Source organism: Typopeltis vanoorti, chromosome 9 (genome assembly GCF_054136105.1).
Source record: "Typopeltis vanoorti isolate ZY-2024b chromosome 9, IOZ_Tvanoo_1.0, whole genome shotgun sequence".
NCBI lineage: Eukaryota > Metazoa > Arthropoda > Arachnida > Uropygi > Thelyphonidae > Typopeltis > Typopeltis vanoorti.
The window spans coordinates 138674108-138932382 of NC_143557.1; the positions used below are offsets into that span (position 1 = coordinate 138674108).

General features: G+C 35.2%; 2 protein-coding genes across 3 annotated transcripts; one reads left to right on the forward strand and one right to left on the reverse strand.

The window, feature by feature from the left end:
• The first annotated feature begins 8857 nt into the window (after positions 1-8857).
• Positions 8858-69019, forward strand: LOC150103616 (kelch-like protein 26). Its single transcript, XM_090398341.1, has 3 exons — positions 8858-9288; positions 40464-40550; positions 66896-69019. The coding sequence occupies exon 3, from the start codon at positions 66935-66937 to the stop codon at positions 68762-68764; it is 1830 nt and encodes a 609-aa protein (XP_090254467.1). The 5' UTR covers positions 8858-9288; positions 40464-40550; positions 66896-66934; the 3' UTR covers positions 68765-69019.
• On the reverse strand, positions 37039-201617 carry LOC150103617 (zinc finger BED domain-containing protein 5-like). 2 transcript variants are annotated; one of them, XM_090398342.1, is made up of 2 exons: positions 201504-201613; positions 37039-38895 (listed from the first exon to the last, which is right to left on the reverse strand). In XM_090398342.1, the coding sequence occupies exons 1-2, from the start codon at positions 201531-201533 to the stop codon at positions 38707-38709; spliced, it is 219 nt and encodes a 72-aa protein (XP_090254468.1). In that variant the 5' UTR covers positions 201534-201613; the 3' UTR covers positions 37039-38706. The 2 variants fall into 2 exon arrangements, 1 of the variants encoding a protein (XP_090254468.1); XR_016548857.1 differs by lacking the exon at positions 37039-38895 and adding an exon at positions 60249-60576 and having other exon boundaries at positions 201504-201617.
• Positions 201618-258275: the final 56658 nt, after the last annotated feature.

A 258275-nucleotide genomic window follows, 5' to 3' on the forward strand; every position in this document is an offset into this window, starting at 1 on the left:
ACGAGAGAATAACAAGAAAAAGAAACTTCGTGTATTCCATCTCTATGGAAAGGCCCAACACGTGTCCTTTTGGGAATGGTGTTATTTAACGCAATGCAAAACCAAAACAACCAAAAGCAAGAGTATCATTTCGCTATTGCTTCCAAAAGCAGCCTCTGCATTCCAAAGCAAATAATATTTTTGAATGTTTGACTAACATAAATATGAATAATTATCTTTATTAAATAAACGATTGCTAGTCTTGTGCAGAGCTGATCAATGTCTAAGTATGTGGTTCCATGGTGTAATAGTTAGCATTCTGGATTTGAATCCACCGCTGTGAGTTCAAATCTTGGTAGAAACTAATTTTTTTTCTTCGTTTCTCTCATCTCTTCGCTCCTTACTTTTCTGGAGCTCTATTCATCATTTTCTCTTAACACCCTTAATATCTACTGAAACAGTTTGTAGAAATTTCAGAAGCATTTATTCCAATACTTGGTATTTCATGCTACCACCATTCATTGTGTGTGTGTGTGTTATTTCTTTGTAGAAGAGTTAAGCGAAATATTTCTCTTCATTGCTTCCTCGGTCTAAATTTACTTCGTTGCAATACAGTATAATCAATAAATAATAAGAAATAATAATAAACCTATTGAATAAACAACACAAAGAAAGCATAAACACTACTACTACTACTACCGCTGAAAAAAAAATACTCATATGCAGTCATCGATTATTCGTTTAAGGATCTCAATACATTTTAAGTGATGCTATTTCTCATTAATTAAAAGCCCTGGCATCGGTACAGATTACAATTAATAGTGAAATCTCCAAAGATTTAGGTCTTCACTGAACATTTGGAAGAACAGCAGGCTGATCTAGGCTGAAAAGACCTGAGTTTGGATCCCAACTAGGACTTTAAAAATATTATTATTATTATTAATATTTGACACCTCTAGGCAGTCCAAAGACTCATGGAGGGAAAGTGCACCAACAGCATCGAACACTTGGTCCCTTCCAACTACTAACCGCGCTCAAACTTACTTAACTGAGCCATTAGTAGCAGAGGCTCTACCAATCGACCAACCTTTGCCGGCATATAAATAATCCTTTTCGATAAAAAAAAATTCTCTCTGGTCTCGAGATTTCTCATAGCCTGGAAACAGACAGTCCTTCCAGAAGATTACACGCATTAAACAGACGTAATTTATTGGCTTATCACCTTAGTTGCTCTTTAACTAATTCCAAATAACAGCAAAGACTATCGCTGCATAACAAATAAATCACACTAAAAAACAGTGGCTAACAAATATGTATATTATTTCCGAGCCTCATTTGTACAGCAGAAATTATAAAATGCAATAAATTGAAATAAACATACAGGTGGACTCTTTCATTGGCCATCCTAACCACCTAAAAGTTGTTAGGCCGTTTCGATAAGCTACATCGACTTCATAATGCTTCGAAAATATTCGACAATCATTTAACCTGAAATACCGGTATAATCAACTCGAGATGATTTATTGGTGGTGGGTCTCAGTAAGAAACATCTCATTCCACTAGATCGCAAAGATACTCAGCGGACTTGATCGAACAGAAGATCACTCCATTAGGTAAAGTTCTTGTATTTATTTCCACAAGGACGTGTGGGACATCATCATCATCATCATCAAATTCCTGCCATGTACCCCCAAGGGGTGTACAGGATATGACAGTACTACATGAAAAAATTACATCATTACTAACTTCCTATCTACAATTTTCCTCCAATTTCCGTGTGGGACATTAACCTGTTATAAGTGTATATGAGAAAGCTGGTAAATATATCAGCTTTCGTTGTCTGTGGTCGGCACTGATGTCCAATATGGTTGCACTGTTCGGACATTGCTATCAACGAGCATGACTCTCCTCATCTTCACCTTGCAGACTGTTGTGACCACGTACGACTGATCTGCAGCTTCACGTTGTTACTTTCATGCCCTTCAGTCCAATGAGCACGAAATAACTGGAACTAGGATTCATGACTCCAGTGCCTTCCTATAGTTCCCTGCAGTCTAATACTGACCATATATTTGTTTGGACAGGCATAGTACACTCTTCTAAAATGCCATATTCAAGACAATCTGATACCGTTTATATCAGGGTCTTCGGTCGGTTGGAGATTGTAACATATCAATTGGACTTTTATGCCCCAGTCGATTCTTTGTCTAGATGAATTTGTTTAATACGAGAGAGAGTATGGTTTTATTCTCCAAACACACCTACTGTTTTCCAAAAGATAATTGCTTTCACTCTCTCTCTCTCTCTCTCTCTCTCTCTCTCTCTCTCTAGCTGGCGATATCCACATACTGTTTAGTCGCATATTACCCAGAGATTCTATCTAACACGAGGATATCATTCATTTAAGTTTATCTAGTGTATATCCCAAACTCAACTTGCTAATATAATAGATGGCCAGTAGCAGAAACTCTTGGCCTATAGTTTTTCTTAAGTCATGCCATATCATGTTAGCAATAGAAGACAATATTTTTTTTTATTTGTAGTTTTCAGTGATATATAATTAGTGATAGCTTTTAAATAAAAAAAATCAGCTAACGCCTTTTTATTCCCGCATATAGGGAGTAGGCGAGGCCGTTTAGCCCTATCTAATTTTTGGAGACTGAGTGGGCAGTTCAATCTCATCTGGTACCCAATCAGAGATAGCTGGCCCAAGGCTATCACTAATTAAGCTGCATGCAGTGAAGAGAAACGACTCAACAAGTGCCATCATCTCGTGATCCCTAACCCTAACAGTGGTATTTAATGTCTGAAATAATGTGGATTCTACGGTCGATTTTCTTGAGTTTACGAGACGAGAAACCTGTGTTTCCGGGAGAATAAACCTGCTTGCCCGTACCAGAGATAGACTAACTCGGGAATCAATCGAAAAAAATAGGGACGGACTAGCAAGCGCATGCTCGGCATCGCATAGATACGAGAGTAACATTTCATCATTTTATAAAAAAAAAAAAAAAAAAAAAAACTATATGAGGTAGGGATGTAAAGTTCTTATAAACACCTAGACAAAAATGATATTAAAGCATATATGATATAACTACAAGAAAGCACATATCTTAAAACCGTTTAATCCTCATTTAGTAAAAAATCCCCAATCAAATTAGTAAAATTTGTTCTTTTTCTTTTAGGATATATAAAAGCACATGTCAGATGTTTTGAAGAAATTCAAAGACACAGAAGTGTGGGCCGTCATGAAGTTTTTCGTGCTGCAAGAAAGGTCTGCGAATGAGATTCACCTAAGTTTGCGTGAGACTGGGTCCCAGAGTATCCAAAATTGCCAATGGGTGGCCAAGTTTAAAACTGGGCATCCTGAGACAACACATGCGTCTAGGTCAGGAAGACCTTCCACAGCGATCACACCTGAAAATATCGATGCAGTGCATCCCATGATTCTTGATGATAGACGAATATCACCCAAAAACATTGCAAAGACTGTGGGGATATCCATGGGTTGAGTTGGAATCATTATCCACCAACATCTAAACATGCAGAAACATTCAGTGAAGTTGGTTCCCAAATGTTTGAATTCCGACCAAAAAAGAGATGCTTCATCTCTAGGAATTTGGGGTCATTTCAAACACACTTTATTCGCTCATATTGTCATTGTTGATGAAACATGTCTTCATCACTATGACCCAGAGACCAAACAACTATCAATGAAGTGGAGACACAAGGGTTCTCCACGGCCAAAGAAGTTCCGAACCCAAAAGTCAGCAATAAAGGTTCTTGCCATTGTCTTTCGGGATATAGATGGTGTACTCCTTATCAAGTACCAAAAAAAAAAAGGTGAAACTGTTACAGCAACAGCTTATTCAACAGCTCTGAATGAGCTGAAGTAGGTAATGAAGGAAAAACGCCGGGGAAAACTGTGCAAGGGCGTGTTGCTTTTGTAGAACAACGCACTTGCTCACACTGCTCATGAAACCCAACAGACAATATACAACTTATGCTTGCAATGACTGCCTCACCCACTCTATTCGCAAGACCTGGCCCCATCTGACTATTTCCATTCCCAAATGTAAAGAAACACTTGAAAGAAATAAAATTTGCTAAAGACGATGAAATCGTATCGGCTGCTGAGGGCTGCTTTGTGCAAAAGGGAAAGACTTTTTTTTTCTCAGAGGACCCGCAAATGATGCAACAGCGTTTTCATAAGAATATAACACTACACGGGTAGGAAATGTTTTGTATTTCGTTAAACACAATTTTCTTTTCTTTTCTTTTTTTTTTAAATTTCGTAGTGATAAATGCAAAAGCCAACCAAAAAGGGAGACAGCTGAAATTTCTTTTTCTTGGATGGCAAAAAAAAAAAAACTACAATTCGTCCTGTGCTTGGTTGAGAAGTGTGATTTTCAATCCAGTTTAGGGGAGAACAACTTTCGCACTTTTCCACTGAAGTTGGTTGCATGCAGAGACAATGCCATTTTTCTTTCTTCTACAAAGCAGGCAAACTAGCCAGACAACGTGCATGCATTAACAGCTAGCTACAGAAATCAATATAATTCGGAATAGGTAATAACACAGATGAGAAGGTGGATGTTCGATAGACATGACTGGAGTGAGCGTGTGGTGAGTAATATACTTGCCTAGGGGCAAAGCTTACAGGGGCATCGGTTAGCAAAAATATAAAAATGTATGTTAGCAGTATTGAGTTAACAATAACAGTGTGAAGCAGCAAGAAAAAACACGGAACCGATAAATGAGTTTCGTGAGATTCACTTTTTTACAGTTATTAATTATATATAGTTATTAATTAGTCTTATTAGTTATTAATTACAGTTATTAATATTACACTGCCCTTCGTTCTTTTCTCTCTCTCTCTCTCTTTCTCTCTCTCTCTCTCTCTCTCTCTCTCTCTCTCTCTCTCTCTCTCTCGTCCTATACTATTGTTATATGCTTCTTTATGTCCTATTCTTCTGGTTAAAAATAAGTTGTCCTTAATATTATTAGTAAGTGTGTTACGCGAACTCTCTTACGTTTTGGTGTTGTTTACTATAATTGAATTGTGATAAAAATAACCAGTTATTTTGTTTAGGTCATGTTGTGCTTTGGAGAGTGCAGTGTTAATGTCTGTGTGGACTGTTACTGTGTTGTGTCAACTATGTATTGATATATTTGACTTTGCAAGGCCACGTTTTGAACGACAGTTATGAATATGTCGAACAGTGTGGGTAATAATATTACTCCTTGAAAGGCTCCATGCTGTATTTGCATTCCCCAGCTGTGATATGTGCCTATTTTTCTTACTTGCGTTCTGTCTGTGAGATAATTCCTAAACCAGGTTGCAATGTCCCTCTTATTCCGACTGAGTGTAGTTGGGACAGCAGTATTTTATGGTCAAGTGTATCAAAGGTTTTGGTAAGATCAAGGAGTGTGAGAATAGTAAATTGGTTTTTATCAAGAGCTTTATTTACTTCGTTTGTAATGTCCTCTAATAACATCGTTGTGCTTTTCATTTTCTGGAAATTGTACTGCTTTTGTGGGATGTTATTGTATTTCTGTAAGTAGCTCTGGATTCTTGTGTGTATTACTTTTTGAAGAAGTTTAGAGATGACAGGGAAGTTAGCTATTGGTCTGTAGTTATGAACGTCATTTCTTTTTCCATGTTTGTAGACAGGTTAACCATAGCGGGTTTTAGTTGTATGGGAATAGCGCCAGTACCGAATTTCGTGTTCACAAGTTATAGAAGTACAGGATTTAGTTGCTTAAAATGTGTTAGGAGATCTGTGAGTCTGATGTTGTCAATTCCTGTACTCGTCTTTTGCTTTAATTGTGAGAGAGCATCTTTCACTTCCAATTTGGATACAGGAGGAAAGTACACTGTTTGCTGTTGAATTTGAGTTGATATTTTTGTGTTGGGCCTAACGGGAAAAGTATGTTTTTTGAGTTGTATGATGTTGGTAGTGAAGGCGTAGTTAATGATTCTGCGAATTCCTTCTGGTTCTTCTCCTGTCAGAAGTTTCTGGTGATAAAATCTTGTGGGATGTTTTTCATTTTTCAGGTTAATAGTTAATTAAGTGTACACCATTTTTCTTTCATATTGGAACTGTACTCCACGAATTTTTGAAAGCAATAGTCTTTTTTGAATTCCTAATTTTAGTTGTTAGTTACTTTCTTCTGTTTTTGTACAATGTTTGTAGGTGAATGATATTGGTGACTTTTTTTACTCTCTTCCATAGAGTGTCTTTTACTGGAATGCTGTTACAGATGTCTCATTTATCCATGAATAATTTAGTGCATAATTCTTCAGTGTTTTGTTGTTTTCTGTATATTTCTGTAAACAGAAATAAAGGCTCTGGTATAAAATTATTGTATCATTTATAGTAACTAGCTTTTGTGTCTTTTATAAGATTATCAGCGATGCTTTTAACTATGAGAGTAAAAAAGACTAGATAAATAGTGGGGCTTTATAGCATGTGGGTAATGTAAGGTTGGTCTAGGCCAGAATTGGACTCATTGTCAGGCAACGATCAATTTCATTATGCACTTTCCTGTTTCTTTATATTCTTTTATTGTGAACAATTGAAATTGAAAGGAAGTGGATATATGGATATATAGAGTAGTCCAGAATTACATGTACGAACTTTGAGGGAAGGTAGAGAACATCAAAATCAACCACATTCACATAGGTAAGATGACCTGAAATGCAAAGGGAAGGAACTAACAAGGACACAAAAATACAGAAATAACACGAGGCAGTAGGTAGTGCAAAAAACTTTATTTGGCGTAAGTGAACAATTCAATAGTAGTTGGATACATAATATGGTAAACGAGGTGCATGTCTGCCATATTAGCGTTCGTAAAACGACGCATGTTCTTCGTACGACATCGAAAGCTTGAATGAGGAAGCCACCATTTGCTCACCTGGAGTGCTGGCGAACAGGGCCACCTATCACTTTCGGTGGCATTTCCGGTCATTCTTTCCTATATGAATATGGTTGATTTTGATACTCTCTACCTCCCCTCAAAGTTTGTACGTGGAATTTTGAACTACCCTGTATATATAAGTTATATGGAAAATCGTCACAGAAAATAGACTTTTACTGAACACAGTTCGTATTTCAGTCATCAAAATGGAATTTAGTCTGCGACTAGAGGAAATTCTTCTAAGCCTTTTTTCGACCGGTTCCAGAGTTATTCGATCGCTGGCATGGGCAAGCGGGCTTTTTCGAAAAAACCCATGGCTAATCCAGTAAGTTGTTTGTAGTAGGTTTTTTGCCATGTAAAATAATTCGAAGTTAAACGATGCTTGAACAACTTGATGATGTGTGGTGGGAACAAGTTTTCTAAGATGTCGATGACTTCTGAAACTGGAATATTTGTGAATAGAGATGTGGCGTTCAGGCTAGCCATAATATTATCTTCATAGATACGGGTGTTTTTTTTAATTTCTCCAAGAAATGTTGTGAGTTCTTGATATAAAAATCCGTGTTGTGAATGTGTTGTAACATTTTGACTAGATATTTTGGTAGTTTGTAAGTAGGGGAATGGATATCATCTACTATTGGACGTAGTGGTGTACCTTCTTTATGGATTTTGGGATCTCCATATAGTCTTGGAGTTAACGGATGCATACATTTTAGTTTTTTGATTAAATCCACAGGCCAGTTGGTCATATCACGTAATAGTACATTGGTATCAAGATGGTTTTTATGAGTAGGATCTGTGTTAAGAACATCATAGACAGATGTGTCCGATAATAGATTATTGATCTTTTCTTCATATTTCTTCACATTCGCCATGGATAGCCCCCCCCCCTCTCTCTCTCTCTCTCTCCTTCTTGTGCCGACCTATTCTTAGAAAATTTGGAAACTCAAATTTTATCCCAAATTATCCCTAAACCAATCACATGATTTAGATATGTTGACGACATCTTCATAATTTGGAATCACTAAAAAAGTATAACTAATGGATTATCTAAACAAAATTAATTGCTTCCACAACACTATCAAGTTCACATTGGAACTAGAAAAAGATAATAAACTTCCATTCCTAGACGTCCTTATTGTACTTGCGACTATTGTACAAGTTATAACTATGCGATAAAGTTATCACGCATAGTGATAACTTTATATAATTTTTAGAATTGTCGGTTAGTTTCCTAGCTTTTGTTACTTTCCATTGTTTACCAGTGTATCCCTGAAAATGCTGACAGATATTAGTCAGTGAAACTAGTCGGATATTAAACAATTATTTACTTGACTAACATATCGGATTAAGTCTTTAATTTATTAATACTAGTGGTCAAGAAAAAAGGTCACACCACTAGAATATTTTTCAAAAATTTTTTCCTAATTAAATTTCATTTTTTTTATTTATGTTGTGCCTTGTCTTCTATTTCTATACCACTTATGAATTAGCAGTCACATAAGGTGGGAATACCCTATAACTCTTTGGAATCACGGCCGCTGCAAACGCATCTTTTTTTATTTTTCTTTGGGGGAAAGGGCCTGTGGTTAAATTCAGCCGGAATTGAATATGATCTACAAAAAACATTACTTGGACCAGTCCATATTTTACGAAGCAACCTGACAGATATTCTTAGATTCTTGGGCAGAATTTGAATTGCTCAGTATCAAAAGTCAAATTGTTGTTTAACTATCTTGTTTTGTCTGTGTATCCATTATGCGAATAAAGTAGTAGTAGTAGTAATAAATACTGTCAATTAGCTATGTATGTGTCTATACTTTTTTAAATATATGAATAGAATTATGCGACACCATTGGTAATTTGATAAGAAAATGGTTATGAAGAAGGATCAGCACTGTTGCGAGAGTACGAACATGGCAGTTGGAGTCTGGAATAATTACTCGATGAACTTTCGAGTTTACATTTTCTGCGATTATCGTTGTATCTTTTGAACTTCACATGTTTGTAATATCTGTGTCCAGCATACTTTAATGACAAGCGAAATGTTATTATGTATATCAAGTAAGACGATGCCTTTGCTAATGCTGCATAAATTGTATTAAGATATTTAAATTTGTGATGACAATCAAAGGACGCTGGAAATTCTATTTTGGTGTTGTGCGGATGAAGATGTGAAATTAAGTTAACGGCATTTTAGTGAGAACTAATGATGCTTTCATAAGAAGTAAATAAAGCATTTTTAAATCAGCACAAATTCAAAAAAATTGCACGTGTACTTTTGATGAAAACTATGTTATGCGCCATTCACTTTGTAAAAGTGCTTTGCGTTAGTGAAAGTGACAGAATAATTAATCTTAAAAAAAAATGTTTCCTCGACTGAAGGTAAGAATTGCCTCCTGATTTTCAAATTTGATTAAATTCATCGTTACGATAAGAAACTAGAATGTTTTTTAAAAAAAAATAAGATGCTGCTCAAGTCACGTAATTTAAATTTCTACAGCTTTAACTGAGTTAAATTAAAAAAATAATGAAAAAACCCGAAGTTTTACATCCAAATTTATTTTTCACAATTTTAATATCTATAATGTACACGAATTGTTGTGTATTCATACATTGCATTCCCAAAAGTTACAGAATGACATGTAATGATTATCATTTTTTCAAATCAGTATTGCTAATATTTAATATTCATTGCGTTTTGGGTTTTCTTAAAAAAACATGAAAAACTCTGATTAATTGACATTTAAAAGTGGCATCTGGATCAATCTGAAAGGTAGCGAATAATGAATTTTTATTTACATAATATTGGGTATAACGTAATTTCAATTTTAATTCTGTTAATTTTCACATAATATTGTAATTAGCCTTCCTTCAATTCTAAAAGCATGATTTTTATTCTTGTTAGGAAGTATTGCAATTCTAAGCAATAACATGAATATTAATAATTTAATAAACCTTCATATTATTGATTTAGTTGCCTATATCAGTAATTTATTATTTTGACACTATTGAGTCCAGAGCTACACCACCACTATGTAATCCACCAGTAAACTACATATCTGTTATCTATGTACTATGCAGTCTACTGCCCACCAATTATATTACTGGATGTTACTGCTAATTCTACATTTTTACTGACCAGTTTGCCCATATACAGGATGAAAAAACTATGGTATCTTCATTATGTGAGTTTGATGGGCAAAAGGATTTCTACAAGATGGATGGCTTACATTTGAATGGATTTGGTGTGCAAAGACTGGAAAAAGTGTTGCTGAGTGAAGTGCAAGTGGATGTGCAAAATCAGGGAAACTAGAACTATTAAGGTGGGGAGGAAGTGGATATGCAGACATCAGTGAGGCAGTTGAGTGTAAGAATGTTTAAAATGCAGAGATCCATTTGTCCCACCCCTATCTTGATGCATTATACTAACTATCCCATTCTGATTTCTTGTCCTTCGTACAGGCTCGGGCACATTATAAACATTCTTAACAAGAAGGAAGAATTTTTGCCCTTGGTTGGCTCATCTTGGCCACAGGTTATTGGCATTAGTGAAACATGGCTGATAGAAGATGATATAGTTTGTGGGATAGAATGTGTAGGGTATAGTGTGCTCAGGAGGGACAGAGAGAATAAAATGGGGGGGGGAGTGTTATTGATGATAGCTGATGAACTGCAACCAAGGAGAATAGAAATTGTATTGCAGGATAGTGAAAGGAGCTCATTTGAGGCTATTTGGTATGAGATTGAGACTAACAGAACAAAATGTACAGTTGGGTGCTGCTATAGACTAGGTGATGGAATAGATGGTAGAGATAGTATGCAGGCAAATTGATGAAATGAGTGGAAAGAGAGTAATTATTATGGGTGATTTCAACTATAGTAACATTGATTGGAAGGAGGAGAGGACATGTGAAGAAGGAACTGGAATTTATTCAGTTACTGAGGGATAACTATCTGAGACAGCATGTAATAGAAAATACTAGGGGTTCTAGGGTGCTTGACCTAGTAATAGCATCTGAGAATTTGACTGTAATGAAGATGACCATGTTGCCACCTATTGGTAAGAGTGATCATAGGGTCTTGATTTGGCAGGTGGCTAAATGTGTGAAATTTTCGGTTAAGGCAGGGTACATGTGGAATTACCATGCTGGCTGGCAAGTATGACAAGCTTAGGAGATTGCTTGGTTCGGTGCCATGGCATGTAAAACTGCAAGGGCTGGATGTTGAGGGCATGGGAAGTGGTCAAGGAGCATTTGCAGGAGGTTATGGCAGACTGTATACCTAGAGTCCGAATAGTAAATCAAGTAGGGGTTAAATGGATGAATAACACCATTAAACTTGAGTTGCAAAAAAAAGAAACAACTGTGGAAGGAATTTAAGGAGAAAGGTGACCTTCAGGCACATGAACGGTATAAAGCGAAGGCCAGAAGGGTAACGAGTGTGGTGAGAAAGACAAAAACGGATTATGAAAGGAAATTAGCCATGTAAGCTAAAGAGAATCCCAAACAGTTCTTTCAATATGCTGCTAGTAAAAGAAAAACTGTACATGGCACAATAATTTTAAGGAACAGCGATGGTAGGGAGATCACTGAATCAGGCGATATAGTGGAATTACTGAGTGAGCACTTTGCAAGAGTATGTCATCCAGGTGGTGAGGTTGAAGGAACCATTAGTTTATATGGAAATTGTGGTGAATGAAGTGGGGGTGAATAGTCTATTACAGAACCTTAAAGTGAATACATCTGTGGGATTGAATGGTATATCAGCACGGGTCTTACGTGAAGCGGCTAAAGAATTGTCAGTGCCCTTGACCTTATTGTTTAATCTGAGTCTCAGGTCTGGTTTAGTTCCGAAGGGGGTGGAAAGAGGGGAAAATAGTTCCACTGCATAAAGGAGGATCCAAGACTACCGTTCAAATTACCAACCGATCAGCATATCAGGAGTCGTTCTCAAGGTCTTGGAGAAAGTAGTCAAGGGTAAAATACAGGAATAGATTGATGAAAATGAGATACTGTATGGGGGATGGCATGGTTTGTGAAGGGTAGATCATGCCTCAGTAACTGGATAAGGGTAATTGGTTTACAGTGATACTGCTGGATCTGGCTAAGGCCTTTGACAGGATACCACATGGAAGTCTAATCCGTAAACTACAACATATGGGAATGGATATAGGGTTGGTGAGATGGATACAAGGGTAGTTGATGGAGAGATAGCAGAGAGTAGTTTACTCAGGAGTAGAGTCCAAAAGACTGCCTGTGACTAGTGGTGTGCTGCAGGGTTCTCTTCTTGCACCACTGCTGTTTAATTTGTTCATTAACAATATAGGAAAGGATCTGAGAGGAACGGTTCATTTGTTCGCTGATGATGCTAAGTTGGGTGGGGCAATAGTGAATGCAGAAGATGTCAAAGTTGTGCAGGATGATTTGGATAGATTGGAGGTATGGGCTAAGGAGAATGGATGTTAATTTAATGTGGCAAAATGTAAGGTTATGCATTTTGGGGTGAAAAGATTAGTAGCAGTATATCACATTGGTGGAACTGTACTCCAGGAGATTGATGAAGCCAGGGACTTGGGAATGTTGGTGGATAAGGAGTTGAAGTTTAGGGAGCACATCGCAAAAGCAGCTAAATCAGCTCATCAAATCACTTGGATGCTGAAGAATACTTTGACGAGCAGTGATAAGCAAGTTATTATTCCTCTGTATCGAGCCTTGATAAGACCCCATTTTGATTACTTTGCCCAGATCTGGTCACCTAGGTTTCTTCTTGATGGGGAGGAGGTTGAGAGGATCTAGAGACGAGTGACCAAGATGATAGCAGGTCTACGGAATGAACCTTATGAAACGGGTTGAAGATTTGTGGGTTGCAGAAATTGGTTGATAATCAGAAAAGGGGAGATATGATTGAGACATTCAAATTGCTGAAGGGTTTCTATAGGATTAATTCAGAGGATATTTTTGAGAACAGGACTGGTGGTGGGAGGACTAGGGGACATCCATGGAAGCTGGGCAAGAGTGTGGTTAGTAAGGATGTTAGAGCTGGTTTTTTACTTTTAGAGTGGTGAATGAGTGGAATAAGCTGCCAGAGTCTGTTGTGGGTGCTATGACAGTGAATGAGTTCAAGGCAAGGTATGATAGATACTGTGTGAATGTCGAATAGTTGTGATGGACATGATGTTTATGGCCTCCCTCGATGAGTCTAAGGACTCCCTGGAGTTGCCCGTAATGATTATTCCACAGGTTAACTCGCTTTTAATTGAAAATATATCATTAAGTGCCTCCATAGTGGGAAGAATGAGAGGTTGGAATGCAGTTCGAAGAATGAGAGGACATTACATCATTTGACTGGAAAATATCTTAATTCTCTTCATGATAAGTTGGATCTGTATATGGGCTTTTTTTCAGTTGAAGATGAATTAATTGCATTTCATGCAGATATAGCAAAGTTCCCCCTTATAAACATAGGTTTTTTTTTTTTTCATCCTGCAGACAGGCAAATTAGCAAGAAAACACACAATTTAGAGACTATATATTATTAGTAGGCAGCAGATGGCAGGTTGTGCAGAGCAGAGTGCCCCCATGATGAGTCCCTTGGAGTCTGTGAAGGTTTATTATCAGATTTCCTGAGGTTCCAAGACTCATCATTGAGGTTATTATTAGTAGTATAATTTATAATATGTTTATTACTATTGAATAATTTCTGAAATTAGAAATAAAATTTGAAATAAGGAACTATTTTATATTTCAAGACTCATCATTGAGGTTATTATCATGTATAATAGAAATAATGAACTATTTTATATATTTACACACACACACACACACACACTCTCTCTCTCTCTCTCTTTAATGTTTTTTTTATGTTGCTCCCACAAAAGGTTATTTGCAAACATATAGTAAATTTGGATGTAGTGTGGATTAAGGATTTTTTTTATTTATTTTTTACATTATATATTGTCCAGAAATCCTGAGAGAGTGGGCTCATACTGGACAATGAAATCCATATCCTACCTAACGCAATCACAAACATTCATACCCATGGGAGGCTTTGAACCTGTAGCCTGTTGGTTGGAGAGCAGGTATGGTAACCACTTCACCAACCAGCCTGGCATAAATACTTTAAGTATTCAAAAAAAAATTGAGTTTTGATGTGACCTGCTTATTAACTACATTTTATGTATGCAATTATTACATGATTCATTTCTTCTCCTCCCTCTCTCTTTTTTTTTTTTTCTCATCCTACTCATGACATAAACCGATAGTGCTTAATGCTCATGTGTTGATACTGTGGGCAGCATGGATGTTAGATGATCCAGGACTTCAAGCCACTTGACAATCTCCTCTGATAAGTGAGCTGGTTTTTTCACACCATTGAAGATCATGTATCATGTACACACATTCACAAACAACTATGTCACAGTGGATTTCTTAATATCAACCCATTGCATGAGAAGTTACGAAACTTATAAAACACAGTAGTGCCGTGTTGCTAGGGAGAGAGGAGGAATCTCTCTATCTTTAGCAAAAGCCTCCCTTAATTCTTTTCTCCAATGAATACAATCTGCATCTCTCTTTTATTGAAGAGCAGCTGCTGGATTGTGGGAAGCCTTTTGCCAAAGAACAGAAATGGATGAAATAAAGAGGAGAATAAAATTGGAGCTTAATTGTGACCAGCAGTTGCTTATGTTCTTCCATTATTAAAGGAATGATGGTGAAGCAGCACCCAGAGAAATAAATACATAAATGTAGAAGAAATACAAATGAAATACATAATAATCTAGAATATATAGGAGAAAGTAATTGGAGGAATCTGTGTGAGAGAGAATGGTCATTAAGCAGATTGTCTTCTAGATACAATTTGTTTTAGAGATAATCAGACATGAGTATGGTCACCAGAATTAGGAGGAATGAGAAAGGCAGTGAAATGATTAAGGATGTCTTGACCCAGAGCAGATTATATAGAGGATTCAATGGTTAGTATTATTTGCACTGAATGCAAGATCTGGAAAAAGCATATATTCTTGGCTTGTTATGGAAAGCATAAGAAAGTTCATCTCAACTTTCCTTACTGTAGTTAGGAAAGTTGAGATGAACTGTAGTTGTAGAAGGAGCCAATTGAATTTTGGTAAGGAATAATCGATTGGGTGGTGAACATCATTGATATGTATTAACGATTGAACTGGCCTTGATATGTTTACACAGAGTAATTACATGGTGGAATGCATTGCCTGATGGAGTGGTGAGAGCGAGAACGGTCAATGAGTTTAAGGAGTGATATGATAGACTTTGTGTTTCTTAGGGGGGACCTCCCCTCGATGAGTCTTGACAGACTTTACGTTCTTAGGAAGGACCTCCCACGATGAGTCTTTTGACTCCATGGAGACCTGAATAATAATAATAATAAAATAACATTGATATTATTATTATTATTATTATTATTAAACAAGACCTCATGGAGTCAAAGACTCATTGATATCAAAGATAACATTGATATGAAGCATAGATTTTATCCATATGGCATCGAAGTGATTAAAGCCCTTGATTCTGGTGAAATGGTGACATTTTTTAGTATTTTGAATTTTGTTGTTTTTCAGACTTTTTTTGTGCATTTTTGTTGTTTTTAATTTTTTTATAATCATTAAATTTCTAATATGTAACATCAAGAGATGTACAAGAAAATGTGATACCATTACATAATTAAGTTCACAGACTTCCTATTTACAATTTTCTTCCAAATTAGTATGTTATCTCTCAGAACTCCAGTATTATCAGATCTTATATTTTAGTCTTTACTGGACTGCAGTAGAAGACTAAAACTGCATCAATTTTAGCTACATCAATCCATTTCTTCTGGACATCTTACTGGCATCAGACACTTGATTTGCTAAATAGGAGAGGATCCCACTCTGACTATCATCATGTATCATCTCCATCCAGGAAGTTGACTATCACGATGTGACTCATGGTTGACTACAGGCATAAGGATAATATGGTGAGGACCCTATCTCTTCCATATTGTTGTAGGTATTCATGGCTGTATATATATATGTGTGTGTGTGTTCATGGGGCCTATTTGCCTGTTGTGAGGGACAAAAAACCTGAGTTTCCAGGTTAAAAAACCCCTCTACTTCCGTATGAGACCAGCTCACTCACCTTTAATAAAAAGAGACCAGATGAAGGTCCTTCACATCATGGATGGAAACTGAACCCAGGTCGTCTTTCCGGCCAGAGGCTTCATCTGTACTGACTGAGCTACGGTGGTTCCTCATTATGACTATACCATCTTATATTAGCTCTGCTCTCGTATTCTTCAGTGATGGTTGTGTTAAGTTCCTTCCTATTATCTTCATTTTTAATATGTTGCTGCTATTGGTGCTATGTGTTCACCTCTCAAATTTTTCTCAAAACTTGCATACCTCATCATCGTCATCAAATTCCTGACATGTACCTTCAAGGGGTGTACAGGATATGATAGTACTACATGAAAAATTTACATCATTACTAACTTCCTATCTACAATTTTACTCCAAATCAGTCTGTTACTTGTCAAGACTCCAACATTATCAGATCTTATATTTCTATCGTCTAAGGCACTTTGTACCATATAAATTCACCTATATCTTGGTCTTCTCTGGGTCGTTTTCCTTCCAACCTGGCAGAGAACACTTGTTTTGCTAATATTTCTTCGCCCATTCTGTTTAAGTGACCATACCACCTGAGATTAGCTCTACTAACACATTCCTGGATGCTGACAATGTCAAGTTCTTTCCCAATATCCTCGTTTTTAATATATTGCCATTGATGCCATCTGTTCACGCCTATAATCTTTCTCAGGACTCTCATATCTGCGGTCTCTTCCCACAATACCAGCTTTGTTGATTTTTTTTGTCTATTTCCATATTTAATTTACCATCTTCACTAAAAATCGTGCCTAAGTAGCTGAAATGTTTTACTTGTTCCATAGGTTCCCTGTTCACAACACAGTTGACATTTTCGATGATTCTGCCTATTTTCATTGTCTTTTTATTGCTGACCATACCATATCTATTACAACAGTTATTTAATTTAGTCAAGGAATCTTGCAAACTTGTAGCAGATTTACTTAAAGTATAACATCGTCCGCATAAAGCGAAGAGCTGACATTAACATCTCCAATTCTGATGTCATGTTTAATACCACTTTCCTTCATAATGTGATCCATATAGATAATGAATAACAGGGGGGATAATGTACATCCTTGTCTCACACCAGATTTAACATTAAACCATCTTCCTGTACTTCCTTCAATTCTAACTGCTGACTTGCAATTCAAATAAAGACTAAGTATTGCTTGATGTAATGCCCCATTGACACCATATAGCTGTAGCGTATTGAATAGCTTCTCTCTTGGCACCTTGTCATATGCCTTTTCGAGATCGACAAAACTTAAATATAGATCTTTGTTATATTCCCATGCTTTCTCAACTATTTGCCATAAAGTGAAGATCTGATCCTGACAGCCTCTATTTGGGCTGAATCCAGCTTGTTCTTCACCAAGCTTTTCTTCCACAATCCTTCTCAACCGTTTCTCAAGTATACTTGCATATATATCTTACTAGGAACACTCAGTAGGGAAATGCCTCTGTAATTCTCACATTAAGTTTTATTTCCCTTTTTTATATATGGGTACTATTAGAGCTCTCCTTAAATCATCAGAAATTCGTTCCTCTGTCTAGGCCTTCTGAACTATGCAGTGCTGCCACTGTAAGACTTTTATACCACCATGCTTCAGCATTTCTGGTTGAATATCATCTGCTCCTGCTGCCTTTCCACATTTCAAGCCTTTGATGGTTTTTTCTACTTCAAGTATGGATATGTATTCCTGACTGTATGCCTGTTGAGTGTTACCACTGTGCTATCACTGCTTGTTTCATTTAGCAATTTTTCAAAGTAATTACTCCATACTTCAAGGATATCTTTTTTTCCCGTTTTCATGTCACCTTTATCATCTCTAACTCCTTTTACAGCACTCTTTCCTCCATTTCTAAGCTTCTTCAACAACCTTCCAACTCCCATGACTTTTGTTTAGCTAGTTTTACACAGTGTTTAGCTTTCTTAGATTTGTCTCTGTATTCTCTAAGAGCACAAGCTGACTTATTTGCCAAGAACTTTTGATATGCTTTCTTCTTTAACTTCCTGTGTCCACCATGGAGTTCTGATTTTTCTATCCTTGAAGACAACCTCACCACATACCTCTCTGGCTGAATTAAACAAGGCTTGCTACTGAATCCCCAAGGTTTGGTTCCTGTTCTCAAACCCTTTCATTTTTTCTGCAATAATCTTTGTGTATTTTAGTCTACAGTTCACATCTGAGAGCTGCTCAACTTTTATTCTCTTTAAAACTTTCTTACATGTTATTATTTTCAACATGAAATTCAATTTTATCCTGCTCAAGACTAAATAGTGATCATTTCCAATTTCAAATCCTCTGTACACGCTGGTGTCCTGCACCAGGAGAAAACATCACTATCAACAATAACATGGTCAATGAGACTTTTCTTATTCCTTGCCCCTTCTCTCCACGTGAATTTGTGCACATTTTTATGTTGGTGCATGGTGTTAGTAATAACCAGTCCATATCCTGAGCAGAAATCCAACAACATCATGCTAATAATAATGGCAAAGGTATTTGCCATTATTATTAGCTTTGCTCTTTTCTCCAAATTTTCTAAAGTAATGCCTGAAATTGTATGTCTGACAATCATTTCCTACTCTGCTATTTAGATCCCCAACAAGGACGAACTTTTCCTTTTTCATTGTGTCAGTTGCTTTCTCTAAAGCATCAAAAAATTCCTCCACTTCTACCTTAGTAGGAATTTTTTGATGCTTTAGAGAAAGCAACTGACACAATGAAAAAGTTAAAGTTTGTCCTTGTTGGGGATATAAATAGCAGCGTATGGTCCCACAGAAGGTTCTACTAACCTTCTGTGCAACCATAGGCACAAATAAGTCTCATTGTCCAATTCCCCATTCTGATGTTTGCCCACATCACTCTACTTGAGACTGCCTTCCATTCTAGAAGATTAGTCTCGTATTTTTCTGTTGAATACTATGGCTACACCTTCTTTTCCTTGATTGTCATTGCCTGAATATAACATTTTGTATTTATTGCTCAGAAAGATTTCACCATTTTTTTTTTTTTTTTTGTTTCAGTCACCCATATTATGTCAATCTGGTACTTATCTAATTCATTGGCTGGCTCCATTTCTTTGCCATTCAGGCTTCTTATGTTGATAGTACCGATCTTGAACTCTGGTGATGTTGAATTGGGGTAAGTTTTAGGATTTGTTTCAGTAGCTGACTTTGCGCTGTTCTCCCTGGCGAAAAGGGTTAAACAAGGACAGGGTCCTTGTTTAACCAGGCGACGCCCCAGCCGGCATGAAATTTTGTCATGTTGTACCATTTTGTATATTAGTTTAAGCCAATAATAATATAATTTGGTCGACTAAATCCCAAATTGCCAGCCCATCCTCGTTTGTTCAGTATCCTGGTAGAGATACCCAACAGGGTGCACCACGAGAAGGTGAGGATTGGACATTAGGTCAGAAGCCCTGATCGGTTCTCCGCATTCCTTTAAAGGCTATGTGGAGGTCTCCTCTCAGTTATACAGCTTTGACCGTTAAGCACCTCAACTTGCATATCTTAGATGACTGTTTACTTTCTGAACCAACTGTCATATATAACATTTGTTTGAATACTGTCTTGTGAACTGCTAGTGTTTTGACTAATTTTTCTCTTCTTCCATATGAATTTATTATTATTATTATTATTACGTAACACCTACAGGGAGTCCAAAGGCTCTTCGAGGAAGGGCACCTACTCTACGACTCTCCGTTTCTACCACTCCACCAATAGCAAATGACTTCATCATCGCTACACCAAAGCCATCTAATGCTGACCACCACTAGTATTTTCACAGACAATCACAAACATCCATGCCCATGGTGGGATTCGAACCCACAGTCTCTTGGCTGGAGAGCTGGTATGCTAACCCTCAGCCAAGCAGGCCAGCTTCCACATTTATCCACAGCACCTTCATAAGATTTAATTGAATCTTATGAAGAATTGAAGATGAGGAATTGTGGTTAAGTACAAAATATCAACTTAGCGTATGTTAATTTTGCTTAAAAGGTAGCTTATTAAAAGGTAGATTCCCTGCATGACCAAGCTTTGCTGATTCTGTTGTCTAAATTCTCCATTGAGAATGCAGTTAATTTTGTGGTTAAACAACAATGCAGTTAATTTTGTGGTTAAACAACAATGCAGTTAATATTTTCTTCATTACTAGAGTTGTTTGAAAAGTTTGGTAAGAATAACAAGTTAAACACACATGTTTTTTTGAAAAAAATCACCTTTATTTCTCAACATGGTCTCCATCGAGGTCTGCACATTTGGTCCAGTTAGTTTCCAATTTTTTCATCCCATTTAAAAAGTAGGATTTGTCAAATTGTACAAAATAGTCATTGACAACCTTGATGACATCCTTGTTCAATGAAAATTTTTTCCCATCAAGCAAAATTTTTAAATTTGGGAACAAGAAGTCACATGAGGCCAAATCCAGAGAATACGGTGGATTTGGAACCGATTTGAACCTCAGTTCGTGCAATTTAAGAACACTTTTTTGTGCACCAGACTGGGCTGTTTTTTCTTCAGTTCTTCTTTTAAATGGTCCAATAATGATGCATAATAGACTCCTGTTATTGTCTTACCCTTTTCCAGATAGTCTATCATGATAATTCCTTGGGAATCCCAAAAAACAGTGGCCATCACTTTCCCAGCTGACAAAAACGGTCTTCACTTTTTCACTGCTCTTTCACCAGGCATTGTCCACTGTTTTGACTGGTGCTTGGACTCAGGTGTGTGTAGTGGTGGATCCAAGTTTTGTCTACCATCACGAATCTACACAAAAAATCCTGCGAATTGCGATTAAACATTGCCAAAGACTGCCTTGAAATGTCGTTTCACGTGTTTTTGATCAACAGTCAACAATCGCGGCACCCATCGTGCACACAGATTTTTCATGTGCAATTTTTCGTGTAGGATATTATACACCTATTCAGTTGATTGAGATGCCTGCAATCTCACGCACTTTCACTTGGCAGTCTTACATAATGATACCATGGATTTTGTCAATCATTTCCTATGTAGTGACCTCAGTCGGGCATCCAGAGTGCGCTTCATCCTCAATGGACTTACGACCACGTTTAAACTCATTTATCCAAAAATTAATAGTCTTTAATGCTGGTACAGAGTTCCCACGAACTGCATCTAACTCGGCTTTGATCTGCACAGCCGTCCACTTCTTCAAATAAAAGTGTTTTATCATTGCACAAAACTCATTTTGCTTCTTTTTTTTATGAAAATTGCGAACACAGTCATTTTAAATGTTTTCCAAACGACAACTATCATTGCACATGGCTAAAATTTTTCCAGTGGTGATGAAAAAGATGATATGTGCCGACACTGGTATCAATGAACGAATTGTTTTCAATAGAGAGTGGGAAACTTCAACTATCTAGACCAGAGCTCCATCCAACACGTCTACATCAAGGAGAGTCATGTTTACTCCTGCCGATTACCCACGATCTTGATTGATATTCTTTCACTTAAGCATTCAGGCCACTGGGCAAAAATCACATGGCGGCAACACCTCTCAAAGACTATTCACAATAGCCTTTATTTTAATTAGACAGTTGGATTCCCCTGGTCCATGCCAGTTCTGAGTCAGCGGCTAGTTGCCGCCCAAATCAATCACGATAGCTGGACCATCAGGACTGCCGCCCAGCTGAGGCATTCTACAAGGAGGCCCCGACACTGGTCCGGGCTCAACCATTCCATCACTGGACAGTTTCGCCTTGTGCAGTGTCATACCCGCTTTGGACCCCAGCCTGACTGGCCCAGTCCTGAGAGCCAATCCTTGTCCCGAGGTTACGGATCAGTCTTGCCGACTTCCCTTACATTATTCTATCGACTAGAGGCTGTTCACCTTGGAGACCCACTGTAGATATGGGTACGGCACTAAAAATCACACTCTCTCCCTCGGATTTTCAAGGGTCGACAGGAGCACTCCGGACACTGCAGGAAGCACAATGCTTTACGGGGATAGCATCCCTATCTCCAGACGAACCAATTCGGTTGCGTTACCACACTTGTCCCCAGAGGGGCTGATCTCTGTGTCCGAGTTCGGGAATATTAACCTGATTCCCTTTCGGTCTACCGGCGAGACCAGCTCGTTTGCAACGTCCCACTTCGGAACGGATTTCTCCTATCCCTTAGGACTGACTCACCCATGTTCAACTGCTGTTCACATGGAACCCCTCTCCACCTTGGAAATTACCGCTTTTCGAACAACCCTCGTATTACCCATTTTCATGGTTGTCTTTTTATTGCTGATTTTTATGTCAAATTTGTTACTCATTTATTCAATTTAGATAATAAATCACGAGGACTTATACTGGATTTATTTAGTATTATAACTTTAGCATATAGTAAAGAGCTGAAATCACCATATTCAATTTTGATATCAGGTTTAATACCAATTTATTATTATTATTATTATTTGGTAACCTCCATGGAGTCGACAGACACATCGTAGGAGGCCTACTAAATGAGCAACATGTCTATCATAATGAGTTTTGAAGTTATTTACACTCAGGCAATGCATTATACTCACTAACAACTCTGCACATAAAAATTCTACTCTTAACTTCTTTCTTCACCACATCTTCCTATAGAACTTCCAGGGATAGCCCTCATTCTTTCCATCTTAACATCCATTCTTTTTATAATTTCTTCTGTATTTATCTGATAGAATCCCTTAACTAACTTGAAGGTCTCTATCATATCTCCTCTTTTCCTCCCATCCACCAACCTCTGTTATTCACATTCTCTCAAATGCTCTTCATAACCAACACTCCAGAGTCCTGTTATCACTTTGGTTATTTGCCTTTGGACCCTCTCTAGTATTTCCACATCACAATGAAAACTAGGCAACAAAATCTGAGTACTATAGTCCTTATGTTATCTGACCATTGCCATATATAGATGGACCATCACCTCCTTATCTCTACATGTCAATATACTTTTTATCATAGAAGCAATATAATGTGCAGTCTTTGCAACACATGCGATGTGCCCTGGGAACTTCAGTTAACTGTCCATCATCACTTCAAGATCCCAAATCTGATCCATTTCCTGAAGTACAGCTCCATCAATACAGTATGTACCCTAATATGATCCATTTAGACAATAAGTGGAGATAGTATGCAGCCTTGTTTTATATTGGATTTTATATCAAAGCATCGTTCTATACTTCCTTCAGTTCTGACTGCTGGTGTGCAACTTAAATATAGACTGACTATAATGTTCCATTTACTATAACTTACTGTTTTGTATCACTTTTTTTCATTGTACCTTGTCATATGCCTTTTCTTTGTGATGTTCCTATGATTTCCTGACTGTTTGCTTTAAAGTGCAAATGAGATCTTGACTGCTTCTATATGGCCTATATCCAGCTTCATCTTTCCATGTTTTTCTTAACCTCTTCTCAAGCATGTTTGCATAAATCTTATGTGGAACACTAAATAGAGAAATTTCTGTTATTCTCACATTCAGTTTTATTTCCCTTTTTATAGATGAGAACTATAAGAGCTCTACTTTAATCATATGCAATTCAACACTTCCCAACTATGCCAGCCATTGTAAAACTTTTATATACCTCCATATTCAGATATTTCTGGCCAGTTTAGGTTCATTAAAAGATAGGTTTGTTTAGCACTCCTGTAAAATAGATGAATTTTATCTGTTTTTTTTTTTTTTTTTGTTGTTGTTGTTTGTTTGTTTGTTTGTTTTTCTTAGAATAATTAGTGTTTATATGCTTTTAATTTCCATGTTCTTATTGTATTATTATATTTGTTGAGATATTGTAGTAATGCAAAATATTGCAAAACAAGACCACAACAAGAAGACTGTGGTGAAAATCTGTGTAAGAACTAAGATTTGCAAATCTGTTAATGATATGAATGTTCTTAATCATGGTGATGATTATGTGCTATTGCTGTTTGGAATAGCACATAAACATCCTTGCAACTTGCAAGGATGTTTGTGTGCATGAGGCATTAGATACAAATAAAGATCTTAATTGTCCAACTGGGAGGTAACTTATGTCTGTAGACAAATGCTAGCATCTATTATTGTCCTTGTGAATATACTGTGGCTTCAGATTATAGGCATTAGTGAGACCTAGCTCTCAGAAGCAGATCTACTAATTGGTATTGGGTGTAGAGGATACAGTATTTTTAGGAAAGATAGAGAAGATAAGAAAAGAGGGGTGAGTGTGATGCTGATGATATCTAATAATTGAACCCAGTTAAGGTAAAAAACTATGATTGCAATATTAGTAACAAATGCCAGTATAGCAATGAGTTTGAAGCTCTCTAGCATCAGAACTTCAAACTCACTGCTACTAATGATGCATTGCCAAATCAACCTGATGGGTGCTAAATGAATAATCATCGTGGGGATGTGGCATCAGTTAAACAGATGACTGTTCTGTCCCTGGTTGGTAACATTGATCATGCTGTACTGAACTGGAAAGTGGTTAAAGATATTGATGTTCCATTCAGAAAAGATTACGTGCTGAACTACAAAGCAAGAAATTATGATCAACTGAGGAGAATACTACTACTGCATTGGATCCATAGTAGTAATTGCTAGATGGGAAAGATATCTGTATTATCAGCAATGTATAGGAAAACATTAAAAAAAATACTTAATTTGTGCAATGTTGGAAAGTAACCCTAGAATTTTATGTATAAATTCTAGGGTTAATTTCCAACATTGCATCAATTAAGTACTTTCTTTAATGTTTCATTTGTGTTAAGTGAGAGATCCTGAAGAGAAAGATGATGTTTAAGGAATACTATACATAAGGATAATGTCAGTCACAAAAATTATAAACTGCAGGCCAGAAGAGTTACAAGTATTGTATGAAAAGCTAGGTCTGATTATGAAAAAAGATTTTAACTTGCAGGCTAAAGACAATACAAAAGAATTCATCATGCTTCAAGTAAAAAAGAATGAATGAATTGGAAAGAATAACTACAAAATCCAGGAAATTATGATCATGCAGAAGTGATTCACTAATGACCCCCATTTTGCTACTTCAACACTGAATGAAGAAACTCAGGTTTATGAGGAAGAGGTACTAGAGCTGTTGCATAATTTGATTGTGGAGTCTGAAAGAATATCAAAATGGATGCCAAAAGGGGATGTTCATCTGAACTGGCTATACCTTTGATTTCACATGACTGGAAAGTATGTATCGTAATTTCATTGCACAGGGGTGTTGCAGACTGATGTGTATGTAACTGTAGATTTATCAGTATCTCTGGGGTGATGGTGAAGATTTTGGAAAAGTTACTAAGAGTTCAAATATACAAATGGATACACAGAGAATCTTTACTTCGTGATGAACAGTATGATATGACTTTACTGAGGAGGGTCATGTTTGAATAATATGTTCACTTTTGTAATAATATGATGGTTCGGTTAGACAAGAGGAATGGATATACCATGGTACTTTTGACCTTTAAGGGTTTTGATAGGATAATACATCATAGAAAGCTGTTGCATAAGTTATATGATATGAGATTGGATTATAAACTAGGTAAGAGGATGGCTGACCAACATATTATCAAAAAGTTGTGTATGGGAGCATTAGTCTGCAAGATTAAAAAGACCACTGGTGTATATTATTATTATCCAGGCCTCCATGGAGTCAAAAGACTCATTGTGGGAGGTCATTTTTAGGAAACACAAAGTTTATCATACCACTCCTTGAACCCATTGACCATTCCTGCTCTCCAACCACTCTCTCAGACAATGCATTCCAAGGTTCAACCACCCTCTATGCAAAGAAACCACTCCTCACCCTCCTGCACACAGCCTCCTTTCTTAACTTCCAGGGATGGCCTCTTGTCATCGCTCCTTCCCACTGTTCCACCAAGTGAAAGAACTCTCCAATGTCTACCCTGTAACTGCATCTCAACAGTTTAAAAGTCTTGATCATATCACCTCTCCTTCTATCCACCAAACTCTGCAGTCCACATTCCCTCAGTCGATCCTCATAACTCATATTGTACAGTCCTGAAACCATCTTTGTTATCTGCCCCTGTACCCTTTTCAGAGTCAATTTATCCCCTTCAAATCCTGGGGACCAAATCTGAGAACGATAGTCTAAGTGTGGTCTGATCAGATTCTTATACAACGGAATGATAACTCTTTTATCTCTGCAGGTCAGCGTCCTTCTCAGTATTGCAGCAATACTCTGAGTTGCCCTCACCACCTTTGCAATATGCTCCCTGAATTTCAGTTTTCTATCAATCATCAACCCCAGATATCTTGTCTCCCCTACCTCCTCCTGACATTTAAACCCATGTGCTGCAACTTAAATATCAGTTTATCATGTGGCACCCTGTCAAACTCTTTGCAAAATCCAAAAAACTGGCAGTATATGCCTTTCCCTCATCAACTGCTCTTGTCACTTTATTATAAAAGGCAATCATATTACTAAAGCAAGAGTGCCCCTTAACAAATCCATGTTGATTCTCACAGATAACATTACCCTCATCTGCCGAACGCTGTATTTCCTCCAAGACCTTAACAACTACTGATAACATACAAACAGGGGCCTATAATTAGACACTCCCAGTCTGCTACCACCCTTATGCAGCGGCACTATCTTACCTTCCTTCCATTACCTTGGTACCTTTCCCACAGCCAGACTTTTATTGAAAAGCCAGGTCAATGGAGCTGTCAGTTCTTTAGCACATTCTCTCAAAACCCATGGTGAAATACCATCCGGTCCAGCAGCTTTACTGGTATCCAGAGTACTCAGTATTTGGAACACACTCTCCTCTAAACCCTGAACCTGCCCTATCCCTCTAGTATTAAAACTTCCTCCAGGATGAAATACTCCAATAAAGTGCCCATTGAACAGCTCCACTATGTCCTCTGCATCAGTCACTCTATTCCCATTTGTATCCTGCAATGATACAAATGGGAATAGAGTGAATTTGAATGGGAATACAAATTCTTCCACAATCGTTTCTCCACCTACTGGCCACATAGCTAAAAAATTCCCCAGGATTTTCTTTGGATCTTAGTGCCAATCTCTTCTCATATTCCAGTTTTGCCTTCCTCACCATTCTGGTCACTCTCCTGACCTGTGCCTTATATTCTTCTTGTATCTATCCTCCACCCCTCTCCTTATATATTTTCCATAATCTCTTTTTCAACTGCAGTTCCTGTTTGATATCGTTTGTCATCCACTTCTTCACCAGTAGAATATGGCTTACTATTGCTGCTAACAAATATTCTTTCATAATTTCCCAAGCACTAATGATATCCTGGCCTTCCAATTCTGCCCTCCATGGAACTGCCCCTAGTACCTAAGACTATTATAATCACCCGCCATATAATTCCACATACGTTCCCTTTTCTTTGATACACCTGCATGTCTGTTCATCTTCCAAGGTCAAAACCACATGTTTACTCTCTTGAACTGGTGGGAGAGATGTCATTTCACTTATTATCAGCTCTTCTGATGCTATGACCAAATCCAAAACTCTTGAACCTCTTATTCCCTCTATTATATATCTATGATCAATCCTTGGTCCATGGTTATATATGATTCGATCTTTATGTTAATGTATTGGGAAGGATTTAACAGGAGACCCATAGGTATTTGCTGATGATGCAAATATAGGCAGGGTAATTAGGATTGCAACTGACATGAAGCACTTACAGAATGATTTGAATGGAATAGAATTGTGGGTGCATGAAAAACAGCTGTCATTTCAGTCTTAGTAAATATAAAGTTATGTATTTCGGTATGATTGGTTATCCATTGATATATTATATTGGTGTGATTATGCTAAAAGAAACTGTTCAACCTCCTTTCTACTAAAATGATTACCTGACATATAGAAGTGTTTGGGCAAAATGGAGAAATGAGCAAAGCTAAAAATAATTACCAATTTCTGTTCAGGACATGGGCTAGTCATTACTGACATCATGTTCACATAAGGATGTGCACAATTCAAATGGCAAAAAATCAGAAAAATCTCATAGACTATGTTATCATCGATAGTGATATCTGCATTCCTGTACAGAAGGTTGGGAATATGCAGATAATGTGAAATCAGAAGTGACACCATTTAGTTTTGAGCAAAATAAAATATTTTGAATATTACATTGAAAAGAAAAGTGTGTAAGGAAGTTTTGAAACATCAAAGTTGAACAGCTTTCAGAAGCTAACTGTAGACTCAAATACTCCCTCAGGCTATTTCTCCTTCTCAGTCTACCACAAACCTACATACCACCACCCAAATCAAAAACTAGGAGTTTGCTGGATGAACAAGTTCTGAACCAAGAATTCGAAATCATTAACCATACATTTGTAAAAAAATGGCTATAATAAAAAAACAGTTCACAAGATCCTCTATAAAAATACCACTAAAAGCAAAAAAGATTATAAGAATGCCATAGCCATACCCTATGTTAGAGGCATTTCAGAAAAAATAGACAGAACACTACATAAATACAACATCAAGACTACCTTCAAACCCCCCGACAAAATTAAGAAATTTACGAAGTTCTTGCAAAGATCCTCTTCCACACCTACCCCACCCAGGAGTTTACAAAATCCAATGTACATGTAACCTACCCTACATAGGGGAAAACAGGACACACTTTCCTAATCAGAAAAGACGAATACAAATGACACATTGAATACCTTCATTATGGAAAAACAGTCCTATTAGACCACGGACTCTGAACATGCCATACAATTGACTGGAAAGGCACCAAGTCCCTACACCGCACCAAAACCTGGTTTGAGAGAAAATTCAAAGAAGCCTGTGAAATGCAAGGGGGGTGATTATGAAAAGCTCATGAGACAGCTTAAGAGTGTACCATGGAATGAGGAGTTGGCTGGAAAGGAGATCAATGCAGCTTGGGGGATTTTCAAAAACTGTTTAGTAGATCCAATGTCTAAATGTATTCCAAGGGTGAGAAGGTTAAATAAGGTGGGTGTGAGATGGATGAATAAAGAGATCAAGCATGCGATACAGAGAAAAAGGGCATTATGGAGGCAGCATAAGAGAAGTGTAAATAACCAATTCCATGAGCTCTACAAAGACCAAACAAGAAAAGTGACTTGGTTGGTGAGGGTAGCTAAAGAGAGGTATGAACAGCAGTTGGCTAATGAAGCCAAAAAGAATCCTAAAGAATTCTTTCAATATGTAGCAAGCAAAAGAATGAATAATTATGGAAGGATGACATTGATTGGAGAAAATGGTATAAAGACAGCTGATGCAGAATGTGTGGTGGAGATACTTAATGAGCAGTTCATAAAGATCTTTCACTCTTGTGAATGTGACTTCATGGAGGGATTGAGAGCAGTTGATGACAAGGAGGAGAGACTGACTGTAGGTGAGCAAGAGGTGTATGGGGAGTTGAGTAAACTAGATGTTAATAAGGCTGTGGGACTTGATAATATATCACCACGTATTCTGAAAGAATGTGCCAGGGAGTTGACATCTGCCTTGACATATTTTTTTAATATGAGTCTTGCACTCGGTCAAGTTCCTAAGGAGTGGAAGGAGGGAAAGATTGTGCCACTTCATAAAGGAGGTGATCGAACTCAAGCATCAAACTATAGGCCTATCTGTGTGTCAGGTGTTGTGGTTAAGTTGTTGGAGAAGCTTGTAAGAACTAGGATCCAGAGTTGGGTTGATAACAATGGTATTATCTTTGATGGACAGCATGGATTTGCTAAAGGGAGGTCATGTTTTAGTAATCTACGTACTTATTACAATAAAGTGACTGCTTCCTTGGACAGAGGAAAAGGATACACAGTAATATACTTAGATTTTGCAAAGGCTTTTGATAGTGTACCTCATGATAGGTTGACAGTCAAACTAGAGCAGATGGGGTTGGATATTAGATTGGTGCATTGGATTGGAGACTGGCTATCTGATATGTATCAACAAGTTGTGTAAGGGGGAGCGATATCCAGGAAAAAGAAAGTCACTAGTGGAGTGCCTCAGGGGTCTGTTTTAGGTCCATTGCTGTTTAACTTGTATATTAATGATATAGGTGAAGATTTGGATGGAGATATTCAGTTACTTGTAGATGATGCAAAGTTGGGACTAACCATGAAGTGTAGTGAAGATGTTATGGCCTTACAGAAAGACTTAAATAGATTGAGTGATTGGGCATGGAAATGGGGATGTGAGTTCAATGTTGCAAAATGTAAGGTTTTAAAATTTGGAAAACAAAGATGGGATGCAGAATTTATGCTTGGTGAGAATATATTGTTGGAGGTAGAGGAAATAAGAGATCTGGGGATGATAGTGGATAAGGATCTAAAATTTAGGGGACACATCGCCAAAATCGCCAAAATTGTGAAGACAACACAAAGGCTTCTGGGAATGATGCAGAGGACACTGACGTGTAGAAGTAGGGAGATTCTTGTTTCGTTGTATAAGGCTTTGATTAGGCCACACATGGACTATTGTGCCTAGATTTGGTCACCGGATTTTCAGAAGGATGAAGATATGTTGGAAAGGGTCCAAAGGAGACTGACTAAGGTAGTTTCTGACTTCTGGAATGTCGAGTATGAGGAAAGATTGAGAAGATGTAATTTGCAGAGTCTGGTGGACAGGAGGAAGAGGAGAGATATGATAGAGACCTACAAGTTGGTAAGGGTTTGTTATAAGATCAGTGCTGGAGAAGTTTTACAGAGAATAGTGGGAGATCAGGGGAGAACCAGAGGTCATCCCTGGAAACTGTATAAAGAGGGTGTGAGTAGGGGAGTGAGAGGCAGTTTTTTTTCGTGCAGAGTTGTGAATGATTGGAATGCCTTGCCTGAGAATGATGTCTGCAAAGAGTTTGAATGTGTTTAAAACACGGTATGATGAGCTGTGTGTGTGATAAAAGGATCTCCCAGATGAGTCTTTGACTCCATGAGGTCTTGGGGTGGTAATAATAATAATAATAATGCTAAAACACAATCTAAACCTGAACAAAAATGACAGACTAATCATTCCAAGAATGTGGAGGACCCATCTGCAACCCTTATAGCAGAAACAAGCCCAGAAGAAAATCTCAATATGTGAGACTAGAAATGTTTAATGTGGTTCCGTTTTAATTTATTTTTATATTTATTTATTTTTTTTAATACTCTTAATTTAGTTTTTTAAAGGTCAGGCTAGATAAAAAAACTAATAAGCAGATTGATTCATTTTGCCTTTGTAAAGTGCAGTGGCACATGTAACTTGTATCTTATACATATGTATTTTCCTGATGATGACCTCAATACAGAGGTCAAAATGTCGAATATTACTTTCCTAATATTAAATAAAGTAATTATTTTAGCACGTGTGTTGTGTCTCCATAAATTCTTAACTGTGAATGCTGACCACCATGTAACCTTAAAAGAAAGCATGTAGACTCAAATACATAAATATTATTCAAGAAAAAAAAAAATGAAAGTTTGGAAACCAGCAACAAACCTTGAAGTCAGTGGTAGATCCTGAAGAAAACGTGATTAATTTTTCCTAAGAGGCATGCAGTGAAAGCATCGAAAAATTAGAATCCTTTCCTTTAGCATTACATAGTGATCAGCATTCATTTCAGACAAATTATGGAGACTACACCTGTGTTAGAAATAATTATTTTAATTTCCCGATGTTTTGGACTTCATATTAAGGTCATCAACTGGAGTATACACACACACAGAGACTAGTTATTACATTTCAAAAAAGCTATATTACATTTACTGTATTTATCAAAGAGACAGTGATTTGATCAACGGTTATTCTGTTGGCTGACAGAATAACTTTTGTTTAAAAATAAATAAATAAATAAAATAACTACATCAAAGCTATATTCTGTTTATAACTTCATCAGAGAACAATTTCATACAGATAGTTTTATTACAGCAAAAGTGGTGGTCTTATTTAACATGAGAGTTGTTATATTAGAGTTAGAGAAACTGGATTACTCACTTCTATTTTTAATTAACTCTTGGACGAAAATGTTATGTAAGTAGAATATGTGCCTTCCATATTCTTGGGATTTTTAGACCATCATTATTGTTAAGATTAGGGCGGCTGATAAGAATTTCACAGGCATCCTTAAATTTACATTCATACCACGTTTTGGTGTGATGTAAACAATAGATGCCTTTCCAGTCAATTCTATGTAGGGCATGATTAGAAAGTTCAGATTTTCCATAGTGATTAAATTTAATGTGCAATATATGTTCCTTTTCTTTATATAGGAATTATTCATCCTGTTTCTCCTGTTAAAAAAATAAATATTATAGGTGCAATGAATACGATATACCCCAGGTTGGGCCAGCAGAGGAAGTGGGTCCTTGGATGAGTTGAATAAGTTCTTTAGTTTTGCAGGAGGTTTAAAGGTGGCATTAAGGTTGTATTTCTGTAGTATTCTGTTTATTTTATCTGATTTCCCTTTAATGTATCAATTGGTTACAGTTTTATTGTAATCTAGTTTATTTTTGTTTTTAAGTGAGATCTTCTGAAGAATTTTGTTGATAGTATTTTGGCAGTAGCCATTTTTCAGGAAGGTATTGCTTATAGCATTTTAATTCATCTTTAAATGCTTGTTCATTGGAGCAAATCTTCAAGTCCCTGTTTTTTTTTTTTTTTTTGTGTGTGTGTGTGTGTGTGTGCACGCATGTTAATAACACCTAGTTTTTTTGTTGGATAGTGGTAGGAATTTGTGTATATATTGGCCAGTATGTGTAGACTTCTGGTAAGCAGTAAAGGAAATACGTCTGCCAGAAGGAAGACATGTGACAAGTGTTCTAGAAAAGGAAACGTGTTCTAACTTTCAGTCTCAGTTGTGAATTGTATGTGTTCGTATTGTTTGTTTGTTTAGGTGACTGATGAAAGTTAGCAATTTGGGAAGGCAGGAATAATGGTGAGCTCATGGCTGTGCCTTATTTTTGTATGTAGAAAGTGTTTTGCCACACAAAATAAGAGATTTACCACAGTTCTTAAATTTAAAAACTGGCCTTTCTGATCATGCCCTGAATACTCTACATAGAATAGACTAGAAAGGCACGTATTGTTTCATCACACCAAATCATGGAATGAACATAAATTTAAGGATGCCTGTGAAATTCTTATCAACCACATTAATCTTACAATAATGATGGTCTAAAAATCCCAAGAATATGGAAGGCAGATATTCTACCCACATAACCTTTCTGTCTAAGATTTAATTATAAATAAGACTGTACATAATTGAGGATCTTAACTCTAATCTGAAGGCAGTCTGAAAACTTCTCTGCCTTGACAATAGATGGCAACACTATTGGCAAGATTTTTTTTTCTAAGTTGGTACATCTGTCATAAGCATCCATGCAAGTCATTCTGTCAAGTTGTTTGTTTTATACAGCTGTCTGAAGCAAAGGTGTTGTCTATATCCCTTGAAATGGATAAAATTGAGTATTGTGCAGTTATAAAATTCTTTGTAAAATTTCATAACTGCGTTATAAACTGTTTTAACACCAAAAGAAATTCATTCGAAGTTCATAAAAGTATATAGGCACTCTTCTCCTTCGCTTTCAACAATTAAGAAATGGGCTGCCGAGTTTAAGCATGGCCTTGAAGATGATCCACGTGAAGGACGTCCAAAAAAGTGTAACAACACCAGTAATCAAGTGCACGATATAGTATTGGATGACTAGCGAGTCAGAGTGCGTAAAATTGCTGAGACACTCGGCATTTCAAAAGAACGTGTAGGATATATTTTGCATGAAGAATTGCAAATGGAAAAGCTTTGTGCAAGATGGGTGCCGTGCTTGTTCACAGCAGATCAGAAATGCACTTACATGAAATCTCTGAACAGTGCTTTGAGCATTTCGACAAGAATAAAACTGATTTTGCATCAATTTATTATTATGGATGAGACTTGGATTCACCATTACCCACCAGAAACCAAACAGCAGTAAAAACAGTGGACAGAAGCCAGTTGTTCAGCGCCAAAGAAGACAATTCGGTTCCATCAGCAGGAAAGGTAATGGCATCGGTGTTCTGGGATACTAAAGGCATTTTGTTTATTAATTATCTTGAACAGGGTAAAACAATAACCGGGGAATATTATTCCCTGGTTATTGGGGATACAAGTATACTGTTAAACTACCGACCAGTTGCCATCATCTCAATCCTTTCCAAAATGGAGAAAGTCATCAGTAGTCAATTTCTCTATTTCCTAGAGGTCCACCAGCTAATCAGTAACTACTGGTATGGATTCTACCATTTAGGGGTCTATGAGAGACCTCTTTGCCTCTTGACAATTTCACTGCTTTTGATTGTGTCTACATCAAGGCCTACTGGCAAATTGCTATCCTTTGGTCTACCTACCACACACACTGTAATTGATGTGACAGATTTCTCTTTAGTCATTCGCTGCATATCATAATGGATGGCTCCCTCTTTTTGATCTTCACCACCAGTGCAGGAGTACTTCAGGCTCTATTTTATGCCCTGCCCTCTTTCTACTATAAATGACCTGCTGTCAATTACCACTAATCCTATTCCTAGCTTTGCTGATGATAATGCTCTCATTCATCCTATCCATTTGACAAACCATACAGTTCTCAGACATCCCAAACTTTAATATTATCTTCAACCAGTTCCTTAAACACTGATCCTTCAGTGGGAGAACAATCTGGTCACCTTTAGTGCTACCAAAATGCAATCTTACCTTTTTCTTGCAAATGGGATCTCAGCTTGCCTACTATTATCCTTAATGGTACACAAATCACTACACATATCAGATTGTTCTCTCTTCTTTGACCAACATTTATCTTCAATCTCTTCTGACATAAACACATCAATTGCTTTCTCAGCATCCAGGAAACTATTTTTCACCCACCCAGCTGTACAAATCCACCCTTTCTTATAATACTGCTCATGTGTTTGGGGTGGCACCCCTATAAACTCAAAAAGTTCTGAATGCTTTTCAGAGGTTCATGTTAGAGGCTTAATGGAATGAAACAGCACTGAGAAAGGATTAAAAATATGTGAGACTTGTAGCACACACACACAAAGGCAACACAAAAATAAGTGAAAATATGTGGATGAAAGACTAGTCCTAACTAGGTGGAGTGCCTTCTGGGTACCTGTTGGCAGCATAGGATTTTAACCAGGATCTCGAAGTATTAGTGTTTCATATTTTGGAAAGTTTAATGCAACCATATTTATTTAAATTAGGCTGATTTATAAGAGCTGCTGCAGATTCCAAAAATAGTCTTTCTCTTCTAAATTTACTTCAATGGAGCATGGTGGTCTTTTTTTTCCAATTGATTTCATGAGTCATATCTGAAGCATGATCCACCAGGCCTGATTGACCATAGCCATGACTGCAGATGTATTTTTTATATTCCTCCAATGCTAATCCTCCAGTCTCTCCATAGTAGGCCAATTTGCAGGAACAGGGCACTTTATATATACTCCGGGCGCAGAGAGAGAGAGACAGGTGGAGTGCTGATCATTATAGAACGTGTAACGGTAGCAAACTTTTGGCAGGATTTGAAAGCCATACAGAGATTGTAGTTCTTTAAGACTGGCTGTTTTTCTGAAGTGCCTTAGACATAGGAGATGATGATAGCATTACTAAAATCTATATACTCTGACACAGAGAGAGAGAGGGTGAGTGCTGATCATTGTAGAATGTGTAACAGTAGCAAGCTTTTGGTGGGGCTTGAAAGCCATACAGAGTAAGAGAATAATTATTGGAACAAAGGTTATAGGCTCTATTTGTTAATGTTTTAATGATACCATATTTTTTTGGGGGGGGGGGGTTGTGAAGCTATCTGCCTGTGTGGGTAGGCTTCGTGTATTACTGAAAAGGACAGGTTATCATTGAATAGGTGTGTCCAAGGTGTCTAGAAAGGCTAAACTATTATTACTTTCTTTTTTCCATGGTAAACTAGATTCAAGGGTGAAGACTATTTAAGGTGAGAGAGAAAAGAGTAAAGTGTCTGGGTCATGAGGCCAAATGGAGAACACATCCACATATCTTAGCCAAATAGATTTGAGAGAGGCTGAATTAAGAGCATGTTTTTCTCTCACTACAAAATATAAATTTTGTGCTTATCAAAGAAATATCCAGAATGGATAGCAAAGGAAAGCAAATCAGTAATGGAAAAACACAAAAAATACATCTACAACCATGGCTATGAACAGTTGGGCCTGTCAGATCATGCTCCATCTCATTAAATTTAGAAGAGAAAGACTATTTTTGGAATCTGCAGCTGCTCTCAGAAATCAGCCTAATTTAAGTAAATATGATTGCATTGAACTTTCCAAAATATGGGAAACACTAATAATTTGAGATCCTAGTTTACATCTATGACTGCCAACAGATGCCCACAGAGGTTGCTCGACTTGTAATACACATATAAAGGTAACACAAAACTATGTGGATGAAGACTAGAGTTCTAATACAAGTCTCATGTTGTACTTCTTGATGATGTGTCAGTAACTGAGATGAAATATTGGAAGAATTAAATAATATATTTAATCCTTTCTCATATACATGTTGAGATTTCACAGTATTTCACTTTGACTCCCTCCCTCCTTTATTATAATGAATTTTTATGTCTATGAACATATTTAACAACTTAGCAACCATGACTGAAGATTTTTTGAGGAGATCATTTCAGCTCATAGATGATCGCTCCCTTACAAACTTATGTCATCCTCTACTTCACAGATGCATCATTTCAGCCCTGTGTGTTCTACTGGTACTTACATAGTCACTGCTCCACTGAAATGGCAATCATCATTCTTCCATGTTCTGTTGAACCTGTTAACACAGGGGGTTCCCAACCTTTTTGGTCCCCGTACCTCCTTGGCTTTTAGTAAATTATCCAGTACCGTGTATTCGTTATAATAAGAAATAAATTCTTAAGTTTACCATACAGATTCAAAGAATATAAGAAATAAACAGTAATTAAGTTTTCATAAAAGCTTTATTCGGTAAATAAATCAATTACATTATCATAAAATTGTAAAATCTTTATTAAACTGCAGTAAAATCGACTAGTGAGACCCTTGATTTTGTTTCTTATCCACCAACAGTTTTATTCTTGGTACAGTTTTTGAAATAGATACCTGCATATCATGTTCAGGCTCCAGTTTGTTTCTTGTTTTGGACTTGATTGAAAACAGAACTGAGCATCCTGATTCACATAGATAAGTTGTTATAAATGGAATTATAGTCATGTAAGCACGTTTGGTGATAACGGGAAATGCTTCTCCAAGTGTACACTAAAAATTTTGTAACTTCATTTATTGGAATTCAATTCGGAGTTTCTTGTTATTGCGGAGATAACGGAGACAAGAATTGTCACTGATTTTTTCTAAATCAATATGAAAAGGGTTCTAGACTCAATTATCTAGACTTCATTCATTTGGTCAGGAGGAATTATTCTTGCAAGTGCCTCTTTCAAAGTTTTTAAATGCAATATAATGCTATCACGAACTTCCTGTTTTGGTTCATATGCCAGATCTGAAGTGATTTCATCAAGAGATTTGAAATTGGTAAAGTTACCTAACTCGACTCTTCTTCCCCAGAGAGTCAATTTTTCTTTAAACGATTATATTTTTTCTTCAGCCTCTGCGAAAATGACATCTGTACCTTGCAGTGAAATGTTCACAGAATTAAGAATTCCAAATACTTCAGAAAGTTAAGCCAGAGAAATCTCAAAGTTTGGATCTTTGAAATATGAAGCAAAAGCAGATTCTTTTTCGAATAAAAAAATTTCAATTAAATTTCTAAGTTCAAAAACCCTCCCTAAAACATTTCCTCTGGATAACCATCGTACTTCTGTATGAAGCAACAGTACGATATGATCTTCTCCAACCTCTTCACACAAAGATTTAAACACACGGTGATTCAATACTTTTGCTTTGATAAAATTCACAACTTGAACAACAACATCCAAAACGGCTTTCAAATTATGTGGAAGTGTTTTAGATGCTAAAGCATTGCATCCTTCACCGGTATGGTGAAAGATGCAATGGCTTGTAAAAATATTTGGGTTGATTTCTTTAACTAAAGCGGTGAAACGTGATTTTTTTCCCAACATAGCGGGAGAACCATCAGTACAAATAGATTCTACTAATTCCCATGAAAGGCCATTTGAATAAAAAAAAAATCATTCACCAAATTTATAATGTCCACTGTCTTTGTTGTTTCTTTCAAGGGTTTACAGAAAAGAAATTCCTCTTTTATTTCATTCTGATGTATATATCTAGTAAAAACAAGAAGCTGTGCACAGTTAGAGACATCAGTTGATTCATGCAACTGTAAACTAATTCTTGCTGGACTTTTCTTCTTGATTTCATCCACTACCTGTACACGTATGTTTTCTGACATTTCTCGAATCCGATCACAAATTGTATTATTTGATAATAGTATTTGTGCAATTTTCTCTTTTGCTTCTTTACCACACATCAACTCAACCATGTCCGTAGCACACGGCTTCACTAATGTCTCAGCAATTGTATGTGGTTTCTTTTCTTTGGCGACCCTCAATGCGACGCGATAACTGGCCTCCAGTGCTGGCTTCTTCAGAGTAATAAATCCATGGTCATGAAGTGCGATATTCTTACCAAATCATGCTCGTTTTATTCTACATGAGGACTTTGACTCGTTAGAATGTTCGGGATGAACATTCTGAAGATACTCTTAATTTTGATGGCTTTATACTGCCATTGCCGAATATCTTGGAGCAAATCAAGCACTGCAGCTTTTGCCCTTCTTTGTCAAGCACAAAAGTAAAACCATATCGCACATATGAATCTTGGTAACAACGTTTTTTTGGCGTGGTCATTCCTTGAGTCTGCAAAAATAATATTTTTTTGTATATAAATCTTGATCTAACCTTTCATTTTAAAAATAAGCTAAAAATAAATAATATTTTAATGTATTTAAATCTTGATCTATCCTTTCATTTTTTAGAATGGGCTAAAAATAAACTATAAGCTAATACGATTAGATTAAAATTTAATCAGCAAAAGTGAAGTCGGCAAAAGTAATTTAGCTAACCTATGTTTATCACTAAAATGGGTGTACTGTGAGCATGTCGAAATGAAGCAGTTGGAGTGTGTACCATACAGTACGTCACTTGCATGTGCAGGAGGTGCAGATACCGTGGAGGTGAGCATCGAGGGAGCACCGATCTGGCAATTTCACTAGCTATCTTGAATCTTAACCGGACATTTTGAGTTATCGGACCTACAGTGAGAAAAAAATCTATGTAACCTCACTGTGTTCATGTCCGAAAAGAGACCTGAAATGTTGCTAGCGTGGCTGACAGACAGTATCAACATGAAATAGCCCGGAAATGTTGATAACAACTATTTTTGGAATATATTAATAGCATAATATACTTATTTACCACCGTACCCCCTGGACAAGCTTCCCGTACCCCAGGTTGGGAACCCCCTGTGTTAACACAAGAGCAGCAGCTTTCCCTTTCCAGTGACATTTCAAATACATCAAACCTGTTTTTCTCTCTTTTATTCCATTTCATTTGGTCCTCTAGAACAGATCTTCTCATGAAGTATTCACAAACAGCTCCAACCTGAAACTCTTGCAGAAAAATGTCAGTAACATTTCATTCTCTCATTTCTTTTTCACCCCTGCACCCCACACATGGCACAGATGGACTTATAGGCTTTTCTACTTCTCATGTATGGGCCAGTATTAAAAAGAAAAAAAAAAGATGGTTGTGAGATGCTATGAATCAGCTAGGCAAACAAACTTTTTTTGGTTTTATATAGTTGCAAAATTGCTTGAGGAAAGACTGTGTTGCATATGTATGTAAAGTGTTTGTTGTGTTTACTCTTAGTTCCTTAACTTTGATTATGTATGGGAATCTTTTTCACAGATAAAAACACTGCATACACACCATTTCATGAAGATGGCCAAGATACACTTTGGTGTATCATGGCCATCTATATGGTAATTGACAGCATGTTACCTTGCAAACAATATTTCATTTTAAGACTCCCTCCCTCTTTCTCTCTCTTTTAATATAATGAATTTTTATGTCCATGAATGTAAATAACTTAGCAATCATGATTGAAGAACATAATCCAGCTTTGGATTATGATGAACAACAACATCATCAAATTCTTGATATGTATCCTCAAGGGATACTGATAGCAATACATTATGTATGGTAAATGCTATATAGCAAATTTATGAAAATAATGAAGTCAACATCAGCAGGTCAAGAAGTGTAACATCTCCCAACCAGTTTGGTTTTATTTGCTGCTGTTGTAGTAAAATATAACAGCTGCAGATAAAACCAAGTACTATTAAATTTTACTTATTATAATTTTTAGTATAATGATAACATGATGATTTAATATTTAGCTTCTGTATTTTTTTCTTTGTTTTCAGATTTTTAGCTTAACAATGACAGAGCTGAATGGCTTAAGCTTTCTGTTTAAAAGGAAGAAATATTCAGTTAACCATAGAAAAACTTGAGTAAGCATTTTGCAGTTTTGTGATTATTGATAAAAATTGTATCTTGAATCTACCTCTTTTTGTCTTATTATTTAAATCTGTTAAAAAATTAATATGAAAGATAATCACCATTAAATAAATTTGTACTCTATAAAGGCCAGTTTTTTCATTTACCAGAATAGGCCACATATGTGATTTTTGTTTTAATTTGTCAAATGGATAGATTTAAAATGTGAAATCTTAAACACTTCCTTCTGAAGTCCTGGCCCCACAGACATGGCACACCATGGGGGGGGGGGAGATGATAATCTTATCATTCCCACAAATATGGCTATCCACAAATTTTAAGCTTCTCACGTGGGAATATGAATCAACAACTCTATAAACTGTCCCAGTGTAATTGTTACCAATAGAAATCTTGTAACATTTAGAAATATTCCATAAACATACATAACAGCCTCAACTATAAATCCTACCACCTCCCTCTTTGTCAAATAAAAAAAAAAGTTTATAATGACCAGTTATATTGCTCATAAATATGCCACCTTTCCTTATGGGGAAAGAAAAAAAGTTTCTGCAGATAGACTGCTCTTTCTGTTTAATCCAAGGCACTGTTGAAAATAAACTGAGTGGGGTATACTCTGAGATGTTAATATTACCTATTCTTGGGAGTTGGTGGTATTGTGAATAAGTAAACATTCAGGTCTGTGTGCTTCTGCTCCTCTTTGTATACTAGTTGGTATAAAAGCTATTAGAGTATCCAAGAATGGTAATATATTGTTCAACTCCAAAGTAAATTTATGGAGGGGATCTTGATTATGTTAATCCCATGCTAGAAGTTCTTTAGCTTATAGTTCATTAATATCACGGATGGGCAGAAAGTTGAGAAGAATGAAAAATCTTGTTAACTTTGGATTTGAAGGTTTGTACATTATACATTACAGTCATACCCCGACTTACACGAATCCGGAGTTACGTGGTTTCTTATATGTACGTATTCTCGTCCCACTTCACCACTAGTCGTATCTTTCAGGCACCTGCCGCATTTGCCATTGTCTCTCATGCTGTGAACAAGCACTGACGTGTTTCACGCGGTCTCCATTCATACATGATTTTTATAGTCTACAAACCTTGCGATTGTTTCATGTTATGTTCTTGATAAAAATTTTATCACATAAAAAAATAATGTCATCCAAAAGAAGCAAGTCCGATTCTACAGCTAGCAAGAAAAGAAAAACATTGACTTTGGAAACAAAACTCAACACTATTAAGGATATTGAAGGCAGAATGAAAATTTGTGAGCTAGCAAAGAAGTTCGATCTACAGGAATCCACAGTAAGAATCATAAAAGAAAGGTTTACAGATTTTGGAGGACATAATTCTAACGAGGAACGAATTGTAGCCACAAGGCAAGGAATAAAAAAATCATTAGATTGCTATGAAGAAATTTTGCGTGACAAGAAAAAGACATTTCCGTCAGATAAATCTATTAGATTTTATGAAACCATCGACATCGAAATAACTTTCTTTTTTTTATGTACGAAAAACAACAATTATGATTATATTTCTTAAAAAATATAGGTGTTTTTGTAAACCTTTGGTCCCAATTGTATGTTTGTATATATAAATTACATGCAAAATTATACCCCGAGTTACGCAAATTCGACTTACTGGCTTTTTGTTGGTCCCACCTACCACGTAACTTCGGGGTTTTACTGTATATTCTTTTGGATATACATAAAAGGAGGCTGTTTCAAAGAATAGCAGTCGAGTAAATGATTGAAGAGTGAAAAGGTTTGTTCTCTGAGTTAAGAGTTGAACTATTGTGGGGTGTGAGTAGCTCTTCACATGGGTAAAGGAAGTTCATAAAACAATAATATACAGGAATTACTCTCATTAGAATACTTTTATTCATGAGACATGCCATATTTTGTTATTAACTTTATAGCATTGTCAGGGTAACTAGAAAACATTTCAGTGCTGAGTACACAAGTGTGTGATATGCCTAACACATTGTTTTGTATAGCATGTAGGTGATCATGGATGTAAGAAAAACCACATATTTCAAGAATCGATCAGTGACTTCTAAATGTCATGTAGAATGAGATTCTGCCTCTGTTCAGACTGCCATGGGGTTGTACATCCTTGGTGAGTTATTTGAAAAGATAGACAAATGGTTGACTTTAAGATAAAGCATTGAAGCCAAGCAAATGAAACCTGGATGCAGTGTTGTTATCGTGTTGACCTTCCCGAATTTGTTATTTTCTTCTAGTTTGACCTATGTAAGCTTTACCACAGGAGCAATAGATTTTATGGACATCAGGATATTTCTATAAAGGTCTAGTTTCTTTTGTGGAGATCTTAAACGACTTTGAAGTGTTCAAACTGGTTTAAAGGAGACTGATGCCTACATCTTGTATTGTTTCCTTTCAGGACACAGACTTCTGCTCTCTAGTATAGCTTTATTATTATTTTATTTATGTATTTTTTTTTATTTTTATTTAAGCATTGTACAACTAATAGGCTTATATTCAGAAATTGAAGATATTTCTGATTGGACAACAAAGAGGACTTAAATCTCACTAGAAATAAACAATTTTCCCCTCCCTAGGTATCCGTTATTGATGTAAGGATGTAAATTCATTAAAGCAATAATGACAATAGAACTATGTCTTCCTAAAAATCAAAACAGACTCAAATTTATAATAAATAGCTATTCATATAATTGAGACTGCTGTGGATTTTATTTTATTTAGCATATGACATATTACACATTACAACGCATAAAATTTATGACAAACACAAAAAAATTACAAATTAACATCTAGATTACAAATAAAATCAATTGATTCTTTTGTTGCAAACAGGAATTCACTAAAATTTCCTTTAAAGACTCTTAAAGGGCAGTCTTGTATAAGGTTGCATACTGATTGCTTCTCAACTCCACAATCATAGCTTGGGAGAACTGCATTGTCCCATTTGTGGAAAGTGTCTACACATTTATCATATCCCATTGTTATTCCTTTGAGAGATGACCAGATTCTATGCGGTAATTCAAAACCAGGGGGTTTTCTCCGTGATGATACTTGGCATAGCGTAGCTCTCTGTTGGTGATTCTTCAAACCACCATGCTGACCTGGCATCATTCATGCAGAAGTTGTTTTCCAGATGCACCTCTGCAGTTCTTAGTGGAGGTTTTCTAGAACAGTCTATTGATATTAAGGTCTTCAAGGTCAGAGTGAATAGGGAGCTGTTGATTGACATGATTTTGTATTTTTGAAGAAGTGCATTGGATCTGTGTAGGTTTGGAGATGCGATATGGCTCAGAAATGGAAGCCAATAAATAGGAGTTGATTTAATCATACCTGAGATCAGGTACATGGTGAATCAGCTATGCATCTACAAGTTTCACATGGGCATTATTCATCCAAACTGGAGTGCAGTATTTGGCAATTTAGTAGACAAGGCCAAGGGCTGAGCACCTCAATATGTTAGCTGTAGCACCCCAAGAGGTGCCGCAGAGTTTTTGTATTATATTATTTCTTGTTTTCAGTTTTTCAGTAACATTGTTTGAACAAGTGAGTTTTGAATGAGAGTGTCCTGTCATGGATGATTCCAAGGTATTTAGGATACTGCTTATATAGAAGAAGGTTATCCTCAAAATAGACTTCTAAAGGTCTATTTGCCAATTTGTTGTTAAGGTGAAAACATGAGGTTTCTGTTTTGGTTACACAATGCTTAGTCTCCATTTGCGAAAATATTTTCCAAGGGAGTTCACCTTAGTAGTTAGGATTTCTTCTCTCATTTTGAAAGATGTCTAGCTGCTATAGCCCAGTCATCAGTATATCCGAACTTTTTGGAGCATGTATTGGCATTTTGGCCACATATAAGGAAAATACAGCAAAGCTAGCACCAAGTCTTGTGGCAGGCCATTGTTTAGTTTCCTTTGCTTGCTGGTAGAATTTCCCATAATAACATGGAGTGTTCTGTTATTAAGCATTTTCTTTAGGCAAGTAGTGATCTGGCAGGAAATTTCATAAAGAAATTTACAGATTAGTCCTTCCTCCAGGCTGTGTCATATGCAGCAGTGAGGTCAGTGAACACTACGGATGTTTTTTGCTGCTGTTGGAAGCCTGCCTCTATGTATAAAGTAAGAGAGAGAACTTGATCCAAGTAGCTCCATTTAGGTCAGAAACCAGCTTGTTCATGGGGAATCCATTTGAGTAGTGTTGGGCTAATTTTATTATGTAGGAGGTGCTCTAGTAGTTTATAACTGGTGCTTAGCAAGGCAATGGGTTGATAATTTTGTGGAAAGTCATTTGCTTTCCCAGGCTTAAGAGTGCCAGTTATTTTAGTTTGTTTGAATGATTGAGGGATGTTTCCAGTCTGTAAGATGTCAGTGAAAAATCGTGTCCATCATCATATAGCATACTTTCTGCAGTGCACTAAGAATTCTGGATGGATGCCATCAAAAGCCTGGGGCTTTTCTCACCTCTACATCCTTCAAAACAGATGAGAATGTCCTCCACAGAAAAGGAGTGGTTGTATTCATATATCAGCTAACTCATATATTTAAGAGTTCTGAGTTTGCGCTTGACCTAGATAGTATGGTTTCAGTCTTTTAGTGCTCTCGATAGATTTACTATATGTGTGTGGCTACTGCATCTGGAGTTACAGGTATATTAAAATGTGCAGTGGAGGATTCCCTCCTATCTTCTGTAAGAGGGACCATACTTCCCGACTTGAGTGCCTGAAATCCAGGTTTTTGACTGTCTGTGTCCAATTTTTCCTCCGTGCAGTATCAAGACTATGTATTAATTTGTCTGCAATTTCTTGGTTTCCATTCTCTAAGAATTCCTGGTATAAGTTATCACTTGTCTCAATCTAGGGATATACTCTTTACAGCATCCCCTGGGGATGGTCTTTTTTTTAGCTGCGGTTATCACTGCACCCACAAATCTGTCATAATTGTCACTAGAAGGGGCAATCCATTCTACACATTTATCAAGTTTTTCAGAGAATGTAGGCTAGTTGGCCTTCTTAAATTTCCACCATGGCTGAGGGATTGAAAATACTAAGGATTTGAGCAACAATCTCTACAATAACTGCATGGTGGGACCTATCTATAGGCTGATAGGAGCTGTTTAAATCTGTCAAAGGTGACACAGCATAAGTCAGGGTTGTAAACCTGTCTCCAGGCTGCTGACCTAAATGTACTGCAGTCCTTAGCATTAAAAATAAGGTGCATTTCGTGTGACACAGCCCAATTAACTACAACTTGTCCCCTCTCAACTGCGTGAAGTTCTTGTATAGCACAACTAAATTAGTTTGAATTTATAGGGAGACATAATGTTGTTGTAGAAGTAACCTAGAGCTTCCTATATAAATGAAGCTAGCTTTGCTGTGTTTGTATGGAAATAAGCTTTCCCTTCTTTGAAGCTAATGGATTTCACTTTGTCAGTTAATACTTAATTTTCTTCTACTCCCATGCAGAGATTTTATTTTTAAGAAAGTAGGATAAAGCCACATTAAACTTACCAGTATTTGTTTGTAAACATAAAAGCAGCTGTTGGTCAGCATCAGTTCACTGTGCAAATCCAAACATACTGAACCAACTTCCCATCATATTTCATTCCATCTTTCTTTGTACTTTGAAGCAGTTTTCTCTGTGGACTACGATTATTACTTATTGTACAGGCATCTCCAAGGAGTCTGAAGACTCATCACTGGAGAACCAAAATATCCACATAATCTATCATACCTCTCCTTGAACCCATTCACTGACAAAATACTAACATTTGACTCTGGCAACCCATTCCATTCATTCACAACTCTCCAAGGGAAGATCTAGTCCTCATGTCCCTCCTAACCACACTTTTACTCAAACTTCCAAGGAAGATCTCTTGTTTTGTCCATTCCAGCAAGTTCTGAAACATTTCCCCTGCATCAATCCTATAAAACTTTTAAGTAGCCTAAATGTTTCTATCTTATCCTCTCTTTTTCATCTTTCAACCAACTTCTGCAGTCCACACTGTCATTCTATCCTCATAGGGAATGTTCCATAGACCACTCACCATCTTGGTTTCTTGCTTCTCAATCCTCTCTGCCACTTCCTCATCCCCAAGAAACCTAAGAGACCAGATCTCAGCACAGTAAACCAGATATGGGTGTATCAAGGCCTTATAAAGAGGAATAACAACTTCCTTATCGCTACTTGTTAGTGTGTTCTTCAATAACCAAGTAATCTTATGAGCTACCTTAGCATGTCTTCTAAACTTCATCTCTTTGGCTAACACCACCTCTAAATCTCTAGCTTCATCTATATGGAACAAGTACATTTCCATCAATGTGGTACACAGCTTATAAACTATTTATCCCAACATTCATAACTTTACATTTCTCCACGTTAAACTGAAACTCATTATATTTTGCCCATACTCACTGCCTATTTAAACCATCCTGCAAGCTCTCTCCACATTGCCTTAATCCACTATTACTCTCCTAATTTTGCATTCATCAGTAAATAACTGAATATTTCCTTTCAGGTTATTTCCTATATCATTAAAATACAAATTAAACAATAATGCTCCTAGCACTGAACTTTGTGGCACCAGCTTTCACCTGGATTTTGCTCCTCCATATACTATTTTTTGATATCATTCTAGCAGATTCCTTTCTATCCACATAACTAGTGTCATATCCATCCCCTTTGTTCTGATTTGCTTAACAGATATCCATATGGTATTTGGTCAGATGCCTTTGCAAAATCTAGCAGAATCATCATGTAGCCATTTCCCACATCCAACTCAGCTGTTACTCCATTATAAAAGTTTGTAAATTATTTAGGCATAACCGATCCTTCATAAAGCCATGTTGCCTCCCATAGAGTATCATATTCATATCCACCTTCCTGAATTCTTTTTGACCACTTTTACCATCTACTCCTGAGATACTGATTGGTGTATAATTTCCTACTACAGTCTTAGAACCTCTCTTATGCAAGGGAATTATTCCCTCTTTCCACTCCATTGGAACTCTACCAGAGCTGAGACTTAAAGAGCCTAGTCAGAATCATTGCCATTTTCCTTGCACATTCCTGCAGAATGTGAGCCTAATATCCCATCTAATCCCACAGCTGTATCACATTGAGATTTTGCAATGTCCCAACAACCTCCAGTTCATCCACCTCTGTTCCCGCATAGTCTCTGTTACATACACTGCTTGGAAAGAGGGCAATAGAATCACATTGTGAAGAACGAACAGCTGTGGTGCTCAGTTAATAAGATGTAGGACCATTTCACTGCAGTGACTGCAGCAGTCCTTTGTGGTATACTTTTCACAAGTGTATGGCAATCAATAGGAATTTTGGATCATTCTTGTTGTGGGGTAGATGTCCCTTCACCTCACTTCAGTTAGGTGTGGTCAAGATGTTCAATAAGGTTGAGATCAGGACTCTGTGAAGGCCAGTCAAGTGTGGTGATGTTCATGTCCACAAACCACATAGTTACAGCAGCAGCCATATGATGATGCACGGTCTTGCTGAAAGTGGTGACAATGATCAGTTCCATAGGAATGCCACAAAGTAAGAGGCATTACATTGTCCTGAATGTTCATGATACCACAAACAGAGATTTGAGACCAAACCAGGAAAAACAGGATCATACCATCACGCCACTACCTGCGAATTTCATCGTTTTGGGGTTATGCACTCTGGTAAGAGACTTTCACTAGGCATCTACTCAGTAGAAGGTGTTGCATGATTCGTTGCTCCATAATACAGTTTTCCAAGCTTCCAGATCCCACTACACGTTCTTTTGCACCACTGAAAATGATGCTTTATTTTGGTTTGAATAATGTGGGGCTTGCATATTGTAGTCCTGCCATGGAAACCCATGTTGTGAGATCAGTTCTGAATGTTTTTGTGTATATTTGTGCTCCAGTTGATGCCTGGAATTCCACATTCAACATGTCAGCTGATGAATGGCGGTTTTCTCAGATTATCCTTCTTAGCATCCTATGATCACATTCGATGAGTGTGGTGAGTCGTCCACTGCAGGTAGCACTTGCAGTTGACTCTCTGCATTTTCATCTCAATATGGTATCATTGATATCACATGGTTGACTTGGAATAGCCCAATTTGCCAAACCTATAGATATGCATCATGACATCCTGTCACAGTGCCTCTTTCAAACTCCATCATTTCCCTTCTCACAGCCATTTCACTCAGACACAGTTGCACTGACTTGGAAGTGTCATATTCCCTGAATTTATGCTTGCTACAAATACGTGACTCATTACCTGGCATGATGCACCTTGCCCATGGGGGGTGTCTGTTGACTTCTTTCCAAGTAATATATGTCACAGCATCAACCTGACTTGTAACATCGACCTTGCAAAGTGGTCATTCGGTAACTCAACTGTTTTATCTGCCTCTGTAACCTCATGACCATCAGTACTCTTTAATGGTATTCTTTCATAGTCATTCTTCTGCTTGCTTGCCACATAGTGAAAGAACTCTGGGATTTCCCTTGGGCCTGCTCTGCTAGTTTCTTCTCGTAATCAGATTTTGCCTTCTTTACCACACCCACTTCTTGTCTGATCCTTGTAACATTTGCTGGTCACCTTTCTCTTTATATACATTCCAAGACATCTTTTTTTTGCTCCTCTTGCTTAATGATATTACTCACCATCTAATTCTTACCTGATTTACCCTTCTGACCTTGTGTATACAGTGTGATATTGTTTTCTCCAACTACCCCTTAATATCCTCCATGCACTGGGAACATCCTTCCCTTGGAGATCTTTATGCCATGGTATTGCTTCAAGCTGCTTCCTAAATGTGTCATAATCACCTGCCTTGTAGTTCTACATATACCCCTTCTTGACAGAATATTCCTAATTTTTTTACAATCTCCTGTTGTTCACAACAGATTTTTTTCTTCTTGACCACATGTTCACACACACACACACACACACACAGCACTGGTACACTATAGGTTTTGCAGCCTCTCCTGTGTAAGGTTGATATATTAAAAAAAAAAAAAGTCTTTTGAAAATAATTCCAGGATGCCTGGTGAAAGTGGCTCCAACAGTTAGTTAGTAATCAAAGCTAGATAATTGTGAGGAGTCCTCAGCCTGGAAAAAACTGTAGAGGACTTTGTCCCAATATGTGTGTTCAGTGATGTGCCTGTTATTAGTACCCACCTGGATATGAACAAATTAGAATGGACTGACAATTAGAGACATAGCCAACAAAATTATCTTTATATGCTTAAACCACAAACATGATGTTGCAAATGATGAAATAATGGACATGAAAAATTATCTACTAGAAACAAATTCATCCTCGGCAGAATGGAAGATAGGCAGCATCACCATAAGGAGTAGCAACAGAAACGAAGTGGAAGAACTAGAAGAAGAATTATGTCAACATAATCAGTATTACTGAGAAAAGAGGATCAAAACAGGTGATGTTAATTTTATTTATATATATATATCAGGGGCATATATTCCAGGTGTGCAGTGCACACTCATGGAATAGTAATATCACTGATATTATATTTTTTCTTTTATTCCTGTTAAAGACTACCCTAACTGTTTCCTGGCTTTGTGTAATTCCTAAAATTAAACACAATCTACTAATGCTTTGTGAAGAGGACGCTTTTCAATGCATAAACATTGCATCATATTCACATTAATAGCCTGGGGTGTGCAGTCACAAATACAGACATCTTTGAACAGATGTATAGATGGTGCAGTGGGTCAAATTCTTAGTATTCCAGTGGTTTTTAAAGTCAAGTCAAGTCAGGGTGTGTGCTGAGACAATAGCACCCAGAAATCAGTGTGTCTATGATTGGTTATTGTGTCAACCAATACAATTAAACATTGTCATTTGTTATGAGTTGCTGTTTTGATTTCTAAGTTTCATGTGTTTTGCGTGCATGAAGTGTGAACTGGTGTGTTTAGAACATCAACATAGTAGACAAGTTTTTAATATATAATTTTCTATAAATAATTTATAACTTTTTTGCCCATTTTTACAATACGAAACAGTGTTGACGATCTACCGAATGTCCCATTTCCTGCCAGCGCTTTTGAGGATTGTATGGTTATAGTTCAAGGAGGTAAGCCTCATCCTGGACAAATTTTCAGGATTATATTTTTACTTCAAGACGACAAGAATCTGTATTTAAGTTTTGTAGATATGGAAAGGTCATATTATAAATAGAAAAGCTGTTGAAAATGTTAGCTGGTGTAAATAGGTTTTTATACAGTGCAATGTATATTATTCTTAGTGTTATTAGACCTCCAGAGCAAGGACTTACAGAGGGAGATCATACATTACCTGTATCAGTTGTCATACCTTCTCTTAAATTCATTCATGCTAGATACACTGACTACTTCAACAGGCAACTCACTCACAGTTTTGTGAGAGAAAAATCTAGCTCTTACTCCTTTCTTAACTATACACAAACTTAACTTCCACTGATGTCTCCTTGTCCTTTCCCCATCTTTCATATAATGAAAAATTTTATAAACTAATATTGTATAATGTCTTCTCAAAAGTTTATAGAGTCAGTAGGAGTTGCTATAGGATTAACGGTGAAGAGGTTTTTCATCCTCTTTCTTCTGTCTACTAATGTCTGCAGTCCACATACTATCAATCATTGTAATCTACATTCCATAATTCCGGTATCATCTTTGTGACTCTTCTTTGCAACCTTTCCACAGCTTCTTTATCCCTTTGGAACCTAGGAGACCAAATCTGTGCACAGTAGTCCATGTGTGGTCATTTCAACATTGCAATTATCCTCTAAGTTGTATTTGCAATCTTTATTTGACCTTTGAACTTCAGCTTTCTATCCACCATAACTCCAAGATCTCTAGCTTCATCAGTTACTCTAAGCATAATCCCACCAATATTGAAGATTTGGATGGGATATTCAGTTGTTTGCAGATGATACAAAGTTGAGACGAACTATGAGCAGACTAGAGTGTTGCAAAATGTAAGGTTCTAAAATTTGGGAAACAAAGATGTAATGTAGAATTTATGCTTAATGGAAATATATTGTTGGAGGTGGAGGAAATAAGAGCTCTTAGGGTGATGGTGGATAACGATCTAAAATTTAGATGACACATATTGCTAAAATTGTGAGGACAACACAATTAATTCTGGAATGATGCAGAAAACACTGACTTGTAGAAGTAGGAAGATTCTGGTCCATTCCATTGTATAAGGCCTTGATTAGTCCACATATGGACTACTGTGCACAGATTTCATCACCTGGTTTTCAAAAGGATGAGATATTGGAAAGGATCCAGAGTTTCTGGTCTCTGGAATGTTGAATATGAAGAAAGACTGAGAAGATTTAATTTACAGTCTACTGAATAGAAATGTACAAGTTGGTAAGGGGTTGCTATAGGATTAGTGTTGAAGAGTTTTCATAAAATAGTGGGAGATCGGGCAAGAGATCCCTGGAAGCCATATAAGGAGGGTGTGAGAAGCAGGTTTTTTGCATGGAGAGTTGTGAATGATTCGAATGCCTTGCCTGAGAGTATGGTGTCTGCAGAGAATTTGAATATGTTTAAGGCAGGGTATGATGAACTGAACGTATGCCAAAGGGGCCTCCTAGGTGAGTCTTTGACTCTATGGAGTTTTAGGATAATAATAATATGGTGTTGGATATCACAGCATGCTGAGGTGCATAACTTTAAACTTACTAACATTGAATTGACATCCATTATCATTTGTTCTCCCTTCTCATCATCATCATCAAATTCCTGCCATGTACCCTAAAGGGGTGTACAAGATATGATAGTACTACATGAAAAATGAAAAATTTACATCATAAATAACTTCCTATCTACAATTTTCCTCCAAATCAATCTGTTACTTTTCAAGACTCCAACATTATCAGATCTTATATTTCTATCCTCTGAGGCACTTTGTACTGTATCAATCCACTTATATCTTGGTCTTCCTCTGGGTCGTTTTCATGCCAACCTGGTAGAGAACACTTGTTTTGCTAATCTTTCCTCTCCCATTCTGTTTAAGTGACCATATCACCTGAGATTAGCTCTGCTAATGCATTCCTGGATGCTGATAATGTCAAGTTCTTTCCTAATATCCTCGTTTTTAATATGATATTGCCATTGATGTCATCTGTTCACGCCTCTACTCTTTCTCAGGCCTCCCATATCTGTGGTCTCTAGTCTTTGGTCAAGTGTTTTATTTCTGACCCGGCTCTCAGATCTGTAAGTTAAAACTGGTTTGAACAATGTCTTGTATAATTTAGTGTTCCGACTAATTTCTCTCTTATTCCATATGAATTTATTCAGTTGACTTCCTACATACCAGCTTTCTTGATTCTGTTGTCTATTTCCATATTTAATTTACCATCTTCACTAAAAATTGTACCTAAGTAGCTGAAATGTTTTACTTGTTCCACAGGTTCTCTGTTCACAATGCAGTTGACATTTTCAACGATTCTGCCTGTTTTCGTTGTCTTTTTATTGCTGACCTTCATACCATATCTATTACAACAGTTATTCAATTTAGTCAAGGAATCTTGCAGACTTGTAGCGGATTTATTTAGAAGTATAACATCGTCCACATAAAACAAAGAGCATACATTAACATCTCCAATTTTTATATCAGGTTTAATACCACTTTCCTTCATAATGTGATCCATATAGATAATGAATAACAGAGGGGATAATGTACATCCTTGTCTCACACCAGATTTAACATTAAACCATCTTCCTGTACTTCCTTCAATTCTAACTGCTGACTTACAACTCAAATAAAGACTAAGTGTTGCTTGATATAATGCCCCATTGACACCATATAACTGTAGCGTCTTGAATAGCTTCTCTCTTGGCACCTTGTCATATGCCTTTTCCAGATCTACAAAACTTAAATACAGATCTTTGTTATATTCGTATGATTTCTCGTAAAGTGAAGATCTGATCCTGACAGCCTCTATTTGGCCTGCATCCAGCTTGTTCTTTACCAAGCTTTTCTTCCGCAATTCTTCTCAACCATTTCTCAAGTATACTTGCATAAATCTTACTAGGAACACTCAGTAGGGAAATACCTCTGTAATTCTCACATTCAGTTTTATTTCCCTTTTTTTATATATGGGTACTATGAGAGCTCTACTCCAATCATTGGGAGTTCATCCCTCTGTCCAGGCCTTCTGAACTATGCAGTGCAGCCACTGTAAGACTTTTATACCACCATGCTTAAGCATTTCTGGTCGAATGTCATCTACTCCTGCTGCTTTTCCACGTTTCAAGCATGTGATGGCTTTTTCTACTTCAAGTATGGATATGTATTCCTGATTGTATGCCTGTTGAGTGTTTTTTACCACTGTGCTATCACTGCTTGTTTCATTTAGCAATTTTTCAAAGTAATTACTCCATACTTCAAGGATATCTTTTTTCCCCATTTTCATATCAACTTTATCATCTCTAACTCCTTTTAAAGCACTGTTTAATCCATTTCTAAGCTTCTTCAACAACCTCCAGAATATTTTGCCACCTTCTTGATATTTATTTTCTATGTTCTTCCCAAAGACATCCCATGACTTTCGTTTAGCAAGTTTCACATAGTGTTGAGCCTTTTTACATTTGCCTCTGTATTCCCTAAGAGCACAAGCTGGCTTATTTGCCAGGAACTTTTGATATGCTTTCTTCTTTAACTTCCTGTATCCACCATGGAGTTCTGATTTTTCTATCCTTGCAGACAGCCTCACCACATGCCTCTCTGGCTGAATCAATCAAGGCTTGCTACTGAATCTCCAAGGTTTGGTTCCTGTTCTCAAACTCTTTCATTTTTTCTGCAATAATTTTTGTGTATTTTAGTCTACAGTTCACATCTGAGTGCTGCTCAACTTTTATTCTCTTTAAAACTTTCTTACATGTTATTATTTTCAATATGAAATTCAATTTTATCCTGCTCAAGACTAAATAGATCACTTCCAATTTCAAATTCTCTGTACACTCTGGTGTCCTGCACCAAGAGAAAAACATCACTATCAACAATAACATAGTCAGTGAGACTTTTCTTATTCCTTGCCTCTTCTCTCCATGTGAATTTGTGCACATTTTTATGTTGGTGCATGGCGTTAGTAATAACCAGTCCATGTCCTGAGCAGAAATCCAACAGGTATTTGCCATTATTATTAGCTTTGCACTTTTCTCTAAATTTTCCAAAGTAATGCCTGAAATTGTATGTCTGACAATCATTTCCTACTCTGCTATTTAGATCCCCAACAAGGACCAACTTTTCCTTTTTCATTGTGTCAGTTGCTTTCTCTAAAGCCTCAAAAAATTCCTCCACTTCTACCTTAATAGAACCTTCTGTCGGACCATAGGTACAAATAAGTCTCATTGCCCAGTTTCCCCACTCTACTTGAGACTGCTTGCCATTCAAGAAGATTAGCCTTGTATTTAGTGTTGAATACAATGGCTACTCCTTCTTTTCCTTGATTGTCATTACCTGAATATAACATTTTATATTTATTGCTCAGAAAGATCTCACCAGTTTTTGTCTTCTTTTTTTTTTTTTTTTTTTCAGTTGCCCCTATTATGCCGACTGGTACTTATTCCTCAGCTAGCTCCATTTCTTTGCCATTCAGGCTTGTTATGTTTATAGTACCGATCTTTAACTGTGGTGATGTTGAGTTTGGAGTGTGTTTACAGATTTTTTCCAGTAGCTGACTTTTCGCTGTTCGTCCTGGTTCCCTGGTGAAAACAACGGGGGGGGGCCTTGTTTAACCGGGCGATGCCCCAGCCGGTATGAAATTTTGTAATGTTGTACAATCAGTTTGTATTTTGGTTTAAGCCAATAAGAATACAATTTGGTCGGCTAAATCCAAAATTGCCAGCCCATCCTCATTTGTTCAGTATCCAATTAGATACCCAATAGGGTGCACCACAAGAAGGTGAGGATTGGACAAAATCGGTCAGAAGCCCTGGTCGGTTCTCCACATTCTTTAAAGGCTATGTGGAGGTCCCCTCTCAGTTATACAGCTTTGACCCTTAAGCACCCCGCCCTCCCTTCTAACCTATTCAAATCACTCTGTAAATGCTGTATGTCAGAGCATCTCTGATTGCCTTGCATCATCATCATCAGCAAACAACTGAAGATCTACTATCAACTCCTTTCCAATATCATTAATGTATAGATTAAATAAGAATGGTCCAAGGCCTTATCCCTGTGGCACACCAGTAGTCACCTTAAATCTGAACATATTCACATCTCCCATATTACCACTTTCTAATACTGTCTGTCAGCCACCCACTTATCCAAGCCTATATTACAATCCCATATTTTATAGTTTTATCAAATGCCTTATCAAAGTCTAACAGCATCGTGGTGTATCTATTACCTCTATCCAATTCAGCTGGAACATTGTTATAAAATATGAGCAAATTGCTTAGACATGACCTTCCTTTAGTAACCCATACTGTTGATTGCAAAGAATATCTTGTTTGTCCACCAATTTATGCATGTAAGTTCTTACCAACTTCTAACATCTTTAACATTTACTCCAGAGATACTGATAGGTTGATAGGTCATAGATAGCGATAGACACGTCAATCTTTGCACCACTCTTGTGCAATGGAATTATACATTATTTCCATTCCTATGAGATCTTTCGTGAACTAAGACTCAAATTATACAAACCTGTCATGAGTGAGAGGGTAAGAATCTGGCAATTGGGACAGATGCTTATCTATGTTATGCAACATCTCTAAAACCTCCTTCTCAATGTATATTTATTTAAGCTCAAATTTATTTAAGTTCAAAGTCAGCATATAGAATTGAAGGAATTACAGGATGATGGTTTGATGTAAAATCAGTTGTAAGACAAGAATTACACTAATCCATTGTTATTCATTAGGAAAGTGGCATTAACTGTGATAACACAGACTTCAGGAAGCTTTACTTAAATTGTAACAAATTTCACATCAAATTAGCAGTAAAAAGACAAATTATGAAAACAGGCAGGAATGTGAAAAACATTTAAAAAAATTGTGTGACTCCCACTCACAAAAGGTAGTTACTGCTGCTTCATTCTCAGTAGAGTACCTATAGATTAAAAATTTTCAGCTCTCTAGGAACAATTTTAGGGTGGATGGAAATAGATAACAAAATATGCAGAGCTGGTATCGTGGTAGCCACTTGAATTAATTCATATAGAATAAAAGAGAAATTAGCTAATACTAAACTAGCAGTATAAAATACAGTGTTCAGCTCATTTGAGCTTATGGTCTGAATCAGGTTAGAAATAAAACAGTTAATTGAAGACTGGAGACCACACATATGATTGATAACTTTGTATAAAATTAGGGGAGAGTTCCTTCCTAATGTCTTCATTTATAATATGATTCTACTATAAATGAAGACATTAGGAAAGAACTTGACACTGATTGTTAATATTCAAGAATGTGTGAGCAGAGCTAATCCCAAGTGGTATGTTCACTTAAACAGAATTGGAGAGGAAAGGTTAGAAATACTCTGTAAGACAGAAATATAAGATTGATAATAAAGACAAGTGTTAGAATAATTTGGAGGAAAATTGTTAATAGCTGTTGAGAGAATACTCTTCAAGAAAAGACAGCAAAAGCTTGTATATGTCAATTTCAGGATGCAAGATATTTTTCTCAAGGCTATTTAAATTTCCTTATCAAAAATGAAAAAGGAATGTCTATAGCATTGAGAAAAGAATTGATTATAGTAATATTTTTTTTTTAAAAATTAAGAAAAGTTAGAAAATAAGCTTGAATATGCAGATTATATATATATATATATATATATTTGTGTTTGTTTTGATTAGAAAATTTGTAAACCTATAATGCTGTGATGGTGTAAGGAATTTTTTTATATAATCCATAAATGCTGTAGAATAGCCTTTCTGGATTATATAAAACAAAATATGAATTGCAATAATCTTTTAAATGTAGTTAAAAGCCTCATCATGAAGGTTGTTTTCTTAATCATAAATTAGTAAATAATAATATTTGGTTAACCGATCAAGTGTTGATCAATTTTATTAATTAACTTAACCAACTAGTTTCGCCACACTTTTCTGTTGGCTTCTTCAGGGCACTTACATATAGGTTTAAACACTCTCACAATTATGCGTAACTGCAAAACTGACAAGAATAAAAACTGACTAGAATAATTACAAATAAAATAGTATCGAACGTGAGTGAAACACGTATCGCGTGTACAAGATCAGCTAGCTGTTGCTGAGGAACCTTCTGTATTTTGTATTAAAGTTCATTTCTTCCGTTTTTAAGGCTCTGATTAGGGTTTTCCATATCTCTGGCAGTATTAGGCCTTGATTTCTGTTGAGGTTCACAGTAGAACGGGCGACTGTGGCTGCTTCTTTGAACATTCTTGAATGGTAATCTTCCTCTAAGTAAGGGGAACAGCTTTAGTCCCACTCGATGACATGGTTAGTTGTGGAGAAATGAGACGATAGGCCAGAAATGTCCTGTCTGTTGTTTTTGACATAGCCAATGTGCTCCTTTTGCCTGATTTCGAGGCTTCTCGAAGTCTGTCCGATGTAATTAGAGCCACATGAGCATGGAATATTATAGACTCCAGCATATTTGTAGAAAGGATGGTTGTCTTTTGGAGATCTTAGTAGTTTACGAATAGTATCTATAGGCTGAAATGCTACTCTTATTTTGTGTTGTTTGAGGAGATTGGCGAGCTTGTTGGAGATGCCACTTACATACGGAATTGCAATCGTTTTTATATATTGAATCTCTTCTTGTTCTCTTTGTGGTGGTTCAGAGAAAAGGATTTTATTGACTAGTCTTCTTGGATAGCCATTCAAGTACAGATTGTTGGAAATAAATTTTAACTCATCTTGAAGGGTCTTGTTGTCCGTTGAGATGCAAATATCTCTTTTCTTTAACATGTGTATAATGCTGAGTTTATGTGATATGTGGTGAGAGGAGTTAAAATGTAGGTAGCGACCTGTATTGGTCGGTTTTCTGTACACCGATAGATTTAAACTGCCATCAGTTTGTTTTTTGATTAAGATGTCTAAAAACGGAAGTTGTTTTTCTCTTTCAAGTTCCAGAGTGAATTTAATAGAATGATGGAAAGCGTTGATCTTTTTGAGAAAATCATATATGTCATCTTTGTTATTGTTCCATATGATGAAGATATCGTCCACATATCTAAACCAAATTTTAGGTCTAGGAAAAATTTGTGATAGGATTTTGTTTTCTAAGTCTTCCATAAAGAGGTCAGCACATGAAGGTGAGAGTGGGCTTCCCATTGCCAAGCCTGTTAACTGTTGATAGATTTTATTTTTCCAAGAAAAGTAATTGGAGTTTAGGCAGTGAGCAAACAATACGGGTATATCTTGTGGGAACAAGGTACTTAAGATGTCAATGACCTCTACTACAGGAACGTTTGTAAAGAGAGAGATGACATCTAAGCTGGCTAGAAGATCATTATCCGATATCTTGATGTTTTTTAGCTTTTCTACGAAATGTCCAGAGTTTTTGATGTAACTCTCTGAGTTGTGGATGTATTGCTGTAGGAGTTTCGAGAGATGTTTTGACAATAAGTAGGTGGGCGAGTTGATTGCATCAACGATTGGGCGTAAAGGAATACCCTCTTTGTGCACTTTTGGAACTCCATAGAGTCTCGGAGTTAAAGGATGCATCGATTTTAGTTTTTTAATCAAGTCTGTTGGCCAGTTAGATAAATTGCGTAGTAATTCGTTGGTATCATTGTGATTTTTTAATGTTGGATCTTTTGTTAAAAGACGGTAAACAGACAAGTCAGAAAGTAGATGGTTAACTTTGTCTTCATAGTCCTTTCAGTTCAGTATCACATTACTGTTTCCTTTATCTGCTTTAAGTACTATGATGTCTTTGTTGTTTTTTAAATCACGAATAGTTCTTTTATCCAGTGATGAGAAGTTTTGTTTTGTGGAATAGGGCGCGGAAAGTATTATGCTACTTTTTAATCTTAGATCATTTGCTGTGTGAGGCGGTAATAATGAGATTCCTTTTTCTAGACTACAGAAGAAATCTATCTTGGGAATCTGTTGTGGAGCTATTGCATAGTTGAAACCCTTTTTGAGAATGTCGATTTCAGGTTTCTTTAAGATGTGGTTTGAAAAATTAAGAATAACTTGGTTGTCTGGTAGAGAAGGTTTAGACTCATTGTGGGTGGTATAGAGGTGGTTAAATTTTTTAATCTGGGTCTGTCTGCTTTTGTTAAAAGCTTTGGTGAAACTGGTGTTGATCATTTTATCTAACACTTGCCAAAACTTACCAACTAGTTTCGCCACACGAAGTGTGGCGAAACTAGTTGGTTAAGTTAATTAATAAAATTGATCAACACTTGATCGGTTAACCAAAAAGTAGTTAAAAGCCTATTTCCCTGACGATGTCCACGTAACGTTGGATGAAATGTATTATAGTTCTGAATAAAATTCTATATCATTTTTGTTACATGTAAGCTGTTAAAATTATTTAAATGTCTTAGTGCACATGTATGTTCCATTAAAACTATTTCTTACAAACCTCTATTGGAGGAGCATTAGAAATACATTTGAAGAAAAAGCTAATCTGCATAATAGACTTGTGTTTCTTAGCAGTTGTCATGCTGCAAATGTTATTCCTAATTTTGTTAAAATTAAAGAAACCATCCAATTGCATTTTGTGCAGAAAATTTATCAAAAAGCAAGTCAGGTATTATTATAAATCAAATAAGTGAAGCAGCCTGTGTAGCTCAGTGGATGTGGCGTTTGCACATCACAGCGCTTGACTGCACGAAGGAAGACTTCTTGGTTTCGAATCTAGTTGGCGATTAGAAGAAATTTTTCTAAGCCTTTTTTCGACCGGTTCTCGAGAGTGTTGATCGCTGGCATGGGTAAGCGGGTTTTTTCTCCCGGAAACTCAAGAAAATCGACGTTGGTGTAGTTGCAGTCAGTTGGTGGATTGAGTTGTTGAGACAGAGTTGTGGAGTGGGTGCCCTCCCTCAATGAATCTTTGGACTCCCTAGAGGTGTCAAATAATAATAATAATAATAAATAATGCTCAACTTCTGGAACTTGAAAGTACTTTAAAAGACATTTCAATCAAAACTATTTTGAATTAAATTCTTGTATTTCACTATCCTCAGCCAGATGAGCACATTTCATCCAAGAACATAGGTTTATTCATAAGTTTCAAATATTAGAAGGAAGAAACTAACACAATATTCAACCAATAACTGAGTTTAACCATAACAGTTGGGTTAAATTTAACTAATGGACAGCTAGCAAATGAACTAAATGCTTTGTTTAAAGGTCCCAATTTTACTTTTGTCTCCTTGACGTATATCTTATTTACAAATCGTGGTAAATGTGGAAAAAGGTATCAGAGAATTATGCACAGATGAAGCAAATAAATTATATTTTGAGATTGCCAATGTTTAAATATACACTTCTCAGAAGTATAAGCTCTTTGCTCCCTGTGCCAGAACACCAATATCGTCATGACGAATTGACAAAGGTAATACCACAGTTGTCATGAATACCACCAAGTATAATCATAAAATTATTAAGAGATAGGTCAACCTACTCTGTTATCAGCAGAGATCCAACAAAAAGTCAAATCAATAAATTAAATTATTAGACAATTGTAAAATCGTGGGATACCAGTATGAATTCATCATGCCTGTTAGCCTCGTCTCTGTGGTCTTCCTAAAATACATAAGGATGGTGACTTACTATGCCCAACAGTGGACTGAATTGGCTCTCCCACCTACTACCTTGGTAAAACATCTCTCATCTTCAGAATCTCACTGGCTACACCAGCTCTTATATCAAAAACAGTCTTGAGTTTAAAGAGAAAATAAAATATCTGTATATGTCTAATTTGAAAATCAAGAAAGTGAAAAAATGGGACTTCACCTTACCATAAAGAAAAACAAAAATCATGACAACAGCAGTTAGCAGAAAAGTGAAGTTTAAAATCAATGAGGAAGAAATTGAATCAGTTCAGGATTTCATCTTCATTGGTTCAAAAATTTGCAATGGCAGATCCACCCCTGAAATCAAGCATAGGATCACTCTGGGCCGTCGCTCTAAGTACCAGAAGTAAACTAGTCAGAGCTATAGACTTGGTTGTGAAAGCTGGACAATAAAAAGACCTGATAGAAGAAACCTGGATGCTTTTGGAATGTGGTACTGGCGGAAACTGTTACAAATACCATGGATAGCCATGATAACAAATAGAGAAGTGCTGGAGCTCATAAAACCAACATCACTGTAAGCCAAAATCACTAGACTACGACTAACTTACCTGCCACCCCACTAAAGAAGTCTGTGATGTTTGGAATGGTCGGTGAAATCAGAAGACGGGGACTGACAAAGAACACGCTAGCTCAACACCATTCAAGTAGATACCAACATGAACATCAAACAACGAAAGAAGCAGTTCTTGACAGGACAGATTAAATTGATTTAACCATTTCAATTTAACCATTAAATCAATGGTTAAATCAATCACTCACTATGTCTAATAAGATTATAGTTTCTTTTGATGTAGTCTATATTCACCAACAAACCACTACAGCTGACTTTTCAGTTTTTACAATCTGACTTCCCAGAAGACATTGTTAACCTATTTAAATTCATTATCAGTGTAGACTATTTTACATAGCATAAGAAGTTGTTCAAACAAATACACGGAAAAGTAATGGGCAGCCCTATCCCACCAGCCTTAGCTGATTATTTTATGGAGCATCTAGAAAAAAAACTCTTTGACACTATATTTCCTCAGCCTTGTATATTGGTTACATTTTGTTGATGATATATTTGCAGTCTAGTCCCACTCTGAGTCAAAATTATTTCAGTTCCTAGAGTAATAAACTCCTTGTACTCTCGTATCAAGTTCACTATGGATACCTTAAAAATTCATAATCCTACAGGTCATGTTGAATTTTTAGTTTATTGGAAGCCAACCTTTTTTGACTGATACATTCACTCATCCTGCACACCATCATTCATTGTAGAAAATGGGTATTATCAAGGGTCTTGTACAGAGCTCATAAGATCTGCTCTTACAATTCCCTTTTGTTAGATGAACTGAATAAAATTAAAAGCAATCTGATATGTAATGGATACAATAAAATTACCATTCAAAAAATTATTGATAATTATCATTCTTCTACCAAACTACAATCTGATGTGAAAAGAATTCCAATACCCTATCTTGAAGGAACCTCAAAATAAAAAGCAAGGATTCTTCGTTAATTCATTCTATGTGATTTCTTCAAGCCAGCTCGGAAACTGTCTACCTTCCTACTTTTTTCTTTTCAAGTACCCTGCTATTTTGGACAGACTGACCATTCTGTAGAATTGAAGAACATCAAGACTGTATTACATTTTTGGAATCCAACAAGTGTGGCCTTGCTTCTCACACTAATTGACACTATGTACAGAGTTCCTTGGAACCAGATCTGGTCTAGGTGACCAGATCTGGGCACAGTAGTCAAGATGGGGGTCTTATCAAGGCTCGATACAGAGGAACAATAACTTGCTAATCTCTGCTCGTCAAGGTATTCTTCAGCATCCAAGTGATTTGATGAGCTGATTTAGCCACTTTTGCAATGTGCCCCTTAAACTTCAACTCCCTATCCACCAAACACTCCCAAGTCCGTGGCCTCATCAATCTCCTGGAGATTGATGAGGTTCCACCAATATGATATACTGCTGCTAATCTTTTCACCCCAAAATGCATAACCTTACATTTTGGCACATTAAATTGACATCCATTCTCCTTAGCCCATACCTCCAATCTATCCAAATCGTCCTGCAAAATTTTGACATCTTTTGCATTCACTATTGCCCTACCCAACTTTGCATCATCAGCGAACAAATGAACCATTTCTCTCAGTTCCTTCCCTATATCGTTAATGAACAAATTAAACAGCAGTGGTCCAAGAACAGAACCCTGCGGCACACCACTAGTCACAGGCAGTCTTTTGGACTCTACTCCTGAGTAAACTACTCTCTGCTATCTCTCCATCCACCACCCTCCTATGCATCTCACCAACCCTATATCTATTCCCATATGTTGTAGTTTACGGATTAGAATTCCATGTGGTATCCTGTCAAAGGCCTTAGCCAGGTCCAGAAGTATCACTGTAAACTCTTTACCCTTATCCAATTCAGCCGTCACTGTGTTATAAAACCTGAGCAAGTTACTGAGGCATGATCTACCCTTCACAAAACCATGTTGTCCCCCATACAGTATCTCATTTTCATCAATCCATTCCTGTATTTTTCCCTTGACTACTTTCTCCAAGACCTTGACAATGACTCCTGATATGCTGATCAGTCGATAATTTGCAACAGTAGTCTTGGATCCTCCTTTATGCAGTGGAACTATTTTCCCTTCTTTTCACCCTTTCGGGACTAAACCAGACCCGAGACTCAGATTAAACAATATGGTCAAGGGCACTGACAATTCTTTAGCCGCTTCACGTAAGACCCGTGCTGGTATACCATCCAATCCCACAGATGTATTCACATTAAGGTTCTGTAATAGACTATTCACCTCCACTTCATTCACCACAATTCCCATATAAACTAATGGTTCCTTCATTCCTTCAATGTCACCACCTGGATGATATATACTCTTGCAAAGTGCTCACTCAGTAATTCCACTATGTCAACTGATTCAGTGACCTCCCTACCATCAGTATTCCTTAAAATCATTGTACAGCTTTTCTTTTACTTGCAGCATATTGAAAGAACTGTTTGGGATTCTCTTTAGCTTGCATGGCTAATTTCCTTTCATAATCCACTTTTGCTTTTCTTATCACACTCATTACCCTTCTGGCCTGCCCTTTATACCGGTCATGTGCCTGCAGATCACCTTTCTCCTTAAATTCCTTCCACAGTTATTTCTTTTTTTGTAACTCAAGTTTAATGGTGTTATTCATCCATTTAACTCCTACGTGATTTACTATTCGGACTCTAGGTATACAGTCAGCCATAACCTCCTGCAAATGCTCCTTGACCTCTTCGCCTATTAAGGGGACCTATTAATTGTTCATAAGTTTTTTGGTTTTTTTTTTAAATTTAAACATGACTAATGTATGCATGATTTTATGACTCATTATTGCAATTCATGTTTTGAATGTAGTTAATGTAGTGTTGGATAAAATTTATTGGAGTTTTTGAATAAAATTCTATATAATTTTTGTTACATGTGTAAACCATGAAGTTATTTAAATAAACAATAATCTGGTATGTTGCAGCTGACTTTCATGAATATATTCACCTTTCTTCTCTCTCTTGTTCTCACCCTCACCCTTAAGCTCATAGTAGCAAGGAGACCATCATCACATTCAAAACTGGCATTGAAATGGTAAGATGTGGAAATATTGTATCATCTCCAAATTGTGTTTTTCTGAGTGTCTCTGCTCTCTAGCCCACAGGCTGTTGATTCAAATCTCACTGTGTGAAACCTTTTGATGGTAGATGATTTTGATAGGAGACCTTTGTTTTCATTTTTTCTTTTTTCACACACTCACACACAAATGCAATTATACTTTGGTTCCTTACAAAGCTGTTAGCCATAAGTTTTATCTAACTGTGCTTCCACCAGATTTGTCCACTCCTGTTTACATAAGCAATTTACCTAAGTCATAGCAGTCTGTTATTCAACTTCCACTTCCACTAGAATGTTTATCTCATATATTTTCAAATGAGAAACTATGACAATTTTCTTCTCTAATGCATACTAAAGCTACTGTCTTTTAGAGATATCTCAAATATGTGCATTATCCAGGCATGTCCCGCCAATACCCCCCCCCCCCCCACACACACACTCACACCACCTGCTTGCTACTTGTGGTGAACTGTTTCTGTGCAGGTGTTTTTACACAGGAGGATGGAGTTGTGATTTTCCATTTTCTCTTAGAATTGGCAAAATATATGGTTCTTACCAGATCACTATTCTTCACTATTTTGTATGTTTAATCTCTGGGACTTATGACAGAATTCTAATGTTTTTCCATTTCTTCAGTTCAGAACTTGTACAGGCTCATCCATATATCTTTGTGTAACACAGATGCATTGCCTGCATATTTTGAGTAGCTGTAGAAATGAACTAAACTGAACAATAGTACTATGTATTGACTGTTGCATCTGTCAGCACTGCATGTCAGATAAGAATACTCTCTTACTCATTGGCAATGATTAGCATTACTTCATGTTTATTTATTTTCTTTAATGTGAATCCTACCATGAAAGGTTGCCTATTCTCTATATAGTACCAAGGGTAGACTGAGATATGGTTTACTTACTCTCTTAAGACCAAAGATGGTACTTTTTTCAAGGCCTACATGCCTCTAATAAGCAGGATGGTGATCCCACACTGAGCAACAAAAATCATTTACCAGTAACATCCATTTTACAACAACATAAATAAAGCTACTGTGTGTGGGGGAAGGGGTATTGGAGTAAGTACCTGGTGTCTTATTGAAATCTTTTCATTTCTATACCCTCAGTAACACCTCTCATTGCTTTGATGTTTTGGTTCTAACTTGTGATTGAGCCTATGCCTTGGTCCACAAGCATTGTTATAGTTTGTGGACCAAGGCGTCATAAAACAGAGTGATCATTCTCTGTTTCACTGAAATGCTGTATCTGTCACATCAAGTATTGTGTAATATCATGGACATAAATCATATTACTGCTACCATCTTCATGCTATGTGAACAATTTTAGACTATCTGCATCAGTGATTTACAGGTCCTAGTTACCTCATGTAGTATCCTATCCTAGAGCATATTATTTAAAAAAATCTCACACACACATCTCAACAAATTATGCAAATTCCACTTACTAAGTAAAAAAACACACCCAAGTATCCCATTTTTTAATATATAAAAAAAGTCAGTAAGAGTTCCATAAGCTGATCACTGGTGTGGTATTTGTTTTTTAAAGTTAAAAAGATTTTGTTTAGAAAGTTGTTTTTATTAAATAAAAAAATATTTATTTTTTTATTTGATACTTGACAAATGCATTCACAGATTAATGCATTTGTCGAGCCCTGTACACACACACACACACATTTTATTATTGTTATTATTTATTTATTTTGTTTGAAAAATGGATGAGTATGAAACTATTTTGGGATTGATTAATATGTTAGGAATATTTGTTGATTTAATAAGCTCCACTTATAGTGAAAGGTCTATCAGAAATAAGTTAATGAAATATATACTAAATTTTAGTAGTTATTCTGTTTTTAAAAGGAGGGAATAAAGCTATCATGACATAGTGAATCATACCTAATATTTTATTTTTCATTTTTTCAGCCTCTCAAAGTAAACTTGGTTTCAGTTTGTTCAGTGATCATGAGAGAGATTAGGAGGAGTTTGACCTCAGGTAATTCAGGATCCCCTACTGTCCACTTTGAATCACCCTCACACATGGGAACATTACTAAGTGGGCTGAATACTCTTAGAAGTAAAGGGCTTCTGTTAGATGTTACACTCATTGCTGGTGGCCAGGCATTCCAGGCTCACCGTGTTGTCTTGGCCTCTTGTAGTGATTATTTTCGTGCCATGTTTACTGATGCCATGAAGGAGAGTACACAGAGTGAGATATGCTTGAATGGTGTCACTGCAGAAGGGATGCGTTATTTACTTGAATATGCTTACACATCTAGGCTTTCATTGAGTCTAGCAAACATTCAAGATGTGCTTTCTGCTGCCAATCATGTTCAATTGTTGGCTGTTGTTGAAGCATGTTCATCATACTTACAAGAACAACTTGATTTGGACAATTGTGTTGATGTGGCAACAATTGCAGAAATGTATTCTCTTCAGCAGTTACGTAAAGAAGTTTATAGGTTCATTTGTGGAAACTTGCAACATTTTTCAAGAACATCAGAATTTCAGCGTTTATCTCTTTTGCAACTTGAGCATGTATTAGAATGTGACTTTCCTGTAGATTGTCCCGAAAGTGAAGTTTTAGGAATTGTTTTAAAGTGGGTAGAACATTCACCACATGAAAGGTTAAAATATGCTCACCAGCTCTTACGCAACATACATTTTTCTGAAATACCCTCACCAGAACTCACTGTATTCTCAGAGTCACCAGTTGTAAAGTGCCTTCGTGCTGCCAGCCCACTATGGGGCAGAATCTGGCATTTACCACCAACTCATCCTGCTTGGCCAGAACACTATGGTGTATCCTTGGTAAACTCTAGAGGAATGGAACTAGCTCTTCTGAAAGTTGGAGGTTTTGGTATTGCAGGAGTTACAAATGAAATTGCTTATTATCTTCCAAGTGTTGGTAAATGGAGGTATCTTACATCTATTCCTCATGTAGAGCAGTGTAACTTTGGTACAGCAGTTTTGAATAATGAACTTTACATTGTTGGAGGTTGTTTTAATCAAAGTTTACAAGAAAATGTTCATCCTTTTGGCTTCATGTATAATCCTCTGACAAACTCGTGGTCAACTATGGCACCTATGCAAAAAGAACGGTGTCGATTTTCACTAGGTGTGGTTGGTCGTTATCTCTTTGCTGTAGGTGGTGCTGGAGAATCTGGTGATGCAGATGTGCTCGATGATACTGCACCTTGTGAAAAATATGACCCTGTTGCAGATCTGTGGATGCCTATAGCACCATTACCAGGGTCACGGGCACAACATGCAGGTGCTACTTGGAGAAATTATCTGTATATATCTGGTGGGCTAGATCAAGACCTTGTGCTAAATTCATTTTGGAGGTACAATACAGAAACAGATCACTGGGAGCCTAGAGCTCCAATGTTAGCGCCACGTGCTGACCATTGTACAGTGTGTTATAAGGACAAGTTGTATGTTTGTGGAGGTTGGTATGAGGATGAAGCCACAGGTTCCAGAGTATTAGTCGATTCTATTGACTGCTACAACATTAGCCGAGATAGTTGGACAGTTGTAACTAGGGTGCCTACACCTCGCTATCATGCTGGTATTGTTGTTATTGGAAAATGGTTGTACATTGTAGGAGGGTTTCATAGTGCTACTACCTTTGATCGTGCTAGTGGAGTAGTTGAATGTTATAATCTAGAAAGTGGCGTATGGACAGTAGGAGAACATTATCCTCAAGATATCTGGGAACATGCTTGCTGTACATTATTTGTTCCTCGATGTAGGGATGATCTTGAAGTCATCCCAGATAAAAATCTTATTTAAAGTTTCTAATAAATATGAGAGTTTTGAGTCCATGTAAAGAACCTGATTGAAGGTATTGTACTGTTCAATGCTGTTGGTAGTTTTTGACAAAAGTGGTTTACAAACTAGCAATTTAAAATGGCATTGTAATTAAGAAAAACAACCTGGTGCTTAAGTTACAGCGGTGAAATTGTAAAAATAAGCAGAAAGTTATATCATTTGATTTTATTTTGTTTTAAATTATTCTATATTTTTAATGAATGAGGTCCTTTTAAAGGTCTGATTTTTGGTCAATTTATATATATATATTACATATATTAATTTATTACATATATATATATATATATATGTATGTAATAAATTTTTTAACTTGGGGATGCTGTATATTAGGGTTAAGTAATTTTATAAGCTTGGTTATTTAACTCCTAATCCCAAGTATGCAAACAATTAAGTTTGCACCTGAAACATAGTTCAAGTCTAAGGATGGTACAACACCAGGGCAACTCATTGTAAAGGTGGGTAAAGCTCTGATCACTATTCTTAGTATTTTCCCATAATGTAAAGCACATCTCACTAAAAGATGTATACTGCAATACATTATGGTGGGGTCACTACCCAGACCGGTTTCAACCTTTTTTGAGGTCTCCTCAGTGAGATGTGCTTTACATTATGGGAAAATACTAAGAATAGTGATCAGAGCTTTGCCCACCTTTACAATGAGTTGCCCTGGTGTTGTACCATCCTTAGACTTGAACTATGTTTCAAGCGCAAACTTAATTGTTTGTATACTTGGGATTAAGAGTTAAATAACCAAGCTTATAAAATTACTTGGTAACCCTAATATATATATATATATATATATATATTCGTTATTCCTTTTATAAGATTAACCACCCAAATATCTGGGATGAGATGTGCTGATGTTCTTAATTTGTGAAATACAGTATGGATTAAAATTCAAATATTTCACTTCTCTCCATTGCTAAGGAGAGTACAGTTTGAACTAATTCTCAGAATGACAGTGAAGTGGTTTTATTTTGAGCTCCACAAAACCTTGATGTTTGTGGAGTTCTGGCAACAAGTAAATTTGGAAAGCAATATAATGTTTAGATATTGTTTTAACACTCGAATTGTTGATTTCACTTCATTATTGTTTCAACTATGGGAATGCTTGAGTGGTTAACTTAAAGCAGGTAAAAATTATTTTAGTTTTTTACTAAAAAAAAAAAAAAAAAAAGAGCCATTTAACAGCTTTGTTTTCTTGACCAATATAAAAATAAACCTTCCCTTTTAATTAGTATATTTTGAAGTATAAAATCTCATTAAAAACAAACAATTACCATTAGATCATCTTACGTTAATATATATATATAAAGATTTTATTTCTGCATGTTAATATCAGTTATGGTTTCATTTCAACTGTGTAGTTAATTTTTTTATAATCCAAAATTTTTCCTACATACAATCTCAATTTGTAAGGCATCTCACATGCAATCATTCTAAAGCATTTTTTTTTTAAGTAAAAGGGAAAAAAAAAAACACCAGTAGAAAATAAACTAAACTTTGCATTGGCATTAGCTGAGTATGTCTCACTGTGGTTACTGTCTTTGGGTCTCATAATCATACATATCAGGTACAATGTGCATCCAGTATTTCTGTTTTATCTGTTCAGACTCTAATATAATTTTTACATTTGGACTGTTCAAGTTAGATGATTTTTGGTCATAAACAAAATGTCTGATGTAACCCCACATAAACAAACAGGGAACATATCAGTATGGGTGATTCTAGTTGGATATATAATAAACATGTTTCCAAAAATTTAGAAGAACAATTGCACCAAATCACTTTCCAGTTAATATGGCACTTTCACAACGCAGTTGCAAGGACTGTACAATAATTGGCCACTTAACCCGAGTTCATGTCATAATAAATATAATACACCTCAGAGCCTTATGTGCTTTTGCTGTAATTCCAGCAAAACCAAAAACCATTAATGTGTCAGAAATGCAGTAGATAATATGTTTATACAAATACTCTGTCTTATAGTCCATATAAATTGCCCATTAGGACTGCATGCCTTGTATTTGTGGAAAAACAATTGCATCTTATCTAAAGTACATATATCTTGGCAGCAGATGTGCAACAGAATGATTCTGTTCTTAATATTAGGTGGTGATTTTAAAAAAAAAAAGTCGTCTAAGTAATTTAGGTATAGGCTTTTTATGTAGATTTTCCTGTTCTTGCTCTGCAGATGAAGTTGATCTTTCCATCTTAATCTTGGATGTCCACAGTCTCTTCTTCCTGTAGGTGTATATTCTAGTGCTAGTTTAAGAATCCTCTTGTTATTCATCCTTTCTATGTAGTGCAACCAATATACAGTACATAATAATAATATTATTATTTTTTTTTTTTTTAGATAAAAAAAAAAGTCATTTTATGAAATTATAAACCTTTGACCATCTTATCAAAAGTGATACCCAGATTATTTTCTAGATAGCATTGAGATAACTTTTGAATTCTTGAAAATAGAATAGCAGTGGAACAAATAATAGTATGTTTCACAAATAATGTTATAAACAAGGCTGGTATGATGGTAGCTAGTTTGATACATTTTCTGTATTCATATAAAATACATTGGATACAAGATGGCCAAACATAAAGAGTACAAGATGGTCACTAGTAATAAAAAAAAACGACAAATTGACATCTGTTAATTCAATGCCATAGTTAATTACAGTAATACTGCTTATATTTTTATCTTATCACAACCACATCTTCACAGCACACAAATACAAGGTCACTTTGCAAGCAGGCACTATATATGGTAAACTGTGAAAACATGAATAGAAATAATGTTATGACCACACCACTAGTTAACCTTTTTTACCAATCCAGAATCCATTATAAATGAGCATACCAGATAGCAGCATGTTTAAAATATGGAGCTGAGATTTGGGTCAGAAATACAGCAGTTTGAACTGTCACAGACTGGGGACTATAAATCATAAGTTCTGAGGAAAAGAGAGAGTAGATTAGCATTGATGGTTGAGCCATAATGAAGATATTAGAAAGGTACTTCATGTGTTATTAATACAGTAAGCAAGGGAGCTGATATAAGGTAGTGCTGTCACTTAGAATTTCTCCTTTTACATTCTTAGAACAGAATGTGAAATAAGAAATTTGTAAACATGTTTTAAAAAAAAAAACACAGAAAGCCCTAGATGAACTATTTTCTAAAATGGAAAAGTAAGAGCTGTTCAAGTGAAACCTGACAAGATTCACCTTACTCTTTCAAGTTTGGATTACAAACAGTTAAAATGTTTATTTTCAGAGACTGGAGACTGGTCTTGATACAAAAAAGTTGTTATAAAATAATAATAATAATAATTCTTGTTACTGAAGTTCTACATGTATTATTTCATAATTGAAAATTTTATACATTTGATTTATCTGTCAGAACTCATTCTATGTTTTAATGCATCCACTGCTCATATTTTGCATACTACTTTGCACGTTTGGTGCACAAATGTTATTTTACCAACACTGCTGCTACTACTACTGTTTTGATATCTGCAATACTACTGATGGATTTGTTGCCAGTATATGCAAGATTAGGCTTATTTTCCACTTGTTCGTTTTTTTTTTTTTTTATCCCCTTCAGATCTTAAATTTGGAGTATAAATCCTATGTTTAGCCAGTAAATTATTCAATTACATGAAACATAACTTTTAAAATACAGCAAAGAAAAATGATATGTTTAACTTTGGAAAACTAGATTTTAATATAATTTCTCAAAATGTGAAGCTCACTTTAGTTTTTAAGCAGTAAACTTTTTTTCAGAATATATTTTACTTGAATTTGGAAACAAAAAAAAAAATTGTTAACACTCTTCTGAATATTACCATAAAAAACAATAGTAAATTACTATAATTAATACATCAGCTATCTCCCTTACTCTCCCTATCTTGTATGATGTTGGAAACAGTATAGTATAAGAAAGTTTTGGTAATCATTTAAAATATATGAAATTCAAACTTTAAATAGTTTGTTATATTAGTTCAATAGTAGAGTTAAGTAAAAGCTAATTTAATTGGAAACCATTTCTAATAATTTTATGCTCATTTAAATTCTTGTTACTGATGAACTTAAAATAGATTTTTATATGCATTTTTTTGGAATTAGAATATGAATTGCTTTATTATTACTTGCACTAATTTCTAACTTTGCATCACTTGATCAATGTAAATTTATTATTGGCTATAGAATCCAATGTGTGTGATGCTTTCATAGCACAATCACAAGGCTAGGGTACATTTTGGTTGGAAAAATTCTGAGTTCAAATCCTATGAAGATAATGACAACCTTTTCTAGGTGTTTTCAAGCAAAGCTGAAGTTAGTCTCAGATATAGTTGGCATGGGTTTTTCTCCTGGATACATTTTATTCTATAAAACAGACAAACCATTTCAAGATGCATGCTATTGAGGGTCTACACAAGTCTTTGATAAGTACTCAGGTTGTCTGCACTAATTCAATCACGCACAACAGTTTTGTAATTATGTGAGTGATACATCAGTTTTATTTGATGAGCTTTCAGGAAAAAGAGTTAGATGCTTACCTGGTCTTTCATGCAAACATTTTTAAGACAGCTCATTAATGATGGAATAGTTATTCAGTTTCCTTAAGCCAGGAAGCTGCAAATTTGTGGTGCCAAAAATATTGCATGGTTGGTCTGATCTGATTGTCATTTTCTGAATTGGTCTAGTGCTTTGTTACAGTTTCATGGCATCTATTACCTGGTCTTCCATGATAATTTTTTTGTTTGTCTAGTAATGTAGCAACGTTCTGGATTCATCATCTTTGGCATCTTTCCCTTTAATCTGTAGTCCATAGCCCATCATAAAATGTATGATAGGTTAGGTACTTTTAACTTGTTTATAATGTTCAGATTTTCATTGTCCTGAAATGTTACTTACTACCCTTTTTTGCAAAATCATTGCTAACAGTTCATAAACTTTTACCACCATTAAATTAAATTATTATTTGCAAGAGTTCATGTGTGTTGTAAATTTTGTTGGGTTTGAATATCTGATATCATTTTGTCTGTCCAGTGAGCTCCTAAAGCTTAGAATTTTCATATCCAGTTTGTGACTTGACATAATAAATTATGCTCTAGGCAGATGAACACAATAACCTACTCAGTGATGTGAATATAAATGCTGTAATATAATATACTGTAAATAGATTTCCTCTGAAAAGCTACTATCTTTCCCTCCTCCCATAAACAATTTCTGTATTAAAATTTTCCTTGTAAATTGGAGATGGCACACTGTTGTGATACATCTTTACATGTTTCTGGAATAACTTTATCATCAGCATAATAATAGTGGAATTAACCTGTAGCATCCATTTGAATACATTTTTGTACTGTGCAGTTTCATTTTCCAATTATCTCCACATTCACATATACAGATGTACCACTGATTTTCTGGTTCCTTGGTTCCAGAGCCTTGTTAGATTATCCGTTTTGTCGAATCTATGGAGGTCACATAATAATAATTCATCAGTACACCATGAACCCCTAATTATACCTCTCCCATATCTCTCAAAAAGTATGCATTGCTAGAAACTTAAATGTTAAATGTGAATTAAGTTATTAAATGAGATACATTAGTATAAATGACACAGTGGAAGTGAATACAGACTTGTACCTACTCTTGACATTACCATCATAAAATGTTCCTTGTTGATAAGCCCTCTCTTGTCAAGTTATCCAGGAAGTTGATTATTATGGATCTCTACCTGAGATCCATAATAACATTTAAGTATAATGCAGTAGAAAGATAAGATGATGAGGTTCTAATCTCTTTTATCTAGCAGTTAGTATCCTATGTCTGTAGATATGTGTTCTCACATGGCCAGTTTGCCTTTTTGAGGGATGAAAAACTCAAGTTTCTGGGAGAAAAATCCTCCACTTCTATATGAGAACCAGCTAACTCACCCTTCACTGAAAAGCCCTGATAAGGATTCCTTGATTCATAAATGAGATTCAAACCCAGTTCTTTCCAACCAAAGGACTCCATCAAAACCAACTGAACTATAGAAGGCGCGTTGGAAGCCCTACTTAGGGTGAAATGTAAGCAAAATAAGCTAAGAGTCACCCAAAATCAAGAGATCACCAAGTGCAGATGTAAATAATTAAACGAGCATGTGCACACGTAATGCACAATCTGTGACAGCCCATTGAATCTGGTTATTGCGGGAATTTCAGGTGCACTCCTGTAATTTTGTCTGGACTAAAGGTGGTGCCTGACCATCTATTGCCAGAAAATTGATGATGCACTTGTATTAAAAAACATTAATAGACATAAACCTTGGTAAATTCCTTGGTTCTTCATGCACAAACTTTTATCATTTTCTGAAACTAGGGTAAACTGTCGATAAATAGATGAACATAATTTCTTGTCAAGTATTATGTAAATACTTGACATAAATTAATAAAAACTGCATCTCAGTAAGTTGTCTTTGTAGAGTTATAGATTACTGTGCTTAAATGGTTTCAAAAATTCCTTTCGGCAGGTAACTAATAACTTGTCATCAACTTTCAAAAATATTTTATAAGAGTTAGCAAAGCTTCAATGTGATCATCCAAATGAAGCCATATAGCTCTTTTTTTTTCTTCTTTTTTTTTTGGTAGTTATAATATACATTGCTGAATTATGGAAGTACATCATGAGATATATGTGATAATTCAATCGGAAATTTAAATTAATATGCAGAGTTTATGAGACCCACAAGTTTCGGTAATGTAAAAACATAGTAATATAAAAACACCAAGCCAATTAGAAGGAAATATTAGGGATGTTAAAAGAGATAAGACTAATCATATAGAAATGTTTAAATGTCATTGCGTGGTAGCTATTTTGATTGGTATCATTATAAAAAAAAGATGGTACACATTGCATTTGTTTATAGAACATTTTTTCTCAGAAATGTTTTGACTGATGTATGGAAAAGGAGCCAGTTTTTTGTTATGTGTAAAGCCAACTTAATATCAATATTCAAAGAGAAAGAAAGTGTGCTTTCTTTCTGGCTACTGAATGCTCTATACCAGTATAGTCATCTTTAAAATATATCTGTACAGTGGCAGGCAAACAGCTGGTACACTGAATTGTCCACATCAATTATTTTAATAAAGTTGTGGTAGGTTTCTGATCTTTTCTGGTTAGTATTTATGGTGCGAATTATATGTAAACACTGCATATCTAAATAGTCAAGTAGTTTGACAGCCTTTATTAAAGCATCTACCAACACTTCCAAATTTCATCACCTTTGACTTTGTTTCAAGACATGACTATATAGTATGATAAAACAAAACATTTTGTTTATTTTACCTCCATTTTTTTTATTATTGATTTTGTTATTTAGAAGTTTGTCATTTCTATATGACTGCTGAGCTTTACATTAGACACTGTTTGCAGCTACACAGAACCCAGATTTTTGAAAGGGAAAGTTCCTTTTTTTTTTTCCCTACCCATGAAAGGTCAAACCTATTGAAGGGAAAGTTCCTTTTTTTTTTTTCCCTACCCATGAAAGGTCAAACCTATTGCATGTGTCTTGGGTGTACTAAAGAATCAGACAATCTGCTTTCCTTCTCTAGAGACCAAACATTCATTTTTCAAGCCACTTCACTTCAAGTGTCCAATAAGTGTTCTCACACCAGGTCACAGAAATCATCTCCTCCCTAAAGATCTTCACAAATATTCATGCTATAGTGGGTTTCAAATGCATAGTGTTGGCTAGAGTTACAATATCCATTTGGTCAGTCAGTCCAGCAGTTGGATAGATATATACTCTGTTGAACGATTATATGGATCTCTAAGTGCTTCTTGAACTCTTGTACACCATTGGTTCTTCTGTGGCTGTGATTACAGATGTCACTCATAAAGTTCCCATTCAATATTAGTAAATGTACACAGGAATTTTTTTTGCATTCCTTTAGAGCACTGTTTCCTGTAGTGAACTTGTAGGATGAAACTGGTTATCTTACCCTCAACCAATATAACTCTTTCCATAAAGCTGTATAAGATTGAGGTCATGGCTGTGCTGCTCAGCCTGAGCTTTGTACTTCCATTTCTCATTTGCCAACTAAAATAATATAATTACTTCAGAACTGAAACCAACAGTCCATCATTGTTGTAAAAACAAGAATTCAAACAAACAAAAAAAGAATGTACAGCAATCCCTCGATTAGTGCGCCTAATGCGTTCTTTAAAACAGGCGAATTAACTGAAAATGCACTAATTGAGTATAATAACCTATGGAAAAAAGTATAATTCGTTCCTCAAATTTCCTTTTTTACCCTTGATTTTTTTTATAAAAGAATTAGGATATGTCTCAGAGCCTAGTTAAAGGAAAACTATGAAGCTGAAAGACAATAAAACATATTCAAAATATAAATCTATTATTCTGGCAGTTATACAACTGCCTCTTCTACAAATTTTCCTGCTTCTCTCTTCACAAAGGCCAATCTCTAAGCATTGCTATTTAAAAGTTTTGGTTGCATGAAAAATATTTTAAATTTGTTTCTGTGAAATCTCTTTGGGCTTGTCAGTGATTAAATTTTCTTCATATTCTTCAGGATCTTTCTGCTGTGCATCTAAATTTAGCAGGTTGGAATCACTCAGTTTCTCAGAATGAGATTTAAATAACTTAGATTCATTTGAAAAGCCTCTAAAATCATTTGCACAATGTGGAAGAATGTGCTTCCAAATGGATTGCATATTGTTAGCAGGAATTTCATTTGACTTTGCGACTTTATAACCAGGCTGAGATTTCTCTGATTTAGCCAGAAAAGTCTTGGAAGGTATTGGCTTCCAAAAAAAGGCCAGTTTCATCGACATTTAATATTTGTTGGTCACAATAGTCCCCCTTCTTATACAATTTTCTTCAAATCTCTGGATAATTTGCGGCCAACTCCTTATCGACACTTGCAGCTTCGCCTGTGATTAGAACATTATGTAGGCTATTTCTCAAACCACCCAGCACTAACGTGAAATTCTTCTTTCCCATCATTGATAGCTTTTTCTTTCAAGGTTGCAAAGAGACTTAATGCTTTTGATTCAATAAAGTCACTTCTTAGCAGGATCCGTTTTTGGTTACAATCTTCAATCCGTGTACAAAGAAGTCTCTCTAATTCAATCATTATAATACTTTGTATTCAGCAGCTTTGCTTAAAATTGCTCTTATAGTTGATTCACCCATTTTTGTGTTCTTGTCTTATCTTTGCTGTGGACTTGCCTTGTTCACTTTCTTTATTATTTCAAGTTTTTCTTCCAATGAGATTACTTTTCGAATCATTTTCACACTTTCACTTTTTTGCTCACTAATTTTTTTACTCATGATGAAAGGTTGAGAAAATACTTTAAAATAAAAAAAATGTAAGGAAAATAATTGCAAAGGAGATACGAGATATGATCAGGAAAATGCTATGTAATTAGCAGAGGACATAAATTTGGCAGTAAAAATTTGGAACATAGCGTACATGGAAGTAGTGTGGTATGCCATTAAAAATAAGTTTGTAAAATGTTTTAAATCAGTAACTAAATTATTTCATTCTGGTGAGTGATTTTTTAAAATAGTTAGCCATAAAAAATTTATAGATAGAAAATTTTGAAAATCTGTAACATTTATTTTTAAGATGTATATAGACGCACTAATCGAATTTGGGTATTGAAAAAAAATGACCCACTAATCAGGGGTGCATTAATCGAGAAATTACTGTACACCAATTGGGTAACCATTCTAGGCTAGTATTGCATGCCAAGAATATCACATATTATACAAATTAAACAGAAATAACTGTTTCAGGGATATAACTAAGTAGGAAAAAAAGAAAACTAATTAAAATGTTTGCTTAGGATAAGACAAACTTTCAACATAGATAAACAGTCATAATGATTTAAATTAAGTTAAGCCAACGTAACACAGCCTCAGAGTTGTTTTGAACAAATATTCATATTTAAGATGACTTCTGTGAAGGAGGTGCATGCCCTTAAATGAATCTAGTTTATCCTTTGTTGAGTGAATCCAAATATGTGAGACTCCCTGTATTAGATACAGAAGAGAGAGACAGAAGGCACAACATTGAACTCAGTATTTCCTGTCGTTCAGATAATGCCAAGATTATTATTGGATATGGTTTTGGTTTTTCTTGAATGCCAGGTTTCCTCTTCCTAACATTTCTGCAGCTAAATTGTACTCTCTCTCCTGTCACTTAAATAGAACACCCATCTAATGATTTTAAAATCGGATAAAAGGAAAACTTTGTAGTGTGGACAAAGCAAATTATAACAGAAAAATCGCTCTCCTTCTTCAGGGTGAATCCCTAGAAGATAGATTTAGTCCCTAAACTTTATTAAATTAAGTCATCAGCCAGGATGAGATTATTTTTTTAAAAAAACTACTTATTTTTGGAGGACTCTTTTTATGGTTTACCACTCTTTTTTTCCTAGACCACAAATGAAAAGATGCAAGATTTTATAACACATCAGTGCTAAGTTTGGGTAAGAGGATAAGAAGAAAAAATAAATTTGTTGACATATTTTTTGAATTTCTAAAGGTTGTGGTCTGGGGAAGACAGAATGAAGGAGGGTATTCAAAAAAACAAGATAGAATGAAAGAGGAGGAGGAGAATTTGGCTCATTGTATGGAGGTGGATAGTAAATGAATGTTGATCAGAAGCTGCTCTTGTTCATGCCATTTTGGAAGAAAGTGAAGGAATGCTAATAGCCATTTCAGCAGAGCAGCGACAATGAAAGTACCTTTAGAAGAGATAAGACAAACTGAACATAATGTCTGAAAGACTAAAGTGATTCTGGGAGAGAAGGTGCTGATGTTTTCCTGTTTTTTCCTGGTTTACAAACATTCCCTGATTCAGGGGAATTTGCTGTCAGCTTATTTTATTTAGAAGAATAAGATCTGTAAATAAATTAAACATACAGCTATGATGAGCCCTTGTCCAACTATGACTGGAGCATCTTGAAGACATCGTTTTGCTTACACCGACAGGAACATACAACAGGATTTTGCATGTTATCACATTAGCAGAATAGCTTAAATGTTACTTATCAGAGTCTCCATACATTTATTCTGCTTCAGCTTTACAACAATAAATGTATGCATTATGCAATAAATGTATATAACTCTCAGAAAATCCAGTTGATCATTGACTCATATGGTCTTGACTCTCTGGGATACTATTGCAAAAAGAGTCTTTCTGTTTAGTTTCTGGCATTTCTGAGCCTGTTGCATAAATTTTGAGGAAGTTTCAACCTATGCCCAAGTTTTTATCTGTTAAAACTTTCCAGTATCCTGCTCACTGCTAAGGATAAATTCTCTCTTTCTCTCTACCTGGAGTTTATTAGATCCTGTGTTAATGTCATCTTTTCATTTTTCATATTTTGGACAAAGTGGACACTGTAGATAAGAATTAGTGAATCAGTGCTACAGCCCACACAGGGAATCTTATGTGTGGATTTGCCCAACAAATGGTTCATCACTGAACACAAAGTACTTTAGAATGACATAGAATCCATATAAATGTTTGTTCAGATCAAGCTCTAGAGCCTTGTTACGTCATCCTAATTTTAATCTGAACGATGGCTTATTTGTGCCAAAAGTGTGGTAGGTTATAGGTTGTTATCCTAAGCAACTATTTTTTGTTATATCTCTAGAACAGTTATTTTGATGTAATTTGGTTTACATTCAAATTGTGCAGCACTTGTCTGGAATGGTTGACTGTTGAACATTTTGCCTTGTTTGAATGCTTGTTTTACACTGAATATACTATTAGATTCAGATCAAAATATTTTTGTGAATTTAATTATCAAATTAAATTCACAAATTCTGCTGTTGTTATGTGCTTTCATTTAAATTTGCCATGTCACCTAAGTTTGAGTTTATTGTATGAGTCATTTTTGTAGAAATTGCAATACAGAGTTGTCTTGCTACTATAACATTCAGTGTTCATTTTCCCAGGCACTACATTAAGGGTCTCACTCCAAACAGGGAGAAACATCCCACACCATAACTCTATATACTTCACAGATGAGACAGTATGTTCTGGTAAATAGCATTTTCTGGCAACTGCCACAAACCCAAACCTGTTTATCAGATTGATAGGTGTATATGTGTGTGCGGTGTTGTCATTTAATTCCATACAGTATGTTGAATCCAAACATTGTTTGTGATAATGTTTGATTAAGCCCATGAAGCTTAGTACATTAATTTTCTGGCAGCTGCCACAACCCGAACCTGTTTATCAGATTGCTAGGTGTATGTGTGTGTGTGCGGTGTTGGCATTTAATTCCATACAGTATGTTGAATCCAAACATTGTTTGTGATAATGTTTGTTTAAGGTCATGAAGCTTAGTACGTTAATTTTCTGGCAAAATCTTTAATATATCTGATATCTAAACATCTTGATGAGAGAATCCACTGATGCACAATCCTTGTCAGCACTCTTCCATCTCTGTCAGTTTGTGGTCTACTTGGACATCTCTTGAGTTTTTTTTTTTTTTTTTTTTTAACAGACATCATCATCCACAGTTGGTCTTGAATGTTCTAATAGTACAGCAAAGACTAAATGAATGGGATCTTCCATATCTCAGTTCAGTATCTTCGATGCCCTTTGATTGGAAAGACATGAAGAATCTTATAAGGGTTTTTTCATCTGTCAGTGAAGTAATAGGTTCATACAGAGGTTTCAGGGTTTATCCTGTGAAACATATTATCCAGAAGAACACATGGCAATATGCATGCATAATACACTAACTAGCCTCGTAGTCTTAGCCGCTTTGTTTATAATTCCAAACAACCTCATCAAGTTGGTAATTTATCTATGATAACACTTCCCTGAAGTCAGCTAAAAACTACACACCCCATCAGTATTGTACACAACTGCAGTTAGTTAGCATAAATCCTTGACTAGACTTTACTGCACAACATTGTTACTGGTTTGTAGTGTGTGTGAGAGAAAAATGGAGATATCAATAATTTTTGCCATGTAGCTTATTAGTATTCTTTAATATTGTTGCCAACTAATTTAATTCAACTTTTAGCTTTAACTTTGTTGTGTCAATTTTGAGTTATTTCTGGAAATGAGTATTGGAATAGCACTCTGTTTCAAAGAAATTGAAATCCTACACATAGCAGTATGTTTCACTTTTGGCCCTTTCCATCCTTTAAGTTATATTTTCCACCTATTTTACCATTGTTTAACACACTGATTTGGTCCACACTTGATTCCAGTTCATCCCACAAGTGTTCTGCTGGAATGATACTAGAATTCAGCAGCTGCATCCTTTGCTCAAAATGTGGCACTCTAACATTTTAAAAAAAATTGCATAGTTCATTGATGTGTTAAAAGAGACATGGATCTGTTCCATAAAACTGCAACACTGTAGGAAGAATTACATGAACCGGAGGGTTACATATGGTGTTCATCCCTCCGGGCTATAATCAGTGTTTGAGACCAAGAGCAGCAGTTTCTTACATCATACCTCAACTAAACTTCATTCATTCACCCACCATCTGCCATACTCATGCCTACCCATCCATTTGGAAAAGGATGTAGCATGATTTGTTACTCCAGATCAGATGCTTCCAGTGCTCTCTAGACTAGTGATGCTTTTACACAAGTATTGTTTACACTGTTGATTGCATAGTTGATCTTTGGTTTACATGAAGCCGACCTTGTGTGCAGATTTTATGTAGTGCCCTACTAACTTTAACTGCAAGTTTTTTTGAAATGGTGGATCATGTCCACATCAGATATCTGAGCCAACTTTCCGATCTACCACATTCTCACTTTACCTTCCAAATGGAAAAGAGTGTGGTATGTCTTGTTGATCCATACCATGAACCTCCTCTGCCCTACATGTTGGTCATGATGTTTTTATATCATTATAGTCTGCACTGTTTGGGTTATATGCATGTGTCCTTTTGTAGAAGCCATCATCATCAACTAACATTACAATTCTGTAGACTCATCTAATGGTTGATTGTGTACACATCAGACTGCCAGGTATTCTATACTGTCCTTAAGTGCACCTTTTTTTTGTCTCTTGTTAAATTCCTGTCTTTTTGCTGAAGCGTGCATTTCTGTCATCTGATAATGCTGCTTTTTTTTTTACCCCTCTAATCTTCTTCTTCTTCTTCCTAATATGGAATTTAGGCCGGGTGGCCTGTTCTGGTCTCATGCCATCTCTTTCTTGGTCTTCCGATTCTTCTTTTTCCATTGTTAAGCTATATTCGGTCACTCAATTCGATAATTTAAACTGAAATATATTTTGATTTTTAATTCACCAGTGATTTGTAAACATACAACGGCAACAAGTTTGCCAACTGAGCTGTTTGGCTTCTTCAGGTCTTCTAACAGTAAGAGTAAACTCAAACTGTCTAGTACAGAGAAATTGGAGTAACACTATCGTATAAATTAAAAACAGACACGTAACATTACATGCATGGAGCATGTTGTATTAGTCACTGTTGTGTGAGCACGCTCTGTAGTTTTGAGCGAAATGAAATTCTGGCAAACTGAGCGATCTTATTAAGGTTTTCCATATGTCAGCTATTATCATTCCCTGGTTTCTGTTAATATTTTCTCCAGAACGGAGGACTACTACAGCTTCCTTGAAGTTTCTACAATGGAAATCTTCTAGATAAGGCATGGAGCTCCTATCCCAATCAATGGTGTGGTTTGTAATTGCAAAAATGAGCTAGTCCTGAATTGTCTGGTCTGTTGTTATTAACATCTACATGTTCATTTCTTAGGATTTTGAGACTTCTCGACGTCTGCCCTATATAGTTTAGACCGCAAGAGCATGGGGTGTTGTACACTCCAGCGTGTTTGAAGAAAGCATTAATGTCTTTTGGTGATCTTAAAATGTGGCAGACAGTCTTGACAGGTTTGAATGCAACTGTGATGTTTAAAGGTCTCAGAAGTTTTGTGATCTTTTTCGACACTGTACCTGCATAAGGAATAACTATGGATGATTTGCATCGAGTGATGATAGATTGTTGTGGGGGAGTTGTTATGAAGAATTCTGTTGATTAAATTCCTTGGATAGCCATTGTTTATTAATGTCTCTGATATATGAGTAAGTTCATTATAGAGTTCTTTTTCTGATACTGATAACTTCTACTGGGACGTTGGTAAATAAAGATCGAGATGCTTTTTAATTTTTCAATAAAGTGCTTTGAATTCTTAATGTAAGTATCCCATTTTCTGATATGTCCTTTTAGGAGGCTGAGAGGTGTTTGGACAATAAATATGTAGGAGAATTTCTTTCGTTGACGATCGGGCGTAGCAGAACTCCACTTTTGTGTACCTTTGGGGTGCCATACAGTCGTGGCTTCAGTGGGCGTAGTGACTTCAGATTCCGTTGTAAGTCTGTGGTCGAACTAGTCATGTTCCGTAATAGGTTATTAGTTTCCTTGTGGTTTCTCCATGTTGGGTCCGACTCTAATATGTGATACATTGATGAATCTGATAGTAACTCTGCAATCTTGGCTTAAATATGTAGTCTCTCATGTTTAAAATGACCTTGCCATTACTTACCTTTGTCTGCTTTTAAGATTGTTATTTGTTTGGCCTTTTTTAAGTTTGAGAGAACTCTTTTTTCTCGAGGTGTTATATTTAGGCTCAATGGTCTAGAATTGAAAGGATAATAGCACTTTTTAATCTAAGATTTTTTGCCGTTGTTTCAGGAAAGGTTGAGAGTGCTTTCTCTATGTTACTGATGATGCCAATCTTAGGAATATGATCCAGGGCGATGGGCAAATTAAATCTTAAGTATGTCAGTTTCTGGTTGTGCCAATATATGGTCCGAAAGGTTAAAAATTACTTTTTCATCAGGAAGGCTTGGTCTGGAGTTGTAAGTTTTCATATAGTGTTGAATTTTTTTACTAACTAGAAAAACCTTGTTGAAACTTGTAAATCATCTTATCTAGAAGCGTACATAAGTTGCTCTCTATGTTATTAGACTAAGGACTAGCCCATCATTTCACGATTACAAACCACACCATTGATTGGGATAGGAGCTCCATGCCTTATCTAGAAGAAGATTTCCGTTATAGAAACTTCAAGGAAGCCGTAGTAGTCCTCCGTTCTGGAGAAAATTTTAACAGAAACCAGGGAATGATAATAGCTGACATATGGGAAAACCTTAATAAGATCGCTCAGTTTGCCAGAATTTCATTTCGCTCAAAACTACAGAGCATACTCACACAATAGTGACTAATAAAACATGCTCCATGCGTGTAATGTTACATGTCTGTTTTCAGATTTTAATTTATACAATAGCGTTACTCCAATTTCTCTGTACTAGCCACTTTGGGTGTACTCTTACCTTTAGAAGTCCTGAAGAAGCCAAGCAGTTCAGTTGGCGTTTTATGTTTATAAATCACTGGTCAATTAATAATCAATGTATATGTCAGTTTAAAGTATCTTCTTTTTCCACTTATTTTGTATCTGTATAATATTTTTGGTGGTCTGCTGTTGTCCATTCGATTTAAATGCTCTATACATTTTTGTTTATACTGTCTTATGTAGTAATTAATTGGTTTTATATTCAGGGATTGTAAAATTTCTTCATTTGTTTTATGGTCCCACTTAGTATATTCAGCTGTTTTTCTGAGAGACTTCATTTCTGTTTGAATTTGTTTTTCATCTTTCCTTTTTATGGTCCATGTTTTCTTCCGTATAGTAGAGTTCGTTTTGACAAGACATTATATAGTCTGATTCTAGCGTGTTTTTGTACTAGGGATGGCTTAAATATATTATTTATTATGCCATTTACTTGGATAAAGTTTGATATTTTTTTGTCTGTCTTTTCTTCTTCATATGATAAATCACATCCCAAGTATCTGAAAGTATTTACTTGTTCTGATGTTTTATTATCTATCACTATTTTACTTCTTATTGGGTTTTCTCCTTTGAATGCCATTATTTTGTTTTTTTATTTAGATAGTAATATATTGTTTTGAGATATCATTTAATGATTTTAATTGATCTTTGTAAATCATCTTCTGATGTAGCTAATACTATTTGATCATCTGCAAATAGTAGTGTATCTTCATTTGTGGGGTTATTTGTATACAAATGGGTTATATTGTTTCCATATTGTTATAATTTTATTTATGTATATATTGAAAAGCAGAGGTGAGAGGGTACATTCTTGTCATACTCCTCTTGATATATCTTTCCATTCTGAGGTGTGTTCTAATTCTATTTTATTTCCTGTATATATTTCTTGAATGGATTGTAAAAGTTGGTGTGATATATTTAAATTGGTTAATATTTAAAAAAAAAATTTTGTCTACTAATTTTGTCAAAGGCTTACATGTGTTTCTTTTTGAGATTCTCTTCTCCTCTCTATTAATGAGTCTGTGCAGGATTGGCCTTGTCGGAAACCGTTTTGTTCTTCCAGTAGTTTGTCCTCTACAATACTGCTTAGCTTCTCTTTTAATATTCCTGCATATATTTTATATCCAGTATTCAGCAGACTAATTCCCCTATAGTTATTGCGATCTCCTTTATTTCATTTTTTTCTTTAATAATGCAGTATTTTATCTGTGTCACAAATGGATATTATACTGATTATTGCATCTCAGATAACAGCACTTCTTTCAAAGTTTGCACCTTTTATTCATTAACATTATAAGCTGTATACTTGACTTGATAATTATCTGTTTGCCTTATATAACAGTAGACAGGCTACATGTGATGGCAGAAATATACATATCAATACATATATGTATATAGTGTTTTTCATGATTTTTTTTCAGTGGAATGTAATGAATTTGTGACAGTTATTGTATACAAGAATTTGGAAACAGGGGAAGCAGAATAAAGAAAGTCATCATGAAAATGGCTCACATGAGTAAAGCAGGAATGCTCAAACAATAGTTTTGTCACTGTAGTTGAGCATAAAGCTGCCCAGTTGTGCACTTAGAATTCTCTCTCTCTCTCTCTCGCACTTAAATGCAGTGGATTGGAAACCCATGGAAAGGTTATTACATTTTATGTTAGTGATGACTATTTTTTGGGAATATTGATAACTTTCAATATTTGGATTAACCTAGCAGAGAGAACCACAAGGTGTCTTCACCCCCCTCCCCAAAGCAAGCATAATATTTAGCAAAGTTGGTTAACAGTTTATTTTTCATTTATTTAATACTTTATTGTTGTTTATCACATGCCTTTCTGGACTAGCAAGAACATAACATCATCATCATCATCAAATTCCTGATATGTATCCTTTGGGGGGAGGGGTACAGGATAATTATGATGGTACAACATGACAAGAACATAACATTAAAACATAAATTTATCATATTTATAGTGCAATACATACATACTTCAGGATAATGGGAAAAAAAATGTTGCAGTAGCAGCTTATATCACTGACCACTGGAGAAATAAAAAAATGTTTCATCTGCAAATGAATTTAAAATGTGGTATCACTTCCTAGAAAAGAATTATAACAGAAGGAAGCTTATTTCTTTTAAGTTATGAATTAATGCTCTATCACTATACAGAACCGCAAGTTACTAAAAGTTAAAGCTGTTCATTGTTAGTGATAACAAGTAACCTTGTTCTCTTAATGGGGGAGCTTATATACACCAGTAGGGAGTTGCCAAAATCTTAATGAGTGGTTCTCTATAAATCTGATTTAAGGATGTGCCTCAGTATATATTTTCTGTATCTCTTTCTCAAGTCCATTTAATAGTATCATTTTTCTATTCGAAAGAAATTTATAAAGATCTGTTAGACTTCTGTGAAAAGTCTAACAGATCTTTACTAATGATGAATACTAATTTTTTACATAATGTAAATGTTCATTTTCCAAAATCTCAACACAAAACTTTACCACTATCTGTTGTAGAAATTGATCTTTAATTGAAAAACTTTCTTTTCATTTTAAGTGTATTTTATATACTGTGTTGTCCACACTTTTTTTTTTTTTAACAAGTTCTAAAATTATTTCAACAACTTAATGCTCCATGAGCCAGTGCAAACCAGCTGAGCTATTCACTGGATTCAACTCTGAAAGGCATTTGATCGAATTCATCCTATCCTTTGTTATAACAAAGTAACGTACATTAATTACAAACCAATGGCACACATAATTCTTTTATCACTTAATAATTACTTTTATAATTTTCTATTTATATTGGCATACTTTCAAAGTTAATAAATTAATATTTAAAGAAGTACCATAATGGCTTTTATTCGCAGAGGGAGTAAGCACAGCTTCTTTAACATTTTGGAAATTGGCAGACAACCAGTCTTTACCCTTAATCAGCAAGGATAGCTGAGGCCAGAGTTATGAATGATTTTAGAGGAGAGAGAGTAGAGCAGAAAGTTGTTGCCATTTTGTGATCCTAAACTCTAATAGGGTTTTGTCTGAAATAAGGGGTTTCACAGTTAGTTTCTTGAGTTGTAGGATTAAAAATGAGTTTCTTGGAGGAAAAACTCTTCTTGTGCCAAAGATCAAATTTACACATCCATGAAGGTGTGTAAATCTGTAGTATCTGTAGTACCATGGGTGGGCTAAGGGAACTAGCTTTAAAAAAAAAAAAAAATGCTTAGAAAAAAGTTCTTTCAGTGACTAGAAGAAAAACCTACAATGTCTCTTCTGGCACATTTAGCACTATGGAAGCAAGCATCGTTTCTAGAGGGGCAATACAGGCACCTATTAATAAATTGCTATCAAATTAATAACAATTACAAATATTAAATATTCAGTAATATCTTAATGAATATTTATATTATAACTAATGCTTCACATCACACTCTTAAAAAATTTTATCTGCCCACTCTTGTCAGTCAGAAAAGGAGATAAGCTACATATTAAGGAATGGATGGAAAAACAAAATGTGTGTATGCGTACATGTATTTTTTTAATTATTTTTTTAATGTAGGAATTTGTTTAAGAGTCCATTTGTTCTGCTAGATAAGTCACTTATTAGATTCCTTGCTTTCTTCCTTTATCCTAATGTGAAAGATGTGATTGAAAAATTTCATGTTGAAAAGAAACCAGTTTTACAATCCATATTCTTCAGTTTGGGTGATTGTTGAAGAATGTGATGTATATCAAAGTATTTAAAAAAAGAAATGTGCATGAGACAGAAATCTGCTTTTTGCATTTATTTCCCTTCTCTTTATCATAACAGATAATCAGAAGTCATTCATACTACCAACAGTTGAACTGTAATCTGTTCCATTTCTTCTTGATATCTCTTTCATTTTATAGGAATTTGAAGAATAACTAAATATGTTGTTCCAGCAAAACAATTTCTTTAAGTTGAGTAGAGAGGGAAGTCTTGGAAGCAGTTCATCTGCCATTGATATGTAAACCGATAAGTGAAGACTGGAAACACAAGTGACATAAAACATAATTTTCATGAAATGCACAAAAAATCATTACATTTTTTTTGTGCATTTTTTACAGACTAGGCCATCTGATACCTAAGTGCCAAATTCTGCATGATCCTGCACAGTCAAAAATTTGAACTGGGTCACATGCAGTTTAAAAGCTCAAATTTTCACTTTTGGTCATAAGTGTTTGTTATATACTGGAAAGAGGTGTATGGAATTTTTAAAAAGAGCAGCAAAGCCCTTTGAAGGAGAGTAATGAAGACAAAATGATTTTTAAAAATTCACATCTCAAAAATTGCAATGTTTAATTTATTCCATATTACATATTGGGATTGCATTAGTTATGATTAAAACAGTGGAATGGGTGTTGAATTAATCTTATAAATTATGAATGAAGAAATATCACAGTATAAGTATCACATTCTTTTATATGCTCATTGATTATATGGATTCTGGAATGAATACCTACCTCATTCTTATATCTTTTCTATTTTTAGGAGGTAAAATTTAATTTAATTTTTAGATAAGAAATTTGAAGTTGTCTTTTGGAATTTCTTTGGTTTTTCTGAGTGCCAAATTTGACTTATCGTTTTTGGGATTAGGGTTTTTTATGCGGCTCTCACCCCCATGAAGGTGTGTAAATCTGTAGTACTGTGGGTAGGCTAAGGTAAGGGTATGTATTTGAATAAATGAACACCCTAAATGTTAAAGAAATAACTGAAATAATACATATAAATTAGGAAAACTTCTGATAAATTTTCAATGTAGAAGATGATTGTAATTTGCCAATATGCATTAGTAAATCAGATTGATATCTAGCAAGCTGGAACTAGCCAGTTCCAGCTTGCTAGATATTCCATAATAGGTGGCAGAGTCCTGTATATGTAACTGTCATTTTAGAGTTCATCACATAAACATGTTCGTGCTGGGCACAACACAGATTGTCTCGTTTGGAACGCACCCATGGGGTGGGATGCGACAACTCTTCTCATATTTTTGGTTTGCTCTCAGGCATGCAGTGAATCATTATGTGGGTGCTCTAGTTAGAAAGACTTTTTGCTTTCCACTTATATAATTCACTGATAATTAAGAGAAATTCTGTAATTGTATTTTTCACTTTCTACATTGTAGGTATACATGTGAAGACAGTTCATGATATTAGTTTGACATGAAATTCTACTGAAAAAACTTGAAATCGAATATATAAAAATGTGCTCATATCAAAGTGTTAAAGGATGCTACAAAGTCAAGCATGTTCCCTCCAGGTGTGAGACACACGTGAAATCATAGCCCGGTGTGAACATGTTGAACCTCTTATTTCATTTTATGGCCCAGATTCTGTTGTATATCAGAAGTCTTGTAGTGATTATGGATTCATACATCACCAGTTGTTCCTGTTATTTAGGTTCAGGCTAAGGTTTACATTTAATACTTTGACATTTGTACTACCACACTCCTTTCTTCTCATTCAGTTCATTTTCAACAGTTTGTTGTACAAATTATACTGAATGAGAAGAAAAGGATGTAGGTGTGTGAATTTGTTTTCTCTTCCTTCCTCTGTCTTTCCATCTGTGTTCCTTGTTCTTGCTTTCTGGGGTCATAATGAAGGGAACTTTTTTCTAGTTTGCCAGTTTGTTCCAAATTCACCTGACATTTATTGTTTCTTTTTATGTTGTTTTCATTTGTCCACATGTAGCATTAATGTGCTGTAGGTTCTACAGCCTCTCATGTTCAGAATTAATATTTAAAAAATTAAAAGAAAATTTTAAAAAGCTTTCAAAATTCTCAAATAAAATTCCTTCCCCTCCCTAAAATTCGTAGCTTAAGTTAACAGGCCCCAGCTGTGAATGGCAATTAAAAAATTGGAGCAATCAGTAAAGAAATGAAGTTAGATAAATGAAAATTACATAAGAATTAAGTGATTTCTTACTTTAGTATGTATATTAATCCTCTTAAGAACTATGTATGCTAATGCTGTTCATTGTTATATTAGAGAAATGCTTTAACAAACCAAAAAGAAAAGTATTTAATAGTGTTCATCTGTTTGTATCGTTAACAAATTTTAATGGAAATTGATGATCTGTTGCCACTTTTGTCTTGAATTACCTCACTTTATCACTAAGTATGTATGCCTTAATTGAAAAAGGCATCTTTAATCTGTTTTTAATTGCAGTTACTCATCCAAAATACTTTGTAAGGAATTTCAGCACCTCAGGTAAAAGAGTATGTTCAGTTAATTTAACAAAGATGTGATAATGGAATAAATGCATGTGATCTTGTTAATGGTCGAAGGTTGATAGTAATGGTGCTGAAATAATAATTGTGAATTTATCAAACATTGGAAGGGTTAGGGTAATTTAATGCATATTTGCTCTATTTCAATTTGTGTGATAGTGTTAGAAGAAAACTGTGCCTTTATCTGATCTACTGAAACAAATCAAGAAAGTGGTCACAGATTCGACATTAAAGACAAATTTTAGTTTTTAGAGCTTGTTTGATTTATATATATATTTTTTTCCTTTAGAAAAACTAAAATTGTTGATTATTCTTATTGGTTTATATTCAGTATTAGTTTCATAATTATGTACGCTTTATGTAAAAATGTGTATGTATCTGTACATATATATAAATATATATATATACATATATATAAATTCAAAACTATTTTATGCATATATATATATATTTTTAGTTTACTAACCAGACCTTAGACTCTCAGAGTCACATTAGAAATTACACGTTATAAATACTAGAAACGAATTGTTATATATTAAAGAAAAAGAAAAAAAAAATCGTTACCTGAATGTGAAGTAATTGTAAAAAAGAAAGAAAAAAATTCAGATCTCATACCTACACATTACTTTTGCTAATTTCTCATTTACTTGATGGAGTTGAAATTGTTTTATGCATCAGAATTGAAAATAATAATGATATGAACAATTTTTCTTTAAAAAAAAGTTATTTTGTACATCTGCCATGGAAATGTATTGTGTATAACTGTTGAGGAGCTTTATGCATTTCATTTTTGCCACATAATGGTCTCACGGTTATTTTACTCACAATGAATTACCTTGATATTATGCTAAAAATTGCTCTTCTCCTGAGTCTTTATATTACTTTGTGTTTTATTTTGTCGTACTGACTTGGTAATGATTCTAATTATCAAAGTCAGCCAGAAAATTCTGCAGCAAATAGATAAATTTTTATTTTTCTTTAGCTTGTGTAAAAAGCAACTGGTTTCCAATTAGTATTGTCTTTATTTTGTGATTGGAAGTTCATTCTTCATATCAAATTAAATAATTATCTGCTTATGAAGTCATCTTAATCCTCCTCCTTTTCAACACTAAGGTACATTGAATATTACCAAAAAAACAGGTTTTGCTTTTGCTGGTTCATTATGAATTAATTTACAATGCCAGTGACAGCAGCAAGACCTGTTTTTGATAATATTCAGTGTGCCTCATAGTTGGAAACAATGAAGGTTATGAAAGATTATGCATTCACAATCTTGAATGCTTGAAGGGAGCCAAGCACCTGAAAGATCTGATTTCTCTGCTGTTAGCAAAACAGATTTTTGTTGTATTTGTGAAAGTTCTCTTGCTTTATCTTAAATGTGTTCTTGTCTCTCTCTTTCACACACATGCACAAGTATGGAAAGTTAAAAATGCTGGTTGTACTTTTTAAATAAGAATAGAATGGCATTTGACAGTTTGACAGGAATTTATGTAAGTCCCGCTTTTTCTTTTGTTTATATGCGAGGCTTTATATAATGATGATAATACAAACAAGTGATGAATTATTGTTTTACAGCAAAAAAGTATTTATAGTGTGAGACCATTATACCACTAGTAGGGGTTAAAATTTTAGCTAAAAGGTAATTCAGTATCTTTTAAGTTAATTTTCTCATCATATAAGTATCTTATTGTAGGCATAGGTTTCTGTGGTTTAGAGTTCAAAAGAAAGATTTCGGTATTGTGACCACATGTTTATTAAGATAAATAAAGATAAACAAACCTGAGAAGTTTCGTATGTCGTTTGACTTACATCTTCAGGGGTTACAGGCAGTGACTTAACAAAGGGCTCACGTGAGCCCTTTGTTAAATTTTTCTCAAATTTGCGAGCCCCTTGTTCTTTTTATTTAATAATCTTGTAGAACTAGAAAATACCACCGTGGAATGTATACATGCTGCTATAATTGCTACTTTAAATTCATATGGATTTTCTGATAACTATATAAGAAATCGTCTCATTGCATTTTGTTCTGATGGAGCTAGTGTAATGTTAGGAAATAAATCAGGTGTTGTAATCAAACTTCTAGAAAAATTTCCCAACGTTGTGATTGGCATTGCGCTCATTGTTTACACTTAGCATTAGACGATTCGATTACATTAAAGAAATAAATCATTTTGAAATATTTATGGATAAATTATATGCTTTTTATCATCAATCCCCAAAAAATCAACGAGAATTAAATACGATTGCAAAAGACCTTGGTATCGAAATTTTAAAGATCGGCCGTGTGTTTGGACCACGACGGGTAGCTTGCAGTTTACGAAAGTTTACTTTATGCAAGCATTTTGCATCGAATGATAAATATAACGGCTTTTTAAACCACCTTCTCAATTTGGAATTTTTAAAAGATCTAGCATTAATGATTGATATCCTACAGGAATTATATCTGTCAGAAGCTCTACAAAGTCGCAATATAAGTATTATAAGGGCTAAGTTAGGCCTTTTTTTTTTTTTTTTTTTTTTTTTTTGCTCGACGATGCGAGCCCTTTGTTAAAATTTTCATAGCTCACCACTGGTTACAGGTAACTAAAAATAACATCTAATGGACTATTTTGAGTAATTTCTCCTTTCTTGTGTTTAAACTTTTAGTTACCTGTAACTCTTGAAGTTGTAAGTCAAACGACATACAAAACTTGTCGGGTTTGTTTATCTTTATTTATCTTAATAAACATGTGGTCACAATACCGAAATCTTTCTTTTGAATATAAGTATCTTATTTGATTCTTTTATAAAAATTTTCATAAAGATGTACAAAATACTAAACAGGTTGATAAATCAAATGTGATGCATTTAGTTAATATCAAAAACTGTTGTATTCACTGTTCTTGATTATTCATTTTGGGCACAGAATTCCAGGTGCAATCCTATTTTTTGTATTCTTTTTAGCCAGTCTTCATTCATACACTTTTTTTATAAATACAATCAAAACTTTTCTCTGTAAACATGAAATAAAAATTAACATTCTTTTCTTATGGATATATTTAAATGATTTGATATTTTAAACTTACCTTTCATTTATGCACTTTGTATAGGATGCTGTCTGTAAATTTCATAACTTAACATAGATCCGACTAAATTTTGTTCTTTGTTCATTATGATGCCATCTTCAATGTTTTGTTTCAGTAAAAATTCAAGCTGTTTGTTTGAAAATGTACTACATTTAAAAAAATGTATAAATTATTTCAGAATTCATATATGCAACAGGAGTGTCGAATATACACCATAACAGCTACACCTTCCTTGAGACTTATCAAAATTGTTTTTGAGATTTTCCAGTTCATGAATAAGAACTAACAAAAATTTCTTCACTGTTAACAATGTACATCAAATTGTAAGTTGAAATAAATAGTTCAGTATTTAAATGATTCATCAGAAGTTGCAAATTAGGAATTAAAAAACTGAACTTAATATTGAATTCTGCTTAATTATTTTCTTGGGTTTTAATAGAAATTACAATAACAAAGCTTCTTCTCTTTGAATCTTTCAGTTCAAATATTTAATTTCTTTTTTATTTTAATTAATATCCTCATTTTGATCAACGATATTAATTAAATATGCATATGTTATTGGTTTAGATTTATGACTAGGAAATGTTTGACACTCCTGAAAATCAAATATCTTTATCTTTCCAGTATAAACTAATACAGCACAGTTCAGCAATATTTTCATTGGTTTTAGTATTCTACATTATGAACAAAAGTATTCAAATTTAAAATTATATGAATATCCTGTTATATACAAAATGAGATGCTTGAGACAAATCAAATTTTAGAGTATGTTAATTGCATCTATGGCCTGATTGCCTTTATATTAGAAGTATCCAGACATTTTTGAAAATCATTGAATGGATTAGTGATTTCTTTTGTTCTCACGTGTTCGATTATTAATTAGGATAGAAACTAGTTGATTTATAATATCATTTGGAATGGTTGTGATTGGGAGGGGGTTGACTTGACTGTCCTACTATACGTATACCTACATGCTAAATGTTTAGTTTTATATTGAAAATGTGGAAAAAATAAGCACCCACCTGGAAGACCAAGGAATAGTTGGCTCGGATCCTTAAAAGAAAGAGGCAAATTTCCCCAACTGCATTATTATATTCGAGAAGACGAGAAATAGAACTATTTGGAGACAGGTTGTATAAAGGGGGACCCGACCCATCACCAGACAGATAAGTTGAAGATGAAGAAAAAATAAATTGTCCTTTAGGTGAATTGCACTATGAAAGGTTGTAAACCTATAGTATATTAGTATTGGTTGGGTTGGCTAAGGCTAATAGCAGCTAATCCAGAAATCCTGCTCTAGTGACAAAACATGGAACGTTTCTAAACCATTTCAGGCCTCCAGTAAGCATGGTGGTCGTTGCGCAAGATCAAGTAGCTGAATACCACCTATAGTCGTACCCAACTTATATGGGTTAGTTCAAAGCAATGTATCACGGATGGGAGTCATTTCAAGTGAAATTGTCAGAGGGATTAAAACGGCATAATTTTTTATTTTGATGAAAGCAAGTTATTTTGTCACTATATTCTTTAAATGGGAGACTTTTTCTTGCCAGCCATTTTTATTGTTTTCATAATTTTGGAAGATACTCAAGACAACAAATAAGAAATCAGAAATTCCAGATTTCTTATTTGCATTTTTAGGCTTTTTTTTAAGATGGCAGTCACCTGCTATTCCAAGTGCTCTTTTTCCCTATTTTGTACTCTGCTCTGTTAGGTTCAGGATTGAATTCACAGGTCAGATTTTTTTTATATATATGTTTAAGTTATACATATAGCAGAATATGTCTACCCAAATTAGTTTGAGGGAAATGTTTCTTATATGAAAAAATTCTCTTATTTCATGCCATTTTCTAAAAATTGTTCTTGATACATTGGATTTATTAAATGCACTGAAAGTTATGATTTAAAAAAAAATTGGGTTTTCTTAATTTTCAAAAGGCAGTCTAGGCTGAAGAGATGAACATAACACTGTGGAACCAGTTTTGCTTTATAGCTGCCTATCAAGGACATCTTGCATAAGAAATTCCAAATTATCTGGTCTCCCATGTAACTTTTTTGGGGTTTCAGCATCAACTGTTTTGATTATTATTATTATTTTTTTTTTTTTTCATTCAAAAACTGTTCCAGTCAAGATGATTTTGGGCAGACCTGCTCCTCTACGTGTATATTAATTGGAATAATGAAACACACAAAATTCAGATTTGTGGAAACCCCAGTCCTGCAGGATAGAGTAAAAATGGGAAAAAAAGTGCACACCTTGAGCAAAAAATGACAGTAAAAATTAGAAAGTGGATAATCTGGAAATAATGCGATTAATTTGAAAATGCTCTGAGACTAAAAATTTTGGGGATCTGCTGAATAAGAATAGCCACCATAATAAGATGCCAGGAAAATCTTTTAAAAAATTTATATATATATATATATATATATATATAACTAAATAAATTTACTTTCATGAAAATACAAACCTATGCAGCCTGAATTAAATTTTTAATATGATAATTTCACATGGAATGACCAATGGATCTGTGGGCAGAATGGCTTGCTGATTATAGTTTTTTAAGATTGGAGATCTCTGGCTTCTCTGATAGAAGATTTATGTAGTCTTATTTTTTAATGAAAAAGCTCTATATCCAGTTACATCAAAATTTGTTTATGCAAAATGCGAGATATATAGACAGACTGATGTTCAGTGATAATATACTTAGAAGTTCACTTTATAACGTTAACACACATACACAACTGTGCTTAATAGTTTATACTGGAAATAAAATTATTGTATATTTAATGTATTGCACACTTAGTTATGGCTTGTTTTGGCTTCTTAAAAGAAGATACATTACATCTAAGTGAAATAAATCTTACAATTGTATATCATATGTAATTGTATGTAAATTAGAAAATGAATTTTATATTTAGATGTATGTCTGTATATCTTTGCAATTTTAAACCCCTCCTACCTTTTTTTTTTTTTTTTAGAGAGAAAGCTTTGCTTTTAATTATGAACCAACTTTTGTACTACTATAAGCAATAACTAGTCATTATTAAAAATTGTATTATTGCACTATTTGAGATTTCTTTATATGCTTTGTTTAGTTGCAAAGGTGTGAAAGCGGTTGGTAATGGGATAGAGGGCCCTCTTTTATGGCCTAGTATGTGCCATTTGCTCATATTGCCGTCCCTTCAGAGCACTAACATTATTAGCCACTGTGTGGCTCCTGCATTCGTGTAATTTTGTCTGGTGCACAGTGGAACCAAGTTCCTGTTTAACTGAAATAAAGTGCATTGCTGACAATAGTTGTTTTTGTGATCATTAAATGTATTCTCTATCATTTTACATGCAAATCCTTAAGTTAAAAGCTTTGAAAGTTTTTTTTCACTTGGTTATACTATAAGTTAAAGATGCCAAGAAATTATATTCTTGGTTTCATCCTTTATCCAAGTGTAAAGCAAACTATGACTTCTTCATTACTTCAACCTTGGTATCACTTCTGGGTCTGACTTCCACTGATGAGACCTCAATAAAGGTTGAAACTGGTTGAATTTGAGTAGTGGCCCTTCCCATAATGTTTAGCATTATATATGTCCATAAGGACATGTGCTTTGCATTATGGGATACTTAGGCAATTGATGTGAAGTCATTAGCCTCTATATGCAAGTAGTCCGTGACGTGACATATATTGCCAAGGAGATAGTTTCTTGGTAACTTTAATTTATAGTATAACCAAGTGAAAAAAACTTCCAACATCTATCTGTAATCCAGAGCATTTTAGTAATAAGGTGTGACACATTTTGACTACTTACTTCTGCATTACTTCATATACTAAGGCAATTAATGTAAAGTCATTAGCCACCATATACAAGTATCCCACTCGTGAAGTGACTTCATTTGCAAACTTTGTTTGCTTACACTTGGATAAAGGATGAAACTAAGAATATAATTTTTTGACATCTTTAATTTAATTAATGCAAATACTTAAGGTTGACACTTACATGATCCTTTTGGGGAAAATTAAATATTTTTTGGCAACTGCTTCAATTTTGTAAAAATTGTGAAAAATTGATGTTTGATTTACATGCAAAAAATTTTCCTTTATTATTATTAAGATTATTTTCAATTTTGATTTTGAGGACCTTGGGTGGTTCCACTTGTCAACATTGTTCTGTACTTTCAATGATAAATGGATATATATGAATTAATATTAGAGCTTAACCATGTAAGTTCATTTTTATATCAAGTTTCACATCATCCCTCCCTCCCCATATCACAAAATCCCACATAAAGATGATGACCTACTTCAGTTCTTTCCTGCTTGATTTGTCATCTACCCATAAATCTGGGAACCATCTTAAAAGTAATTAGCGAACTAAAGATACTATAATTTGGCATTTTTTTTACTTTAACTTCAATGTCTTTTCCACTCGAATTTATAAAATAAATTGTGAAAAGGTTTTTCAGTCAAGTGATGTAGTACAGTATGATGAGAATATATATTATATATAAAATGAATCAGTATACTTGACAAGAAATGTTTTAATCCATATTTTACCCTAGTTTGAGCTGATAAAAATTTAGAACTGTTTCAGCAAGCAGATAATGGAAAAATCAGGAAGATCTTATCATACAGGATACAGTTCTAAAGTTAGGTCATCTCGTTGACGAACTTCTGCTGCTGTTAAATAATATCCAGTCCTTAAATCGTCTATAACAATCAACAATATCATAACAGCAAGCAGACTGAAAAAAGCAGTCACTAAAGACCTCAACAGCTGACTTTGTCACAGATCATTTTGGTATTCAGTGGCAATTTCACCTGCATACTCCTGTTGTTACATAATCTAAGGTAAAATATGAATGGAAGCAAAATTAGTTGTTAGGTATAATATTATTTATTAAAATATACTATATTACACTGAATACACTGGTTCTCGTCCGATCACCGAAGTTAAGCAGTGTTGGACCTGGTCAGTACTTGGGAGGAGTACTGCTGGCTTTTGCTGTCCTGGTTGGCAGAGCAGATAGCATATCCGCTCTCCAGCCTAAAGGCTGAAGGTTCAAATCCCACGGTGAGCATGGATGTTCGTGATTGCCTGTGGAAATATCACATTCCTGATTGAGACACTTTGATAATCTCATCTTGACCTCTTTTTGACCGGTTCTGGAATTAGTTAATTTCTGGCACGGGCAAGATGGTTTTTTCCCCCAGAAACTCAAAAAAATTGACCATAGAACCTACACTATTTTCATACAGTAAACTTAGGGACTATGACATAGTGACACTTGTAAGCCACCTCTCTTCAGCATGCATATAATTAGTGATAGCCTTGGGCCAGCTATCTCTAATTTGCTGCCAGTGGAGATTACTGCCCCATCACTCCCCAAAAGTTAGATACGGCTAAAACAGCCTCGCCTACTCCCTAATGGAAATAAAAGGAGTTAACTGATTTCTTCTCTGATCTCATACTGCTTTTCACCTAATTGCAGAAAAATTCGTCATACAAATTTGGAATTATGATTTTTTCTTTGTTCTTTAAATTATTGAAACCAATGTAAATAAATATCCTCCCCCCCCCCTTTGTTTTGTAATCACACAAATTTGTTTATCCTATAATATGCAAGAATTGTGGGTTGATAAAATATTTTATTCTAGAAAATATCTGGGTACAGTTCGTTCTAAGACACAGCGAGAATGAAAAAATTGTTTGGTAAAGAGGGGAGTGAGAGAATTCTTAATTCTAATGAATACTGACCACAGAAATATCTAGACTCCTAGAGAATGCAAGCAGACTTGCTAATGTGGTTAACTAACTGGGTTGTATATTTCCAAATGAAAGACAGTTTCAATCCCATTGTAACATGGATGTTTGCAATTATTGAGGTTCTGTTGCTATGCATGTTAGTAAGAGACTTTTAATATCTCATTTACAACCTCGTTCTGCTTAGTGAGAAGCGAACATGGTGAACACAAAGCTTCGCGATGATTAATTAAGCATTTTGGATCTCGTTAGTGCAAACAAGCTATTCGGAGCTGTTAGTGCATTGGCTCAGATTGGATATCAAGGAAAACATAAAGATCTTATCTGCGATTTTTGTGGCAGCGTACACGTAATGCAAAACTCAATCATAAACCTGTGTGCCTCTATTCGGTTCTTAAACCTTGGAAAGCTCACTGACGGTCTTGGACAGTGGTTCCCAGCCTTTGTGAGACCGCAGCCTGGTAAATTCTTTTTTTATAAGATGAGGACCCGGTCCCAACAAATTTACTCGTAAATACCTTTCCAAATTTTTTTTTTGAAGTTCTTACATCAAACCAACATAAGTATTAATAATTAATTATGCCATAATTAATAATTATAATTATTAATAATAATGTATACTGTGTGGCATGTTGACAAATATAAAATTACAATTAAATTAGTTAGCAATCAATGGACTAATGAAATCTTGTAGCATATTGTAATTTTCTCAGGCCAACATCATTAAATTAATTTGTGCTGATTTTCATTGACATATCCCATTCTGATCAAAAGTTTTATTATTCAGTGTAAAATTGATTATTGTATTATTAAATTGATTTTAATGATGTTGCTTTGATAAAAAACGGTAGTGAGAAAAATATTTATGCATCGTAACTCACCATAGAAGTCAGCAGAGCAGGGGAAGCAGCAGAAGGATGTCCACTTGTCGGCAAAACACTTATCACATACACACACCAAATATTTATATATGAGTGTATGTAATTTAATAAATAAAAATGTATGAATCTCAATTCTAAATACTAGTTCCAACACTAATTAATATTTTGAATTTAAAAACGCAGCCCTTTAACACAGCAATTATAAGTTATTCAAACTTAGTTTCTTTTATTACAACTGAGTTTTTGAAGGTTTTAGTTAGGCTGGTGAGACTTTTGTTGCTTTTCTGTCCGTTAGCTTATTAATTGTGGGATGAATTGAAGAGATAGCCAAACGGAAACAGTCAGAAGTTGCAAACGGTTCCACTGTTTCGTTAGAAGCACAATCATAGCAAAAAATGCAGTTTCACAAAGATATGTGGTGGAAAAACAAAGAAGAAATCTCACTGCTTTCATGTAAATTTGGATATTCATTTTTCATTATCCAAAATTTCGAATTACTCAGAATTAAAAGTACTTTCCAATCCTTTGTTCGATGATAATTCAATAAGTTGAAGGGGTTTCTTCATGGGAAAGGGCTGTCTGTTTGTGTTCAAAAAAGGGGTTCCCAATCCACATATTTGCCTCCGGGGATCTTCATGTTCGTGAAAATACTTTTGTTGTTGTTGTCAAGCGACAACAACATCTTCAAGCGGGCTCCAATAATATCTGAATCAGAATTCTATGAAATCATCTGCTTCCATAACATAATCTGAGTACTGAAACATTTCAATGTTTCTTTCTGCAATCATATTAAGCGTGAGTTTGTTTTTGAGTGATTCGATCTTGTTTCAAGCATTAAATATTGTTGTCTGGATTTTAAAGTTTAAATTCAACTCATTTATATAAGAAAATATGTCGCTGAGATATACCAGCCTGGCTATCCATTTCTTATCCCGAAATTAATGGGACAGGTCACTTTTCTTATCAATTAGAAACAGTTCAACTTCCTTTCGGAGTTCATATAAGCTCTTGAGAACTTTACCACGGGACAGCCAACGAACTTCCGAATGGAAAAGACGATTCGCACAATGCTTTTAACAGTCTTGTATTTAAAGTAATGCTTTTTATATAATTAATAATTTTAACAAACTGAGACAGGACTTCATTAAGCTAAGAAGTCATTCTTTTGGAGGCCAGGTTTTGCCTATGAAGGTAGCAATGCGTTGACAGTAAGTTATTGCCCGCCATAGCCTTGATTTTAGTGATTAAACCCGAATTCTACATGGAAGACTGGCAGCGCCTTCAGTACAAACTCCAACGCAGTTTTTACATTCGAGACCTCGCTCTTCAATGAAACCATTTAAAACTGTGAAAATTTTACTGCTGGTGGTGTGCGTAGGTAATTCAGAAACACTTAAAATGTCTTCCTTCATGTCACTTTCATCATGGTTGGTATATCGTACATACGTAAGTCAAATGCTGTTGTTCTGAATATCTGTAGATTCGTCCAGTTGTAATGCAAACAATTTCGATTTTGTAAATTTTCCAATGAATTGCGTTTCTGTATCTTCTGCCATATCAGATACCCCCCTTTCAACTGGATCATTCGACAATGGGATGTCTTTCATTTTACTTGCGGCAGATTGGCCTAATACTTTATTACAAGCAGCAATCAAAGAAGGCTTAATGAGTTTTCTGCCCGATGGAATGCTATTTTTTTACATTTAGCTATCTGTAATGATATTAAACAGGATTCCGTCAGAAGTGAAATGTCAGTGGTTGAAGCTTGGGAAATAATTTTCTTTTCTATTTTAAGTGTATCTCTTTTACGCATAAAGAATTCAATAGGTTTGTTGGCTAGATGGGAATGTTTTGCGTTGAGATATCGGGTAAATCGCAATTGCTTCATATCCCAGAACAGTAGCACAAATGACACATTGAAGTCGTGGCAATTTGTCAGTGTGACGGCATTGTATAAAACAAATTTTAAATAGGTGTCCAAGTACTTACGAGTGAATGCAGACTTTTTCTTCTGTGTGCTGGTAGTTTTCCCCTCCTTTTTTACATCCTGGAGATCGCTTTGTAGGCTGGAGGTGGATGAATCACTATCTGTTGCGTCACAAACTCCTTCAATACAAGATTTCTTAACACCAAAATTAAACAAAGTGCCTCGTCTCTTATTCATATTAGAATTTAAATCTGTATTCCTATTACTTTTAAATATTCACAGCACTCGGGTTTCGAAACAAGCACTTACACTTCAATGCGAACTTGCGAAGAAACAGTATTCAGTATTACTAGATTTGAGAACCGGATACAGACTACCTTGATCTTCAATTTCAGTGGAAAAATTTTATTTATTCTTCCTTGTTGATTGGTCACTAACATTTGCAACACAGGTGTTACAGTTTTGAGAGCAGAGGATATGCCATCCATTATTGTAATCGGCTTGCAGGCAATTTTTATGACCTGTCATAAAAATTGCCTGCAAGCCGATTCTGGTATTCCCTTTCCCGAATGTTGAAAGATTTCGGTCTGAAAGTTGCAGATCATTCATGAATACTTCCATGTTTAAAAATACGCGGCTTGGTTACAGACATTTGCTACACAGATGTTATTTAGGTGATCTGGGTCTGAGCTTTTCGACACATTCACGAATATTATTCTCCTCAGAATATTTCCACTATAAAATATTCATGAAAAATGCTTAGAAAACTCAAATGATAAATTCCAGGAGAACCTCTCCCAGCCCGGGCGATTGAGAAACACTGGTCCAGGAGGTTGCCTGACCATTTTCCACAAGATTTTCTCCCAACAATTTGCGTCAACAGAAAAAACGATTGTTAAAAGTAATTCAGGACCCATGCTTAGACAACAACTTATTCGCCAAAGGAAACATCAGCCACCTTTGTAACCTCATTATGTCAGTTCATAACTACTGAAGCAGGAAATTAAAAATATGCGGTTAGCCTCAACGTCTAACAACTTCTGTCACCATATGTCACCAGTTCGGGCCCAAACACATGGGGGATATGGAAAGAACTCGCGTCTGGTGAAAATGACTGGGATACGTCTATGAACAGAACTAATAATGGCGAAGGCACTTAAACCCCCCTCCCCATCCTAAATCAAGTGTGTGCCAGTTCGTACGGAAACTAGATCGTTAATTATTATTATTATCAACAGACCTCCATTGAGTCGAGAGACTCATCGTGGAAGGTCTCATGCTCACATACACAGCTGATCGTACCTCGACTTAAATGCATTCATTGTCCCTGCACTCATCACACTCTCAGACAATGCATTCCAATCATCCACCACTCTCCATGCAAAAAATATATTCCTCACCTCCTTGCTCACACTCTCCTTATACAGCTTCCAGTGATGGTGTCTTGTTCTCTCCCTGTCTCCAGATATTCTATGAAAAATCTCATCCAGGTTAATCTGGTAGTTATCCCTTACCAACTTATGTGTCGATCATGTCTCTCATCTTCCATCTTTCTACTAGGCTGTAATTTGCATTCTCTCAATCTGTCCTCATACTACAGATTCTAGAAACCAACTTAGTCAACGTCTTGGAACCATCTCCAATAAATCAGCATCCATTTGAAAACCAGGTGACGAAATCTATGCACTGTAATCCATATGGGCCTAATCAAAACCTTTTACAATGGAATCATAACATCCTTACTTCTACATGTCATTGTTCTCTGCATCATTACTATAATCCGCTGTGCTGTCCTCACAGTTTTAGCAAAATGTCCACGAAATTTCAAATCCCTATCCACCATAACCCCCAAATCTTACATCTCCTCCACCTCCTCTAAAATATCTCCACCAATCCTAAACTCTGCATCCCATCTTTGCTTCCCAAATTTTAATACCTACACTTTGCAACATTAAACTGATATCAATATACACTTGCTCATGCAGAAAATCTATTTAGGTTCTCTTGCAAAGGTACAACATCTGCATATCTCATAATTCTCCCCGACTTTGCATCACATACAGAAAACTATATATTACAATTTAACTCCTTTTCAATGTCATTTACATACAAATCAAACAACAGTGGCCCCAAAACAGACCCCTGGGGCGCTCCACTAGTGACTTTCCTTTTCTGGGATGTCACTCCCCATACACAACCTGCTTATGCCTATCAGACAGCCAATCTATAATCCAACGCACTAATCTTCTATCCAATCCCATCCTGTTCCAATACTATATCCTCCTCAGAGTTTATCATTCTCCCATTATCACTGACCAACATCATCCTCCTATAATCATTCTTCTCTCTACTGGCTACATATCGAAAATTCTATAGGATTTCTTTTAGCATCATTTGCTAACTACTGCTCATACCGCACTTTTGTGACCCTTGTCAAATGAGTCACCTTCATTGCTTCCTCTTCCATTCATCTTGTGCTGACTCCACAATGCCCTTTTCTTCCAGATTGCACTCTTCACCTCTTCAGTCATCCATTTTACACCTACGTTATTTAATTTTCGGACTTTTAGAATAAGCTCAGTCACTGCCTTTGCCAGATACTTCCTGAGTAGAGACCAAGTGGCACAGATTTCCTTCCCATGGAATTCCTCATTCCATGATATTGGTGCAAGCTGCTTCCTGATTTGGCCATAATCACTTGCCTTATAGTTCCACATAACTCTTTTTCACAAAAGTCCTGGTATGGCAGGTCATCACCCAAGTGATAACTTCATGGTCACTTTCACCAGCTGGAGGAAGATGTGACTTCATCTACAACAATATCTAATGAGATAATTAAACCCTCGATCCATGTGTGGCCTCTTCGGTTTTTTCTTATGCTGTCTCTTCATCCCAATCTATATTACCATAATTGAAATTGTCTATAATGATCATTCTTTTCTTATTAGCCTGACCAATTTGCCTAAACATTTCCTTCTCACTACACCGCACTAAACATTTCATCTTATCCACCTCCACTTGACACCATACTGCGAAAGACTATGTATCCCTTCATCTCTATTTCCGTCAGAATATTATCCTCGTTCAAACCATGCCTCTTATACCATTTTATTTTGGAGGGGGGGGGGGGAATGAACTCTATCAACGCTACAATTTCGAATACTTCTAACATTTGTAAACATACACACTAGCTCATTTCCTTTCAAAATCTTCGCTGACCTCAACTCCTCAGTAACATACCTGGGCAACACATTGACTACCTTACCTACCACACTGTTATCTTTCACTCTCCTTAACAGCCTGACATCCCTCCTTGCATTCTTCTTGTTACGAGTCAAATCATTTGCACCAACTACCAACTCTTTTGCTCCAGTAGTTCTCTTATCTACTGCCTTAATCATCCTGCTCGATTATGTAAACAGCTGGAAGAAAAACGTGAAAGCGGCGATGAGGCGAGGACCATTCACTAAAAAAAAGGGCAGAGAAGGGTGGCAAAAATCAAGCGCTACTAATAACTACCCAGGAAACCAAAACGCACGCACTGCATAAGGAAGGTGTTCGGATCACGAGGTTAACGCCAATTCCTTTCATAAATATTGTGCAGTCTCAGTTCAAAACTCGGCAGTGTTAATTTTCAGAAATTTAAACGTATTAATTATTTAAATTAAGGGGATATTAAATCCCACATTATTTCAATCGATTATCACGTTATCGCAATTTAAATAATTTTTACATCGCCGAATTGAAGCCTCTTGGCACTTTATTTTAAATAATTTATTGGAAACGTATTAACTTTCTCAAGAATAATCAATCATTTGGTGATTACTCTTGAGGAAGAACCACCAAATTCTCAACCAACAAGAATTGCTTTCTTCCAATCTCACCAGGCTCGTGCATAGGCACTAAGGAACTGCAGCACCCCTAATTTTTCTCGATATATAAATATATTAATTTATTCATATTTGCTTGTAATATTTAATTTTATCATCAACAATCCTATACAATTCTCTTATTTTGTATAAAAAATAATAAAAATCCATCTTACAGCACTTAGGAGGGCGAAGGACGCCAGTATCACATATTGCTACGCGCGCAAGCGTATGCATGTCATAATGAGATGCGAGCTATTAGCGTAATGCGGCACTGTCCCTCGCGCAGTTCCATTGTTGTTTACATGCAGTTTGCGCCAGTAGTAGAGTGTTCGTAGTGCGTGTTTACTCCGTCTCTTTAAATATTTGGAGATTACAATTAAAGACATAACATTTGTTATAGTTTTTATTTTAGAACATTATTGGGGTTATGATAATGGATTTTATTTTTAAGTAATTTTGAATTATACCAAACTGTATAATTTTATCTATAATAAACAATATTTTTTCATGTTTATTTTATTTTTTTTTTAAATTTTTACCATAATTTTGATTTTTTATCCACGAGCCGCCACTTAATCTCACACAACATCCAGAAAAGTTAATATTTATCTTCTTGAGATTACTTGAACATCAGATCTATTTCTCTTTCTCTCTCTCTCTCCTCCCTTAAAAATATGAAAATTATTCCTTCGTAGGCATCCAAAAATTAGGCTTTCTGTTTTGCCGAAGTCGTTATTTTATTTCCGAACTATTAATAATCCTACACTCGCGAATTTCGGGTGGTACTCGCTAAATGTACCATCCTAAAATACTTGACTCGGTACAGAAAGAGAGTAATTAGATTGACTCCATGTTCACACACAGAACAAATTTCTCCTCCTATCACTTATGCTTCTTCCCTCTGGAACGGTCATCCATCTTATGTGTTTTTTAAGGAGTAAATACAATTCACAATTGAGTTTTCAAATCAAATGTGAACAAGCTCCTTATTGCCCATCTTAATTCCCGGTACCAACGTACCACTTTACTCATCCACTTGTACATGAGATAATTGAAATAATTTAAAAAATTTTTTCTAGCTGCGTTTGGTTGGATGTGCATTGTCAAGGGTATCTTCAATGGTACCTTTCCCATTTATCTCACTAGGCAATCAGCAATGAATACTTTGAATACTTCATCTCCATCCTTAGATCGCTTATCAGAGGTTTGGCTGAAATCCAAACAAATGGTTGCATAGCCCATCACGCGTTCACCCGAGACGGAGGTGGACCAAGATAATATCACGCCCCGGGCAAATTCCGTGTGTGATGCCCCTAATTCTTTTTAAGTACTTTCTAATTGTATACTTTTTTTTCAAATTATTAATAATTTCATAACTTCATTATTTGTACTGGCGTTTGCACTCCACGGCGCTTGACCCCATGAAGGAAGAATTACTTTCGAATCTAGTAGGCGACTAGAGGAAATTTTCCTAAGCCTTTTTTCGACCGGTTCCCGAGTTAGTCGATCTCTGGCACGGGCAAGCGGGTTTTTTCTCCCGGAAACTCGGATTTTTCGTCCCGTAAACTCAAGAAATTCGACCGCAGAACCTACCTACACTATTTTCAGACATTAAGTATATTGTGTGAGGGTTAAGGACCACGAGATGGCGGCACTTGTTGAGTCGCCTCTTCACTGCCTGCTGTTTAATTAGTAATAGCCTCGGGCCAGCTATTCTCTGATTGGGTACCAGTGGAGATTGAACTGCCCACTCAGTCTCCAAAGGTTAGATAGCGCTAAACGGCCTCACCTACTCCATATACGGAAAAAAAAAGGCGTTAACTAATTGATTTTTTGGTAAAAATGATCACAAACAAAATATATTGATTTTACACTGTAATTTTAATTTAATCAATTATAATTTAGATATATTTTTTCTTGATTTTAAATCTGCGAAAGCTTTCATTCTTTCACTAATGTCTATTTTCAGAGCAACAGCATTTCCAATAGATAACAAGGCTAAAGAATTTAATCTCTCATTCCCCATTGTCGATCGTAAATATGTTTTGATAAGTTTTAATTTGCTAAAACTTCTTTCAGCTGTTGATACCGTTATAGGAATTGTCAGCAAAATTCTCAATGCGACTCACGTATTTGGAACTATATTCTGCAAATTGCTTGCTTTTAAAAATTTAAAAAACTAGGGCCTTAGAGGGTGGGAGACGACAAAGGGGCATCTGTGGATAATGATAAACGTAGTCGTACGTTACATTATTCACAAAATGTTTACTTTTAAAAATGAAGGAAAATTATTTGAGGACCGATTTGATATTAGCGCACGACTGCTCTTTTCAAAGTTAAATAGGAAAAGTCTTATTTTTCATTGTAAGATCATGAATACATGAATTCACGCTGCAATCCCGATTCTAATACAATTTTCGAGAAGCTTATGAGTGGTGCCATCTATCGAACGCTATTGTAATATACTCATTGTCATCCGATTTTTAATGATACTTTTCGAAGTATTGAATAAAATATTCTACAAATTTATGATAGCGTATATAATAGATTCTAAATATCAAAATTAGCATTAAATTTATATAAAAGTATTCTGACGTTTGCTGAAGAAAGTAATTAATTACCCTTTATTAGTATTTTGTTCAATATATACATGAACTAGTCAAATATTATAGCAGTTGTAGCGAGCAACATAAGAATCTTATTATAAGAATCATTACAAACAAAATTCGATAGAATTATTAAATAGAACACATTCTACTTAATTTGAACAATGTTACGACTGTTCACACCTGTGTAGGCTGCAGAGGAAGGTACTAGCAGGTTGTCCTTACTCGTAAAACAGATATAAATTGTAAAGGTATGCGTACGCTTTTGTAGCCCAGTCGTGAAGATGTGACATATGACTTTTGGTTAGAAAGAACTGCGTTCAAATCCCGTGTAGAACAAAGAATTTTTTAGGAACTTTTCAAATGAAAGTGAATTATCTGTTTTTGTTGTTGTTGTATGGTGGCCGGTTGCCCTCTCCAGGAAACTCGGTTTTTCCTCCAGCAAAATAAGCAAACCAGCCAAAGAACACACGCAATTAATAAATTCATGGCCCAGAGTTGTTTAATCCGTAAGTCAAAACACATTTGCTTCTCTGAAATACATATTGAAAGACAATATTTCATCATTGTCAAAAGTGAAATTTCGTGGGCAAAGTTGTGACGATGGAAGTAATATGAAGGATGAAAACGCAAAAATTCCAATAAACTGAGTTAATATTATTAGACACACCCAACTTCCTACTCACACACACATGCTGTGTGTGTGTGTGTGTGTGTGTGTGTGTGTGTGTGTGTGTGTGTGTGTGTGTGTGTGTGTGTGTGTGTGTGTGTGTGTGTGTGTGGCAATTTAACGCAATAACCAGCCGACTGTTTCATTTTGTGGAAAGTATGATAGTGCGGCAGGCTGGTCATATGGATGCAAATATCGCAGGGGAAAAAAGCTGCTATTCTGTTTATGACTGTTACTGTTAGCAGCATAATGTGGCATTTCAAAAGACGTTCTTTGGTCCACGAACATCAAAATTATGTTGCAATACTTCGTTGCCTGTTCAGTTACAAGATCTCAATTAAACGTCATTTGTGATGACTTGTTCCAATATGAGATAACTGAGGAATGCAATGTAGTCTGCAATCGCCGACAACTTCATTCGAAGTTTCTACGTCCTGTTCCGAAGGCTTAACTCAGTATTGGTCCCTTTATGTTCAATAAGCTGTTAAGAAATTTCTTTCCCAATATATCTGTTTTCTTACTGTGATACCACTGATTTCACCAACATGAGAAGTATTGAAATGGTGCCTTTAGTGTGTGTGTTAAAATCTTTCTCGTAAGTACTACCTAATGTTCACCTTCTTTGTAGTTGATGCAGTCTTTAACATTGTATTCAGAAACGGAAGAGTGTACTAAGCTCCGTTTAGCAAGCGGTGCTTAGTACACTCACTGTAGCCCTGGTGCATCCGCCCCTCACTATTAGAGAAGTTCATTGCTTACGAACCGGCTGGCATCCGGTACACGCGGTGATTGCCCGCTCCCTTCTAAACTAAGAGATTTTCCTGCAATGTCCTCGATTGGATATTTTGCCTTGAGGATTCTGTAAATCGACGCAGCCAGAGATTTTATTTGAGATCAATGCGATATTAATTGGTCGAAATAATTAGAACAAAATCACGCTCGCTATTAATGAAGCGGCTTGCTGTCTCTCTCTGTGTAATAAAAAAGGTTTGCTTTTTAGTTGATTTCAGCAGCGGGTGGTGGCCACTCATCCACGTCTCCATGGCAACGATGTAGTATGCGTATGTACGGTAATCAGGGAGCACTGATGCTATAATGCAAAAGTATTATCATGATTTTTTTAAGGCGAATGACATTAAAGAAGAACGGGCAAAGCGCTTAAACGTTTGACGCGGTATATGCGAGACAAAAAACAAAAAAAAAACGTGTTGGTGTGTGGCCAGTTGGCATATTTTGCAGGGCGAAACATCCTCACACCGCAGTGAAACTTATTAACTCCACAAATGGAGTAGCAGGGATTTCTAGGTCCCTCCAACTTTCTTTTCACGCGATGTCCTTTGAAACCCGAGAATTTTTTCTTGCATCCCTTAATCTTTGCTAAATCTGCCAAGTTCCCGTATCCCTGAACTCCAGGTTTCGCTCCATGGCATCTGATGCTCACATATGCACTAATTGGCCAAAATAATTAGGGACATCTCTATGGTAAATGAACTCCGTCAGTAATGCGATTAACACGTCACAGGCAAAGGCTACACACAGGCAGTCTATTTGAGTTCAAGTGCGTTATGTGGCTTCCAATGGGGAGATGGTAGTGAGAGTTACGTGGGACGGTTTCCCTGCTAAAGGTAATGGAGAAGAAAACATCAACTTTCGTTCGTCGAACATGAGGCTGGAAGCAGTTGATTGATGCAAGAAGCTCATAAACTCCAACAGGAATACCACAATTGGTCAACCGACAACGTGGTGCCACCATGGACTGAGAGGGAAGGCTTCCGAACACAGAGTGTCAGACTCCCAAAGTTAACGCGAATACTGTTCTGATGGATCTCACAGCACACGATCATTTAAACTTCGTCCAACATAAACAAGCAGCTGTGGCTAAGATGAATGAAGGAACAGGGATAGACGCCAAAAGACGAGAGAAAGATCGCATTGAATTCTGTTAATTCTGTTAATATCTTCTTGGCACGTTTAGGCCAGTTGATACAAGCACAACAAGGGCTGAATGATACAGCTTGCATGCATATTATTGCCAACCAAGGATATCCATACACGTTGACCATTTTTTCCTCTTTGTAATGGAAGCTTTTCCAACAGGATAATGTACCATATCACAAGACACACAAGTCGTTCAGGAATGGCTTCAGGACAGACGAAAGTGATTTTCCAATGGCCTGACCCACCCACGTTGTTAAAGTTGGGATGTGATGAAAGGAAACGCTCTTAATGGACACCTACCGCAAGCAAATCAGACGAAACTGTAGAAATTCATATCTCTCAGTCGCAATATTAGGGGAGTGTTTCAGGAACCTTGTGAAGTAGTTTTGTATGGAGGACGCTCAATGGTGGTCCAACATGCTGTTAGATGAATATCTTTAAGAGACTAATCCTTCAGCGTGTAATCTGTATAATAATAATAATAATTTATATAAGCCTTTAAGCAGAAAGTATTTAATATAAGATTATCACAGCCTGCATATACCTGAAGTAACATCCATGACGCTAAATCACCTTGCTATTAAAAAAGCAGTACAACATGGCTCATAGTTTTGTACGATAATTCCACCTAACGAAATTCGCAGGCAGTGCACATCTTGCCACTTCATCTATCACCTAAAAAAGTTCCATGTAATAACATGGAACTTTTTTAAGCGAGTTAACGCCTCCAGTAATAATGGGGAAAAGAGTGGGGGTTGTCAGACAATCACAAACAACATACTCTAAAGAGGAGACGTGACAGAGGTATTTAAGTCATTAAAGGGGTTTTATAAGATTGACACCGAATACTTTTTCAGTGCATGGCAAGAATAAGAGAGAACAAGGAGTCACCAGTGGAAATTGTGTAAGAGAGTGGTTGGCAAGGATGTTAGGACAAGAATCTTTGCTTTGAGGATGTTGAATGAGTGGAAAGGGTTGCCAGAAGTGGTTGTAAGTACGGTATTTGTCAATGAATGAGTTCAAGGACAGGTATGACAGATGCTGTGTGAATAATAGCTCATGTATGAATAATAGATCTCCCGCAATGGGTTTGTTGACTTCATGAAGATACCCGTTATAATAATAATAATAATAATAATAACATTTCAAAGTTTAGGAATCTTTCAGTTTTTTATTCTTGCTTCCAAATAAAGAACTTTAAGTAATTACTAGAATTTATCTAAATAATAAAAAACGAGATAAACTGTATTATTATTATTATTATTATTATTATTATTATTATTATTATTATTATTATTATTATTATTATTATTATTATTATTATTATTATTATTATTATTATTATTATTACACTCTCTACATCCCCACACCCTCCAACAACTCATACGGGTCTTCTGTGAGATCACATCAGATACCCACGCTACTCAACAACCTACCAAGAAATTTAAAACACATAGACAACTACAGAACATTAAAAGACGAACTCTGGAAAATATACCGACACAGTTAAGAAACCATTAACACTAATATACACATCACAAATCACCAGCATCCAATGTCTACATTTCATCCATAAACAGTAACAACAACATAAATAGCGAAGGCTAATCCCACTCTCTTCATAAAAGCTAACCCAAGTTTCGAAGTAGGTGGGATTAACTCGCCTCACTCATCCACACGTAATCCTTATAAGCAAAGACTGCAAATTATGTAACAAAACAGTCAGTACGGTGTATAATAATAATGAAGATGCAGATATGTAAAAAAAGTATATGAATTTGTATCAAAAGAAAAAAAGATTGAAAAGAAATAATGTGCTTTAAGCTCTGAACAGTATAATGTACAGAGCATCAAGTGTAATATGCATTAATTGTAAATATGTAAATAACCTGTACGATGAAAATGGAAAATTCTTATTTTATACATAATGTGTAAACATGCAAAAAAGGTCAGTAATAATCATATGTATGTAATTTATCTGAGACATTATCATATTATTATTATTATTATTATTATTATTATTATTAATATTATTATTATTATCATCATCATCATCAAACAAAGAAAGTCCGAATTGGATCAAAAACAGCACAAAATCCTTGGATAACACAAAACTTAATCCTAGAAATACACAGAAAGGACGCTTTATGGAAAGAATTAAAGCCATATCCAAATAACACAACTTTAAAAACTGAATATAAGATAACAAGGAATCGCCTTACAACACAAATCAGAAATGCAAAAAGAAGCTACTACAGAGACAAACTAACCTCCGCACAAAACAACATGAAACAAACCTGGCATCTGATTGAGATGCTAGATTCTGTTCCCAACACCACTGCCTCCGAAACCATAAAACACAGCTTCATGAAAGACGCAAAACCTATCCAACAACTAGCAAATGACTTTAACCAATATTTTGCAGACTCCATCCAAGAACTTCACAGAAATATTCCCCCAATCACAAAACGAGACCCTCCACTTGGACCGCGATCAAAACAGACATTATGGTTCCCAACCATAAAAGAAGCAGAACTTCTCTCAGCAATACATCAAATCAAACCAAACAAAGGCCCAGGAATAGATGGTATCAGACCTAAAGATATAAAGCAACATGCAACTAGTATAAGTCCTATCCTACTAAAACTAATAAATAAAATATTTAAAACAGGACAGATACCAAGTATGCTAAAGACCGCCATAATTACACCCATATACAAACAAGGAAAAAGAAATTTAATCAGCAATTACAGACCCATAGCAACATTACCAATTATCAATCAAATTATGGAGCGGATCATACTGAAGAAACTCACAGCATACACTGAGATCTTTAATATTATCCCCAAAACACAATATGGTTTTCAGAAAAATAAGGGAACAACATCTCTCTTGGAATATTTTACAGACGTAATTAATACCGCCTTAGACAAAAACAAAATAGCCATGGTAGTCTTTATAGATCTAACCAAAGCATTCGATACACTCACACATCAAACCTTGTTAGAAAATCTGAGGCATGTTGGAATAGATGGGCCTCTTCACAGGTGGTTTACAAACTACCTCCAACATAGAAAGCTATCACACGCATCGGATCAAACCGAAGCAGAGAGCTACCAGTAACATGTGGAGTGCCACAGGGAGCTGTACTCTCCCCAACTCTATTCAACATTTACACGCACGATATTAATCCGTTACCAGTCAAAGGTAAGATATTCCAATACGCAGACGATACAGCAATAATATCCATCCATAATAACGCAAGCATAGCCCAAACAAATATGCAACATGATATAAATCTGATCATAGACTGGCTCACGAAAAACTCCATACACATAAACTCAGAAAAGACAAAATTAATGATATTCAGAAATCCACTGACTCGACCAGTTGATAACAAATATATAACCATCCAACATCCACTTTCCAACATAAAAAACACACAGAACAGCAAAACCACTACAATCACTCAGGTTGAAACAATACGATACCTTGGAATTTACCTCGATGCAGATATGAACTGGAATAGCCATATAAAACATCTACACAACAAACTCCGAACAATAAGTGGCAAACTCTACAGATTAAAAGACATAGTTCCCATACGCCTAAAAACACTAATTTACAAAGCACTATGCCAAAATATACTAAGATACGCGATAACAACGTATGCTTTCTGTGCACCCTACAAATTAAATAGACTAATGTCGCTACAGTACAAAATGACAAAACTGATCTTTTGGGAACAAAGAGAAAATCATGACCTTATAAACATTACAATGGCAGAACACAAAATACTGACAGCAAAACATTTATGCCACTATGCAGCCTTGCTAAAACATTATTTCGATGCCAACTACAGGACAGTTAGAAATACATACCGTATAACAAGACCTCAGACTACTAATTATATCACATATAAATACAATAATCACTACGGAAAGGCCACGCGAAACTTCTACATCCCAGACATGATAAACAAATTACCTTTTGAATACAGAAACCTTACAAACTACAATAGCCTGAAAAGAGCTCTAAGGACATACTAGGAACAAGAAACACGCACCCAAAATACCATACAAACTTAATGAAACACAATAAATTCGCTCAGGCTTCCAGTTCAGCGACGCATCAGTACATTCCAATTTATTGTGTGTGTGGGGGAGTGCGCGTGCACGTGTGTGTGTGTGTGTGTGTGTGTGTGTGTGTGTGTGTGTGTGTGTGTGTGTGTGTGTGTGTGTGTGTGTGTGTGTGTGTGTGTGTGTGTGTGTGTGTGTGTGTGTGTGTGTGTGTGTGTGTGTGTGTGTGTGTGTGTGTGTGTGTGTGTGTGTGTGTGTGTGTGTGTGTGTGTGTGTGTGTGCGCGCGCGCGCAAATTTCTGAATCATAGATTCCTCAGCATCCTAACACAGCAAAAAAAAAAAAAAATACATAATAACCAACTGGTGTCATCCTCAGATAAGCTTACATTTAAGCTTCGAGGATGAAAGGAAAAAAAAAATAGTTCTCATCCAAGATGTATCAATGTAACGAAATGCATGTAATGTACGTATCACAAGAAAACCAATGTATGTATTATATGTAAACCAATGTACGTAATGTAAATATCACATGTAAACAAATGTAAGTAATGTATCATATGTAAACAAATGAATGTAATGTATATAATAATTGTAACAAATGTATGTAATGTATATAATAACTGTAACAAATGTATGCAATGTAAAAAAAAAAAATATTTTAAAAGTAAATCATGAGTTTACACCGTATGTTTGTGAAAATAAGGACACATAATATTCAGATTGCATATGTGTAAATACTGTTGTATAATCACACCTTTTCAAACTTGAAAAAAAAAAATAGTAAACCACAACATGTAATATTATACAACTTATGTAACTCTGAACAATATAATTGTAAATTACTATTATGACTGTTATATAAAAAAAAAACTGTTGTCATCATTACTATTTAAATCTCATTATATGTAGCACAAAGTGCTGAACCTTGTTAAATAATATACTGAATAGATGATCATTGTACATATGTAAATATTTGAAAGAACAATAAAAAAATAAAATAAATAAAAAAAAATTATTATTATTATTATTATTATTATTATTATGATCTATTATTCAAAAATTCCGTGAAATCTTCAATGTTAATATTAGAAGAACAGGTGTTGTAAATATAGATGCAAAAAAGTATTATTATCAACATTTTAATTGAAATGCAATGTAGAAAAGGAATCACATATGCAGCACTTAGTGCTGAATTTTGTAAAAATTACAAGTTGGAATGTCACTAAAGATGATTATTGTGATTGTGTAAATATTTCAGAAATCAATTAAAAAATTATTAATTATTTATTAAATTATGAAAAAATTAAATATTTTACTAAATGAATTAAATTTTACTAAATGAATTAAAATTGTTAACTGCTGAAGCAGGAAAATGACATGGTCGCATTGATCGAATCGCCAAAAATTTTGAGTTAATTAACCAAATATACTTGCTAAAGTTGCCAACTACTTGACTGGCAAGTAGAAATTTCTCACGTGATAAGCGAAATATTTTCACAGCGTGCTTCCCCACTTAGTGCGAGATTTCTGATGCATTGCTATTCATGATGATACGCTATCTACCTCTACCCATCGTGTATATATTAAAGGGTAGTAGGTAATTTGTGCCTTCTCTGACACGGCAATTTAACTGGAAGTCACTTCCATGTCTTTTTTTTTTTAAGTTAGAAATGGAATGCAGCCCGAATATTGGCTTATATGAAAAAATGCGATAAACATACTTCTATGAATATGTGTACAACTGCTTATCCATTCACGTTGGAATTCCAATAACTCACCAGCATTTCTGATAATAACACATCCGCTCATTTCTTTTAGTTTATATTTCATAATTTCTCACTTTTGATTCTAAAAGCGACTGCACGTCTGGAATTAACAGAATACTGTACGATCAGAAATGTTGGCTACGAGTGGGCAATTATTTTGGCTGATGCCTCTTAATTTATAGGTTTCAATCAATTCATGATTTATACATGGAAAGAATAGAAAAATTGAGTAGCGCCATACTAAATAAATAGATCAAATTTAAAAAAAAAACAAACAAAAAAACGACATTTCTCAATCAGAAACTTTCCTAAATTCCTAAGCAAAATAATTGGCAACATCGAATTATTTTTCTGTAATATGAAGTGAAATAAAAGCTTTGTTAGTAAATGCCATATTATTTGCATGCCGCATCCTATTATTATATTATCAAGCAGACGAAAGATGACATGCAAAATTGCACGATATTTAGGTTTACCATTACACTGTGGAAACTTTATAACGTGTTCAAAACCAAACGAAATAAGGTTGGCACTTGGAACAGCATAGAAGAGCTATATTTTTTTATTTATTTTTTACTATTTTATTTATTATTTTTTTTATTATTAAGCTGGGAATTCTGTTAATAATGGGGTCAGAAACTGATACAAAATGAATTTTATTATTATATGTAGAGGTTTACATGGTTGAAATTTTGTCCGAGTGAAATAAATCACGGAATTTCATGCCATTCATAAGTGAATGATTATCAGCAAATTGTAGAGCAATGTTGGACTAGTAGTTTCAAATTTGAATCTGACGTTCAAAGAACTTCTGTTATCATTGTTTTAATATTTATTATTCTATGAAAAGTTATTAGTTTCGTTTATTATAAACTTAGAAAGAATAAACTAATTCTTAGAATATAATTTAAAGATTTTAACATAAATAAAAATCTACAACTTTTGTTGCCACGGGGAAGTTTGTATGCAGTAATTTTACGTTGTAACCACTGCGACAGAATAGGAAATATTTGTATGTGCTGCTATCTAGCGGAGATATGAGGAAGCTGAGCGGGACAATGGGAAGCATAGTGATGACAACGAAAGCTAGGCAACTGTTTCTCCCCCCCCCCCATTAATGAACGTTCTTTGCCACATACGTAACCAAATAACTTATGTGGGAACTTTATGTTGGGAATCACTTCCCCTCCCCCTCCTAAGTTCTCTGAATCGGCCATCGCATTACGGTAGTTCCACACTAGAAATGTCTGAACTTTCTGATCCCCTCAACACACACAGACACACGTGACTTCCAAGTAACTGATTAACGTGTGTGTGCAATAGAACATGTAAGAAATAAATTACCTCCTGGTAGGTTTACTATTGGGAGGAAAACGCAAAACATCGTGATGAATGTTTTTTTCGACCACTACATAAGATGATAAAAATATTGGGTTTAATAGGTCGGAGATTTTGATACAAACTCTCTTCTTCTATTCTTTCTGTCTGCTGTGTTTTTATGAAGTTCTATTATGGAGTTTAAGTGGGCGCTTTCTTTAATGTTGTCGATCTTCCTCTGCTGGGCTGTCCTTCAATTCTACCATTTAATAATATGGTTGGAAGTCTTTCTGGGTTCATTCTTGAAACATGTCCCAACCAGTCTAGTCGGTTCTTTTTTAGTGCTGTAATTATTCTTTTTTTCTTCTCTGACTTTTTCATTTGTTTTTCGTTCTGTCCATTTTTTTTAGTGATTTTTCTTAGGCATTTCATTTCAAAAGCATTGAGTTTATCCGTTTTTTTTTTCTTAAAATCCAGCATTCGGAGCCATACAGTACTGTGGGAATTATCACTGTTTTATATATCTTTAATTTGAGTTCTTTGCTTAATCTTTTATTGTTCCATATTTTTTTTTTTTTTTTTTTTTTGTAGTCTGCCCATTGTAATCCATCGTTTATTGATTCTGTGTTTTATGGTTTCGAAATAGTCTAGATCTTCAGTGATCCTAGGTAATTGAGCTGCTTTACTTGTTCTATATTATTGTTTCCTTTTTCCATTTGGATTGCTTCCCTTTTTCTATTACCATTAGTTTTATTTTACTAAAATTGCTTTTCATATCACATTTGTTACTTGTTTGATGCAGCTTGGTGAGGATATTTTCTAATTTTTCTTGGCTCTATAGTGATAACTATGTCATCAGCGTACTATAAATGTGTTATATATCTTCCATTTACAGTTATGCCTTCACATATCTGCAGTCCTTCGTCTACTACTTCTTTTAGGTACAGGTTGAATAAATATGCTGACAATGGACAGCCTTGCATAACTCCTTTGTTAATTGCTGTTTGATCTGTTTCTATGTTTTTTTTTTTTTTTTTGTAATTCACTATTGCTTGTGTTTCCGCATAGTAATTCTTGATACAATTTAATAGGTATTTGTCGAACCCTCTGATTTCTAGAATTTTAATGAGTTTGCGTCTGTTTATTGAGTCAAAAGCTTGTTTGAAGTCAATAAAACAGCAGTAAAGTTTTTTTTATTTTTGTCTCTCATAGGATCTGTTTAATGTGAAAATTGTATGTCTATTGTGCTTCTACTATTTCTAAATTCCATTTGCTCTTCTTCCATCTGTTCTTCATAGGAATGTTTAATTGTTTTAAAGAATCCTGATGCATATTTTATAGCAATGGCTTAGAATGGTGATAGGTCTATAGTTAGTGCAGGATCCGACATCTCCTTTTTTTTTGTGGATTGGTATGATCTGGCCTGTTCTCCATTCTGCTAGTAAATCTCCTATCTTTAATATTTTGTTGAACAGTTCCCTTAGGTAATTTATTATGCTTTCTCCCCCTTTTTCTAGAAGTTCTTTTTGAATGTTGTCTATGCTGGTGCTTTATTATTTTGTTGTTTGATTGCTCTATGTATTTCTTCATTTAGTATGTCTTTTGTGTTAGAAGTTTCTTCTGGGCTGAAGGCGTCTTGATCTATGTTTTCTTCAGCTGCAAATGTTTCTTTAAAGTGATTTAGTCCATATTTCTTTTATTGTTTCACGGCTACTAATTGTTCCATCTTTTTACAATATTGAAACTGGAATACTGAAATAAGGTTTGTCTTCTAAATATGTGATTTTTGCTAATCTGCATTTTGTGTCTATTTCTTTTTTCAAATTTTTGTACAATATTCTATTTTCTTCATTATCTTCTTTTGAGAGGTTAGTTTTGGATATTCTTTTTTATCCAATAAGCCCAAAATCTCTAGTGTAAGTCAATCTTTATTTACTCTTGTCTGGTAGCCCAGGTGTTTTGTTGCTGTTTCTTTAATAATTTCTTTACCCCTTTTCCAAGATTCCAAGACTGTATCTAATGCAAGATTATTTAATTTTTCTTTCAATGTTCTGTGATAGCTAGATCTTGTCAAGCTATCATTGAGTTTTGAGATGTCTATCTTCTTTTGTTTTTGGTGGTTTATTCTCTTTCTTTTGAGTTTAGCTGATGGTAGTTCATGGTCTGTATCCATGTCAATCTTTTTTAATGTTTTAACATTTGGAAGGAATGTTTCCATTTCTTATTAACGATTATATAGTCTATACAGTTTCTGATTTCATTGTTTGGTGATGTCCAAGATTTGTATTTCACCTGTGGTAGAATAAGGTATTCGTGATTAACAGTTGATTTATTTTGCAAAAACTAATCAAGTCCTCTCCTCTCCCATTCATCTCTCCATGACCAAATTTTCCCATTACAGTACTGACCGATCGTTGCATTAAAATCTCCCGTAATAATCAGGATATCTCTTGTATTTGTTTTCTCTGATTTCTTCTTGAAGTTATTGCGTTGTTCAAGAAATTGACTATATTCCTCCTCTTCATGTGATTGGTCCGGGGCATAAACTTCTATTATATATATATATATATATATATATATATATATATAATATATATATATATATATATATATATATATATATATATATATATATATATATATATATATATATATATATATATATATATATATTTCTTTTTCTTTTGCTTTGAACCTTACTGATATGATTCTAGAGGAAATTGGTCTTACATCAACTATTGAGTTTAGGAGCCATTTTTTTAATGATTAGTGCTACACCCTCTCTGTGATGGTTATCTTTCCTTCCTGAGTAAAATGTACTTCCATTTTTTATGTCGATTTTTCCCTCACCTATCAAGTGGGTCTCTGCAACTCCCACTATTTCCCATTTAAATAGTTCAACAAACTATTAACCTACTAGTTTCGCCACGTTAACTGGCTTCTTCTGGGCCAGGTAAATCTACACATAACAGCTTAAAAACAAAAACGAGTTACGAATCAATGCATAACTGAAAGATGAAAAATATCAAATTAATAGGAACCGTTACACAAACGCGTGGAGCATGTATGTTAGCAGTTGGTCAGTCATTGTTAAGCAGGTTCTTCCTATAATTGTTTGCGAAGTTGAACTCTGATGTGTTGAATTTTATGAATGATTTCCAGATATCGCAAAGGATCATCTCTTGGTTTCTGTTTTGGCTGCCTCTTATGAGAGGATAATTACTGCGACTTCTTTTATGTTGAGGAAGCTGTAGTCCTCTCTATGTATGGCATAGTACTTTTATCCCATTCAATGTTGTGATTAGTGTTGGAAAAATGGAAAGCTAAAGCAGAAGTGTCCTCTCTGTTGTTGTTTACATCTCCGATGTGCTCCTTTTGTCTTATTTCTAGACTTCCAGAAGTTTGTCCGATGTAATTCAGACGGCAAGAACAAGGAATGTTGCAAACTCCAGTGTGTTTATTGAAAGCATTCTTGTCTTTAGGTAAACGCAACATATTGCATGCTGTCTTTATTGGTTTGAAGGCAACTCGAATGTTGTGAGGCCTTAGCAGGGTGGCAATGTTTTTTGAGAGTGTGCCAGCAAAAGGAATGGAAATAGAAGTCCTCTGATGAGTTTCTTGAATTTGCTGTTGAGAGAGGTTGAAGAAAAGTATTCTTTTTGTTATTTTTTTCGTATATTCATTGTTAATGTTTGGAGAATAAAATCTAATTCCTCTAAATCTGATGATAGAGGTTCGCCTGTTTTTAACATATGAATAATGCTTAAGATTTGTGAAATATGGTGTGATGAGGCGAAATGCAGTTAACGGCCTGTGTGGGTTGGCTTGCGGTATACGTTAAGACCAATGCTGTCGTCCGTTTGTTTTGTAATTAATATGTCTAAAAAAAAAGGAAATTTCCCTTCATTTTCAAGTTCCAAGGTGAACTTGATTTTTTGGTGAAACGAGTTTATGAAAGTAGGAAATCATATAGTTCTGCCTCACTATGTTTCCATATTAAAAATATGTCGTCAACATATTTCCACCACACTGACGGTTTTGGATCCATATGTAATAAGATATCATTTCCGAACTTTTCCATAAATACGTCCGCACATGGAGGAGATAGAAGACTTCCCATTGCAAGACCTGAAAGTTGTTTGTAGATCTTTCCATTCCACTTGAAGAAATTCGAATTGAGGCGAAGTCGGGCGATGTCTTGAGGAAACAGATTGTCTATAAGAGTCATATCTTCATTCACTGGGACACTCGTAAATAAAGACATAACATCTAAACTAGCTAGAATATCTGTTCTTGATATAGAGATATTTCTTAGCTTTTCAATAAAGTGTTGTGTTTTTTTGATATATGTGTCTGTATTTCTAATGTGTGCTTTTAGAAGACGTGCGAGATAATAAATAAGTTGGGGAGTTTATCCCATCTACAATCGGACGAAGAGGTATATCGGTTTTGTGTACTTTCTGCGATCCATATAAACGTGGAGTTAACTGATGCATGGACTTCAGTATCTTCTTAAGGTCTGTTGGCCATGTGTCCATGTTATGCAGAAGGTTGTTGGTTTGTATATGGTTCATCCAAGTAGGGTCCGAGTCTAATTGACTCATTTAAGATTTGTCGGAAAGTAAAACGAGATTTTTGATACATAATCTCTCATGTTGAAAATGACGGTAGAATTGCCTTTGTCAGCTCTGAGAGGAATTCTCTCTTTGTTCTTCTTTAAATTAGTGAGTGCTCTTTTTTTCTTAGCGGGTGATGTTCTTTTTTGGAGGTCGAGAAGATGAAAGAAGGATCGCAGTCTTGAACTATCATTCGCAACAGAATCAGGTAAAAAATGGAGAGCCTTCTCGCAGTTGCACATAATGTCTATTTTAGGCGTAACTCTGGAGCGACTGCAAAATTGAAATATTTTTATTTAGGATGCTAACTTCTGCAGATGTTAAGTTATGATCTGAAAGGTTGAAAAATAACGTTATTGTCAGGAAGGTTTGGTCTTGAATTGAAACTCTTTTCATATAGGGCATTAAATTTTTTGATATGTCTGTTCTTGCTATTTAAGAATGTTCTGTTAAATGTATCATCAATCATATTGCCCAAACGGGACCATAGGTGAGCATCTATGCTGCTAGAAATAACGTAGTGTAAATTAAGATGTAATGAATCAACCTGGCTTAGAGCAAACCTTGTGTATTGTATCCTCTCTCTAAAGACCTTTCCCAATAGATTTGTTTGGCTCTTGTAGAATGGAAACGTTCTCTGGCAAGTAAAAACTTTGGAATTATATTGTTGTTTCTGCATTTTTTTTAGAAACGTAAGTTGAATTGCGTATTAGAATAATGCAATATGTTAAACAAAGCGCTCTTAAGATCTTCATATTAAGATGTATACCTTTCGCCCGTATGGAGCTCTCAGCTGGCCACTTCATTAGATATCGTCAATCTATACATAGCAATAACCTCTTCTATGTAACAGGGACATTGGCTTATTGAAAGAAGCATGTCCTCGACCAGAATTCCAAAAAATGCGACGTTTCTGAATAGATAAAATCAAATGCGTTTACACAATACTTTTGTCTTTTGTAATGCGTTTCGCAAAATGCACCAAGCACCAATTAGGTTCCATTTTTCGATCTGTCCGTAAGCAAGTGATTCCAGGATTGTGGCTGGATAGATTTTATCCAACCTCGATATTTGGAATCATTATAAAACTGTGGAATTATTCCAATTTATACCACTGAAATTGGTACTATTGAAATTGGAATTATTCCAATTTCAATAGTACCACTTTCATTAAAAAAAAAAAAAAAGGAACAAAACATTTCGACATTATAGTATGTTTTGTTTTATATATATTTAGCATGTAATATGTTTATTAAAATTCATCGAATCGTTTCAAGGGATCATTTATAGTAACAAAGGCAAAACAAATATTTCGTGTGAAAGATGTAACTCAAAACGTGTTGAAAATTTTCATAAACCTGATTATAAATGTTGACACATTCATTGGATTTTAACAAACGTACTGCCATTGATTATATATATAATCAATGGCAGTACGCTCCAAAATCAAAATTTTGGAGTAAGCTTATTTAATAATAATATATATATATATATATATATATATATATATATATATATAATAAATAAATCAACTAACGCCTTTTATTCCCTAATAGGGAATAGGCGAGGCCTTTATACCCTATCTAGCTTTTGGAGACTGAGTGGGCAGTTCAATCTCCACCGGTAGCCAATCAGAGATAGCTGGCCCATGTCTATCACTAATTATAGCAGCCGCCGATGAAGAGGATGGCAAACAAGTGCTGCCATCTCTTGGTACCTAACCCTAACAAGATATGTCACTGTCTGAAATAATGTGGGTACTACGGTCGATTTTCTTCAGTTTACGGGACGAAAAACCCGCTTGCCTGTGCCAGAGATCGACTAACTCGGGAACCGGTCAAAGATAGGCTTAGAAAAAGTTCCTCCAGTCAGCGACTAGACTAGAACCTAAGGTCTAACTTCAAGTGGCCAAGCGCAGAGGACGCAAGCGCCACTTCCACTGAGCTACACAGGCACGCACACACACACACACACACACACACACACATATATATATGAATATGAATTTATGAAGGAATAAAGTTTAGTGTTTAGTTAGTGTTCATAGCATTTTATAATTTTTTCAGATAAAAATCCCCCAAGTTTAAGTTCAAAGAACACATATTTCTTGGTAAGATATCCTAGCAAAATGACACATCCAAATATCACAAAGCATTGTTTTCATGAGAATACACGGTGATAAAAATTAAAAAAAAAAAAAAAAATTCTCACGAAATGTCATTTATGGAAACCACAGGAAATGAGGGGGGAAAAAACATTTAAAAGTATAGAATGGCGTAAGTTTAATAATAAAAATAAAACTTAAAGGCAAAACGTTTATTCAATGATAACAACTGACAAGTGTAGCAACAAAACTGTGAATCAAAAAACACACCACAATATTTATGTAAAACTGAAAGAGAAGTATTGTTTTATTCAAAAGCGCATAAACAACATTTATGGAACATCGAAATATGCGCATTTTATTTAAGCCCAATTGCTTACACGAAAGTTACTGTCGGATTTCAAGGAAATTGATGGCTTTCGCTTACTAAGTGACGTCATTTATATTCTACTAAAATCAGCCAAAAGTGGGCCTAAAGCATCGATTAGTATTACAGAGAATTTTAATAACCAATAAACGAATAGTTGGTGAGATGGTAAACGCAGACGAACTAAGTGTATTCTATATACAGGAATACCTTGTATAGCGCGGTTTTGAACAACGCGGGTTTTGAACAACGCGGGTTTTGGTCTAACACGGTTTTTATTATTACACTGATCATTATTACACTAACATTGTCAACACTGACCGGCGACTCCCGGGCGCCGCAAGTGACAGTCGAGAGCCACGTTTATGCAGTAGTTATTCGATTGGTTCTCACGTAAACACGTTCTTTCCCCGCGGCATTTTATTATTTACGTTAATATTAGTATTTAATATTTTTTATTAATTATGAGTGACAAGAGACAGAACAAAGAAGACACTGTTGGAGTAACAAAAAAACGCAAGTGGTTGACATTAGAGAAGAAACTTGAAATTATAAAATGTCACGAGAATGGCGCTTCGTTTGCTAAAATAGCACGTGACAATTCAATGAATGAGTCATCTGTACGAACAATTATTCAGAGCAAAGAAAAGATTAAACATGAAATGAGCACCGCTTCTTATATGTCAAAAGTGATCACGAGAAATCGATCTTCTACGATGGAAAATATGGAACGCCTTCTAATGATCTGGATTGAAGATTCTAATCAGAAAAAAGATTCCTTTGAGTCAAATGATAATCCATGCAAAAGCAACAAGTCTATATGACAAAATAAAGGAAACTGAAAGCGAAAATGAAGGAGGGTACAACCAGTGAAACGTTTATAGCAAGTCGCGGGTGGTTCTACAATTTCAAAAAGCGTATGGGACTCCATAACGTGGGAATCCAAGGTGAAAGCGCAAGTGCTGACACTAAAACTGCAGAATTATTTCCCAATGAATTGAAGAAGCTTATTGAGAAGGAAGGCTACACAGATGATCAAATTTTTAACGTTGACGAGACTGGCTTGTTCTGGGAAAGAATGCCATCGCGCACATTTCTAGCAGAGATGGAAAAAACACAAGCTGGGTATAAAGTGTCAAAAGACCGATTGACACTTTCACTAGGAGGTAATGCATCAGGTGATTTAACATTGAAGCCACTGTTAGTGTACAGTGCGAAAAACCCAAGAGCTCTTAAGGGCTTTACAAAGAACAATTTACCCGTTCATTGGCGTTCGAATAAAAAACGTGGGTGACTCGTTCAATTTTCGAAGACTGGTTTAAAACTTGTTTTTGCCCTGAAGTTAAAAACTATTGTAAAAAGAATGATATTCCTTTCAAAATTTCGCTTTTATTCGATAATGAGCCACGCCATCCAACTCTATTGACTGACTTAGATGAAAATGTCAAGATTCGTTTTTTCCCTCCAAACACAACATCAATTCTGCAGCCGATGGATCAAGGCGTTATCTCCACTTTCAAGGCTTACTATTTAAGACGAACTTTGATCAAGCTATTAAAGCTACAGCAGAAGAAGATTCTTGGACTTTGAGTGAATTTTGGAAGAAATTTAACATAAAAGATGCCATTCAAAATATTTATGAATCTTGGCAAGATGTGACTCAAAGCAACATGAGAGCCGTATGGCATAATATCTTGCCGCATTGTTCCAAGGACTTTGTTGCCTTTGCAACACAGAAAGAGGAAATCTCGACAGAAATTGTGCAGATGGGCAAAGATCTTGGTTTTACACGTTTAGACTGTAACAATGTAAACGAATGTATTGATTCTCATTCAAATGATCTGGATGATGAAACCCTTTTGAAGTTGGAACAACAATGAGCCTATGAAGGAGAAGAAGACCCACTGATGTCATGGTTGAAGAATTTTCCTTTGCTGACCTTTCAACTTTTGTGAGAAAAATCGACGAAGCTTCCGACTTTCTCACAAATGCCGACCCGAATTTGGAAAGAAGCATCAAAGTGAGACAAAGTCTCAATAATGCTATCAAATGCTACAGAGATCTAGTACTTGAAGAGATAAAGAAGACAAGGATGGTTCAACGAACACTAAAAGACTACTTTAGTAAAAAGTAAATTACTATACGTTAATATTGAAGCAACATTTGTTTTGTTTTCTACAACTTTTATATCAGTCTAAAAGGATTTTATTTGTTATTTAGTTAATAAAAATAATACTTTTTTTTCATTTTTAAACATTTTTATTATCCTAAATTTTTGTAATAAACAAATTAAATTGAAAACCTTTATAAATCGACCTCGAACAACGCGGTTTTGCATAGCACGGACTCTTCTTGGAACCAATCAACCGCGCTATACAAGGTATTCCTGTAATTGCTAGACTAAGAAAAAATAATTAAAAATGGTTCTGAAAGCGCTTAAGGTTTATTTCGTGTGTCATTCAAGCTTGACTGAGAAATTAAAGAGAAAAAAAAAAAAAGCTAAAATCAGGAGCAAGAACTGATATAGATTTATTTTCTAAGATTTCAACAGAAAAATGAATCACGTTCAAATTTTCTAAAAAGCTTTCTTAATCCAGCGTTAGTACTTTTACGAAGGTACTGCAGTGGCGCGAGTCGATTACACGGAGTTCTTTTAGTTTGTGTGTGTACGCGTGTGTGTATATGGTGACTGGAAGCCCTAGAGCGGAAAAGACAGAGCAATCAAGTGTTTAGGTCAACGTTGTACAACCCCGTAGAGCAAGGCGTGAGCTCGTGAAAGCTTTCTTTTATTGATGATGAGAGATCGCCGAAGGAAAAAAGAACACACGCGCAGCAAAAAAAATAACTAATCAACGTCCAATCAGGATCTCCTCCTATAAGTTGTAGCAAGTAGCAAGGCCTGAACTATTGGAACATTAAAAAGTTTAAGAAACACACTTCTTCGCGTTCGTTTTAATCAACTTAAGTTTGGCAATAAATAATCGGAAGGAACTTAACAAAATTACCCTCAAAATCGACAGGTACCGTCAATATATCCTGGATATTTCTTATTTTTACATTTTGATGTTGCTGAAAAATATATTCATTATAGCTGAATTATATTGGAAAAAAATTAAACAGCGCCTCCTTGTGTTAGTAATTGTTATTGTATCTAGTAGCACAGTTACATGGTCATCAAGGGCAAGTTGATATCAATGGAAGCGGAATGTGAAAATTAATAAATAAATAAAACTGTATGCTAATACCGGAAATTCAGTTTTTTAATATATTCGTCAGCCTTTTCCCGAGTTAGTCGATCTCTGGCGTGAGCAAGTAGGGTTTTGTCCCTCTTCCAGACAGGATTTGGAACTAGGAGATGATGGCAGTTGTCTACATACACCCACCCCACCATGAAAGCCTTGACTAACATCACTCACCACAAGTAATCCTCATAATCAAAGACTGCAAATTATGTAACAAAACAGTCAGTACGGTGTATAATAATAATGAAGATACAGATATATTAAAAAAGTATATGAATTTGTATCAAAAGAAAAAAAGATTGAAAAGAAATAATGTGCCTTAAACTCTGTACAGTATAATGTACAGAGCATCAAGTGTAATATGCATTAATTGTAAATATGTAAATACTCTGTACGATGAAAATGGAAAAATTGTTATTTTATACGTAACGTGTAAACATGCAAAAAAGGTTTGTAATAATCATATGTATGTAATTTATCTGAGACATTATCATATTATTATTATTATTATTATTATTATTATTATTATTATATACACTCAAGTATATATAATTACAAGTGAATCCGACTTGCACAGCCTACCAATATAAACCACTTACTTTTCACACCCTTAAGAATAAGATTAGAACTCATTTAAAAACTATATAATGGAGATCTCAAACATAGGCGAACATATCCAGTCAGACAACATAAACTTCAAGGTCTTTGACTCTTTGAAGAAATGGTCAGACAACATTTCCACCAACACCAACTTCACTATCATACACACAAACATAAGAAGTATAAAAAAAACACTGGCTTACATTGATAACACAGCTCAATTATACCATTATAAACATAGATGCGCTAATACTGACCGAAGTTGCAATAAACGACACAGAAATTTACGCATACAACATAAATAATTATCAAACCTACAACTTATGTAGACCAAGCAAAAGAGGAGGGTGGCATTGTGGCATTTATCAAAGAAAATACAATGTGACAGAAAAACAACTGACTTCGAACATGCGGAAACACTAATTTTGGAACTCACAAATAGCAACAATAGTATAAAATACACAATAAACACAATATACAGACCCACAGATAATAATCCACTCAGTTTACTTCACGAGTTAGAAACATGGCTAAGCGGCATCGAACCGCGTACAACACATAGGCTCATCCTAATAGGAGACATTAACATAAATACTCTTGACCGCGCTTCTTCAACCACTAACACCTATCTTGATATACTAAGTCAGTACAACATAAACCCTACCATTAACTCCCCAACACGAGAAGAAATACTCAATAACTCACTAACACAATCATGCATTGATCATATCAACATACGGGCTCCCATCCATACATATATATCATCAGTAATTAACGTAAAAATTGCCGATCACTACTTTGTCTCAACTTCGTTTTATTACGTTTCCTACCCCCCCCCCCCCCCTCCCACTACCGCAAAAGTCGACAAAACTCGATCATACTAAAGACCATTGTCGATAACCAAGTAAAAAATACAGACTGGAAGTTCCTACTTAAAATAAACGATCCTGTAACATTATACGAGAATTTTCAACTAAAGTTCACAGAAATATACAAAAAAGCAACAAAACCTACACGGGCGAGGCGATAAACAGACAACAATTGATGGATAAATGACGACATACTAAATACTATTACTGTAAAAGAAAATCTATGGAAAAAACTTAAAAAGTCACCCAGTAACACACATTTACAAACCTTATACAAAAACACAAGAAATAAACTAACAACAAAAATTCGTAGGGTAAAAAGACGCTACTACTTCCAAAAATTCATGGAATATAACGACAACATTAAGCAAACATGGGCTACACTCAACGAATTAGTAACCCGAAAAAAGAAAACTTCAGCACAAGATTTTATTGCAAAAAGCTTCGGTCAGGACACAAACCAAGAGGATCTAGCAGACTCATTCAACCATGCTTTCACAAACAACATCACACAACTCAAAAAAGACAAACTACCAACGATCAACAAAATACTACCGACACAAAGTCAACAACAAACGATGTATTTTCCACCCATAACAAAACAGGAACCGAAAGAAGCACTCCTAAAACTAAAACCAAAGACCACTCCAGGAATAGACAAAATAAGACTCACAGACCTTATAACACACTTTGAACAAATAAATCCAATACTTTTGAAACTCGTGAACATAATATTCGACACAGGCATTATTCCACAACAACTAAAAACTGCAGTAATTACGCCAATATACAAACACGGCAAAAGAAACGATGCTCAGAACTACAGACCAATTGCTACAATACCAGTCATCTCAAAAATTCTAGAAAAAATAACACACACCAGACTACAGAACTATTTACAGAAGTACAGCATCATATCACAAAACCAATACAGCTTTCAGAAAACAAAAAGCACCATTACTTTATTAGAAGACATCGCCGACACAATAAACAAAGCTCTCGACAAAAACAAGTACGCCGTCCTTATACTGCTGGACCTAACCAAAGCATTTGACACACTTGAACATGAGATACTACTCACCAAACTATACTCAATAGGTATAAGAGGAACACTGCATACATGGTTTAAGAACTACCTCTCAAGCAGAACACAAGTAACAAAAATAGGTACATGTCACAGTCGGAGTATACAAGTAAAACACGGTGTACCTCAAGGTGCCATATTATCACCCACTCTATTCAACATATACATTAACGATGTTCATAACATATCCATAAGAAGTCAAATATTTCAATACGCAGTTGACACTGCACTACTAGCAATCCACACAGACATTAACACAGCTCTCTGCAAAGCACAACAAGACCTAAACGAAATCACAACATACTTCCTCCAAAACGCAATTCTAATCAACGGCACCAAAACACAGATGCTAATAATAATCAACCCAAGAATCATACGCCTCGCATCACTATCAATACATTGTCACACATACCGCTGCATTAACAACAAAAATACCTGTCAATGTTCCGAAATCAAACCTGTAGCACACGCAAAATACCTCGGTCTCTACATAGATTCCCACCTTAAATGGACAAAATATATAGAATACCGACACACCAAACTCCGTATCATCGCAGCAAAACTCTTCCAAGTTAAAGACATTATTCCACCCAACATAAAAAAAAAAACTCCTATATCATCACGGTATCTGCGAATCCCTACTCAGATACGGAATAACAGTCTATGCAAATACACCAAACAGCCACTTAACAAATTTAGAAACATTACACAGGAAAATCGTGTCAACAGTGATCTGGACACCTTACACGCAACAACCAATATCCGACCAGCACAAGGCGATACACAGAATTCTGAGCATTAAAAACCTGAAACACTACATGACATTAACAAGGAATTACTTCAATATCACCTATCGAAAGAACAGAGACATATATCATATAACACGACATATAACAACTCTCTACATCCCCACACCCTTCAACAACTCATACGGTTCTTTTGTGAGATCACATCAGATACCCACGCAACTCAACAACCTACCAAGAAAGTTAAAACACGTAGATAACTACAGAACATTAAAAAATGAACTCTGGAAAACATACCAACAAAGTTAAGAAACCATTAACACTAATATACACATCACAAATCACTAGCATCCAAAGCCTACATCCCATACATAAACAGTAGCAACAACACAAATAGTGAAGGCTAAATCCCACTCTCTTCATAAAAGCTAACCCAAGCTTCGAAGTAGGTGGGATTAACTTGCCTCACTCATCTACAAGTAATCCTTATAAGCAAATACTGAAATTTGTATGTACAATCACTCTTTCTCAAACTTAAAAAAATAAATAAATAAAAATAAAAATAAAATAAAAAATTATACAAAAAATTCTGTATAATCTTCATGGTTAATATTAGAAGAACATGTGTTGTAAATACATAATATAAAGGCAAAAAAGTATTATTAAAATTTTTAATTGAAATCTCATGTAGGAATTGCAGCACTGCGCTGAACTCTGTAAAATTATAAGTTGTAACGTCACACAAGATGTTTATTGTATGTGTAAATATTTTAGCAATCAATAAAATAAAATAAAATAAAATAAAAATTAAATTTCGATCGTGTCCAAGTTTAGCCGAAATTGAAACTTGTTTTATTATTATTATTATTATTATTATTATTATTATTATTATTATTATTATTATTAATGTAAAGTGATGTACCGAATTGTACACATGGTTAGTACAAAATTGTAAAGTTTCATTGTTCATTGTTGCTGTGGATTTATTTTATTATGTTGCATTAAAAGTAATTGTTAATGTGATTTGTGAATAAAAATGAATTGTAAAATTAAATTGAAAATGACAAAATGCAAAAATAGATGTTTATTTGTTTTAAATGTAAAACTGTAACTGTAAATTGCTTTTGTTATGTTTACTATTACTTTTAACATTAATTATAGTATTACATTGTCCTAATCAATAATTTTAATAACATGTAACAAAATGTACCCTACACTCATGTAATTTCTTTGAAAAATAATAAACTGTGTTTAAAAAACAATAAAAAAAAAATAAATAAAAAAATTATTATTATCCATTATTCAAAAATTCTGTGTAATCTTCATTGTTAATATTAGAACAGGTGTTGTAAATATAAATGCAAAAAAGTATTATTATCAACATTTTAATTGAAATGCAATGTAGAAAATGAATCACATATGCGTAACTTAGTGCTGAATTTTGTAAAAATTACAAGTTGGAATGTCACTAAAGATGATTATTGTGATTGTGTACATTTCAGAAACCAATTATTATTATTATTATTATTATTATTATTATTATTATTATTATTATTATTATTATTATTATTGTAAATCATCAAATCAAACCAAACAAAGGCCCAGGAATAGATGGTATCAGACCTAAAGATATAAAGCAACATGCAACTAGTTTAAGTCCTATCCTACTAAAACTAATAAATAAAATATTTAAAACAGGACAGATACCAAGTATGCTAAAGACCGCCATAATTACACCCATATACAAACAAGGAAAAAGAAATTTAATCAGCAATTACAGACCCATAGCAACATTACCAATTATCAATCAAATTATGGAGCGGATCATACTGAAGAAACTCACAGCATACACTGAGATCTCTAATATTATCCCCAAAACACAATATGGTTTTCAGAAAAATAAGGGAACAACATCTCTCTTGGAAGACTTTACAGACGTAATTAATACCGCCTTAGACAAAAACAAAACAGCCATGGTAGTCTTTATAGATCTAACCAAAGCATTCGATACACTTACACATCAAACCTTGTTAGAAAAGCTGAGGCATGTTGGAATAGACGGGCCTCTTCACAGGTGGTTTACAAACTACCTCCAAAATAGAAAGCATATCACACGTATCGGATCAAACCGAAGCAGAGAGCTACCAGTAACCTGTGGAGTGGCACAGGGAGCTGTACTCTCCCCAACTCTATTCAACATTTACACGCACGATATTAATCAGTTACCACTCAAAGGTAAGATATTCCAGTACGCAGACGATACAGCAATAATATCCATCCATAATAACGCAAGCATAGCCCAAACAAATATGCAACATGATATAAATCTGATCATAGACTGGCTCACGAAAAACTCCATACACCTAAACTCAGAAAAGACAAAATTAATGATATTCAGAAATCCACTGACTCGACCAGTTGGTAACAAATATATAACCATCCAACATCCATTTTCCAACATAAAAAACACACAGAACAGCAAAACCACTACAATCACTCAGGTTGAAACGATACGATACCTTGGAATTTACCTCGATGCAGATATGAACTGGAATAGCCATATAAAACATCTACACAACAAACTCCGAACAATAAGTGGCAAACTCTACAGATTAAAAGACATAGTTCCCATACGCCTAAAAACACTAATTTACAAAGCACTATGCCAAAATATACTAAGATACGCGATAACAACGTATGCTTTCTGTGCACCCTACAAATTAAATAGATTAATGTCGCTACAGTACAAAATGACAAAACTGATCTTTTGGGAACAAAGAGAAAATCACGACCTTATAAACATTGCAATGGCAGAACACAAAATACTGACAGCAAAACATTTATGTCACTATGCAGCCTTGCTAAAACATTATTTCGATGCCAACTACAGGACAGTTAGAAATACATACCGTATAACAAGACCTCAGACTACTAATTATATCACATATAAATACAATAATCACTACGGAAGGGCCACGCGAAACTTCTACATCCCAGACATGATAAACAAATTACCTTTTGAATACAGAAACCTTACAAACTACAATAGCCTGAAAAGAGCTCTAAGAACATACTACGAACAAGAAACACGCACCCAAAATACCATACAAACTTAATGAAACACAATATATTCGCTCAGGCTTCCAGTTCAGCGACGCATCAGTACATTCCAATTTATTGTGTGTGTGTGTGGAGGGGGTGCACGTGTGTGTGTGTGTGTGCGTGCGTGCGTGAGCGTGTGAGTGCGCGCGCGCGCGCGAATTTCTCAATCATAGATTCCGTAGCATCCTAACACAGCAAAAAAAACAAAAAAAACAATACATAATAACCAACTGGTGTCATCCTCAGATAAGCTTACATTTAAGCTTCGAGGATGAAAGGAAAAAAAAAAATTAGTTCTCATCCAAGATGTATCATATGTAACCAAATGCATGTAATGTACGTATCATAAGAAAACCAATGTATGTATTATATGTAAACCAATGTACGTAATGTAAATATCACATGTAAACAAATGTAAGTAATGTATCATATGTAAACAAATGAATGTAATGTATATAATAACTGTAACAAATGTATGCAATGTAAAAAAAAAATTATTTTAAAAGTAAATAATTTATTATTTTAAATAATAAATAATTGTGAAAATAAGGACACATAATATTCAGATTGCATATGTGTAAATACTGTTGTATAATCACACCTTTTCAAACTTGAAAAAAAAAAGTAAACCACAACATGCAATATTATACAACTTATGTAACTCTGAACAATATAATTGTAAATTATTATTATGATTGTTATATATAAAAAAAAACTGTTATCAGCATTACTATTTAAATCTCATTATATGTAGCACAAAGTGCTGAACCTTGTAAAATAATATACTGAATAGATGATCATTGTACATATGTAATTATGTACATTGCACATATTTGAAAGAAAAAAAAAAGTATTTATTTTATTTTATTTTACTTTATTTTTTAATAAATTAGAAAATTTAATGACCTTTTTTTAGTTATCTTACATTTACCTCGGTGGCGCCTTTTGGAATTGTCAGTTATCGTTCTATTAGCTTTGTACTGAAGATGTTTTTGATACTCAGAGAAAATTATACTGATAAATAATATTTTACGTGAGTTAATTCCGGTATTATAATTTATTTAAATTGGCATACAGTACTCCTGTTAACGACATAGTGTATATGTCATTCACTGAAATCAGTGTCTGCGCCTGGGTTCGAATACCGTCGCCTACATGAGGAGCTTAAGGATCTGCCATAGCCAAGTTAGCCGCTCTTGGGCATGGACAGCAAGGTTTTTCTCCCAGTTTACCTGGGGTTTTTCATCCCGCAAACAGGAAAACCAGCCTCGTGGACACACACGGATCAACAACCATAAATACGTAACCCCCCATGAGGGGGTTCAACTCGCCCCAATAGGGACGGGGGAGAAAAGGGAGGAAACTCCATATGAATAAATAAATAAATAAACTGAAATCAGTCTCGTTGCTTGATGATTATTTCTCTGACGATGGTACCTATGAAAGAAATGACCACGATATTCTTCAATGCATTTTAAAGTTAAAATAAACAATACGAACGAAATAATGATGTTCCTGTTTAGAAAATCTCTGGGGTGGGGGGCGGAAATCGGCGTTCTTACTCTAGGAGCATCATGGCTGATCCCAATAGGATCAGTCACATATCGGATCAACCAGGAACATTCAAAGCAAGATTTCTGCGTAGAATGGATTTTTCTCTCCGACTTGGTGCAGTCAGAAGTGCGTGGGTTGTAGCATGTGTCAAATGGAGTGTTTGTTGCTGTGTTTCTTATTCGCTGGTGCCATCTGCATTGTTCCGCACTTTGATAGGCTTATTTAGACTTTCTGAAATCGTCTTGTGGATAAATTCTGTTGTTAGTCCATACTGGCAGCACGTTCTGCCTCTGAGAATATTTTATTGTCCATAATTTCCTATTAGTCTTCCTTAACGAGACAAAATAAGGAGACTAACCTCTACGGTTGCCTTTCTTCTTGCCTGCTATCGCTTCCTCGTTGAAATTAATCCAATCGACGTCACCAGTTACTGCTTCCTTCCTTGGCGTGCTGCCAACGGCAATTCGCTAAAATACGAATAGCCCGAAGTCTATTTGAGAACGGTCTCGAACTTTGTTGGAAACATTTGCAATAAAAGATATCCTTTCTGGCTCTCTTTGCATAGATTCCTTTCTTCAACAAAGTTGGTTGGTCATTCGACGAAGAATAAAACTGATAGCTATGATAGTTTAATTCAAAGAAACACTGTCGAGTAAACGTTTGCCATTTCTTTGTATTTTATATTCTCAATTGTTTTGATCATTTCTCAGACGGGAGCTCTTCGCTTGCTAAATAAACAGTACACTTTAGGTCAATACAAAGAATTAAATCTAAACTGTGATCAGCAGAGCACATTATGACAAAAAAAAGAATATCATTCCCATTTAATTATGTTTCTCAATTGAAGGAAATACAAGGCGCGTTCAAAAAAAGGCCGAACTTTTGCTATAAAAACTTTCTCATTTTACAACACTTTAAACACTGTCCCCTTCAAAGTAGTCCCCTCTACTAGCGATACACCGCAGATCTCTTATCGCATTTTCCTCAATCTCTTCTATGGTTTGGAAACGAGTTTGGGAAACACGGATGTCTAATGTTCAGCCATAACTGCCGATGAGCATGGTCGTGGTGCAACATTCAAGTCTGGTTTTCCCTCAATTTAGGCCTCTTCCTGAGCACAGCATCCCTCAAACGCGCTTAAACTTCCTGGTACAACTCTTTGTTTACCATCTGACCACGTGGTACAAATCCATAATGGACAATGCCTTTCCAATCAAAAAACACAACCAACATCACCTTGATCTTTGACCGACTTATCCCTGGCCTTTTTGGTCGAGGAGACCCTTTCCCCACCCACTACGACGATTGCATCTTGGTTTCAACATCTTAGCCATAAACCCACGTCTCATCTCCTGTTATGATGTTCTTAATGAAAGCTCTTTCATTGTCACTAATCCGATGAATAGCTTGTGCACGTGCTCACGTCAGCGGATGCAACTCGACGACTAATGCTCATAGCAGAACGCAGTAAATGGCAGTTTGTTGTCAACACATGCCGCTAGGTGCGCTCAGTAGCCGCAGAGCGCTCTCTGTGTTGGTTGGCGCGCTATTTAAAAAAAAAAATCGGTCTTTTTTTGAACACGCCTCGTATAACTAGACCCACTAAGTGATAATTATCCCTGTGAAACCCCAGCATTCTGCTTATTAGGCCTAAAATGAAGACTGCCATGTTTGATCGCCATAATGGGTTTTCGACTCCCCCCCCCTCCTCTGTGAAGTGTGATTGATACATTTCAAGAGCATCACAAATACGGAGAGAAATTTTCTCCGTTTTGAGGATACAGTAAAACGGTTTCAGAAGCCGGACACCAGATAATACTCGAACCCAAACTTATTGGTATCAAGTCAGGAGGCTTCCCAATCAGTTGGCATTAATCTCGCTGCTCGTACGTCGTATCTAGAGGCAGAGTCCATTAGTAGTAGAGTCCACATTCGAGGCCACATTCTGGGAAGGAGAACTAATCACTCTCATGAGTGTCACGTTAAAAAGAGTCTCTCCCCTCTCACTGCATGCTCCTTCTCTATTATTTCATCTAACTCCGAATCAAAAATGAAAAGTACGACCAACAAGGACAATGACACTAAGATGCAACTGAAATAAATCTCCCCTCACACACTAATCTTACAAAAACATCAAACTAGTCGCATTGTATAAAACATATCATAATCTATAAAAAATCACTTCCGCATCCACTTTATCAAACATCAGTGGCATAAACTATAATGGTGCAAATGATGTACATCATCACTATCAGACATCCACACCAACCTTCTACTCTTGACAGAAATACAAATTGCAGCTACAACAACCACAGTCCAATTTCAACGTCTAAATTGTACACTTCTTGATTTCTTTCGTCACGGGGTTTGGTGAGATCGGTTGCCTGTCAGGGAATGCCTAATTTTGAATCCTATGCTTTTGAATTCCTCTAGTGTGGAGAAATATGTGCTATCGCGATTAATATCCAAATCCTCGTGTCTGGCAACGAGGCCTGCTCAATAAATTGCCATCATTCGATTACCCGCCATCCTCTGTAAATGAATAGCTAGCTTTATCTCTGGATGTTTGCGGAGTGTCTTGGTGGACGGCTTTCTCTTTTCGAGCATCTCCACCAATGCAAGAGCGCCTCAGGGTTCTGTTTTAGCGCGTACTGTTTCTCCTATACTAAATAATCTCCTCTCAGTCACCACTAATTCTATCCACACCTTGGTTGACAACAGCACGTTCCATTCGTCATAATCATTCGACAAATCATAAGGTGTTTAGATCTCTCAAGCTTCAGATAATGCCTTAAACAATGATCTGCACGTATCCTTCGATGGAGTGATATCTTTCATGCTTTCCTCTGGACAGCACTGAAAATTTTTAGGGAGGTTTTTGTTTCACCACCTTAAACACGTGAGCAGTATTCCAAGGATCTCTTCTCAAAGAAATTTCAACCTCTGTCTCACGGAAGCTATTTCGGCTCTGTGTTCACTGCTCGGATGAACTGACATCCATAATTTCGTCACTTTTTGCTGGGCCTGTTAAAACAAAAGTAGTAGCAGCAGCAGTTACCCTGACAATCCTTTTTGAGTACAACTAGAAACACACCGATCCTCCTACTCCTTTTCCTCTTTCACTTCATTTACTTCTCTCTTTCCTCTGGAAGAGCCTTCCCTTTGAAGTGTTTCCCAACACTAATTATAGACGCCAACTCTTCACAAAAAGTCAATAAATTTCTTCTTTTCCAACCCTCACTTGTACGTCACACATGGCAATGATGTGCTACAGGGTCTTCTATCTTTCGTCTATGAGGCAGATATTAAAATACTTTATTACCATAATGTACATGTAGTTTCAGCAATATGCAATACACTGTTTTTGTCTAAGTACAAATTTCCAACGCATCCTTTTTCAGCATCCAAGTGGATACTTAATAACGAGACATACCAAGGAAGAATTGGAATTGGACATTGGGTCAGAAGCCTAGTCGGTATTTTGCATTACTTATAGACTATATGGAGGCATCTTACCGATTATCTACTTTAATACTTAAGTGATCATTTAGTCAGATTACATCACTGCTGTGACAACTTTGATATGAGCATCAAAACAGAAATTATAAAAATTGGCAACATTCAAAACAAAATTTCGTTCTTAGTAGCAAAACGATATACTCAACACATTTTTTTCTATTTAGAGACAATTACTAACGAAGATAGTGACGTGACTAAATATGTTTTGGATAAAAGAATAACTAAGGCTGGTGTGGTGGGAAACCAGTTAAATAAATTTATGTGGTACAAGAGAAATGAACAGTATGCTAGATGTATAGTTCAAGCCAGTTTTAACACACGGATCGGGGGATGGGCTAAATATAAAATAGCTCAGCACAGATTTGAGATAGTGTATCTATGAATTTTGAGGAAAATTATAGAAGTGAACAACTGACACCGATGGAAAGGCCATAATAAAAAATCAAAAAAGAATTTGACAGTATTAATATTTAGAAATCTGTTAGCAGAACTGATCTAATAGGGTCGATCACATGAGCAAAATGGCGAAGAAAGATCAGCAAAACAAGTTTTTGAAGGAAAAAAAGATCCAGAGGAAGACTAAGATATTTCGCTAAGCTTGTGCAGTTATAGGAGTATTTTAGAAGATCAAAATGTAAGTGCTGATCAAATTAACAAATAATAGACAAATTGGCTGAAAGCTATTCATCTGAAACTAATCATGAAATATTCATTAACTTAGACTGTCCTATTATTTGATCCTTGGAAAGCATTCATCAGGAAAGTGATGATAATGAAAATGTATATAAAAGAATCAACCAGAAGTTGTGGAAATATATCTCAAGAGACATTTCCAACTGTAGTTTCTCAAAATAGTCCTTCATTCAACATATTTACTTTATTTTTAGTATTGCAACACCTACCTACACTGAATTAGAAACTTTAATTTTCCGTATAAGCACGCGACTTCCAATCGATCCTCTTCAATTTCCCTGCTCATATTTCGGTGTGACATGGGTTGGGAACGGCCTTCATTAAATGCTTCGGTCAATTGCTGCACACAAGAAGTTCTGTTTATCTGTACAAAAGCCTTCTCAGACGACGCCGATCTCGTTCTTGACATGCTGTCTTAGTACCACATCTTAGACATGCAATGCGGTTTATTTTTCCACTGATTAAACACCCGGGATATCTCACCTTTTGAGAAACCAGTCAGCTCTGCTGTTTTGAAAATCGTGGCTCCGGCCAGAAGGGCATCCACAATAAGCCCATTATCGAACTCTGAAAGATCCTTTGTTTTCCCATTGTGATCAACACTATTGACGACGGCTGACCAGAGCATGTACTGAGTAAATATTTTGCATATACGCTGCGTAAGTGACGTTTACTTGCCTTTGCATAAAGGTTTCTAATTCGGTGATCGGTATGTGTAGAATGAGTTCTGATTGCACAAAGTAGTGGTACCGTCTTAAAATTCTAGTCAACCGTGTATTCAATGTTTTTTACAAAACCATGTGGCCCTCAGCTCTATGGGTATTGAGGAAACACTTATGGGAGTGTTTATGTCTGCTGACATATTCAAACATGCACCTTTCTCAAGAAGTGCTGTCAGTATTTTAGGCCTAAATGGTCATCATTTGAGGCATTACTTGTGGACTTCCATGCTGCGCAGTAGCAAGTAACATTTTCGCAAATGACTCTCATTCTCCCTGAAACACTTAACTCTGCTCATCCTTCGACATTCAAGATCGAAATGCCTTCCTTTATCACTGCAATGATCACTCCTATGCCTTTTATTACGTATATATGCAAAATCATGACAGCAGCCGAAACACAAAATGGTATTCGCAGTGTTAATATACTAAACAAAATGTGTTGACAAAGAAGCTGTTGGGATTACCCAGCAGTCTCGAAAGTTTTAACTATGCTTCCCACAGTGATAGTACCACTGATTCAGTTCAGTCAGAACTGAATTTCAGCGTCTTTGAATTGCCTGTTGCCATTCTCCCGTCTACCTGCGAATCTGTAATTAGGTTGCCAGCTATATCTATCTGGACGTTCACTACATATCATGATGATGGCTTCCTTTCTTCGCTTCGCTACCAATGAAGGAGCGCCTCAGAGCTTTATTCTATCACTCACCCTCTTTCTCCTATAGACAAATGATCTAATCTCAATCACTATTAATCCTATCCATAGCGCTGACGACGATGATGATGGGAGTACACTTCATTCATCCTATTAATTCGACAAACAATGCAGTATTCAGACATCCCAAGCTTCAAGATCATCTGTCCCAATGATCTCCATACCATTGAAAGCTGGTATGGAGATTATAGTGGTACGATAACTTGGTCACCTTGAATACAACCAATATGGTGTCTTGTCTTTTTTCTCCCAAAAGGGGAGCTCAGCTTATCTTCCTATACTTTATCTCTCTCTCTCTCTCTCTCTCTCTCTCTCTCTCTCTCTCTCTCTCTGTGTCTGTCTGTCTCTTTGAACTGATATTTACCTTCAACCTCTCCTTGCATATACACGCATATCGCACCAATAGCATCCCCATCCTCTTAAGACATTAGAAATTCTTTTGCGCTCCACAAACGCTTTTGAATACTTAGAATACGCCTGATATATTTAGAATGGTGCACCTAAAACCTCCCTGAAATTAAAACGATGTGCAGAGAGAGAGAGAGAGATAGAGAGATTCGGCTGATTGCTCCTTTACCAACTTCAACCTCTATCTCACACATGCAGCTCCGTTCCTGTTCTACGGTACTTCTACGGTCACTGCTCTAGCGAACTGGAAGCGATCTTTCCTTCACTTTCTGTTGGATCTGTTTAAACAAGGACAGAAGCAGCTATCCAACATTCGTACAAGTGCGAACACACCAAAACTGCTTTCCCTCTTTCTCTTATTCCGTCAATCTTCGTCCTCTAGAACAGTGCTTCCCAAACTTCTGGATGTCAGGGCCCCCTTTGCAAAAATTAAAATATTTCACGGCCCCCCCCTCGAAAAAAAATCGTAATAGAGAGATATATTATTATAATATTTATTGTATTTATATTCAATACAAAATATACACAGCGAATATTGCAAAAATCAAATGCATATATTACATTTTTTGCCTCTTACCGTTTGGTTCTGAGGACGATGCAGGCTGTTCTGGTAAAATATGAAATACTGTCTCTTTTTTTTTTTTTTGAGTCTGTTTCTGCTTCTTCTGAATGTTCATGGGATTTTTTAAAATTTTTTATCAGCCACTTATCCATCTCAGGGTTAAATTTTTTAACGTAGAATAGATCAAATAATATCACCACTTACCAATACTGGCACACCACAGACTGATAACATGAAATTAGTGAATATTACCTGAATAAGGGAATCCCAGAACCAGGAATATTTTTATTTTTTGTGATTTTTCTCCCTTTAGGGTAATTAAGCCTAACGCGAAACAGACAGCAAAGGCAGGTTATTAAAACGTGCATATGACTAGTGCGGTATTAACAAAAGATCGCGCAACCGAAAGATAAAAGCATAGCTGACAATTGAGTTGAAATGCTAACTTTCTTCAACCGAATTCCATATGTGAAACTGCCATAACATTCATTATATATATTACTTAGTTTTAACACTTTTACGAATTTTAACACGTTTACAATTTTAACACGTTCGGTTGAATTTTATTGCTGCCTTGGGAAATCGAACTCACACACATCTAATTAATAACAATAGTTTTTAGTTAGATACTGTTGCATGGGCAACCATATGTTGCCCATGCAACATATGGTTTTGTTTCAGTCTATATATACAGCATAGTTTCTGTATGAGGGGACATGTGATTCATTAATTAGTGTGTTTTTATCCCAGTTCTCTCTAATTGCACTATTTGTTGAGAAATATATTACACAGACTCCTCATACCTTATTCACTGGCATAATAAAAGTACTTGTTTTTATTGCACTCTGCAGAGTATAGTGGCTGTTAGGGAGGGCGTGTTGTTTACCACTGCAAGCGAGTTACTATCTCCCCACATGAACTTGTTTAAGCTTTTTTCATGTGTGAAGTATATGGGAAACTTTTATTGGTAACAGAAAACTAGCTCGGATGACAGTGATAATATAAAACGAGTTTTGATATGTATATAAAGTCAATATCAACAGTCCCTGATTACGAACGCGTGATGAAAGGGACAGGAAGATTTGGAGCTTCCCTGGAGAGCATTCGAAGTAAATACAATTAACCACTGCTTTGAAATGAAACATATGAATAAGCAATATTTACTAATATTCATTAAGCGCCGAAATACGCAGAAAGCAAAGTTTGTGAACAAACCGATGTGTGAATTTTTCCATTAAAATATAAAAAATAACAAAAAAGAAATAATAAATAATAAACGTTAATTACGTTTCTTTTAAAATAAAAAAACTACTTAGTCTTAAAACATTTTAAATTTGTTTTCATTATTTCACGGGCCCCCCCTCATCAAAACCTACGGCCCCCAAGGAGGCCGCGGCCTACAGTTTGGGAAGCGCTGCTCTAGAACAGCTTTTTTCGTGAAGTGTTTCCAATAACTATCACCTTCGAGAAAAATGTGAATGCATTTCTTTCCCAAACCTCACCTGCCTCCGCTGCACGCGACACTGATGTGGTATACATTTTTGTACCTCTCGCTGTAGGATCGATATAAAAATTACAACACGTGCTTCTCAGTAACCAGAGCATCCAACTTTCTCGATACTATAACGAGATGAATACCGGAATTTGGTTTATTTAGATATACGGCCGAATCAACTCAGGCTATGAGGCCAGTGTATTATGGAGTGAAAATATGAGTGTTCTAATGGTTGGTTTGCTTCTTCTGAGGTACCAAAAACCCAAATGTTTCGGGGAGAAAAAACCCTCTACCTCCTTATGAGATCGACTATCTCACCTTCACTTGACATTTGGAGGGGTTTGAAACAGTTTATACTAGATTAATGCACAAGGGCGGCTCGTGCATAAGACTGTAGCACCCCCAATTTTTCTCGATATATAAATATATTTATTAATTTATGTATATTTGCTTGTAATATTTAATTTTATCATCAACAATCCTATAGAATTCTCTTATTTTGTACAAAAAATAATAGAAATCCACTCTATGTTTTTATTATTTTTTTTAAAATTTCACCATTTTTACGGAGCAGGAATAGCAAAGGTACAACACACCATCGCACTTTTCAATAATGGTAACTACGACTTAATTAAACAGTAAATGACGCAGCATTTTAATCCATCAGCACCAGGTGGCGGTAGAGTTAGCGAGGAAACCTCATACTTCTTTTAAGCTGAATGAACTATAAATGCATGAACCTTTGTAATCTTAAAGCGCATAATTAATTTAAATAAACATACTGCTATTAGTATGGGGCTGGGAACTTGGGGAAATAATTTGCGAAAAATAATATTTTATTTTTAGAACCAAATGGAATCTTTTACAGTGTTTACAAGGAAACTGTTGACAATAGTGTCAGACAAACACATCAGGTCTTTGAAGTGACGTCTAGGAAAACTGATAGCACTTACTGCTGTAGTAATTATGTTTACCAGAATCAAGGTGAGGAATATTTTTAATAAAACATCTCAGTTGCAAATAGATTTTTTAATCTTTTGTGCATTTGTTATCACCGACAGACTGAAGAAACTTATGAAAACATGTTGTCATTTCTACACTATTTTAGCAAAAGCAACAAACGTTCAACTGATATTTTGTATTTAACCACAATTCCAATCTTAAATCTCATGAAGGTGCTGTGAATATATGTGAAAGCCGGCTTAGTTGGCCGAGTGGTTAGCGTATCCGCTCTCCAGCCAAAAGGCTGCGGGCTTGAATCCAGCCATGATCATGGATGTTTGTAATTGTCTTTTACCTCATACATTCGGTCATAAAACTATACATACTCTCCCAAGATGGAGTGGGTACCATGGGAGAAGAAGATCCAATCTTCTCGCAATGGGACTTTTAGCGACCCCACACCAAGCGGGAAATAACGCTAGGAAGAAGAAGACTGATGTGTGTTGGAAAACGTCAGCAAGAATATTCAACTGCTTCTCCTTCTTGGTCATCTGAATTACCAAGTGACAATAGCTCATAATTCCAAACATACGTGTTTCTTTATTTATTTATTGGCTTTGTCACAAATTGGTTCCTTGGATCAGAGACCTCGTACATATACTGTTTTTAATTCAATCTATGCCCGTTAATCTCAATGACGAATCCACTGCTAAATTATCATTTTCTTAACAAAATAAAAAATCAGATAATTAGATATATGAAGAGCCAAAGGCTTCAATTCGGCGACATATGACTTGTTTAAGTTAAGGGATATTACATCCCATATCGTTTCTTAGCCGAATAAGAAACTCAAAGAGTTTCATGCCGAATATAGAAACTATATAAAGTTCGGCGATTCCAAGCGTAAGCAAATACCTGGATACTGCAGCAACTGACCCTAAAGGTAGTGCAAGCTGAGGCAACTCATGTCAAAGGTGGAGCAAGATCCGATCACTATTCTTGATATTTACCCATAATGTGAACTTGACTCCTAGGAGCTGTATTACTATTCTACATTATGAGAGAAGGTCACTACCCAGACCGGTTTCAACCTTTATTGAGGTCTCATCAGTGAGTAGGTAGACCTAGTTAATATGAAGTAGTTTGTAGCGAACTGAACTTACAACCCTTCTATGAGTATTGCCGAGAGGTGTCCTAATAAATTATTGGGAATTAAATTAAATTAAATTATTAGATTATTAGGTGCTAATTAAATTATTAGGACACCTCTCGGCAATACTCATAGAAGGGTTGTAAGTTCAGTTCGCTACAAACTTCATATTAACTAGGTCTACCTACTCACTGATGAGACCTCAATAAAGGTTGAAACCAGTCTGGGTAGTGCCCTTCTCTCATAATGTAGAACAGTAATACAGCTCCTAGGAGTCAAGTTCACATTATGGGTAAATATCAAGAATAGTGATCGGATCTTGCTCCACCTTTGACACGAGTTGCCTCAGCTTGCACTACCTTAAGGGTCAGTTGCTGCAGTATCCAGCTATTTGCTTACGCTTGGAATCGCCGAACTTTCTGTAGTTTCTACTACATTCGGCATGAAACTCTTTGAGTTTCTTATTCGCTAAGAAACGATATGGGATGTAATATCCCTTAACTTAAACAAATCAGATAATTTTCTTAACAAATCGTGTAAAAATCTACCAGGATTGGGATTTGTAAGTATCTTATAAGTACTTTTTTATCCGTTCATAAGCTAGAATTAGCAAGTTTCTCTTTATGATGTCTGTTACTCCAAACTTGTTCTAGCAGCGCAAAGTTGAACAAAATGTGGGATTCATTGCTTAAGCAATAACCCTCACTATGTTTGTTTTAGAGACACATTCAGGAATGTATCTCTAAAACAAACAACTTCCTGGTTTATTTATGCCCGTAATGAGCTTCAGGGGAAAAAATGTAAAACTATATAATCAATTCATTAAATTATTTTATTTATTTATTTTGTTTTGTTTTGTTTTTAGATTTTATTTATTTTGGAGTTTGCACACTTTACTAATTATGTAGCAGTTTTATTGTTCTTCAGGCATGCTAAATAGGTTCTTGAATGGGAATTGATGCTCAAAAATATAGTTAGAATTATACAATTGTTTGTATTTTAGGTTGACAAAGAAGGAAATAAACTAAATTGCGAGTAGCAGAACCAACACCTGATGAATAAATAGAATCTCTGACTTGCTTGGCATAATTAGGTGGCAAATATAGAAATATGTTAAATTACCGAATTAAAAATGAAATGTTCTTAAAGAGAATTCTAGATAATAAACAACGAAGATCGCCATCGTAAATCGAAAACAATTACAAAACATTTTAATTCAAAACAAAAACCTTTAAAGTAACTACTTTTGGAAAGACAATTTCCACGGATTGGGGAAGACACGGGGTCCCCGTTATGATACGGAAGTGATAGTGTTTTCCAATAAAATAGAGTCTAGTGTATCATAAGTTTGCTGATTCCAAACAACAACAACTCCAGAGGAAGACGACACTTTTATTCCGGGATTATTATTATTAATTTTTTTTTTTTTCATTTGGAAGGCAACCGGTATTTATCTACACTATCGTCAACTTAAAGTACATCCCAACTGCTTACTAGATAAGAGGTGGATATTTCCTAATTGTAATTAGTATTTATTTGCATATAGCAGTGTATATTATACGATCAGTTTTACCATGTTATCGGATGAAGAGCTCAGTTTTCTTTCAGGAGAAAAAGTCCCCACTTACTTGTGCTAACAAACTTACTCATAATAAAACCTACCGAAAAGAACAAGCTGTAGAAGTTTCTCCATTCAGTGACTAGAATCGAACATATAACCCCCCCCCCCCTCTCTCTCTCTCTTTTACATGTACGGGATCACGTGACCACTTAAGCCTTCATACATTTGGAAATCCTTTATAATATACTTATCATTATAATAACTTATGCGATACTAAAGCATTCTAATAGTAAAGAAATTATTATGAGATATGAGAACTTAACAAGAATTTTGTAGTCATATTTTTGACCCCTTTTAAATTCCTCCCCATGTGTTCATATTCCTTTCCCATTGTCTTCATTCATTCGGAGTTGTTTTCGAATTCTAAATTCTGATAATTAGTCCCACCCATATTTTTCAGTATTTATCTACAAAGTGGGTTTTCTTGAGTTCAAACAGTGACGAAGCCTTTCTTTGGGGCTTCAGCGTTCACTAACTGGTTTCTCTTTTCACCAGTTTCATTGCCAAGTTCGAAGAAATGCCGAGAAATGCTTAACGCAATCGTTCTCTTGTCCAATAGAATACCAAATAATCATGATCTATTCTTAAGTTATTGTTCTTCCAAGTATGCAGATGAAAGTAAGCTTCCCTCTTAGAAATTTGGATTACAGTCTCATCAAGTTTTCGTTTTCTGCGGAACGCAACTTCCTCCCAGCCACTTCTAGCCTTGTCTTATTATTATTAGTAGTAGTATTATTACTATTAGGTGACACTTCCATGGAGTCCAAGGACGAATCGCGGGAGGGCGCTCTACTCTACTTCTCTAAATACATCTCAGCCCCTCCACCACTATTTAATTCTCATACTACCACACCACTATCAGCAACGTCATCTACCGCCCATCCTCGCCTAGAACAGCATTTTTTTATCTGTAAATTGCGCATGCTCTGAAGGCCAATTTGTCTTTGCGCGGGATGAAAAATCCGAGTTTCAGGAAGAAAAAACCCTGTTACCTCCGTAGGAGATCGGCTAACTCACCTTCAATTGAAAAAGCCTTCACCTCGTAACGACGAGAATCGAACCCAGGTCTTTTCCAATCGAAGGGCGCAATGTTCCGCTGTTCTTCCAAATGCGCTACGGAGGCAACCACTACATTTCAACCGCATTATTTCACTACAACAGCGCCAAGGAGGATGACCTCACCAATTTCTACTCTTCTTTCTGATGGACAAATGCTTTTCTCGTTCACCTGATGCAAACATCTGCTGTGACCGAATTGCTAAAAGAATTCTTCCTGAAATAAAGACCTTAACCCACCCCTTTCCTCAAACTCTCCAGCAGCTATCATCTCTAAGTTCTTTAAGAAGTGGACAAAGAAGTCGAAGTAAAACACTCACCCTATCTCAAGCAGTCTGATATTAACGTTCGCATTAGCTAAAAAATAATAAACTATATGAAAAAAATCCAAATACGACATTCAAAGGACCAAATGCAGTGCAAATGTCTTCTAATTTCTCATCAAGACAAACGGATACGATTTCTATTCTTTCATACGTCTACGTCTCTCATATACACCTGGATGACATACCCCAGTATAGCATCGCTTAAGGACACGATGATGCCTAGCATCACTTGTTAAGTAATTAGCCACTAGTTAATTAGCTGTGACCACCACGTTTTGATTTCAAAACGTGATTTTGATTCTACTAGTCCAAATCTGCAGCAGATTACCCAACCTACATTATTCCACCTCTAGCCATCCGCAGCGAGAAGGTTTGGAGAAATTAACGTATCCGCTCTTGACATGCTCAAGGTATTCGATTGTGCTTGTAGACTACCGCCTTATGATTGAAATTTCATCCTTTGCAACTGAGTAATGAGTTTCTTCTCCAATGTGAGGATATTCTAGGACCATGTACTTTTGTCCACGCTCTTTCTTCTGTACGTTGATCACAAATCCTATCTGTAATTATGTACATGCTAGTACACTCCATTCCTCTTCACTGGACAAACCTTGAATGCTCAAATGATGTCCATAAGCTGTAACTTAAACCTAATATGGCCTTATGCCAGCCTTATACGGAAAAGGCAAAGATTTGCTAAAGGAAATTGGGAGTTTTTATTCCATAAAATAGATAAAAATAGACACAATTGACAAGCATAAGGCTCTGACTTCGAAGTCTTGGTTGCTTTGTAATCTAAATGTTTTATAACCTATTCATGTGTGAGATTAATTCAATTACCACAATTTTTCGACTGTGGCTGAATCAATGTGAAATCTTCCCGAATAAACAAATATATCATATTCAGACTATTAAGATAAGATTACATCTCTTACCATTACTAAAATTTAGGTTTATAAAAGAAACCTTACCTGATAATGCCGCATCTAATATATAAATGGAAAACGAAAAAATGGAAAATATGTTAGATCTTTAGAAGACTACAATACACTTTACTCCGAAAGTGGGATTCATGCATAAAACCCGAACACTGACCCAAGCAATTGTTAACTCAAGACATATGTATACACACATGTAACGAATTTCAGATCCCAATTCGAACTCGAAAAACTAAACTTGTCAATGGTCAAGCACTTCTTATGTGTATAGGTGCATTTTATTAATACAATAATTTAGAATTTGTTAGAATCTATTTAGATAACCCGCACGATTTCTAAAACAATAACCACTGGGATCGCAGCTAAGTAGATCTTTTACTGAAAATATGAGCCAACAGGATTCACTTCGGCGAAGTAAAATTATTCAAAAGTAAGTGGATATTGAATACCACATTATTTCTTAGCCGAATAAGAAACTCAAAGATAGACTTTATTTTAAATTAAACTTTCTATCTTTGAGTTTCTTATTCGGCTAAGAAATAATGTGGTATTCAATATCAACTTAATTTTTAAATAGATCTTTAATAATCAATTCTATATACAATTCGAAATATTTATGTCGTATTCGATATAAATAAAACTCGTGGTTTATTGAGGTGGAAACTTAGCAATCTATAAGATCCGTCAAGTATGCACTTTCCGTCGTCATTTTTCGCTAAGATTGATTGCGCTGGCCTACACTTTCTTCCACTGTTCCACATTCGGGATTTCTGTCATTTAAAACTACCCAAGTAGCGTTCTTATGAGCCAGTCAAGGATGCAAAATGGAGTTAATATATGTCTTTCGAGGGAGAAGTTATAACAACCACTTCCGCACTAACCAATATGTACATATGTCACGAAATTATATATTTTTTAAAAATACTTCTTTGTGAGCTAATTCTGTCTAAATTATCACTGTGACCTTTTCTTTTTCTGAGTATTTCGTATACAAGCAGACAGCGGGACAAACTTGGCTGACTTCCACGGAAAATAATGAGGCGAATAGTTTTTACAGTAAATTCATTTCCTGGACAAATACATACAGTATTTGATGATTACCGACGTTTAGAATTAAAAACAAATACAATAATTTATTTTATGATATTATAATTGCGCTGAAATGTTCCTATGCTACTAGACAGAGTATCTAAGTTGCCTGGAAAAATTCAATTTTGAACATTTTGTTTGTACGAAAAAAAATGGAATCTTGTAGCCTTATTGTTTCTTGTAGCGGATCAATATTATATTGGATAGTTTCTGCTGTTTTCCTCAAATATAAATCGAAAGATATTAATTCAAATATCTCTATATCTTAAAATCCGAACATGTTTTACTAGGGATTTTAAAACTGGAAAGATATGCTGTAATTGTAAGAATGCATCTTTACACGTTCCATAATATTACAATATTATTATAAGAATGAGTTCTCAGAAGAGCCGAAACTATTAAGGCGTTATGAGTTGTAAGGTCTATTAATTAATAATAATTCTAAACAATAACTGAATGTGGGGAAACCAGTTATTTCAGACATAATTGAGTTGCTGAGCTTCTAAACCTCACTGACCGAAAAAAAATATACACGCCTTTGCATATTTTACATACTAATTTATGTGCTTTCAAATATTTGCTATAATTCTTGATAAATATAACTTTTTTAAAAGAATTCGCATTTTGCTAACGAAGAGAATCCTTGCTATGCAGTGCGATATTGACCTTTTCGTATGCCTGCATACCTTCGTGAGGATCCCAGATTCATCCCGAAATAAAAGCAATTGTTCGTCATGTGTGTGTGTGTGTGTAAATCTGCGAAAACATAAATCTCGCAAGAGAGATGCAATTGCTGAGGAGCAATGGATGTGGGCGTTTCTGGGATGAACTCCCTTCATCAGAATGCGATGTTCTACTTCCAGGAATTTCTCTTTTGTTTCGAACTGGGATTACCAGGAAGGGAGATGTCCACTTCGAGATTGCAACACAGAGAAATCAAATGATTTAAACATAAATTAAACAAAAGCCAACACGCACGAGATTCGTGCTTCTCATTCAGTTTTAAAGAAACTTTCTAAGAAGTCTCCTTTCCTTTGAATTTTTTCATTGGAAGTAGGATCCGTGGTTGAACATTACTTGGACTGATGGACTGCACAATTTTTATTTGGCTCTTTAATTCGTAACTAAATAAAAAATAATTACAAACTGAACTAAAAAAAGTCGCACATGAGCAATAATCGGATTAAATAGATGCTCGCCTTCCTCAATTGAAATATAAGTAAACCCAAATGCATCTTAGAGTGGCACGTTCAATTTAATAACACAGTATTTGCAGATTATGAGCCTGTCGAGTGTTATATCCAATATACACTACTCGCATGACGACCACTTTTAGCGAATCTTTCTTTAAAAATTTCCTTCGAAAAGTTCAAAGATGGGATTCTTAATTCGCGTCCCCCTGGTGGCAAGGTGGGAGGCGCCGAGAATGCATCAGTTGATCGTGAGGAGTGAACAGCTTTACAAGAAAGGTAGCTGGTGACCTTGAGCTTCGTTCGCTGCAGTTCTCGATGGCGAGCTTGGCCGAGACAGTCACATGACACCGCGCGTTCGATTCAGAAGCCCGCAGTAGTTGCGACGCCTGGAAAAAGGTTTTAGGGTACGAGCGATCGAGATGCGCCAGTGGGGAGGTTGCAGGAGTAGGAGGAGGAAGGCAGTGCGTTTGATGACAGTACGGAAACTGCCGCTCTTTGTAGAAGGCGCAAAAGCGCGACAGTGGCACGCAGGGGTGGAATAACAGTCGGTTGCCTCTGTTGATCCGAATGTTTATCCCATCTGTAACAATTACCGTGGATGCCCATCCGTGACAGTTGCCATGGACACCTAGCAACACATGCCATCTGCATTCAAATAAGAAACTTTACGATCATGTGGGTAAACACGACACCTCCTCTTGTGCCGCTGTCATGTGTCATCGACGCTGCTCAAAAGTGCAAAGAAAGATATGATTAGGCAAAAATCAACACACATTATCATGGTCTGCACACAGCAGGGTAAGAGAGAATGGCTTGCTTTAACAGTCACAAACAGACTTGTCGATATACAAAGTTCTACAAGATCTTACGCTTGACGGTGCGGTACTGTTTTTAGAATTGGAGCAGAACCAGAATCATTAAAGTACTGACAATGTAATCTTGACGTAACTTTGTGGGGTTGTTCAGACGTCCTTTTTCATTAATTTGTTTTCTTTTTAGTTTCAGTAATTCCTGTATAACTTCCCATCACAGCGATTCTCCATTGATTTCTTTCTTCACTGCTTCTACTGAATCATTTATTACTGAAAAATTACCAGAGTACAAAATGTAAGAGGTTTATGAATTTTTCTCTGGAGTTTTCCCGTTTTCTTAGCAAGTTTGCGTTTGGAATAAACTAAAAGTTGATGGTGATCCTCTGGTATCAATTAAATACGACTTTGCTTCGACAAAGTTGAATGTAGTTATGGAAGCCTTGGAATGTGAAAGGATTTGAAGAGATCAACTGCTTTCTGATCTTTTAAAAAATATTTTTGATATCTCGTACAAATCTTTCTTCTTTGTTTTAAAGACATTTAACACTTTTCTTTCACAAGTGACTTTTTGTTACAACGCTATTTCTGATTTCTTAAGTGTTTGCAAAACCAAAGCAGAATGCAAATTCCATAAAGATCTGGGATCTGTGTAGGAAAAAACAAAACTGTCAGAGAGTCACAATTGCTTTTCTGTAGCCCAAAAAACTGCGACTGTATTTTAGGTTCAATATACATACTTTTAAATACATAAAATAAGGATTTAGTATCTATATTTATAAATATTGTACGACATGGAAGTAAACACACACAAAAAAAACTCTATATTTCCACGAAAAAACTTGACAGTTGCCGAAAGTAAGGCTCACCTTACTTTCGGCCGTCTTTATATTGCAGACATGCCGTCTGCAATATAATGAAAGCATATGAGCTTTATAATACTTAAAAAGAGATTAAAAGATATGTTGATGTAAGTTAAATGTCACATTTTTAATACCGAGTAAATAAAAAAATACCTTGCCAAAAGTAACGAATGTGCATGGAATTGCGGCCTAAGCAGCTATGGTTAAGAAGTCGTGTATTCTTCCAGTGGGTTTGGCTGTTTGCTTCGTGAAAAGCTCTAGTTTCTGGGTCTAGGAGGGAAAATCCTGCAACCCCCGCATGAGAAGGACTGGCAAAGCAGAAAAAGTGGCAGATAGTCCCATTACACAAAGGTACTAATGCCAAAATGTCATCATCGAATGACAGGTCAGTTAGTATTTTTGTAGGGATCGTTAAAAATCTTGTAAATGTTATAGTGCCAGATGTTCTTTTTGTTTTTCAACCTGATTGCTTAACAGAGGTCTTTCCTAATTTTTTGTTCCCATTCCATTCTGTTTCAGCTTTTCTCACCTATTGATTGTATTCAAGCAATCTTAACAAGTTCATAATGCTATCTCTTCCTTGGTCCTCTTTGAATGCTGCCATCCACCAGATCTTCATTCTGTTAATAATTTACGCCATATTGTGTTTTATATCTTGCAATTCCATCTCCATTTTGAATGCATAATATAACTGATAATGCAACTGATGCATAATGTAATGTCCTGTACACCTTAGAATAGATGTACAGAAAGGGTGAAAAAGTATCAGATAGTAGGTAAATAATTATATGAAGCTTTGTAGGGTGTAAATAGCAAAATTCTACACAACATAAAATTTTATTTACTAGGGACTGAAGAGTAACTCCTATTTTGACTCCTAGTTTTCCGCATACCCCACTGCTAAGTTCAAGTTGTCAATGTCGCCAGCTTTGTGATAATCCAATGTTAATTTTTGAATTGTGTGCATTTCTTCTCAAATTGGACTTTATCTTCTGAGGTTATGTGCCGTAAGTATCAAGTTCTTAAATATGAATAATAACAATACGTCATCTTAAATAATATTATTTTTTTTTTCGGTTAAACACCGACTTTTTTTTTACTTTTACATGTTATACAGCTGCATATTCCCTTTCTCTCCCATCGCAAATACGGAACAATTTTACGCAAATACTTCTCCAGACAATATCACCAACTTTGACTGCAACTGCCTTCGCTTCTTTTAACAAACACTCCGTAAATCAAACCAAGCGGTACGATTTCATTCTCGACACAGTAGCCGATATCTGCATTCGTTTTATCATTTCTTCTACCTATTCATATTCAGACACTGCTGATTTACATTTTAATACAGAACTCACATCACGCCATGAGGAACTGGAGGGGAAAGAAGTCAATGGTGCATGGGATTCAATCAAAAAATGCTTGAAAAACGTGATGCCTTGAAGGAGAAATCGGGTGGGAGTTAAATGAATGAGTGGCATCATTAAGCAGGGATTGCCTATAAAAATGGCGATGCAGAGGAAACATAAAGAGAAAGGTGATGAAAAAGCACCTGTGTATCAGAGGCTGGAAGAGTGACAAATAGGATCAGAAAGGAAACATCAGATAATGAGAGGAAATGGCTGAGAAAGCTACAGGAACGCTTAGGGAGTTCTTTCGTTATGTGGTAAAGAAAAACGGAAAATGATTATAGAAAAGTAACTTTGGCGAAAGCATATCACAGCAAAATGGCTTCAGTAGAAGAAGAGTTCAATTATTGAACAGCGAATCACTTTCACCTGTATATCATCCAGGTGAAAGTGATACACTGAGAAAAGAGAGAACGAATGAGAACATGGAGGTAGGTGAGCCAGGAGTTTGATATGTTACAAAATATCGCGGTAAATACAGCAGTGGGGATGGGATATCAGATTTTTTTGACTCTAATGGAGCTATAGAGTGGAAAGAGAGCAAACTAGGACGATTACATCAAGGTAACACCCAAATAAAATCATCAAATTTCAGATAACTTCCTATTTCTGTATTTAATAATTATTCAATACAGAATAATTATTTTTTTAAGGAAATGATAATCAAATTACATTTTAGAATTGTAATTAAGATTACCACTTTCCATTTAATTACTGAGGAAGAATATCAGCAGCGCATGGGAAGCTTTGAAAAGATGCTTAAATGAAGTGCTATCTGAATGTGGCCCCAGAGTTTGAAGAACAAACAGAATGGGAGTGAAATGGATGTGCCATCCTATTAAGCAAGAGATCCATATGAAGTTGATCGTGAGTGGAGTTATGAAATATATAAAGCACATAACAGAAAAGTTAGAGTATTGTATGAAAAGCTCAGTCGGATTGTGAAAACAAATTGGCTGTGCATGCTAAAGGCAACCTAAATGAATGTAATCCTTAGGCTACAAGTAAAACAAAGAGTCAATGTCGGAAAAATAAGTTTACTGAATGCAGACAGTACAAATTTCAGAAGCATTTGTAGCAAAAGATGCGACTGTTCAAATAATGCTGTTCAAATAGCATCGGTAAAATCTATCCTAGTATATGCAACACAAGTGCTACTAATACACTGGATGAAGAGATGGAGGGGATCAGAATGAAGTTGAAGCGCTGTTGCATAACCTGGATAATAATTCGGCAATAGAGACAGATGAGATATTAGCACACATGCTACAGGAATGTTCATCCGAACTGGCTAAGCTCTTAACATGTTTGTATAACTTCAGTCTCAGCTCAGCTCAGGTATTTGATAGAATGGACTTTGCTATGGTATTTGATAGAATACCGCATGAAAGGCTGTCGCATAAAGTAGAAAATATGGGATTGGAATATAAACTATTAATCTGGGTAAGCGGGTAGCTGACAGATATCGAAAAGTGGTATATGGAGAGTATGAATCTACCTGATTGAAGGTGACCCAGAGACCAGTCCTTGGACTACTGTTATTCAATGATATTGAATATTATTAAGATATTGGGAAGTACCCGACAAAGGATGTTCAAATGTTCGTTGATGCAAAGATAGGCAAGGGAATCAGGGATGCTACTGATGCACAGCACCTTTGTGAGGAATGATTTCGGTGCTCTGGAACTGTGGGCAAATGATAATGGCCCACGATTCAACATTAGTAAGTGTAAGGTTATAGTGAGATTTCGATTGGCATGTTATATTGGGCAATTATGCTAACAGAATCTGATGAGGTTGGGATATTGAGTTAGATAGGAATTTGAGGTTCAAGCTGTTAATTAGTACATAAATTAAGTGCATAAATAAATACTGGAAATTCTGCTATTTAATTTATATATATTAGTGATATTGTAAATGATATATCTCATTGAAAGGAAACGTTCTACTGTTTGTTAATGAAGAAAAGTGAAGCAGAGTGATAAATGATTCTGAATTCATAGGTACTAGTGAAGAGGAGCCAGTTCAATGTTTTCGAGTATCAGTTTTGCATTTTGGACCGAAATCGGTGCATGATATTGGTGGCAATATCATGCACCGATTAAGCAAGGAATTTGAGGAGGGTGAAGAGACACGGCACGTAGGTGGGATAGTCGACAGAGTGGATAGATAGTAGACAGATATCAGTGGCGTGTGGGGGGAGGCAAATTGTTAGTGGAAGCTTGTAAGCGGGAATTTATTGATGGTTAACGGAGAGCTAGAAAAAGCGTACGAGAAACTGTTCCAGAGGAACAGAAGTAGTTGGATTGAAAGATGAGGATGAGAAGTTACTTCAGTAGGTTTGAAGCTATACTCTAAATGGGTGTTAACAGCAGTTGCACATGTTCTTAAAAGGCTTAAAGAAAGCAGAAAATAATGGAAGCAAAATTAGCAGACTAGCTCATGGAAAATATATATATAAAAGGTGTAGAGAAAAACAAAACGTTGATGGGGAAGCCAACAAAGTGAGTCTGTTTGAGAAATAAATCACCTAGTAACCCTCCCGGATAGCGTGTCAAAAAGCATCGAAAGGTGTTTGATGCACCACTCCAAATGGACAATTTTGTGATTCGCATAGAGTACAGTTGAAGTGGTGTATTGAGAGGGGAGACGAGACCAGTTTTTTTTTTTTTTAATTTTTTTTTTTTAGCCTTGCATGCAGGTGATATGTTTGTGAATCAGGGAGTGAAATGGGAGACTTCTTGCAAGAAAAAAAAATCACGCTTGCGCTTGATAGCATTGAAGCTCAATAAGTATTTGCCATGGAGAATGACAAGATCAATGTAGAAGATTTATGAAATAGATCTTAAGGCTAGGAATTTTGAGGACATCGACGAATAAGCAATAAGGATAAAGAAGTTATTGATAACCTTAATGTTTGATCAAACTATGGATCTAGTGGTTTGTATATCAAGACGATATGGAAAACGTGCAAGCAGGTAAACCTAATAGTGCCAGGAAAAATTTATTCAGAAAAACAGTATGGAACAGTATTAGAATGGATTAAGAGAATGTCGATTGAGGAATTTGAAAAATAGCTAAAAAACAAGGGTACCGCGGAGATCTAAAAGATAGTGAAAAAACATTTATGGAGGAGATACAAGGAAAATTTTTTCCGTACACAGTAGGAGGAGGGAAAGAATGAGAGGTCATCCTTGAACATTAAGTAAAGCAGTCCCTACATGCTCAGTAGTAAATGCACAATGTCGAGCACGTGATGTCTAGAAAAGTAATGACGACTTGAGAAAGCATCGAGGAAAGTCGATAACATATCATGCACAGGATCTTCTGTTTGCAATTCCCTCCCATGGCCTGAAACTCGAGGTATGGCAACAAAGTTTGTGGTGTTACTGTATTTGTGAATTACACATCTCTAAAATGCTGACCAAGTAACCAACGAAGTGATCATTTCTATTATTATTGCATCTTAATCAAACATGGTGTAAATTGGAGATTTTCATAAAGTGAACAAAACATTGTACAGCAGAAGTATTGATTAATATATTTCATTTAAAAGTATATACACACATCTAAAATTACTTCCATATTACTAAAATAGACTATTCAAGAAGCTACAACTACTTGTTGTTTTCATACCTTTTCCCCCTTGATCATAATCTACAAACATATTCATGTATAATCTTTTAGTAAGGACTATGACATATCGACAGATTCTGGAAGAAAAAAAATACGCACTCGATCAAACTAAACTGCATTTGCTAAAGAATTCATAGGAAAAAAAGGAGCCGATGGGTTTCTGTTGGCAATGAGCCGATAACATCGCCAGAGATCGTCCATAAATATACATCCACTTCTTTTGTGGATTTAACAGAATCAGAAACCTCGAGGCCCATCAGTGTGTAGTGTTTGTAGTGTGTGTCATTGTAAAACATAAAGCACTCTGTCTGTTCCAGCCCACCTCCCCATCAATCACCCTCTGTGACTAGCGCTTTCCATTAACCATGGTTTTCTCTCTCTCTCTCTCTCTCTCTCTTCTCTTTCTGGACATATTTTCTACATAATCTTTTCTTTCTATCGCAAGTCCTACGGGCACATGAAAAAGGTTTATTCTGACTTGGAACATGTTTTTTTCTTTGGCTAAGTGGATTATTTGGATAACAAAAAAACTTTTTATTTGCATAATAATTTTCAAAAACTCAATGTACTTTCTGAAGTGTCTTAAGAAATTCGCGGGGATCAAGGAAACGCGTCTGAACACGAATTGATGTGCATTCAGAATACACTCACTCATATCCACATCGTTGGGAGATCGATTCAATATTAGGTGATTTTGTATTTACACTCTTACAATAAGAACTTGAATATAAAATTATTACTCATAAAATTAAACATGAATATTTATAAATAAAGAAAAAATAGTTTAGACATAATGTAAAAGAAATATTTGGTTCGTCGCGTCTCTGATGAGATCCGCACCCAAGTCTTGCTGACCAAAGGACTTTTTCTATACTGTCTGAGTTACCAAGGCTCTACACATGAACATTGAACAAGAAAGTAAAAAGAAAAGTTGGTAAATGAAAAGAGAAATATTAATACTAATTTACAATATAGTCTCTCAGTCGGTTTCGACTAGGTCATTTAATTCGCAAGACCAGGGTAGGTAAGGTTCGAAACCCGTCTAAGACACCAAGAGCCTATCCCACTTTTCACCTGAAGCTAAGTTAGTCAATCTCATGTGGTGTGGGATGGAAGATTTATTCCTCCCGGAAACTAGGGTTCTTTATTCAGTAAAACAGGAAAACTGGCTAAAAGACCACACGCAATATACAGACACAGGAGACTAATGAATAAGAATTAACTGCCCTAGTCCGTCGTCTCTGGTTTCGTACGCCTCCGTATTAAAGTGTGGGAAGGATGTAAAGTTTTTTTTTTTAAATTTAAGACGAAAAGAATATCTTCAGGGAATAATAAGTTAGCTATATTTTGAAATGTTTACAGGTAAAATGACTAATTTCAAGAATAAGAAAAAAAAATCTTTAAGCACATTTCAAGGATTTGAAGTTAAACAAAATGGATCGTTTACGGATAAAGATGGAGAAAGAGATACAAAATACTAAAATATATTTTAAACATATTTAAAATATACAGAAACATAATTTTTATCCTAAGGAATTGTTGGCAACATTAGTTAAGGAAATAAAGAAACAAGGAGAATTTCAAAGAAAGGAAACCTTTATTTAAAAAAAAAGAGAAATGTTACCGTCATTGTGCCATGTGACAAGATGGCCAGAAATGATGACACATTAAAGCATCCCTGTTTCAGCGATCCACGACTGGCTCTTAGAGGCACGGAAGCGACTATAAATCGAAGTCACTTTCATGCCAAGATGAATTAAGGCTGACCAAGCAGTCTTAACTATGTAGGTCACCGTCTAGGAATTAACTTGTCAGGTGAAGCCTGAATAATGTCCGTACGCCTTCATATTTTCCTCGTTATCTACATCTTCCTATTGTAAAAACCGATCTCATTTCAAGAAATCGCATTGGGACACCAAAACGAAGAGTGGCGATTGCTTATTGAAGTTTGACACGCAGGGTCTTTTCGGTAATTTCTCATCCGAAGGGACGTCTGCTTTGCCAATATCGGAATTATAGGTTTGTTTACAAATGGAATGTGTGTGTGTGTGTGTGTGTGTGTGTGTGTGTGTGTGTGTGTGTGTGTGTGTGTGTGTGTGTGTGTGTGTGTGTGTGTGTGTGTGTGTGTGTGTGTGTGTGTGTGTGTGTGTGTTGTGTTGTGTTGTTGTTGTGGGATTGGGATAGTTCTTCTTCTTTGCTCTTCCCTGGCAAGTGGCCAAGTGCTTTATCTGCCCTGTTGTCCATCCGCCCGCTTGCCTGTCTTTCTTCGCATGATGCTGAGCAGCTAAAAGATTCGGCGCATGTTCGCTTTCCTTGCACTGGAGGGTGCTGCGGCTTTCGCTATTGGATGGCAGTTGTTCTCTTTACGTGTTTCTTAGAAATGGTCTTTGCGAGATGATGCGAAGTGGACCGCACGCTACACGCCATTGCCTACATTTAATAAATTCGAGAGAACGTTAAGGAAAGTTTGTTGTAGAGTAGTGCATTCCACTTCCCATTTCTTGACTCTTTCTTCATTTAATTTCTCCATCACGAGTGCATAACTTGGAAACTTATAGTGCGCACTGTTCTCGCTAGGAGGTGCTGATATCTAATAACTTATGTGTTGACCTAACAGTGGTAAGGCGGATTTGTAATGACACTCCTATGTCTGTTTTTTTTTTTTTAGGTTTTAATGCCGCTCCAGGAAACTTCCAAAAGCTAGTTGCCACTCCTTGTTTAACCTTAGTTAAACAAGGAGTGGCAACTAATGAACCTAATGAACGTTTCTGTCAACTAATTATTAATAGTAAAAATACCGAGTTCTATTATTCCCAATTGATTCTTATCTGAAGGTGTCGTAGTTGTTGAAAATAACGAAAAGATGGACAAATGTAGAGATTCGATTTTCATTGAGATCGTTGTTGTAATGATCGGTATTCCCGTGTGTGTGTGTGTGTTTCATTCTCAGAGCGCATAAATCCTCTTCCTTACCACGAGATGGGGCAGAGAGGTAGCTTGACGCAACTCGGCAGGCCTTTCTGCAGAACCGTTACTGCTACGCTATTTACACAAACAACTATGGCACTCGGCCAGCTGCAACCATCGCAATGCATCGATGTGTTTTGGCACAAGTTGTAAAGCATGCAGCATGATAACAGTACCGTTTGGTAGAACACACGCTCATGAGGCAAATCATATCTTTGGGAGGAAGAAATATGATACAAACTCTCGTATTTTGTGTATAGCTATAGGCTAAATAATAAGGGAAGAACCCGTGCCGATCGAATGATGTACTTTTCCGTTTTGCTGTCTGATGAGAGATTTCAACATTTATTTGCATTAAATTATGACAACTAAAATACTATCTGTAATTACACTTATGAGGTAAACACATTAACCCTCCTTTCACATAGTAAGTCCCTTCATCAAGATTACTCGTTGACCCGTACGAATATTGATTTCTCCGTCAGTCGGCGAGGTACAAAGCAGGTGGAAAGGGTTGGTTGAGAGACTGCACCCACCACGAATTATAACGGAGGTCCGTTTCTCTGTTAATCTACTAATCTACATGTTGATGTTCACACATGAAGAGCTCTTAAGTGCAGAAACACTCTCCAGTTTCATGAACGCATGCTCACCTTCTGTCATAGCAACTGACTTCGTGTTTAATGAGACTTCCCTCTCTAGACTTCCCTAATATGTAATTATAAGCAGTGATGGTGAGGAATTTACTATTCTTAAATCCGTTACCAGAGCGAAACAAAGTTATCTCACTGCTAGCTGAGTGGTTTTATTTAACAAATGTGCTTAAATGTTTAAAATTAGAATTCTGTCTGAACGCTTCTTGAAAGAGTTCCCTGTAGGTAGAAGATCTCACGCATTGCGCCAATATCGACGCCAGCTCTTAAAAAAACCCCATCGTTTAATTAAGAGTTTAAATCAGATCACGCTGGCTTGCATGTGATCAGCCATTCATCGGACAATATGACGAGACAGAAGCTTCACCAATTAAAGAACCCTTCCTGCCCCCCCCCCCCTTACTCAGGCTTCCTTCCGACATTTACGAGTCGCTCTTTGTCTAGAGTCAATAAATATTCTTATGAAAAACTTCCCATTTTTTAATAACACACTTTGAAAGGAGTCTTGTTTAAATGAGGACAAAGGAGATGAGTAAAGATGGCATCGGATCTGACAAACGTTTGTTACTTCGATCGATTTTCTGTCGTAATTCAAGATAGCATTAAGTAGATGAAGTGGTGTTTCAAATCAGCCACCCTCAGGTGTTGATACTACAATAATCCTTGAAGGAGTCAACAAAGGATAGAGATGTGAGAATTTGAATAAAAACACCAATCTAGTTTTATTGTATTCTTAATAATACGTAAAATATTCATGACGCCAACTAAATCTTAACAAATTTTATAAATGATAGCGGTTGACACCTTACTGAAATAATGTAACTTGTCAGATACGAAATACTGAAATGTATCATCCATATTATTGTGTATGCATTGTGTAAGCGCCTTTAAATACTTCAGAAATGATGCTGGCCTGTTAATGTTAGCAATTATTGCGTTAACATATTTTATGCACCAGCTTGGACTTTGCGCTTGTGTATACATATTACTGCTAAATAGAGAGATTATTTAAAATAACGCATATCAGTCATTGATGAATACTATAAATGAAACATCAGTATGTTTTAACATACATCACGATCACAGCCATTACAATGGTAAGTACAGCATATAGACAATGAGCAGATCTAAGTAGATTGCCCTGTTCTGGAGCGAATTAGGCATTTTAAGGAATGGTGCACCACTCCTAATGTGATAACATTTCCTAAGGGTATGGGAATTTGGAATTAGAAGTTGAACAGGTGAGATGTAGTGTCTTGAACGAATAGGACAGCAGGTTTATATATTATGGTTATGTGATATATTTAGTCAAGACAGCAAGAATTATAGATAAACGTTTCTAGAGTAGAAGAGAAACTCAGAAGAAATAAAGCTGATATTATTAGAGAAATAATTTCATTTAACATTTAAATAATGATTAAAATATTAGAAATAATTAAAAATGTTTAGAGTAAATTAGAATTTATGTTTCATATTTTATAACCTTTTTATTTATTTATGTTTAAATTTAAAAAATAAAACGACTAATAAAAAGACTAACATAATATAAATACAAAATAAAATTAAAAAAACATTAAAATTTTCAAGACTAGAAGCACAAATGCAACGAACATAACCTCGTCATATGGGCAATGAAACCAAGTCGGTTTATGTTTCCACCACCTTTACATTGGACAATGACTTCCCGCCAAAACTTTTATGTTGCATTATTTTACTATGGTAATATGTTTTTTAAACTAAACTTTAATCCCACTTGCAGTAGAAGTTATCTACGTTACACAACATACGACATCCAAAAAAAAAAAACACTAAGTATTTCTTTTGCGGAGATTCTCCATTAAAAATACAACAGATGCTATCGAATAAAAATTTTATATTGCAGAGATGAAGGCAATAGAGCAAGCCTGTCTATGAGGAATGTCGATAAATTTACATCTACCTGCAAACATGGGAAAGATCAGGTTTCTAAACAAAAATAAAGGAATTCGGAAACAGAGGGTTTGTAATCGTTCCCTATTAAGATAATAGAGTTCTTACACGATGAATAAAACATCAAGTTATTACATTTCAAGCTAATTCTGGCTATATATTTCTTTTATAAGACATCTGCACTATCGATATCTTAAGATTTCATATGTGATTTTCATTACCTGCTATAAGGCCACCACCTTGTTTATAGAAGGCCTGAAATAGCTCGAAAAAAAGTACTATATTTTGGTCTCTAAAGTGAGATATTCCGAGATTATCTAATCCTTAGTTTGTGCTGTAGGTTGACAACTTTAAGAGATAGGAATAAAAATTCAAAATTACTGAAAGTGATAACAACAACAAAAAAGTCTTCCCAGTCAATGTTGAGATTACTTCATGCAAGTTTTTCATTGACACCGATCACTGAAGCTTATTTTGTTGATAATTTGCAGACCTAAAGAAACATAAAAATACAGACTTTGATGTAATAAAGAAACAAAATTAAAAATGAAAACAGCAAGTGTCTCCAAACGACGTTTTCTTCACTGTAATATAGCTTAACTTTAATAATATTTATAGACACTTAAACTACGAGACAAGCTATCTTTTATTAATTTTCCAATAATAAACATATCAGACAGGAACAAAAACAGAGCGGATTAATGAAAATTAAACAATAAATTTTGAAAAGACGAAAATAAAATTAAACACGTCCTTACTTCATACATGCGTGCAACGAAGTTCACTGAACTAACAAAATCTTTCAAAGTTAGTGAACACACTTTTTACTTAACAAATTAAACAAAACAAGTCCTGTGCAAAAAAAAAAGTACAGCTTCGGATTAATACCAATACATGTACTACTTTTTACATTAAAGCAAGAAGACAAGGCTGCGGTAGCAACTGTCCACTATAGCTGTCAAACTATAATTAAGGTAGAAAATACTCTGGGAAAATTGAGTATACACACAATTAAAGAGTATTATTATATTTACAATGATATTTTTTGTTAATATGCAACCGTAGCACAAAATTCCGAGTGTAATATTTATTTATTTTTTGTTATGCACAAACTAATGATAATATTATTAATTTAGAAGACCTGTTTGATTTCTTAGTAACTTCCTTTGCCAGATTTGCATAAGAAAGATTTCATTTGATTCTAGTAGACTCGAAGAACTTTTTCTAGGCAGTTTTGTAACCAATCTCTGGGGTAGGCAAGCAGGATTTTCCCCAGCATAAGAGCGCTAATTTTAATACTACTAATTAGGATTAGGAACATTTCCCTTATTTATCACTCCGTGGGTATGAATACATGAAGCAATCGTTGCACGTGAAGACCAGCTCTCAAAAGACGGGGTTATGTCCAGTAGTTCCTACTCTATTTGGAGAATGGAAAGAAGTTAGATTTTTTCAAATAATTAATTGGTAAAAGTAACTGATATCGACTATAAACACTCATTTCGTTTGCCTGATAACATTTCAAGGTGCTATTAAGATACACGATGTACATAATTTATAACAGTAAGTAATCTTTCTACTATAATAGTATTACAATGTAGTAATAATAATAATAAATTTAATTTTTTATGCATTATATTTAAAAAAAATTACATCTAAAAGAAATGACAAGGGCCGAATAGTTTTTGTAGTATTAAGTAGATTGTTTCAATATTGCGTCTGCAAATATAAATTAACAGGACATGAGTTGGAATCCATTACTGGTTTTAGGTTACACAGAGAGCACAAGCAATTAACAGATAGAAATACATTCCGAGGTAAATTTTATTGGAGAACGACCGGACGAGGTAGATCAGTGTGTAAACTCGGAGTGCCTCTGCGAGATAGTCGGTATGGTGTTGTGTGTTGTGATGAGATGGTCTCTCTTAAATGAGTCCTGGATTTATGCTCTGTGATAATATGGTTCTATGCAGTAATAATAATAATAATAATAATAATAATAATAATAATAATACAGCCCTTAACTACCATCAGTAGTAAGGGATGATAAATTTACAACCTTACGTTTATGAGATTCATTAAAAAAAATACTTCTGTTAATTTACTGAATTTTACAAGTAGTCTGGTGAAAATTTTTGAAATGCAAATATGTACAAGATATGTGATAATATGGAAATACTTTTAATGGGATTATAATGATCAAGTTATACACTTGATCATTATAATTTTCCAGAACTTTTTGGTCAAGAAAATTAAACGTTTTTTAACATATGCGATAATATATTTTATGTATTGGATCCAACGTAAATTGAGTTTATAATATTAAAGGCCCGAGTATTTAGCGTGTGATTTCCAAAATAAATATCCTCGATGCAAGAATATGTGACTTTGTAGAGCGATTTTTTATGTCAATCCCACTACCACTATCTAAAGGCAATGTTATTAAAGGTTATTATTAAACTTCTAAATTTTACAATTATTTACACGACTGCACCCACTTCCAAATGTTCAAAATAAGAAGACATTTTTTTTTCAGCGAGTGTTAATTTATATAATTTATGCGCTTTTTTTTTATAGTAGCCCTCTTGCGGTGACAATTAAGCCTAATTTGTTATTTACCGTAAGTAATTCGCAAGAGTAGTTGGCAGACGAGAAACACTACTAATCAAGTTCTATTTATCTAGCGATACGAATGTCTTAAAATAAACATAAATTCCACACAATTAAAATTCAGTAAGCTATGTTACCTTAACTAGTACTTACTAATTATTAAAATATCTCGCAACAAGAAAAGAACGTCTCTGAAAATGTGCTATTAAATGATTCCAAGGCTTTGAAACGTAATTAGAACAAATTTGCTAGTCCCGATAAAATATGATTATGCTGCTCTCTAGTGGCAGACAAGAACCTTCGGGTAGTTAAAACTTTTAACGCTTCATTCTGCGCACACATTCGGCCCATGTTTAAGCTACTACAGTGTGAACAGACCATCTGTTCTCCACCCACTTGACTGTCGAGGTCCAGTATATGAAAGCAGGAGTACAAATAATGGAATTTCGGCGTTCCTTTTTCATTCATTTAAATGAAAATTAAAAAAAAAAACATCATTTGAGTTTGTTTACATACAACGAACACACAGAAAGATTTTTAATTTTAGAAAAAAGAAGATAGACTTGTATTTGTTGTTCTCTTTTGTTTAATATGCTTTCTGTGTCCACAAAAGAAAGAAACCCATTTCAGAGAATGTAGAGTATTTTCAGATTAAAAATAAATAAATCGCACCCCATTGTGTATTATGTTTAGACACAACAGTAGCACACAGTTTATATAATTGTCTGTTTCTTATCTTTAGAGAATTTTCTACCAAAAACTGCAATAAAACTTAACGACTACATATTCGCAGGAGAGAGAGGCTACTACTATCGCTTTCTCTATCCCCTTTTTCCCCGCCCCTTATTTTAAAACCACGATCGTGGAGATGCATAAAAAACATGAAAGCCATGTATATGCGAAATGAGAAACTTGCCAAGAATATCAAAGATTGTGTGGACTGGTTAGGCCATTACACCTTGGCTTTATACAGCAGGAAATGTTTAAGGTAAGCTGCAGATCTTTTCCCTTCAAGCCCTTCAGGGATTAGTACTAAAGAGGAAAACAAATGCACCTCATTTTCGCTTTTCTTCTTAGATACATAAATGGAGAGGCTAAGATATTTTCGACAATAAGAATATCTCCGGTACAGTTGTGGCATCAGTATGCTATACAAATAGCAGTAGAAGCTCTGTTCTCTCTCTCTCTCTCTCTCTCTCTCTCTCTCTCTCTCTCTCTCTCTCTCTCTCTCTCTCTCTCTCTCTCTCTCTCACGCGCGCGCGCGTGAACACACACACACACAAACAAAACAAAGCCACTGTTTAAACTTGAAGAAATACGAACTGCCCCGAGAGATCTAATAAGCGATCTTCCCCAAGTGATAGGAAATCTCATTCTGTAGCTTATAAGTGCTTTCTTAAAAAGGTTGAAAAACTGTTCCTTTAGATACACGTAAAGCCAACTTTGATTATATTTAATAATATCAGCAAGGGCGACTCGTGCATAGGCACTGCGGAATTGCAGCACCCCCAATTTTTCTCGATATATAAATATATTTATCAATTTATTTATATTTGCTTGTAATATTTACTTTTATCATCAACAATCCTATATAATTCTCTTATTTTGTATAAAAAATAATAAAAATCCATCTTGTAGCACTTAGGAGGGCAAAGGAAGCTAGCAGCACTGTGTTTACCACAGTGTCATATTGCTACGCGCGCAAGCATATGCGTGTCATAGTGAGATGCGAGCTATTAGCGTAAAGCGGCACTGTCCGTCGCGCAGTTTCACTGTTGTTTGTATGCAGTTTGTGCCAGTAGTAGAGTGTTCGTAGTGCTTATCGTGTTTACTCCGTCTCTTTAAATATTTGGACATTACAATTAAAGGATTTAATTGTAATGTTTTTGGACATTACAATTAAAGGATTTAATTGTAATGTCCAAAAATTGTAAATCGTCTATATCAAAATCTATATGATTTTATTTTTAAGTAATTTTGAATTATACTAAACTGCATAATTTTATCGATAATGAACAATATTTTTTCATGTTTAATTTTTACCATAATTTTGATATTTTATCCAAACACGTATACACTGTACTTACAGCGTGTATGTATATTTCTAAAGTTGCAGCACCCCCACGATTTCAAGCCACGAGCCGCCACTGAATATCAGAATAATAAATTACGATTACTAGTTCAGCGTACACAGAGGAAGATTGACATTTAGTCTTTTGTGTTTTACTATTTTCTCTCTCTCTCTTTCTCTCTCTATTCCCCCCCCCCCCACTTCCTCATCTCTCTTTTTCTCAGTCATGATATATGAGAATAAATGGGCATTTTAATGGTAAATAAAACCTATATCATTCGGATCTACTGTAAGGTGCGGTCTTTTAAGTACGTTGCTTACTTTATATCAGACTTATTAACAGAGATTCTCATGCAGTATTTGAGATGCCCATGCAATATCCCCTCTTCAGCCAAAAGGCTGCGGGTTCGAATCTCGCCGTGGGCATGGATGTTTGTGATTGTCTGTGAAAATACTAGTGGTGGTGGTCGGCGGTACATGACGTTGATATAGATGATGATAATTGCTGTTTGTTGTAGTTGATGAATTGAGTGGTGGAAACGGGGAGTTGTAGACTTGGTTCCCTCCCTCGATGAGTCTTTGAACTCCCTGGAGGTGTCATGTAATAATAATGTGTACACGACGACACCGTACGCCATCTTTGTTTCTTGTCTTTTGATGTCACAAGAATTTGTTACTTCAATCACATTTTACATGTTTTATGCACATCTTATTCTCCCATTTATGTGGAAGTATAAATGATTTATAATAAACCAAATAATTTGATTTATTGTAAACCAAATTACTGATTTCTTAAAAGGTCAGAAAAATGAAATAACAAAACGGTTAATACTATCTCCTAGCCTACTCTGTCTATATCAACCTAGAAGGAAATTTGACATACGACTACCAATGAACGTTGTGCCCCAGTGAGCTACGAATTCAATCATCACTTACTTTCGTATATGCATATGCACTTATTATATTAGCACATTTAAGCATTACACCGATGCTAGTAGAGATGCGTATTTGTACGATTACTTACTGCATGAACGCAATAGAATTTCTCGTTCTTTACTTTTTTTTTTTACTTTTAAGATTAGTTCACAATTTTTTGAAAAAAGTAAATCCTTAGAAAATTTTAATGCATTTAAGTAGCAATATTATGATAACAGTGAAAATATTTTATGTTTTTTTTTTATTTTGGTTTAACCAATAAGAATACAATTTGGTCGGCTAAATCCAAAATTGCCAGCCCATCCTCGTTCATTCAGTATCCAATTAGATACCCAACAGGGTGCACCACAAGAAGGTGAGGATTGGACATTAGGTCAGAGAAGCCCTGGTCGGTTCTCCGCATTCCTTTAAAGGCTATGTGGAGGTCTCCTTTCAATTATACAGCATTGACCCTTAAGCACCCCCTTTATAAACCGCCAAAATTTAGAACTGCTCCTATATGATGTAAATTACATTTGCATTAGGAAAAATGACACAAGCGATTTTTAGTGCTAGGAATTACCTTAATTTGTTTTCTATTGAAGATTGCTTACTGAATTACAGGGTTGAATGAATTATAATAATGCTCATGGGAACAGAGCCTTGAGTTTTGGATTATGTTTTAGACCATTTCAGGAAGCATAATTTTTCTTTGGAAATGCAATTTCAACAGTAAAATGTAGCATAAACATTAAAATATAGCAGTATTAACACTGGTTAACATAAAGTTAGGGCTATGAACTATAATCTCTGTATGATTTTTCGCCTACCATTTGAGTTGCTCAGTCTTGCTCAACAACAATTCACACAAGTGTTGTATCTGCTCATTTGTTGCACTTAAAATATTCGCATCCTGTCTACAGCAAAAGGTGCGATGCGACGCTAAATGGATGCATTTTTGTTTTGTTCAATGCATAGATATGAATGTAATCAGGTTTCTCCATTGTATGTTTTCTTTATAACAATGGTATTTACCTGCTATTCCCTTCTGTTTCCTTCGAAATAGCATTTTTTATGATAATCCCATGCACGGGATATTACACATACCGATAACACACAATGAAACTCTGCAACAAACGACAAATGACCTAGGATTCTACCCTACTAGAAATAACTAGAAAAGTTATTTGTACACACATTCTGTACTAGCTATATTAGTGCCATCTGGCAACCAACCCGGACACTTTTTGATCACAATTCATGTATGATATAAGTGGTTGTTGGGATGCATCAAGACACCAAAACGAGACAAGTACCGTTGTGATTCTCAGGTGAATAAAAATCTACAGGACGAATTACTTCTATTATTGAAAAGCGTGACGTGAAGTCTGTTTGGTGCATTTCCTCCTTATCAGAAAAACAGCGTAATATTCCCTTCCCATCGCGAGATGAACAGGAAGTTGCGCTACAGTGAGCCTCGTTCTCCGTTCACAGCTTTACTTACTAAGAAATCGAGATATTCATGTTTAATGTGTTCTTGTGGTCTCGCGCAAAGAACATCTCCCACCTCCTATACACCCTCTAAGTGCTTTGATTCGCATCCTTCACGGGTTTCTCCGCCTGTCAGCAAGTCCAACAGGATGGAGCTTCGCTACTACCTAAGGCATTGTTAGCTGGACATGGTTTCTGTTGCCTCTTATGACTTGATCGATTTTACAGGTTTATTTTTGACACCATTCTTTGCATTTTGGGAGCAAGGAAGTGAAGAAGCGAACAAACCTTCGCCACAATCTGCTGCCGAAATGTGCCTTTTTTTGTCATAGAGAAGTCGACTTCGATTAACACAGTTTTTATTCCTTATGGCTTATATAGACAACACCAATAACATCTCACCTTGTTATCGAAAAACACAGCAGTGACAAAGCTGATTTTTTACAAGTATTTATGTCCTAATTTATATCATTTTCAACTAACTTAAAGGTTGGGAAACTAATTTCTTTTTTAAGAAAAAAATTAACTTTTTCCACCTAATTCCAATCATATCAAATTAATAGTACTGTATTAGGGAAAAGTAATATAAGCAAGAGTTCTTTTGTATATTACGTAATTTAAAATGGCAATGCAATTCAATTCAACCATATATCTCTAATAATTCCCAGCATCAAATGGACTTTTTTGTTCCACAGTTTGAACTCGATCTAGGATGGATGACCATTTGTAGGCTTTTCAACAGAAATTGACAGATATAAAAAGCCCAATGGTCCTATGGCCCTATTTGTCTTAACCAAACCAACATAATAGAATATAAGCTAAAATATAGCCAATAGTTACTGTTGTACAAACAGTTGGAATGGTTGATTGTTCCATTCTAGACCATATACTGTATTATATATCGCTAAACGTTCGAGTAGCTTTCAATCAATTGGTAAGCCATCAAAACATGGCTGAGGTGGTGTAATATAAATAGCATGCACCGCCAGTTTTTAATTGCATTTAATAAATACTAAACGTTCATAACATTTTTAAATTATCATCCAACAGTCGCAGACTTTAGTGACATTTTCAAGAAGACGAATATATTAGATGTAGTTTATAGAAAGAGTTTATAGAAACTCTTCATAGAAAACGCAACAAATTATAGAAGAAAGAATACAGTCCTATAAAATTATAATTTTGTGTCGTTGATGACTCATAAATATGATTATCAGGAACTGATAAAATCTCAACCTAAATCTAGTCAAAACCTACTAAAGTAATTCAACAGAAAATACATGGGTCACCAGTATTAAACTCTGAATTGTAAAATAAGCGTGGGTCATTCGCTATGATTCTGATTACTTTCTATTCATCTCATCTACCCAACAACCTTCCAAGAATTAGCCAATTATAACAATAAATGTTTATTTCAGATATTGTCTTGTTATTTTTTGCTGTTCAATATCAAGAAAAGCAGTCTGAATGGATGGCATCTTCATTTACTTCCTACAGGTGGGGAATAAATTACAATACCCTTACTATGAACATTCATGTTTGAATATCTTTAGGTATGTGATCATATTTCTGACTGTATGACCATTATATTGCTTACTGGAGGCTCAAATTAGTTTTAACAGTTCCATATTTGGTCTTTAGTGCACGGTTCTCGGATTATTAAACTGTGATACCAAACTATATTACTAATATCCTGTAGATTCCATCTTTTCGTGGGGGCGTGCCATTATCATACAAACTAAATTATAGTATAGAGGCGGTGTTTGTAATTATTAACAATTAAAAGAAAGTGTCTGCTTAACTTGCTTAATAGATATGCATATAACATCACATACTTTTAGTTGACTATAAATATTCGATTAAATAAAACTGATTGGAGTTGTCACTTTTTTTATCACGTCGGTAATATTTATGAGGTCTCCACCGCTTTTCATGTATCTAGCTTTGATTCTATGGGCTGGAATATCAACAGTCATAGTATAATATTATTTACAATAAATCTACGTTAATACTAATCAATGCAATGGCAATGTTAAAATGAACGAAGCTAATGATGCACTAAGATTTCGCGATGGGTTTTGCTTAAAAAAATACCAGTTCGTGTATAAACAGAAATGAGAGGATTTGAAAAATTCAGAAGCTAATATTTATTTTGATACGGGTATCAAAAATTATTTTATATAATAATTAAAGAGGAGGATGACCTAAGATATTCTAGACACACGTAAAGATTTTATGTTATCTGATATTATAATTACGTTATTTATTTAAATAGGATTCAATACTTCACGATATCATGAAATCAAATGAGATGCACAGAACGACAGAGTGAAACTATTTATGTTGCTTTCATGGTCAATAAATTTAATGTTTAAACCGAATGAAAGCACAAAGTCATTCAAATATAAAAGACCTACAAAAGGGGATAAAAATCCCCGGAGGAAAGAAACCCACTTTATGGATTAATCCTATGAGATTAACAATGTAACATGTTCTCCATCTTGTAACTCTGTTTTCCCGGGAGAAATACCACGCGCGCGCATACACACACACACACACACACACACACGCAAGCACGCACACACACACACACACACACGCACACACGCACACGCACGCACACACACACACAATCCGCGCGTGCTAACGAATTTTGTCTTACCATCCGACCTCTAAAACCGCCAGAGGAAGCGTCAGTAGGCGGTTGATTGCCGGATATTGCTTTGGAGCATGCCCCAGTTTTGCTCTACAGCAGCGAGATGGCGTTCTGAGCGACATCTTGAGAAGGAGGGAATCATGGCGTACTGACTGCTTTTACGGGCTCGTATCGAGCGCTTTGTGATTGCGTTGCTGGAGGATTTAAAAACTTTGGGATTATCTCTCGACAACGGCTATTCTCTCGGATTTTTCAGCTCCCACTTTTGTAAGTAAAGAAAGATATTTGAATTCTAATTTTTGACTCGTATTACAGATGTGGCCGCAATCTTCTTATATTACTGCAACGTAATGCTGGGAAGACAAGGGGGAATCTTTTAAACGCTATAGGCGTTTTCAGCTAAGAGACAGAGACAGTGCGTGAGAGAGAGGGAGAGACAGAGAGAGAGAGACAGAGAGAGGGAGAGAGAGAAAATCTCCGGTGTCAAGGATAACATTGGAGAAATTTTTCTAATTTTGATACGCGTTTTGAAAGATGCAATTTAACGACCGACTTGGGCCAAAGTATCGATTTTGGATGACTAACGAGCAAGGTTTGATAGTGATTGGTTTGTGTTAATAACATACATTACTGTGTGTTTTTAGATAAGAAAAAAAAACACAACGAACGTATATGACAGTTATGTTTGTCTTAAGAATACATTCTATACAATCGCTAAAAAAAAAAAAAAATATTTATATGTAAAGCAATGTAGATACCTTTGAAATATTTCTTTGTATTTATTCGGTTAAGCGCGCATGTGGTATTCATCCCTGTATAGGTCGCTTCCCCATAAATGTGCCGTGTACTGCAGTGAAGCAATTCTGCTACTTTGTGTTTCTAATTTATTCCATTAATATAGTGGTTTGAATTTCTTTAAAAATACTGGAAATAACTTTACCCTTAGCATACATTTAAACATATTTATTCTATTTTTATTACAGATATCAAAGTATCAGTATATTCTAAACAAATATTTTTTTGTTTCTAATGTCTCTTTATTTCGCAACTGTGGCATTGCTCTTAAATTCGATGTTGAAAATTTTAATTCAGAATAATCTTTAGGCATATAAAGTTATAATGCTTCTAATTTCTCATATGAATGAGCGATTGGAATTCATTTTTTTCTACTTGAATACAGAATGCGTAGAAAGTGAATCTGATTTTATAAATAGATTTTTTTTTTACTTCAAAGAGTTGGGTTCTGTGATTTTAATGGAACACCAACTGACTGTTCTCTTTTAAAAGCACAAGCACTCAATAATACAAAGATGTTGGTTCTATTATTAGCTAGAACATTTGCTGATGATACAAATAATAGGTACCTTTATTTTTTAACAGATTTTAGTGTTCATTACTTTATACATAACTGCATGTTTTAAAAGTGCGGCTTCTCTATATTCACGCTATAATAAGAATATTAAAGATGTCGTCTTATGGTAACACTAATGAAACAATGACACCTCAATTCTTACTTTGGTGTTAAGTTGAAATTGAACTTTGATTTTATATTGATGTCGCCTATTTTTTCCGCATAATTTTGAATTTATATCCGTGATGAAAATGAATGCTCTCAAGGTAAAATTATGTGAATTCAGTTTAGTATTAGGAAAAGTTTTATATCAGCGACATATTTTGATAGTTACTAATTATTAATGTCACAGATAAAGAACCATCAATATCAGTAACAGTACATATACTTGATACCAAGTTTTCTGTCACAGCTATATATACATTTAAGAGAAAATAGCGTTATAAACGAAGCAGATGTTCAACGACTAGAAAAAACTGGGCTCTCATCATTGAATAAATAATTATAACGAGTCTATGAATCTGTCTTAGAATAATAATTCGCATCATCCGGAAATTCTTTTAAAAGGGATGAGAATACGGATAGATGGAAAAGTAAAGAGATTCTCTTTATCGATCTCTATTACTATGATATTTAATCCTTATAAACCAATTTATTATTTAATAATAACCAAAATGATGGTTTCATTTTGAATATAATTACTGCTAACAGAAAATTTATAAAATAAACGCACACTTCAATATTTTTAAGTGTCTCACAAATAACGTATTAGGAAAGCGATCGCGTAATTATACTTCGATGGCTATATCACCTATGATAGAAACACGTACAACAGACACGTCTCTGCTCTTGTATTACTTGACACGATCTGAAGTAGTATTCCTTCTTTGATAACAATACTTGAAACTAATTATTCATGAAATGCATAATGGATTAAACACGGAGCAAGTCTTATAACGAACATTATTTTATCACTCAAATCCATTTGCAGGCATTCGATGTCTCTTCTTTTAGTTCATGCTTGGTTTGAATTCTGATGAAGTTCTCTTTGCCTCTATTCTCTCTAGAGTTTTCTTCTTATAACAGTTCTTGAACCAAGAACTGTTCAACAACTGTTATATTAACTTTTCTCTTAAGATCAACGGCATGTCTACTTTAAATTAATTGAAGAGGTTGAGTATCTATTATTATGTCAATACCAAGTAGGTTAAACATTTTACGCAGTGAAACTTAAAATACTTCAATGGTGAGCGGGTGATGACAAATTACAAACTATCGGAATGCGTTCACTTAGTATACTACATTATGTATAAGACATTATCTACGAAAAGACAAATATTATTTGCCTCTTTGTTAGCTTTTGGTTGTTTTAAAACACTCTAGACAAAATTAATAATAAACATACTGAGATTTTAGGCAGAGTTCTTGTCTTTTCAGTAATGCAATATTAGGAACACTCGTGGCAAAGGTTGGTAATTGAAAGATCCCGATCACCTTTGGAATTTTCAGTGTTGCACAAAACCTGTTTGTCTACTTGTATGAAATATTAATGACTATCTCTTATCTCCTATTTAGTGAAATGCTTCAGTCTAGCAATGCAATTTATTGCTTTGTTGAACCATTTTATACAATCCATACTTTCTCTTTTCATTAAGCACATTTAATATTTACGATTTTGTCATAATGATTCATATAAAGTAGTCAGTAGCAACTTTAAAAGCGAATTTATTTTCCTTTTCATATTAAAATAGCAGAGCTTCGGTCAGCATACAATACTAATTGTTTGCCAAAATGGCCCATTTCCTGCTTTGCCAATGTAACAGCATTTAATGAGAATGTCGTCCTGCTAAGAGAATAGCGGAAACATTCACTAAGTGCTCTGTCACTTAGTACATGCAACCAGAAGCTATAGCATTCGGTCCTAAACACAACTGGATTTCGTTTAATATCGTATTTGAGCGTATAGAAAGTATAGATGATGCCGTTCGCAACTTGATCATTAGCAGATACTTCTTTCTTATTATGAATCGTTAGTATTTCGCTTGTTATTTTTTCTTTTATTAACTAGTTAAATCCCTGAGGGCATCTTTGCAACTGTCATTTTATCAATTCGTATTTTTCATAACATTTTTTACAAGCAGGCATTAATGATGTAATTCTTAATCCATTTCGTAATCTATCGGCCATTTTTATCTCTATCTTCTTACATGTGCCCTCAGAAATCAAACCGAGATGGATTTTTAACTTATTTCTTCATGACTGTGTTTTGATTGGTGGAAGACTATTGGAAAGTTGAATATCTTATACGAAGGACGTCTATAAATGTCTATATAAGAACGAGAACTTTCAATTGAATAGACTCATAACAGGAAATATTTGGCACTGAAATGTTATAAGTCGAAACATAGGACTCCCAAAAAAAGTCGTATGTTAATGGAATCAATAGGATATAAGAGTCCATTTCACTGTTATATAAGCCGCGTTGTGTGACATGATTTTCATCATCCGGCGTGAATCACCATTCTGCTTTTTGGAGACGTAAATTAGCTTGAAAACGTTCCCTGTTGGATCTGTTAAACGTAAATTCTGGATTATCTAACCATTCCATCCACATTCCTAACTTAGATTCCCAAGTTGTTGTGAGTAGGTTGACATACCAAATGTGAAACTAAACTTAATGAGTAACAATTTTTGACTGCTAAATAACTTAAAGAAGGCCAGAAAAACATCGGTGACGACATATAAAGATATTGTACACCAACCAGCAGGAAAATGTTGCAACAACGCCGACAAATATGATCAAATCAGTTTGTTATTTGAGATTGTGGTGATAAGTAAAACTACGCATACATAATTTATCAAAGTGATATTTTCTTTGAAATAATAATGTAAGTTATATTTAATTACGTTTTTTATAAATATATTTTAAACACTTTAAATTATTTTCAAACATTCTAAAAATATATAATACACCTTTAAGTATTTCATATCAGAAGATTATAATTAAGTTATCAGTCGAGTTATTGTCGCCAATGAAATTAAACTGAGGCTCGGTTATTGCCGTTACCCAGCCATGACTAGAGCTTTTAGCTCAAAAACACCCCATCCACACAGATTTTCTTCATTCAGATGACGAGATAAAGAGTCAAGGACTCATCGCCCAGTTCTTTTAAGAACTATTTTATTTGATCATGAAATTGTCATCGATCTTAATTCGTTCCAAGTTGTTCTATAATGACGGTGATTTTACATATTTCATAAAGGTCTTAACTATGAGCGCGTCATGCTCGCTGGAAGATATAAAGTTAACGGTTTTGTATTTCAAGCTAGTTTACCTTCATTATAATTCATTTATAAAATTTTATTTTACTTTCATAGCTTCAATCTCACTTTTTTATCAGAACACTTACAAAGGATGGATAAAGTGACCAAGTTAGTATTTGATCATACCATTCTTAACATATTTTTCTGAGTACTTACCAATGTTACTGATACATAGATAATATAAGAAACTCTAACAATGATCTGTTTGGAAGAGACAAACACAGAAAATGGGGTACATCAGGCTTTAATTGTAAAAGCCTCATATGTCACACCTTCACCAGGATTGCTCCCTCTGCTGATTTCTAATCTAATTAACACTTCGCTAGAATATATTAACTTACCAGTACATTAGTTGTCTGAGTGACTAGATAGTTAATCGGATTTACAGATAAACATGTCGTTACAGGGAAGTGTGATTTTTGACGCAAGGTATTAAAATATTTATAAGCTTAAAGAAAGATTATATACTCCAAAACATCTGTTTAAAGGACACAACCAACAAATGAAAGCTGGATTTAAAATCAAGTATGACACAGTCGTAAATCACTCAAATAGTAAACTGTGTAGGTTTCCAAACATTGTACATGTTTTAAAATACACAGTTGTAAAACTTAAGATGCATTGTAATTCTCTTTAAGACAACAATTATTGCTTTATACAGCTAAACTATCGAAAACTCACTCAGTCAACAACCTATATTTACACTTGACAGAAATCAGGTTTACTTAACTCAGTGATTAAGTTAATTACACAGTGGATCCAGGGAAATTCTATTGAATACATTTGCAACTGAATAAATAATTACTGAAAGGTCATCAGATTTCTACGATTTTCCCAAATTTCGTTTACTGCGCTGACTATTTTAAATGTTTATGTACAGACTTATGCAATGAAAAATGTTAGATAAAAACTAACGTTGAGAAACTGCTTCCACATGGGAATACACCAACTAAGTGGAAATCTGTTTGGTTTCGATGTACAAATATATATAGTAGGGTAGTTGTTTGTGTTTCGCACACCCTTTGTTGATACAGCCCTCGATACACCCGTTGGAACTCTTGTGGTCAGCTTCCACTAAATGTTGATAAATTAGAAAAATATCTAGTATTTTGCTCATTCGCCCTCCAAAATGATAGTCTGAAGTAAAGTTGGACTATCTAACCGTCATCCAAAGTTTTAGTTCTTCTTGAAGGTGGTTTATAAGGTTGTCAGTGAGAGTGTAATGGTCAGTCTAATTTTTTGCGTTCTTTTTTCCCACAAGCCGTGTTGTCACAGCTTCATAGTGTGCATTATAATGTGGACATCTATCTAAGTCATTCAGCTTGCAGTATTATCATGTTGATACTCATCTTGGTCAGAGAGAGAGAGAGAGAGAGCCATTACAGTTGCAGCAACACAGAAATTTCCAGAATGCTATCGTAATATTTTACTCATTTTAGAGTCCTATAATCATTCTAAATGAAACATCATCTAGAATGATTATCATCAAAAACGATTATCATAAAATATCATCAAAAATAGCAGAATCTCTCCGGAAACAACATAAAAGTGGAAATATATGAATGGTTTCTATGTTAACCCAATAGATAACTTTTCACTTTATATTTGAGAAATATTACTACATTATAATAACTGAATTATACCGAAATTAAAATTTTCGATTTTAGTCCAGTGCTATTCTGAAATCTTACATCAGAATTAATTACTTTATTCATTTTATGAAAATGGAACTCAGGAAGAAGCTACTACACGCGGGAAAAATTTAAACTTAAATATACATCGCAGAGCATATACAAGTAAGTCTATACACTTCTTATTTGTTTGTTTGTTTGTTTTAATTTGTACTTACATTTGTTTTCTTTGGCTAAATGCAAAGATGTGGAACATACAAATATAGTAATGAAAAAAACGTATTATGTCTTTATTACTATATTATTTATCAGTATTAGGGGTCCTTCGTTCCCGGGTATGCCATTAAAGGCACGCCCATAATTCCAGTATGACAGAATCCTAATCCAAACCAGAACAAATATCCCAATATTATAACATTAATATTACTATACTTAACATTGGACACCCTAACAAAAACGTTTCCAAGCAACTGCCACACACACACACACACACATAAAATCTGTTTTTCCTTTTACAATTACTCCTATCCAAAACGAAAATTCCAACTTTTGCTTCGTCTTTGGCAATCCAATTTTTTATTCTTATTATGATAACTCAAAGGAAATACAAACAGAGAAGTTCTTGAGAAACAAGTGTACGTTAATGGAGAAAGAATTGAGGAAGTCAGCAAATTTTAGTATCTGGGATCCGTTATTAATGTGAAGAATGCTGTTCAGAAGACGTCAGAAAAAGGTTAGCAATGGCTAAAACAACAGTCAGAGACCTGTTTAAAATCTGGAAGGATCGATCTATTTTCAGAGGAACAAAGTTGAGGATTTTGGTTGCAGTTGTTTTTCCAACAGCGACTTATGGATGTGAGACTTGGAACCTAAAGGATTCAGATAAGAAACGGATATCTGCTTTTGAGATGTGGTGTTACAGAAGTCTGTTGAGGATATCATATACTGAAAGGCGTACAAATGAATGGGTGTTAGAAAAGATCAATAGAACTTTAAGGCTCCTTAAGGATATTGACAGAAGAAAGTTAAAATATTTTGGACACATAGAAGGGATGAAAGGGGGACTTCTCAGAACAGTATTAGAAGGTAAAGTTCATGGAAAAAGAGACAGGGGTAGACCATCAATGATATGGATGAATGGCGTGTGTGGAGTGACTAATCTTTAGCGAGTTGAAGCCGCTAGAAAAGCAAACAACAGGACTACATGGCGAGGCCTGGTGCGGCACATAACCGAGCATCGGAGTGACCATACGGCATCTGTAGATGCCCAGTGAACACAAGCAAGCATGATAATTCTATGCACATCAATAATCAGGCCTTCCTCAAAGTCAGTTATTAATACAGAGCTAAGGATAGGTAATCCGGAAACCCTTCTCTAGAGAACAAACATGCCACTTTAGGCCTCCAATAAGCAGTTTAGTGCTGGTTCTATGCCACAGTAATATTTAAAGTACCGTTTACTGGTTGCAAAACTACCTGACTAACCACACACTAAACTGTCATACTATTTGGATATCTAAAAGTATTCTGCTGTTTTAAAATATGTCAATAATTAAACGTTAGGTAAGTAATAAAAACAATTAAGAGATTATGGAGTCTAGAAATATCAAAATGAGCTCCATAAAATATATTTTTGGTATTAATCGTTGGCAAGCGGGTTACGTACTTAATATAATATCCTTCTAGTCTTATACATCGCAACATCCTTGCCATTTTTATGCCATTAAAAGAAAGAGATGTGCGATGATAAATGTTCCTAATACTTTGACCATATATTAATAAATGAAATCCACAAATTGTCAACAAGTTTCAACAGCTATTCTGTCTGGCTTCTTCAGGACAAGAACGTCGGTACAATAACGTTTGCTAGTAAACAAGAAGAATAGAGTGACATAGTCAGATAAATTAAAATTGAAACTTAAAATTATTAGCTAGAAAAGAATAATTAATTGCCTTTTCTAGATACGCTAATAGGGAAACAAAAGAATAGACAAATCCAGCTCACAATCTATCGTAAATCAACAGACACTGGACGTTACCTGCACTTTAAATCGTCTCACCATATTGCGCAAAATACTCAGCATAACACATATGCTTAAAAATAGAGCGACCAATATTATCTCAGAAGAAACAGATCTCCTTCAGGAACTCACTCTCATATCTCAAACACTAGTAAACAACGGTTACCCAAAAAATATAATCAAAACGATTCTTCATAGAAACCCTCCACAGCAACAACCTCCTGTCACACAATATACATCGTTCATCGTCATCCCTTATGTAAGCTGAGTTTCAACTAAAATAGCCAAACTCATGAAGTCTTTCAACGTCGGAGTTGTTCCCGAACCTGGCAAAACTACACGCCACATATTAAGATCTCCAAAGGACATTAATGGCTTCTTCAAATACCCAGGTGTATACAACATCCCATGTTCCTGTGGATTCAAACATCAAGAAGCCTGGAAATTCGAAAAAAAAACGAACACATAGGGGACGTGAACAACAACAGAACAGACACTTCAGGATTAGCCCATCACTTCTCGATCTCTAACTGCACCATCGATTGGAAAAACAGCTCCATGCCTTATATAGAAGAAGATTTTCGATGTAGAAACTTCAAAGAAGGCGCGGTTGTACTCCGTTCGGGAGAAAATCTAAACAGAAATCAAGGAATGATTCTGAAAGACATCTGGAAAAGCCTAATAAGTTCACTCAGCTTAACAGGATCTCATTTCGCTAAAAACTATCCAACGCGCTCAATAAACAATGACTGAGACACCACGCTCCATGCTTATGATGTGACGTGTCAGTTTTAATTTTAATTTATTTGACTATGTCACTCTATTCTTCTTTTTTTACTAGCAAACGTTCTTGTACCGTCATACTTGTCCTGAATAAGCCAAACAGAATAGCTGGTGAAACTTGTTGACAATTTGTGAATATCATTTATTAATATTAATATATGATCAATTAATATATGAAGCTATTCAATGCGCTGCAGTTATATGGTGTCAATGGGGCATTATATCAAGCAATACTTAGTCTTTATTTGAGTTGTGAGTCAGCAGTTAGAATTGAAGGAAGTACAGGAAGATGGTTTAATGTTAAATCTGGTGTGAGACAAGGATGTACATTATCCCCTCTGTTATTCATTATCTATATGGATCACATTATGAAGGAATGTGGTATTAAACCTGATATCAAAATTGGAGATGTTAATGTCAGCTCTTTGCTTTATGCGGATGATGTTATACTTCTAAATAAATCCGCTACAAGTCTGCAAGATTCTCTGACTAAATTGAATTGCTGTTGTAATAGATATGGTATGAAGGTCAGCAATAAAAAGACAAAGACAATGAAAATAGGCAGAATCATTGAAAATGTCAACTGTGTTGTGAATGGAGAACCGGTGGAACAAGTAAAACATTTCAGCTACTTAGGCACAATTTTTACTGAAGATGGTAAACTAAATATAGAAATAGACAACAGAATCAGCAAAGCTGGTATCGTGGGAAGTCAATTGAATAAATTCATATGGAATAAGAAAGAAATTAGTCGGAACACTAAATTAGCTGTATACAAGACTGTGTTCAAACCAATTTTAACTTATGGATCTGAGAGCTGGGTCAGAAGTAAAACACTTGACCAAAGACTAGAGACCGCAGATATGAGAGTCCTGAGAAAGATTAGAGGCGTGAACAGATGGCATCAATGGCAATATCATATTAAAAATGAGGATATTAGGAAAGAACTTGACATTGTCAGCATCCAGGAATGCGTTAGCAGAGCTAATCTCAGATGGTATGGTCACTTAAATAGAATGGGAGAGGAAAGATTAGCAAAACAAGTGTTCTCTGCCAGGTTGGCAGGAAAACGACCTAGAGGAAGACCAAGATATAGGTGGATTGATACGGTACAAAGTGCCTTAGACGATAGAAATATAAGATCTGATAATGTTGGAGTCTTGACAAGTAACAGACTGATTTGGAGGAAAATTGTAGATAGGAAGTTAGTGATGATGTAATTTTTTCATGTAGTACTGTCATATCCTGTACACCCCTTCAGGGTACATGGCAGGAATTTGATGATGATGATGATATATGATCAATGAATAAAACAAAAGACAAAACTCTAGTGTCAATGTTAAGTTCCTAATATTTGTAATTGGTTTCCATTTTTAACCAAAATTATATTAGAAACAGCAATTTCAAATATTTATTCGAAGATACAAAATCGACTTATCCAGCTAAATATTTAATCTTTTGATTTTTTTTCATTAAATATATTGCTATGAACATAAACAAATATTAGCATTACAAATTTTGATAAAATTTGTAATGTTAATATTTGTTCCTTTATCGCATTTTTCATCAAAAATGCCGATTAAGGTTATATGCACATGACAAATTTATTAGTATTTTTGTAAAGGAAAAACCACCAATTTTTGCGTTTCGGAAATATTGGTGGAGCAAGCATGCGTACAAGTACAAAGAATAGGCAATACGAAAAGTTTCATGTAGAGAAAAGAAGGTTGTGAGAATAACTCTTCAAATGTGGTTCAGTATTACATGAATGGGAAGCAAGAATCTGTAGAACAGTTTACTAGAAAATTTGTACACAAGCCTAACATTAGCAAATGCAACGCCATGGTGGAGTGCTTGACGCCATTGGACTCAAAAGCAGTGGAAACGCGCTCTCTGGAGTGAAGAATGACGCTCCACTATCTGAAAGACCGACGGATGAGTCTGGGTTTGGTGGATTATAAGAGAACGTTACCTGATGGAATTTGTTTTGCTAACTGTGAAGTTTGATGGAGACGTCATCATTGTCTGGGGCTGTTTTTCATGTTCAGTTTAGGCTGTGTTTCCTAATTCCATTGACGGAGAATCCTAACCCTGCTACCTTTAATCACATTCTAGACAAGTCTGTGTTTCTAATTTTATGACGACAGTTCGGTGAAGACCCTTCCTTAAATCAACACTAGAATGTTACCATCCACAAAGTCTGTGCAGGAAGAAGAAGTAGAAGAAGCGGCCTCATGCAAAATTAAACAGATATTTATTGAAAAATAATATTCCTGTAAAACTGGTTGCGGAGATCATACCTACCAGGGAAACATGGGGAGGGGGGGGGAAGGAAGCACAGAGGTGCTGACACAAGCGCGCTTTAGCTGGATTTTCAGTGTATTACCATACAGAAGCTTGTTGGTTTAACCATTGTCGTTTTAACAACCGGTTCTGTTTTTAACAGCCGGTGCGAACACACGAACGGTTATTTCCGATGAGACATTGGGCGCGGTGAAAAAGCTAAAGTCTAACTTTTGGGATGCTCAGGAAGCTGTAGGCGTGACATGTTTATGCCAAGAGGCACTTGAAGTTGTTATTATTCTAGTTTTGAAATGTCTTATGACTAAGCTATATACTGTACTTAAAGATATTCATATTAATAGAAATAAATAGTTGGGAATTTCTAAAATTATATTATTGAAGTGAATAATCCTATTATTTATTAAAAATAGTTACTAGTTAGTTTACTAGATCATACTTCGCTCAACAGAAATGATAGCGTAAATTCAAGCTACGTTGAGCAAAATCAAGCATGGCGAGTGCATCAATATTACCAGAGAATTTTCTCTTAATGTAACATTTGTGTTCGACTTCAAATATCCATTAGCCTGGTCGTTGATTGCCCTCCATCCCCCCCCCCCGACTCGATTCTGTCGCGTTATTGTCCTACTCATTCTCTCGTGTATCTTTCAACTTTTCCCATATCTCCTTTAAAAAAAAAAAGAAAAAGGATCTTAAGATAAGCTCCAAGGGGAGGGGGGATATTACCCCCTCACTTCTATGCAATATCTTCACTCGAGATTATTCGCAAGATGAGCCATTGAAAATGGACGATGGATTCCTAAACATGCTTTCAATTCATTTTTCCCCTTGTGCTTCTAACTGGGTGAATATGAGTTTTCTACTTCACTGTGTGCAGTTTTATTTCTAAATATAGAAAATTTCGGAAGTATCATTAACGCACATCTGCTGCATATTGATTCTTTTCGTAGCAGTAAAACAGTAGTGGAACACTTTTCGAAAGTCGAGGAAATAGGTTCAGCTATGTGTAACATATTAAACATAATTACGAAGTAACAATTGATTTTTGGTTTTATATCCTAGGCTTATTTTAAATACAAGTAGCAAACGGGTAATTAATCAAGCGTATACAAAGGATTTTTTAACGCTGTATTAAATTTCGATATACAGCAGTCGACAATATTCGTATAATGCGTAGTTAAGACTACGATAACGTTTTGATATTTTTTGCTTCATTAAGTAGAAATTACAGTACAAAAATATTAAATAGTAATTGTTATATTATTAGATTTTATTAATTTCAGTATATTATATAAATGAAATGAATTCAGTTTGCATGCTTTTTAAAAATTTATGAAGTATAAACATAAACAAATATCACTTGCATGGAGTGCTGGCAATAGATCGAACAGCGGCAAGAAAGGGAGGGTGTAACAAGAACAGAACAGCCACTTATCTGATACTACAAATATTAAAGGCTATAAACCTATAGCACATTTAATACTATAGGCGAGCTAAGGGTTCTTTTTCTATTTTTATCGATTATATATTTTGTATTTTTTATTTATTTGTTACATAATTTAGATACCCTGCTCTAGAGATTTAAAATGGAACTTTTAAAGTCATTTCAGACCTTCGGTAGGCGCACAGTACCGCATAACACACATTGGCCTTCAACTTCATGAGACTACAAATGAACAATGCTTCAATAGACATTCTCCTTGAGTCACACAGAAGAAAAAAAAGTTGCTACGAGTCACACAAACCATTGTTTATATAACTCGTAGCTATTGCAAATTATAACATTTCTAGTTGAATATTTTCCTCACTAATATTATAATTTGCAATAATATATTTAAGAAACAATGTGATCACTTAAGCCTATATATTTAAGATGTATATATAAAAATATTTTTAAAATATTTTAGCAAAATTCAATATATTTTTTATAATTAAAATAATTTCCTATTTTATTACCACACCTTTTATTTTTTTCATAAAATCGTTTTAAAAGCTTCGCTTCAAAAATAATTTATTTTCAATTTAAATTAATGAATTTTTTTTTTTTTTTTGATTATTCATAACTAGCCGTAGGATTAAAAACAAATAACATTCTCCTAACAGAGCAAGTTTACAAATAGCAGATAATTAACGTTAAAATATTGTCCGTTTAAAGTAAACACCTATATGATTTGAGAAATAAACTAAATATCTCTATCCATTCTGAATTTATTTAATGAAGTCACTTAAAACAACGTTGTCTCAATTATCACAAACTGGACAAACACTTTGCTTAGCAGCGATCGACAAGTTTGGTACGGTGCTTTCAAACCGATTTATAAATGTTCGGAAATTGTATTTTCGCGTGTTTATTTATCTACTGAAATGTGTTTGTTTAAATAAAGTCACACATGAATGTTAAATAAACTGAAATCTCGGGTATTAAACGAAACAATAACAGTAAAAGAGGTTTGAATGTTACTCGTTCTACCCGTGCGTTAGCCTTGTGATAATGCTTATCAACTAAACAGCTCGTTGGTATTCATTTGACGCTATTCGTTGCAGATAAAATCATTGAAGTAAAGTTACTGGAAAATAAGATGAATTTCCGAATATTTACGTACACGGATAAATTTATTAGGAACATAAACAAATAAAATCATGCATATGGTAGCAGATTATACAAAATGACATTCAAAATTATATATGATCCTACTTACAGTAAATATGGAGCCTCTTGGCTAAGATATAAATAGGATATAAACTTTTGGATCCTTCGTTGTTTATTACAAAGTTGTAACTTGCATTAATGCGAAGAAATATCTTGCAAAACTAGACTGGGCGTGGTGTCATTTGAGATTTGAACTCCATCAAAAATATTTCTCAGAGCTCGAAGAACATTGCATGTGCCTCAAGAAGGAAGAATTAATACAAACACTTGTTTTCCATGAAGAAATAAAGAGGATAAATCAGACAGTTCGTCAGTTTTTCAAATTAGAAAATGGACTGACGTCCGTTGATAATGCTCAATGTTTAGGTGTTCAACTACAGGCGAAAAAGGATAAAAATATGACATAGATCAAGGAATTTGTTCATGAAAATCCTATCATCAAGCTAGCTAATCATTATGAGAATCTCATTCATATATCATTTTTAAGTTTCTAAAGAAAACTAGACTTTAGTTTCTCTTTATGAGGTCCGTGTTCTATATAAAAACTGAATGAAACAAGCAAGTATGAAAACCAAATTATAAAACTGTAGATGGTTTATTTATTGCTATCTGTAACTTATAATTTTGTATTTTTGAAATGTTTTCCTATCTTAGTAATTAAAGCTGGTCAGAATGAAGCGAACATTTATAGAATTATGTTTTAAGCAACTAAGAATGTGAGGGCATTGTATTGCGTATGTATGGGGGAGGGGATCTAGACTTCTTTCTTTTTTTTTTCCTTTCTTTTCTTGATGATTTACTTTCATCTTAAAGGTCCTTATAAAGGTTCCAGAGTGATGATGGAGGTGGGTTGGCCTAATTTTTCCACCATTTTTTAAACTAAAATTAAGATGAAGGATTAGGCAAATCGTAAGAATGATTCCAAATATCAAATTTGAAGGAAATCCAGAGGGTGATTCATTCATGCGCAAAGTTTGCGATGCCTTTTACTTTCTTACCAGTGAATAATATCATTGCAAATTGAAAAGGTTTCGATCTGCATACTATATTGTATCGGATTCCCCTTTCGGAAGATTAGACCAGGGATTTGGGGATCACGGTGGACACGAAACTGAAATTTAAAGGATAAACATTGGCAAAACATCACTTGAAAACAGAGATGTCATTATCCTCGTATAAGGCTGTCATACTCTTCATCTTGACTACTGTTCAGATATGATCGTCTAGATTTCTTTGAGATGTGGAAGGGGTTTAGAGGATTCGGAAGTGGGTGGTCGAGATGATTTCCTGTCTGTAGAATGCTTAATATGAGGACAAATTAAAGATTTGTTGGTTGCAAAGATTTATTAATATCCGGAAGAGAAGGGATTTGACAGAGATATATAAATTGATAAAAGGGTTTTATAGAATGAGGATGTTGGGGAAATTTTTATAATCCTCATGTGCGTAAAGAGCAAAAGGTCATCATTGGGAGTTAAAATTGTTGCTAGTAGGGATATAATGGTTGGATCTTTTGCTAAGAGTGTGATGAATGAGTAGAATGGGTTGCCTAAAGTGGTTTGTCGATGAATCACTTTAAGGTGAGACAGGCTGTGTGTGAATAATGATAGTTTGGGCCTCTCGCGGTGAGTCTTTTGAAGCATTATGGGAAGGTATTAGGTATGTTAGTGTTACTCTTGGACTTCATGAAGATATCCAATTCAACCACGATTTCGTGGTTGAATTGGATATCTTCAACCGAGAATATTTAATATTTCAAATGTTACTTCATGTATAAAAAGTGTCTTTTTACATTATCAAAATGGTCTATAAATAAATTCACTTTTAAGGCAAAATCCAATTTTTTAAGAGTACTCTTTGTCAAGCTAGAGGTTTCTCATAATAGACCTTACATTAATTTTGTTGTAATAAGACTGTTACTCATTTTAAAGCATTTGAATGAGTTTAAACTCACCCGTGATGAAAATAGTATCCCTTTATATCAAGACAGTACTTCAAAATCGGTTCCTCACTATACTGAAGGCAGGGGAAATTATGGATTCATCCATCATCCATGCCTTTCCCATATATATATAAAGACTTAAAAGAAACTTTTAAATTGCTTTAAAATTTTCAGATAAATGTATTCCTGTTTGCTTAACTTAGCAGTTCCATGTAATAACACACACACATACACACACACAGCTACTTAAGTAAAACATGGTGAATCAAACATGGTGAAGCGAGGAAACTAGATACCACGTTCCAAAGACTTGTTTAGTTGTATTCACGGATGAAATATTTGGTCTCTTAATTGCGCCTATTTTAAGGGAGCAAAACCCTTTCCCAAAGGTAGATAAGATAACTAAGAGGACCGCTATGGATCAGTACTGGCAAAATCTACACTCGTAATCTCCAGGTAGACTCCACGTTCTCGCAAATATCATGAAGAAGGTCATCAAAAGCCAATTTCTTGGTGACCATGTTTTTTGTGAAAACGAAGATGAAGGTGGAACGACAAATAACTCATCTTTACGTTCAATGTTTAGGAGGAATGGACTGAATATAGGCTTGCTTTTATGCTGAAGAGTAGATGTTGGTAAGTGTAAAATATTACAGGGATTATACTAGATGAGTGTTAGTTTACGGAGGAACAAGTGTAGAAATTAGCATCAGAATCAAAAGGTTTTTGTTGGTGCCCACACTTAAAGATTCTTCCATATCTTTCCGGCAAAAGACTACAGGAATTATGTAGTGTACTCAAAAGAAGCCACGTACCATTGTGTAATGCACCCTCTGTCCAAAAAGAAACCGAACTTTTCGAAAATAGAAGAAACTAGTGGCGTCACTTGTTGTATCTTTTTGTTGTCGAAAACGGCAACCTTCATTAGTGTTGTGTCAACTGTTTATGACATTTGTTTCATTAGAAGCCGAGTTATAGTGCCAAGAGTGGCAGTGTGTTTTGACGAACGGTCGGTCGTCGCGATATTCATGCCGTACGCGACGAATTCTCGCTACCAATCGCTTCAAAACTTCGAGATAAAACTCGCCATTGACCGTTTGGCCAGGCGGAACGAATTTTTTGTGGATAATGCCCTTGGAATCGTAGAAACAAATCACCATTATCTTTACTTTTGATTTCTCCAAGCGACTTTTTACGGATGGCCCTTTTCTGGTGGTCTCCACTCAGCACTCTGGCGCTTTGTTTCGGACTCATACTCAAAATACCACGTTTCTTCACCAGTGGCGATCGTTTCAAGGAAGTTTGAGTCCTTACGAGCGGTTTTAATGAAGTACTTGCAGTGTTCAATTCGATACATTTTTTGGTCGTCGATCAACTTGTGTGGACCAAATCGCGTATTCAATTTACGAAGGCCCAAACTCTCGGTCAAAATGTTGTGCACAGCTGACTTTGAAATCCCCAATTCATCTTCAATCAATCTCACGGACGATTTCGGGTTTTCTTTGATGAAATCACGCACTTTTTGGATGTTAACTTCACTGAGTCCAGTTTTTGGACGGCCCGACTTTTCGTCATCCTCAAGCGTCTCACGACCACTTTGAAATCCCTTAAACCACTGGTAAACTTGAGTACGAGATATGCATTAATCTCCGTATGCTTTCTGAAGCATTTGATGCGTTCCAGTAAAACGTTTACCAAGTTTAACACAAAAGTCAATCGCAGCTTTCTGTTTGAATCTCATTTTCCGACCGTTCGTCAAAACGCACTGTCACTCTTGGCACTATAGCTCGGCTTCTAATGAAACAAATATCATAAACAGTTGACACAACACTGATGAAGGTTGCCGATTTCGACAACAAAAAAGATACAACAGGTGGCGCCACTCGTTTTTTCTATTTTTGAAAAGTTCGGTTTCTTTTTCTGAATATTTGAGAGAGAGAGAGAGAGAGAGGGGGGGGAGGGTGAGTCGAATCGTGGATTTGGCAGAAGGTTGCATCCAATGCCCTTAGCAAGAGCCTGAAAGGCACGTGACTATCGTTTGAGCTGGAATTTAAAAGGGAGACAGCTGCCCCCTCCAGCAGGATTTGAGTGGAATTGGGAATAGACTTGATTCCATTAAGAATTATTTTACTAATATAGTCGGAATAGGTTGAAATTAGGCGAGTGAAAACAGTAATTGAACCATGGAAAGAAGGAAGAGGAGAAAACTGGGAAATCGTTCCACTTGGTATCATCGCCGTGTCAAAAATCACGGAGCTTGGAGGAGGAGGGCATTTCGTAAAAAAAGGAAACTTGGACGGAACTGTGTTCCGAATTTCCAAGACAGTCGCTTACATCTGGGGTCTACTTGCTATAAGAACTGGTTCATAGGTCACAAATGTTGGGAGAATTATTTGCTATAGTGGTGAGACTTGTGGTAGATCATCTTCCCAACTCAAACTAGTTTCTCATGCTAGCAATGAGTGGTTCTCGAAATTAGGAGAACAGCAAAGACAGAAAAAGAAAGCAATAGTGTGGCCGATTTGAAGCAGGCATATAAGAAAGATAAGGATCAGTTTAAAAAGGGAGGTATAACACAAACGTGTATGTGCGTGTGTTCTATTGGATTTGACTAATACGTGTTGTCCCCCATGGAGATATGCAATACATAATCTTTCCATCGACATTAAGTTAGGAGAAGCTTTATCTACTTAATACGATGATATTAAAATTAATTTTTCATTTAGAAGATTAAAATGGCTCACAGGACTGGCTTAAAGGGGCGAAGCAAGAATGTTTTTCATCTCCCCCGTTATCTGTAGAGGACAGTGTAGGGATAAGGTGTTATTGAGCTATTAAAGCTCTGATCATGGCAGGAGGGTAACAGCAATAGCCGAGCCTCAGTTAGAACTTCATTGGCTACAGCATTGCCATCCAAAAGATATTAAAATTTTCTAAAAGCGTTAAATATTTTAATTGTAACTTTTAGTATTTGCAACTATCGTTTTACATCATCAAACGTTCTATGAATAGATTCCCTATTAGGTTAGAATCTAATTTTTAATATTAGTTTTTTCTCTATACAGCAATCACGCTATGTTTCAATAAACTAATAAAAGCCATAGAGACATTTTGTTGAAATAAGCAGTTAGTCATTTTAAAGCATTTGATTGAGCTTACACTCATCCATCATGAAAACTGTATCCATTTATATAATGAAAGTACCTCAAAAACCGTTTTTCAGTATATTGAAATGGAGGTTATTATGAATCCATCCATGCTTTATAGCCAAATATGGAAAGACTTTAAAAAATGCTTTTAAATTTCGTTCTATATTAATCAATATTTTAAATATGTCAAATTGAAGCTCTTTATGGCGATGCCAAGATTTTTCATAAAATATGACTGTCACACAGCCATAATGTTATACTATTCATATTTAGATTGTGATATAATTTAAGGATAAGTCTTAAATAGTATCATATTTGCAGTAGATTAAAAGGTTTTTCTGATACGCTTCTTTCAACTCATACTGTATCTGTCTTTGAACGTTCGACAAATAAAAAGAAAAATAATCACGTGGTTGGAAATCTAAGTCTGGTATTTCGAAACGATGTAAAATAATATTAGAAATGACTACAAATAAACCACCAACGTACATAAAGTCAAAAAAGACTCTGATTCACTTGTTGTGATAATGAAAATTGTGCTGCTACAAGAATATTATTGAAAAGTATTCAATCCACTCATCATTCAGGATCTGGCTGAATGATGAGTGGATTAAAAATTCTCTGGTAGCTAGAACTAAGACACACTGATTATTGCCCAGTGGGGAAAGAGTAATTTATATACACTTAAAATTGTAGCATTATCAAGAGGGAAGATGTTACATCAAAGAGCAGTGAATTCTCGTGCTATCATTGTACGGTAAAGCCCGGAGTGCACCTTGTTTAATTCATTGAAGCAGACTAAAAGAAGATTGCCGAGGGAGGCGATAATAGACGTCAAGGGAAAGCAAAACGAGCTAATTTATAATTTTCAATACTTAAGAGCGCTCACATTCTACATCGATATTTTTAACATTAATCCAACACGAGAGATTGCAAAATTAGTAGTGCATTAACGTCGTATGTAAGCAAGTAGTTGAGAAAAAAGAGGATGTTGAAGTCCTTGGAGAACAATAAGTAAAGAAAATTGTTCCATGGGATGGAAGTAGGTGGAATGAAAGAAAAGAACGCAGGATAGTGCGAATAAAAAACAACACAAACAGAGTTGGTAGAACTGAGCAATAGAATGTCAATGATGATGGTTGGAGTCGATCAGCGAGAAAGTGGATATGACGTAACCGGAAGACTCCTCTTCTGTACAGCAACGATTATTTTGAAGCAGGTTTTGGCGAACCTAAATGAAGAGAACAGTCTTCTATGGTTGGGCGTAGTTGTATATGGTTTACAACCGGAAAGGTCAAAAGCAACGTCTTGAGCAGAAGAATAAGTTTTATGAAGGCTGAGCAGCTTATGGATCGAATGCGTTTGTTCGAGAGAAGGCGAGAGATGTAAGTCAGGGCAACACGAGAAATTTGAATTTCTCTTGAGATATGAGTGTTATCAAAGGTAGGCGAAGGCAAAAGGAGCGTATGCTTTTGACAACGAAGACAGTAGAAAAGACTGACTAGATTTTTTTCGTAATACCTGAAGAATTAAAAAGAGTGTTTTAGGTATTAATTATGAAAGATCTTTGAAAGTTTGTTAAAGTTTGAGGACTAAAAATTGTCAAAGCATCGCAATAATACAGTTTATCGTTATTAAACCAGTGGATAGGGTTTCAGCGAACGAAGATTATGTGTAGAAGAAAGAAATTAGTAAAAGGCAGGGAGTATTAGAGAATTTCACAACTGACAAAAGAAAGCTGAAAAAAGGAAACCATCCACCATGAAACAAAGTAAACCCTGCTAGCACATGACTATCTAACTAACCTTCAGTTGAAAATTCCATACAAAGTATCTTGTATTCCAAATAGATTTCGAAGTTAAATTTTTCTAAGAAATGTCGCGTAGTTCTTCTATACTACAGAGCGCCCAATTACAAAGATTGCAGGTAAACGATGGTAATTTGGTAAGCAGATCTGTGACCAGATCAAATGCTCTCAAAATGTTAAAACCACCATATAAATTTCTCAGAATCTTTCCATAGTTTGTCCAAAAAGGTAGGTGCCTTGTATGGGACCAATATGTATCGATAATGCCGAAATCCTCTTCCAGGTATTGAATAAACGTACTGCTGATAACGTATTTATTTACATCTTTTATTTTTGGGGGAGGAGGGGAAGAGGATGGCTGAATATAGGATGCATTCATGCTAAAGGGTAGATTCCAATAAATAGGAAAGATTTTAAATATAGGATGGGTATTAGTATCGAAGAAAAGTGGAGGAATAGTATTAGAATCACACTTGTTGGTATCCAGACTTTGAGATTCTTCCAATATTTTCCTGTAAAAAGACTACAGAAAGCATACAATGCCATTCAAAGAGCACATGACCTTCTGAAATCTTAAAATGGTATTATCTGGATATGACAGAGAGCGGTGTGGATGGAATATCGATGGGAAAAGTTGGCAATGTCTTTGGCAAGAAACGGGAAGATAAACATTATGGAAACCTTCCTCCTTGACTGCTTGAGCTTGTAAATTTAAAGGTGGATTTGGAAAGGAGTTGTAGTCCGTAGTGTAAGCTGACTCTGAAACTAGAGATTTTCTCTGAGATCGCGTCTGCTATGGTAATTTGGTTTCTTTATTACACTGCGTTGGTACATTTGTTGGAGAACCAAAATTTGAATAGTGGGCAAGGATTCGGAATCCTTGGTATTAGGTGTTGAAATCAGGAGAGTGAAAATAGTAATTGAACCATGGAATGAGGGAGGTATAAACATTACGGAAACATTCCTCTTTGGCTCATTGCAGTGTCAGAACGGCATTCCATAAAAAAAAGAAAACTTCGACGAAATTATGTTCTGAATTTCCAAGAGAGGTGCTGAGGAATATCTGAGGAATTCTTGCAAGAACTAGCTTAGAAAATGTCACACGTGTTGGGAGAATTATTTGTTATTCTGGTGGGTAGACGGACAATTTATGGTGGACCATCTTTCTTGGGAACTTTGAACTCAAACTGGTTTCCCTTCTTTAATTTCCATAATGCCGGCAATGAACTAATGATCTACCGCCAATTACCCATCTACTCACCATAGAAGATTAAGCTTTTCAATTAAGGCATAGTTGCAAAAGATGCAACAAAGTGTGGCAGTCTTAAGTTGCGCATATAAGACAGAGGGAATTCTAGAATTAATCATATTACAAATAATAAAATATTAAACTAATTAAAATATAAATAAAAATTGACAAATAAAACCATACACCATCTGCACTCCATCATTTCCACCAACTCACACGGAATGAAATAACAACGGTTTTTTTTTCGCTGCACAACATCCTCTTGTTGGACCCTCAAGACCTTGGAGGTTTTCTTGTATTCATCAAGTTCTTGAAACCCTCCACAATGCAGGATTTAGCGTGTGGGTTAGGTCATCGTAAGTTACATGTTCTCACGGATCAACATGGATGTTACTGCAGATGTGGAAGTGCATGATACAAGTTAAAGTTAATTGGGTTATGCAGTTAACTTGAGTTCATGATTTAATCATATAATGATTAAATCATGAACTCAAGTTAACTGCATAACCCAATTACACAAATACATTTTATATGCAAATAACTGTGTAAGTGTGCGTTTAAATTTGCAATTAAAGGATAGCTAAAATTTAAAATATGGTAACAGTTAAATTTTAACGCTATAAAAGAGAGTTTTTTTATTTTGTATATATTCGAACTAAGTTTATATTTTGCATAACGACAAGCAGACGATAAAAAAAATACTCAGTGGACGGTATCTAACTTAGGTATTGGATAACTACAAATAGAATTAAAATATATTATGTTATTATTTTATTAATTATTTTATTTGAAATCCAATTAATATTGATGCATTGTTTTTATGTATTTGCTTTTCATAATTAGTTAGAGAAATTACGAAACAGATGGGTCTTCTTACACCATTTTAATTATTTAATAAGCTTACCTAAGAGAGGTTTGATCTATACGTTTTTTTAACATTGCAGTTTACTTTGCTATACAGCTCTTCATTTCCTACCTTTTGCATCCATCCAATTGTAGTCTTTTATGTCCCGAGGAACACGGAAAAGGTTCTCCCCCCCCCGTTATATTAAGGGACAAGGATAAATGAGCCACTGTCTCATGAGCCCTTAGGGCCCATAACACTTCATATTCCTGGGCCAAAAACCAAGACGAAGGAGTCAAAATCCAGCCAACCTCAGTAACTGACTACAGACAAATGACAAAGCTAATGGATAGCAAAAGTCTTCCTAAAACACATTTGCTTTACCCAGTGAAAAGAAACTGAAGATGGTACTTCGTGGGGTAACCGAAAGTGTCACCTCTGAAGAAATCACTGATGCCCTTATGAATCAGGGCCTGACCCCAGTCAAAGTGAGCAGGTTGCTCAGGTCAGATACACGGCCTATGTCATTGGTGCTGGTAGAAATTGACAAGACGCAGAAGAACATATATGAACTGACTGCTGTCTGTGGCCTCAAAATTTCTACTGAGCCGCTAAGGAAAAAGTCGTCAGCTGGGCAGTGTCATATGCACCAAACCAAGATCCACGCCAGCTAAATGCGCCAACTGTGGAGGACCTCACCCTGCCAACTACAAGGGGTGCATTGCACACCGAAAGAACCGTGAGTCAGCAAAAGCTGTCCTTCCAATACCCTGCAGCGACGTTCAAGACAGCAGTGTAGGTCGCCCCGCGGTCTAAACAATTTCCAGTTCAGAAACTCAGGAAAGAAAACAAGTTGCAGCAATGACCAAAACTTATACCGAAGCTGCACGAACTACGGCTATTCCATCCCATGAACAAATAAGCTCTAATCTAACATCGGTATTAACTGCATCACTAGCTACCATGTTACAAGAATTCAGCATGACAAATCCTCCACGAAAATATTCCTTCAAAGTACCCATTCAATTTTGACTGCTCTCAACAATGAGTAAAAGAAAATACAAGCCAAACTCTCTCATGATCACTGCATGGAACGCAAATGGACTGAACAACAAAATCCTGGAATTGCAAGAGTTCACTCACAGACACAATCCTGATATAATATTAGTAAATTAAACACATCTCAGGCCAACTAATAACCCTAAATTACGGAGCTACATACTGTACAAAACAGACAGACTCACCACCAGTGTAGGAGGTACAGCCGTATACATTAAAAACTACCTACGTCACAATGTCCTGACCAACCAGCAAACCAAGAACCTAGAGATAACAGGCGTTGAGGTTCATACAAACAATACTGGTAGTATTAAAATCTATGCTGTATACAATGCACCCAGTATTCCTTTACTGGTAGCTGACTTGGACTCCATTCTCGGCTCAACAGACTCCATCATCATGGCTGGAGATTTTAATGCGAAGCATACAGCTTGGCACAGCTGGACAATCAATGATAAAGGTCGTGCTCTAAACCATTACTCAACACAAAATTCAATTGTCATAGCCGGACCCACAGCCGAAACCATAAACCAGCAGAACAAAGCTATGTTAGAAATAAATCTTGATGAAAGACTGGAGACCACAGATATGAGAGTCCTGAGAATAACTCTCAGGTCTCTTAATTGATTCTTATGATGATGCATAGATGTGATGTGAATTAAATTATCAGCAAATGTTATTTCTCACGTCCAAATTTAAAAAAAAAGTATTACAATAATATTTAGTTTTTTATTTATTTTAATTTATGATGTTTTTGGCTTCTTAAGGTGTAGCGGTTTCAATAATGATTATGTTGGTCTTTTTTCAAAAGTTTTTACATGTTTCATCTCTACGTTTTATGTCGCATGTATCATTTCCTGTGAAACCAAAGGCTTTGTTGTATTTGTGTCTTTGTATAGGTTTCGTTATTTTTTGATATTTTCGTAAATTTATTATATTAATCGTTAACACTAGTTACTGTTTTTATCTGTCTCCAAGAGGCAGTGCTGAATTTATAATTTAGTTTTGGGTAGTCTGTATTTAAATGTAGTTTAAAGGATATTCAGTTCTTATTCTGTTGTCTGCAAAGTTAATTTAAAGCTATCGCTAAGTGATTTGTATCACTCATCAATAGCTTTAAATGACGCCTGCTAACTTTAATGTCGTCTCAAAAGCGTTCGTTTTTGGTACAGTCGATTGTCACTATTGAAAAACACCGCTATAACAGCCGTTGAAAGTCCCCCTAATACGTAATAGGTACAATATTATGCTAAAAGAAATTCATTGTAGCAAACCGTCCACTATTACAAACTATTTCTGTGATCCCTACGAGTTTACTATAGTGAGAGTCAATTGTATAAAGTTGAATAGAATGTAATAGACTTACCTCTAGACAGCTATCAGACAGCACTAACATTTCCGGCTGCTTCCATTTTTATGAGAGGCGACATCACAAATTTTAGATCGCAGTCATCAGTGTGTATAAATCACTTTGCCCTTCAGTTATTTTCACGGAGTTTAAGAAGGTCCATTGCGCATGTGATCCAGTATATCAATAGCATAACATCCTATAAACACATGAAGTGCAGTTTCTTGTTTACATAAATTGACTGTTAAACAACAAACATTTTATGTTTACAGTAAAGTGCTCGTTTAAGTGTTTTATATTATCATTGAAATGTTAATCGATTCCGTGGTGCTCTTAGTTTATAACTGACGCTGATGTTACCTTCCAACCATTTGTCTCAAATTATATAATTAGAATTGTTTTTGTGTGTTGAGTGCCATGCACAGCTTTGATGTCATCTTGGTGAAAATGCATCTCATTTTTGTTTGAATTTTATTTTGCCATATTATACCTATTTTCACGTGGTTCCTCAGATATATCTACGGTTTATCATCAAACATTTCCGAATTAGAAATTTTCCGGATACTGCCAGTGTATTAAATATAAACAATATGATATAATTATTTCTAGCACCGTTAATAAACATTATTATTATAATTTATCATTATCGATCTACTACCAGGAGATTCGTGTCATCTAGGGTGGAAACGGAAAAATCGATTTTATGTTTGTGAGGAAAACTGGAGCACCCGGAGGGAAATCAATCCCACAGCTACATCAGAGACCAACTTACTTAAACACTGAGCAAAAAATTAACAGGAGAACCATACACCGACCAATCACTATGTCACCAAACAGATACTAAAGTCAACATCCACGTGTAGAATGGCTTGTGCAAATTCACTCAGTTTATCGTCTCCTTCTCATTCTATCAGTTTTTGTAATTATATCCATTAATATTTATACACAGATGTAACACTGACATGTTGAACAACTCCAAATTAGGTAATTGTCATATTTGAATATTAATTAAACCATATTCTATGTATAAACAACTGTCTAGCTTGCTGTTAAAGTTAATTTGAAATCAGTGAATTCCATATACTATTTTATAACCGGCCGATGAAGATTATCCCGCTCATTTTCATTCCAGCCAACAAACTTAGCTTGAATAAAAATGATAAACTATGTATATTTGGTCTAGCGCTCTTCTTGACTATCTTACTATAATAAATGCCTTTTGAGGCTTCAGCCAAATACACCAAAAGCCTATCTCATACCTAGAATTAGATATTTACGTTGAATAATTTTGTCAGATTCCAACTAGCCTACTGATTCTCACAATTACTATGATACAATCCCTGTACACATTTCCTCGATTCGATGGTTTCAGTAGCCATTGGATTATGGCCTACTGGGGAGTAAAGCCAGTAGCCATAATCCAATATTCGCCTGATTTAAATAGCAGTGCTAATTTTCTCTTACATTTGAATCTTTGTTTGGAATTAATTAATCCTGCTATCTGCTAAGCTTTACTAGTTGCCTTAGGTATGATTCCTAAACTTAAATTCTTTATCAACCAAAATACCCATTTATCAACTTTTCCTAAAGCTTGTCCATTCAATTTAAATTCAAATTAATTTTAAGCCACGCTTCCCCGTTCATTCTTCCAACATCTTAAGATCATTTTGTAATGAACATTGATCATGCGAACAATTGACTAGTCTTCTCAGCTTTATAAACCATTTATAAATATATTAAAACAATAAATATCCTACCACCGGCTCATGTTACCCCGCTGCTAACAACCCGGATCTTTGAAAATTCTCTTCTAAACATTGCTTCCTACAGTCATTCAATTTCCCACCCATCTCACTAGATGATCAATAATATCGTTGTGGCATATTTTAATCCGAACTCTTATGTGGACGTTATCAAAGGCATTGCTAATATCGCATCATAGGCTATAACTTTGTTCTATTTCCCTCCTGACCTCTTCCTCAAAGTAAACAGATTTGTCATAACCGATTACCTCCTAAAGAAGTTGTGCAGTGCCGGGTTAAACAAGTTATTCCTGTCAAAAATATCTGGATACGATTCATAATTAATTTCGATGAACACATAGGAGCAATGTGACCGATACACATGCGTACACAGTGCACCTGGTATCAAGTCAGAAACTTCATTAGCACTTCGTAAATTGCAACTTTTTTTTATCGTTTTTTGAGAATATTCTAATTTTTATACTGAGTATTTAATCTAATGAAATTACACTGGTATATATTTTTATTATTATTCATTTCCTTTATTAGCAGTGCTTGTGATTCTGCCACTATAATAAAACACTTTGACACAGTGAATTTAATAAAATAGTTAGTTTAATACTGCAATTCTCTATAGGTATTAAACTCTTACTTTATTTCATTTGTTGAGCTAAAGTGCTTTATTGCTATTATATAATTGGAGTATTAATACTTCCGAATGTAAGATATATTGCTACTATACAGTCTAATTAGATATTAATAAATGTCGGCTTTTTAGATGTCAGCAGTTTGTAAAAAATGATGTCTAACATGTTACAATTCTTGGTAAATACGAAATGTTCAACTGATACTCCCAGACTACATTAGTTATATCCACAGATGATTTATATAGTCATCACAGTGTTTACAAAGAATTTTATTTCTTGTCTCAGGGTACGTGGGCGCTATGTAAATGATAAAATATTAAAATTATCCAATTGTCTGGTTTGGAGAATTCTTAGATTGTTTTAATTAGGTTGCATACAAAAATTAAAATGCAGAGATTTCGACTGAAAATTCCAGTTATGAGAACAAAGAAAATTAATCATCTATGACTTCATAACTTATAAATGTTTTACCTAGCGAAATCGGCAGGAATTGGTGAATGAAACACAATAAAAGAAGTTTGACAGTCGAGAACTCATTGGTAATTGCGTGCAAGGAGAAAAAGGGCGTATTTCTATTATAGAATAAAATGGCTGAATGTAGGCTGAAAATGTGGAACTTTTTCAATCTAGGATGATGGTTTCGTGCCAGGCGATGAGGTTGATTGCAGATCAATGGTATTCGTAGACTTCCAATGCTGCACTGGGAAAGAAGATACACTCGATCAAACGTCTGCCATGTGGACTGTTTGCATTTAATATAACATCAAAAATCACCGTTCCATATAACATAATGTAATATCCGTTCACCAAACAACTGACTGCGGTTCGAATCCACGGTGGGCATGGATATCAGTGATTGTCTTAAGGTGAGAGATGAATTTTATCGCCCGGTGTGAGACCACCTCCCTTGCTTATTGGAGACCTGAAGTGGCTTGAAAAAGTTGCATGTTTAGTTTCTAAAGCAGGGTTTTTCCGAACCAGGTATGGAATGAATAAAAAATACAGAAAGTGTAAAAAATTAATTAAAAAAATCAGCCCACGCACGAGACAATTTTATTATAGGTTTACAACTTTTCGTGGGTGAGATCATAAAATAGTTGGGGAAATGCGAGTTGGAATCCCGTAGAAGACAGGAACATTTTTCCTGGTGAGATTTTTACAGGGTAGTTCACCATTGCATTTCCCCACCCCCCCACCCCCAATTTTATCTGGGCTCGGGACCAGCATATGGTTGTGAGGTATTCTTGACTGTAATCGATGTGTGTTCACGGGGCCGGTTTGCTTGTTCTGAGGGTCGAAAAATCAGTTTCCTGGTGAAACCCCCCCTACCTCCGTATGAGACTGGCTAACTCACATTTCGTCGAAAGAGACCAAATTTCTCACGTCACTGACGGGAATCGAACCCAGGTATTTCCGACCAAAGGGCTTCCTCTATACTGACTAAGTTACGGAGGCTCCATCTCAACTAAAGATCAGTTGGAACTGCAGAATTTAAAAAAAATTTTTTTTTTCTTTCATTCACAGAGAAGATACATAAACTAGTCGGAGTACACTAGTGGCGGCCGGTGAAAATTTATTTTAAGTGTGTGTGTGTGGGGGGGGTGCTGCACATATACAAAATAAAAAATAAATAAATAAAAAATATTTTTTCCTAATCAGTAACCAATTTATTAATAAATAAATTTACATATTAAAAATTGCTTTATTAAAAATATTTCATCCTCACCACGAACAAACACCAATAATAAAAGTTTCGTATCTCACAGAAACAACGCGTGCAAGCATACAATTTATCTGTAAGCGACACTGCCCAAACGAGCAGTGTCGGAATCATGTGTAACGTGCAATTGGCACGATAATTCTGACACTGCGTTAGATCGCAGTGCATTTGTTTCCTGTAACGATAATTGAAAAAATATAATTCTTTTCATATTTTCCACAGTGACACTCGTCATAATTCAGCCTTGTATCTATAATAAATAAATAATTATATGTTATTTTAACAAAATAAAATAAGATTTACAAAAAAAAATAGTTCATGAACACGCACCAATAATAAACGTTTCCTATCTCACAGAAATAATACGCGCAAACATACGATACACTGCCCAAACGAGCAGTGTCAGAATCACTTGTAACGTGCAATGAGAAGCGCAAACGAATATCGGCGAGTCTAGCTGCAATTGGCCTAACGTGATAATTCTGACGCTGCGTTAGATCGCAGTGCCTTTGTTTCGTAATCTAAAGCGTCAATCGAACAATTCCAATTATTAACTATTCAATCCTGTCGAAACATAAGCTGTAACCTTTAACATATTGTATTGCATTTATATAATGTTGTAAGCATTGTTATTATTTACAAACACAAACAAAAATTTTTTTTTTCATTTTTCCTTGGGGGTACTGCAGTATCGCAGTGCTTATGTACGATCCGCCACTGTAGTACACGCAAATAAAAGACATAACATAATATACTGGCCTCATATATGTACTCATATATGTATAAATGTAAAGCAAAATAATCTCGATATAACATCAACTCCTCACAGCTCTCTCGTAAACTACTACAAGTTTAATATTTATTTTACTAACACTGGACTGTAAATTCCAATTTACACAAGGGAGTCATCTTAAAAAACAATCTCTAAAATGTAGAGAAACTAAATAATCTCTCCACTAAATATTTCAGCATAAACGTCAACAGTGGACGCAATTGGCTTGAGTCTAGCTTTTTTCCAAAAGCATTGTAAAATCATGTTTTTTAAAAAGCAAATTCTCGGAATACTTAAAATGTCTCTATCATATGCGTAGTGAAACTATCTCCTCTCGACTTACGTGTGCATGCAATATTTTTGCATTCCTGACATCATACACAAATTTACGTTTTCGTTGAGGCATAATTGCCTGAAATTTTTCTTAATTGCATAAGAGCTGCATAATGCCGCAAATATTAGTTATCGTGATTAAAATTCCCCTCATCCCCCCTGCTTCTTAACGTTTTCCATTCGTTTAAAAAGGAACTCAATAAGAAAAGAGTATAATGGCAGTAAATGCACTTTCTCTTTGGGATTCGACTCACGAAACGCAATAATGATCTTTTTCATCACGCGCTTAATACCGAAAGAGGATTTCTGCAATTTTTCGACTGGAATTAAGTCAAGACGTTTTGTTCCAGATTACAGACAAGTTAGATTATTGGAAAGGAAAAAAAAATTAATGGCCACAGGAAGAAGAAAAAAAAACTGAAAAGAAATGTTTTAAATTAGATGAAAGATGACTGAAAATATGAATGCAAAACATACTATTAAAGCAGAAGACGACTACAGCGGCATCTAGTGGCGAAAGATAATAATTCGAACATTTTAAAGAATAAAGATAAAATATAAAAACAGATGCTTCGAAAAAAATATAATGAAAATGAAAATTAAAAAAAAAAAATCTTTCTAAAAATTGCCTAAAGAATTAGATTCTTTCAAATGTTTAAAATCAGACAAAAATGCGTCAATGAGTGAGAAGTTATATTTACTGAAATCATTTATAAATTTATGTATAGTAAGAAAACTACCTTGAACTATTCAGCACTACTTTTTAACTATTTGAGAGCCAAAACTTCCTATCGACGCATTCAACATGCTAACCTACAGCTGGAGCCTCCGCAGCTCAATCAAGACATTTGCCCTTTTGCTGGAGAGACTTAGGTTTCAATTCCGTCAATGATGATTTTGGACTTCTCAACAAAAGGTGAGTTAGCTTGTTTCATGCAGAGGTGAAAGATTTTCTTTTCGGTAACTCGGATTTTTCATCCCGCAAGTAAGTATTAACCTATTCATGGTGTTCATGGTGCTAACATACTCTAAGTCTAGAGCTTTCATGGACCAAAAAGTTGTACACCTACAGCGTAGTACAATAGTGTATATATAGAGTATCAACAGGATATGGGTTCGAATCTCATTGTCGCATCGATGTTTTCGAATGTTCTTATGACGTAGATGAGATTTACTACCCTATGTAAGACCTCTGTCCCACTCATTGGAAGATTTAAGTGGTTTCAAAATGTTCCCTGTTTGGTCTGTAGAGCAGGGTTTGTGAATTATGAAACGCTTAGCTAAATGTAGTATAGATTAACAACTTTTCTTGGAAGGGGTTGATATTAAAAGGTCCCTGAGCAACACAGAAAAAATACACCTATCCTAATGGTATAGGTGTATTTTATCTGTATTTTACAACAGAGGAACGGCAAACAAACTACATTAAAGTGATTTTCTTCCTTCACTACTTGTATAATAACTAAAGCACTTTTTTTGAATGTTAGTCAAGTGGGTTTTAATTTATTGTCCTACATGTTTAGCCGATTTTTGCTATCGGCATCTTCAGGGAATACAATTGGTAAGCTATATGAAGGCAGCAGACTAGGTTTTAACTGACAGTTCTAATTCAATGAATTAGAACTGTTCAATGAATTAGAACTGTCAGTTAAAACCTATTCTGTTACCTTCATATAGCTTACCAATTGTATTCCCTGAAGATGCCGATAGCAAAAATCGGCTAAACATGTAGGACAGTAAATTAAAACCCACTTGACTAACATTCAAAAAAAGTGTTTGAGTTATTAAACTACATTAAACTTCAGAGAGATGTAATGGTTGTAAACTCCAGAGAGATGAAGCAATCCAAGGATGGAAGATGATAAAGAGCTAAAGCAACAATATTATTTAGTTTCGATGTAATTATGGCCGAGACACCATAAGGTTATGAGGCGTTTACATTTCTTTTCTCCTTATGAATTCACTGTAGTGAGAGTTGCTTGTACCAACACAGGACAGTTGTCTACAGGGTGACTATCGACAGAAAACATTTTACGGTGTTTTGGTCACATGTATGGAATTCTGAGTTTTAAAATGTGAAATAATCTTGCTGATAGTGATAAGAAAAGGATTTATATTTTCTTTACTATGTAAACTATATAAACGAACTTATACGAACTTTGTAATAATTGGTTAACAGCTATTAATTCAATAAGTGAATATGTATTCCTTTTAAGGCGAATTTTAACGGTGCTTGCCGTCTGTTTCTAAATAGCTAGATCAAGTTACGGGTAAATAAAACGTCAGTGTTATGCCTAAATTTCCTGTTTTGAGGTTAAGTTATTCTATGAAGAAATTTTCTGGGGAAAACCTGGCATTTTCATTCATGGAATTCAAACTACTATCTTTCTTACCAAACAGGGTACATTTAATTCTCGTATGATTCTTTTGTCTTTTGCCAAGGTAATTCATTTATGAGCATAACACGGGCTACTTTACTTTTTTATCTGCAGAAAATAAAATATTTCACGCCTTTAATTCTGTAATGAAAAAGAGGGGAGGGAGAGGACTTTTAACGACATCCAAACTAATCTCCATCCCTTCTCATGGATGAGGTTGAAGGCATCCTCGCAACATAGATAATTAGCAATGTTTAATCCTGACCAGTATTTATGTACACATATTTGTATATTCTATAGTCAATTTTTCGGTATTAAGAACCTGAGTTTCTTCTGGGAGGGGCGCCTACTTGCATACGTCAGAAACAGTGGCGGCTCGTGGCTTGAAATAGTGGGGGTGCTGCAACTTTCGAAATATACATGCACACTGTAAGTACAGTGATATACGTGTTTGGATAAAATATCAAAATTAAGGTAAAAATTAAAAAACAAACTAAACATGAAAAAATATTGTTTATTATCGATAAAATTATACAGTTTAGTATAATTCAAAATTACATAAAAATTCTGAGGTCATAATTGTTAATAACCCCAATAATTTTCTAAAATAAAAACTATAACAAATGTTATGTCTTTAATTGTAATGTCCAAATATTTAACTACTGGCGCAAACTGCATATAAACAACAGTGGAACTGCGCGACGGACAGTGCCGCATTACGCTAATAGCTCGCATCTCACTATGACGTGCATATGCTTTCGCGAGTAGCAATATGACATTATGGCAAACACAGTGCTGCTAGCGTCCTTCGCCCTCCTAAGTGCTACAAGATGGATTTTTATTATTTTTTATGCAAAATAAGAGAATTAAGATTCAAAGGAAGACTCTTATTATTTTTAAATAAAATTTACTCAGCTGGTATCCCCCCCCCCCCAATAGAATGGAAAAAAGCAATTGTGATTCCTATCTTTAAGAAAGGTAACAGAGATGACCCTAAAAACTATAGAGGTATCAGTATACTAAATTCATGTTACAAAATATACAGCAGAATCTTAAATAACAAACTAATGAAATATTCCGAAAACTTAATTCTAGAGGTACAAAATGGATTTAGAAAAGGACGATCATGTATAGACCCAGCCTTCTGCCTAAAATTAATAATAGAAAAAAAAGAAGAGAATATAATTTAGAAACACATATTGCATTTATTAACTTTGAAAAAGCATTTGACAAAGTTAAAAGAAACATATTATTTAACATATTAAAAGAAAGACAAATACCAAATAATATCCTAAAAGCTGTCACAAGTATATATGAAAATAATCAAATATAAATAAGATTAAATCATGAGCTATCATATACAAGAGAGATAAATCAAGGGTCCGACAGGGATATCCCCTCTCAGCAACTCTTTTTAATATCTACTTAAATGAAATAATAATAAAATGGAGTAAAAATTTACATCAACGAATTAAACTTTCACCTACAGTTAACTTAAACACTCTCCTCTTTGCAGACGACCAAATAATAATTACAAATTCTGAAGATAACTTACAGAAAGCTATTTTAGATCTAAATGAGATATTCAAAGATTATGGTATGATAATATCAACGGAAAAATCAAAATCTATGGCCTTTAAAGGACAAGACCCAGCAAGAACTAAAATAGTATTAGATAACAAGATCTTAGAACGGGTGAATTCATTTAACTACCTAGGATGTATGATCACTTATGAAAATGAAAAAGATATAAACATAAAAATTGCAAAATATTTAAAAATAACAGGAGTAATTAACTCTATATTTAAACCAAACCTAGTTCAAAAACAAATCAGGCTAAAAGTATACAATACATTAGCCCTACCGGTCTTAATGTATGGAAGCGAAATCTGGACAAAAGACAAACAAAGATTAACAACAACAGAAATTAAGTTTATGAGAAAAACTGCAAAGTATACCCTATTTGATCACAAAAGAAACGAAGATATTATGAAAGAATTAAACCAAGAACCAGTAATTGAAAAAATTAAAAAATATAACATAGATGGATGGAACACGTTCAAAGAATGAAAACAGAAAGATTACCAAAACAAGCCTTAAAGTACAAGCCATTAGGAAGAAGAAAACCAGGACGTCCTCTTAAACGATTCAACGATGACTTCTAAGGCCGGAACAGGCCATACTAGGCCTAAATCCTTGATACGTATGATGATGATGAAAATAAGAGAATTGTATAGGATTATTGATGATAAAATTAAATATTACAAGCAAATATATATATATATATATATATATATATATAGAAAGTATTTTTACCTTGGGTATAAATATGTTAAAGATACCAAGCAATTTTAAACCTGGTTTTACTCCATTTCCCAAGTAAGCAAACAGACGAAAAGTCAAGTTTGCGCCTGCAATTGATGCAAGTCTAACTGATCCCACAGGTAGTGCAGGACCAGGGCAACTCGTGGCAAAGGTGGAACAAGCTCCGATCACTAATCTTAATATTTACCTTAAATGCCAAAACACATCCCCTTTTTGGAGATGTGTTTTGGCATTACGGGTAAATATTAAGATTAGTGATCGGATCTTGTTCCACCTTTGCCACGAGTTGTCCTGGTCCTGCACTACCTGTGGGATCAGTTAGACTTGCATCAATTGCAGGCGCAAACTTGACTTTTAGTCTGTTTGCTTACTTGGGAAATGGAGTAAAACCAGGTTTAAAATTGCATGGTATCTTTAACATATATATATATATATATATATATATATATATATATATAGTGAGAAAAATTGTAGGTGCTGCAGTTCCGTAGTGCCTATGCACGAGCCGACCCCTGGTCAGAAATCGACTAAACTTTGGAAATGGTAAAAAAAAAAAAAGAAAATTGGTTAGTGAAATTGAACATATAATGATCGTTCTTCTGCACAGGGATTAGATGAGGCTTCACAAATCGCTAACCATAAAGTAAAAATACACACACACACAAACAAACAAATAAACACACACGCAACATGAAGAAAGAATACAATATCACACTTTGCCCAAGCGGAAAAAGTTTTCGAAATGAATTAACCATAGAAATACAGCATTACATGATAGTTTGAATTATCTTACCTATACAAAAAGCCTTTCGTGATCGATTAAGCTAAACAGTGGGTACTAAAACAGCTACAGGGAAATTATTTTTTAAAAAAAGTCTTGTTTAATGATAACTATTAGTTACGATACGAATATTTCGCTAAGTATGGCATCTGGACTAGAAAGATGACATTTTTGAGACTCAACTCACTTACAAAACAAGACTAGACAAGATTCTTCAAATTCCACGCTGTCATATTTTATCTTGATTGTCATGATTTTATATTAATTAAAATTTAAAAAAATAAACAAATATTAATGCAGTATTCGTGTTCTCACATTTAAAAAAAAAACAATATAGATAATATTCTTTCTGGCACATGTCGAGAATTCATACTCAATTTTCTCTCTCTCTCTTTCTCTCAATCTCTTTCTCTAAAGCAATCTTATGGCAGTACACTGCTTTTTTACCTCCACGTCTGTTGTTTGGAAAATAACTAAACATTCTGTTTAACAAACTTCAAGTTAAAAAGATAGTGATTACTTAATTGCTAAAATAAAGAGACAAAACGGCTTCAGTTCGGCGATGCAAAATTACATAAGCAAAGTGGATATCAGTTCCAGCGTTATTTCTAACCCGAATATAGAAACTATGAAAGTTTCGTGAGCTGACCAAAGAGCTTGAGGAATACATTCCTCGGCATTCACGAGTTGCCTTAGTGTGGACTAATTAAAAGACATAGGCACTGCCCAAGCGTCTACACATTCGTCTTTTATTAGTCTAATTCGATAAGGTTTCACTGGCCAGACAGCTGTTTCGAACTGGTTGGTTCTCTTCAGAGACCAGGCAGAAACCTTAAGAGAGCAAAAACTCTCGTTCTCGATGATTGGCCAGCGCCTATGTCTTTTAAGTAGTTCGCACCAAGGCAATTCGAACGCCGAGGAATGTATTCCCATACGCTCTCTGGTCAACTTACGAAACTTTCATAGTTTTTCCACATTCGGCTTTGAAATAATGCTGGATCTAATATCCACTTTTATGTAATAATGATTACAATTTGTATCAAATTAAGTAGTTGTCTGTAAATTTCTATCTGCTGAGAAGATGCATTTATATAGTTTGAGTTCTATTCTATTCTTTCAGCTTTATTTACTTCAATAATTTCCTTCGATTCTAAACTATGGAGTCCATTTCTTTCACTCCAGTTATATCGTTACCTTACTAACAATCCCCATATTGTAGCTAACCGCTAAGAAAGTTCCTTTGTTGACATACTAAAAATCTATAGACCAGAGTTTTCCTAAATAAGCAGCGGTTACACTAGAGAAGGCTCATTTAATTTATAAACAACTGTGGTCCAGCGGATCTCTTTGGTGATCCATTACTGGTTTGCGATTAAAGTTTGGAAAACTGGTACAGCTGTCTTCTGCTGTAGAAGACGCAACAATTTCGTTTTCCCCTCCAGTGACACGTGCGTTTTTGCTAAATTGAATCTCGGGTTCTTATTTTTGATGTATACAAATACTCTGAAACATTGTTGTTCAATCGTACGATTTCTCTCGGTTCCACTATTGTATTCAATTCAATCTCCTGATATTCTTTATTGTATTGCACCAGTTATTTTCAAAGAAATTAGAAATTTCTTCCTTAAATTATATCTCATTGCAGTTAGTTTTGTCTTTTATTTTCTTTGTAAGTCAGTTATTAATAGAACCCAAATTTATTTCGAAAATGGTAAACGTGGGTCACTGAATCGAGAAAACGAAATATCTCATAGGCCCTTAAGTCCACGACCCGCCGAGATTTCTGTAACCTTAAGTTTAGGATAAGTAGTCAATAGGAGGGCAATGCATTACAAGAAACGAAAACAAGGTAAAACGAACATAGCAGAATACGAAACCTGCTTTTATAATTCTCTCAATCCATCTTTACTCATCACATCACTATTACAGGTATGTAAGCTTTTTCCTCCCACAACCCACAATAATCCATCGTAGAATTCCCACTATTTTCTGACAATAATGCAAATTAGGGTTAGAAATACGAGATGACAGCAGTCGTCTCCTGTGCTTTCATCACCCATGAAGTCTATAAATTGTGGATAGAATGCAACTACTGTATGCTAAGGGTGTAGACCGGCTGCTAACCAATTTACAAAAGTTAGTTCAGGCTAAAAGAGTTTCACCTACGTTTGCTAAATAAAAAGCTTTATAGATTTTTTCCCATTTTAATATTTATTTATTTTACAATACACAGTTGTATTTCTGTATTATTTTCATTGTTTGCCATCATCTTCCTCATCTACGCAAGGAAGGTCGAAGATACCATGAAGAATAACTTTCCAGACCAATCTCTCAGCAGCCAAGTGATCTAAATTTCTGTAGGAGTTCAGACCACTTATACGTGATATTTTCTATCCATTTCCTTCTAGGTCTTATACCAGCGTATCTTTCTACTTTTCCGTTTTAGAGAATTTGAGGTAACCTTTTAATAGTCATTCTGTACACATTCCCATGCGACTGTAATTGCTTTTTTTCTGATTCTTTATTCTCCTTTCTGTTCGATAATCCAAATCTATGCACCATAAAAACTATAGGAAGTACCACTGAACCATATACTTTGATTTGAAGTTCTTTGGAGAGATGTGCATTTTTCCATATATTATTAAATTTGATCGTATTAGACCATCCTAGATTTGTTCGATGTTTAATATTTCTTCATAATTTAGCCTGTCTGTAATGAATGTGACTAAGTAAGTGAATTATTTTAACCTGTTATTTGAGATTATTTTATCTGAATTCATTCAATCCCTTGTAGAACATTATCCAAAACGAAGTAATTCATTCACAAAAAGACAATGTGCGATGTTTTAATTCAGTTTAAACGAAACAAAAATGCAGAATCAAAGTCTTCTAGATATTTCTTAAATGTTTGTATTGGGATATTTTCTTTCTTTCTTTTTTTTTTTTTTTTGTCTTCTTTATGCAAGATGAATGTAGTTTCGGAAGAACTTCAAGATTGTTTCAGGTAATTTTCATTTATAAAACAAAGACAAAAATGTTCAATATGCTAACTTATAAAATCTTAATCCCAATACGTAAAAAATACATTTTAAAATTATAATGTTTCGTTCAGATAATAAAAAATAAAGCAAAGTTGAAAACAATTGGTAACCAGGCATTTTGACGCTGTCTTTCCAATCAAGTAGAAATATTCATGCATGAGAGATATCTTTGAGCCAAACCCGATTAGTTGCATTTTATTCTGCATCAAACCAACTTTTTGCTTATTGTGGACTTTACTCTTCACTGTCATTTTAAAAACATCCTTCACATTCGTCGGTCTTAACGCTAACTCTTTCCTAGGCCGCCACAGAGTTTGTTCACCCTTCCCTGGTGTTTCGGCGTCTCTTTCTTAAGTTCAATGCCCACAGCATCCTTTTACTGCAAACAGTCGTTTAACCTCGCTACCACTATTTCATCTGACACTAAAAAATTGCATACAGTAAATAAACACAGTGGAGCATGGCTACACTGTAATTATGGACATAACTGCACAACTCGCCAAAGTTCTTAATTGATTTATAACTATACCATAATTATTATACTACGAACTCATTTTTTCCTCTTAGTTTTGATTTTAAATCTTTCCCGGAAATTCCGGTTATTAAAAATTCAACCAAACAGCTGGTTCTTAAGTCCTACCGGAATTCTGAAGTTGTCCAACATTTATATCTTAACGATTTAAGGTTTCCTTTGATGGCATGTAGTCTTAACTATTTTCGTGATGGGTTGTAACTTTAAAGACCTTTTCGAAAATGAGATATTTTAGATGGATCTGTAAGAAGTTGGTTGTTAGAGAGCAAAATAATGCTTAGAATGATTTTTAACAGAGTAAAGTGTAAACGCAGTGCTTTAAGAAAGACATCTAGAAAATTGCGTCTGGAATGGCTCAAAGCTTGGTTTAAAATGTAGAAGCCAGTAGAACTATTGAAGACATTCAAGAAATGTTCTGCACTAATAGAATGATAAAGGTTCAGTTTCAGCGATACCAATCAACACAAACAGCTCAACCATAAAATCACCTAACGTGAAGGCCTCATTTCTGTAGTTCGTAAATATGCAGAATTCATCTTGGCAATAACAAATTTATGACCATTTTAAGCTGAATTATTATCCATTATTATCTCCCAAATATGTTGTGAACTTCAGCAACAATACTACATTTTCTCACAGAAAATTTGCTGTTCAGTATATATTATAATTAATACCATTATAGTATAATTCATACTATTAATCAATCTACTCTAATAATTTAGAGTTAAGACTTAACAGTAACAAATGATGAATACATTATTACATGTTATGGTTTCTATGTTTCGTATGGTGTGGATGAATCATCGCCGTACTGTGTTGATGCAACTTCCACGTCCCATCCTTTAATGTTCTGCAATTCTTTGAGATGATAGTAATGTAATTAATATTCGCTGGTTTTCTGGAATTCGCATTAATAGAGTTTATGCATAAACTTTTGAATCATTCAAACAGTGATTAGTTCATTTATTTATTGCTTTATATTAAAGTATAAATATTACTTCACGTGATGGAATTTATTATTCATTTGTTACATTTCAGAGTTTTTTTTCTGTCTCTCTGATAATACCTATTTTGTTATGTTGTTACTATTTCTAAATAATGCAGGCTTAATGAACTTTGAACTTCGTACTTGATTGCAAAATCTGAATTTAAAAATAGAATAATTTCAAGATAAAAAAACTAATATTTTCTAGATTATTATCGTATTGTTTTGGAAACGGTACACTTCAAAAAAAAGAGGAAAGAGTCGAGTTTAATAATCAGGATTTTTCTTGCTTCCAAGAAACAAAACAACCTAAGAACACACGGAAATAACTGAGAGCCTAAGGGCATCATCTGGCACTAATTCAATTGCCATATTTGAATACAGATTTCTTATATTTTTTACTGAGATTGATAATGGCCAACTATTAGAAATGTTAGTAGTGCAATGTTTATAGCTAACGCACATGCATAAAGCCTATTTCAAAGTGTGATATCTCTTTTTTTCTAGTCTACAGTAAAATCAAATGTATGATCATAAGCAATAGTCATATTTTAGTATGTAGCTGAAATGGGCACTTTTTGTCTTGTGTGCCTTTGATCGCATACCCACAAACTTCTTCACACAACGGAAAGTAAATTATAATCCATATTTCAAAAAAGAATACCCAGAGCTGCAAGTGAAGCTGATGATGTCATTATCATTTATCTGCACAGCGTCGGGGGGAGATCAAACGGAAAAGACAAGTTAAGCATCGGTCTGCCAAATTATAATATCCAAGTGCTTTTGGAGACTATCTGGAGATGAGCAGATCGAACTCCTCTTCGAAATGTTTTAACAAAGGAGCATTATAAAATATGACTTAATCCGTCAAAAGTATTTCAGAATTAAACATTCAAATAGTCAAAATTACCTCCAATTTCATTTCAGTGTGTAACATCGTATCTCATACTGTACTATGAATTGTATCTCTTGTTTTTCTAATGTCCATCAGATGCAACATTATTAAGAATATTGCTAATAGCGTAAATCACTTCCTTTAGCTTTCTTAATCGTAATACGCCATGGCACTGATTTTATAAAGCGATTGAATTTCTGCAGGCATGCTGGTCCACAAAGATTAGACAGTATTTCTCTAATGAAAATGAATAATCATAGAGCAAGGAACGTAGAACTCCACAATCAGATGTAGGCAGCCTGAAATGGACTCAATCAACCTACCCATCAGTAAACAGTACTAGTTATCGTGGTCCTTCCATCACCATGGTACAATTGAAATTAGGATTGATTATGACCAGGAAACCGTTTTTTAATCTTGAAAAGACCAATTTCAGTATTGAGATTTTCTGTTTGGTACTGAAAAAGGTGTTATGACAGTTGTTTTCAATTGTACACGGAATGTCTAAAACAACATTGGTATTAATGGTACAAACTATATTTCAGGTATGCATATTTTTTCTTCATCTTCCTTTGATCTCTAATATTACTAATTTCCTTTTTTTTTTTAGACCCATTACTCAGCGTTGCTGTTTCTCATTTTCAACTACTTTTCCTTTGAAATACTTCAGACTATTAATGTTTGTGCTACAGCCTTTTCTATATGCTGTGATAACTACAATCCAAGTATAACATCAAGAAATGGTCGACTTAGTTCTGTTCACAAATGTTCATAGGAAAATTGACAGCTGACTGTATATTCCAACACCTTAAACTATGTTTCTATATTAATATATAATATAATTGAAGACTGTTAACTATAAGAAGCAATCTGCAATATTTAAAATGCCACAGTTAAAAATAAAATAAGGGCGGTATTTAATACTTAATTCAAAATTAAATAGTCAAATCCCTTGCAAGAAGATATAGTTTTCAGTAAGTAATGGAAATATAATAATTCCATTAATAAGTTACGTAACAACTTTTTTAAAAAATATTTGTCATTCTTGTGAACCAATAATTGAGAAAAAAAGTTTAATGCAAACTACTGCCACCTGGTTGAAACAATCTACGTAAATGAAAATTCATCGGAAATTCTGTTGACAGCGTCTAAACAGTTGTTTATAAACATTACATTTCAGTACATTTTACTGACGAATTACGTCCTGAAAACATTTCAAATATAAGCATATATTTCAATAAAGTTATTGTTTCTTTAAAAAAAACATAATATTACAGAAGAAAATTGAGAGTGAGTCGTTTCTTTATTTAGTATACGTTATGCACTACACGCGTAGTGAAAAATTGTCTATTGTATTGCTGCTGATGCCTTAACAGTTTGTGCAGGCTATTTTCTGAGTTCTGGGCAAGAACAGTCCATGGTTAATCCTGCGCGCCTTTCGTCCAGCTGAAGACAGTGCTCCACTGCGGTGTGCAACCTCCCTGTCGCCGCAGGCTGCATGGAGTGACTCTACTGTTAGAGCATGCGCAGTTTTCTCTTATCTCTGTTACTAACTGCCTCGAATGGTACGTAAGGCCGTCGATTGCTAGGTGTATCGAAAACATTCCCGGTACACTCAAATATCTTTCTTCGCTCACTTTAGATGCATATGGGGGAAGGGGGGAATAAAAAAAAAAGTTTCGAATAGTTGCAATGCCACTTGGTAACTTATTTTTACGCATCCAAGGGGAAAGTAACATCAAATGCAAGTTCACTATTATATAAAATTAAAACTATTTACGTAAAACCTCATAATAGATGGGAAATAATCACAGATTAATAAAAGGAGAAAAAAAATCACAACTACATATTTATAAAGATATTTCTTTACTGAATTTTCCAACAGTCGTAGAAATGCATTTTTATTGGGTCAATTCACTTGTATTATTCGGGCCTGCGTAGTTCTGTATTGACTGCAGTGAGAACAGTCCAAATATTTTCTGGAGTAGGGTCAACATACCAATTACAACAGGACTGGATACAAACCACTGCTGTACCACCTTACAAAGTATAGTTGCTTAAACTGAAGTTGGTGCTGCAAATTAATTAAAACGTATTGATAATATTTTTTTTTTTAGAATCGTAAGTGCCATCCAACACTGTAATGATTTTTATTCAGATATTATACTTCTATAATATAACGGTGATAGAAGCAGGGAATGTGTCAGTATAAGTGCATATCCAATACAGAATGGTGAAACCAAAATGCTATATTTTATCTTATATATATATATATATATAAATTTTGAATTATTGCTAGCTGTCTCGACGTTTCTTGTTGTTTTAATTTTAAAGTTTGTTCTTTTTCTGTGCATTACTGTACTATATTGCTTATGTATACTGGATTCATGTTTCTAATTTTCTGTAATTTTATATACTATATTGGTCTGATAATCGTGTTCGGCATTAAATATTAAAATATGAAATCTCTCTCGTAAACAACTCTCAAAGGTCATCTTTCTGCTTAAGAATTTTAGATATGTTTTATAATCAATATTTTATTTAATAACAATATTTGATATGCAAATGTAAACATTTAATTTGCAGCTTTCAAGGTAGTTTTAAAAGCGATCAGTCCCTTATATATTATGCTGATATATTAGGCATTTGTTTTATTACTGTATAAAGAATACATTTGTGAGGAGGTAGTCTGAATATCCTTCTAAGACGTAGTACTAGTGCCTAAATTATGATGCCGATTTTTTTTAATGATTACAAAACTATTTATTGTGATAACATAAGTTTGAGGCCTCATACGAAGATCACTGAAAGATTATCCTCTCAAAAATGCTGCTGTTTCATCTTGTAAAACAGGCAAACCAGCCAGAGAACACATACAAGTTTCACAGACTGTGCAAGTAGCATTAAATTTCTAAATTACAAAATACTTGATCGTGAGAGACGTATAATTACCACCATTGATTCTTTATGAAAACAAATAGTTCAACTATATTTAACATTTGAATTTCCACAGACAACTAGAAATAACAAAAAATACAAATCAGTAGATATATTACATTAAAATTATCTTAATAGGAGGCTTCGATTAAAGCTAGAAACAGGAAACACGGCTGACAGTTTATAACCGCACGTATGCAATGCAGAAAATTATTCGAGCCCGAAACCATTGAATTGGTTTGGCAGTTCATAAAGACTTTCCGCAGTCGGTAAAAGTAAAAGTCTTCTTTCATAATAACAATGGAACTTTTATCCCCAATAAATGATTTTCTCCTTTATTACTGCGCTCGTTAACAAGACAACTATGTGAAAAGAAACGTAGACTTTGTTGGCTTGTTAGATCAAAGCAATTCGCAAAATGACATTCTCCACAAATTGGGCACTTTATAAGTTCACAACTGAAAACAAGAGAAAACGAAAAAGCTTCGACAACTGTCATAATATCTACCAAAGGGGTGGGAAAGGGTGAAGCGCTGCTTGCTAGGAATTTATCATTTTTTTATGTTACTATTTCCGTCCTAAATTATCAGACGTCGTTTTTAATGCGAAATTACAAATAGCCAATTCCATCCCCTGTTGTGCAGAGTTATTTTAAGATAAATAAGGTTACAGAATTCTACTCATATTATTTGTCATTTCTTGCTACTGATGTTGCTACTTGTTTCTTTTACTAATTTAATTTCTGAAATTAGTAAAAGAAACTGATTACTGGGCTTAATATTATAAATTAAAAATGGCATTAAGCGAATATCTTTTTTTAAAAAATAAATTTATTAAATTAAATTCAGTTTAGCCGGCTTAGATGGCCGAATGTTCAGAGCATCCACTCTTCAATCAAACAGACTGTAGGTTCGAATTCCGAAAGATGATTTTTATCTTCCGGTGTGAGACCACCTCCCCGTTTATTGGTGGCATGTTTGGCCTCTAGAGCAGGGGTTCTAGACTGTGTAAAAATAAATAAAAATAAAAATAAATCCTTAGGCTATCCACGACACTAATATGTGCTACAAGTTTTACAACCTCACTTGTAGGTGGAAGTAATATACCATAAATGGCTACTTAAATACAACTAAGCAAATAGAAGCACCACTGGAATTAAAAGCAGTAATTTGGAAAGAGAAGCAACATTTAAAATTTAAAAAAAATCGTAAAGATGTTTTCATGACGAAAGAGCCGATCATTTTTATAGTTAAGAAACAAAAACATCCCAATAGACAATAATCCTTATCTATAGAAGAAACCGGGTAAAATAAACATTGAATATTCTTTTTTATACAGTTTTCATGATTAACAAATATGGTAGCAGTCCATAAATTACAAAATACGAACTTTATATGCCCCCATAAATAAATGCATTATCACTAACGTCATCAAAAATGTCGACATGTGCTTCCATCGCTCCGCAATATGTCTTGGGATTATCTTACTCGTTCAAAAAAAAAAAAACAACTCATATCCTTCTCTCCTGCTCCGCAACACACAAACGTACTGAACATCGTTCGACAGCTGTAGATTTATGCATTTTCTTTTAATGGGATTTTAACATTGCATTTGTCAATTTTATCCCCAGCGCTTTCGTCCTCTGCACATTCAACCAAACAGGATTTAATGAAGTTTATAATTGAAAATTCCGACCATCCTTTAACATACGAATCGCTAATTTTATATACAGTTTATCGGCAAAGATGAATATGTAGGGCACAGTTTCCTTAAAAAAGATTTGTTACGTTTCAAAAGCGAAATCGCTTTATTATAATTTAATTTGTACTCAGTGCATCTAATTTATTTTATTTATTATTTCAGGCCATTGAAATACAAGAGCAAGCACCTCTTGTTTAGCTTTCAAAATGAGAGTTGGCTCTCATTGCATTTCTCCTATTTCCATAAGCAGAATTTCCGTTCAAATTATCTTCGGTCTGGATGAAACAAAATGAAGGAAAACTAATTTCACAGCCACAGCATGCGTGTAGGTGCGCGCGCATTAAGCTTTTAGGGAGTCAGCATACAACACCTCACTCAGTGGTAGAAAAGTATACAGAGAGTGATATGGACTTTGTAAAAGCCATTGTTAGATAAACTGTATTTGCTGATAAAAAACAACAGGAGGCATTACTTTTGTACCACTCTTCTTGTACACTAATATATAATGAGAACTGAGGTTCGACTGTAAAATTTTTCTTCTAAATTGATCGCGGTGTCTCTCTCCAAAATGTTCTCATGCAAGACCCATCTTTGTTCCAGAAAGCGGTTGCTATGACTTTGGCCACGGATGGTCTGTGAAATTTCTTTTTGCGCAGTGAACTGAGTTGATGTCCTACCATCGACTGTCTTTTCGTTCCAAGACAGTAATAGTAAGCCCATGTTTCATTTCCTGTCATTATGCGTGACTGAAATTGTTGCCAATGAGATACATCCCTTTACATTTGCAGTTTTCTATCTGATAATGTAGCTATTGTGAGATGGATAACTCCGACAGAGTTCAATGCAGCAGTTTTCCATCTGATAATCACTACATTGTCAGATGGATAACCTGTGGACAGTGAAGTCAACTGGGTTCAAGAAGCATAAGATGGCTTCAACGTATCTCATTGTCCCATACTGTCAGTGGCACACATCCCAACTGATCATATGTGGGATGGGGTTGAACTTGATGATAAGGCTTAGTCATCCAGTTTAATCGAACTGTGAATTGTGATTAAGCTAGTATGCGCCATCATCCTTTGCTGAACGTAGTATTCACCTCGTAGAGTCCACACACCACCATAATCGAGACTTCTGAATGGGGTAGTAATTCGCTTTAGATACGTTTGTCTAACAAACTAGTTATGATGTGTATGTAATAGATTCCTCGTCTATCATCTAATTTACCATCCACCTCATCTCCGAGAATATCATGTAACTGCACTTCAATTTGGTCAGTAACATCAACTTTTTTTCCTTTTTCTGTTCCCATAAGATAAGAGTGAGAAAACTCTGTGCGGAGAATACAGAGGATGTCGCGGTAGTAGGATTCTGTATTTGGCCCAAAACTAAACACCTTAGGCTGAAACTGCAGGAACGTTGCGGTTTCCATAATATGTAAGTTTTCTAAAACGCAAACCACTCTAGATAAGCTGAACAATGGCTGTCCTTTGGTTGGAAAGACCTGGGTTCGAATCCTATCTGGGTGTAAAAAAACTCGATGAATAGACAGAAATGTCTTGCTACATTGGAGTATTTTCCATGGATGTTTGTGCAGCTCTAAGACATTACATAGTTATCATCATTACAAGGCATTTCTTGCTATCTGGTCTAATATTTTCGTCCTTTATTATTTCGTTGAAAGAATATATGTTAAAAAACTACATTTCCTTCTACTCGAAAAAAGTGGCTCCAGATGGTCGTTTCTTTTCTCCGTTTCTTCCGATCGGAAATTTCAACCAGATTGTGTAGTCATTATTTCATTGAAAGGTTCACCTGAAAAGTTCGTAAGCTGTCAAATGAATCATATGTTACATAAAAAAATTCAACTGACTGAAATCGGTTGTAACATTTCTCACCACGTTTCAAAGAGCAAACAAGCTGTGAGTTTATAAGTTATTTTATCTAACAAAAGAGTCGCTCACAATTTCTAACTTGATTTCTTTTATGAGCCAACTATTATGTGCCAAGCTGTTGACATTTTCTTCATCCGAATTCGATAATCTCGTGTATAAAAGTATATCCGGTGCAGTATCTGCTGGAATGCTTCAATAACGTGCTGAAGTTTTTATATTTGGTCGATAGTCTGGGAGTAAAACCAAAACTGTGGATAACAAATAAATAGTCACGACTTGTATTACCGATCTGAAAAGCAATAAGAAGTCTGTCAGTTTTTACGTGGACTGAGGATTGGAATTGTTACATTTTTAATTTAATAAAAAAAAACGTCTAATTATAAATTTCACAAATTGAAAAAATAGTTTTTAAATTTATTTTCCAAATAAGACACAATTTTGCTTTGGTTGTCACGTCCCCTGCTCTTATGGCTTTACGAGTGACATTGTGATTAGATGCAACTTGATAAGCAAAAAACGTATTCAAGCTTTTTGGTATCACAAAGAAATATAATTAATGCGAACATATTGTGGGAGGGATAAATGGCAGACAGTACTAGAGAAAATAACATACCTTTAGTTGAACATATCTTTTCACAAGAACAGCACATCAAATATAATTTGTATTCAGCACAATAGACGCTCCTCAACAATCACCTCAACTAAAGGATTCTTTGCATATTCCTTATCCCAACGAGACTATAATTCCTGATGATGAACGGTTATCACTTTTTTCGAGAGATAGCTATTGATTATCATCGAGACCACTGATTCGAGAAATAACTGTACTCTCTCCACCCGCAAGAATACAAATCCTCGGCAGAAAGGAACTCAACTATCGATTAAGACGGATCGTGGAATTCGGCCGCTCACTTTTCCAAAATTTAGAATTTAAAAAAACAAATTGCCTACTCCTTTTTACGGGAGTGAAAAAGCATTACAGGACTTATTTTTTTCATCATTTTTTTAATATCAGGATATCTCCTATTCTTAAAAAAATCTCTGCCACTGTTCTTAAAATTTGTGCAGTTAATTTCTTCTTAGTGTTATCTTTGTCAAGTGTTGTTCTGTTTTACTTACATTTGCTATATAGATTCCTATCGTTCCAGTCTTGTATAAATTGACGTCTATCTAAAATAATCGATAGATTATTTTAGATAGTTAATATAGTTAATAATCGATTATTAACTTGACTATCCCGAAAATATGAATACCAATACATGTTTCTCTGATGTCTGTCGAAAACGGGTTTCATTAAGGAGCTACAAATACTGAACTTTACACAAATGATTTTGTCTGGTATGATATAACAGCCTTCTAAGCGATGTTTTTCTTCATCAACATATCACCGGGAGGGAAGAAAGGAAGAGGATGCGACCAAAACACCTAAATGAAATATAGATCTTTCTTACCAATACGACAGCTTTGATACTATAGCTAGGATGGTGCTATTGTTCGATTTATTCCATAGGACTGAATTACTTACTACACGCTGCCACCTGTGGTCCGGCATTTTGCTTTCTGCAAAGGGGTTCATACTTTATTTCGTGGTCATTCACTGCACAAAGGGAAAGACAAATTTTGGTCCTCACACTTTGGAATTAGTAAAGAACACTTTGGGATCTTGCCCTTCCCATGCTCACATGGATGAAATGACATTACGCACTGCATTGCTCCTCTTTTCATTGGGCAAACCTTATTGAACTCCTCCAATAAATCTTATGCCAATGCTAATATAATATTCACAGTTTAGAAAAAAAGATATTCTTGAAGGTTAAAATAATGCTCAAGAATTTCTAATATATAGAGTTCTTTAAATGCTGATCTGTGATTTATTAGCCTCTCAATTTACGTACTAACGAAACTTACTCCCAATATATAATTCTAATCTGTCTAAAATCGATCAAAGCTTATTGAATCTGTGCAAGATCAATGTTGCGCTCTCCCTCTGTCTGTTCCTGTCGGTATACCTACACCCTCTGCTGCGTGTATAATCTATAGATATGGAATTTTACTTGGTAAGAGAATTTCGTTTAGTTCCTTTACGCCTTCATTCTTTAGATCAGTGGTTCCCAACCTTTTTCCACTTGTGTACCCCTTTTAAACCCATTTCTATAAATTGTACCCCTTGTTTTAAAAATAGCTGTTTTTAAATACTTTTGTTCCAGTGCCTTCTATCTTAATGTAAAGTGGTGGAAATGAGTTGGAAAAGGAAAATTACTACACTAAAAGTACAAACCACAGATTTAATTTTACAATATTTGTAACACAGAAATAAGTACAGCTTCATGTTAAATGTTGCTAATGATGATCAAGTATTTAACAAACGTTTGATTTATTATTATTAATAATATTTATTTGTTATCTGAAAAGTCTGTAATAATTGGTATACAGATCACTAGTCGATTGAAACATTGTTGGTGAGATTGTTGAGCTTGCTTGATGCACTTAGTTTCTTGAAATCAGGCTAAAAAGATGCAAGATACATTTTTCTAAATCCTCACTTGCATTAAGCTTGTTGAGGTATTTATTTTTTATGAAGGTGTAAGAAGAAAAAGCACTCTCCACTAGTTGACAAATAGTAAATAGCAAGAGGTCTTTGAGTGTCTTCTCACTGAGCTGTTCGTAATCTTCACTGACATCTACCCAGAAGGTAATATAATAAAATAAGGTGCTTTCTTTTAAAATCAGAATTTAAAGAAGAATCGGTTGAAAGTTCGACTGATTGCTGGAAGATATAATAAATTTAGTTTAATTCTTTATCCAAGTGAAAGCAAACGGAGTTTGCGCCTGAAGTATCTTCAGGACTGAGGTAACTCGTGGTAAAGGTGGACCAAGCTCTCATCACCCCTTGTCTTAGTATCTCTTATAATACAAAGCACATCTCCTTGCGGACATGTATCATGTTATGCATTAAGGGAAAAACCACTATCCAGACCGGTTTCGACCTTTATTGATGTCTCGTCAGTGGGAGCCAGACCCAAAGGTCGTGATTCTAAGGTGGAAGCAATGGCGAAGTCATATTTACCTATACGTTTTGCCAAAAGGTATCTCACCTTATTATTAAATTACTCTGTATTTAGAGAAAGATGTTGGAAGTTTTTTCCCACTTGGTTAGACTATAATAAATTTAGTTTAATCCTTTATCCAAGTGTAGGCAAACAAAAGTTTGCGCCTGAAGTATCTTCAGGACTTAGGCAACTCGTGGTAAAGGTGGACCAAGCTCTCATCACTCCTTGTCTTAGTATCTCCCATACTACTCTTTTTCATTGATTTATTTCATTAATATACTCTTCACAGTATTTCCTTTTCTTCTATGTAGTACCTAAGGCCTTTTTACTATCTCCCGATGTGGGTGTGCTTGTAGCTGCGGACACGTGTCGAGAAATGCTTGGTGACGGGTTATAATCCATATCAAGTTTTGTTTTTTTAACCGTTCCTGTTTTCAATCACTGACACGCTTAAAAATTACTGACAATAATAACTCAAACTACGTTAGACATTAAATAAAAAAAACTACTTGAAAAGAATCATAATTAAAGACCACGCACTAACTTATACTCAGTCAATAACTGAACTGAACAAACAGTATGGCTACGGATATATTTATATTTTTGGAGAAGTTCTAGAAACGTTGTAAATGGAAGTCAGTGGAAGGTTCTTTATCGCAAAGGTTATTTCTTAATAACACGCGATTTTTCTGGAAAGGAGGATGGATGACAAAAATGACGCATGAACTGTGCCTAATGATTGGTAGAAGAGTGGTTTGGGGGAGGGGGTCATAGCCACGTCCTCGCCAATCATCATTCGCTAATGTGAGCTAGTTTTAAAGTGTCTCCATTAGCAGTGATTCAAACTTAACATTTATTCTTCCATAACCAACGTTTTGCATTTTGTTTACTTTATTTGTTTTTCCCCATTACTGATTATTTTTCGTGTACCCCTGAACGGCCCAGCACGTATCCCTGGGGGTACGCGTACTACCGGTTGGGAGCCAATGCTTTAGATCAATCTGCTTTTGTATTTTTCAATTATTACAAACTACAGCTATTAAAATCAGTTGTTAGTTTTTCTCTTCCCGAATCCCCCCCCCCCCCATTCGCAGTGTTACCATAGGTTCTTCTTACAAATTTCGCTTTTGGGATTACATTAAAAATAATAGACTTTCAGAGTGATAAATTTCACTTCGTGTCCATTGCATTTCTTCTCCACAAAGATGGATTCCAGTTTTTTGTAATATCTTTTGTTTGAAAACCAGTCGAATGTTATGTTACATTTGACTGAAGCTTTCAAACAAAACCTATTACAAACAAAAAAAAAAGGCATAAAAAAGAATTAGGCATACTTTTAGGCAGTTTAGCAATGTAATATATTTCTCTCGAAAATAACGTAACTTATATTTCACGTAATGATGCTCTTGTAATTGCAATAACTTCCTTGCTGTCAGGATATTAATCACGCGGAGTTCTTTAAATGCTGATCTATGAACTATTAGCATGTCTGTTCGCGATACTAATGAAACTCAGTTTCCGTGATGCCAGAAGTAAACCGACTAGAGGAATTATTTCTTTTCAGCCGAGTCGAGAGTTAATCGATTTTTGGTAGAGGTGGATAAGGTTTTTTGCTTCCAGAAAAAAACTGCTTGTTAACATCACTACTGAGTAAAACGAACACGAGTACATATGAATAAATATAATTAGGATGAGGTAAATCGCCTCTTACCAAGCACTCTGTTGAATTTAACTCAACTGTCGTGATGGTGTCGAGAAATGGAGACCAACTTCCAACCAATCTCAAAATATAGAGGGCAGAAGAGTGCCCCCTATTCCTTTTAATGAATGGGAAAAAAACGTTCGGTGATTAATTAATTTAGTTTTCAGTTTACTATCACAAATGTGAGAGATGCAGAACACAGCATATTAGTGTTGTATGTGGGGAGAGGATAATGCAGAAGGAATCTATTAATGTTTTTCATCAGCAGCTGCTGCTTGTATCGGCTGGGAGGATATTGGAGAACCAACACGCAGACACGGGTTTGGTTAAAAAGTATATGGGGAAGTACCTATAGTAAAGGACACAAAGGAGAAACAGACAATCTGCATCGGTCGACAGATATAAGAGAGAGAGAGAGAAATCTTTAACGAAATTTCCCCTTTCTCGACAGCAGCAGGAACTCTCAAACGTTTTTGGGGAACCAGAAACCTCTGAAAACCGACATTCAAGTGTCAGAACCGCTTTAAGTTAGGAAGATATATGTGCAGAATATCAAGACAGGTGAATAGTAACGAACCTGAGGAAGCAATATATGGGATGCGTTTTAAAGAGAAATAGAGATAAATGTCAGCTAAGAAAAAAAAATAGCCTGAAGATTTGAGTATTATCAAAGATAAGTGGTGTTTTTTCGTTTGATTTGATATAAAGAAAACTGGTTGGGTTTTGGTAGCAGTGAAAGCAACAGTTGTTCTCAACCTATTGAAAAATGTGTAGATATTATTCTTATGGTATCTGTATGAGATCTTGAAGTTTGACATGCTTGAGCACTGCAAGGTGGTCTGAAACGTTTAGATGGCAAAACTATCGGCAAGATTTTTTTTCTAAGCTGGTACATCTGTCATCGGCATCCATGTGAAATTGCAAGTCATTCTATCAAGTATTTTGTTTTCTGCAGCTGTCTGAAGCAAAAGTGTTGTCTGTATCCCTTGAAATGGATACAATTGAGTATCGTGCGGTTATAAAATTCTTTCTAAAAGAAGGTTTAACGACAATAGAAATTCATTCGAAGTTCATTAAAGTTTATGGGCACTCTTCTCCTTCATTTTTGACAATTAAGAAATGGGCTGCCGAATGTAAACGTGGCGGTACCAGCCTTGAAGATGATCCACGTGAAGGACGTCCAAAAAGTGTAACAACACCAGAAATCCCCGAATGTGTAGGATATATTTTGCATGAACAATTGCAAATGAAAAAGCTTTGCGCAAGATGGGTGCCGTGCTTGCTCACAGCAGATCAAAAACGTAATCGCATGAAAATCTCTGAACATTGCCATTGAAGCGCTTTAATAAGAATAAAACTGATTTTGTGCGTCGATTTATTACCATGGATGAGACTGGATTCACCGTTACACATCAGAATCCAAACAGCAGTCAAAACAGTGGACAGAAGCCGGTTGTTCAGCGCCAAAGAAAACAAAGTCGGTTCCATCAGCAGGAAAGGTCATGGCATCGATGTTTTAAGATGCTAAAGGCATTTTATTTATTAACTATCATGAAAAGGGGAAAACAATAACTGGGGAATATTATTCCGATCTTTTAACCAGAATAGACGAAAAAATTCGCGAGAAAAGACCCGGTTTGCCGAATGCACCTGCCCACAAAGGTGTTTTGACAATGGGAAAATTAAGGAATCTTCATTATGAATTGTTAGAACATCCACCCTATTTGCCAGATTTGGCTCCCTCTGACTTCTATCTCTTCCCAAAACTAAAACTCTTCCTCGCTGGTCAGCATTTTTCTTCGAATCAAGAAAGAAACAAGAGAAAGAGAAATATTAGAAGAGAATCTTGTATTGGACAGAAACATGATTCAGAACACAAGGGTGGAATAAATAACGATTGGGGAAGGTGATGACCGAGACCCTCTAATCCTTAATGCTAAAAAACAGCCGAGGAAGAAATGTTTTTGGCTGGAATTACAGCTGAACCAACCAAGGCTGTTTTAACTTAATTGATATGTTCTTCGTTTTGACTTTTCAGTTTCAGTTAGTGTAGCACAAAAACCACCTTACATAATACAGTGGGCCTTTTTTATTAGTTTACATAAATAACCTCACAATTCCAAATGTTTGCTGCAATCTACCCACCCATTTACATAGACAGTTGAGGTTGGTAATTTTCCGCAGGCTTGACGCTACTACTTCCTTAATTCTCATATTCAGATACATAAAACGTGGAGTTAAAATAACTCAACGCCTTAGTGAATTACCATCACATACGAGTCAAATATTTATCGTTAAATACAAGAACAATCAAACATTTATTTCCTTGCACGCCCAAGAAACAAACGAACAAAAAAAGTGAATAAACCAGTAATGAATAAGCGGGCCACACGCGATACAGCGATTAAATAATCGCGTTGCTGGATAACGAGAGGGCATTTGATTGTAAACATTCGCCATCATTAGACGCTCGAACTTGTTTAAGAATTATAACTCATATCAAAGGTCACCACTGGTTGAAAAGTGGTTGGAATGGTTAATTCAACGAGTGTTAATTAGAACAGAGAAAGCAAGAGGAAACAAACAGCTTTTTAACATAATGCAAACAAATTTGTGAACAATTCACCGCAAATCGAACTAAAATGAGCAGACAATCCCATTGAAATGCTGGATAACTATTACCTCGGAAAATAAGTTAAAGGAAAAACACAATAAAAAAAAAATAAACAGAAGAATCATGCAAAGAGGCAAAGCATTTTTGTTCTATAAAGATTAATGGTTAGGAGATTTACCCGTGTATTTAAAAAGAAGGCTATTTATATGTGCATTATTCCCTTGTTTGCCTAAGTGAGACATGGACAACAACTAAAATACAGGTTGCGTTGTAGCCCAAAGCGACTTGGAGAGAAGAATGCTCCGCATAACAAAAAGGATAGAATATGAAATACTAGAGAAAGATGACTGAAGTAGATGATATTGTGGAGTGTTGTAAATCATGTAAATACAGACGGACTAACCATATTAGCGAATTAGCAGATGAAAGATGGACAAAATTAAGCTGAGTGGCGAATTCTTTAAATAAAAGCGATCCTGTTATGAAGCGAAATCACATTTGCCAACAAAAAATGGAATTATACTGCGAAAAAATCAACCAGTCCTGGAACTATGACTGACTGAAAGAAAAAAAAATACTACATTATAATGTATCCACGTAATCAATTGACAATAACTTAGACATCTCTTATAATTCTTATAAGAGATGATGAGGGTTTACATGTGACGATGTTTGAAATTGTTCAGTTACTAATATTTCCTTCATTTTTGTGGCAAGATCACAAAGTTTCTAATAAATTTACGGCATTCAAAGATGGCCATCGAATGAGTGTAGAACTGAAAATTGTCAGAAGTCAGTAGTTTTAAAACTGTGTTTAAAGCTAGATGTTTATGAACCTGCGTAAAATTTTTTTGTCTTATATACTACAAACACATCTCTGTTTCTGCCTTACTTTACCACTGCAAAAACTGAAGCCATTAATCACAATTTAATGGAAATCTTAAATACATTAGAAGAGTAGAAGAAAGACTGTTATAAATCTGATTCTAGTCACAAGTCACCAATTAACCGATCTTTAAGCGCAGATAAAATCAACTAGGTTCCCCTCCCCCTCTTTTGGAAGAAATTCTGTTTTTAATTCAACATCTAGAGATATTCAAGAAATGATTCCAGTTTGAGTTAGGAACATCGAATAAGCGGAAAATATCGCAAACTTGTCATCCGTAATTCTATAATTTTCTGAAAATTAGAAGTAAAAAGAGTTCTGCTGCTCTCTTTGGAAAACGAAAAGCGTTAGATTATAATATAATGGATCGAAATGATAATACAACTGCCACGGAATTTTTAAAGGACACTCAACTCTATAAAAATTAAAGCTCGCCTATTTTGATGCAGAAAGAGTTATGATGCTATGATCAGTATAACTTATCATTATTTAAGTGAAAGAGCTAGAGCGACTCATGAATCGGGTATTAACTGACTGTGAACTTTCTTTTTAATTGATTTATAAGCTTGTTGACTGAATACCATTTGAATATACAAGGGGAAAAAATACAGAGTGCTATAAACAACAAAAGCAAAAACCTTTTGAAATTAAATTAATTTTAGGAAAGTTGAAGCACAATTGGTGGAATGATGATGATTCGGAGAGAACGCATCCATCATTACTCGTCCATGGACATGGCTAGACGACTCCTAACGCTTTAAACAGTAATGAACGTTCATAAATGGTCTTTGTTCTGTTAGTACGAACCAACTCCAAGTTTTGAACCGATGGTTTGTTTTCAGTCTTCGTGACTTCTTTTTTTACCCGACGAACTTCAAAAGTATTTAAAGCAAGAAATTAAAACAGTTGTTCCTTATTTTTCATTTTGTAACATTCCATTAGCTTCCGCATTTTAAAATTAAATTTAAAAATTACATTCACGTAGCTAAACAAGCTCCAATGAAAGCAAAAGTTACTAAACCGAATAGCGAAAGATAAAAAGGTAGAAGACGTTCGTGATCGCCAGATTTTTCTTCTTTCAGGACATTGGAAGAATTCAAAATACTTTAAGAAAGCCAAACTGAAGTGAATTACTCGTATTGCGATTACTGATAAAGTAACTGACACTGAAGATAGCATAATAATTATGTCTGTTGATCGCCATGTGTCCTGGCGTTTGGAAAAAGTGCTGCCATCTCCGGATGAAAGTGTCGAACTCAACTCACCTCACTTTAGATGGAAAGCTAATATAAAGGTTCCTAATCCTTATTAAGACTGCTTGGGATTCGGTTAATGCAGCAGTTATAAGCAAATGACAAACCTAACTGGAAAACAATTGTATTGAATATGACTCACGTGTTTAGTAAGGTGCAAAAATCTTTTATCGAAGTCGAGAAAGTGCGAAATTCGTTTTTTATGTGAATTTTTTCGCATGACGCATTGAATTTTAAAATTATGTAGCAACAATTTAGACGAGATATGTTAGGGATATTTTTACACTGAATATCATTGATTAGGAGTTAATACGGGAAATGAAGTGCGTTTAATCAGTAGTGTATACATTTCTATTTTGATTTTTATTTAGTCCTTTTAATTGCCACGATCAAAAACTGACCTCGATGATAAGAAAGAGACTCCACATTACATTTTAAATGATATGCGAGTGAAAATCACTATTCATGACAGAGAATAACTTACTGAGCAACAGTTTATTCGCTTTTATGGTAAAATTGCCGCATAAATATACTTTGACGATGAGATTAAAAGTTAATAAAACTGAAGTTAATATGAAATCAAAACTAATTCAAATGCCAAGCAAAAAACATCTGCAAGGATCCCATTCTGTAGGAATTGCTTTATCTTGTTTATTTTATTGGATATTCACACTCAATGATTTCATTTACTGAAATCATTAAGTGGTGGTTGATTGTCTTTCAACACATACTTTAAAAAAGTATTGTAAATCTTATTTGAAAAGGTCCATTAAATTATGTATTTTGTGGTCAAGTCCAACCATATAACCTGTTTAATTTAGCAGGAATTTTCAAAATTAGAGAAAAAAAACTGAGAATTAAGAAAGAAAGTTTTGACTTCGTCACAATGTATCTTCCTTCAACCTTATGGTTGGTGGGGTAGCAATATGCTACTTGACTGGAGAACATTCGTTATGGTACAAGGTGGTTTCCAGTTGCCTTCCTTGCCCTATTGTAAGTATTTTATGTCTGTAGATGTGTGTGTGTTCACAGGACCGGTTTGCCTGCTTTGAGGAATCACAAATCCGAGTTTCCGGATGAAAGAAACCTCCACCTCCGTGTGAGACCGGCTAACTCACCTTTAGTCGAAAAGACCTGATAAAGGTTCCTCGCGTCATGGACGGGAATCGAACCCAGGTCTTTCCTACCAAAGGGCGTTGTCTATACCGACTGTGCTACGGAGGATCCTTCGTCACAATATGAAATTGAAATCATACAGGATAACATAACGCGTATTCATGAAAGCGAATTATTATTATTATGAAATTAGATGAATGCACTAAATATTGCCAAAAGAGAAACATTGTTCTTTCGCGTGCGCTTAATGTTTTTATTTTTACATTTAAAAGCTGTTAATTCTTTGATAAAATTCTATTAATGCCAGTCAAAATACTGTATTTGCATATAAAAAAATCACTATACAGATCCTTAGACTCAAAAGGTTAGTATTTTTGAAGGGGGGGGGAGCGAATAGGCCTCACCCAAGACGACATATTCACCTCTCAAAAAGATTTCGCTTCGCAACTACAAATCTTTATTCGAGTCCGGTAGAGTATCGCGAATGATATAAACCCATCATTTGCATACTGGCATACTTCTCTAACCACAGAATATTTGTGCGCTGTGAAACTGCATTGGATACTTTTTCGTTCACAAATAGTATCAAACAAATGAACAAAACTTATTAGAGAATAACAGTAAATTATTTCAATCTGTAAAGAAAATAAGTAGATAGTCAGATTTCATCTGCGGCTCTGTTCTCGTCAATCCACTAACATTAACGCCGGCCAAAAAAAGCAGGACAATCAATCCCGCTGTCAGGTAGACAGCATCTGCACTCGCCAAAGACCAGGCCGTGGTTCGAATCTCACTATGGATGTTTTTGAATGTCTTTAGATTTTAGATCAATTTCATCGCCCGTTGTGTGACTACCACACCCTAGTTACTGGAGGTCAGACGTGGTTTGAAAACGTTCCATGTTCGGTTTATAGAGTAGGGTTCAAGAATTATTTATCAGTAGGCCATACATGGTAGTAGCCATGCGAATTCCACTCAAGCCAGAGAAATCTGTCGTGAGCGAAATTCACAATAAATAAATAAATAAGAACTTTAAAAGAAATTTTTAAAAAACGTGCTCGTAGTTACTTAGCTACATGAATTAGTGAAGCTCATCTTAAAAAGTACGTAGCGAATTTCATGATTTCTCTTTATCAAAGAAATCGACCGTAGAACTCATACTATTACAGCCAATAATGTGAATGTTAGACCACGAGATGGAGGTAGTTATCTATAGTACTCTCTCTATAAGACCTTCGTTCATTGACAGCCTGAACTCACTACCAGTGAAAGGCTGATGGATGGAGGCCATCTGCGGATGTCTTCAATAAGTTGGTTAAGGCTAAAGGAGATCTGTCTACTCCCTTTGGAGAATACAGGCGCTAGAGAATGGCTTTTTAAATGCTTTTTATTTGTAGGTAATAGAGAACTGTTGGAGAAAGTACAGTTGCTGTTAGTAACGAGAGTACAGTAGCAGACGGAAATAGTAAGTCGCGGAGAAAATACCATAAGAGCGTTCCTCAGATCTACTGCCCTATCCCGAAAGTATATTGGGAACTTATATGTTATACATTACGAAAATTCCCTTCTCTCATCCTTCTGATTTACTGTTTTGCATTATTTCTCTATGGCGTAAGTCCAATTTCTGGATGTTCCATTCAGGGTCTTTGTCTGGCTCCCGTAACCTCCACGAAGATTGTGGGATTTCGTATTGGACAGAGTTGAAATCATAAAGCAAATCGAAAAGAATTTCTCTTATTTACAGTACTACACTCATTATCCCCCTCCCCATCGGCATAAACAACTTTCACCGCTAAAGGCTTTCAGCACATCGCCTGTTATTTACTTAACATTTACTAAAAAAAAAAAAAAAATACTAATTTTTCATAGATTTTAGAACAGGTTTGATTCCTATGTAGATCATGCTTAAATCTGAGAGTAAATCTAGCTCATAATTAAAGTACGATGTGGCGTTTCATTAGAGCTTACTTTCGTAAGCAATTGCACTCTCACAGGCAGCTTTAATCAATACAGTTTGGACCCCTGTCTGATTACCACTGAACGCAACATATCCCTTTAATTCATCGAATCAGGTTTATTCATCGAGAAAATATTTAAACATTAATTTAGACTAACTTTTGAAGTTTTAAACGAATCATTCAATCTGATTTTTCAGATGTTAGGGGAAAATTAAGTGGATTAATTACATGAAGTTTAACTTTCAAACATGTACGGTGATCGCAGGTGGTCCGTGTTACTAAAAATATCGATTGGAGCGGATTATCAGTGTGGTTTGCTACGTATTGCACGCTCCTATGTAGAACTGCAGCGACATAGTCGGAATAATGGCTTGATTTTATCGAGGACACTGCATAGGCTAAAATTCGTTTGACGATAAGGAATGAAATGTTAGGATAAAAAAAAAAAAAAAAAGATAATTCCATTTTGACTGTAGAATATATTGCCTACCTTCTTATACGGCATCGATTTCCAAATTCAACAATTTATAATGACACCGAAACTAATGACTTCTGAAGTGCATAAAATTGTACTCTTGAAACCAGTGCATCGCTGAACTTGATATCATTAATACAGTTTACTATGCTATGAAATTCGTCTGCATATTTGTCTCAATACTCAGATATAACGAACGTATCATTCAACTGAATAAACACCTGCTATCGCTGATTGTCAGCATTCTGCCGATCGAAATAACTATGTAAGTTCAGTGATATGTGCGTGGAACATTAATTTATAGTGACAGCAATTGCTATAATTAACGGTTGTTGAATTCAGAGAAAATTAATGGACTTCTTAACAGATTTCATTAATTCATTTTGAGGTTGTTATTTTGTATCTTCAAATCGTCGTTATATCATGTCACCGATATATGCTACATATCAGAATTATAAGTTCCATGAAACATACGAAGCCTTCACAAAATAAAATGCTCTTTGAAATAACTTTCGTTGCTGAAATATGAATTATATACAACACAATTAGCGCAGTAAAAAAACAACAAACAATGTGTCAGGTATGCACGCCCTAGCGATAACATTATGAAGAAGTTAAAAAATAAATATATAATAGCAGTTTGCGTTTACATTATTTTATTTGTTTTAATAAATAAAATAAAATAAATCCACCAACGCCTTTTTATTTATTTGATTTGGATTTAGTTTTCATTTGTGTTATTATTATTTTTTTCATTGAATTGTTTTCGTGCACAATTCATAAAAGTTCCATACAGTCCTACAATAAATGGATTAGTCCCAATGAGCACTAGCTATCGACGAGAAAGGTGGTCGCCATATACACAAATTAGGACATCTGTAAACATTAAATTGTGTTCAGCGAATACGGATTGCAGTTTTGGGAAATTACTTTCCATACTCAATTCACGTTCTGACTTGTGTTCGGATTCTCTATAGAAAAGTATTATGAGAGAACGAATAATTTTCGAATTATAGCCCCCAGTGTCATAGCGAAGTAACTTCCCAAAATTTATGCCAAAAATACAATTTCTTCACGGAAGTGATTAATGCTATTTTAAGATCTTGATTTTGTAATTTTGATATTAGTTTATAATAATTCTTTATTTTAATATGTTAGATTTATTAAACATTATTTTAATATCTCTGATTTATTAAACTTCATTTAACCATCTGTCTAACGTTTACATGATCATATACTGGAAACTATCATTAGGTTAATTCATAAAGTTAGGGAGTGATATATTGTCCATATTTTACATAATTTTTCAATAATGTTCAGGATTTCTTTTTCCTCTTCTTACAATAAAATATGTGCAGTTGCATTATATCGACATCAATGGTATTTTCGGTTGTTGTCAAGTTGATGTTCTTAAAAGCATTAGTTCCACAAGCAGAGATGAAGTAAAATATTTCTTCCTGTTTCTAATATTCATTGAATATCATTCATTGCTAGTATATCCAAGTATTTATTTATTTTTCTTTTGCTACAAATTGGTACAGTTTCTTTCTTTATTAAGTGTATACTCCAATTTTTGTTTAGTGTCATAAAGATATGATTTAAGATACTCCTAATATTCCTTGCTGAGAACTAATCTTTAAACTTCAACAGTCGAATTAGGATCAAGGTATGAATTTGGAAAATCATGAAAAAAATCAATACTACTACGTTCAAACATGGAATCCGAAATATCTTACATGGTTTGGCATTGGAATTCTTAGATTCTTTCTTCAAGCTGAAATAAACATGGTAATAGAACTTCAAAACAACTGTGATATATTTTATTGTTTTATTTTTGTTTCCGATGTCTCTGCTAAATATTTCTCAATTTAAGCAGTTTAGACAAAGTGAGGTTCGGATTTTGACAAATGCATAGATGTGATTTGTCTTGCTTCTCTTCAACATACACATACAGTATAGCTTATTGGGTTAACGTAGTCGACATATGGTACACTACATCTATATTGTCTTTATGTTACAGAGACTGATTATTCGGAGTTGAACTCTTTTAAATTCCATACAATAGGATTAGTAGTTAAACAAGATACATGTGATGCAAAAAGGAAAAGAAGCGAACAGTTTCAGGTGACTGCAAGATTTGAGACTTCCAGAATTCATGTTTCTGGGAAGAACGCGCCATTTATTATTTTTTAGTTCAAATGTTTCATTACGTGTTAATCAGTTGAACACGCAATCCATAATATCAGCGTCTTAGGGAGATCCTATTAGCTTTCTTGGTAGTATGAAAACGATAACAGCTTCCTTTCGTAGTTTCAGTTTCAACAAAGCTCTTTCATTGGAAAAGTGTGCGTTCGAATCCAATCTAGAAAGCGCAGAACCCTTATCAGAACTTTTTAACAGAAAGTGAGTTAGCTGGTTTCATACTGGGTAGCAGTATTTTTCATCCAGCAAGGAGAACACATGCAATCTGCACACAGAAAATATATATTTAGGCATAATATTAACAATCACAGTATTCTAAAATTATATTTCGGAAAACCAAAGCAGAACGTGACCCTAAAGGACTTCGAATTACATTATTATTATTTTATTCACATAATTGATACACAGTCAAAACAAGATATTATATAAATAAAAATATGACTGGTGATTCAAAAAAAAAATTCAGATTCTATCCAAGAATCTAAGAATAGTCCGTCAGGTAGCGTCGTAAAATATGGACTGTTCCAAGTAATGCTGTTTTTTGTAGGTCATATGGGGCAGTGGCGCACTCAGGATTTAATCTTGGAGGGGGCCCGAGCATTCAAGATTTAATCTTGGGAGGGGGGGAGTTGAGTAGACGATTTACGAATGCACACAACGTATTGCATACGACCTATGACTGAGCATCTGCAGTGATCGCCAATACATGACAAGTAGTATAGAAATAGAAGACGCAACATAAATAAAATAATAAAAAAAGAATTTTAATTAGGAAAAGATTTTTGGAACATTTTTCTAGTGTTTATTTCCTTTTTCTTTGGGGGGGACTTGTCCCCCTCCCTGGGTGCGCCACTGCAGTAGTTAAATTCTAAACTAATAAGTTTCGGGCCCTATACAAAATAACCAATTGTATTTACCTTTTGAATACTATCCGGAAAGCTCCAAACCTCCCCGTCCCTTTCATCACGCGTTCGTAATCAGGCTACTGTTGATATTGACTTTATATACACATTCAAAACTGTAAACGATTGTTGAATAATAACACAATAATGTAGGCATAATTACCGTAAAGGGAGAAAAGTCACAAAACAGAAAAATGTTCCTAAAAACTAACCAGTTGTATTTATCTTTGAATGTGATCCACTGGTCGGGTGTCCAGTAAGTCAGCAAATCTTTCCTTTCGTTAAACGTATTAATATTATTGCATTGCAACTGATGAGAATTCTGTGTTTCTGTGGATTCGTTACAGACCTCTTTCTCTTCAGAAACTACACACAAACTGTCATTACAAACTCGTTTTGTATTATCACTGTCATCCGAGCTATTTTTCAGTTTAAAGAAGGTGCCAACGTACTCATCCATGACTGAAATACCGTACTTACTCGCATATAACTCCCCCCCCCTGATTTTACTTTTCGAAAATAGAAATTAAAAAGTTTCGCATATACCTCGCAAATGAAAAAAAAGCTGAAACACATTCAGAGCAGGGCGATAGTAACTTGCTCCCGCGGTAAACAACACACCCTCCCCCAATATCCACTATATTGCAGAGGCAAGAAAAACTAGTAGTTTTATTATGTTAGTGAATAAGGTATAAGCAGTCTGTGTAATATATTTCTCAACAAATAGTGCAATTAGAGACTCTCTCTCTATGTTCACTGGGCATCTACAGATGCCGTATGGTCACACCGATGCTCGATGATGTTCCGCACCAGGCCTCGCCATGAAGTCCTGTTGTTTGCTTTTCTGGTGGCTTCAACTATCTGAAGATCAGTCACTCCACACGCGCCATCCATCCATCTCATTGATGGTCTACCTCTGCCTCTTTTTCCAGGAACTTTACCTTCTATTACTGTTCTGAGAAGTCCTCCTTTAATCCTTTCTATGTGTCCAAAATATTATAACTTTCTTCTGTCAATATCCTTAAGGAGCCTTAAAGTTCTACTAATCTTTTCTAACACCCATTCATTTGTACGTCTTTCAGTATATGATATCCTCAACAGCCTTCTGTAACACCACATCTCAAAAGCAGATATCCGTTTCTTATCTGACTTCTTTAGGTTCCAAGTCTCGCATCCATAAGTCGCTGTTGGAAAAACAACTGCATCTAAAATCCTCAACTTTGTTCCCATGGAGATAGATCCATCCTTCCAGATTTTAGACAGGTCTCTGACTGTTGTTTTAGCCATTGCTAACCTTTTTCTGACATCTTCTGAACAGCAATTCTTCACATTAATAATGGATCCCAGGTATTCAAACTTGCTGACTTCCTCAATTCTTTCTCCATTAAGATACACTTGTTTCTCAAGAGCTTCTCTGTTTGTTTTTCCTTTGAGAACCATGATCTTCGTCTTGCTAGAATTGAGTGGAAGTCCTCTGTTATTACTGATCTTGTTAACTTTGTGAAGAATTAGTCCTAGTTCTTCCATGTCATTACAAAGGAGTACTGTATCATCAGCGTACCTCAGATTACTGATCAATCTACCTCCTATCCTAATTCCTGTCCTGAGCTCATCCAATGCTTCACGCATGATGTCTTCAGCATATATACTAAACAAGTGAGGAGAAAGTAAACATCCTTGTCTAACTCCTTTTCCAACTTGAAGCCAGTCAGTCAATCCAACACCTGTTCTTACTGTGGCTTCTTGCTCCTTATACAAGTTGGCTATCAACCTGATAGTGTGTTGAGGAAAACCCATGCTTTTCATTACTTCCCACAGTTTTACATGCTCAACACAGTCAAAAGCTTTAGAGTGGTCTAAGAAACACATTACCAGAGAGAGTCTGAATTCTTTATATTTTTCTATGATCTGTCTAAGGCAAAGGAGCTGATCTCTGGTGCCCTTACCTTTCCTAAAACCTGCTTGTTCCTCGGGCATCTCTGCCTCAACTTTGGCCTCAATCCTGTTTAGCATGATCTTTAATAAAATTTTGCTTGCATGAATTAGAGACAATTAGAGACAACTGGGATAAAAACGACACTAATTAATAAATCACATGTCTCCTCATACAGAAACTATGCTGTATATATAGACTCAAGTAAAACCATATGTTGCACCGGCAAATACAATATTTAACTAAAAATTATTGTTATTAATTAGATTATGTGAGTTATGGCAGTTTCACATATTATTGGAATTCGGTTGAAGAGAGTTAGCATTCAAACTGAACTGTCAGCTTGCTTTTCGCGCGATTTCCGAAAAAAATATATATACTGGAGTTAACTCACAACACATTTTGTCCAAGTATTAGTTAGCACTTCTGAAGATATATTGAGCCTTGGTTGAAGGAGGAAAACCTTCAACAATTAAAATCAATAAACAACAAGCAATTGGTTGAAATGTGGTCATGTGTTCACTTCAAATCTGACAAAACAGCAAGGGAAAGTGGAAGCAATAAAACCGCATTGTTTTTCACTTCACCCCTCTTTTATTACTCGTAATTCTGCCGCTACAAATTAAAATAGTGGCAGAATGTTCATGGAATGAACATTCTGCCGCTATTTTTTTTTTTTGTAAGTATTCATTTTATTTTAATAATTTTACTCACTTATTAAATTTTAATTTGTTTTCTTTATATAATTAAAATATATAGATTTATTTGGTTAATTTAAGCGTGTGGACCACCTGTCCCATAGTCGCGGACCATAGGTTGAGAAACACTGCTGTAGGGTTCTCTCACCTTATGTGACCCTAATTCATAAGTAATAGAAGACACGACACAACATAAATAAAAAATGAATTTTAATTATGAAAAATACTTTGGAAAATTTTCTAGTGATTTTTAACTTTTTCTTTAGGGGGGGTAGGGCCCCTTGGCCCCCTCCCTGGGTATGCCACTGATATGGGGTCACTTCATTGATTTTTAATTGCTGTAAATAGTTGGACAGCTTCTTTGAAGTTGCACCAAGTGCACCGATAACTATTGGAATGACTTTGGTGTGTTTAAGCCACAGTCGGCCAACTTCGATTGTCAGATCTCGATATTTAGTAATTTTTCCAGTTCTTTGTTGTTGATGTTATTATCACTGGGTACTGCAATATCGAAAATCCAAACCTGTCGATGTTCGATAATTGTGATGTCAGGTCTATTGTGTTCCAAATGCCGACCAGTTTGTATTCTAAAGTCCCAGAGAATTTTTGCTGTTTCGTTTTCCAATACAGTCTCTATTTTATGATGCCACCAGTTATCAGAAGTAGGAAAGCCATATTTTTTACATACATGCCAATGAACTATTTTGGACACTTGATCATGACGGTATTTATAGTCAGTTTGAGCTGTTTTGCTGCAGGCACTGATTAGATGTTCTACAGTCTCATCTTTCTGATCGCATAATCTGCATTTGCTGTTATTATTGATGTTGAAAATTTTTGCTTTGATTGCATTAGTTTGTAATGCCTGTTCTTGAGCTGCTAGAATAAATCCTTCTGTTTCTTTTTTAATGTATCCGTGTTGTAGCCATTGCCGTGTCTTGTTCACATCAATTTTTTCCTCAGTATCTCGAAGAAATTGGCCATGCAAAGGTTAATTTTTCCAGTGCACATATCGGTTATTTTGTTGTTCCTTTTTGTAATCGGATTTGTTTCCTGTTGCTTTTAGAAGGCCCTCTTGTGTAATTGCTTGAAGTAATGGCTCAGAGCTATTGTCGATGTAACTTTTTAAACTAATTTCTTCTTCTTCCACAGTCTGTCTCACTTGCAGCAGACCCCGTCCACCTATTCTCCTCGATAGGTACAACCGGTCAACATCACTTCGTGGATGTAATGCATGATGCATAGTCATTAGTTTTCTAGTTTTGCGGTCTAGTTTGTCCAGGTCTTCTTTTGTCCAATTTATTATGCCAGCTGTGTATCGGATCACTGGTATAGCCCAAGAATTCATTGCTCAAATTGTGTTTAATCCATTTAGTTTAGTTTTCAGAATATTTCTAACTCTTTTGATGTATTCTGATGTTGCCTGTTGTTTAACTTTCGAGTGGAGAATATCATTGGCTTCTAATATTCCTAGGTATTTATAGTGCTCGTCAGCTGAAATTGCTTTCATATATTTCTCTTGATCAAAATTAAAATTGCTAATGTCATTAATTTTTCCACGTTTAATAGATAAAATTGCGCATTTATATAAACCAAATTCCATTTTGATGTCCTGACTGAAAATACGAACTATGTTCAATAAAGAATCTATTTGCTGGACTGATTTTCCATATAGCTTCAAGTCATCCATATACAACAGATGGGAAATTTTAATATTACATTTAGGAATTTCATAACTAAGTTTTGTTTTGTTCAGAATCATAGATAAAGGTATCAAAGAAATGTTGAAGAGCAATGGTGACAAGGAATCACCTTGGAAAATTCCACGTTTAATGCTGATATCTCCGAATCCTTCATTATTCATTATTAATGTTGTTTTCCATGATTTGATAGCAGTAGCCAGAAACGAACATATGTTTTTGCTAATTCCAAATATTTTTAGTGATTGTAGGATCCAGGAGTGTGGGAGGGAATCGAATGTTTTCTTGTAAACTATCCATGCCATGTTTAAATTATTTTTTCGTCTTTTTGAGTTTCTGAGAATCATTTTATTAATAAGGATCTGGTCTTTTGTTCCTCTAGATTTTTTAAAATTGCCTTATTGTTCAATCGGATAAATCTGATTATCTGATAAGTACTGGTATATGGAATTTGCTATGATTGCAGTGAGTAACTTAAGCATAGTCGGTAGGCATGTTATTGGACGATAGTTACTTATGTCTGCATCCTTATCCTTATCTTTCATAAAGAGAAAAGTGCGCCCAGATATCATCCAGTCTTCCACTGAGCCAGACCGCAACAAATAATTAAATTGTTCTGCCATTCGATCATGTAGACTGGTTAGATATTTTAACCAAAATCCATGTAGTTCGTCTTTGTCAGGTGCACTCCAGTTTTTTAATTTTCTAGTTTGAGAACTGACCATTTCTTTAGTGATAATGACATTTTGCATTTGTTTTTGTTTCATTTTTGATTCTATTTCCTTAATCCATGAAGCATCTTTATTGTGTTCAATAGGATTATCCCAGACTGACTTCCATAATTTGAGTGTTTCTTCTTTTCCGGGTGAATGATGGTTTGCATTTGTATTTCTCTGGAGAGACTGGAAGAACTGACGTTGGTTCTGTCGAAATTACATATTTTGTACATATTGGTTTATTCTTGCTTCATATCTTTTAATTTTCTGCGCAGTCGCTGTAATTCTTTGTTTTAGCTCTTTGGTAACTTCAGCAATTGTTTTGTTGGCCAAATTATATGTGTTAATCAGTTTGTTTTTGATGTTATTATTTTTCAACCGTCCTCCTTTAAAACGCTTTAAGTTGCTTAGATCAGCTCGAAGCCTGTTGACCTTTCGTTCTAACCGGAATTTCCATGGTGCAGATTGTTTCATCCTCGGTTTTTGCTCTTTCGGTTTGCAACCAAGCTTCACTGAAATGATATATATATATATATATATATATATATATATATATATATATATATATATATATATATATATATATATATATAGGCTGTGCTGCATAGGAGCTTATTTGTTTCCTTTATACTGTTGGTTGTGATGGTTATTTGCGTCTAAGAGGAGCTGTTTTAGTTTAAACTGTTGTAAAGCTTTTAATGGTGGTAGTCTTATACGGTCGTTTATGGAGTTCATATGTTGCAATATCCCTGACTTCATTGTACACTGCCCTCCTGTCAAAACATTCTGAGGTATGTCGTCAGTTTGATGTTTACTGAGTTGAATTCCAAAGTTTGATATAACTACCTCCTGATGATTTTCTGTTACTGGAGTTATTGGTTTATTACGTAACTCTTGCAGTAAATATTTTGTTACGGAAAATGAAATTCTTTTGGTCCATAAGTCTTTGTTCTGTTATAGCAGATTATGGGAATTTTTGCTTCCAAATTAAATGCATAGGCTTTCTGAAACCTCGTTTTTCTGGTGTTGATCTGTAAAAACATTTCATAATTTCTCTGTTTTCTTCTACAGTCCATTTTTTAAGTTTGGTTTTTTCCAGTCGCTTTTCAGCTTTCTGCCCTGATTGCCCAGAAAGGAGAGCTGGGTCCTGTAGCACACTTGTCGCCTGAAGCCCAGGATCCCCAATATCTGACGCAGTCCTTGATGACCCGGGCGTCGACTGATCCGGTATGGATCTCTTCTTCCTTTTCACCATTAAGATGGGAGATGGAACACTGTTAGTCTGGCTCCTCAGTTGAGACCTGCCTGACAAGGGTGGCCCTGCTGGCAGCTATGCAACCGCCAGAATAGCTCTCAACATCACTGAAGCACGCAAGCCCCTCCGCCACGACAAGGCCGTGTTCCTTCGGGGGGGGGGGTATTATTATTATTATTATTATTATTATTATTATTATTATTATTACATTAAGTTAATTATTAATGTTACATTAAGCAAACATGGGCTACACTCAACGAATTAGTAACCCGAAAAAAGAAAACTTCAGCACAAGATTTTATTGCAAAAAGCTTCGGCCAGGACACAAACCAAGAGGAACTAGCAGACTCATTCAACCATGCTTTCACAAACAACATCACACAACTCAAAAAAGACAAACTACCAACGATTAACAAAAAACTACCGACACAAAGTCAACAACAAACGATGTATTTTCTACCCATAACAAAACAGGAACTGAAAGAAACAATCCTACAACTAAAACCAAAGACCACTCCAGGAATAGATAAAATAAATTGAACAAATAAATCCAATACTTTTGAAACTCGTGAACATAATATTCGACACAGGCATTATTCCACAGCAACTAAAAACTGCAGTAATTACGCCAATATACAAACACGGCAAAAGAAACGATACTCAGAACTACAGACCAATAGCTACAATACCAGTCATCTCAAAAATTCTAGAACAAATAACACACACCAGACTACAGAACTATTTATAGAAGTACAACATCATCTCACAAAACCAATACGGCTTTCAGAAAACAGAAAGCACCATTACTTTATTAGAAGACATCGCCGAAACAATAAACAAAGCTCTCGACAAAAACAAGTACGCCGTCCTTATACTGCTGGACCTAACCAAAGCATTTGACACACTCGAACATGACATACTACTCACCAAACTATACTCAATAGGTATAAGAGGAACACTGCATACATGGTTCAAGAACTACCTCTCAAACAGAACACAAGTAACAAAAATAGTTACATGTCACAGTCGGAGTTTACAAGTAAAACACGGTGTACCTCTCTTCAACATATACATTAACGATGTTCATAACATATCCATAAGAAGTCAAATATTTCAATACGCAGATGACACTGCACTACTAGCAATCCACACAGCTCTCTGCAAAGCACAACAAGACCTAAACGAAATCACAACATACTTCCACCAAAACGCAATTCTAATCAACGGCACCAAAACACAGATGTTGATAATACACAACCCAAGAATCATACGCTCCGCATCACTATCGATACATTGTCACATATACCGCTGCATTAACAACAAAAATACCTGCCAATGTTCCGAAATCAAACCTGTAATACAAGCAAAATATCTCGGTCTCTACATAGATTCCCACCTTAAATGGACAAAACATATAGAATACCTACACGCCAAACTCCGAATCATCGCAGCCAAACTCTTCCAAGTTAAAGACATTACTTCCACCCAACATAAAAAAAACTCCTATATCACGGTATCTGCAAATCCCTACTCAGATACGGAATAACAGTCCATGCAAATACATCAAACAGCCACTTAACAAAATTAGAAACACTACACAGGAAAATCGTGTCAACAGTGATCTGGACACCTTACACGCAACAACCAATATCCGACAAGCACATGGCGATACACAGAATTCTGAGCATCAAAAACCTGAAACACTACATGACATTAACAAGGAATTACTTCAACATCACCTATCGAAACAAAAGAGACACATATCGTATAACAAGACCTACAACAACCCTCTACATCCCTACACCCTTCAACAACTCATACGGTTCGTTTGTGAGATCGCATCAGATACCCACGCAATTCAACAACCTACCAAGAAAGTTAAAACACGTAGATAACTACAGAACAGTAAAAAGCGAACTCTGGAAAATATACCAACAAAGTTAAGAAACCATTAACACTAATATACACATCACAAATCACTAGCATCCAATGCCTACATCCCATGCATAAACAGTAGCAACAACACAAATAGTGAAGGCTAAATCCCACTCTCTTCATAAAAGCTAACCCAAGCTTCGAAGTAGGTGGGATTAACTTGCCTCACTCATCTACAATCCTTATAAGCAAATGCAGAAATTCGTATGTATAATCACTCTTTATCAAACTTTAAAATAAAAATAAAAATAAAATAAAAAATAAAAAATAAAAAATTATACAAAATATTTGTATAATCTTCATGGTTAATATTAGAAGAACATGTGTTGTAAAAACATAATATAAAGGCAAAAAAGTATTATTAAAATTTTTAATTGAAATCCAATGTAGGCAATGCAGCACTTAGTGCTGAACTCTGTAAAATTATAAGGCGCAATGTCACACAAAATGTTTATGGTATGTATAAATACTTTAGCAATCAATCAATAAATACATTATTATTCACATAATTAATCGCAGTCAAAACAAGATATCATTTAAACAATAATTTTACTGATGATACAGAACAATTTAGATTCTACCCAAGAGTCTAAGAATAGTCTGAGGTAGCGTCGTAAAATATGGACTGTTCTAAGATTTGGATTACCGATATCGCAGTATTGCGATATCGGTAATCCAAATCTGTCGATGCCCGATAATTGTGATGTCAGGTGCCGATCCAAATGCTAATCAGTTTGTATTCTGAAGTCCCAGAGAATTTTTGCTGTTTCGTTTTCCAATACAGTCTCTATTTTTGCTGCAACCAGTTATCAGATGTAGGAAAGCTATATTTTTTGCATACATGCCAATGAATTATTTTGGTCACTTGATCATGGCGGTATTTATAATCAATTTGAGCTATCTTGCTGCAGGCACTGATTAGATGTTCTACAGTCTCATCATTCTGATCGCATAATCTGTATTTGCTGTTATTATTAGTGTTCAACATTTTTGTTTTGATCGCATTAGTTTGTAGTGCCTGTTCTTGGAGCAGCTAGAATAAATCCTTCTGTTTCTTTTTTAATATATTCTTTTTTTAATATATTTCTTTTTTAATATTGTAGCCATTGCCATGTCCTGTTCACATCAGTTTTGTTCTCAGTATCTCGAAGAAATTGGCCATGCAAGGGTTTATTTTTCCAATTATTATTATTATTATTATTATTATTATTATTATTATTATTATTATTATTATTATAAACAATAATCAGTTTAAAAGTCAGTAAGTAGTTACATAAATCTGAATGGAATTTACTTCGAGCACAGATTGGAGATGGATTATACTATGTGCAAAGTCAGAGCTAAACAGGACTGCCTAATGAATATTTAAAATTATTTTAGCTGACGATTGCATGTGATTTAATTTTAATTGTAATGTGTTCTCTTTTAGCTCCCATGTTTCGGATGGACTGCAATTCCTTTCTCTTTAAATGTTTATTATCTCACTTTTAATATACGGAAGAGATATGCAGCATTTTGAAATAAGTATTGACACAGCACTATATTTCAGAGAAGCCTAATATGCACATACATTAAAGGAGTCTAACCTTACTTAGCATTCTGCTTTGCATCTTTAGCGGCATATTCTCCACCACTTTGTGAAATAATACTTGATCTTTCAACATGACTACTACTCCATGTAATATTGTTGAACGCACCTATATTCCAATATGTTTGAAGGATGTTCTCTCATGCTGAGATCGGGACTTTGTTTATGCCAATCAATTTTTTTTCCCAACGTTACTTTCCTCCAACAATGTCAAAATAACTCTGGCACCACAATACGGTGCATTGCCATGCTGCAAGAAATATGCCCATTCCATAAACCTATCACCACAACCATGTCGAAAGCACTACGTTCATCCTTCAGCATTCACCTCACCTCCATACAAGGAAATACAGTTCCAGCCATTTACACTTTAGTCTCCGAAATTTGCAGTAAGAGATAATGCACTTTGGCATTACGCTTTCCCCAGGCACCGTCTAGTCTTGTTCATTTGATCTGAAAACGATATAGCGTGATTTGTACTCGACATCTAGTATTTTTGCACTCTTCCAACTAGTTAGCATATTGTTTTTACATCAGTGTGGTCTGTGAAATTAATTTTCATGGTTAATGCTGACTTCTTTGCAGATGTCCCTCCGTAGAAACCCAGATTGTGGAGCTTTTTTATGTAGCACTCTACTACTGACCTGAATACTCGACATTTTTTAATATTTCTATTCAATCGGTTCTACATTGGACCTCCAGGATTTCCATACCAATTTTGTGTCCACAGTACTAGCGTTTCGGATATTTCTGTGCATTTCTTGGAGAAAGCGGCACCCTCGCATTTTCGCCTGATAATGTTGGTTATTAATCTTAATTTGTCTTTTTGTTTTATTGTCCAGATTTCACTTCCATACAACAAGACTGGTAGAGCTGTATTATATAATTTTAATCTAGTTTATTTTTGAGCTAGATTAGGTTTAAATACAAAGTTAATTAGAGTTGTTATTTTTAAATATTTCGCAATTAAATTTCATTTTCATATGTAATTATACCTCCTAGATAGTTAAATGAATTCAGCTGTTCTAAAATCTTGTTATGTATGATCACTTTAGTTCTTATTGGATCTTGTCCTTTAAAGGCCATCGTTGTTTTGTTTTTATTTTTCTGTTGATATCATCATTCCATATATATATATATATATATATATCAACGAATTTGGTTCCGAACAGGTGGAGAAGAGTCATAGTCATTTTATGTTTTCTGCAATAGTAACTGTAATGCTCATCACGTGGTCTTGAACGTTCTCGGAGCTGGCAAACAGTTGTACCACTGCGTGTTCTTGCAGATGACTGTGCATAACTGTTCTTTTATTAAAATGATGCTGAGTAAATTTTCAAAAGGGGAGTGTGTCGAAATGCAGTTCATTTAAGGCTATATGGCGAAAACTTGATCATCTGGTGTTATATCTGAACATGTCTTATTCATAAGGTACAAAACAATCCTATTCTATTATATCATCTAAACAACGCAGGCATGGTTAAGATAAAAGGAAATGTGCATATAAGCAGAATGTAGGCATTCTGAATAACTAAAGAACATTGCAAATGTTTTCTTTCTTAAAATAATCAATTTGTCAAATTGAGTAAGTTTTAAGATGATAAAGTATTTTGTAACTTTTGAAATAAAACTTTTAACATAGTATTCTAGTTTTTCCCGTTGCATTTACTATAAATTCATTTATGTTATTTAAAGGAAGCTTGTGTAGTTCAATGGAAGTAGAATTTGTGTCCACAGCACACTAGGCCGCCGAAGTTTGACAGTCTAAGTTCAAGCCTTTTTTCCGACCAGTTCCCGAGTTAGTTGATCTCTGTCACAGGCAAGCGGGTTTTCGTCTCGTAAATAATACTCAAGCTTATCTATCTTATATAACTCAAACTTATCTATCTTAGAATCCATGCTATTTCAGACAGCAAAATATAGTGTTAGAATAAGGGACCACGAGATGGCGCCACTTGTCAATTCTCCCCCTCACCGGATATCGTGTATAATTAGTGGTAGTCTTGGGCCAGCTATCCCTGATTAGCTTCCGGTGTAATTAAATCCCCCCCTCAGTCTCCAAAAGTTAGATAGGGCCAAACGGCCTTGCCTACACCCTAAAAGAAAATAAAAGGCATTAGCGGATCATTTAAAACCAATCACTCAAGAAATCAAACACTGAATTTCAGATTTCTTCACATAGGGTACCCATTCAGAGTTTATGTACGAGTGCATAAACATATACAATATATCTTTGAGCCCTTTCCTCCTTAGCTATACAAGCGGGTTTGTATATTTACAGAAGGATAAGCAGTCGACCCTCATTCAAAGAAGTTTACAGACAAAAAATTCTATATGTGGTTGTAGTGGACAGTAGATGGCGTGATGGTAGGGGAGTGGGTGAGTTGGGTTAGTTGAGTTAGATGAGTACCCTCCCACAATGGATACCCTCCCAAACTGTTTAGTTCAAACTTCAACATAGTCTTGCTTTGATCATCTGCGCACCAATATCATTAGTTATTTAGTTTTCAGATAAATACATGTTCTATGATAACTCATTTTATGTTTGATATATTTCTTTCAAATTCAGCTTATATGTTATTATTTCTTTAACTATTACTATTATAGTAGCAGGGTTTTTCAACCGGAAACTCGGGTTTTTCACCCCGCATACAGATAAATCGACCCTTCAGAACACACGCAATTTACCGACAAAAAATACTAGTTGTAGTGGTGGAGGTGGGCGGTAGATGGCGTTGATGGAGATGATTCGTAGTAGAGGTTCGGTGTAGTGATTGATACAGTTGTATCAGTTGAGACAGTTGTAGGTGTCCTCCCGCGATGAGTCTTCGGACTCCTTAGCGGTATCAGGAATAATAATAATAATATTATTATTATAGACTGTAGTACCCACATTATTTCAGACAGTAACATATCCTGTTAGGGTTAGGTACCGAGATATAGCAGCACTTGTTTGCTGGTCTCTTCATCAGTAGCCACCTATAATTAGTGATAGACATGGGCCAGCATTATCTCTGATTGGCTACCTGTGGAGATTGAACTGCCCACTCAGTCTCCAAAAAGCTAGAAAAGGTATAAAGGCTTTGCCTACTCCCTATTAGGGAATAAAAGGCGTTAGCTGATTTATTTTATTTTATTTTCTAATATTTTCGTCGTCATTCGCTGGAATATTATTATGATCTTTACCAGCTAACAATGTGTGTGTGTGTGTGTGTGTGTGTGTGTGTGTGTGTGTGTGTGTGTGTGTGTGTGTGTGTGTGTGTGTGTGTGTGTGTGTGTGTGTGTGTGTGTGTGTGTGTGTGTGTGTGTGCGTGCGTGCGTGTGTGTGTGTGTGCGTGCGTGCGTGCGTGCGTGCGTGCGTGTGTGTGTGTGTGTGTGTTCTAGTGGACTTTTCTCAGTTAAAAACCAGCATTAAAAACCAAAATTCGGAAACCGAAATAAAGTAATAATAATAATAAATCCATCTTTTTTATGCACATTGGGTATTAAGACGCAGTTACTACAAGACTTATTTACTCTTTTATATATGCAAACTTTTTAAGTAATAATATTAATCAGGGATATTCTCCAAGAATCTTTCCTGAATACAATACCCTGAACATATTGGTTGGCAGCAATTTCAGTTGTTATGGGAACTTACATTTACAATCTGAAAATATTAGTGTGGCCTTGCTGAATATTTAAAATCTTATTTCTCACCAGATCTCGATTACAATATGGGGAAAATTATCTGTAATGATATCTATCAACCAAGATTTAAGAATTTTTTTAAACTTTTTCCAATCTGGAGAACTTTCTTCTTTCTTCGTTAAATTTTATAATTTCACCTTGACCTAGACACCCTTTCGATTCTAATTAGAGTTTAGAATTGGTGATACTCAGGAAATAGGGTTACCATATTTTAGGAAAATAATCCAGGACATCTCATGAAAAATAAATTTCAATGTTAAGAAAGCCGACAACATATAAGTTATACACACTACATGACAAACAAAAGTTGGTATGGAGAAATAAAAGGAAATCATAGAGCAAGGAACTCAATCAACAAAATACTCAATCAACAAAATACTCAAATATTGAAAAGTAGATTGCGTACCTTCTACAGCAGGACTAGTGCGAAGATGATGTGGATTGCTGGGCTTCTTGTTTCCGTTCCACTCCAGTATATTTTTCATTAGATAGTATTTTCCTTAAAAACTGTTTGTTGGATTTTATATAGTCACGAAAATCGCTACAATGATATTTGGAATTCACTTTTACGTTTAAAAGTTTCTTTACTGTTAACACCTGCAAACGACCTCTTTCTGGTGACCAAATGTCGCTCATAACTGAGCAACTATTGGAGTTGATATACCTGGTAAACACATAGTAAATTCGTCTAACTTGAATATATTTTTGAAGGTGATGCCAGCATTCTTGAATATCTTAAATAAAGACAACCATTTATTTATGCTTAAAGTTTTTGAGTCCCATTCTTGTTTTCTTCTCGTTCCCATAGTAAGTAAAGTAAGGAACGTAAAAACTAAAAAAAAAAAAAAGTAACAGACTTTTCAGACACAAACATCAAACACAGAAGGAGATTTACTAATCTCTAAACGTAAGCGCCGATTTTTAATTTAAAAATCTCGGACTTTTTTCAATTCTGGACACAGCCCCGGACGTAATTACAAATCCAGGACTGTCCGGGCCAATCTCGGACGTCTAGTAATCCTACCAGGAAAGGGGATGGAAAGGTGCCTATTTAATACGTTTATAAGTAGCATTGATATTAACTTTTTTGTCTAATACATATTAATTACCTTGATATGAACTGCATGCCCGACGATGAGTTGATTTGCCTATAGAGATGTGATTTTACTAAATACAGCATCATGCATTGGAAATTAAGTTTCAATAGACAAATACCAGCTGACAACTTACTTGTACATTATTGTTTTTGTGTGTGCATGGATTAAAGTGCTGCGTCAGCATCACAATATTTAATCAGTTAAAGGTATAATGAAGTGAAGTATACCAAAACTTATAGAAGATAGTTACTAGTTAAAATATTTAGCACTACACGCTGGCATGGTATACCTGATTATGCGATTGCTTTTAATTAGTTATAGTCTTGAATTTTAACACTCGTAGTTATTCAGAGAAAGTTTCTCTATAATAGATCATATTTACACTATTAACCAAGTAAGAGGAAAGGTAAATTAATCTAATCTTCTGGCATGTTCAGTGTAGTGTTTTTGTAGATTTTGAAAAAGCCTTTGATTCTTTGTATCAGTCAGAAATAATAAACAGCTTAAAACAAGCAGCCATCGCAGCTAAGCATATCAGATTATTGAAAACTGTACCCGTATAGCAGAACTCACTATCCATTATATAGACAGTACATCAGGTAAAATAATAATAATAATTATTATTAATATATTATTATTATTATTATATTATTATTAATTATAATTATTATTGTGTGTGTGTGTGTGTGTGTGTGTGTGTGTGTGTGTGTGTGTGTGTGTGTGTGTGTGTGTGTGTGTGTGTGTGTGTGTGTGTGTGTGTGTGTGCGTGCGTGCGTGCGTGCGTGCGTGCGTGCGTGCGCGCGCGCGCGCGAATCTCTCAATCAACGGCTGCAGAGGAAATCAAGCCTATTAAACATAGATTTGATTTCGTAGCTTCCAAACACAGCAAACAAACCAATAAATAATAACTAACTGATGTCATCCTCAGATAAGCTCACAAATAATCGAGGATAAAAACTGAGAAATAAAATCTCATCCTAGATAAAATAAATAAATAAATAAAATAAAAATATGCATCATATGTAATCAAATGTATGCAATGTTATATAATATGTAATCAAAAGTATGTAATGTATGTATGACATGTTATAAATTATCATAATTATTATTGCGAAAAAAATTATTATTATTATTAATTATCAGAATACATGTATGTATCATATATAAACATATGTAACCAAAACTATGTAATGTATGTATCATATGTAATAAATTATTATTGTTGTTATTAAAAAAAAATATTTGACACCTCCAGGGAGTCCAAAGACTCATCGAGGGTGAGTGTGCCAACAGCATCGAATGATTGAACCCATTCCAACTACTAACCACGCTCAAACTTGCTTAACTTTTTTCGTGAGCTATTAGTAGCAGAGCTTCTACCAATCCACCAACCTTTGCTGGCATTCCATGAGATAAAGAGATCCAAAATCACCCAAGTAGTTTTCTGCTACATCAGAAGTCTTTCGGGATTTCTTATGGGATAAAACTGTGAAATTAATATCAATGGAAAAAATCTCAATTATTTGCGTTTTGCAGATGACATTATCCTGCTAGCAAAAAATAAATAAATAAACTCAGGAATGATCTTGACAGGTAGGAAATATAGATTTAAAAATTAATATAACTAAAACAAAATTCATGACAAATTCCGAAGAAATTCAACTAAAATTAGCAGATAATCACATTGAAATTTTGGATGACTATATTTACGTCGGCCAGTTAGTTTTAAGGAAAAACATGGTAAAGAAATAAATAAAAGAATTGCACAAGGAAGCAAAGCATTTTGGCTGTATAAACATCTCTCAGAAGATACACAGGAAGATAATACACAGAAATTCTAATAATAGAATTAGAGAGCGAGATGAGTGGAGTGGGGGATATTGTGAAGTATTGCAATGCATGTAAATGGAGATAAATTGACCATATTAGTAGATTAATAGACGAAAGATGGAAAAAATTAAGCACTAAGTAGATACCAAGAGAAGGAAAGAAAAGAGAAGTTAACTGAAGGAAAACATGGAGAGATGATCTACAAATTTTTCGCATGAGATAGTGGGGCTAAAGAGACAAAAAGAGCCTAGAAAGTTAAGCTGTAGGCCTATTTCTAGCAATGGATGAAAGACCTCAAGAAGAAGAATTAAATAAAACTATTCTTTATTCAGAAAATGAAAGTGTTTCTGGTCTTAAACTGCTACCATACTGGCAGGATACTCTATCATCTTATGTTGGAAGCGTTACTTGCTCCACACCTTCAAATATGTATTGACGAGTATTAATAATAGAATTATCTGATCGAGGTGGGCGGTAGATGGCATTGATTCGTAGTAGAGGTAAGGTGTAGAGACAGTTGAAGATGTCCTCCAGCGATGAGTCTTCGGACTCTTCAGGAATAATAATAATAATAAGTCCCCCCCCTTGTTTTTTCAAAGGACTCTGATACAAATTAGTCGTGGATAAATTTTTTGGTTTGAAGCATATTCTCTTCAGAATGTGAGCATCATTCCCGCATTAAAATGAGAGATAAATAAATCATGTCAGCCAATTATATAAAATTTTCATGCAGGAGATGAGAGCAAATATTCAAAATGCCTGCTGAACATGGCTATCGGACAAAAGATGGATGATCGATTCAAAGCATTCTGGCCGATGGTCACAATGCTAGCATACATAAGTATTTTACTGTATTAGGTCCATCGCCATGATCAACCCCAGCCCTATCTAGCTTTTTGGAGACTGAGGGGTAATTCAATCTCCACTGCAGGTCAATTAGAAATAGCTAGCTGGCCTAAGACTATCACTAACAATATCCGACATCCGGTGAATTGAGTTGGCTGACAAGTGCTGCAATCTCATGGTCTCTAATCCTAACAGCACATATTTATTGTCTGAGATACAGTCAATTTTCTTGAGTTTACGGGACGAAAAACCCGAGTTTCCATGAGAAAAAACCCTGCTTGCCCGTGCCAGATATCGACTAACTCGGGAACTGGTCGAAGAAATGCTTAGAAAAATGTTCCTCTAGTTGGTGACTAGATTTGAACCTAGATCTTCCTTCGGACGGTCAAGCGGCGTGGAGTGCAAATGCCACTTCCGCTGAGCTGCACAGGGCTCTCGCCATGATCAACTCCACTACTTTTTGGACGACTGCTCAAAATCTTCATCGAGCATGACATACTTATGCAGACATCAAATATTTCAGAGGGCATATATATAAATTCATATTTCGTTTTTAATTAAAAAAGAAAAAAGGAAAAAAAAGCAAATTTCGGTTTAAGTTAACCGTTCTCAAAACTTAGGAGTTGAGATAAACCCATGAAAAGTATAGTTGGAAAATTG

Coding starts and splice junctions, on each gene's coding strand:
- LOC150103617 (XM_090398342.1), bottom strand. CDS start 201,533: ATGTTAGTGCTGTCTGATAGCTGTCTAGAG. Junction 38,896..201,503: donor TGTCTGATAGCTGTCTAGAG/GTAAGTCTATTA, acceptor TTATTTTTGCAG/ACTCAAGGAATGACCACGCC.
- LOC150103616 (XM_090398341.1), top strand. CDS start 66,935: ATGAGAGAGATTAGGAGGAGTTTGACCTCAGGTAATTCAGGATCCCCT.